Source organism: Lithobates pipiens, unplaced genomic scaffold, assembly GCF_037356315.1.
Source record: "Lithobates pipiens isolate NorthernLeopardFrog02 unplaced genomic scaffold, aLitPip1_a1.2 Scaffold_37, whole genome shotgun sequence".
Taxonomy (NCBI): Eukaryota; Metazoa; Chordata; class Amphibia; order Anura; family Ranidae; genus Lithobates; species Lithobates pipiens.
The window spans coordinates 18408754-18697111 of NW_027507825.1; the positions used below are offsets into that span (position 1 = coordinate 18408754).

At 45.7% G+C, this 288358-nt stretch overlaps 1 protein-coding gene across 5 annotated transcripts; it reads right to left on the reverse strand.

Annotated features, from left to right (window-relative positions):
• Window positions 1–10351: 10351 nt before the first annotated feature.
• Window positions 10352–213292, reverse strand: TRIM9 (tripartite motif containing 9). 5 transcript variants are annotated; one of them, XM_077466788.1, is made up of 12 exons: window positions 212405–213292; window positions 109224–109319; window positions 102730–102852; window positions 93028–93138; window positions 88116–88269; window positions 78141–78298; window positions 75742–75880; window positions 63510–63668; window positions 27792–27878; window positions 24598–24901; window positions 19453–19615; window positions 10352–11298 (listed from the first exon to the last, which is right to left on the reverse strand). In XM_077466788.1, the coding sequence occupies exons 1-12, from the start codon at window positions 213236–213238 to the stop codon at window positions 11233–11235; spliced, it is 2394 nt and encodes a 797-aa protein (XP_077322914.1). In that variant the 5' UTR covers window positions 213239–213292; the 3' UTR covers window positions 10352–11232. The 5 variants fall into 5 exon arrangements, with proteins under 5 accessions (XP_077322914.1, XP_077322915.1, XP_077322916.1 ...); XM_077466789.1 differs by having other exon boundaries at window positions 27792–27815; window positions 212405–213291; XM_077466790.1 differs by lacking the exon at window positions 27792–27878 and having other exon boundaries at window positions 212405–213291.
• Between the last annotated feature and the right edge of the window lie 75066 nt (window positions 213293–288358).

Below are 288358 nucleotides of genomic sequence, written 5' to 3' on the forward strand. Positions count from 1 at the left end.
ACTAGTACCAATGATGGGGCACTATTCATCCCTCTAGTACCAATGATGGGGCACTATTCCTCCCACTGATATCAATGATGAGGCACTATTCCTCCTACTGACACCAATGATGGGGCACTATTCCTCCCATTGATATCAATGATGGGGCACTATTCCTCCCACTGACAACAATGATGGGCCGCTATTCCTCCCTCTAGTACCAATGATGGGGCACTATTCCTCCCACTGACACCAATGATGGGGCATTATTCCTTCCACTGATATCAATGATGGGGCACTATTCCTCCCACTGACAACAATGATGGGGCACAATTCCTCCCACTGACACCAATGATGGGGCACTATTCCTCCCACTGATACCAATGATGTGGTGCTATTTATCTCACTGATATTAATGATGGGGTACTATCCCCCCCCATTGATACCAGTGATGGGACACTATTCCTTCTACTGACACTAATGATGGGACACTATTCGTTCGACTAGTACCAATGATGGGGTGCTATTCCTCCCACTAGAACCAATGATGGGGTGCTACTCCTTCCCCTAGTACCAATGATGGGGCACTATTCCTCCCTTTAGTACCAATGATGGGGCACTATTCCTCCCATTGACACCAATGATGGGGCACTATTCCTCCCTCTGACACCAATGACGGGGCACTATTCCTCCCACTGATACCAATGATGTGGTGCTACTCCTCACACTGATATTAATGATGGGGTACTATTCCCCCCCCCATTGATACCAGTGATGGGACACTATTCCTTTTACTGACACCAATGATGGGACACACTATTCCTCCCACAAGTACCAATGATGGGGCACTATATTCCTTTCCCTAGTACCAATGATGGGGCACTATTCCTTTCCCTAGTACCAATGATGGGGCACTATTCCTCCCCCTAGTACCAATGATGGGGCACTATTTCTCCCCCTAGTACCAATGATGGGGCACTATTCCTCCCCCTAGTACCAATGATGGGGTGCTATTCCTCCCCCTAGTACCAATGATGGGGCACTATATTCCTCCCTCTAGTACCAATGATGGGGCACTATTCCTTTCCCTAGTACTAATGATGGGGTGCTATTCATCCCACTAGTACCAATGATGGGGCACTATATTCCTTTCCCTAGTACCAATGATGGGGCACTATATTCCTTTCCCTAGTACCAATGATGGGGCACTATTCCTTTCCCTAGTACCAATGATGGGGCACTATTCCTCCTATTGACCACTATGTATTTGTTCTTTCTTTCCCTGTGTACCAAGCCCCAGGCATTTTCTACTCCCACTGGCCACAGTCCAGCCCTCCTATAGTCTGAAGGACAATAAACTGACCCTTTGTTTAGAAAGTTTGGAGACCTCCTGATCTAGAGGGATGACTACATACTTTTGGCCATATAATGTATATTATTTGTTTGTTTTGCCATTAAATAAAATCCATCTCCTATTTTTTGGTCTGTTGCTAACTGGAATGATAGTGGAAATGGATTCCCTTTCAACACTGTATGTAAGTAAATCCCACCTCCATATCTTGGCTCTACTTTCATAATGAAAAAATATATATAAAAAAAGGTAAACTTTAGCAGACGGCTTGTAATCAGAATAATTTGGCAAACTGAGACCCCGTTGGCGACTCTTCTAGGCTGCATGCAATCTTTAAAGGGAAACTACCGTGGATTTTTTTTTTTTAAAGCAATTCCATACTTGGAGTCCTTATATGTTTTATCTAACTTTTGATGTTACTTTTTTGCATGCTTATCCCACCATTTTTCCAAGACTGTATTAAATATGCAAACGTGCGCTACGGACTGCGATCTGCATCTAGCTGCAGAGATTAAAAAAATAATTAAAAATAACCAAAAATAAAAGCAGTACAGCAGAATCACTGTGCAGCAATACTATGCTGAAAGCACAGGCTGCACACTGTATGTCATAAGCAAACATGGATATATTTACAGAGAAGCAAAACGTTCATAAAGCAGATCTAACCCACATCTAAAAACTGTGCAATGACTAGAGCCTCCCTTTAACCAGCACACAATTGTATAGAACAATAGACATTTATTTCTGCAGAAAAAAAAATAAAAATGTATTGATAATTATTTCTTTGTCTGGCAATCTTGCAAAAAAATAAAAAAAATAAATAAAAAAAAAATAGTTCATCTTCTAGACGTTCTGGTTTTGAAACTTTCCATATTATAAGCTTCCTGAAAATAGATCCCACATCTATCTAAGGTTCTATGTTTTTTTTTTTTTTTTTTACCAAAGTTCAAAGTAAATGAGCACTTAAAGTGGCTGTAAACCCTCACAAACCACTTTAGGTCCAAGAAATATCTCCCAAACCTATACGGTTTAGGAGATATTTACCTGAAGACAGCCACCGCTGTCTACGGCGCATGCGCCGTAAACAGCGGCACGCAGGCGCACTGGGTAAGCCGCAGATCGCGGCAATATGCCACAAGTGTTGGCTCCTGTGCGCATGCGTTGGAGTGACGTCATCGCTGCTCCGGCAAATCACAGCGCCAGAGCAGAGAGACCCACCGAGAAGATGGACGCTCGGAACTACAGGGGACAGCGGGGACTTCGCTGGCTCCTGTGTCAGGTAAGTGACACATAATGGACTACTATGCGATGCGATGCGATGCGATGCATAGTAGTCCATTATGCTTTACCTTTGCAGGGAATCAAAGAGGAAGTAAACCCATCAGGGTTTACTTCCTCTTTAAGACTTCTATAGATGATACATTTGGCACACTTTGTCCACTGGAAGGTAATATATAGATCAGGGGGTGCCCAACCAGTGGCCCCTGGAGCCCTCTGATGTGGCCCCCCGGAGCCCTCTGATGTGGCCCGCGACCTCCTGTTCTGGGATGGCGGGATGACAAGCCCAGATCGCACCAACCCACCATCCCAGAGCATCAGGGATGTGAATTAAGCCGGGCAGTAGAGGATGCACGGCTGTGGAGAGAGCGGAGTTGCGTTAGCCGATGCTTCCTGTATAGCGCCGGCGCCTGTCACAGGCGAAGTGATACCAAATGCATTCTGCCTGGGACAGCAACAGCCGGCAATACCTAAATTGAAGGTACATTACTAAAATCGCATTATATATATATATATATGTGAATACCTGTTCTGCAATGGTTACTGGGCTGCTTTCAAACTGATCTGCAGGTGCAGCGCAGTGCGACCTGCGGGTTACCAGCACAGTAATAGACTTCTGTTATTACCTGCAAGCTTGGTGCACTTTCAGAAAGTGCACCACACATGCAGGATATAATAGAAGTCTATGGCAAAGTGCAGCTTATCTGCAGGAAAGCCGCAGGTGCACTGCGCTGCACCTGCGGTGTGGGTAAACCTGAGCGCATCAGTGTGAAAGCAGCCTCAGGCCCCTTTCACGCAATCAGTCCGATCCAATCAGACCCTCCATTCACCTCTCTGGAGTGGCAGATGTAAATGGACTTGAGTTTGTTTACACCCACCTACCTCCAATCCAATCCCCTAAAAAATAAAAAATAAATAAAAATAACGTTCTCTTCCATCTGGGCTGATCGGATAAGAGGGCCCATAGAGTAGAGCGGGCTGTGTCCATTTCCGCACTGCATATGCGGAGTGGACACGAACCTGTCATCTGCCCGCTCCACTCATTTTGGCCCGCGACCGATTACGAAGTCGCTTAAGTGGCCCTCACTCTTTAAAAGGTTGGGCACCCCTGATATAAGGATGCTTTGCTTAGTTAATTGATTACTGAAAGGTGACTGTAATATGCTAAACTGCCACTGGAGGGCAGCAGAGTACTGTGTAAATTCCAGGCTTTATTAACGCAATCCATCAGACAGGTGCACTGATCATCCATTTCACTGTCTACATGAACAAAGCCTTAAAATAATGATTGTGATTTCTAGAGACCGAGGTTGTGCTTTGTAAAGATGAGGGATGAGACATCATCCCATACTACATCATTTTTTTAAATTCAAAAATCGACATTAAAAATTGTAAAATTAAAGTGGAACTCCAGATATTTCCCAGAGACGTAGAGCGGGGAAGAATTAGGACCCCTGTCATGTTTTTTTTTTTTGGTGCCTGGGTGTCGTTGATTCACTGTTGCTTTTTGTCCTGGTGACGGTTGTCACTGCCATAATAAGTCAGAGGAAATAAAAAAAAATACAATTGATAGAAGCAGAAGAGGAATCTTTAAACCGGGACACTTATTCATGGGGACAGAAATATGGAAAATATAAGCTGCAGTCTAAAACTCAGATCTTGTGTTTAACCATTTTGAATACCGGGCATTTTCACCCCCCTTCCTGCCCAGGCCAATTTTCAGTTTTCAGCGCTGTCGCATTGTGAATGACAATTGCACGGTCATGTAACAATGTACCCAAATTACATTTATTTCCCCCACACATAGAGCTTTCTTTTGGTGGTATTTGATCACCTCTGCGGTTTTTATTTTTTGCGCTATAAACAAAAGCAGAGTGACAAGTTTGAAAAACAAAAACAAAAAAAAACACAATTTTTTCATTTTTGCTGTAATAAATATCCCAATTTTTTTATAAAAAAAACGTCTTCCTCAGTTTAGGCCTACAGTGTATTCTTCTACATATTTTTGGTAAAATAATTTTAAAAAAAAATCGCAATAAGCGTATTTGGTTTGCGGGTATACATTTATGGCATTTTTATTATTTAAATTTTTTTTTAACTAGTAATGGTGGCGATCTGCGTTTTAAAAAAAAAAAATTATCGTGACTGTGACATTGTGGCGGACACTTTTGACACTATTTTGGGACAATTCACATTTATACAGCGATCAGTGCTATAAAAAATGCACTAATTACTGTATAAATGTCACTGGCAGGGGAGGGGTTAACACTAGGGGGGCGATCAAGGGGTTAATTGTGTTTCCTCACTGTGTTCTAACCAAACTGTCTAGGAGAGATGACAGATCGCTCTTCATGCTTTGTATGAACTCCCCTCAGAGAACTGGAAACTGTGTGGAGGGGAGGGGTTAACACTAGGGGGCGATCAAGGGGTTAAGTGTGTTATCTGGGGGGTGATTCTAACAAGGGGAGGAGACTGATTGGTGTTCCTCTGTACTGGGAACGCACGATCGGTCTCCTCTCACCTGACAGGACGTGGATCTGTGTGTGTAAACACACAGATCCATGTCCCGGCTCTGGTACCGGCAATCGCGGGTGCCCGGGCGGACATCGGCTCCTGTGTGATGTGGCAGGCCCGCGCCCCTTAGATGGTCCGGAAAGCCCAGGCCGTCATAGGGGAGCATGGCGTTGGGTATATTTCATGGACAGGTGTATGAGGCCTCATTCACACAGGTGTATTGATGCATGTGCCCGCATGCAGGGCCTTCTTCTGCTGTCCAATATGCGCAGGCGTTCCATTCAGGCGCATCAAAATCAGTGGCTAGCGGATAGCTGCATGGACCGCTATGTGCATTCTGAAGCACATGTCCATGAGTGTCCAAAGTGCAGATATGTGCCCTACGGAACGCATGTGCAGGTCCATGCAGCGATCCACCGGTCATCGATGTCAGCAGACTGCCTGCGCGCCCCTGAATGGAACAGCTGTGCATCCAAGGCGGCTGAAGACTTTGCACGGCGTGTGGATCGGTATGCAGGTGTGAATGAGGTCCAACTTTGGTGAGATTTTCTCTCACTTTCCAGTGTATCCATTGAACAGAAAGTGAGGGGAAATCTCCCCATTAGGGACATAAACCACAATAAACACCTAAATATGTTACAACATATTAGCTCCAAACCCGAGGAAGAATACAAATGGATCAATAGTTCTTAGGATGAAGTTGCTTAAAGCTGAAATATAATTGAAGTATTATTACATTTTTGCCATGCCTGGTTCCCCTTCCCACCCCAATGCATTCTCTCTCTTCTCCCAGTCACCTGTCCTACCCATCCCAATGCATTCTCTCTCTTCTCCCCCCTGCCTGTCCTACCCACCCCAATACATTCTCTCTCTTCTCCCAATCACCTGTCCTACCCACCCCAATACATTCTCTCTCTTCTCCCAATCACCTGTCCTACCCACCCCAATACATTCTCTCTCTTCTCCCAATCACCTGTCCTACCCACCCCAATACATTCTCTCTCTTCTCCCAATCACCTGTCCTACTCACCCCAATGCATTCTCTCTCTTCTCCCAGTCACCTGTCCTACCCATCCCAATGCATTCTCTCTCTTCTCCCCCCTGCCTGTCCTACCCACCCCAATGCATTCTCTCTCTTCTCCCAGTCACCTGTCCTACCCATCCCAATGCATTCTCTCTCTTCTCCCCCCTGCCTGTCCTACCCACCCCAATGCATTCTCTCTCTTCTCCCAATCACCTGTCCTTCCCACCCCCAATACATTCTCTCTCTTCTCCCAATCACCTGTCCTACCCACCCCAATGCATTCTCTCTCTTCTCCCCCCTGCCTGTACTACCCACCTCCAATGCATTCTCTCTCTTCTCCCAATATCCTGTCCTACCCACCCCAATGCATCCTCTCTCTTCTCCCAATCACCTGTCCTACCCACCCCAATGCATTCTCTCTCTTCTCCCCCTGCCTGCCCTTCCCACACCCAATGCTTTTTCTCTCTTCTCTCAATTACCTGTCCTACCCACCCCAATGCATCCTCTCTCTTCTCCCAATCACCTGTCCTTCCCACCCCCAATGCTTTTTCTCTCATCTCCCAAACACCTGTCCTTCCCACCCCCAATGCTTTTTCTCTCTTCTCCCAAACACCTGTCCTTCCTACCCCCAATGCATTCTCTCTCTTCTCCCAAACACCTGTCCTACCCACCCCAATGCATTCTCTCTCTTCTCCCCCCTGCCTGTCCTACCCACCCCAATGCATTCTCTCTCTTCTCCCCCCTGCCTGTCCTACCCACCCCCAATGCATTCTCTCTCTTCTCCCCCCTGCCTGTCCTACCCACCCCCAATGCATTCTCTCTCTTCTCCCAATCACCTGTCCTACTCACTCTAATGCATTCTCTCTCTTCTCCCCCCTGCCTGTCCTACCCACCCCAATACATTCTCTCTCTTGTCCCCAACATCTGTCCTCCCCACCCCCAATGCATTCTCTCTTCTCCCCACAGCCATCCCTAAACACTTACCTGTCACCACTTCATCGATGTCTCGCTGCAGCACCGCTCCCCTCACTTCTTTCTTTCACAGGAGATACTTAAGGCAGTGGGAGCCATAGGCTCCTGATGTTGTCAAACTCCTGTGAAGAGGGAGTGGGGATATGGCTTCTCAACACTGTGTGTATCTATGGGGAAAGGGGAAGTTCCACTTTAAGGCCTCCTCCCCCGTTCCTCTTTGACATTTGGCAAGTTTTTTGGGGTACTTGGTTTTGACAGATACCCACTCATTATCCGGGCAGAACTTCATTCCCCCCCCCCCTCCCTCCCTCATGTCACATGTCCCAGAAAACTGTGAGACCATTCACAATGCACAGTGCAGCTTGCGCATGCGCAGTGGGCACCTGGCTGTAAAATGGCAAGCTGTCACAGCTGGTTTCCCGCAGTTTAAATGTCGGCACAAAAGACCAAAGAAAGTCCCCGGTGTCCACTCAGGTAAGCACAATGCTGGATCCTGGGACAGGTAAGTGTCTGATTATTAAAAGTCAGCAGCTACAGTTTTGGTAGCTGATGACTTTTCATTTTTAGAAAACCAACTGGAGCTCCTCTCTTAAAGTGGTTGTAAACCCTTACAACACACTTTGACCTACAGCTAAGCCTAGATTAAGGCTTACCTGTAGGTCCAAGAAATGTCTCCTAAACCTACACGGTTTAGGAGATATTTTCCGAAAGACAGGCACCGCTGTCTACGGCGCATGCGCCGTAGACAGAGGCGCGCAGGCGCACTGAGCGCGGCACCGTCAACGGCAAATATGCCGTGCATGGCGGCTCCTGTGCGCATGCGCGGGAGTGACGCCATCGCCGAATGACAGCGACGGAGCGGCGAGACCCACCGAGAAGATGGATGCTCCGGACTACAGGGGACAGCGGTGACTTCGCTGGCTCCTGTGTCAGGTAAGTGACACATAATGGACTACTATGTGATGCGATGCGATGCATAGTAGTCCGTTATGCTTTACCTTTGCAGGGAATCAAAGAGGAAGTAAACTCATCAGGGTTTACTTCCTCTTTAAGAAAGCACCTGGAGCAAGGAGAAGCCGACAGCGTTGGCGGGGACTGCTAGAAGAGAAAGTAAAGGAAATCTCTGTGCAATATAATTGCATAGGGAAGGTAAGTATGTCTTTTTTTTTTTAAACCCCAAAATGTAGCATGTAGTATAACTTATAATGATCAAAACTGCTTTTTAGCACTTTTGCCAATACATTGATCCTGGATATGCCTATTTTTTCCATCCATTAGTAGATTTCTGAATTAACACGAATATCTGTCTGAACAGTCATACAAAAAAATTCTTAGTGTATTTGAGGACTTGATGTTTGTCATTCTAAAATACTTCAAAATTTAGTTTGCCTTCAATTTTTAAGTCAATAGAATTTTCCAAAGTAAAAACACATACACTGTTACAAATGAATTTGAAAATCCATCCCACTCTTTCGAATTTTCTAGTCATTCTGGTCAGTGGACCCCATTTGATTTTTAAATTGAAAGAACCTTCCTAAAATGAAAAAAATTTAGAATTAAATTCTACTAGAGTACGACCAGCTTTTTTACTTAGAATGTCCAAGCCCTGAAGAAGGGAGAGGTCTCTGAGCTCCTAAAACACGTTGGCTGTTCTATATTGTCTTGTTATAAACCAATATCAATGTTACCATTTTTTGACCTCTCAGATCTTTTGTTTAACACTCTCATAAGCCCTTGTACACGCGGCCGGACGGAAAATGACCGATCGGACCGTGTTGTCGGATAATCCGACCGCGTGTGGGCTCCATTGGACTGTTTCCGTCAGAATATCCGACCGACAAAGTTTTAAGCCCCTGTACACACGGTTGGAGATTTCCACAACCAAATCCGTCGGATTTTGCCCATCGGATTTTGTCCATCGGATTTTGTCCATCGGATTTTGTCCATCGGATTTTGTCCGTCGGATCTTGTCCGAAACTGTTGCATACACACGGTCGGACAAAATTTGGCGAAAAATCTGATTTTTCAGAATGTGATGACGTAATTTCGTTACGATGGGACTACATTCAGGCTAGTAGCCAATAGCTTTGATGTAGGAATTTGATCTGAGCATGCGTGGCACTTGGTCCGATCAAAATTCTCTACACATGATCGGAGTATGTCCGACCAGCCCAGTTGGTCGGGAAATATTTCCAACATGTTGGAAAATTGGGTCCGACGGATATTCCGACGGAATCAGTCCGATGCATACCACACACAGTCGGATTATCCGACGACGCGGTACGATAGGACACATTCCGACGGATTCTCCGACCGTGTGTACAAGGGCTTTTCCGACAACATGATCCGATCGGACTTTGTTTCCGATCGTTTGTAGAGAATTCCGATCGGACAAAGATCGGACAAAGTGCCACGCATGCTCAGATCACATTCCTAGACCAAAGCTATTGGCTACTAGCCTGAATCCCGTCGTAACGAAATAACATCATCACGTTCTGAACGATCGGATTTTCCAACAACTTTGTCCGACCGTGTGTATGAAACACCAGTTTCGGACAAAATCCGTCGGATTTGGTTGTCGGAATGTCCGACCATGTGTACAAATCCGTCTGAGTAATTCTGACGGATTAATTCCGGAAGAGGTCCGGAAGTGATGCATACACACGGTCAGACTAAGTTGTCGGAAAATCCGTTTGTACATAACATGATGATGTAATTTCGTTACGACGGGACTACGTTCAGGCTAGTAGCCAATAGCTTTGGTCTAGGAATTTGATCTGAGCATGCGTGGCACTTTGTCCGTCGGAGTAGGCTACACATGATCGGAGTATGTCCGATCGGAGCATTTTGTCGTAAAATTTTACCGGCAATTTGGAAAACTTGGTCCGTCGGATATTCCGACGGAAACAGTCCGATGGAGACCACACACAGTCGGAATATCCGACAAAACGGTCCGACAGGAAACATTCCGTTGGAATCTCCGACCGTGTGTACAAGGGCTTAGACGTTGGAAGAGATAAAAGCTTGGCAGAGGTTCGTACTTTCCCACCTCTATCCAAAACAAAAAACAAATAAAAAAAAGTAAAATACTAGAATTGCCCAAAATTATAATCCTCAGATAAAGATTTTACATAATGTGTCAACTCTTCTGATAAACGCTAAAAAGCAATACTTGTGATTTCTTCATCCATCTACAAAATATAAGAATCATCGAGACTTTTCTAAACCACACCTGACCCCTAATAGTGAAGGATTTTATTTTGAAATCAATGTGCGTTTTAACATTTCAACATCCATTTAAAAGTTTAGGAACTTCAAGCCGCATTTTCCCTAAGCCGGTGTCTAATGACAATTATCTTCGACCCCCCCCCCCACCAAAAAAAAAAAAAAATCACAGAAAAGTTTCCAAAATAGTAATACTTTAAGACCATTCTTATATAATTAGAAAAAAAAAGCCATCTATAGGAATCTGATATACAATGCAACTTTCTAATGTAACAAGCACCATTAAGACAGTCGTAGAGGAACGTCACCATACATTCTTTGTGGGAGCAAAATTAAAAGGATATATATATACAAGAAGTAACCAGTCTTTCTTGCAGGCTCAGACGGATCACCTCGATAGAAGATGATCCCGAATTCCAAGTTCAAGGCATTCGACCAGGCTGGTTTTCCATCATTCTTTGTAGACCAACCTAAAACTTTATGACGGGTTCCCGCTGTCCTTTGTGAAGACATCTGCTTTACTGCGAGGCCTTAAATATAACTGACTTTGTGTTACAGTTTTTTTTTTTTGGGGGTGGGGGGGGGTTCGGGTTCTCGGAGTTGTAGCAGCAGCATATAGGCCAATGGTAACAGCGGCAATGTCTATGTACAGTCAGGAGTCCACAGAAACAAGGAAAAGAATGAAATAAATAAACCCCGACGATAATGACCAAAGCTGCCTGGGAGTCGGCTGGCCTGAGGTTTGAGGCTGATAAGGGAACACGGCACTGATCGAGAGCCAGACCTCATGGGATAACTTATGTTTCTTCCCAGAATCCTTTGATGCATGGAGTCCACGGTGATGATTGATGGGGAAAAAAAAAAAAAAAAAGCCATCTCTGTTACACTTTTAAGACTGTATAGAGGCTCGAGATGTGTAGAATCCAGGAATTGGCAGACCAGTGTGGAGGGTCACCTATAATAGAGAGGACAGGGTAACATTTTATAAATGCACAGTATATTTTGCCACCATAGAGCATACATTCTATCCTGTACAAGGGGTCGGCAACCTTTGAGAGGTGGAGACGTACCTCAACAACATGAAGAAGATCAAAGATCACCCGGGTTCGGCACCCACCCCCCCACCCCCTTTTTTTTATTTAACCCTTTCATGACTAAGCCTTTTTTTGGCATTTGGTGTTTACAAGTTAAAAAAACAATATTTTTTACTAGAAACTGACTTGGAACCCCCAAACATTATATATATATATATATATATATATATATATATATATATATATATATTGTGGCAGCACGCAGGTAAAATCACCTGGTTGTATTCAGGATGGCAAATATGTGTGTCCTAGATTCAGGCTTTATGCAGACTTTTACAATTAGAGGGGAAGAGTTAATGAGCCCAGCTGAAGTAAGTGGGCTCATTAAGACCTCTACAAAAAACCCCAGCATGCATAGGGAGATGCTCCATCCTGGAACCAGTTTTGTGTGTATAGACTGGGGAGTGTGACACCTGTTCTGTGCGGTGAGTTAACGCCTGTGTGGCAAATCTCTACAACAGACAGGGACTGGTGCAGCACAAGGCAGCACTCAGTTGTTAGACAGGGAATCTAAGTGTGTAATTAGAGGTCAAGCTGATCAGGATTTATTTTCATGTTTTATTTTTGTTTGGCTGTTATATGTATCACTGCATGTAGCATAAATAAACCGCATCTTTTGTTTTTTTGCACCTACAACGCTGTCTGCTGTGCCTAATTTTGTGTTGTGAACCCATCCAGGGGGTCACACACACCCGCTGCCAAGCTAACCCCCTCACATATATAATATTTTTTAGCAGAGACTCTAGAGAATAAAATGGCGATTGTTGTAATATTTTATGTCACACGGTATTTGCGCAGCGGTGTTTTAAAAGCAACTTTTTGGGAAAAGGGACCCTTTCATGAATAAAAAAAAAAAAACAGTAAAATTAGCCCAATTTTTTTGCATAATGTGAAAGATGATGTTACGCCGAGTAAATAGATACCAAACATGTCACACTTTATAATTGCACGCACTCGTGGAATGACGACAAAGTACGGTACCTAAAAATCTCAATAGGCGACGCTTTACATTTTTTTACGGTTACCAGGTTAGAGTTGTAGAGGAGGTCTAGTGCTAGAATTATTGCTCTCGCTCTGACGATCGTGGTGATACCTCACATGTGTGATTTGAACACCGTTTACATATGCGGGCGCGACTTCCGTATGCGTTTTCTTTGCTTCGCGAGCTCGGTACCTAAAAATCTCAATCGGCGATGATTACATTTTTTTTTACGATTACCAGGTTAGCGTTGCAGAGGAGGTCTAGTGCTAGAATTATTGCTCTCGCTCTGACGATCGCGGCGATACCTCACATGTGTGATTTGAACACCGTTTACATATGCAGGCGCGACTTCCGTATGCGTTTTCTTTGCTTCGCGAGCTTGCGGGGACAGCTTTAAACATTTTTTTTTTTTTTATTTATTTGAAAATGAATAAATTGTTTAAAAAAATAAAATAAAAATTTGATCACTTTTATTGATGTCACAAGGAATGTAAACATCCCTTGTGACAGTAATAGGTGGTGACAGGTACTCTTTATGGAGGGATCGGGGGTCTAAAAGACCCCCACCCCTCCTTTACACTTCAATGTATTCAGATCGCCGAAAACGGCGATTCTGAATAGTGTATATTTTTTAAAAACTGGCGCCATTGGCAGCCGAGTAAACGGGAAGTGACGTCATGACGTCGCTTCCATGTTTACTATTAAGATACTCAGCCGATTACGGCATCATTCCAGTTCCTCCCCAGCATCCGGAGGCATCGCATCGTGAATCGGTGCTCCCGATTGAGCGGGAGCACCGGTAACAATGGCAGGAGGGGGGGATGTCCCCTTCCGCTCCTTCGGCATAACAGCAGAGTGGCTTTTAACCGCTTCGGTTGTTATGGCTGGAAAGCCAATCGGCCGCTGGAGACATCAGTACTGCAGGTGCGGGCATCATCCCGGTATAACCCCCGGAAGCCGAGTACGCACATCTGCGTACGCTCGGCGGGAAGGGGTTAACTAGCAAGACGGGAAGAAGATGAGGAGAAGTTGGCTTTCAGCTGCTGCAGGGGAGGCGACTATAGGGGATTAGTTCTAGTAAATGTCACCCCTCTTGTCCAGGTTCCTGTTCCTTCTGCTGGCCAGGCCCTCCTCCTTGTGTGATTGACCAGTAGATCACAATTGATGAGTTGCCAACCCCTGTCATCTACTGTATTTTAGCCTAAGTGCCACTCTCACTTATACAGGGGTAAGTCTGCATCCAGTCCATCGAGATCCCACTGTAGAACATCCATTGGTCCTCTTTCTATATCCCACCCCAGCATACACACCTCTTTCCCCATACATGATGTGACGGATCCGATCCCTTTCCCCATACATGATGTGACGGATCCGATCCCTTTCCCCATACATAATGTGACGGATCCGATCCCTTTCCCCATACATGATGTGACGGAACCGATCCCTTTCCCCATACATGATGTGACGGATCCGATCCCTTTCCCCATACATGATGTGACGGATCCGATCCCTTTCCCCATACATGATGTGACGGATCCGATCCCTTTCCCCATACATGATGTGACGGATCCGATCCCTTTCCCCATACATGATGTGACGGATCCGATCCCTTTCCCCATACATGATGTGACGGATCCGATCCCTTTCCCCATACATGATGTGACGGATCCGATCCCTTTCCCCATACATGATGTGACGGATCCGATCCCTTTCCCCATACATGATGTGACGGATCCGATCCCTTTCCCCATACATGATGTGACGGATCCGATCCCTTTCCCCATACATGATGTGACGGATCCGATCCCTTTCCCCATACATGATGTGACGGATCCGATCCCTTTCCCCATACATGATGTGACAGATCCGATCCCTTTCCCCATACATGATGTGATGGATCCGACATCGTGTCTCCAACCATAACCCACCTCATAAACCGATCATTCCACGAAGGGATTGTTCCCAGCATCCTCAAACAAGGCATTGTCAAACCTCTACTCAAGAAACCAAACCTGGACCCTCAGGATCCAAACAACCGTAGGCCGATTACAAGCCTCAACACCATTTCTAAGATCATGGAGAAAGCTGTAGTACATCAGCTACAACTTCACCTGGATACTCACAAACTCCTGGACCCGCTGCAATCAGGCTTCCGCCCGGGTCATGGAACAGAAACAGCTCTCCTCAAGATTTGGGATGACGCCCTCGAAGCAGCAGATGACGGAGAGCCGTGTCTAGTACTGCTAGACCTAAGTGCAGCGTTTGATACAGTAGATCACAATACTCTACTCGTCCGCCTCACAGAAGTAGCCGGAGTCCAAGACATAGATCTCCATTGGTTCGCGTCCTTCCTAGGAAATCGGTCACAGACAGTGAAACTAGGAAAATTCCTCTCCGAAACTCGGGCAGTCACCTGCGGAGTCCCTCAAGGCTCTCCGTTGTCACCCGTTCTCTTCAACATTTACATTCGCCCACTCCTTCAAATCATCAGATGCTCAGATCTCTGCTTCCACTCTTACGCTGACGACACGCAACTTTATTTCCGGATCAATGGAAAAAAAGATCACCAACAACAACTTGAAAACTGCCTCAAATCAATAGAGGACTGGATGACCACTAACTCCCTCCAGCTGAACCAATCAAAGACAGAGCTTCTTATCTTACACCCAAATCATAAGCCCGCAACCAAAACCTCCTGGTCTCCACCAACCGTCTTTGGGCAGACTATCTCCCCAAAGACCAAAGCGAAGAGTCTCGGGGTTATTTTAGACGCACAAATGTCAACGGATGCGCAAATAGGAGCAGTAGTCAGTGGATCTCACCATCTGCTGCGCATGCTTCGCAGACTCATCCCTTTTATCCCAAAGAATGACAAAGCAGTGGTAGTTGGAACAATCATTAATTCACGACTGGACTACGCAAACTCGCTTTACATAGGATTACCACAATATCAACTTGCGCGATTACAACTGATCCAAAACACGGCGGCGAGGCTGATAACAGGAAAAAAACCTGGGAATCCATTTCTCCTTCCCTGAGGAGCTTACATTGGCTAACCGTAAAAAATCGGATCACGTTCAAGACCCTTTGCCTCACCCACAAATGCGTGCATAGAGAAGCTCCGCAATACCTAATGGAGAAAATAAATCATTACACACCAAACCGCAGTCTTCGATCAGCCAACAAAAACCTCCTCCTCGTGCCCAAAGCCCGGTATAAATCCAAGGGGGATCGGAGATTCGCTGTCCAAGGGCCTCGGCTATGGAATGCTCTACCAATCAACATCTGCCAGGAAGAAAATCACCTGGCTTTTAGGAAAAAACTCAAGACCTTCCTCTTTTAGCAGATGATCAAAGCTCGCCCCAGCGCCTAGAGGCGATTGAGTTCGCATTGTGCGCTATACAAGTATTTCATTCATTCATCGGATCCCTTTCCCCATACATGATGTGACGGATCCGATCCCTTTCCCCATACATGATGTGACGGATCCGATCCCTTTCCCCATACATGATGTGACGGATCCGACCCCTTTCCCCATACATGATGTGACGGATCCGACCCCTTTCCCCATACATGATGTGACGGATCCGACCCCTTTCCCCATACATGATGTGACGGATCCGATCCCAAACTCCGATTGAGTGCTTCCGTCTGTATATCCTGATTCTTGCAATCTGGCTATCAGAGAGATATATTCTCATAGCTGCAATGACTACAAGTCTAGCCGAAAAATAGCTTGTAGAATCTTGAATCCTTTATTGGACAGAATACAGCCTTTTATACACATTTTACACAAGGGAGTAGATAACGAGGTAGGGCTGCTCATGGATACTCCCCCCCCCTCCCCTATAGCAACAACTTAAAAGACAATTACACAATTAACATGCTAATTACGCCAGCACTTAAGGCAGCCTAGGTGACCAGATAGTCCGTCTCCGGAGGTCAATGTAATCAGCTCCTTCAAGGATTGTGTATTGTTCAGAATTGACAACCTAAGAATAGTCTTTGCATATATTCTGGGAGATACTCTGGATAAATATTACTTACCGTATTTATCGGCGTATAACACACACTTTTTACCCCTTAAAATCAGGGGAAAATTGCGGGTGCGTGTTATACGCCGATTCGCCGCGATTTTTCTCAGCGGTTTTTGGGCTCTGGGCGGCTTTCAGCCGCCTCCGGGCCCTTCTCGCGGCTTTTGGTTTCGTACTCACCAAAAGCCGCCGAGTACGGCCAAAGGTGGCCGTGAACTACCGGGCGCCGCTGAGATACACAGGACATCTTGGCGGCGCCATTTTTAAAAATAAAAGCTGACGTTATCACTGAGGGGACAACGATGCACAAGGCTGCAATGATGGACAGGCTGCAATGATGGACAGGCTGCAATGATGGACAGGCTGCATGACAAGGCTGCAATGATGGACAGGCTGCATGACAAGGCTGCAATGATGAACAGGCTGCATGACAAGGCTGCAATGATGAACAGGCTGCATGACAAGGCTGCAATGATGGACAGGCTGCAATGATGGACAGGCTGCAATGATGGACAGGCTGCAATGACAAGGCTGCAATGATGGACAGGCTGCAATGATGGACAGGCTGCATGACAAGGCTGCAAATGACACTGACAAGGCTTCAGATAGACACTGATAAGGCTGCATTGATGGGCATTTAAATGTAAGTTTTTTTTTCCTTAAATTTCCCTCCTAAAAGTTTTTTTCCTTAAAATTCCCTCCTAAACTTGGGGTGCGTGTTATACGCCGGCGCGTGTTATACGCCGATAAATACGGTACTTACATTTTAAGTAATCCAAGATATATTTTCTCACTCACCCTGTACCAGGATGGCACAGGCTGACTTAGACATAAGAGTTGTATGGGGAGCTGAAACATGGGTTTCCCAACCTTTCCAAGGGATTCTGGTTTCCATGTGCCCTCCCGTCACACATGACAACAATTAGGTCACCCTTCCCTGAATTCCCCATTCCATGTACTAACAATTCCGATCCTTTTCTGCACTTCCCATTGCATATACTGAATATTCCGATAGAACATTCTTTGCAGTCCCCATTCTATAATATACCAACTCTGATAGATCCTTCTCTGCACTAATTATTCTACAATCACTATTCCAATTGACCCTCCTCCACAGTCTACATTCTATTTATTCTCTATTACAACAGGCCTTTCCCTGTACTGCCGATTCTCCATAAACACTATTCTATAGGCCCTTTTCTGCACCCCCATTACATATAATCCCTACGCCAACAGCTGTTCTCCACACTCCTTATTCCATGTAATCCCTACTCCCATATACAATTGTCTGGACTTCCCATTACGTATAATTACAGCTCCCAACCAGGGCTGGTGCAAGGATTTTTGACACCCTAGGCGAAACCTCCCTTTGCCGTCCCCCCTGGCTCCACCCCCTTTGCCCTGCCCATGTATACCTCACATTTTTTATGCGCCCATCAAATGCAGCCTACCGGTGCCCATCAATGCAGCCTACCAGTGCCCATCAATTAATGTTTGCTTGCTTCCATTCATTCGGGAGTCGGGACACAGACACAGTCCTCCGCCGCTGCTGCATCTCTGACACTATGTGCGAATGGAGCAGCTGCTACCTGCTGATACTGAGACTCAGTTACATGCTGCAGAGAGTAGGCACACCAGTGGTCAGCACCCTAGGCAGCAGTGCGCCCTAGGCGGCTGCCTAGTTTGCCTAGTGGTAGCACCGGCCCTGCTCTCAACTGACCTTCTCTGCACTCCCCATTCCATATAATCCCCACTCCCATCACCCCTTCCCTGCACTCCCCATTCCATATAATTATTACTCCTAGAGGCCTTCCCTGTACTCCTCATTCCTTTAATTCCTACTCCTATCAGCTTTTCTCTGCACTCCCTATTCCATATAATTCCTACTCTCATAGGCCCTAATCTGCAATCCCCATTCCATATAATCACTACTCCTAGCCCTTGTACACACGGTCGGACATTCTGACAACCAAATCCGTTGGATTTTGTCCGACGGATTTTGTCCGAAACTGTTGCATACACACGGACGGACAAAGTTGTCGGAAAATCCGATTATACATAACGTGATGACGTTATTTCATTACTACGGGACTATGTTCAGGCTAGTAGCCAATAGCTTTGGTCTAGGAATTTGATCTGAGCATGCGTGACACTTTGTCCGTCGGAGTAGGCTACACATGATTGGAGTATGTCCGATCGGAGCATGTTGTCGGAAAATTTTGTAGACAAGTTGGAAAACTTGGTCCGTCGGATACTCCGACGGAAACAGTCGGATGGAGACCACACACAGTCAGATTATCCAACAAAATGGTCCGATCGGACACATTCCGTCGGCATCTCCGACCGTGTGTACAAGGGCCTAGAGGCCCTTCTCTGCACTGTCCATTCCATATAATCCCTACTCTCATAGGCCCTTCTCAGCACTCCCTATTCCATATAATCCCCACTCCCATAGCCCATTCGCTTAACTCCCTATTCCATATATTGCCTCCTCTTATAGACCATTCTCTGCACACCCCAGTCCATATAATCCCTACTCCCAAAGACCCTTCTCTGCACTCACCATGCCATATAATCCCTACTCCCAAAGACCCTTCTCTGCACTCACCATGCCATATAATCCCTACTCCCAAAGACCCTTCTCTGCACTCACCATGCCATATAATCACTACTCTCACAGGTCCTTCTTTTCACTACCTATTCCATTGAATCACTACCCTGATATGTCATTCTTTGCACTCCCCATTCCATTATATTCACAAATTCATGGGCGCTTCTTGCTGCCCCTCTTTTTTAATATAACAACTAATCCCATAGGCCCCGTGTATGTTGAAAACTATTAAAAGCAAACCTGCACAAGTGAATTTGTTTCTTTGTTATTCCTGGGCAAAGCACAGGTTCAATTTTAAAATGAAACATATAAAAATATGATGAAAGACTGCATAGATAACTATACCATGGACCCGCTGAATACAGACAGTTCAAAGCATGAATCATACCTGCACATTCCTGTTAAGACTGACAGCAGGAAAGAGCAATCCCTCCATGCTCTCAAATGCCACAGGACCCTGCTGCTCTTCATTGATGGAGAAAGTCAAGGTCCTCCTGGTGAAGTCTAGAAGGACCCCAACCGTGGCGCCTTTTGTGATACCCCCTTCAGTCCTGTATTGAAACACAAAAACAGAGTTGGCTGTCTTGTCAATTTCACCATGAGAGTTTACCTGGCAATAAGTATCAGTATCATTCCAGGAGTGAATAGGCAGATACAAAAAAAAGCAATAGTTACTGTAAAATATAATGTATATTTAAAGAGGAGGGCCGTTTAAAAAACAAAATAAAAATTTAAAGTCAGCAGCTGCAAACACTGCAGCTGCTGACTTAATAAGCCGACTTACCTGTCCAGGGTGCCCGCGATGTCGGCCGCCCGAGGCCGACCCGTCCCTCGGCTCTCGGGTCCCGGCGCCGTCATTCTTTCTAAGGGAAACAGGCAGTGGAGCCTTGCGGCTTCACTGCCCGTTTCCTACTGCGCATGCGCGAGTCGCACAGCGCTTTGTGAATGGGGCGCGCTGTGTTCTGGGACATACAGTTCCCAGAACACAGCACGACCCATTACCCAGAAGACAGCGCGACGAGGAGAGAAGAAAGAAGATCTCCGCTGAGGAGGAAGAGGCAGATTAGGATTATTTGCCTAGCAACAGGCATTTCTGGTAAGTAAAAAAAAAAATTTTTTTCATTTTATTTTTTTAGATTTTTTTCAAATTTTTAATGTATTTTTTTTTTTCAGAGTGGCCCTCCACTTTAAAGTTGATGTTAACCCTAATTGAATAGCATTTAGATTTCTAGAGCACCTTGTGTCATAAACAACTGCCATTTAAAAAAATCAATAAAAAAAATAAAAAACTTTTATTTTTATCTTTTTTCTTTTAAACTTTTTACTACTAGAGCTGTTTTTGCATTTTTTGTTTACATGTTTAAAAAAATTTTTGGCTTAAAAAAGTACATTATACTGTATATTTTCCTAAAAGCAGACACCCTAGAGAATAAAAAAAAAAGTGGTAGCGCAACAGTTTAGGAAATGCACAATCCCATGCAGGTCATGAGGTTAGAACTAGCTGTGAATAATGGCACTGCTTTCATTGGCATGCTTGGCGATATGCAGGGGCAGACTGACAACTCATGGGGCCCCCGGGCAATAGAAGATTATGGGGTCCCCGGGCAATAGGAGATTATGGGGCCCCCGGGCAATAGGAGATTATGGGGCCCCCGGGCAATAGGAGATTATGGGGCCCCCGGGCAATAGGAGATTATTGGGGCCCCGGGCAATAGGATATTATGGGGCCACACAGTATACACACACAGACACAGTATACACACAGAATACACACACTGAAAAGGTACTGGAGAGATGGGGCAGCTATAATCTTGGGATTTAAAAAAAAAACTGATTTTTACATACTGCCCCTGGTTTTATTGAGGCTGGCAACCCTGATGGGGCCCCCTAGTGGCATGGGGCCCTCGGGTAGTGCCCGAGTGCCCCAATGGTCAGTCCGCCCCTGGCTATATGTAACGTGTAGTGCAAGCTATGTTTTCTGCCCCTGATGCATGCATTTACTTTCGTACAGACATGTATGTGGAGGTGGAACAAAAAAATTTGGGGTGGGGGGGGGGGGATTTTACAGTGCCTTGAAAAGGTATTCATACCCCTTGAAATTTTCCACATTTTGTCCTATTACAACCAAAAACGTAATTGTATTTTATTGGGATTTTATGTGATAGACCAACACAAAGGGGCACCTAATTGTGAAGTGGAATGAAAATGATAAATGGTTTTCAATTTTTTTTACAAATAAATATGTGAAAAGTGTGGCGTGTATTTGTATTCAGTCTCCCGGAGTCAATACTTTGTAGAACCCCCTTTTGCTGCAATTACAGCTGCAAGTCCTTTTGCGGATGTCTGTACCAACTTTGCACATCTAGAGAGTGAACCTTTTGCCAATTCTTCTTTGCAAAAGAGCTCAAGCTCTGTCAGATTGGATGTGAGAAGCAATTTTCAAGTCTTGCCACAGATTCTCAATGGGATTTAGGTCTGGACTGTGACTGGGCCATTCTAACACATGAATATGCTTTGATGTAAACCATTCCATTGTAGCTCTGGCTGTATGTTTCGGGTCGTTGTCCTGCTGGAAGGTGAACCTCGGTCTCAAGTCTTTTGCAGACTCAAACAGGTTTTCTTCTAAGATTGCCCTGTATTTGTCTCCATCCATCTTCCCATCAACAGCTTCCCTGTCCCTGCTGAAGAAAAGCATCCCACAACATGATGCTGCCACCACCACCATGTTTCACGGTGGGGATGGTGTGTTCAGGGGGTTGGGCAGTGTTAGTTTCCCTCACACATAGCGTTTTGCTTTCAGGCCAAAAAGTTGAATTTTGGTCTCATCTGACCAGAGACCTTCTTCCACATGTTTGCTGTGTCCCCCACATGGCTTCTCACATACTGTAAAGCAGGGGTCTCAAACTGGCGGCCCTCCAGCTGTTCCAAAACTACAAGTCCCATCATGCCTCTGAGTGTGGGAGTCATGCTTAAAACTGTCAGCCTTACAAAGCCTCATGGGACTTGTAGTTTCACAACAGCTGGAGGGCCACCAGTTTGAGACCCCTGCTGTAAAGGGACTTCTTATGGCTTTCTTTCCCCAATGTCTTTCTTCTTGCCACTCTTCCATAAAGGGCAGAATTGTGGAGAGACGACTAATAGTTGTCCTGTGGACAGATTCTCCCCCCTGAGCTGTGGATCTCTGCAGCTCCTCCAGAGTCACCATGGACCTCTTGGCTCTTCTCTGATTAATGCTCTCCTTGCCCGGCTGGTCAGTTTAGGTGGACGGCCGTGTCTTGGTAGGTCTGCAGTTGTGCCATACTCTTTCCATTATCGGGTGATGGATTGAGCAGAGCTCCACAAGATGTTCAAAGCTTGGGAGATTTTTTTTATAACCTAACCCTGCTTTAAACTTCTCCACAACTTTATCCCTGACCTGCCTGGTGTGTTTCTTGGCCTTTATGATGCTGTTTGCTTGTTCACGAAGGTTCTCTGAGATTGAATTACACACAGGCGGACTCTATTTACTAATTAGGCAATTGGTTTCACTAGATATTAGTTAGGGGTATCAGAGTAAAGGGGGCTGAATAAAAAATGCACCCCACACTTTTGTGTTGGTCTATCACATAAAATCCATTTAAAGCGGGGTTCCACCCTAAAGTGGAACTTCCACTGATCGGAACCCTCCCCCCCTCCGGTGTCACAATTGGCACCTTTCAGGGGGGAGGGGGGTGGAGATACCTGTCAAAGACAGGTATTTACACCCACTTCCGGGCATAGACTCCCGTGGGAGTCTACGCCATTTCCTGTCCTGCCACGCTGTCTGCTGGGACACACACGGGTCTCAGAGACAGTGCGGACAATTCCTATTGCGCTGCGCCACTCGCGCATGCGCAGTAGGGAACCGGGAAGTGAAGCCGATTCGCTTCACTTCCTGATTCCCTCACCTCGAATGGTGGCGGCAGCAGCCGAGAGCCGAGCGATCGATCGGCCTCGGCTGCCGGCATCGCTGGAACCCGGGACAGGTGAGTGTCCATTTATTAAAAGTCAGCAGCTGTAGTATTTATAGCTGCTGGCTTTTAATATTTTTTTTGTAGGTGGAATCCCTCTTTAAGTTTTTGGCTGTAAATGGACAAAATGTGAAAATTTTAAGGGGTATGAATACTTTTTGAAGGCACTGTGTATGGGTGGTGGAAGTTAAATTTTTTTACATAAAAAAATAAAATAAAAAATAGATTTGATAAAACTTTTTTTCTTACCACATAGGAAACAAAAAAGTCCCCTGTATGATCAATTTTTGGGTGGCAGGTTCACGTTAATGAGACATCAGGGGTATAAAAGCCTCACCTGTCCTCCGATGACGCTGATGGGACGCAGATTTTGTTCCATTACCGTCTTTCACATCCAGTATGATACAGGGCTCCGGCAGTGAGATTATTTATGTCTCTTTTGGGTCAGTAACAGGAAGGAGAAGTCAGCAAATGGACAATTGCTGGTCTCCCATCCCTCTACACAGCAGCACCCGCTATGCTGGTCCTGGGTCCGCCGACGAGCACACAAAGCTTGGGAAGCATGGCGGGGTGCACACGGTGCGGGCGCCGGCCATTGTTGGGGTGTTTGGAAACAAGCTCAAGCACCGGTGGAAGACAAGGATAGAGCACTGACACCTTATAACAGGAAGTGCCTAAACAAGGACCTTCATACCAGGACCAACAGCTATTATTTTTGATAAAGCTCCAGACTTTAAAAATATTAAAAAAAGACCTTTGAAATTAGGTTAACATGTTAAGGTTTATATGAAATTTCTGTGATTGGGTTTACTTCTATCCCCCCCTTCAGTCTATTATGAATGCTGCTGCTAGACTAATATACCTCACTAATCGTTCCGTGACTGCTGCCCCTCTCTGCCAATCCCTTCACTGGCTTCCCCTATCCCACCGTGTAAAATAAAAAATGCTAACCATAACATACAAGGCCATCCACGACATCGTCCCCCCATCTACGTCACCAACCTCATCTGCAGATATCGCCCAAGTCCCCCTCCGCTCCTCCCAGGACCTCCTGCTTTCTAGCTCCCTTGTTGCCTCCTCTCATGCTCGCCTTCAAGACTTCTCCAGAGCCTCTGCCATCCTCTGGAACTCCCTGCCCCAGTCTGTCCGCTCAGCCCCTACCCTGTCCACCTTTAAGAGTTCCCTGAAAACTAATTTATTCAGGGAAGCCTATCCCACACCCACCTAACTGTCCCCGAGCCACCCCCCATCAAATCATTCTCTGCAGCTATTACCCTTTGTACCACCACCTCCTCCCTTTAGAATGCAAGCTCTACGAGCCGGGCCCTCCTGTACCTTTTGTATTGTACTGTAATTGTGTTGTCCCCCCCTATACATTGTAAAGCGCTGCCTAAACTGTTGGCGCTATATAAATTATTAATAATAATAATAATAACTTCTACTTTAACTATCCTGTTAGACCAAAGAGGAAATTAGTAGGCAGCCTATAACTCAAGACCAGTGTACAAAAAAAAAATGTCCTATGACAATAGAAATTGGGTTACCTGTTTGTATGGGAGTTGTTGTGCATGAACCAGCTTCGGTTATTATCCACGTACATAGCCCACGCTTTGTCGTCTTTTCCCAGCATAACATCCTTCATCACCTCTATACGAGCCACGCCGAAGGCTGGATCTGGGTGATTGTCGTACCGGTCAATGGTAAGTTCCCAATAGTGAACTCCCTTGGAGAAGCCCGTCTTGCCCAACACCACCCTGTCATCGTAGCTGTTACATGTGACGGTTAGGTTGTCATTAGAGAAGATGATGTCAGAGTGGGCGGAACCAGGGTCAAACGCAAACCAAGCCACTGTCGAGGAAAACAAACAATGAACACTGTTCAGTTGATTGTTAAACTTCTGTATACTACAGTGTAAACTGATTCTACACTCATTTTCATATTTTTATACGTGCAGTCGTGCAAAACAGAGTGCAAATCAATAGCAGAAGTCTTAAAAAATAGGCCGTGATCAATAATAATGCGAAAAAACATTGAGAGGTCTTTTATGCATTCTTTTGAATGTTTGTGACGTTCTACAGCTGGAAGCCCATAGTTGGCAGTGTGTTGGCATCTACTACTCTTATGTCTGAGGACCTTGCACCTTCAACTGGTTAATTCTGCTAGATATCAAGGGTTAGTTTTAGGGATCAGGCTGAGGGGAAACTGAACATATGCTTAGCAAGTACTACTCATTCCTTCATACTTGCACCTCTCTGTTCAGCTGCCGGAAGTGAAGGAAGGAAGGAGCCGAGGAATCTTCCGCACCCATGTGACAAGGCTGTGCCAATCACTAAGTACCAGTGCTGTCATGCGGAATGGGTCTCATGGCCCCCTATATCTGGATGCATTGGCTATTTTATTTACTACCGGTAGCTGAAATGAGCGGTAGTGGAGTGAAGGAAAGGTGGACATGTGCTGCTTGAAAAGGGGGGCAATCAAGCCAATCTGTTGCTTTGATAAGCATAGGCAAAGCTCGTGTTTTCTTTAATTATTAGTAAAAAAAAAGGGTTTTGCTTAGCTTTGAATATGATAAATTAGTTTTTTGGTTTCTGCCCAAAACTACATTCCTAGTTATTGAAACATGTAGACACCGCTGGGGTTTTGTTAACTTCCTAAAGGATTCAATACAACGTGTGAACTGAGACTTCTTGGCACCACTTCATCCCATAGATGTCCAGAAGGTGTAGAAGCCAAGGCTCTGGGGAGGCCAGTTGAATTCTCCACAAAAAAACATGTCTTTAAAGTGGAAGTAAACTCCCCTATCGTTTTCAACCAAGGAAGCTGCCATCTTTGCCTCTGTTTAATCGTCAACTGCTATGGTGCTGCACATGTGATTCCTTACAACACCAGCCATTGGATGGTTTGATAGTTTGGCTGAGAGCACAGCCAATGTGCAGTTAGCATTCCCGGCATGCCCTTTTTTTTTTTTAACTGTTTAAATCGATGGGTTTACTTCCACTTTAAGGAGCTGACTTTGTGCACAGGGGTACATTCCTGCAGGCAAAGAAAAGTACCTTCCCCAAACTGTTGACACAAGATTTGAAGTACCCGTGTCTGGAGACAACTAAACGCAATCATTTTAGCAGTGTAGCTACGTACCATTGGCCAAATAGCACCTGTACTCTGGTTTTTGTCTACATGTTCAGGGTCAGCGATTCAGAAAGCATGGAAGCCATGAGTTCAACATAAGGACCAACATTTTTAGATGGTCTAATGCAGGGTTTATCAACCAGGGTCCCATAGAAGCCTAGGGTTCCTGCAAAGGTTGCTAGGGGTTGATTTAGCAATGAGCAAATTCTGCCTCTCGGAGAAGTTCCCACTACCACCATTGATTTTTTTAGCAATCTGTAAGAGGGTAATCCATCCTACTGACCACAAGTGTTAGCCCTTGTACACACGGTCGGACATTCCGACAACCAAATCCGTTGGATTTTGTCCTACGGATTTTGTCCAAAACTGTTGCATACACACAGTCAGACAAAGCTGTCAGAAAATCTGATCGCACTTAAAGCGGGGTTCCACCCTAAAGTGGAACTTGCGCTGATCGGAAACCCTCCCCCCTCCGGTGTCACAATTGGCACCTTTCAGGGGGGAGGGGGGTGGAGATACCTGTCAAAGACAGGTATTTACACCCACTTCCGGGCATAGACTCCCGTGGGAGTCTATGCCTCTTCCTGTCCTGCCGCGCTGTCTGCTGGGACACACACGGGTCTCAGAGACAGTGTGGACAATTCCTATTGCGCTGCGCGACTCGCGCATGTGCAGTAGGGAACCCGGGAAGTGAAGGTGATTCGCTTCACTTCCTGATTCCCTCACCTAGAATGGTGGCGGCAGCAGCCGAGAGCCGAGCGATCGATCGGCCTCGGCATCGCTGGACCCCGGGACAGGTGAGTGTCCATTTATTAAAAGTCAGCAGCTGTAGTATTTATAGCTGCTGGCTTTTAATATTTTTTTTGTAGGTGGAATCCCTCTTTAACGTGATGACGTTATTTAGTTAGGACGGGACTACGTTCAGGCTAGTAGCCAATAGCTTTGGTCTAGGAATTTGATCTGAGCATGCGTGGCACTTTGTCCGATCGGAAGTCTCTACACATGGTCGGATGAAGTCCGATCGGATCATGTTGTCGGAAAATTTTATAGCCCAGCTGGAAAACTTGGTCCGTCGGATTCTCCGACGGAAACAGTCCGATGGAGCCCACACACAGTCGGATTATCCGACAACACGGTCCTATCGGACATTGTCCATTGGAATGTTCCGACCGTGTGCACAAGGGTATAAGGAGCATCCTTCCCACTGACCATCACACTAAAGTATCATGAGTTGTAGAAATAGTCATTTTTAGTAGGGGTTACCTGAGACTGGAAAGTTATTTCAAGGGTTCCTTTGCGTTGGAAAGATTGAGAAAGGCTGCTCTAACGTCGGGCCTTAATTTCTTCTATGAGTGATTTTAATGCCTACAGAAATTAGTTGGAGCTGTGAACTCTATTCAGGGTTCTCAAACAAAAGATCTGAAATAACATGGGGCAGATTGACTCTTTAAGACTCTGGAAATGTTTAATAAAGATTGAGAATGTAGATAAAACTCGACAGAAGAAAAAAAAAGTTAAATAAAAGATCAGCATGCTAATAGCGCCGTCACTACATGCAACCCAAATGCAGTTCAGCTTTACATGCTTTGCTTTTTAGTTCATACAGTACCTGCCACCAGTTTTTTAATGTCAACTGTTGGGTTTCCATATGAACAGCGTGCAGAGTAGAAGAAAGGTACTCCTGGTTGGTTATCAGCTAAGTAAAAAGGCATGATCGACAACACACAGATTCACTACTTTAATTTTCAAATTCAGATATGTTGATATACAGAAGAACTCTAGGAAAATATATTAAACACCCCTTAGTTCACTTTTATGTTTCTCAAAATGCCAATTTTCAATTCTGCGTGACTTAAGCAAAAGCTGCCATTGTGCTAAGTTGGCACTGCTAGTTATATCTGTTTTGCCGTAAGAGTTTTTATTCTGCAGGCCGATGGGTAGGAGTTGAAGGGCGTGAACCAGCATGTTAATGTTCACTACCTTGTTTCCCCCCGAAAATAAGACCTAGCGTGATTGTCGGTGCTGGCTGCAATATAAGCCCTATCCCCCCAAATAAGCCCTACCTTGTTTCCCCCGGAAAATAAGCCCTACCTTGAAAAGAAGACCTACAAGGACTTATTTGGGGGGTAGGGCTTATATTGCAGCCATCACCGACAATCACGCTAGATCTTATTTTTGGGGAAACAGTAATTCCCGCGTCCACACGATCAGAATTCCGGGTTTCTAGTATAGTCTGTCACTTGTTGGCAGATTCAGTAAAAAGTATATCCTTTTTAAATTTCCTCCCTGAGAATGCCAACTTTTCACAGTGTAGTATGAATGATTTATTATGCCGCGTACACACGATCGGAATTCTGGCCAGAAAAAGACAGATGAGAGCTTTTCATCGGAAAATGCGACCGTGTGTACGCTCCATCGGAATTTAGCTGTCCGAATTTCCGCCAGACAAAAATGGATAGCATGTTCTCAATTTTCCCGATGGAAAAACTTTCTATCGGTAATTCTGATCGTGTGTATGCAATTCCGACACGCCAAAAATCATGCAGTGCTCAGATTCAACTACGAGACAGAAGCTATTGGCTACTGACTATTGAACTTCCTTTTTCTAGTGCCGTCGTACGCGTTGTACGTCACCGCGTTATAAACGATCGGAATTTGATGTGACCGTGTGTAGGCAAGACAGCTTGAGCCAAATTCCATCGGAATTCTGTCGGGAAAACCATCAGAGCTTTTTTCCAATGAGAATTCTGATCGTGTGTACGCGGCATAAGAGTCCAAAATATGTTCACTAGGTAAGTCACATACACAGAACCTACCGAACTTCACAACTGAATATAGATACCCAAAATGTTACACTTCTTTCCTTCCCTACTGATAAATTAACCAATGAATGCACACAACAAATCCCAATACAGTACATAGCTATTATTCCTTTAGCCTCTAAAGTTCCACAACCAACTGAAATACCACACCATCACACAACATTTTTTTCAAAATATTAAAAAGTCCATAAATCTGTCTAGTAAACATGTATGTAGTCCTCCTCTTTGTAGAGGAACTAAACCCTCCTATTGTTTTCAGCCAAGGAAGCTGCCATTTTGGTTTCTTTTCAAACTTCAACTGTCATGGTGCCGCACATGTGATCATTTAAGACACCGGCCATTTGATGGTTTGACAGTTTGGTTAAGAGCACAAGCGAATGTGACAGTTACATTCCCGAAATGTGGTGGAAATGTAACTGTTTTCTGAAACTGTTAAATCTTTGGGATTACTTTCCGCTTTAAAACTGCCTTTTTAACATATAAGTGCTGCCTTCGCCTTCACCCTCATAGAACAAGCATTTGTCAAACATCTGCCGACTGTATACAAATAGGACTCTAATGCCCTTGTACACACGGTCGGACTCTCCGACGGAAAATGTGCGATCGGATCATGTTGGCGGAAAATCCGATCGCGTGTGGGCTCCATCAGACTTTTTCCGACGCACAAAGTTTCAGAACAGGATCTAAAATTTTCCGACAACCAAATCCGATTGCATAAATTCCGATCGTGTGTAGACAATTCTGAGGGACGAAGTGCCACGCATACTCAGAATGAACTAAAGCACCATACACACTATCAGTTTTTCTGCTGAATTTTTCCTTCAGGTTTACCAAAACCATGTAGTAGAAGGGCCTGCCTGATTGTATACAAATTGAAACTCCTAAGGTTTGACCTCATATTATATGGTTTTGGTAAATCTGAAGGAAAAACTCAGCAGAAAAACTGATAGTGTGTATGGGGCTTAAGAGACAAAAGCTATTGGCTACTGGCCCCGTTTATAGTCCCGACGTAGGTGTTTGACGTCACCTCGTTCAGAACGATTGGATTTTCTGACAACTTTGTGCGACCGTGTGTATGCAAGACAAGTTTGGGCCAAAATCCATCAGAAAAAAAATCAGACTGATTTTGTGGTCGGAATGTCCGACCGTGTGAACAGGGCATAAAGTGTCTGGACTCTCTGCAGGTACTTACATCAACTATTCTCAACCAGGGTTTCATGGAACCTTAGGGGTCCTCCAAAGGTTGCTAGGAGTCCTCCAAAGGTTGCTATGGGTCCCCTGAACTGTAACTGGCTCACCTCCCATTTGATAGAATCTGCCTAGCGTCATGCTGAGAATGAACTAAGAGACGAAAAGCTATTGGCTACTGGTCCCCTTTATAGTCCAGACGTACGTGTTTGACGTCACCTCGTTCAGAACGATCAGATTTTCCGACAACTTTGTGCGACCGTGTGTATGCAAGACAAGTTTGGGCCAAAATCCATCCGAAAAAAATCAGACGGATTTTGTGGTCGGAATGTCCGACCGTGTGAACAGGGCATAAAGTGTCTGGACTCTCTGCAGGTACTTACATCAACTATTCTCAACCAGGGTTTCATGGAACCTTAGGGGTCCTCCAAAGGTTGCTAGGAGTCCTCCAAAGGTTGCTATGGGTCCCCTGAACTGTAACTGGCTCACCTCCCATTTGATAGAATCTGCCTAGCGTCATGCTGAGAATGAACTAAGACGAAAAGCTATTGGCTACTGGCCCCCTTTATAGTCCCAACGTATGTGTTTGAAGTCACCTCGTTCAGAACGATCGGATTTTCCGACAACTTTGTGCGACCGTGTGTATGCAAGACAAGTTTGGGCCAAAATCCATCCGAAAAAAATCAGACGGATTTTGTGGTCGGAATGTCCGACCGTGTGAACAGGGCATAAAGTGTCTGGACTCTCTCCAGGTACTTACATCAACTATTCTCAACCAGGGTTTCATGGAACCTTAGGGGTCCTCCAAAGGTTGCTAGGGGGTCCTCCAAAGGTTGCTATGGGTCCCCTGAACTGTGACTGGCTCACCTCCCATTTGATGGAATCTGACTAGCGTCAGGGTCAGCAGCATGACACAAAGTATAAGTAAACCCCCCAATTGTTTTCAGCCGAGGAAGCCGCCATCTTTGCCTCTGTTTAATCTACAAGTGCCATGATGCTGCACATGTGATCAGTTATGACACCAGCCATTGGATGGTTTGACATTTTGGTTGAGAGCACAACCAATGGGAGTGTTACATTTCCGGCACGTGTTTTTTGAAACTGGTAAATGGATGGGTTTGCTTACGCTTTAATAATCTTTTTTAGCTGTCTGTAGGGTTTTATTGCCACCACCATTTACTGACCAGCAAGGTAAGGGGGCATTGGTGTTAGCATTCAGGTGGATCTGGATGTTATGTTTCTAGTATAGTCTGTCACTTGTTGGCAGATTCAGTAAAAAGTATATCCTTTTTAAATTTCCTCCATGAGAATGCCAACTTTTCACAGTGTAGTATGAATGATTTATTATGCCGCGTACACACGATCAGAATTCCGGCCAGAAAAAGACCGATGAGAGCTTTTCATCGGAAAATGCGACCGTGTGTGCGCTCCATCGGAATTTAGCTGTCCGAATTTCCGCCAGCCAAAAATTGATAGCATGTTCTCAATTTTCCAGACGGAAAAACTTTCTATTGGTAATTCCGATCGTGTGTATGCAATTCCGACACGCCAAAAATCACGCATGCTCAGATTCAAACTACGAGACATAAGCTATTGGCTACTGACTACTGAACTTCCTTTTTCTAGTCATGTCGTACGTGTTGTAAGTCACCACGTCATAAACTATTGGAATTTGGTGTGACCGTGTGTAGGCCAGACATTTAGTACAATTCCGTCGGAATTCTGTCGGGAAAACCATCAGAGCTTTTTCCGACGAGAATTCCGATCGTGTGTACGCGGCATAAGAAAGAATAAAAACAATTGAAACGCTCACATGTCCTGCAAAGCACTAATACATTGCATAAAGCAAACAAACATATCTACAAATAGTATATGTGTGGATTTAACCTCATAAACAGCACAATGATTTTTGGGGTTTTGGGGGATAAGGGAATAACAACTCTATACTATATAATGCAAAACACAATTCTAATTGAATAAGGTCATAAAGCATGGGCTGTAACTAAAACATTGCTTGGCTGATATAGCCATTTATTAGGTCAACAGTAGTATACAGTAACCTGTAACAAACATTTTCTGATTGGTTTATATGTGTTACTGTACTTTGCTCGTCGTCATTACTACTCTTTGTGCCGCCTTAAAGCTTATTAGCATACAGTTCCACGCATGGATTATATACATGTATAGGAGATTCACACAGCCCTGCTACACATCTGCCTGGTGGGCTGACTTTTCCTTTTCTGCAAGTAAGTAACATAGTCTGGCGTCTTCCTCACCCCCAAGCCTATGATTGGACAGTGAAAGCAATACACTGATGAGGTCATCATCCTGCTTTTTCCTTCTTTCAGCATGTACCTTGCCAGCATACGAGCGGTACAACTGACTGACCCTCAGTGCTGCCTCTGACTCTTCCGGGCTGAGTTCCTCTATAGAGAAAGCTGATATAAAGACAGATTCAGGTACCCAAATTTGCATGTAAAATGCATTTAATAAATTTTAAATAATACACAACAATCATTATTGGAGTTAGAATTGGTTGAAATCAGTGCATTGCATAGAACCCTGATGCCCAACCTGTGGCCTTGGAGTCACATGTGGCCATTTGACACTTGTGCTTGATCAGGCCAATGGAGGAAATATATTCTTTAGATATCGGGTTCTACTTTTTAAAAGTTTTTCTGAATTCTTTCACACGATCTTACATTTTCTGTGCTGTTCATTACTTTTCTTTTTGTTATGCTTTTGATCTTTTGAAATGGATCTTATGTAATTTTAGGGGGCTATAGAGAGCACCAATAACAAATCATTGATTTGTAGAGGGGCTGTAATAGCAGTGATCTCCAGCAATCTTATTTAATGAGTCTACAGTCTGGAGCATTCCCTTAGCCCTTGTACACACGGTCGGAGATTCAGTCGGAATGATTCCTATCGGACCGTTTTGTCGGATATTCCAACTGTGTGTGGTCTCCATCGGACTGTTTCCATCGGAATATCCGACGGACCAACTTTTCCAACTTGCCGGTAAAATTTTCCAACCAACTGCTCTGATCGGACATACTCCGATCATGTGTAGCCTACTCCGACGGACAAAGTGCCACACATGCTCAGATCAAATTCCTAGACCAAAGCTATTGGCTACTAGCCTGAACGTAGTCCCGTCGTAACGAAATAACGTCATCACGTTATGTACAATCGGATTTTCCGACATTTTAGTCCGACCGTGTGTATGCAACATCACTTCCGGACCTCTTCAAATTCCGACGGATTTGGTTGTCGGAATCTCCGACCGTGTGTACAAGGGCTTAGTCCCAAACCATCTCTTGTGCCCTGTAAGTTGACATTGATAATCTCCTGCAGCATGTCCATTAGACACGTGCATTCGTTTTCGTCCGAATGCATTTTCAGGCAGAATTTCGGGTATTTTTGTTTTAACAAAACGATAACAAACGTGCAGAATCCGAAAACCGAAAGATTCGACATAAACAAATGCTTTATTTTCGTTTTCGTTGTGACAACAGTTCGATATAGATAGGAGATGATCAACATGACGCTGACAGTAGCGATCTGTGCCCATCGAACCTGTGGTCGAATATGCCTAACCTTAGCTCTATTAGTCCAAGATTATTCTACATAGAGAAAAAAGATTCAACATAGAGAGAAAAGATTCGACACAGAGAGAAAAGATTTCACATAGAGAGAAAAGATTCGACACAGAGAGAAAAGATTCGACACAGAGAGAAAAGATTCGACACAGAGAGAAAAGATTCGACACAGAGAGAAAAGATTTCGCATCGAGAGTAAAGATTCGACACAGAGAGAAGAGATTTCACATAGAGAGAAAAGACTCAACATTATAGAAACAATAGCAAAAAAGGTTGAATGTGCCTAATCTAACTATTGTCCAAGATTATTTGACATAGAGAGAAAAGATTCGACATAGAGAGAAAAGATTTGACATTCCACTGACGAAAACTATGCTGAAAATCAGATCCGTTTTCGTTAACGAATGAAAATGGGATGAAAATGTGAGGCGGGGACGGTTTACCCTCGTGGACTGACTTCCGTTTTTTTAACGAAGCCCCGCCTGCTTCCGCAATCCGCTCAAAGCAAGCGAGTGCACCGCGACGAGACGCCTGCCAGAGACCTGAGAGTGAGAGCAGCACTGTGCATTACAGGTCAGCCAGCCTCCCGAGTCCCGACTCCTAACAAGACGACTGCGCCCAGAGCAGAGCAGACTAATGCCGCGTACACACGATCGGATTTTCCGACAACAAATGTTGGATGTGAGCTTGTTGGAGGAAAGTCCTACCGTGTGCATGCTCCATCGAAACATTTGTCGTCTGACTTTCCGCCAACAAATGTTGGCTAGCAGGTTCTAAAATTTTCCGCCCACAAATGTTTGTTGTGGGACTTTCCAAACGCATGTACACAAGTCCGTCGGACAAAAGTCCACGCATGCTCGGAATCAAGTATGAGCCGGAAGCGCTCGGTCTTGTAAAACTAGCGAACGTCTTGTACGTCACTACGTTTGTAATTTTTGGCCAACATTTGACCGTGTGTATGTAAGACAAGTTGGAGCCAACATCCTTTAAACAAAAATCCAAGGTTTTGTTGTTGGAAAGTCCGATCGTGTGTACGGGGCATGAGTGTACAGTAATAACAGTTGTGGTTGGAGGACGTGGCTGTACGGCAACCAATAGCGACATCAGACGCAATACTGGAAGGGGCGTTCTGGTGGTGACGATTCGGTGTGGGTGAGATACTACTACACGCTGAGTTCACTGTGACCTTGTTTTGCCAGTTTCACGCTGCTGCAGTGGATGTATCACATACGTCATTTATTTAATATAACCCCTTACCGACCAGCGCACGCCGATTTACGGCAGAATGGCACTGGTAGGCAAAAGGGCGTACATGTACGTTCCCTTTAAGAAGCGGTGTCGTGAGCATGTGCATGCCGCCGGCCTGTGACCGCGGGTCCCGCTGACTTGATGTCCACCGGGTGCCCGCGATCGCATCACGGAGAGGAAGAAGCTTTTGTAAACAAACAAACGTGCCTAGTGACAGGACAGAGATCGCTGTTTTCTGTCATCGAGAGCAGTGATCACTGTCCTGTGTGTTGAAGCCCACCCCCCCCCCCCCCCCACAGTTAGAATCACTCCCCCAGGACACACTTAAAGTGGTGTTGCCACCAAAAAAAACAAAAAATAGCTGAAAATTCATGAAAAAAATAAAATAAAAAATAAAAATTGGAAATTTATTTATTTTTTACTCACCTCTAAATACCTGTTGCTAGGGGGTCCCTCGTAGTCTGCCTTCTTCCTTGCCTGGGCTGGTGACATCACTTCCCCTCATGCCGCACAGTCATCTGGGACCTGTCACGTGTCCCGGATGACTGTGCGGCGTATCGCGGCGCCCGGCGCAGGTCGCGCATGCGCAGTGGGTGCCTGACTGTGAATCCACAGCCGGGTGCCCACAGTAAGAATGCCGGCACTGTGAGAGGAGCGGGGAACGAGGGGGGGGCTTCGTTCCCTCCACATCGCTGGACCCTGGGACAGGTAAGTGTCCGATTATTAAAAGAAAAAAAAAAAATGTAAAAGTCAGCAGCTACAAATACTGCAGCTGCTGACTTTAACATTTTTTTTTTTTTTAGGGGGCACCCCACTTTAACCCCTTCACCGTCCCCTAGTGGTTAACCCCTTCACTGCCAGTGTCATTTACATAGGAATCAGTGCATTTTAATCGCACTGATCACTGTATAAATGACAATGGTCCCAAAATAGTGTCAAAAATGTCCGATGTGTCCGCCATAATGTAGCAGTCCCGATAAAAAAAAAAAATAAAAAAAAGAGAAAGATTGCCGCCATTACTTATTAAAAAAAAAAAAAAAAATTATAAAAATGCCATAAAACTATCCCCTATTTTGTAGACGCTATAAATTTTACGCAAACCAATCAATATACGCTTATTGCGATTTTTTTTTTTTTAACCGAAAATATGTAGAAGAATACGTATCGGCCTAAAAGCGCAAAATCCAACGACAGACATTTGTCAAAATTTTGACAAATTTTTTAAAAAAAATTTAAATTTTTTTTAAAACCTGCTATCCAGCATTTGTCCACGAAAAATCCAAAAACATTTGTCCGATATGGAGCATACAAACGGACTTGTGTACACATGCGCGGAAAATCCAACAACAGACATTTGTCAAAATTTTGACAAATTTTTTTAAAATTTAAAAAAAACATTTAAAACCTGCTATCCAACATTTGTCCACGAAAAAATCCAACAACATTTGTTCGATATGAAGCGTACAAACGGTTGGATTTTCTGCCAGCGGCCTGTCATCACACAATTCCCGTCGGAAAATCCGATCGTGTGTACGAGGCTTTAGATATCAGGCCCAGAACAGCCTATGGGAACATTTCTGACACCCGGAGTACCAGAGGTATAACTGATTTGACAGACGTATGAAGAGGGTCTTTCAAGGGTCTGGCCAATTGATGGTATGAAGATGTATTTATTTCACCTACTACCTCTCAGTTTCCTCTGCTATAGCAATCTCACACAGCGGCCTGCTCTACGATATCATTCCAGCCTGGTCTGCATAGCATAGCATTACAATTATTTATAATGCCGCGTACACACGATCGGAAATTCTCATCGGAAAAAGCTCTGGTGGTTTTCCCGTTGGAATTCCGCTCAAACTTTCTTGCCTACACTGTCACACCAAATTCCGACCGCCAAGAACGCGGTGACGTGCAACACGTATGACAGGACTAGAAAAAGGAAGTTCAATATCTAGTAGCCAATAGCTTCCATCTCGTAGTTGAATCTGCGCATGCGCAAGTTTTTGCGTGTCGGAATTGCATACGCACGATCGGAATTTCCGATAGAAAGCTTTTCCGTCGGGAAAATTGAGAACATGCTATCAATTTTTTGCTGGCGGGAATTCGGCCAGCTAAATTCCGATGGAGCGTACACACGGTCGCATTTTCCGATGAAAAGCTCTCATCGGTCTTTTGCTGGCCGAAATTCCGAAGGTCTCTTTCTCTGAACGGCTGGAATAGAATTATAATATAATTCAGACCAGCTTTGCACAAGCATTGCAATGAATCAGGACATGATTGATGACAAATGCTCGTCCAATGGCGTTGTAGTCAATATGTGTGTATATATATATATATATATATTCTCTGAGGAGTATTTGCTGTCATAAGACTAATGGCATCCAATTATGAGACGGGGTATCTATAATCAATGGCATTGTAGATAATCAACAGAAGATGTGATGTAGAAGGCAGAGATTCATAGATCATAGTCGGAGGGGGAGCTGATGGGAGGGGGGGGGGGGGGTAATTTGATTTTCTTCATTTTTATTTTTCCTTTTTTACTGGAATTCTGCATTTTAATGTACACTCACTTGCCACTTTATTAGGTATTCTTGTTCAATTGCTTGGTAACACAAATGTCTAATCAGCCAATCACATGGCAGCAAGTCCATGCATTTTAGGCATCTAGATGTGGTGAAGACGACTGAGCATCAGAATGGGGATAAAAAGGACTTTGAAATACAAAGAAAAAATTCAATCCGGATGTCCGCACTCCAACGATAGTATCTTTATTGGTAAAAATCCACGATGAAGTAGATCGCCAACATGTTTCACACCGTAACTACTGGTGCTTACTCGTAGCTAAATCTTTGAACAAATTACATAGTTACATAGTAAGGTTGAGTGTCTACAATTGTCCCTATCCCTGTACATTGCACACTCACAATGATATAAAGGTGTAAAAAAATACTGCGCTGTGAAAAGATGTGCTCTACCCAGCTGCCAACACTACTGAAGACTTCACAGTAACATGCAAAAATTAAAACAAAAAAGTGTGGCGCTTAGGTGGCAACAAACCAGATGAACCAGTAAGGCACTAATTCAAGCAAAGAAAATGACATACACTTCAAAAAAAAAGAGAAAATATGTGTAAATTCCGTTATATATCAAGAGATCTTACTCCCAGGTGGAAGAGTGCATGAACCTCATGCACACAAAAGGTTAAAGTATCGGATTTTTTTAGCGTATAACAAGCACTTTTTTCCCCTTAAAATAGGGGGGAAATCATGGGTGCGTGTTATAAGCCGATCCCCCCGCCGATCTGCGCTCTGTGGAGCGCCGCCGACATTTACCGAGCTGAGCCGAGTGTGCTGTGTACTCGGCTCCGCTCTCAGTCACGCCCAGTCCCGCCTCCTAGCCTTTACGTCCCGCCATTGGCCCGATGTTGTGTCCATCACAGGAGCCAGGACAAGGGGCGGGACGGGGGCGTTACTGCGAGCAGAGCCGAGTAGCCTCGGCTCTGCTTGGTCTATGTCGGCGGCGGGAGGAGCCAAAGATCTCGATGGCGGCGGCGGGAGGAGTCGAAGATCTCGGCGGCGGGGGCGGGAGGAGCCAAAGATCTTGATGGCGGTGGCGGGAGGAGCCGAAGATGGCGGCGGTAAATTTAGAACTAACCATACTGCAATTTTGTGGAAGGCTGCAGGGGGACAGTGTAGGGCTGCAGGGGGACAGTGTAGGGCTGCAGGGAGACAGTGTAGTGCTGCAGAGAGACAGTGTAGGGCTGCAGGGGGACAGTGTAGGGCTGCAGGGGGACAGTGTAGGGCTGCAGGGGGACAGTGTAGGGCTGCAGGGGGACAGTGTAGGGCTGCAGGGGGACAGTGTAGGGCTGCAGGGAGACAGTGTAGGGCTGCAGGGGGACAGTGTAGGGCTGCAGGGGGACAGTGTAGGGCTGCAGGAGGACAGTGTAGGGCTGCAGGGAGACAGTGTAGGGCTGCAGGAAGACAGTGTAGGGCTGCAGGGAGACAGTGTAGGGCTGCAGGGAGACAGTGTAGGGCTGCAGAGAGACAGTGTAGGGCTGCAGGGGGACAGTGTAGGGCTGCAGGGAGACAGTGTAGGGCTGCAGGGAGACAGTGTAGGGCTGCAGGGGGACAGTGTAGGGCTGCAGGGGGACAGTGTAGGGCTGCAGGGAGACAGTGTAGGGCTGCAGGGGGACAGTGTAGGGCTGCAGGGGGACAGTGTAGGGCTGCAGGGGGACAGTGTAGGGCTGCAGGGGGACAGTGTAGGGCTGCAGGCAGACAGTGTAGGGCTGCAGGGGGACAGTGTAGGGCTGCAGGGGGACAGTGTAGGGCTGCAGGGGGACAGTGTAGGGCTGCAGGGAGACAGTGTAGGGCTGCAGGGGGACAGTGTAGGGCTGCAGGAGAACAGTGGAAGGCTACATTGATGGGCATTTAAAATGTAAGGTTTTTTCTTTAAACTTGCCTCCTAAAAGTTTTTTCCTTAAACTTCCCTCCTAAACTTGGGGTGCGTGTTCTACGCCGGCGCGTGTTATACGCCGATAAATACGGTAAATAAAATGTATTTAACATATATAGTCCATCAAGTGAACGTCTAAGGGCCGGTTCACACTGCGACGCGAGGCGAGGCGACACGGCTCGCCTCGCTCCCGCAAGTCGCCCCCATTCAGTGCTATGGAACCGTTCTGAGAGGAGCGACTCGAGTCGCTCCGACTCAGAAAAAAGGTTCCTGTACTACTTCGGGGCGACTTCGGGGGCGACTTGCATTGACTTCTATGCAGAAGTCCTCTGCAAGTCGCCGCTGAGGTCCGTGCAGGTCGCGGCGAGGCAAGTCGGAGACGCCTCGCCGCGCATCGCTGTGTGAACCGGCCCTAACAGTCCTTGAAATGTGTAATATCAATCACAATTCCAAACTTGAGGTGACGTAAAAAAGGTGAAATTCGGCTTCTGATGTGTAGAATAATACCACCACCACCGTGATAAAGAAGGGGAGAGGAGGCTTACCAAATGTGGACTCAGAGGAAGGCTTACGCCTCTCGAGTCATATGGGCCTGTAGGTTGGCAAACCAGATAATCATACATCTAGTATGTAATCTCCCACAAGTCTTCAGGTCATGAAATCATCCGTAGCGATCCTCCTATAGTGCTCATCCCATGAAAATAGGGGGCTCAGGTATCAAAGACCATGGAAGTAGAAAACTAGCATAGCGTGATACCGTTTTAACATCCAATTTATTAAAAAATTATAATAAAATTACACTCACATTTGGTTCAATCGTAATAACATAGTCAGAAAGTAGCGATGTCTGTAAGGGGGTTAGTAGAAGTTTGGTAAGTGTTGATTCGCACTTTTCATTTCACGCTTTTCAGTTTGTTTCTGAACGGCCGTTCATCAACCAGACATGTTGCGGAATCAGAGGAGATGACGTGTTATTTATTATTGGCCTTGGAGTTATTGCTTTGACGTTATTTTTTTGGTTGAGTAATGATTTGCTTTGGTATATTTTCTATATTTTTGGATGCAGAGAATGCACTTTTTGGTTAAGTTCTATTGGCAGAAAGCATGTCTAATTTTATTTGTTTTCTTTTTTGAATGCACAATAAAATAATTGTGTAGAATAATACTTGGCGATGTGTTTTACTTCAAATGACCATTTGGGAGTCGGCGGTTACATAAAAAAAAATACAATGTAAAATTGACAAGGGACACCAACATAGTTGTATCTTTGATCTTAACCACTTCCCGACTGGCGCACGACGATGTACGTCGGCAGAATGGCACGGGCAGGCAAATTGGCGTACAGGTACATCCATTTGAAATTAACGCCGCGCCATCGCGTGCCGGTCGGGACCCCTGTGAGTCCGACTGCGGGTTCCGCTGACTCATCACGGGGAGGCTGAACGGGGAGATGCCCATGTAAACAGCATCTCCCCGTTCTGCCTAGCAACAAGTGACACTGATCTCTGCTCCCTGTGATTGGAGCAGAGACCAGCATTCACTAACACACAGCACAGCCCCCCACAGTTAGTAACACACACCCTAGGACACACTTAACCCCTACACTGCCACCCCCCTGGTTAACCCCTTCACTGCCAGTGTCATTTACACAGGAATCAGTGCATTTGAATAGCACTGATTGGTGTATAAATAACAATGGTTCCAAAAATGTGTCAAAAATGTTCCGACGTGTCCGCCACAATGTCACAGTTACAATAAAAAAAAAAAAAAGATCGCTGATCGCCGCCATTACTAGTAAAAAAAAAAAAAATTATTAATAAAAATGCCATAAACTATCCCCTATTTTGTAAACGCTATAAATTTTGCGCAAACCAATCAATAAACGCTTATTGAGATTTTTTTTTTACCAAAAATAAATATGTAGAAGAATACGTATCGGCCTAAACTGAGGGAAAAAAAGTTTTTTTTAATATATATTTTGGGGGGATATTTATTATAGCAAAAAGTAAAAAAAAAAACCTTTTTTTTTCAATTGTCGCTCTTTTTTTGTTTATAGTGCAAAAAAGAAAAAAACGCAGGGGTGATCAAATACCACCAAAAGAAAGCTCTATTTGTGGGTAAAAAAAAAAAGGACGTCAATTTTGTTTGGGAGCCACGTCGCACGACCGCGCAATTGTCAGTTAAAGCGACGCAGTGCCGGATCGCAAAAAGTACTCTGGTCTTATGAATAAAATAAAGAATCCTGCGCGAATCGTGCCACTGAAAAAATGGATGATAAATATAAATATAAAAAACAAGAGTCAATGAAAAATCATATAAATAGACACACCGATGAGTGTAGGTGTATGTTGAAAAAACTTGAGAAAGAACGGGACCAAATGTTCCAAAATATCAGGCTCTCAGAACTCTCACCTCAAAGATGGAATAATCAGTCAAAATGAAGATAACCCCAATAAACTTCTCCTTTACTTCTCTGTGTACAATGACCAAGGATTTGTAGATAAAGCATGTAGTATACGCTTCTGCCACTAGAGGGCCAATTCAACCTCTTGTATGTAATACTGCAGCTGTAGACTTGTATTTCCGTGGTATAAAACTTAAAGAGAACACAGAGGGGAGGAGGGAAGGGAGAGAGAGAGGGGACTCCAATCGTGTAGTGGTTTCAATAACTAAACAGGTTCATTAAGAGAAAGCAATAGACTCTCACATTTAAAAAGGAAATTCAAACAGATAGAGATCTGGCATGTACCGCCAGTCTTACGCTAGTTCCGGTTTGTCCTACGGCCACTCCCTACGCGTTACGTCACCACGTGACTTAGTCCCCTCTCTCTCTCCTTTCCCTCCTCCCCTCTGTGTTCTCTTTAAGTTTTATACCACAGAAATACAAGTCTACAGCTGCAGTATTACATACAAGAGGTTGAATTGGCCCTCTAGTGGCAGAAGCGTATACTACATGCTTTATCTACAAATCCTTGGTTATTGTACACAGAGAAGTAAAGGAGAAGTTTATTGGGGTTATCTTCATTTTGCCTGATTATTCCATCTTTGAGGTGAGAGTTCTGAGAGCCTGATATTTTGGAACATTTGGTCCCGTTCTTTCTCAAGTTTTTTCACCATACACCTACACTCATCGGTGTGTCTATTTATATGATTTTTCATTGACTCTTGATTTTTATATTTATATTTATCATCCATTTTTTCTGTGGCACGATTTGCGCAGGATTCTTTATTTTATTCATTTATGCGATAGTTTGTGTTTACTATTTTTGTCCCGCCGCATTTTTGTATTATTTAGCAGCATTTGCACTTTCTTCACCCCACTGGTTGTTTTATTACACCTTGAAACATTTTCTATTTTTTATGCACATAGATTTATTTCACGTTTAGCACTTAGTGGCGCGAGGGTCCATTTTTCACACTCTGGTCTTATGCCAGCAAAATGGTCCGGGGCTGAAAGTGGTTAAAAAAAATGACAAGATAATGGTGTTGTGGCTATAAAAATGATATAATAATATTATTCTTGACACCTTATGCGGTGGGACTGCAAAGGGCGACTATTCCAGCGCAGTCCCACTGCATGAAAAGGCAAAATGCCCCCGTCTCCTTGTGCGCCCATTTCCCAGTAGTGTGCGACTGGGGGTGTGCTGAAAAAGTAACATCTTTGTGACATCTCAATAAAGTAAAAAAAAAAAAAGAAAAGGAAACTGTGATTCACCGAGATCAGTGCGTCACCACGGCGCCGAACGCATCGCACAACAGCCGCTAGGTTGCAATGCACTAGCCCTAGGTAAAAATAGGAACATGCATTGTTCCTATGGCTGGCACGGCGTTACGTGTTGTCATGAAAATGAACACATTTTATATATGACACGTACAGAGAAAATCCAAACAAAGGGGCAGTAATTGTCTCGGAACACATATTGCTATGAAATACTTCATGCCGGGGCCTTTGGCAGTGATTTCTGCTTTCATATATTACAATAATAATAATAATAAGAGGAAGAATATAGAATAAAGACATAAACTACGCTCATCGACAGCTTTGCAGCACAGCCTGTTATTTCTTAGCAAGCTATTATTTACTATTACGCGCCGCAGTCCGTCTTCCATCACGGCGGTGGCCAGACCTGGCGGCCTAAGGTATGAGTAATGAAGGGGGTGAGTGTTGCCATGGAAACTGCTCTAGGCCTCTATTCACACGCATTGCTGTTTAATGAATAGGCCTACCAGCCCTCTGCAGGCAAATGAAGATATATATATATATATATATAGATATAGATATATATATATATATATATATATATATATATATGCTGGAGGCTGATTTTCCACACACAAATAGAAGCAAAAAAAAATATGCTGATTTTGTGTCTCACTAAGAAAATCATTTTTCTTACAACTTACACTTCAAAATAAGTACATTTAAAGAAAAAACAAAAAAAAAACAAAAAAAAATCAATGCAATGTGAAATTCAGTACATACAGATGCATTATTCTGATTTTTTTTTTTTTTTTATATATATTGCAAATGCAAAGATCTCACTGACAGTGCCTAATAGATATAAGATGCTGCTTGTGGGGCTTATAATATGGATTATTGCAATATTATAATAAAATAATCTATTGCTTATTGCTATAAATAATAATAATCATCATAATAATAATAATTACCATCACCATCATAATAACATAGACTGTTATGATATAAGATAATATTAATTATTGCAACTGTCACATAAAAATAAATAAAAAAAAAACAGTTTGTGCAATGGTTCCAGCATCCCCAAAATGTTAGGTCTCGTTAAAGTGGTTGAAAACCCTTACAAACTACTTTGACCTACAGGTAAGCCAAGATTAAGGCTTACCTCTAGGTCCAAGAAATATCTCCTAAACCTACACGGTTTAGGAGATATTTACAAAAAGACAGGCACCGCTGTCTACGGCGCAGGCGCACTGGGCAGGCCGCAGATCGCCGCGAGTGTCGGCTCCCGTGCGCAATGCGAATCACAGCGCCGGAGCAGCGAGACCCAGAAGTCGCTCAGGGATACATGGCAGCGGCAGATATGAAGACGGAGGACCGCTTTGGGGGCTTCGTTCTCAGGTAAATTATTCATAATGAGCTAGTATGCTATGCATACTAGCTCATTATGCCTTGCAGGTTCCTTTTTTTTATTTTATTTTTTCAACTGCCTTTACTTCCTCTTTAAGGGCTCGTTCACTTCACACCATACCTGCATGAAAACTGATGGGAAATCACTTGCAGAGACATCAGCTTCACATCAAATTTCATGCACGTTTTGGGCTGGATTCACACCAATGGCATTCTTTGTGCTTTTTGCATTTTGCAGGCCTTACACCTGTAGTGGGGGGGGGGGGGGGGTAAAACCAAGTACATAGCTTCCAACTGTCCCTGATTTGGATGGACTGTCCCTGATTTGGAGAAATGTCCCTCTGTCCCTCCTTATTTGTCCCTCATTTTGGTCTGATCTATATAGATGTATATAAAATGCACTTATGTATCTGCACTTGTCCTATGCCTCCTATGCCTAAATACGTTTGCTAGTAGGTGTACCTGATTTCCATCTCAAAATATTGGTAGGTGTGCAAGTAGTTGAGCTGCGTTTTTACCTATTCAGGCCCTGTTCACACCTGAGCAATTTTCTGCTTGAAGCTTGTAGCTCTAAGGCTGGATTCACACCTATGGCATTTTTACAGCTTTTTGCATTTTGCAGATTTGCACTTCAGTCCATTTATCATGGTTTCACATGGAACACGTTCTGTAGAGCAAATCTGCAAAATGCAAAAAGCACTAAAAATGCCATAGGTGGGAATCCAGCCTAAGGCCTACCTGCATATCTGCTCCACCGCCGTATCCCCATGCTCTTCTGCCTCACTACTGAATCGCCTTCTCATCTGTCCTAACGCTGAGCCCACCTGCACATCTGCAGTACCACTGTAGCCCGCTTTCTCATCTGCTCCACCAATGTACCTCCTGCATACCTGTCTCGCCTCTGTTCTTCTGCCCCACCACTGTTGCCCCTGCTCTCCTGCCCCACCACTGTTGCCCCTGCTCTCCTGCACCATCACTGTAACCCCCTGCTCATCTGCCCCACCAATACACGTTCTTTCAAATTTTCCCCACTGCTGTACACCCCTGCTTTTCTTCCCTAACACTGAACCCCCTGCTCATCTGGCACAACACTGAACCCCCCTGCTCATTTGGCCCCACACTGTGGCCCCCTGCTCTTCTGTTCCACTACTGAACCCCCTTCTCATCTCTTCCAACACTGTACCTCCTGCACATCTGCCCCACCACTGTACCCCTCCTGCTCATTTTCCCCACCATAGTACCCTCCTGCTCATTTTCCCCACCATAGTACCCTCCTGCTCATCTGCTCCACCGCTGTACCCTCTTCTCATCTATGATATGCAGAGTGATGAAAGGAAGCAGAGATGAGTCACATCTACCTGTCCTGGCACACTCATCCTGCTGATCCAACTCTCGCATCCAGCCCACGTGCTTGTATGTGATGTATGTGATGTATTTGACGTATATGATGTATGAGATGTATATGATGTATATGATGCATGGGATGTATATGATGTATGAGATGTATATGATGCATGGGAAGTATATGATGTATGAGATGTATGTGATGTATATGATGCATGAGATGTATATGATGCATGGGATGTATATGATGTATGAGATGTATATGATGTATATGATGCATGGGATGTATGAGATGTATATGATGCATGGGATGTATATGATGCATGGGATGTATGGGATGTCAAATACTAGCATATGGAATGGATGTGCAATGATGAGCTCAGGTCAGGGGTATTTTCCGAAAGCAGTGGGCCAAGTGTGGAGGATCATAAGTTGGGCCCCAGCAGCTGAGAAAAAGTGGTTGGGTGTGATTTTCATTGCGCTGAATACTGGCTGTGGCTTAAAGGGACACACAGTGCAGAGAGGTTCAGTAGTAAGTGACACAAAAGTTTAGGAATAATTTCAACAAAATTCCACAAACTGTCACCTGATTGGGATTTTCTCAATCACAGTGAAATCTCCTCTTCGAGATTGGTGGTGGCAACCAAGCGAGTCACCCTCCTCCAGATGGTGGAAGGGGCTAGCAGGACTGTGATTGGCTTTAGCAGTGGCCAATGACAGTCCTCCTCCTCCTGGAAACAGGGACCGCCCCCCCCCCCCCCCCCTCAGCAGAACTGTACCCGATCTCTTCCTCATCACAAAAGTGGACGATCGCAGCTACAGCAAGAGTTAGAGAACCAACAATGTTTCCCATATTTTACAATGTGTGGGGGGCGCAGTGCCTCCCCCTCAGTGCAGATACGGTGTGGGGAAATATGAAATTGGAATGTATTCGTGTCTCCTGCGCTGCTCTACTGATGGGGAGGGAGTCGAGTGCCAGCAAAAGAGGCTTCGGTGCCAATTGCAGCATCAGTGTCAAGCAGTGCCAACCAATGCACCCAATCAGTGCCAACCAATGCCACCTATCAGTGCAACCTATCAGTGCCAACCAAGGCCATCAATCAGTGCCAACCAATGCCACCTATAAGTGCCACCTGTCAATGCCAACCAATGCCACCTATTAGTACCAACAATTCCACCTATCAGTGCACTTGTCAGTGAAAATGGTGCCAACCAATGCACCCAATCAGTGCCAACCAATGACACCTATCAGGGCCAATCAGTTCCACCTATCAGTGCCACCTGTCAGTGCCAATCAGTGCTGCCAATTAGTGCCAACCAATGTAATCAGTGCTGCCTATTAGTGCCACCTATCAGTGCCAATCAGTGTCCATCAGTGCTCCCTATCAGTTCCCATCAGTGCAGCCAGTGTTGCCTATCACTGCCGCCTATCAGTGCCAACTAATGCCCCCAATCAGTGCCCATCAGTGCTGCCTTGCCTATCAGTGCCCATGACTGTTGCCTATCAGTTCCCATCAGTGCATCGAATGCAGGGATGGGGAGATGAACTCAGCAGCCAGGCACATTGCCAACTGAGAGGACGGGCTACACGGCTTCTGATGTGATGGCACCGACCAATTGCAATGCTCCTAAAAGTACCTCCTGACAGGGTATGTTTAGGAGATTAAGCTCTGGAGATTTCTAAGAGCCGGAGCCACGAGGCGGCTATACCGAGGCTCAGAGCGGGGCGATCGCCCCCATGCAGGTCAGTGGGACTGGGTGTGCGAGGTGGGGGTCCTGTTTAAGTTCACCTCACAGATTTTTCTAGATAGATGGAAAGATGAAAATAATGACCGAAGTTCCACTTTAAGTTTTTCTTTTTTTTTTTACTGCCAATTACTACGTTCTACATTGCAGGAAAATATGAGCATCACATTTATAATGTGGATCGGTTTAATTATTCCATATTTACTTATTGTAACTTTATCCTATTGTATGTTGGAGTTATTACGCCTTTACACGCACATGACCTTCAATGGCATCCCAGTCTTAGTCCGGAGGGTTCAATATTGAGTTGGCTCCGCCCTTTGCAGCTATAACAGCTTCAACCCTTCTGGGAAGGCCGTCCACAAGGTTTAGGAGTGTGTCTATGGGAATGTTTCACCATTCTTCCAGAAGTGCATTTGTGAGGTTATTTAACCACTTGCCGCCCGCCCTATAGGCAATTGACGGTGGCAAAGTGGTTGCATAATCCTGATCAGACGTCATATGACGTGATCAGGATTATGAGCCGCTGCGCGCCCCCGGGAGTGCGCATCGTGGCGATCGTTGTTGCGGGGTGTCAGTCTGACACCCGGCAACTACAATCTTGGTAAAGAGTCTCCGACGGAGACTCTTTACCACGTGATCAGCCGTGTCCAATCACGGCTGATCACAGTGCAAACAGGAAGAGCCGGTGATCGGCTTTTCCTCACTCGCGTCTGTCAGACGCGAGTAGAGGAGAGCCGATCGGCTGCTCCTCTGACAGGGGGGGGGGGTCTGTGCTGATCGATCAGCACAGCCCCCCCAAGGATGCCCACACTGGACCACCAGGGACGCCACCAGACCACCAGGGATGCCCAGAAAAAGGTAATCCTCCCTAGACCACCAGGGATGCCGTTAGTGCCACAATGGATGCCAATCAGTGCCCATAATGGATGCCAATCAGTGCCCACAATGGGCATCACTGATTGGCATCCATTATTGTTTGGCACTGATTGGCATCCATTAGTACAGTATAACAATACAATGCCGCCTATGAGTGCCCACCTGTGCCGCCTATGAGTGCCCACCTGTGCCGCCTATCAGTGCCCACCTGTGCCGCCTATCAGTGCCCATCCATGCCACCTATCAGTGCCCAACCATGCCCATCTGTGCCGCCTATCCATGCCCATCTGTGCCGCCCATCCATGCCCATCTGTGCCGCCCATCCATGCCAATCTGTGCCACCCATCCATGCCAATCCGTGCCAGCTATCAGTGCCAATTTGTGCCACCTATCAATGCTCATCCGTGTCGCCCATCAGTGCCACCCATCAGTGCCGCCTATCAGTGCCCATCAGTGCCACATATCAGTGTCCATCAATGCCACCTCATCAGTGCCACTTCATTGGTGCCACATCATTGGTGCCCATCAGTGCCGCCTTATCAGTGCCCATCAGTGTAGCCCCATCAGTGAAGGAGAAAACGTACTTATTTACCAAGTTTTGAAACTGAAACAAAAAAAAACATATTTTTTTTCAAAATTTTCGGTATTTTTTTATTTGTAGCGCAAAAAATAAAAACCGCAGGGGTGATCAAATACCACCAAAAGAAAGCTCTATTTTTGGGAAAAAAATGATAAAAATGTCATGTGGGTACAGTGTAGCACGACCGCGCAATTGTCATTCAAAGTGCGACAGCGCTGAAAGCTCAAAATTGGTCTGGGCAGGAAGGTGTTTAAGTGCCCGGTATTGAAGTGGTTAATAGAGATCACCCTTTATGTTGGCAGCTTCCCTTGATTATTAGGTATTGAGTAGGGCTATTAGGTGGGTGGAGCGCATTAGTACTTCTTTTTATATTACTTGTATACATCTTGTAATCCATCCCTACACTTAGCAGATCTCCCTCGGTGGTTTCTTGTTCCCCTTCTTGCGTTTTTCTTCTGCTGGTCTGGAGCAATTCTACTGTATATCAGCAATACAATTGTGATTTTCCTTTTTGTCCATAGTGGTCGTTCATTTGGAATTTCCGAGTCCTCACAAAGATCTTATTAAAATCCCAGGAGATGTTTCCCTTTCAGACGCTTTGATTCCTCAGGCCCAATTTCCTCTTATACATGGAAACACACGCTCGACTTTTAATTCAATGTTCAGCCTTAATGCAGAGATTTGTGCTGTTTCTGTACCAGAAAGCAATTCCGATTACCCTGCGGGCTTGGAGTGCGGCTCGCTCGTACTGTCCCCGGATGACATTTATTCAGTCCATCAGTTTGACTTGCTGATTAATTTGTGGCAGAGGAACCGCTAGATGTTTCGGTCTGATCATCTGCCAGAAAATAAAGCATCTGTAGATGAAGCGTCATCCAAAATCCCCCCCCCCTCCAAAGAAAATCCACAGCTGTAGCCGTACAAGGAAGATAATATATTAGCAATCTTAGTCCTTGTACACACGGTCGGAAATTCCGACGGAAACAGTCCGATAGAATTATATGGTCAAAAAATCTGATCGTGTGTGGGCTCTATCGGACTTTTTTCATCGGTAATTCCGACGGAAAAAATATGAGAGCAGGATCTCAAATTTTCAGACAACAAAATCCGATCAGAGTTTTTCCGATCGTTTGTAGAGAATTCCGATCGGACAAAGTGCCACGCATGAGTCCCATCGGAACGAACAAACGTCATCACGTTCAGAGCGATCGGATTTTCCGACAACTTGGTCCGACTGTGCGTATGCAACACCAGTTTCGGACAAAATCCGTCGGAAAAAATCCTACGGATTTTGTGGTCGGGATTTCCGACCGTGTAAACAAGGGCTAAAGCCGCGTACACACGGGCGGACTGTATGGCCTACTTAGTCCGTCGAAACACATTTCAGCGGACAGTCCGCTCGTGTGTGGGCTTCAGCAGACTTTTTCAGCGTGCAGTCTGGCGTACTAAGTATTTCGGAATTTCCGTAATACTGTCCGTCATACTTTGGTTTCAGCGGACAATCCGCTCGTGAGTAGGCTAGTTCGACGGACTAAGAATGGCGCATGCTCAGAAAGGATTTACACGGCGGAAGGTTGCATTGCTGTGTATTCGACGTCCTATTTCTAGTCCCGTCGTACGTGCTGTACACGTCATCGCGCAAGCTTTCGACGGACTGTTTGTGCATCCGTGTGTGGTCAAGTCCGTTCATTCGAAAGTATGACGGACTGTCCGTCGGATTGTATGACGGACTAAGTAGGCCATACAATCTGCCCGTGTGTACGCGGCTTAAGACATGTATGACCTATACAGCACCCTGGGCTCTTACCACCGCAGCCACAGTGCCAACTTTAGAGTCAAATATAGGTTTATTGCGTTTAACAGAGTGAAACAATATAACATACATTACAAGTGGATGTTCAGTACAGGGAGTGATACAATACAAGAATGAAAGAAAAACAAAGAGGGCGCACCATCCACGTGCATTATCCTTAGATGATATTTATTGGAAAGATAAGAAGAAGACTGCTCACAAACAATAATGAAAGTTCTTGCCATATAAATGGTCAACAAGTAGCAGCATCCAGTCACCGCTGTGCTGTGAGGAAGAGGGAGTTGTCCCTCGAAACGCGTCAGTTGGCAGTGACCTTTGTGGGTTTTCTGTGACACTTTTTGAAAGGTCTTCGTTTATCTGTGACTGGATGCTGCTACTTGTTGACCAGTTATATGGCAAGAATTTTCATTATTGTTTGTGAGTAGTTTTCTTCTTATCTTTCCAATAACTAAAAATAATGCACATGGCTGGTGCGCCCTCTGTTTTTCTTTCATTTTTGACTCTTATGTCCTGTACACACGGTCGGAAATTCCGCCGGAAAAGGTCCAATCGGATTATATTGTCGGAAAAAATGTGGGCTCTGACTTTTTCCGTCGGAGATTCCGATGGAAAAATTTGAGAGCAGGATCTCAAATTTTCCGACAAAAAAAAATCAGATCGGACTTTTTCCGAATTGTTTGTAGAGAATTCCATTTGGACAAACTCCCACGCATGCTCGGATCAAATTATGAGACCAAATCTATTGGCTACTAGCCTGAACGTAGTCCCGTCGTAACGAAAGAACGTCATCACATTCCCGAACGATCGGATTTTCCGACAAATTTGTCCGACCGTGTGTATGCAACACCAGTGCCGGACAAAATCGGTCGGAAAAAAAAAAATCAGACGGATTTTGTGGTCGGAATGTCCGGCAGTGTGTACGGGGGCTTTGGGTTCCCCCACTCTTGAGGGCAGCAAGGCCTGTGCTTGTGTACTGATGGTCTTCGGTGGTTCGCTTGTGCGCAGGAGTGTATAGTTTCAGTAATACAATACAGTCTGCATATTTGGTATATTTTTGGTTGTAAACTGATAAAATCCATATTATATATATATATATATATATACAACCGTATACTAGTATGGGTCGGTTTAGCCCGCCGTTTATTGCAGAACATCTGATGGAGAATAAAAATGAGAACCTCCACGTCTAAGTCGTTACAATGCAGAATTGAGGGGAGAAGAAATAAAGAAGATAGGGGGTGGAGGAATCGGTAGGTTGGGGGGGGGGGGAGAGATTGGGAAGTAGTAGGGGAGGGGGGGGGGTGAGCAGGCCTTGGTGCAACATGCCGAAGGGTCAAGGGCACAGGATATATTTAGTTCAGTTGAGTGGGGTCAATAGGGTTTTCAGGGCATCGGAGGTAGAGTATTCGATCCAAATGGGCCAAAGAGTTTTACATTTGTCGAAGGTATCTTTGTCTAAGGCTATCGTCTCTTCCATACGCATTATGTCGTTGACCATTGAAGCCCAGGAGGACAGGGGAGAGGGGTGTGAAGGAGTTGTCTGGCTGCCCATAGGAAATAGTAGAGTACATTTTTGCGAGGGTATGGAGCCCGGAAGCATAGACCTCTGGTGTGGGTGTCAGTCGATCGTAAAGGCTAGTGTAGATGGCGAAAAAAAACCTGGGACCAGAGGGGTTGAATGGCTCTGCACTCCCACCATATGTGGAGATAACTTCCTCCTGTAGCCAACTTTAGATCCTCTACCCAAAACGGTCTTTGCACCGGCCAAGCCTGCATTCTTCATAGACTTCTTTGTGCAGCGCTACCCCCACAAGGGCAGCTAATATATCCCAGGTTCCTCTCTGCCTCTGTAGTGCAGCCAGGCACACAGCAGTATTCACTTCTCTGGCTTAATGGGGTTTCTTTTTTTTGTATTCATTGCTGAGTAACTTGGATAGGATAGGGAGCCGGAGATACTCTAGAATGCTAAACAGCAATAACAGGACACCTTTCTTTCTCTGCAGCTACTTCTTAGAACAATCCCCTCAATTTCTAAGGAAATGGACAGCACTGGAGCACCACAGACAATGCCCCAGGCCTGGCAAGCCTTAGCAATAATGCTCTAAGGGGTTAGCTGTAGCACAGTCACCCAGGCCCTGCTCTCAGGTCAGTACTCACAAGTCCTTAACCACTTGCCGACCAGACTCTGTCTCTATACAGCGGCAGTTCGGTGCGATCCTGTGAACCCTCGTAGCTATACATTGGCTTTTTTAAGCAGGATAGCACTACTACACTACACTACTACTTCTGTTCAGATTGCTATAGTAACCTGAGCAGAAGTTCAACCCCCCCCCCTCCTCCACAGCCTTCTGGGACACCTCACAGGTCCCAGAAGACTGTGGGACCATTTACGGAAGCGCATTGGCTTTGGCTTCACTTCCGATTTCCCTACTTAAGATGCCGACACCAGGACCTGAAGTCGATTGAAGAATCGGATCAGGTGAAGACAACGCTGGATACCTGGACAGGTAAGTGTCCTTATATTAAAAGTAAGCAGCTACAGTATTTGTAGCTGCTGACTTTTAATACTTTTCTGGGGGACACTGGAGCTCCTCTTTAAAAGAGAAGTATGGTCATTTTTTTTATTTTAGAATCACACTTAGGCTGGGTTCACACTGCTGCGGGGGGAGATCCGGATGTGATTCGCACCCGCACTGCAGTGCAAATCACATCCGATCTCCGTAGCGATGCGAGTTCAGCCATACAGATAGTATGGCTGAATTCGCATCGCTCCCGCAGCAAACTCGCACGGGACCCTTTTTTTGGTCCACAGCAGAATCGGATCGCATGGGGGTTCACACCATGCGATCCGATTCCTGTGCGAGTCTGCAGATCGCACTGCGATATGCGGACGGATCTGGGGGTGTCATTAACATATCATTGACACTCCCAGCCGTCCGCATAGGGCAGTGTGAACTGCCGGCGGGAGGTGTGCGATGCGGGAAAACGCTGCGGATTCGCGACGTTCCCGCATCGCTGTGGTGTGAACCCGGCCTTACCTAGGTGGATGCAGCATCGGTCTGATGCTACATCTGTAGCCCCCCCTCCCAAGGCTGACAACCGAGCGATCAAAGACTGTTGATCACTCGGTTCTTAGAGCTCCCTGAACAGACAGCCGGTTACTGTCGGTTACTTTCTCTCTGCTCTGCCCCTCCGTGCTGAATGAAGCGCTGGGCTGTGGGGGGGGGGGGGGGGGGATGGAAGGATCAGCCTCCCCAAGAGAGGCCGAGCCAGGCGCTGGTCCAGGCATGTGGGTGGATCCCGACCATTGGTCACAATCTTTCCCAAGCCTGGACTGGCTCTGTGACATCAGCCGACAGCGGGCTGATCAGCCCAAAGCAATCAGCCACTGCTCTACTGTTTACAGAGGACCACAAAAAGAACTACATTTACCTGACAGTCTAGTACCTAACTAGGAGGTTGCTCTATTTGGGTCCCTCTTCCCATATAGGAGATGCGATGGCTGGGAGACATCCAACAGAAGTGTATAGGGGTTCCAATGAGCAAGTGGACAGAACAAAGCAGACTGGAGATCACTTTGGGCCATGGATGTCTGATTCAGGTAAGTATACAGTATATATGGTGGCAGGGGAGGGGGGTTTCTCTAGCTAAAAGGAGCAAAAGAATAGCTGTACTTCCTAATTATATTTACTTCCATATAGTTGTACATACACTATATTGGGACACCTGCCTTTACACGCACATGAACTTTAATGACATCCCAGTCTTAGTCCGTAGGGTTCAATATTGAGTTGGCCCGCCTTTTTCAGCTATAACAGCTTCAACTCTTCTGGGAAGGCCGTCCACAAGGTTTAGGAGTGTGTCTATGGAAATGTTTGACCATTCTTCTAGAAGCGTATTTGTGAGGTCAGGCACTGATGTGGACGAGAAGGCCTGGCTTGCAGTCTCCGCTCTAATTCATCCTGAACTCGCTCATCCGTGTCTTTATGGACCTTGCTTTGTGCACTGGTCCAAATCATTTGGTGGAGGAGGGTTATGGTGTGGGGTTGATAATTAGGGGTTGGGCTTGGCCCCTTAGTTCCAGTGAAGAAAACTATTAAGGCGCCATTATATATAGACATTTTGGACAATTTCATGCTCCCAACCTTGAGGGAACAGTTTGGGGATGGCCCCCTCCTGTTCCAATATGACTGTGCACCAGTGCACAAAGCAAGGTCCATAAAGACATGGATTTGCAAGTTTGGTGTGGAGGAATTTGACTGGCCTGCCTCAACTCGATATAGAACACTTTTGGGATGAATGCCTCCTCCCGACCCCATTCCAAGCTGAAGCTCTGCTCCAGGTACGCTCTACTCACTGGGCTGGACAGCGCCTGCTACATCGACTCTGGGTTTCCGAACCGGCCGTCAGGGAGCTGCAGTGGGGAAATTGGCTGGCTGGGGGAGGAGAGCCTCCAGTGGGGCATGGAGCTGTCCGCTGCTCAGCCATGGCATAAACCATCCATGCTTGAAGGGCTTCCTGCGCTCTGTCCTCATCGTCCTCACCCAGCACTCGGTAGGACAATGGCGGGGACTTTTTACTCCTCTTCACCAGGAAGCCTTTAGGCAAGTCTGTGGAGGAAGCGGTGCGTCCTTTTTAAGGGGCATCAGAGTGGCATGGGGGGCAATTGCCCCCCGGCCCAGTCCGCCCCTGATCTACACTGTTTAGTTTTGTATATTTTACCTATTTACATAGCGTCTTATGGGCACCGTGGCATTAGTCAGGTTTATATTTTACTGAGGTTTTTCTTAAAGCGGGGTTCCACTGCCTACAACTTTTTTTTTTTTTTTTTTTTGGGACAATGACAAAGATTATATGATTAAAAGTTCTAACTCACTTGTTCCCGTTTTTCAGGCTTTAGTCTGGAAAAATAAACTTTAAAATCTCCAGACTGTTGTCATCTTGCCTGTGGGCATGTGAAGCCCACAGGCATCCTCTTCCGGGATACTGTGCCACTGATCGACCAGCATGCACCGCCCATCGTATCCCCGTTCCCGTGCATGTGCAGTAACTTTAATTAGGAGCGCCGTCAACAGCTCAGGTTGCCATCACAACGGCGGCGGCGGAAGTCCCGCCCCGTTGTGATGGCAACGGAGCGTCGAAATCACGCGATAACTCGCACCAGGTCACCGCACAGACTCCTGGGAACAATCACAAAAGCTCCTAGGAGTCCGTGCGGATTGAGGAAATTATGTCTTAGCCGCACTATCCCCGCCCATATCCGCAGGCCCCACATCCAGGAAGTAGACAGACTGATCAGCATAACAAAAGGTACAGTAAAAAAAAAAAAAAAGGGGGTCCGTTTTTTAAATTAGTATATCTACATAATCATCATGAGCTATTGTGTCAAAATCGGGTGGAGCTCCGCTTTAACTGGAGTGAAGGTCGGGTCACATGAATGGCTTTTCTGTCTGGTGGGGCTTTACGAATCCTAGGACTGGATGGACAGAAATATTTTTTTGCTAGGAAAAACAGCTCCCATATATGTGTATATATATATATATATATATATATATATATATATATATATAATTGTCTAGGCCATTTACCAGGAATTCAGCTTTATCTGATTTTAAAAGATGTCCACTGCTCTCTTGTCTATAACCCCCTAGTACAGCCTATCTCCATTTCCATCGACTAGCCTCATGCATGACAGCTGCTTGAAGAGGTCACATCAGAGGGAAATCAAAGACTTCTTTAAAATTCAGCTGCCCGTCTGTCTCCCAGCACAGCATGCAAACAACCTCCACCTGCGCCCATAAGACCGCCATCCTTCCATCAGCTGACTGTCAAAACGGAGCATTTCTTTTAAAAACTGGACTACAGATTTGTTTTTTCATGAGGACCTACTCTATAGCCTAAGGTTCTCCTAAAGCAACCTTTTCCTTTGCTGATGCTTACAGAAACTGCTGTCAATCATTCACCCTATAAACTGCTAATTGATGCATAATCAGTTCATAATCAAAAATTCTGCTCTGCTTTGTCTCCAGTCATTTAGGCTGGATTCACACCTATGGCATTTTCAGTGCTTTTTGCATTTTGCAGATTTGCACTACAGTCCATTTAGCATGGTTTCCTATGGAACACGTTCTGTAGTGCAAAATGCAAAAAGCACTAAAAATGCATAGGTGTGAATCCAGCCTAAGACCCCTTTCACACTGGGGCGTTTTGCAGGCGCTATAGCTTTAAAAATAGCGCCTGCAAACCGCCCTAAGGCTGCATTCACACCTATGGCATTTTTAGTGCTTTTTGCATTTTGCAGATTTGCACTACAGAACGTGTTCCATAGAAAACCATGATAAATGGACTGTAGTGCAAATCTGCAAAATGCAAAAAGCACTAAAAATGCCATAGGTGTGAATGCAGCCTAAAACAGCTGCTCCATTCATTCCGGTGTCAAAGCCCGAGGGCTTTGACACTGGAGCATTGCGTTGGCAGGGCGTCAGAAAAAGGTTCTGCCAGCAGCTTCTTTGGAGCGGTGAACTCACCGCTACTCAACCGCCCCTTCCCATTGAAATCAATGGAGCAGTGCTGTCATACCACCAGCAAAATGCGGGCAGATTTAACCCCTTTTTGGCGGCTAGCAGGGGTTCAACCCAGGGCTCAAGTCCTGCGGGAACTCACGGGAACGGAGTTCCTGTACTTTTTCCACAACAGGAACTCAGTTCCCGTTAGCAGCCGTGTCCTGCAAGACTTTGAAGTATGTGAGCTGTGTGGGAGGTGCTACACCAGCAGCCGCCAACACAGCTCGCAATAGTAAGTGCCGCACACCTGACCATTCAGGCATTGCCAGTAGGGGGTCCCATGACAGCTTCCGCTTTGATCTACCTGTCAATCACAGCTGGCTGATGGGTAGATCAGGTCCCTGCTGCTAAGAGATTGTATTTAGTCAGACCTCTTGTGATGCGCTCCTCCCCGCCGGCCCCTCCTGATTTTTTGTCTCCTCACCCCCCCCCCCCCCCCCAGTCTCCTGCATACTTGCTCTGTGTGTCCTGCTGAATCCCCCCTTCCTCTATCTTCAGTGCCATATGATGAGAGACCCCAGAGGAGGAGCACAGCTATTCTGCTCACAGGACATGCAGGGAGAGAGGTGAGCTGAGGGAGGAACATCAGTTTGGGGTGGTAAGCTGAGCACAATACCTGGCAAAGTTTAATGCCAGGAGGGAAGTTTATGTGGAAATATGTGAAGGGTTAGAATAGCAGCGAGTGTGTGTTGGAGCCCCTGCAGAGTTTGCAGCCCCCCAAGCTAACATACATCTCCTAAGCAGGAACACATCACTATCTCCCCAAGCATTCTGTACAGATAATGTGCAGTTCATTTATGACCTTTCCCTTTAAGTCTGTGATATCCAAACTCTGTTCAATGAAAAGTGTAAACTCACCACATAAACACTCTATATACAAAATAACATTCCCCAATAAAGATCAGAACATGATGCTCACATTTGCACGGAACCACAATTGAATGAATGCTGATTATTCAGAGAATTACCGTATTTATGTTTATTGAGAATTGTTTTTTTTTTTATGTACGAACAGTTAAGCTTCATACACACAATACGAAAATTGGATGAAAAATACCACTTTTGAAGCGTTTGTGCATATGAGCGCATCATTTTATTTATTTTTGGTGGGGGAGTGGATCTTGGGTGGGAGTTCCCACACTTTTTTCCCCAGGACTTGACCCCTGGTTAAACCTACGAATAGTGCCGCTAAAATGTTAAAACTAAACATAGCTAACTAATAGCTAACTAAAAATAGCGCCGCTTTACCGCTGACGCCGGTGGCGGCACAGTGTGAAAGGGGTCTAAAGAAGGTGAAGTCGGGGTGCCAATCACAGCCCAGCATCAATGACTCTTCTGCCCTTCCTGTGATAGTAGTAGTAGATCCTGGTTGTACATGCAGTCTTGTTTGCTCAGTTTTGGGTCTCATACACATGGGCGTACCTTTCCAATCGTGCGAAAGGGGACTGCCTGCACAGATTGCCTGGGCATCCTGTGTGGGCAGAGACGGCCCTTCACACTGGTGTACAGATAGCTTATGCCTGTGTGAATGAGATCCTTAAGAGCACGAAGATTTTCCAACAAAATAGTATATCTGCATTTGGCTAAAGAACACTTTTAGCTCTTGGAAGTACCGGTACTTCTTATTGCGCTTAAGGCTGGATTCACACCTATGGCATTTTTAGTGCCTTTTGCATTTTGCAGATTTGCACTACAGAACGTGTTCCATAGGAAACCATGGTATATGGACTGTAGTGCAAATCTGCAAAATGCAAAAAGCACTAAAAATGCCATAGGTGTGAATCCAGCCTTAAAGTAAAACTAAACTCTGGTGTAAAAACTCTATTCAAGTATGTATTCCTAACTCAGAATAGTCACTTCTATTGCTCTCAGCCTTCTCCAAAGTCCCTTTTTTCACTGCTGAGATCTGACTTTCATTTGGAGGGTGGCTATGTTGGTTCTCCATGTCCCACTGTATGTAGGAACATTAGTCTCCCTCTCTTTCTTGCTCCCTAGATGGTCTATGGACCATGGGATGTGTAGAGTACATAGAGTAGTGCAGTGATGGCGAACCTCGGCACCCCAGGTGATTTGGAACTACATTTCCCATGATGCTCATGCACTCTGCAGTGTAGTTGAGCATCATGGGAAATGTAGTTCCAAAACATCTGGGGTGCCAAGGTTCGCCAGTACTGGAGTAGTGCATGTGACCGCAACTAACATGCGCTGCTCATTCCAAACACATGGAGGTGAGGGGAGAAAGGAGACGTTCAGAAGCTCATGCAGGGGATGTCATAAGCAAACAGAAAAACACAGTATGTAATCAATTCATGAGATATAGATCGCAGGACCATACAATAGTGAATGTGTATATTTGGTGAACAATTATATAATTTAGTGTCACTTAAAGGAATTGCATAGTGTTTTTCTATACAGTGCCTTGCAAAAGTATCCCCCCCCCCCCTTGGCTTTTTACCTATTTTGTTACACTACAGCCTTTAGTTCAATGTTTTTTTTTTTTTATCTGAATTATATGTGATGGATCAGAACACAATAGTTTAAGTTGGTGAAGTAAAATTAGAAAAATATATACATAAAACCATTTTTCACAAATAAAAAAACTGATAATTGGCATGTGCGTATGTATTCACCCCCTTTGTTATGAAGCCCATAAAAAGCTCTGGTGCCACCAATTACCTTCAGAAGTCACATAATTAGTGAAATGATGTCCACCTGTGTGCAATCTAAGTGTCACATGATCTGTCATTACATAGACACACCTTTTTGAAAGGCCCCAGAGGCTGCAACATCTAAGCAAGAGGCACCACTAACCAGACACTGCCATGAAGACCAAGGAACTCTCCAAACAAGTAAGGGACAATGTTGTTGAGAAATACAAGTCAGGGTTAGGTTATAAAAAAAAAAATCCAAATCTTTGATGATCCCTAGGAGCGCCATCAAATCTATTATAACCAAATGGAAAGAACATGGCACAACAGCAAACCTGCCAAGAGACGGCCACACACCAAAACTCATGGATCGGCCAAGGAGGGCATTAATCAGAGAGGAGCACAGAGATCTAAGGCAACCCTGGAGGAGCTGCAGAGTTCCACAGCAGAGACTGGAGTATCTGTACATAGGACGACAATAAGCCGTACGCTCCATAGAGTTGGGTTTTATGGCCAGAAGAAAGACATTATTTCCAGCAAAAAACAAAATGCCGCATTTTGAGTTTGTGAAAAGGCATGTGGGAGACTCCCAAAATGTATGGAGGAAGGTGATCTGGTCTGATGTACGGAGGAAGGTGCTCTGCTCTGATGTACGGAGGAAGGTGATCTGGTCTGATGTACGGAGGAAGGTGATCTGGTCTGATGTATGGAGGAAGGTGATCTGCTCTGATGTATGGAGGAAGGTGATCTGGTCTGATGTACGGAGGAAGGTGATCTGGTCTGATGTATGGAGGAAGGTGATCTGGTCTGATGTATGGAGGAAGGTGATCTGGTCTGATGTATGGAGGAAGGTGCTCTGGTCTGATGTATGGAGGAAGGTGATCTGGTCTGATGTACGGAGGAAGGTGATCTGGTCTGATGTATGGAGGAAGGTGATCTGGTCTGATGTATGGAGGAAGGTGATCTGGTCTGATGTATGGAGGAAGGTGCTCTGGTCTGATGTATGGAGGAAGGTGCTCTGGTCTGATGTATGGAGGAAGGTGATCTGGTCTGATGTATGGAGGAAGGTGATCTGCTCTGATGTATGGAGGAAGGTGATCTGCTCTGATGTATGGAGGAAGGTGATCTGCTCTGATGTACGGAGGAAGGTGATCTGGTCTGATGTATGGAGGAAGGTGATCTGGTCTGATGTATGGAGGAAGGTGCTCTGCTCTGATGTATGGAGGAAGGTGATCTGGTCTGATGTATGGAGGAAGGTGATCTGGTCTGATGTATGGAGGAAGGTGATCTGGTCTGATGTATGGAGGAAGGTGATCTGGTCTGATGTATGGAGGAAGGTGATCTGGTCTGATGTATGGAGGAAGGTGATCTGGTCTGATGTATGGAGGAAGGTGATCTGGTCTGATGTATGGAGGAAGGTGATCTGGTCTGATGTATGGAGGAAGGTGATCTCCTCTGATGAGACTAAAATTAAACTTTTTGGCCATCAAAGAAAACGCTATGTCTGGCGCAAACCCAACACATCACATCACCCAAAGAACACCATCCCCACCGCGATGCATGGTGGTGGCAGCATCATGCTATGGGGATGTTTTTCAGCAGTCGGGATTGGGAAACTGGTCAGAGTTGAGGGAAAGATGGATAGTGATAAATACAGGGATATTCTTGAGCAAAACTTGTAGCACTCTGTGTGTGATTTGATGATAGGACGGAGGTTCACCTTCCAGCAGGACAATGACCCCAAACACACTGCTAAAGCAACACTTGAGTAGTTTAAGGGGAAACATGCAAATGTTTTGGAATGGCCTAGTCAAAGCCCAGACCTCATCCAATAGAAAATCTGTGGTCAGACTTAAAGATTGCTGTTCACAAGCACAAACCATCCAACTTGAAGGCACTGGAGCAGTTTTGCAAGGAGGAGGAATGGGCAGAAATCCCAGTGGTAAGATGTGGCAAGACTCATAGAGACTTATCCAAATCGACTTGGAGCTGCGATAGCCACAAAAGGCGGCTCTACAAAGTATTGACTTTAGGGGGGGTGAATAGTTATGCACATTGACTTTTTCTGTTATTTTGGTCCTATTTGTTGTTTGTTTCAAAATAAAAATAAAAACATCTTCAAAGTTGTGGGCACGTTCTGTAAATTAACCGACATTGCGGGCGCCCTGGACAGGTAAATGTCCTTATTAAAAGTCAGCAGCTACAGTGTTTGACTTTTACATATTTTTTTTTTAAGGCTGGAACATGCCTTTAATTCCAGGTTGTGAGGCAACAAAACACGGAAAATGCCAAGGCGGTGAATACTTTTGCAAGGCACTGTATTTTATTCCTTTATTATTATGTTAAGGACAAAAACATTTTGTCTGGGTAAATATGAAAAAAAAATGCAACATTACATTTTGTTCTCTTATTATAAGCAACAAGTTGAAGCTCTAGGCTATTTTTCACTTTATGTACTATAAAATGCTTGCTAGTTACAGGCTACAATAGCTCAAGTTTGATCTACACACAGATGAGTGCAGTGACTCCTCCCCCTTACCCCAATCCCTACCTGCCTGTAAAAAGGATCTATACAAAATGTATAAAGTAAACAGCTCCTGCTGGGTTCTCTGTTTAGAAACCTGTCGTGTTCCAGGAAATCACGTGTCATGGGTGTAACATGTGAATTTGTGAAACAGACATTATAAATATTACAAACAGATATATAACACTGGTTCAAAATTACATAAAATAAAATTGACCTAAAACCATTATTATTTCCTACTAAGAAGTAAACCTGCACAGCTCCACAATAATTCAAATGTCACAAGAAATAGTAGTATCGGTGCAAACGTTTGCAACCCCGGAAATTCTAATGCCACGTACACACAACTGGACTTTTTGACAGCAAAGGTCCGACGGAACGAGTCTGTCGGACAATTCGATTTTGTGTGTGCTCCATCTGACCTTTGCTTGCCAAAAATCTGGCGGACTTTAGAAATAGATCATGTTTTACATTTTTCCACCGGAACTCTGCCGGACCCAGTTCCTAACGAGAAACCCGCTCGTGTGTGTGCTAGTCCGACGGACAAAAACCGACGCAAGGGCAGCTATTGGCTACTGGCTATGAACTTCCTTATTCTAGTCCGGTCGTACGTCATCACGTTCAAATCCGTCGGACTTTGGTGTGATTGTGTGTGTCCAAGTCCGTTCATTCGGAAAGTCCGTCAGAACTCCACGGAAAGTCCGTCGGACCTAGTCCCTCGAAAAGTCCGGTCGTGTGCACGTGGCATAATACTTGTCAGTCCTGCCACAATGTCATATAGCGCAGAAGAGAGAAGAGCCATTACCTGGAGACACACAAGCTTCCTGGTCTGAGTGTTGGAGGAAATCGAGAGGAGAGGGCAGGGTGCTGACTTGCAGACGAGCTGCAAGAGTGGCTGACATTTCAGCTGCAAGAGTGGCTGACATTTCAGCTGCAAGATTGGCTGACATTCGGGAAAAAGAACCTAGCAAAGACATGCATGGTACATCAGTATACATAAAGATTATACAAAGAAAACCAGCCTGTCACCTACACACAGTGGGGGATAGCCGTTTGTATGCTGAACCAACATTGATAGAAAACCATACAAGCAACTGATAATAGTCCTGGGTGTATTTTGACTGCTTGTGCCCTGTCTGTCTGCAGCCCGCGCAATGTTTCTGCCTCAATGCTAACTGCCTTGACCATCCCAGATAGCGAGCAATTGTGCTGAAAGTTTGAAAATTACTTGCTGAGCTATTTCTAGGCTTGCCAGGCTTCACGAGTTTGTTGCGCAATTGCAGCAAGTCCGCATTGCATGACTTCAGATCCACTTTCTTTGCAAACATTCTGCAAGTCTGCTGCAAGTTCTGGTTCAGTTATAGTCATCCCACCACAGGGGTCACTGTGACTGAATTTTCATGCTGTAGACTTGCAGAGCTCTTGCTGTAGACTCACCACTGCAACTTTGCTCTTGCTACAGACTAGCCACGCAAATGTGCTACAAATTGGAAAAGTGTTAACTAGAACTGCAAGTGCTCTGCAAGTGTACAACTTGTCAGTGACAATGCGCAGTAAGTTAACAAAATTATAACTGAACACTGCCACAAATGTGTGGCAAGTTATCCTTGCTATCTGGGATTGCTTGATCTTTTTGTAAGAGGGGTTACAAAGTTGGAGTCATGGGCCTTGTCTTGTATCCTACAACCAAAAGTGTGAAGCTTTTGTCCTCACTCCCCCTCCTTTGCTTGTCTTCAGCTCATCCCATCATTTGCCACTAGGATGACTCTGTCTGAATGCTACCTGCCCTGACCAGGGCTTCCTGGGTTACAGAGCTAAATATTTAGGGTCAGGGGTCTTGTCTTGTGGCTTATTCCTTGGCTCTAGTGTTTGGAGTTGTGCCACTGTCTCATTTCTCCTGTCCTGACTGTCTTCAGCCACCCCATCATTTGCCTGTGCAAACACTCTGCCTGAATCCTACCTGCTCCCAATGCTTTCTCTTTATGTTAGAGGCATCACAGTGTTGGGGGTCAGGGGCCTTGTCTTGATCCTGTACCACAACCCTAGAATGTTAAGCAATTTGATTGTCCCACAATCCTCCCTTCCTGGTAGCCTACCCCATTATTTACTGTACCTCTGTGACAACTCTGCCTACACACCTGAATCACTGTTTGTTCTAATTTTTAGAGGGGTTACAGAGTTGGGGTCAGGGGTCTTGTCTTGTGGCTTACTCCTTGGCTATAGTGTTAGAGTTGGGGTCAGGGGCTTTGTCTTGTGGCTTACTCCTTGGCTCTAGTGTTAGAGTTGGGGTCAGGGGCCTTGTCTTGTGGCTTACTCCTTGGCTCTAGTGTTAGAGTTGGGGTCAGGGGTCTTGTCTTGTGGCTTACTCCTTGGCTCTAGTGTTAGAGTTGGGGTCAGGGGCCTTGTCTTGTGGCTTACTCCTTGGCTCTAGTGTTAGAGTTGGGGTCAGGGGTCTTGTCTTGTGGCTTACTCCTTGGCTCTAGTGTTAGAGTTGGGGTCAGGGGTCTTGTCTTGTGTCTTACTCCTTGGCTCTAGTGTTAGAGTTGGGGTCAGGGGCCTTGTCTTGTGGCTTACTCCTTGGCTCTAGTGTTAGAGTTTGGGTCAGGGGTCTTGTCTTGTGGCTTACTCCTTGGCTCTAGTGTTAGAGTTGGGGTCAGGGGTCTTGTCTTGTGGCTTACTCTTTGGCTCTAGTGTTAGAGTTGGGGTCAGGGGTCTTGTCTTGTGGCTTATTCCTTGGCTCTAGTGTTTAGAGTTGTGCCACTGTCTCATTTCTCCTGTCCTGACTGTCTTCAGCCACCCCATCATTTGCCTGAATCCTATCTGCCCTCAATGCTTTCTCTTTATGTTAGAGGCATCACAGTGTTGGGGGTCAGGGGCCTTGTCTTGATCCTGTACCACAACCCTATAATGTTAAGCAATTTGATTGTCCCACCCTCCTCCCTTCCTGGTAGCCTACCCCATTATTTACTGTACCTCTGTGACAACTCTGCCTACACACCTGAATCACTGTTTGTTCTAATTTTTAGAGGGGTTACAGAGTTGGGGTCAGGGGTCTTGTCTTGTGGCTTACTCATTGGCTCTAGTGTTAGAGTTGGGGTCAGGGGCCTTGTCTTGTAGCTTACTCCTTGGCTCTAGTGTTAGAGTTGGGGTCAGGGGTCTTGTCTTGTGGCTTACTCCTTGGCTCTAGTGTTAGAGTTGGGGTCAGGGGTCTTGTCTTGTGTTTTACTCCTTGGCTCTAGTGTTAGAGTTGGGGTCAGGGGTCTTGTCTTGTGGCTTACTCCTTGGCTCTAGTGTTAGAGTTGAGGTCAGGGGTCTTTTCTTGTGGCTTACTCATTGGCTCTAGTGTTAGAGTTGGGGTCAGGGGCCTTGTCTTGTGGCTTACTCCTTGGCTCTAGTGTTAGAGTTTGGGTCAGGGGTCTTGTCTTGTGGCTTACTCCTTGGCTTTAGTGTTAGAGTTGGGCTCAGGTGCCTTGTCTTGTGGCTTACTCCTTGGTTCTAGTGTTAGAGTTGGGGTCAGGGGTCTTGTCTTGTGTCTTACTCCTTGGCTCTAGTGTTAGAGTTGGGGTCAGGGGTCTTGTCTTGTGGCTTACTCCTTGGTTCTAGTGTTAGAGTTGGGGTCAGGGGCCTTGTCTTGTGGCTTACTCCTTGGCTCTAGTGTTAGAGTTGGGGTCAGGGGTCTTGTCTTGTGGCTTACTCCTTGGCTCTAGTGTTAGAGTTGGGGTCAGGGGCCTTGTCTTGTGGCTTACTCCTTGGCTCTAGTGTTAGAGTTGGGGTCAGGGGTCTTGTCTTGTGGCTTACTCCTTGGCTCTAGTGTTAGAGTTGGGGTCAGGGGTCTTGTCTTGTGGCTTACTCCTTGGTTCTAGTGTTTGGAGTTGTGCCACTGTCTCATTTCTCCTGTCCTGACTGTCTTCAGCCACCCCATCTTTTGCTTGTGCAAACACTCTGCCTGAATCCTATCTGCCCCCAATGCTTGCTCTTTATGTTAGAGGCATCACAGTGTTGGGGGTTAGGAGCCTTATCTTGATTCTGTACTGCAGCCCCAGAATGTAAAACAATTTTTTTTATCCCCCCCATCCCAGATTGCCTGTAGCCTACCCCATTATCTACCCAACAAGTCCGCCTAAATGCTACCTGACTACTGCTTCCTTTTTTTCTTAGAGGAGTTAAACTGGCCAAAGACGGATGGAATCTCGGTCAGTTCAGAAGGGACCAGCCAAGATTTGAGCCATGTATGGGCAGGCTGATTTTACATGTGATTATTGCCAGTGCCAGCAATAATCACTGTGTTCTGCTGGCAGGGATGGTGGGATGTTTCCCCGCAACCCTCCATCCCTCCCCCTGCCAGAAAAACACAATAGCTCAGTGGGAGTGATTCTTCCATCAACACTGGCTGTGTTTATGGGAGTATTGAACAATTACAGGAAAGAAAATTGTATCATCTATGGCCTGCCTTAAAGAGTTGGCATGAGGGGCACCATCTAGTATTTTGCTCCATGGCTCTAAACAGCTATGCCATTGTCTCACTTCTAATTTCCTGACTGCAGCCTACCCCATTAAAGGCCTTGTTTTGTACCTGGTAGCACAGCCCTAAAGTAAGAACCTACATCACTGTCTTCGCTCACCCTCCCATGTTTTCTAGACTAGCTTGGAGATTTCTATTAATGTTTGGTGGGCTAATAACTTTTGAAGAGTTAAACAGGCATGGTATAGAGCAGGGGTAGGGAACCTCGGCTCTCCAGCTGTTTTGAAACTACAAATCCCATCATGCCTCTGCCTCTAGGAGTCATGCCTGTGATTGTCAGGGTCTTGCAATGTCTCATGGGACTTGTAGTTTCAAAACAGCTGGAGAGCCGAGGTTCCCTACAACTGGTATAGAGTTATAGTATTTACATGAGCCCAAATGTCTTTTGTATTTTTTCGGCCTACAAAATGGCTGTCTCCACTGTGTCTAGGGAGCAGATACACATTACCTTATGTACAATGGGTGCAAATGATCAAAACACTGTTATCCTAACTTGGTGCAACACATCTCAGTTCCATCAATCCATACCCCACTGGATTTACTCAGTAGAGCGCCACCAAGTGAGCTATAGTGAGTAGAAAAATAAAAGCTTTGCGTGGAATGGAGTTTGACCACCTTAGGCGGCCTGTAACGACTGCCTCGCATCATGTTACTGACTCCCCAAATGGTCTGTATCACCCCAACGTTGAAGGTGACCAACCAACATAAAAAGGACACATGACCATAAATGACCTCTGTCCGCCCAGCCAATACACAACTATAGCCGATGACAACATAGGCACCACAATAAAAAGAAAATGAGAGCCATAGAAATCACACTCCGCCAGGACAAAATGGTTCTATGAAGTTTCCAGCAGACAAACGGAAGACACAGCTAAGCTTTGTAAATAGACCCGTTTATGGATGACCACAAAAACCTCACTGTGCAACACAATCTCCATCACTAAGAATGGTGGAAAACAACTGGCAAAGCAGAGACGATGGCTAAAGCACACAAATACCGCACAGAAAAGTTACAGTATGCACTGGAGCTACACAAGTACAAAAGGCTGAGGGGTAAAATAAAAGGAAGAATCTAATTAGCAAAAAAAGCAAGTCTGAAACTGGCCTGTTCCCCACACATGATGGAGCGCACATTACACAAAGATACAAAAGGAACAAACTTCGGACAACAGAACTGCACTGGACACCCGTATTTTATGTTTACCTGGTAGGAGAAACGCAGTGCCTACCTCGCTCATAAAATGCCTGGATTTTTGTCAGATGTTGGCACAATGGGCCAAACCTCAGAGGAGATGGCAGTTAGACAAATGAGACAAACTGACGGATGTGTGGCATATCGATTTCGAGAGTGTGTAGATGGGCTTTTGTTCATGTCAGCACTGCATCTCTCCCCATACAAGTCAACATGAATGCAAACATAGGTTGATGCAATTTGTAGGAGTTCAACTTGCAGATCAGAAGGAGGTCCGTCCCAAATGCGGGCTGAATGAACCTAAAAGCACATTACATTTGTCCATTGGCACAGCCCAAAGCCCATCGACACAGGCCCTTCATTTGGTTGGATTGCTGCGGCACACAAAAGCAAATGTCACCTCCTGGGATTTGTCATGTACGGCCACTAAAACCTGACAGCAGTGACACCAATCTTTTGGGGTTCTCGGGTTTTCCTCATCGCTTCCCCGCTCTTTCCAATCAGAGGCAACCACTTCACTGCAAAATTACCAAATTCGATGTTGGCAAAATTTCATCCAAGTATACGTTTTTAATTTTTCTCATTAAAAGGGTATTTTTTTTGTTGTTGTATATTTAAGTTTTTTGTTCAATATATTTGATTAGTTGTTTTTTGAATTTGTGTTATTTTACTTGTTAATTTAATGGTTTCTGTACTGCCATCTTACATTTTTGTTTACCCTTTCTTAACTGTTTTTTTTCTTTCTTTCTGTGAAATAAACATAAAAATAATGTGCCCAATGAGGGCCATTCTTTGGTGCAAGAACAGGTAAAAGCAGCTTCTGTAAAAGCAAATTGCACCCTTAGACCCCTTTCACACTGGGGTGTTTTTCAGGCGTTTTTCAGATGCTTTAGCGTTAAAAAAAGCGCCTGAAAGAAGCTACAACTGCAATTCCAATGTGAAAGCCCGACTGTTTTCACACTGAGGCGCTGCGCTGGCAGGGCGTCAAAAAAAGTCCTGCAAGCAGCTTCTTTGCAGCGCTTTTGGAGCAGTGAATACACAGCTCCCAAAACGCCCCTTCCCATCGAAATCAATGGGAAGCGCCTGAAAAACGCTTTTGGCATCAGCGTTTTGTGGGCGCTTTTAACCCTTTATTTGGCCACTAGCGGGGGTTAAAAGCGCCCCAATAGTGCTCAAAAAACACTGGTAAAGGGCTGCTAGTTTAAGCGGCGCTTTGCAAGTGTTTTTCGTTTTTTTTTAAAGCACTCGGGCTTTCACATTGGGATTGCAGAGGAGGCTTCTTTCAAGTGCTTCACAGGCGCTTTTTTTTTAATGCTAAAGCGCCTTAAAAAACACCTGAAAAATGCCCCAGTGTGAAAGGGGTCTTAAAATCCACCAAAATATATACTTTCCAAAATGACACTTTGCCAATATGAATAATTTAGCTGAAATCTCCCCATTTTTGCTAGAATTTCAGAGAAAAGAAATCTCCAAATCTGGCTTATCCCACCTTCCCATATTAACCTCCCTGGCGGTATGATTAGTTCAGATTTTTGATGCTGAAAGCGGTACAATTATTTTGCACGGAAATTTTGCGTTTTATATTGAAGGCCTGTAATTCTTAGGAATAACTCAGTCCAAACCAGAGTCTAGTAGACAAATCCCAGGTATGTTAAAGTTTGAAACACTAAATCATAACTTATAATATAATAAATAACTATAAATATAACAAATAATAGTAAAAATTATTCAATAATGTATCCAAATCAAAACCACAGAAATTTGCTCAGTTGCAGAATTGTCACTGTCATTAGATTTAGTGTTTGATGACGGATCTCCCCACAAATCGCTATCGCTCAATTCTGCGACTGATTCTAATTTATTATCGTTGTTTTCTAGCTGGTCTAAAACCACTGAAAAGGGACGGTTTTGGTTGCTATGGACAATCTCCAGTTTCCAGGCAGAAAGAACAGTATTTACAATATAAAACTGCATGTAGGACACTGGGCAGACCACTAGGGACAAAAGGGATGTGAAATAAATTGATACAGTAATGTAATCTGTTAGATTACAGTGTGCTGTATATGTATTGTTGAATTTGGCGCCGTTCTCCGTCCCTGTGCGTCGCAGCGCTCGCAGTGAACGAAGCTCGGAGCTATGATACATCGAGCGGAGACGCGGCTCGCACACAGAGCGGGGAGGACATCGCAGGATCCTGGGGACAAGGTAAGCTTGCTGTACCTGGATCTTGTGATGCAATCCCGAGTGTGGCTCTGGGGTTACCGCTTTTGGTGCTGAAAATCCACCCCGAGCCACACGGGAATACCGTCAGGGAGGTTAAGGGTGAACCATTGATGTTTGCTGACTGCGGAACACCAACGGATATCTATAGTGTGTACTATGTCACTAAAGCTCACCAATCAAAAACAATGGGGGAGATTTACTAAAACTGAAAACTGGTGCAGCTGTGCATAGTAGCCAATCAGCTACTAACCACAGCTTGTTCAATTAAGCTTTGGCAATAAAACCTGGAAGCTGATTTCTATGAAGAAGTGCACCTGATTTTGCATTCGCCAGCCTTAGTAAATAAACCTCAATGTTCTCTATAAACACATTGAGGTATATTTACTAAAGGCAAATAGACTGTACACTTTGCAAGTGGGGTTGCTTCAGAGCTTAGTAAATGAGGTGAACTTTCACCTTACAACGAATACCCAATTGCATGCAAGGAGATAAAAAAACAAAAACATTTTTGCTTGCACATGATCGGATGATGGAAGTCAGCAGACCTCCCTTTCATTTACTAAGCTCTGGAGAAATTGCACTTGTAATGTACACAGTCTCTTTGCCTTTAGTAAATCAACCCCTATGGCAGTGATGGCGAACCTTGGCACCCCAAATGTTTTGGAACTACATTTCCCATGATGCCCACGCAGTCTGCAGAGTAGCTGAGCATCATGGGAAATGTAGTTCCAAAACATCTGGGGCGCCAAGGTTCGCCATCGCTGCCCTATGGCATGAAGATGGGGGAAAGAGCAGCGAGGAAACTATCTTTTATCTTTTGAAAAGTCAAACTGGCATCATTTGCAGCAGTAGAGGTGTACACCCTGGTAGGTTTTATGGCAAGTCATGACAGATGCCAGAAGCCTGGCAAAAGGTCAGCTGATTCTTTCTGGATTTGCCTAAATCCCACTTGTAGACTGTTGTGAAACATAATAGTTCAAAATAGGGTGCATGAAGGCATACCGCTTTTTAATATATTACATTTGTTTTATATATTTAATTATGCCACAGTGCCAACCCAAAAGTCAGAACTCCGAGATCAGGCTGAAGATAAAAACCACGTCCATTAGAGTGACAAGTCCCCCTGCACAGTCACAACTACTACTCTCCAAAAATCCAGAAGCATTGCCGATAGAACAGCAGTAGTTGTGACTTTGCAGGGGCTTGTCAGACTGATCCGGCAGATAAAAGTCTGTGGGGGGACAGCAGGCCTTGTCTTCACCTTCCTGAAGGGATTCTGCATTTTGGACTGGTGTGGGGGGTGCGTTTTCATCTGTGTGTTGTGCTGCATTATAACACAGATTCATTGAGTTCACATAGACATATGCAATGGGATGACATTCACAATCAATTGCTTGTAGTACAATGCACACACACCCTGCATTACTGTACAATAAAACATGGGTGCTGTGAAACATACAGTAGATATGAAAAAACAGACACCTAAAGGTTCTCGCTGGTAGGTTTACGTACCTTGCAAAGTTCTTCTGAAAGCCCTTGAACCAAGAAACTCTAATATGTGAAAACCACCTTCGCTTTCTGAAAAGTTAGCAGCGCCCGCTCCCTTCCTGTGCCTCACTATTGGCTCACCCCTGTGACGGTCAGCCTCGCTGACCAATAGTGAAGTGCCAGGTCTCCAATTTCAAGAGCTGAAGTCGGTATTTGCCTATAAGAACAGCTTGGGCAAAATATTTGAAGCGGGGGTGTCTGTTTCTATGGGGTTGATTTACTAAAGGCAAATAGACTTTGCACTCTGCAAGAGCAGTTGCTCCGGAGCTTAGTAAATGAGCAGAAGCTCTGATGACTTCCATCATTCAATTATGTGCAAGCAAAAATTTTGTTTTTTTGTTATTTATTTTCCTTGCACGTGATTGGGTATTTTTTGCAAAGTGAAGCTTTACCTCATTTACTAAGCTCAGGAGCAAAGTGCACAGTGGATTTGCCTATAGTAAATAAACCCCTGTATCTGCTGCTGGGTACTAGCCTTAAAGAGGAAGTAAACCCTGATGGGTGTTACTTCCTCTTTGATTCCCTGCAAAGGTAAAGCATAATGGACTACTATACATCGCATCACATCACATCGCATAGTAGTCCATTATGTGTCACTTACCTGACACAGGAGCCAGCGAAGTCACCGCTGTCCCCTGTAGTCCGGAGCATCCATCTTCTTGGTGGGTCTCGCTGCTCCGGCGCTGCCATTCGTCTGACCCGTGATGACATCACTCCCGCGCACGGGAGCCGCCACTCGCGGCATATCGCCGTTAACTGTGGTGCGCTCAGTGATCTAGACTTACCTGTAGGTTAAAGTGGTTTGTAAGGGTTTACAACCACTTTAAAGGTTCACTTTAAGTTTTGATTTCTGTAGAAATGCTACACCACCAACCCAGTTAGAAAACAGAGAGGGTAAGAAGAATATATTCACCCTTAACTCACTTCCATGCCACCCTTTCAACATGCGGGAGAAAAACTTGGTACATGTGTATAGGAGTGAATGTGACACTCTCCCCTGCCACCCCATAATGCAGTGCTTAGTGTATCACCAGTCAGTTAGCAGGTCTAAGGCTGCTTTCACACTGGGACAGGCCGGCGTTGACGGTAAAATGCAGCTAGTTTTAGCTGCGCAGTACAGTCATCTTGGCGGCGCTATTCGGCCGCTAGCGGGGAGCTTTTAACTCCCACTAGCGGCAGAATAAAGGGTTTAAATGCACCCGTGTAACGCCGCTGCCGAAGTCCTTTGAAGGCACTTCAGAAAAAGAAAGACCCCCCTTGAATGGGATTTTAGAAGACCACCGACACCAAAAACAATTAAAACATATATATATATATACTGAAATGCTGGTGGAGAATGCCAATAAGAGTGAAAGTGCTTGTAAGTATAGCCACCATAAATTCAAACCTGTGTGAGGTCCAACCACATACAGCCTTTGTGGGGTGTGGGTTATATAGGAGTGTATTTTAATTGTTCATTGGCTGGCTCATTGTAACAACCCATGTGTTTGTATATTTGTAGATGTGTAATAGAGACATTGGAAGTATATGTGTCTCTTTTGTTTCATTTTCTATTTGTCTAGTAATTATCAATAAAGTATATATATATATATATATATATATATATATATATATATATATATATATATATATATATGTTTTAATTGTTTTTGTTGTCGGTGGTCTTCTAAAATCCCATTCAAGGGGGGTCTTTCTTTTTCTGAAGTTTACCAGGGATGGGACCACCTCACCATTGAATTTTGACTCATTGACAGTCCCTTCAATTGCTTTGCAGGCACTTCGGCAGCAGTGCCCATTTCAATGGGCAGGAGCGGTGGAGGAATGGTGTATACACCACTCCTCCACCGCCCCAAAGATGCGGCTTGCAGGACTTTTTTTAAGCTACTTTCACACTGAGGCACATTACAGGCGCTACAGCAGTAAAAATAGCGTCTGTATAGCGCCTCTCCTGTGCCTTGGCCTTTCACATGGGACGGTACAAAAAGTCCTGTAATCTGCATCTTTGGAGAGCTGTAGGAGTTGTGTATTCCCCGCTCCTAAAGCACCCCTTCTCATTGAAAACAATGGGGCAGCGCCACTAGACCGCTGCTGCAGTGCTGCTATGCAGGTGGATTTAACCCTTTTTCGGGCCGCTAGTGGAGGTTAAAACCGCCCCGCCATCGGCCAAATATCGCTGCTAAAACGGCGGTAAAGTGGCGCTAAATATATCGTCGATTTACCGCCGACGCCCACAATGCCGCAATCTAAAAGTAGCCTTAATGTCCTGCCAGCGCATTGCCCCAGTGGGAAAGCACTCAGGCTTTCACACTGGGACCGCAGGGGAGGCATTTTTCAGGCGCTTTACAGGCGCTATTTTTCTGAAAAATGCCTCAGTGTGAAAGGGGTATAAGTGCTGTCAATGGGGTAGGAAGGTCTTTAGCCATGTATAAGCTGTGGCCAAACATCAGACTGGTACTCACACAGCAATTTGCATGGGGCTCCAGCAGGGGTGGCACATGAAATATCCCTGTTACCCTCTCTGTCCTGAACTAAATCTGTCACTTGACCTAACTGGTCAAAGAACAGGTTTGATTTAATACCATTGACTACAGTTGTGTCATATCTACAGCGCCTTTTCTATGAGCCACACTATATGGCCAAAAGTAGGCGAACACCCTTCCAAATTTTGAGATCAGGCGTTTTCAGTGAAGGGTTCTAGTAATGGATGCTACATCATAAAAAAACTATTTTCACAACTGTGTTTCCAACCTTGTGGAAATAGCTTGGGCAAGGCCCTTTTCTGGTCCATCATGACTGTGCCCCTGTGCACAAAGCCATCTCCGTAAAGGCAAGGTTTGATGAGCTTGGTGTGCGGGAACTTAACTGGTTCGCACAGAGCCCTAAAATTATCCCAACTGAACACCTTTGGGATGAACTGGAACAACGGATGTGAGCCGTCTTCTCATCCAACATCTAAAAGAGTCAGGAACTGATGTTGTATCAGCTTTCATTTGGTGTTTTAAGTCATCCTAAAGAGTTCAGTTGGTTTGAGGACTGGCCTCAACCCTACTGAATACTTTTGGAAGGAACTGGAATGTGAACCAGGTCTTCTCAACCAACATCAGTATCTGACCTCACTCATGTGCTGTTGGCCGATGGACACAAATTCCCACAGACAAGCTTCAAAACCTTCAGCAAAGCCTTTGTAGAACAATATAGGCTGTTATAGCCACATAAGAAGCAAGCAACTCCAGAATTAATGGAGTGTGATGTCCAACAAGCTCATAGAAGTGTGGTGGTTGGGTGTCAGCAAACTTTTTGCCATATAGTGCATATACCTTGAGGAAACAGTGTTGGAATGAACATTCTTGTGCTTGTGTTTTGGGATACCTAGCATTAATATCTAAGGAGGCACGAGGGAAAATTAGGATCTTATCACCTCCTCGGGTGGCCACTTGGGACAAAGTTCTCTCCTGGCTCAGATGCCGTATGATGTACAGGAATTCACACACATATAGATATTTATTCAACATTCTAGTCACTGTCTGGCAACCAACACGAGGGCATTACCTTCAGAGGTCTGCAGCACCAGGGTCTTGCTATACTGGCTGACACCAGCTTTGTTGAAGGCCTTGACTCGGGCATTGTAGGTGCTGTTAAAGTGAAGGCCGTCCACTGTACACATTGTCTCCTTTCCAACAAAGACCTCCTATAAATATAAAGAGATTTACAAGTCTCTGTGGAGCTTCTCGTAGATAGGCACTTCCACAGTTCATGTACAATGTAGATAAACACTGTACCTATGTTTTCTTTGTAGACCATTGCCAGGGCTTTTGAATGCAAACAACATCTTGTAATAGAAGCAAAAAATGTAACAGTGGAATTAATGCCAGACCCTGGAAAATGTCATTGTGTTGTATTGTATAAAGCAGTGCCCTTGTCTCCCATAGGCTATTGAGTTCATGCTGCCTGCAGCCTCCCATCAGTTGTGCCCTAATTGTTGGTGCACATATTTATTGAGACATGACTCCGCTGCTGGGGACAAGGTTTATATACTCCGGTTCAGGGATTTACTGCCCCTGGACACTGCAGGATGGAGAGTGAGCTATAGACATGGGAAATGCTGACTCAATCAGCCACCACTTAACCATTAATGGAATAAATCAATGACAATTCCAGACAATGCACGATGGAAAAATTGGTCTGAGGAATGACCTGACTGCAGCTTTTTAGTCGATGTCTAGTTTCAGACAAAAAAACAAAGAACATAAGTGTCATTGTAAAGTACCTCCACAAGATGTGTTAATATACTGAATATATACAGTATATAGCTATATATATATATATATACACACATATACACACACACACGCTGTATACATGTACACAGTATATAGTATGAATTGGGGTTGATTTACTAAAACTGGAGAGTGCAAATTCTGGTTCAGCTCTGCATAGAAACCAATCGGTTTCCATTTTTTTGTAATCAAAGCTTAAAGCGGGAGTCCACCGGGACTCCGCGTTTTTTTTTTTTTTTTAAAAGCCAGCAGCTACAAATACTGCAGCTGCTGACTTTTAAAATAGTGACACTTACCTGTCCAGCGCGCCCGAGATGTCGGCACCCGAAGCCGATCTCTAGATCGACACTCGAGTGCTGCCGCCGCCATCTTGGGTATGGGAATCAGCAAATGGAGCCTTTCGGCTTCATTTCCCGGTTCCCTACTGCGCATGCGCGAGCCGCGCTGCGCAATGAGGACGGTCCCCGCTGCCTCTGGGATCTGTGTGTTTCCCAGCAGGCAGCGGGGCACTTGCGGGAAGGGGCGGGCACTTGCGGAAAGGGGCGTAAGTTACGCCCCTTTCCGCAGAGAGCTATCCCGGAAGTGGGTGCAGTTACCTGGATTATCCAGGTAACTGCACCCCCCTCCCCCCTGAAAGGTGCCGATTGTGGCACCGGAGGGGGGGAGGGTTCCGATGAGCGGAAGGTCCACTTTAGGGTGGACCTCCGCTTTAAAGAGTAAGTAAACACTGATGAGTTTACTTCCTCTTTCATTCCCTGAAAAGGTAAAGCATAATGGACTACTATGCATCGCATCGCATTGTAGTCCATTATGTGTCAGGAGCCAGCGAAGTCACTGCTGTCCCCTGTAGTCCGGCGCATCCATCTTCTCGGTGGGTCTCGCCGCTCTGTCGCTGTCATTCGGGGAAGCCGCGATGACATCACTCCCGCACATGCGCACGGGAGCCGCCACGAGCGGCATATCGGCGTTGACGGCGGCGCGCCCAGTGCGCCTGCGTGCCGCTGTCTATGGCGCATGCGCCGTAGACAGCGGTGCCTGTCTTTCGGCAAATATCTCCTAAACCGTGTAGGTTTAGGAGATATTTATTGGACCTACAGGTAAGCCTTAATCTAGGCTTACCTGTAGGTCAAAGTGTGTTGTAAGGGTTTACAACCACTTTAAAGTGACACTAAAGCTTTGTTTTTTAAAATAACAAACATCTCATAGTTGTCACTGTGCAGCTCGTTTTGCACAGAGTGGCCCCGAACATCCTCTTCTGAGGTCCCTCGGCGGCTCTCGTGGCTCCTCCCACATTACAAAACCCCCTAGGAAAAGCGCTCTCCCTACAGCAGAGTGGGCTCAGATCATCCGCTGGATCTGCTCAGATCAGCAAGGGGGTCATCAGACAGATCCCCCCGCTGATCTAATTGGAGTCTGCCCCATGTGAAAAGGACTTTATAGTGAAAATGCAAAGTGAAAGAAGCTGCCTCTGCTAGCATGGTGTCTACTTTATGTACAGAATCAATTTAAAGAGAAAGAGGAATGAATGCACATCAAATGAACCTCGGAAAGTCTTGAATCTCTCTGCCCTGCACTTCCCCATATGGACAGAGGTCCGGGAATTTGTTTTGTGAAAGCAGCAAATTTTACAACACATATCGGCCATGACAGAGGAAGATGCATTTGACTTACCCTGAACTGCCCACCATTGCCATCATCCAGTTCCAGTATGTATCCTTCTGCCTGGACCATGGACATGGGTGGCTGCTTCCAGGACAAAGTGGCACTATTATTGTGGGTGCAACATTCTTCCAGCTGGAGCATTGGGGGTGCCGGTACTAAAGAGGGCACTGAAAAACAAGTACAGCACAGTAGGGATTATCGAAAATGAAATACAATTCTTTTCTATCCGATCAATTTGTCTGCTTCTGTCTACAAATAATAGTCCTTTTTAGTTGGGATTCTGGCTTATTATTTTACCATTGTGGTCTCCTCTCCCTCTGTCTCTAGGACAGCTTGTGCTTAAAATGAACATGTGCACATCCGATTACTGAGTTACTAAAGCAAAGCCTTCTGGGATTAAGCACCAGGTTTCAGTATACCTAATGCCGCATACACACGATCGGAATTCCGGCCAGAATAAGACCGGTGAGAGCTTTTCATCGTAGAATGCGACCGTGCGTACGCTCCATCGGAATTTAGCTGTCCGAAATTTCCGCCAGCCAAAAATCGATAGCGTGTTCTCAATTTTCCCGACGGAAAAACTTTCTATGGGAAATTCCGATCGCGTGTACGCAATTCCGACATGCCAAAAAAAAAAATCACGCATGCTCAGATTCAACCACGAGACGGAAGCTATTGGCTATTGAACTTCCTTTTTCTAGTCCCGTCGTACGCGTTGTACGTCACCGCGTTCTAAACGATCGGAATTTGGTGTGACCGTGCGTAGGCAAGACAGCTTGAACCGAATTCCGTTGGGAAAACCATCAAGCCGCGTACACACGAGCGGACTGTCTGGCCAACTTAGTCCGTCGAAACACATTTCAGCGGACAGTCCGCTCGTGTGTGGGCTTCAGCGGACTTTTTCAGCGTGCAGTCTGGCGGGCTAAGTATTTCGGAATTTCCGTAATATTGTCCGTCATACTTTGGTTTCAGCGGACAATCCGCTCGTGAGTAGGCTAGTTCGACGGACTAAGTATGGCGCATGCTCAGAAAGGATTTACACGGCGGAAGGGTGCATTGCTGTGTATTGGACTTCCTATTTCTAGTCCCGTCGTACGTGCTGTACACGTCATCGCGCAAGCTTTCGACGGACTGTTTGTTCATCGTGTGTGGTCAAGTCTGTTCATTCGAAAGTAGGACGGACTGTCCGTCGGATTGTCTGACGGACCAAGTTGGCCATACAGTCCGCCCGTGTGTACGCGGCTTCAGAGCTTTTTCCAGACGAGAATTCCGATCGTGTGTAGGCGGCATAACAAAGCAGAGAGAGCATGGGGATGTGATGCTTGGCATGAAAACAAGGCGGGAGGGGATCTCCACGATTTGATTGTACAATCCACATTCAATTTACTATCTAATTGGATCTTAAAAGATAAGTAAGGCCACGCCTTTTCTTCAGCGGGAACACGGCGGAGGGGGGGGGGTTGCAGTTCGGCACCACCAGCACTGAATGTACAGTATATAATGGCAAGGGGGGCTTTTTTTTTCATTTATGACACCAGCCATTTGATGGTTTGACAGTTTGGCTGAGGACACAATCAGATGTGACTGTTAGCAATCCCGGTATGTGACATTTTTTTTCTAAACCATTTACACCCCTTTCACACCAGGGCGTTTTTCGGGCACTATAGCGTTAGAAATAGCGCCTGCAATCCGCCCTAAAGAAGCTGCACCATTGTGTGTAGTGTGAAAGCCCCGAGGGCTTTCACACTACAGCGGTGCGCTGGCAGGACGTCAGAAAAAAGTCCTGCCAGCAGCTTCTTTGGAGCGGTGAAGGAGCGGTGTGTTTACCGCTCCTCCACCGCTGCTCCCCATTGAAATCAATGGGGCAGCACTGTAATGCCGCCGGCAAAACGCCGCTATTGCGGCGTATTGCCGGCGGTTTTAACCCTTTCGCGGCTGCTAGCGGGGGTAAAAGCGCCCCACTAGCGGCCAAAATGCGCCGCAAATCCGGCGACGCAAAGGGCGGTGTGGTGTGAAAGGGGTCTTAGGGCCAGTTCACACCATATGTGCATGAAAACTGATGAGAAAACTGCACAGAGACATCCGTTTATCTCAGTTTTCATGCACCTGGACATCGGTTTTTATGAATGTCAGTTATGTGCCCTATTCACACCAATGTCATGTCAGTTTTTTTTCCGTTCAGAAAACTGCATACATGTTGCCGATTCCTGAGCAAAAAAAACAGGGCACAAAGAGAACCATTGTTTTTTTTTTTTTTTTTAAGCCCTTGCAGAACGCATGCAGAAAAACTGACGTCTCTGCACCATGGTGTGAACTAGGCCTTAATCGATGAGTTTAGTTCTGCTTTATGATTTACTGCTGCTCGGGGGCTCTAGGCTTCAGCAAAATGGCAGCCTCCAGCAAGAAGAAACAGGAGCAATTTACAGCACACACTAATTTTGGTAGCATAATTATTAATGTGGAATGTATTTTCCTTGCTAAAGAACATTCTTTTGTATCAAGTTGTTACGGGTAAAGTTCTGCTTTAACCGCTTGCCGACCAGCCGCTGCAGTTGCATTGCGGCAGAATGTGCACGGGCTGGCGAATCGCCGTCATGTTATGTCGAGTCGCCTGCTGCTCGCCCCTGAAGCCGTTGCGAGTGCCCGTCGGTCTCACTGACCACCGAGCTCCTGCGATTGCTCGTAACACGGCGAGAATCGGGAGCTGTGTGTGTAAGCACACACCTCCCGGTTCTCTGAGGGGAGAAGTGACAGATCGTCCATTCATACAAAGAATAAACAGCGATCTGTCATCTCCCCTAGTCAGTCCCCTCCCCCCTTCAGTTAGAACACACATTAGGGAATACAGTTAATCCCTTGATCGCCCCCTAGTGTTAACCCCTTCACTGCCAGTGACATTTCTACAGTAATCAATGCATTTTTATAGCACCCAAAAACGTGTCAAAATTGTCCGACGTGTCCGCCATAATGTCACAGTCACGATAAAAATCGCAGATCGCCGCCATTACTAGTAAAAAATAAAAAAAATAATAAAAATGCTATAAATCTATTCCCTATTTTTTAGACGCTATAACTTTTGCGCAAACCAATCAATATACACTTATTGCAATTTTTTTTTTTTACCAAGAATATGTAGAAGAACACATAGCCTAAACTGAGATTTTTTTTTTTTTTTTTTTTAAATGGGGGATATTTATTATAGCAAAATGTACAAAATATTGTGTTTTTTTCAAAATGGTTGCACTTTTTTGTTTATAGCGCAAAAGATAAAAACCACAGAGATGATCAAATACCATCAAAACAAAGTTCTATTTGTGGGGAAAAAAAAGGACATCAATTTTGTTTGGGTACAGCGGACCACGACGGCGCAATTGTCAGTTAAAGCGACGCAGTGCCGAATCGCAAAAAAAAAAATGCTCTGGTCAGGAAGGGGGTAAAATCTTCCGGGGCTGAAGCGGTTAAGCACAGTCAGAATTCTTAAGCCTTAAAGCGGGAGCTGCTGACTTTTAAAATAAGGACACTTACCCGCCCAGCGCACCCGCGATGTCGGCACCCGAAGCCGATCTCTCGATCGTCTCTCGGGTGCTGCCGCCGCCATCTTGGGTATGGGAATCAGGAAGTGGAGCCTTGCGGCTTCACTTCCCGGTTCCCTACCGCGCATGCGCAAGTCGCGCTGCGCAATAAGGAAGGTCCCCGCTGTCTCTGGGATCCGTGTGTTTCCCAGCAGACAGCGGGGGACCAGCAGGAAGTGGCGTAAATATCCGCAGATTCTGCAGATATCTATGCCGGAAGTGGGTGCAAATACCTGTACTATACAGGTATCTGCACCCCCCCTCCCCCCTGAAAGGTGCCAATTGTGGCGCCGGAGGGGGGGGGGGGGAGGGTTCCAATGAGTGGAAGCTCCACTTTAGGGTGGAGCTCCGCTTTAATGAATGTGGCCCCCCAACACGTTATCTCTATTCTGCTATGAATAAATGTTATCATAAAGTTATCATAAAGTGGTTTGTTTGTTTGGCGATCTTAAAGGGGTGTTCCAGTGGGGAAATTTTTTTTTCTTTTAAAGTCAGCAGCTAAAAAAAGAAAAGTAGTTGCTGACTTTTAATAATGACACTTACCTTTCCAGGGCGCCCACGATGTCGGCCGCCCGAGGCCGACCCGTCCCTTGGTTTTCAGGTTCCAGCGCCGCCATCCTCTCTAAGGGAAACAGGCAGTGGAGCCTTGCGGCTTCACTGCCCGTTTCCTACTGCGCATGCGCGAGTCGCGCAGCGCTTTGTAAATGGGACGCGTCGTGTTAGGAAAAACACAGTTCCCAGAACACAGCGTGCCCCATTACCCAGAAGACAACGCGAGGAGGAGAGAAGACCGAAGATCACCGCGCAGTAGGAACAGGGCAGATTAGGAAGACTGCCTAGCAACAGGGATTTCTGGTAAGGTAAAAAAAAATATTTTTTTTTTTAAGAATATTAATGCTCTTTTCTTTTTTAGGGTGGCCCTCCACTTTAATGGACTGAATGTGTGAGGGCTTTGTTTAGGACACTTGAGTTCCCCAACACCAAACTCATCAAGCCATGGCTTAATGGAGTTGTATACAGTTGTAGTCGTGCTGGTACAGAGAAGAGCCTTTCACAAACCACAAGGTTGGAAAAGCACAATTATTTAAAATGTCTTTGTTAGCGTTAACAATGCCCTTCACTGGGAACACATGAACTTAATAATTTGGAGGGGTGTCCACATACGTTTGGCCATATAGTAAATCTCCGGATTTACTGATCATTTCACTATACGGATTTATATTAGACATGTGCAATTCATTTAGTTTCCAATTTTTCAACGAAATTAGACAAATTTGTTTATTCAGAAATATTCAAATTAACGAAAACCTGTTAAAACAAATTTTTCCAAAATTCTAAAATCCGAAAATTCAAAGATTCGGAAATTTGAAAAGTCGGAAAGTTGAAAATATTAAAATAAGAACGAAAATCCAAAAATTCAAAAGAAAAAAAATCAGAAAATTAGAAAACCTGAAAATTCTAAACCCTGAAATAATAACTAACTAATAATAACTATTACTAACTATTAAATTCTAGGTATTGGAATTTCCTTTCAAATTTGGCTGTTAGTGAACGTAACTAATATGAATTTATCCGAAGTTACGAATTATCCGAAATAATGAATGCCGCAACTAAACGAATGGAACGTAACAAATAAATAAAAATAATAAAAACGTTTTATTATTATTAATTATTATTATTTCGTTACATTCCATTCGTTTAGATGCGCCATTTGTTATTTTGGATCATTTGTAATTTCGAATGAATTGGTATTCGTTACCTACACTAATACACACAATCGGACATTCCGACAACAAAGCCGTGGATTTTTTTTTCTGATGGATGTTGGCTCAAACTAGTCTTGCACGGTCACACAAATGTTGTCGGAAATTCCGAACGTCGAGAACGCGGTGATGTACAACGCGTACGATGAGCCGAGGAAAATGAAGTACAATAGTCAGTGCGGCTCTTCTTGATTCCGAGCATGCGTGGACTTTTTGTGCGTCGGAATTGTGTACACACCATCGGAATTTCTGACAACAAGTTCTGTTGTCGGAAAATTTGAGAACATGCTCGCAAACATTTGTTGTCGGAAATTCTGACAGCAAAACGTCCGATGGAGCGTACACGCGGTTGGAACTTCCGACAACAAGCTCACATCCAAAATTTCCCGTCGGAAAATCCGACCGCGTGTATGAGGCATTACAGCCAAATTTGAAAAGAAAATTCCAATACATCATTTATATTAGTTAATTATAATTAATTAGTTATTATTTTTTCGGATTTTCGAATTTTCGTTCCTATTTTTGGATTTCTGAACTTCCAAGTTTTTCGGATTTTTGATTTTTCGAATTTTTTAATTTATTTTAAAATGACGAATTTCCGATCACAATGAATGACCCGAAAAACCTCAAAAAGGAATGAAACAAAAATGAAAACGAATGAATCTTTTGGCAGTGCACACGTCTAATTTATATAATGGTAATCTATATGGATGTATGTATCATTTTTTTCAGTTTCTATTGCGCAAGACAGAGACAAGGTCTCTTTAAGACAAGAACGTAATAATAGCATTTTACACTGCGATAAATAATATTTTTAAACATTTCGTTTTCCTTTAATGCCACAATAAGCCTGTGATCACATATGGCGGATGTAACGGGCTCAGCATAGAGACACCAATTACTGTGATAAGACAGCAGAAAGAGATGAGATGACTTCTGCGTGACTCTGCCGCATCCGGCGCCGGCCTCGTCCCCGCTTGAACTCTCCCAGATGAAATGCTGTATCAGGTTGGTTGGCAGAGTGACAAGAGAAAATATTTGCCAAAGTACCGTTGTCTAAGTCCAAATCTACATCTAAAGCAAACTTGTTTACTCAAGGCTGGCACCTTCTGTGTGCCCGAGTTTTCATCTGGCTATAACTGGCAATGCCCCCCCCCCCGACTTATTGCTTGTTATCCTCCCTGAATATATTGTATACATGCCCAGCAAATACCTATTTAAAGAGAGACTCTCACTTTGCCTATCTAGTGTGATGTAACAAATAAGTTACAGTTAGTCAGGTTGAAAAAAAGACAAAAGTCCATCCAGTTCAACCAAAAAAAAAAAAAAAAAAAAAAAAAAAAAAAAAAAAAATTATATATATATATATATATATATATATATATATATATATATATATATATATATATATATATATATATATATATATATATATATATATATATATATATATATATAAAATAAATATCATACAATCCCATATACCCAATTTTATACCCACAGTTGATCCAGAGGAAGGCAAAAAACCCCAGCAGAGCATGCTCCAATTTGCTACATCAGGGGAAAAAATTCCTTCCTGATCCCCGAGAGGCAATCAAATTTTCCCCGGATCAACTTTACCTATAAATGTCAGTACCCAGTTATATTATGTACATTTAGGAAATAATCCAGGCCAATCTACTGAGCTGCACAGATCCACCTCTGCAGGGAGTCTATTCCACATTTTCACATCTCTTATTGTGAAGAAACCTTTCCGTATTTGGAGATGAAATCTCTTTTCCTCTAGACGTAAAGAGTGCCCCCTTGTCCTCTTTGTTGACTGTAAAGTGAATAACTCAACACCAAGTTCCCTATATGGACCCCTTATATATTTGTACATGTTGATCATATCCCCCCTTAATCTCCTCTTATCAAGAGTGAATAAATTCAGTTCCTCTAATCTTTCCTCATAGCTGAGCTCCTCCATGCCTCTTATCAGTTTGGTTGTCCTTCTCTGCACTTTCTCCAGTTCCCCGATATCCTTTTTGAGAACTGGTGCCCAAAACTGAACTGCATATTCCAGATGAGGTCTTACTAATGATTTGTAAAGGGGGGCAAAATGATATCTCTCTCTCTGGAGTCCATACCTCTCTTATACAGGAAAGGACTTTGCTCGCTTTGGAAATCGCAGCTTGGCATTGCATGTTATTATTGAGCTTATGATCTACCAAAACCCCCAGATGAGTAAGTAAGTAAGTATATTGAAACCATACCACTGCTAAAGGCCCAGGTATGACTTTATACCAATTAGGGTTGCAACGATACAGTTACCGGTATCAGTATCAATACTAAGCATTTGCAGGAGTATGAAAAAATGGCATTGGGGTCCCCCCCAAAATCCATACCAAACCCTTATCCGGGTACGCAGCCCGGCTAGTCAGGAAAGGGGGTGGGGACTAGTGAATGCCCCCACCCCTCCTGAACCATACCAGGCCGCATGCCCTCAACATGGGGGGTGGGTTTTTTGGGAAAGGGGGTGCCCTGCGGCCCCCACACCCCAAAGCACCTTGTCCCCATGTTGATAAGGACATGGGCCCCTTCCCGACAACACTGGCTGTTGATTGTCAGGGTCTGCGGGCGGAGGGCTTATCAGAATATGGGAGTCCCCTTTAATAAGGGGGCCCCCAGATCCCAAATGAATATGGGGTACATTGTATCCTACCCATTCACCTGGGGGGGGAGGCAAAAGTGTCAATAAAAAAGCACACTACACAGGCTTTTAAAGTAATTTATTAGGCAGCTCCGGGGGCTTTCTTCCGACTTCGGGGGTCTCTTCTGACTTCTCTGCTCTCTTCTCCCACTCTCTAGTGCCTTCTGCCAGGCTCCTCCGCTATCTTCTGCTCTTTTGCTAGCGTTGGCCTGGTCTTCTCCGCCGTCTTCCCTCTTCTCTTCTTCCGATGTTGACACGATGCTCTCTCCTGCTGTAATGCTGTGTGCGAGGTGCGCAACGACTTATATAGGCATGGGGCGTGGTCACCAGGTGATGTCATCTGGTGAACCCGCCCCTTATGATGACACAATCCTAGCATGCCCCCGGGACTGTGACGTCATAAGGGGGTGGGGTGACCACGCCCTATGCCTATATAAGTCGGTGCGCACTCGCACACAGCATTACATTGGGAGAGAGCGTCGTGTCAACATCGGGAGAAAAGAAGAGTGAAGAAGACGACGGAAAAGACCAGGCCAGCGCTATCAAAAGAGCGGCAAAAGAGCAGAAGATAGCGGAGGAGCACGACAGAAGACACAGCAGACCGGGAGAAGAACCGGAGACCGGGAGAAAAGGCTGGAGAGAGTCGGAAAAGAGACCCCAGGAGCTGCCTAATAAATTACTTTAAAAACCTGTCTAGCTAGTTAAACTGCATGGATCAGATCTTCTGTATCTTCACCTTGGTCAACTTATCTGGACTCTCTCTCTGCTGTGTTTTCTTGTGAAAGACTTTTCCTTGGCTGACTTCCCTTCTGGTTCCTGATCCTGTTTGCTGCACCCGACTTCGCTGATCTCAGGACTCCTGTTTCTCTGGCTTGTTGTGACTACCAGTCCTGATTACTAAACTCTGGCTGTGTTTTGACTACATTTGTTCTGTTTATACCATTTTACATTTTTTTGAAATAGTGTGATTTTTACTGCACTTCTGTCTTAGTCTGATTCATGGTTGGTTCCTGACAGTGTACTCGTAAAAAAAAAAAAATGCTATTGGTACATCCCTAATTTCAATAAAGGTCAGGGGAACAATTAAAAGAGTAGTCAACACATGTCGGGGCTCCAAACCCCCCCCCCCCCCCTTCATTAGGGTATGACATTGAAACTATATAAAAGGACTAGAAGTGAACTGGACCTTTAATGGTATTTCTTTCAGTGTGATTACAAACATAGGTCTTGTCAGCAGCTGGTTTGGCTACTCACATTCACATGAGTATTTATTCATACAAAGAAAAGCAACCTTTGAATACTTTAAACATATCTGAGCTTTTTAATTATGGCCTGTTGAAGACTTTAACCATCTGTTACCCCACTGCACAAAACAACAGAGCGTGATAGGCCGAGGACTTGCACTCCCACTCTACACCTGATTTTGCCAGAAGTTTTACTATATATATATATAAAAGGATATGGTGTGAACAACGTGTATATTCGTAAAAGGCTGGTATTATTAAACGTCTTAGCCCTTGTACACACGGTTGGAGATTCCGACGGAATGCGTCCGATCGGAGCGTTTTGTCGGATAATCCGACTGTGTGTGGTCTCCATCGGACTGTTTCCGTCGGAATATCCGTCGGACCAAATTTTCCAACTTGCCGGAAATATTTTCCGACAAAATGCTCCGATCGGACATACTCCGATCATGTGTAGAGAATTCCGATCGGACAAAGTGCCACGCATGCTCAGATCAAATTCCTAGACCAAAGCTATTGGCTACTAGCCTGAACGTAGTCCCGTCCTAACGAAATAACATCATCACGTTCTGAACGATCGGATTTTCCGACAACTTTGTCCGACCGTGTGTATGCAACAGTTTCGGACAAAATCCGACGGATTTGGTTGTCGGAATCTCCGACCGTGTGTACAGGGGCTAAGAGTTACACATTATATTTTGTATTTATAGAATTACCTTTCATCTGCACAAAGTCCAGCTGGTGGATGGACTGTAAGAGAGGTCCGTTGTCCAGGTTCAGATCAAAATCAGTGGTCATTCGTGGTGTGAGGGTCCCCTTTCCCCACTGGTCTTCTGTCAGGTGCACTCTCCGAATCAAGGCATCGGATATCTAATGAGACAAAGAAAAGTCCTTCAACTTCCTATATATTCATATTATTTAGGAGGGGGGGGCTGGGGTGATGATGTTGGGTAATAGAATAAAGCCTAGTACACACGGGCAGAATGCTGGGAGACATGGGCCAGTTCAATAAAAAACGGCCGACATTCTGCCAACGTGTTTGGCAGCCGATCCGACATGCTGGGAAAACCAGCAGCCGACCGGCTCCCGATCAGCGATCTCAGCCAATGGCAGAGAGTGCTGACCGGAGTGTTCTGATGGGGTGGGAGGGGCGGTCGTTCTACAAGAACACATTAAAACAGCAGGGGAGATCACTGTACTAAGCGAGAGCAATAATTCTAGCCCTTGACCTCCTCTGTAAGGCAAAAAATGCAACCTGTAGAATTTTTTAAATGTCGCTTATGGAGATTTTTGAGGGTAAAAGTTTGACGACATTCCACGAGCGGGGCGCAATTTTGAAGCGTGACATGTTGGGTATCAATTTACTCGGCGTAACATTATCTTTCACAATATAAAAACAATTGGGCTAATTTTACTGTTGTCTTATTTTTTTATTCAAAAAAGTGATTTTTTTCCAAAAAAAGTGCGCTTGTAAGACCTCTGCGCAAATACGGTGTTAAAAAAAAGTATTGCAATGACCGCCATTTTATTCTCTAGGGTGTTAGAAAAAAAAAAAAACTATATAAAATGTTTGGGGGGTTCTAAGTAATTTTCTAGCAAAAAAAAAAACTGTTTTAAACATGTAAACGCCAAATCTGAAAAAGAGGCCTGGTCCTTAAAGCGGAGGTCCACCCTAAAGTGGACCTTCCGCTCATCGGAACCCTCCCCCCCTCCGGCGCCACAATTGGCACCTTTCAGGGGGGAGGGGGGTGCAGATACCTGTACAGTACAGGTATCTGCACCCACTTCCGGGATAGCTCTCTGCGGAAAGGGGCGTAGATTACACCCCTTTCCGCAAGTGCCCGCCCCTTTCCGCAAGTGCCCCACTGCCTGCTGGGAAACACACAGATCCCAGAGGCAGCGGGGACCGTCCTTATTGCACAGCGCGACTCGCGCATGCGCAGTAAGGAACCGCGAAATGAAGCCGAAAGGCTCCACTTCCTGATTCCCATACCCAAGATGGCGGCGGCAGCACTCGAGAGACGATCTAGAGATCGGCTTCGGGTACCGACATCGCGGGCGCGCTGGACAGGTAAGTGTCACTATTTTAAAAGTCAGCAGCTGCAGTATTTGTAGCTGCTGGCTTTTAAAAATAAAAAAAAACGCGGAGTCCCGGTGGACTCCCGCTTTAAGTGGTTAAAGTGAATAACTCAACACCAAGTTCACTATATAAGATCACTTATTTGCACATCTCCTCTTCTTGGTAAAGACTTTGATCCCTTTGATTAATGTCACAACACGGTCTGTCATCAGTTTTCAGTCTTTGCTGATTACCTTCCCCAAAGGACCACAGACTTCAAATACCTGATCCAATGGGGAAGAGGATCATGAGATGCATTTTGAGTACAGGAATCATTGCTTGCAGGTAGCAAGATACCATGGGATATGTAGTCCTTAGAAATGGAAAGTAAATAGCGGTGGAGAAGCTGCAAAGCATGCAGGGAGTCCAAGACATTGGGAAAAGAGATAGCCAGCAGGCAGGCAGCACTCACAACATGAAAGGAGATGTTCTAAGTAAGCTTATATTGGATTGTCAGATATAACTATAGTTTGTCTTGTCTATATAACGCTGATGTAATACAATGAAGGTGTATGCTTTGACCACAGATCTCCATTAATGTATGGTAGCGTATGGTATAGGCGGTTATTGGGGTAGGGATATTCAATTGCCATTCCACTTTAACCACTTGCTGACCGCTGAATGCCAATATACGTCGGCACAATGGCAGCGGTGGGAAAATGGGCGTACCTGTACGTCCCCCTTAATTGGCAGGGGTTAGTGGGCGCACACGCACAGCGTGACTGTGCACGCAGGACCCGCGGACTCGATGTCCGCTGGTCTCCCGGCGATCGTGTCATGGAGCCGCAGAACGGGGAAGTGCCTATGTAAACAAGGCATTTCCCCGTTCTGCCTTGTGACATGACGGAGATCTGAGGACAGGGAGCCTTGATCGCTGTCATGTGAGGTGTAGCCCACCCCCTCCCCTCAGTTAGAATCACTCCCCAGGACACACTTAACCCTTTGATCGCCCCCCTAGTGTTTAACCCCTTCCCTGCCAGTGTCATTTATATAGTAGTCAATGCATTTTTATAGCACTGATTGCTGTATAAATAACAATGGTCCCAAAATAGTGTCAAAAGTGTCTGATGTGTCCGCCATAATGTCGCAGTCCCAATAAACAAAAATCGCAGATCGCCATTACTAATAATAAAAAAAAAATGTATAATAAAAATGCCATATAAACTAGCCCTGGTTTTGTAGACGCTATAACGTTTGCGTAAACCAATCAATATATGCTTATTATGATTTTTTTTACCAAAAATATGTAGAAGAATACGTATCGGCCTAAACTGAGGAAAAAAAAAAGTTTTTTTATATATTTCAGGGGGGATATGTATTCTAGAAAAAGTAAAAAATATTGTTTTTTTTTCCAAAATGGTCACTCTTTTTTTTGTTTATAGCACAAAAAATAAAAATCGCACGCAGAGGCGATCAAATACCACCAAAAGAAAGCTCTATTTCTGAGAAAAAAAGGACATAAATTTTGTTTGGGTGCAACATTGCACGACCGCGCAATTGTCAGTTAAAGTGACGCAGTGCCGATTCGCAAAAAGTGCTTTGGTCAGGAAGGGGGTAAAATCTTCCGGGGCTGAAGTGGTTAAATATATATATATATAAAAAAAAAAAATTATATATATATATATATATATATATATATACACATACACACACACACACACACACACACACACACACACACACACACACACACACACACAAACACCATGGCAAAATGACTTCTACATATGCTAAAACTGTCTATAATATATGATCAGAACATTATAATTTTCTCATTCTCAGCTTCCTATGGATGTACTACCTGCTAAAATCTATTGGTATGCTTTATTTTGTACATACATGAGTGGAGAACCTGACTATATTCTCAAATTGAACCGCTCCAGGTTATTATTTTTCTGCTTTTTATTTAACACATAGTGCTAGTTCAAAAATTGGAAGAGGAGAGCAGGGGATTATTGCGGTGCCAAGCAATTCACATATAAACCAAAATTGTAAAAAAAAAAAAAAAAAATGTATTACATCACAAAATAATACAAGCATATAAAGTAGCTAAAAACAATACATTGTTTGGGGAGCAATAAACAACCACTAAAGGGCTAAGTATGGAATCCGCTCTTAAACATAATAATTGGCAGGTCAGGTCTTCCCTACATGTTTCGCCAAACCATTGGTTTCCTCAAGGGAATATGCCAGACTGACGATTGAAGAAAGAAAAGAAAAGAAAAAAAAAAAGAAAAGAAAATATCCTGTAGAGCTTTCTTCAATCGTCGGTCTGGCATATTCCCCTGAGGAAGCCAATGGTTTGGCAAAACGTGTAGGGAAGACCTGACCTATCCTGTAGAGCTTTCTTCAATCGTCGGTCTGGCATATTCCCCTGAGGTAGTCAATGGTTTGGCAAAACACGTAGGGAAGACCTGACCTATCCTTTAGAGCTTTCTTCAATCGTTGGTCTGGCATATTCCCCTGAGGAAACCAATGGTTTGGCGAAACATGTAGGGAAGACCTGACCTGCCAATTATTATGTTTAAGGGCGTATACCATACTTAGCCCTTTAGTGGCTGTTTATTGCTCCCCAAGAGGTGTATTGTTTTTAGCTACTTTATAAGTGTCATGGTTATGCAATAGAGTTTGTCTGCTTACCTGTCTCCATGTGTTCATCTCTAGAGACCAGTCGACCCTCACCTGACTGTTTTTGTAATCCATCCTCTGGCATGGCTCCACCCTAGCTCCTATCAGAGAACTCTATATTAACCTGTGCACTGCAGACCAACCCTGCTGATCAACCTTTGTGTGTTAGCTTCCTGTTACCTGCTCTTGTGTGCTCTTCTGTTATTTTCCGTTACCGACTTTGGCGTGCCCTTGACTATCCCTGTTTGCCTGTGATCCTGACCTTTTGGCGTGTCCCTGACTATTCCTGTCTGCTTGTGGCCCGACCTTGGCTTTGTCCCTCACCATCCCTATCCTCCTGTTGCCTACTGTGGGTGTGAGCTGGGGGACCCTGGGGGTCGCGACCTGGAGCCAGTTGCAGCCCAGTCCATCCTCACCACTAGAGGCTCTGGTGAACACCTGCTGGTTCTTAGACTCCGCGCCCCAGGGAATCTTACGCTCTAACCCCGGTGGGATCCATCTTGGTGTTCTGGCGGCCCTGCCTTCCTATCACCTTGGACCCCAGTCCGCAGCAGTCAGCCATAGGGTCCACAACCTTGCGGTGCACTCCTGATCCCTACGGTGTGCATCTGTCACCTGGCCTCAAGGTGACCTGACAATATGCTTGTATTATTTTGTGACGTAATAAAATAATTTTTTATTTTTTTTTACAATTTTGGTTTATATGTGAATTGCTTGGCACCGCAATAATCCCCTGCTCTCCTCTTCCAATTTTTGAATTTATTGTGTTTGGGATGAGGTGCCTCATCTAAAAACGGACCACCGCCACTCTCTCTTTTTTTTTTTTTTACATAGTGCTATTGGTAAAATTCGATAACGTATGATGAAAATGCCAAGCTCACCTGAAGAAAACCGCTGGGGTCGTTCTCTTTAATGACCTCCAGGCAATACTCCATCAGTCCAGTGGTCTGTCGCAGTTTCACTGTACAGTGAGAAATCTGATCCCGAACAACCTAAAATAGACGGAGAAAAATTAGATGAAAGCAAACCGCAAATCGACATCTATAAACCCCTATTTTGCAGTATATCAATGATGGACTTCCTCTTTTTATTAATATTTTCCTAAACCAATAGCAGGTGGCAGAATCAACTAACTGAATGGCCACTGACCCAACCACCAAACCTGTATATAGATATAGATTTACTGAGCCGCCACTTTAAAAGGCATTGCGTACTTTCAAAGGTTTTCGTTGCTGTAACTCGGTATTAAGCGTCCAAATCTACCTCTTCTCTGAAACGCGATCTTCAGTTGCACCATTTTACAGAGACAACTGACAGGTGGTGAGGAGGCGATGTGCTGCTTCCTTGCCGCATGTTTTAACCCCATTTTTGCCAAGAAACGTGCTGCAACCACGTGCACGTGGCACTTCACTGTTCGCCTGAATGTGTCACATTGATTGCTACATTTTGGGTAGCTTTTGCCTTGAAGCATGCCGATGAAAGCATATAAACACCCCATAGATCAGTGATGGCGGACCTTGGCACCCCAGATGTTTTGGAACTACATTTCCCATGATGCTCAACTACACTGCAGAGTGCATGAGCATCATGGGAAATGTAGTTCCAAAACATCTGGGGTGCCAAGGTTCGCCATCACTGCCATAGATGGTTACTAAACCCAGGACCCTGCATTCACAATTTCTGGTCTCCTACAGTACACAGAACATGGAAATGCAATTATTTTAGTAACTATAAACTGCTAAATACCTTTTCTCATCAGCAGTATATAGCAGTCTTGTTACTACTATCAGTGTCTGGTTAAAGCTTGTAGAAGGAGTTTTCATTTCCCCCTGATTGTCCTATCAGGATCCAGGACCCCTGACCCTCTCTCTGGACAGTGCTGATTGGCCCTGTGCTGAATATGAGCTCGGTGTTCGACTCAAACGCATGTTCAAGTCGCACATCGGCCGTCCGTCTGTTCGGCGAATTCAAAACTTTGTGGACCGTTCGCACAATGCACTACGCCATCGCAGTGCATTGCTGGCTCATGATTGACCAAGCATGCACTGTGATCCCAAATGCTTGGCCAATCATAGCGCCAGCAGCGAGGAGAGCCATAATTGGCCACAGGGGGGGGTTTAGTACACGCCCCACACTATATACGGCTGCCAGTGCAGCGGCCTTGTGTAGTGTGTTCCGGAGTGCAGGGAAAGAGCTAGACAGGCAGGGACAGTGTGTTCTTTTCTCAGCCATCTTAAAGTTAAAGTAGGTGTTGTGTGCCTCCAGCACAGTATACACCTGTATCTACCCTTTATTGCTGGTGTTCTCTAATACAGACATCTGCAGGAGTTAGTGGGTGTTGTGTGCCTCCAGCATAGCACAGTATACACCTGTATCTACCCTTTTATGCTGGTGTTCTCTAATACAGCCATCTGCAGGAGTTAGTGGGTGTTGTGTGCCTCCAGCACAGTATACACCTGTATCTACCCCTTATTGCTGGTGTTCTCTTATACAGGCATCTGCAGGAGTTAAAGTGGGTGTTGTGTGCCTCCAGCGCAGTATACACCTGAAGATACCCCTCATTGCTGGTGTTGTCTGTTGCATATCTTGCATATTAGCCTTTAAAATTAGCACTTTTGATTTCGAACGTTCGAGTCCCATAGACTTTAATAGGGTTCTAAAGTTCGTACGAATTTTAGGTCCGTTCGAAGGTTCTGGTGCGAACTGAACCGGGGGGTGTTCGGCTCATCCCTAGTGCTGAACACATGCACTCTTCCAAGAAAAAACAAAACTCTTTAGCAATTCACACCAAATTGAGCATATGCAGAGTGCCTCCAAGGCTCTGTTCTAGCAGGACATGGTTTGGGGACAGTGGAAGATGGGGAGGATCAGAGAAGACAGGATCAAAAAGCCTTTTTACACAATGCAGAGGATTAACCCCTTAGGTTCCACAGTGAGTATAACAAGAATGCTTCAATGCATATATAGACTGATTTTACTGTTGTGGGTTTAGTGACACTTTAAAAAGGTGTGTGTGTGTGGGGGGGGGGGGGGGGGGGGACACAACAGCACATTTCTACCATTCCCCAACTGCATGTCTAAATGAGGCCTAAGTGTAGTTATATTCCCTGAGGTGTTTGCGTTACCTTGTAATAATGGGCTCACATGTTATGGTAGCAGTTTGTGCTGTAGCCTGTCATGTCGTCTGATCGGTTCCCCTATGTCCATGTATTCATTCACCTAGCTTGGCCCTATTCGCTAAAGGCATAGGCAACTTCTTTTTCCGGGTCCCAATCCATGCTTCACCATTTCCTCTGTGCGGCATCACAAATGTGGCAGTGCTAATCATATGAAACTGCATGTTGATCTCTGCCTGCTTGTGGCTATGCCAGCTCAAATTGCTGTTTAGCTCTCCCCTGCAAAGTGCTAGACTGAGAACTGGGGATTGTGGGATATGTAGTTTCTTGGCTGGAAGTGTCATCTCTCACACTACAGACAGACACCATGCATTAGCCTGTGCAGTGTCATTCAGCATGCTTCATGTTCTTTTTTTTTTGTTTTCAATCAAATACTTTATTGCTTCTTTCACTATACAACAAAAACTCCAAAACACATGTAATCATTACCCCCAAATACCCCTATCTGAATACAACTCAAAAAAAAAAACTTCATGTTTAGACACAAACTGAAACTTCTGACAAAGGAATATCAAGATTTACCCTACCAGACTGTGAATACAGGCCAACAGATGACACAATAAAACTACATGATCAGTACACATCTTATGCAGGTCAAAAATACAAGGCGCAGGTAGGAAGGTTTATAATGCCTTTAACATACAGCCTGTAAAAGGTACAGGCCTACACTAGAGCATGCCTATACTATATAAAAGGCACTGCCTCTCCCTTCCAGCTTCTGAGTCAAGTAATGATTGTGCTGTATTATTCTTCACCTGCAAAATATTAACCAGTTGGCCGACCAGACGGTAAGGTGGGACATTCGTCATTCCAGGTGGACTTCATATGACGCCCACCCTGAACGCGCCTCTTGCCCCCCCCCCCCCTTCCATTGGCTACGCCACGGCGCAATCTCTCACTGCCTCTCTGGTGGACACATACCGTATATACTCGAGTATAGGCCGACCCGAATATAAGCCGAGGCCCCCAATTTACCCCCAAAAAAACTGGCAAACTTATTGACTCGTGTATAAGCCGAGGGTGAGACATGCCTGTCCATCCCTGTGTGTGTGTCCGTCCATCCCTGTGTGTCCGTCCATCCCTGTGTGTCCGTCCATCCCTGTGTGTCCGTCCATCCATCCCTGTGTGTGTGTGTGTCCATCCATCCATCCATCCCTGTGTGTGTGTGTCTCCATCCATCCATCCATCCATCCCTGTGTGTGTGTGTCTCCATCCATCCATCCCTGTGTGTGTGTGTCTCCATCCATCCATCCATCCCTGTGTGTGTGTGTCTCCATCTGTGTGTGTGTGTGTGTGTGTGTGTGTGTGTGTGTCCAGCCTACCTGTGTCCCGAGCCTTTGTCCCGAGCCTCCGTCCCGTGCCTTGCCTCCTTGCCTCCGTCCCGTGCCTTGCCTCCTTGCCTCCGTCCCGTGCCGTGCCTTGCCGCCGTGCCTTGCCGCCGTGCCTTGCCTCCGTCCCGTCCCGTGCTGTGCCGTGCCTTGCCTCCGTCCCGTGCCCTCTTCGTCGGCGCCTCGGCGGCCATTGTAAAATTCAAAAGCTGCGCCGCCGCCTTCGCCTGTGATAGGCGGAACACTGAATTTCCCAGCAGCCTGTGTTCCGCCTATCACGGACATCGTATCATCCTCGTCCGTAGTACGAGGATGATACGATGTCCGTGATAGGCGGAACACAGGCTGCTGGGAAATTCAGTGTTCCGCCTATCACAGGCGAAGGCGGAGCCGGAGGCGCGGCTTTTGAATTATAGAATGGCCGCTGTCTGTCTGCTCGACACGCTGATCGAGCGGGCAGACAGCGATGACTCGAGTATAAGCCGAGGGGGGCACTTTCAGCCTCAAAAAAGAGGCTGAAAATCTCGGCTTATACTCGAGTATATACGGTAAGATGACGAATCAATGTACTGGCCGCTGCCAGAACCATGTGGTCACTGTGACCAATCACAGCCGATCACATGACAATTGTACACAATGAATGGTTTTAATTGTATACTATTGTGTTGATCTCTATTGTGAATGATCACAGTGATCACATGGTACAGACAGGGCCAATCACAGCCCATCTGTACCATGGGCCAATCACAGCTAACCACAGTAGTAAACACTGAATGAATCAATTTCATTTAGTAAAAATGTTTTCTTATAAAAGTAAAATTCATTGGTATCAGCAATCATAATGTGTAAAAAAAAAAAAAAAACCCTGATCACTTCCCCATAGTAGTAGTTAGGGCTGAAACAACTAATCGATTATGAGATTAATTGATTACTATTTTCATAATCGATTTAACGGCCAGCAACAAAACGGGGTTAAAGTTAATGAGTCTGATGATATTTACCAGATTGACCATTTAATAGTATATCTCTCCTCTAATAGTATATACACTATATATCCTCTAATAGTATATACACTATATATCCTCTAATAGTATATACACTATATATCCTCTAATAGTATATACACTATATATCCTCTAATAGTATATACACTATATATCCTCTAATAGTATATACACTATATATCCTCTAATAGTATATACACTATATATCCTCTAATAGTATATACACTATATATCCTCTAATAGTATATACACTATATATCCTCTAATAGTATATACACCATATCTCTCCTCTAATGGTATATACAGTATATCTCTCCTCTAATATTATATGCAGGATATCTCTCCTCTAATAGTATATACAGTATATCTCTTCTAATAGTTATACAGTATATCTCATCTAATAGTATATGCAGTATATTTCTCCTCTAATATTATATACAGTATATAGCCTCTACCCTGTTTCCCCTAAAATAAGACCTAGCCTGATTGTCGGTGATGGCTGCAATATAAGCCCTACCCCCCCAAATAAGCCCTAGTTAAAGTCCTTGTACGTCTTATTTTCAGGGTAAGGCTTATTTTTGGGGAAACAGAGTAGGGCTTATTTGGGGGGTAGGACTTATATTGCAGCCAACACCGACAATCACGCTAGGTCTTATTTTAGGGGAAACAGGGTAATAGTATATACAGTATATATCTCCTATAATAGTATATACAGTATATCTCTCCTCTAATAGTATATACAGTATATATCCTCTAATAGTATATACAGTATATATCCTCTAATAGTGTATACAGTATATATCCTCTAATAGTATATACAGTAGAGTATATCTTCAATAGTTTATACAGTATATCTCCTCTAACCGTATATACAGTATATATCTCCTCTAATATACAGTATATCTCTTCTGTCTGTTATTCTCAGAGTGGATTAGATATTTTGCTCCCTAACGATATAGTTGGTTATTTATAGTTACCATTGCATATGGAGATATTTAAGAATAAATTGCCTTTTTTTTTAAACTTTACATATTAACTAAATTATACACCACACTTTTTTCTAAGGTTATTAACCGATGAATTGATTAATCGAAACAATAATCGGCCAACTAATCTATTATGAAAATAATTGTTAGTTGCAGCCCTAGTCGTAGTACAATGTTACTATGGTGTCACTGTATTGCTCTGGTCACAGTGTATTAAAAAAAAAAAAAAGAAATAAAAGTAATAATAAAAAAGAAAAAAAAAAACCCTGAATATTAATGTTACATAGTTAGGTTGAAAAAAAAAGACACAATGTAACATATTGTCAGCCCAGTCCCTGATCATCACCACACCAGTTATATGATGATACTGCACTGGTGACAGTATGTTAAAAAAATAAAAATAATAATAATTGTGCAAAAAAACTTTTTAATTTCTTAATTTTCCAAAAAATTGTGACAAAAAATGACAACTTCAAAAAACTCGCCATGCCTCTTACTAAATACCTTGAACTGTCTACTTTCCTAAAAGGGGTCATTTGGGAAATATCTGTACTGTCCTGGCGTTTTCAGGCCTCAAGTACATCAGGATCGATCGATTTTCAGATATATCCCATAGTTTGTGGACTCTATAACTTTCACACAGACTAAATAATATACACTGATTTGGGTTATTGTTATCATCAGCTCCATCTAATGGCCATAATGTGTAATTTTCCTAATACATCTTGTATAAAGAATAACATTTGGCCTAGACAGAAAACAGCGTAATAACATTACATTTTTTTTTATTTCTTAATCAATAGCAGTGTTTTCCTCGTGTGGGTGAAATGGTACCTCGGTATCGCACAGATTAAGCTGTAACAGAAAAGCTGCTTTTTTTTTTTTTTTTTTCTTGGATTCAATTTACCATTTGATCCCCCGAGCCTCCCGGTTTGCCCACGGCAATTTTCCACCTCCAATGAAATTTTTTCGGATTCAGACTTAAAATCCGATAGAAGGAGATTAATTATATAATATTGCGGGCTGCGAGTTACACGAGGTGAGCGGCGTGATGCTCGCTCTTGCCTGGAATGAAATATGTATCGCTCGCTGGGGAGCGGTAACGCAGAAAAAAAAAAAAAAAAAAAAAAAACATAAAAGATGCAGAAGAAAGGGAAAAGCTGGATGCTGGGAGTCTCAGGAGAGCGGGGAGCCTGGCGAGAGCGGATTCTGCTGCCACACAACAGACGGTGTTTGTTTACTGCAACAGAATCTCTCTGAACAGAGGGATTGCTTTACTAATAATGGCATTCACCTGAATCCACATACGGTACACTATATTACCAAAAGTATTGGGACGCCTGCCTTTACATGCACATGAACTTAACTGGCATCCCAGTCTTAGTCTGTAGGGTTCAATATTGAGTTGGCCCACACTTTGCAGCTATAACAACTTCAACTCCTCTGCCAAGGCTGTCCACAAGGTTTAGGAGTGCATCTATGGAAATGATTGACCATTCTTCCAGAAGCGCATTTGTGAGGTCAGGAACGGATGTTGGATGAGAAGGTCTGGTTCTCAGTCTCTGCTCTAATTCATCCTAAAGGTGTTTTATCGGGTTGAGGTCAGGACTCTGTGCAGCCATTCAAGTTCTTCCTACCCAAACTCACTCTTGGCCTCATCCTTCCTGCTGATCACACCGGCCCAATTACAGCGATCCTTTACCGTATGATTAGCTGTCAGCCAATGACAGCTGATCACAGGATGTAAACACAAGCCAGTTATCGGCTTTTCTTTCCTCGCACTGACGGGTGCGAGGAGAGAAGAAGAAAGGCGATAACCGGCTTGTGTTAAAGGGACATCGGCACTGATAATCTTACTTACTACTGGGTAGCTGCAACTGTAGGCATCATCCTGGTACAGTTTTTTTACAGCTGCCAGTTGGCTGTCTTGTAAAAGCAATTCTAGTGGCTAAGTAGCCACTGAATTGCTTTTACAAGCAGCGGGAGGGGACGCCCTCCCCCTTCCGGGGCTTTAGTGGGATCTCCGTCCCACCACGAGTACTGATCGACCATCTGGCGTTTCTGCCGGATGATCACAGAGCCAAACAAAGACCGGATCGACTTTGTTTGGCTGTATGATATAGTAACCTGGAAGTAATGACCTTACATCACTTCCGGTTTACCGGCGCCATTTAACCACTTCCCGACCAGCGCACGACGATGTACGTCAACAGAATGGCACGGGCAGGCATATTGGCTTACAGGTACGTCCAATTCAATGCCGCCCTGCCATCGGGACCGCGCCGCCAGCGGCGCGCTCCCGCGCTGGTCGGGACCCCCGTGAGTCCGGTCGCGGGACCCACGGACTCGATCGCCGCGGGCATCCCCGCGATCGTCTCACGGAGCGGCCGAATGGAGGAAATGCGGTGTAAACAGCATTTCTCCATTCTGCCTAGCAACTAGTGACGCTGATCTTTGCTCCATGTGATTGGAGCAGAGATCAGTGTTCACTAAATGAAAGCCCAAGCCCCCCACAGTTAGTAACACACCCCTAGGAACACTTAACCCCTACACTGCCACCCCCTGGTTAACCCCTTCACTGCCAGTGTCATTTACACAGGAATCACTGCATTTATATAGCACTGATTGCTGTATAAATGACAATGGTCCCAAAAATGTGTCAAAAATGTCCGATGGGTCCCCCACAATGTCGCAGTCACAATAAAAATCGCTGATCGCCGCCATTACTAGTAAAAAAAATAATAATAAAAAATTATTAATAAAAATGCTATAAAACTATCCCTATTTTGTAAACGCTATAACTTTTGCGCAAACCAATCAATAATCGCTTATTGCGATTTTTTTTACCAAAAATATGTAGAAGAATATGTATCGGCCTAAACTGAGGGAAAAAAATGTTTTTTTATATATTTTTGGGGGATATTTATTATAACAAAAAGTAAAAAATAATGCGTTTTTTTCAAAATTGTCGCTCTATTTTTGTTTATAGCGCAAAAAATAAAAACCGCAGTGGTGATCAAATACCACCAAAAGAAAGCTCTATTTGTGGGGAAAAAAGGACGTCAATTTGGTTTGGGAGCCACGTCGCACGACCGCGCAATTGTCAGTTAAATCGACGCAGTGCTGAATCGCAAAAAGTGGTCTGGTCTTTGACCAGCAAAATGGTCCGGTCTGCAAGTGGTTAAAAAAAAGAAAAACATTTGATCATACCAATCCTACTGTGATCAAATGCTTTGAGGAGCATAGGAGTACTCTCCATAAAGAGGACCTGTCACATGCCTATTGCTGTCACAAGGGATGTTCACATTCCTTGTGACAGCAATAAAAATGCCTGTAAAGTGCCTGTCTCCCCGCACAAAGGCAAAGGCACGTCTCGCTCCCGCACGCACGCAAACAGCGATCGTCCCACGTATGTGAGGTATCAAATGTCAGATCATGGGCAGTAGTAATTACAGCAACAGACCTTCTGTGTAACTTTAAAGTGGTAACCTGTAAAATCTTTTAAAGCATCGCCTATGGATAGTAAAATTTACGCAGTCTGTCACCCAACCCCCCCCCCCCCCTGCATTGGCGTGCGCAATTTCAAAGCATGACATGTTTGGCCTCTGCTGTCAAGTGTTTAAAACGTCTAAAAGTCTTTGGGTTTACATCCACGTTAACCTTTGTGTATAATGCCCCGTACACACGGGTCGGACATTCCGACAACAAAATTCATTGGATTTTTTCAGACGGATTTTGTGCCAAACTTGTCTTGCATACACACGGTCAGACAAAGTTGTCGGAAAATCCGATCGTTCTTAAACGGGGGTGACGTTATACACGTACGTACGTCGGGACTTAAAACCGGGTCAGTAGCCAATAGCTTTCGTCTCTTAATTTATTCTGAGCATGCGCGGCACTTTGTCCAGTCGGAATTGTCTACACACGATCGGAATTTGAAACGATCGGATTCTGTTGTTGGAAAATTTTAGATCCTGCTCTCAAACTTTGTGTGTCGGAAAAAACACGATCCGATCGCACATTTTCCGTCGGAAATTCTGACCGTGTGTGTACAGGGCATTAGACGTAGATTTCCGGTATATCACCCACCTTCAGTTTGTGTTCGTGCTCCTTGTTCACCCGGGCGAGAAGCTGGACCTTTCTCCGGTTTAGGGCATCGATCAGGGCGTCACACTGGGCCACCAGACAGGCCTCGAACTCCACACTGTTCTCCTGCGTCACATGTAAGAAAAAAATATGGAAAATATGGCACCACAAAAAGGCAGGTTCCACCGCAGTACAGGAAAAGGACAAGGTGCCCGGAGGAAAAGAGGGCAATTAATAACTCTGTCCAAACAGTCGTGACATGTCCTTGACAACAACCCCAGTGACCTGACATTTGTCTGCAGCCCTTAAGCAACATAGCTAGATCACTTCCCTACCCTCAGTCTGTGATTGGACAGTGAAGGAGCAACAACAAACTGAGGAAGTCATCCTTCTGCTCTTTCCTCCTGTCATCATATTTCTTGTCAGCACATGTGAAGACAGGGCTCCTGATTGGCCCCAAGTCTGCCTTCAATTTTCCAGCCTTAGTGTAATCCCCAGGATCAGGAGTCTCCTAACTTTTTAGTAGGGGGACCTTGTTATATATTTGATCCCCAGAGTCCTGCTTACATCAAGGTTCCTTTCAGAGTCCTTCTTACATCAGAGTCCCCCTTACATCAAGGCCCCCATCAGAGCCCCCGTTACATCACGGTCCCCATCAGAGTCCCCCCTTACATCACAGTCCCCATCAGAGTCCCCCCTGTACATTAGGGTCCCTCTCTGAGCCACCTTTACATCAAGGTCCTCATCAGAACCCTTTCTACACCAGAGTCTCCATCAAAATGTACCTTACACCGCATCCCAATCAGAGCTTCCCTAACATAAGAGTCCCCGTCAGAGCCTTCCTTATATCAGAGTCCCCATTAGAGTCACCATCAGAACCCCCACTACATCAGGGTCACCATCAGAACCCCCACTACATAAGGGTCACCATCAGAGCCCCTACTACATCAGGGTCACCATCAGAGCCCCCACTACATCAGGGTCACCATCAGAGCCCCCACTATATCAGGGTCACCATCAGGGTCCCCATCAGAGCCACCTTTACATCACAGTCCCCATCAGAGTCCCCCCTTACATCAAGGTCCCCGTCAGAGTCCCCCTTACATCAGAGTCCCCATCAGAGACCCCTCTACATCAAGGTGTCCATCAGAGCCCCCTTTACATCCAGGTGTCCATCAGAGCCCCCTTTACATCCAGGTGTCCATCAGAGCCCCCTTTACATCAAAGTCCCTATCAGCATCCCCCTTATATCAAGGCCCACCTCAGAACCACCTTTACATCAAGGTGTCCATCAGAGCCCTCTCTACATCAAAGTCTCTATCAAAGTCTGCCTTACACCACATCCCAATCAGAGCTTCCCTTACATAGGAGTCCCCATCAGAGTCCTCCTTATATCACAGCCCCCTTTAGATACACCCTTGCATTAGGGTCCCCATCAGATCCCCCTCTACATGAGAGTCTTAATCAGTATCCCCCTTACATCAGTCGGAATTTAGAGCCCCCCTTTACATCAGAGCCCCCCCTTACATTAGAGTCCCTATCAGAGCCCCCCTTACATCAGAGCCCCATGTTACATGGGGGGAGAATTGAAGCGGAGACCATGGGCAGCCTCTGCTGACCTTAATCCTCAATCTGTGCAAGTTAAGGATACAACACTGACCCTAGCCATGGGCCGGATAAAATCTTGTAGTGGGCCGGTTGTGGCCCACAGGCCTTAGTTTGGAGACACCTACTCTGGATTACAAGAGGTAAAAATTAAAGTGATAGTAAAGTGTCATTTTTTTTTCTATAAAAATAACATGCATGTTATACTTACCTCCCATGTGCAGTGGTTTTGAACAGAGCAGCCCAGATCTGCCTCTTCTTGGATGCCTCTTCTGAGCTCCTGGCCCCCCTCCCTCCTGCTGAGTGCTCCTACAGCAAGCAGCTTGCTGTGGGGGCACAAAAGCCGAGCTGCAGCTCCATGTGTCCATTCAGACAGGGGGCTGCGGTTCAGCCCGCCCCATCTCTCCCGATTGGCTAACTGACTTTGATTGACAGCAGCCGGAGCCAATGGCACCGCTGCTGTGTCTCAGCCAATCAGGAGGGAGAGTCCTGGACAGCTGAGACACTCGTGGACATCGCTGGACAGGGATGGTGGTCAGGTAAGAATTAAGGGGGCTGAGGAGGGCTGCTGCACACAGAAAGCTCTTTATCTTAATGCATGGAATGCATTAATATATAAAAAAAAAACCTTCTGCCTTTACAACTCCTTTCAGTCAAAAATATGCATTTATATAAGTTTTTTTTTTAAATACATTTAAATATTTTTTTTTAATAAACACATAACCAGGGTGGATTTGATTTAAATCAAGTCCATTTAAACCACAATTTAAATCATGATTTAAATCACTAGTAAAAAAAGGCTTTATTTAAATGAACTTGATTTAAATCATAATTTTTAAAGAGCAGCTGTCATCTGTCCCGCAGGGGCTTCTCCTCTGACCCGCTGTTGACTTACAGACAGTCCCAGTCACTTTAATGGGACGGCTGGTGATGCGGCAGTGACACAACAAGGTGAGGGACGTGGTGGCAGCAGGAGAGTGGATGCCCGCTAACAGGCGCTGCCATGATGGATCTGAAATGACAGGTGCTCTTTAAATGTAAGGACTTATTCTTACAGGTAGTTAGAATCTATAATATTTGCAAAAAAATGAAGGTTTCCTATTTAGAATAATAAGCTGTCAGGTAGGGGCGGACTGACCAGTCGGGCACTCAGACACCGCCCAAGGGCCCGAAGCCATTAGGGGCCCGGACTAAGCCACGAGAGGCCACTTGAAGCGGCTGTATTACATGCCGGTTTTAATACTGCTAACGGATCGTTGCTCCCCGCCGGCCTCGCCTTCCCTCCCGTGCGTCGGAGGTGCTTGTACCGCATGCGCCGTGACATCTCCCGGGACGGACGAGAAGAGTGGTTAGGCCGGCGGGGAGCAGCGTGCCGTTAGAAGTATTATTATCGGCATCGGTGAGTGAAGCTAAAAGTGAGAAACCAGGGCTGCCACAAGTGATCGGGGGGGGGGGGGGGGCAGTACAGATGTATGGGCCCCGGGCCCCAACATGACCGCAGGAAGGCCCATGATACTCCCCTGGTACTCCCACCCCACAGTGTCCCCCTGTGTGTGTGTTCTTCCTCCAGTGTCCCCCTGTGTGTGTGTTCTCCCCCCTGGTGTCCCCCTGTGTGTGTGTTCTCCCCCCTGGTGTCCCCCTGTGTGTGTGTTCTCCCACCAGTGTCCCCCTGTGTGTGTGTTCTCCCACCAGTGTCCCCCTGTGTGTGTGTTCTCCCACCAGTGTCCCCCTGTGTGTGTGTTCTCCCCCCAGTGTCCCCATGTGTGTGTGTTCTCCCCCCCAGTGTCCCCCTCTGTGTGTGTTCTCCCCCCAGTGTCCCCCTGTGTTTGTGTTCTCCCCCCAGTGTCCCCCTGTGTTTGTGTTCTCCCCCCAGTGTCCCCCTGTGTGTGTGTTCTTCCCCCAGGGTCCCCCTGTGTGTGTTCTCCCCCAGTGTCCCCCTGTGTGTATGCGTTCTCCCTCCAGTGTCCCCCTGTGTGTGTGTGAGTTCTTCCTCCAGTGTCCTCCTGTGTGTGTGTTCTCCCCTCCAGTGTCCCCCTGTGTGTGTGCGTTCTTCCTTCAGTGTCCCCATGTGTGTGCGTTTTCCCTCCAGTGTCCCCCTGTGTGTTTGTTCTCCCTCCAGTGTCCCCCTGTGTGTGTTTGTTCTCCCTCCAGTGTCCCCCTGTGTGTGTGTTCTCCCTCCAGTGTCCCCCTGTGTGTTTGTTCTCCCTCCAGTGTCCCCCTGTGTGTGTGTTCTCCCTCCAGTGTCCCCCTGTGTGTGTGTTCTCCCTCCAGTGTCCCCCTGTGTGTGTTTGTTCTCCCTCCAGTGTCCCCCTGTGTGTATTTGTTCTCCCTCCAGTGTCCCCCTGTGTGTGTGCGTTCTCCCTCCAGTGTCCCCCTGTGTGTGTTTGTTTTCCCTCCAGTGTCCCCCTGTGTGTGTGCGTTCTCCCTCCAGTGTCCCCCTGTGTGTGTTTGTTCTCCCTCCAGTGTCCCCCTGTGTGTGTTTGTTCTCCCTCCAGTGTCCCCCTGTGTGTGTTTGTTCTCCCTCCAGTGTCCCCCTGTGTGTGTGTTCTCCCCCAGGGTCCCCCTGTGTTTGTGTGTGTTCTCCCTTCAGTGTCCCCCTGTGTGTGTGTGCTCTCCCACCAGTGACAAAATCTGCAGGATCTCCCTCCAGTGTTCCCCTGTGTGTGCGCTCTCCCTCCAGCACCCCCCTGTGTGTGTGTGATCTCCCTTCCCTAGTGTCCCTCTGCGTGCTCTCCCTACCCAGTGTCCCCCTGCGTGCTCTCCTTCCCCAGTGTCCCCCTGCGTGCTCTCCCTCCCCAGTGTCCCCCTGCGTGCTCTCCCTCCCCAGTGTCCCCCTGCGTGCTCTCCCTCCCCAGTGTCCCCCTGCGTGCTCTCCCTCCCCAGTGTCCCCCTGCGTGCTCTCCCTCCCCAGTGTCCCTCTGCGTGCTCTCCCTCCCCAGTGTCCCTCTGCGTGCTCTCCTTCCCCAGTGTCCCCCTGCGTGCTCTCCCTCCCCAGTGTCCCCCTGCGTGCTCTCCCTCCCCAGTGTCCCCCTGCGTGCTCTCCCTCCCCAGTGTCCCCCTGCGTGCTCTCCCTCCCCAGTGTCCCCCTGTGTGCTCTCCCCCCATGTCCCCCAGTGTGCTCTCCCCCCCAATGTCCCCCAGTGTGCTCCCCCCTCCTCCAGTGTCCCCCTGTGTGCTATCCCTCCCCCGTGTCTCCCTGTGCAGGTAAGGCTTGAGTGTGGGGACCAGTGACAAAATCTGCAGGATCTCCCTCCAGTGTTCCCCTGTGTGTGCGCTCTCCCTCCAGCACCCCCCTGTGTGTGTGTGATCTCCCTTCCCTAGTGTCCCTCTGCGTGCTCTCCCTCCCCAGTGTCCCCCTGCGTGCTCTCCTTCCCCAGTGTCCCCCTGCGTGCTCTCCCTCCCCAGTGTCCCCCTGCGTGCTCTCCCTCCCCAGTGTCCCCCTGCGTGCTCTCCCTCCCCAGTGTCCCCCTGCGTGCTCTCCCTCCCCAGTGTCCCCCTGCGTGCTCTCCCTCCCCAGTGTCCCCCTGCGTGCTCTCCCTCCCCAGTGTCCCTCTGCGTGCTCTCCCTCCCCAGTGTCCCTCTGCGTGCTCTCCTTCCCCAGTGTCCCCCTGTGTGCTCTCCCCCCATGTCCCCCAGTGTGCTCTCCCCCCCAATGTCCCCCAGTGTGCTCCCCCCTCCTCCAGTGTCCCTCTGCGTGCTCTCCCTCCCCCGTGTCTCCCTGTGCAGGTAAGGCTTGAGTGTGGGGACCAAGGGGGCCCCATGATCTTCTGTTGCCCGGGGGCCCCATGAGTTTTCACTCCACCCCTGCTGTCAGGTTAGTAAAACAGCGATATCAGGACTGATTCAATCATACAGTTTGTAGTGTACATAGATTTGCAAAACAATGGGAAAAATAAATATTCCCAAGCTTTGTTTGATCTCATGGTTACTGTAAAATTGTGTGAATGCATCAATGCAGTGCGTGTTATCTCAGCTGGCAGAGCTTGGATTCATTGAATGAGTTTCAATGAATTCAATGAGTTGAAAATGTAAGTATTGCAGAATATACAGCCTCATGCTACATAACTAATGCTCCATTTCATGCTGAATAAACTACATTTTTAATGTATCTTAAATAGAAAATAATAGAAATAGAAAACTATATCTTTAGATAGATGTGTACTCCAAAAGCATTTTATAAAAAAAAATTTGATAAAAAAAAAAAAAAAAATCTGATTTAAATAAAAAAAAATCAGATTTTTGTTTTTGTTCAAATCATCGCTTTTTATCCACCCTGTACATAACTATTTATTGTTGTTCTAAATGTCGATGAATTTGATTATGTTTGAACCTAGATTAATAATTTATTATGGGGGGTTTAAAAACTGGAGAAATTCAAGCAAAAATCAAAGCAACCAACCGGAATTTATTTTTATTTTTCCATAAAGTGTTAGCAACAACTGTCTTTAAAGCAAAACTAAAAGGGCAAAACTTGTTTTTTCATTTTGGATAGAGTAAGGGAGGTTTATAACCCCTGGCCGTTTCTGTGTCCCATCGCAGAAATTTCCCTTCACTTCCTGTCCCATAGCCAAACAGGAAGTGAGAGAAAACCCCTTCCAAAGTGAGGGAAGTGTCACCAGAACTAGCGTCCCCATTGGAAGCTTCTCCCTATATTCCTGTACTGGTGACCACCCAAAATTTGTGATTTTTCTCTCACTTTACTCTCAGTGATAGCGATAAACAGGACAAATAAAGAAGGTGAATCTCCCTTGTGGGGGCACAGACAGAAATTAAAAAATGGTGTTCTAATCCCTCTCTAGCAAAAAAAATAAAAAATGCCTTTAACTTTAATTTAATATTATTTTCTTTTTTCCAGTTTTCATGATCTCCCCCGTCAGATGAAACATTTGTACCTGGATATGCTGTACCATATTTCTTAGCTGGACCAGGAACTCTTTGGCCTCCTTCGCTCGGTCAGACAGTCCATTCAGGGCCTGGGACAGCTGGCTCTGTAAGGAGAAAGAAGAAGAACAATAAATGGTTAGGTGATCACAACCGCGGGAACTAAACCTTCCTATCTGTCCTTCTACCGCGATTTACATTGACGTCTGTGCAGAAACACGCACAGAAATCGCGGCCGAAATCGGGACCGATTTGCAAAACAAATGGGGAAAAAGGACTCTTTCTGAACTTTGTTTTATTTTTTTATTTCACGGTTACTGTGGAATTGTGTGAATGCATCAATGCAGCGCATGTTATCTCAGCTTGCAGAGCTTGGATTCCTCGAATGAGTTTACCAAAAATTTAAATATTGCAGAATATACAGCCTCGTGCTATATAACTAAGCTCCATTTCATGCTGAATAAACTAAACTAAACTAAACTTCTATTATACATGAAATAAAACAAAAAATACATTAAATAGAAAATACTAGAAATAGAAATAATAACAGAAATAGAAAACGATCTCTTTAGATAAATTGAGAGATAGCGATTTGTGGGGAAATCCGTTATCAAACGCTGAAAGTAATGACAGCGACAAATTCTGCGACTGAGCAAATTTCTGTGTTTTTGATTTGATTCGATTATTGACTAATTTGTATTATTATTAAATTATTATTTGTTTTAATTATTTATAGATATTTATTATTTTATAATTTATGATTTAGGCTGGGTTCACACTGGAGCAATGCGGGAACGCCGCGAATCCGCGGCGGGTTCCCGCATCGCATGCCTCCCGCCGGCAGTTCACACTGCCCTATGCGAACTGCTGGGAGTGTCAGTGAAACCTTAATGACACCCCCAGATCAGTTCGCATATCGCAGTGCGATCTGCAAACTCGGACAGGAATCGGATCGCATGGTGTGAACACCCATGCGATCCGATTCTGCTGCGGACCAAAAAAAGGGTCCTGTGCGAGTTTGCGGCGGGTGCGATGCGAATTCAGCCATACTATCTGTATGGCTGAACTCGCATCGCTCAGAGATCGCATGTGATTTGCACTGCAGTGCGGTGCGAATCACATCCGATCTCGTACACCGCAGCAGTGTGAACCCAGCCTTAATGTTTCAAACTTCATCATACTCGGCATGTCTGCTAGACTCTTGCTTGGACAGATTTAAGTGGGTTATTCCTAAGCCCCTTGTACACACAGTCGGAAATTCCGACGGAAAAAGGTCCAATCGGACCGCGTTGTCGGATAATCCGACCGTGTGTGGGCTCCATCTGACTTTTTCCATCGGAATGTCCGACCAACAAAAGTTTGAGAGCTGGATATAAAATTTTCCAACAACATGATCCGATCGGACTTTGTCCGGTCGTTTGTAGAGAATTCCGATGGACAAAGTGCCACGCATGCGCAGATCAAATTCCTAGACCAAAGCTATTGGCTACTAGACTGAACGTAGTCCCATCGTAGCGTTCCGAACGATCGGATTTTCAGACAACTTTGTCCGACCGTGTGTATGCAACACCAGTTTCGGACAAAATCCGTCTGAAAAAAATCCGACGGATTTTGTTGTCGGCATGTCCGACCCGTGTGTACAAGGGGCTAAGAATTACAGGCCTACAGAGCTTGGATTCCTTGAATGAGTTTACCAAAAATGTAAATATTGCAGAATATACAGCCTCATGCTACATAACTAAGCTCCATTTCATGCTGAATAAACGAAATGATTAATGTATCTTAGATAGAAATAATAGAAATAATAATAGAATAGAAAACTATATTAGGGCTGTAACTAACGATTATTTTCATAATCGATTAGTTGACCAATTATTGTTTTGATTAAGTGTGTTGTATAATTTAGTTAATATGTAAAGTTTAAAAAAAAAGGCAATTTATTCTTAAATATCTCTATGCAGTAGTAAATATAAACAACCAACTATATGGTTAGGGAGCAAAATCTCTAATCCACTCTGAGAATAGCAGACAGAAGAGATATACTGTATATACTATTAGAGGAGAGCTATACTGTCTATACTATTAGAGATACTGTATATACTATTAGAGGAGATATACTGTATATACTATTAGGGGAGATACTGTATATACTATTAGAGGAGATATACTGTAAATATTATTAGGGGAGATACTGTATATATTATAATTAGGAGATATACTGTATATACTATTAGGGAAGATACTGTATATACTATTAGAGGAGATATACTGTATATACTATTAGGGGAGAAATACTGTATATACTATTAGGGGAGATATACTGTATATACTATTAGGGGAGATACTGTATATACTATTAGAGGAGATATACTGTATATACTATTAGGGGAGAAATACTGTATATACTATTAGAGGAGATATACTGTAAATATTATTAGGGGAGATACTGTATATATTATAATTAGGAGATATACTGTATATACTATTAGGGGAGATATACTGTATATACTATTAGGGAAGATACTGTATATACTATTAGAGGAGATATACTATATATACTATTAGGGGAGAAATACTGTATATACTATTAGGGGAGATATACTGTATATACTATTAGGGGAGATACTGTATATACTATTAGAGGAGATATACTGTAAATATTATTAGGGGAGATACTGTATATATTATAATTAGGAGATATACTGTATATACTATTAGGGGAGATATACTGTATATACTATTAGGGAAGATACTGTATATACTATTAGGGGAGAAATACTGTATATATTATAATTAGGAGATATACTGTATATACTATTAGGGGAGATATACTGTATATACTATTAGGGAAGATACTGTATATACTATTAGAGGAGATATACTGTATATACTATTAGGGAAGATACTGTATATATTATAATTAGGAGATATACTGTATATACTATTAGGGGAGATATACTGTATATACTATTAGGGAAGATACTGTATATACTATTAGGGGAGAAATACTGTATATATTATAATTAGGAGATATACTGTATATACTATTAGGGGAGATATACTGTATATACTATTAGGGAAGATACTGTATATACTATTAGAGGAGATATACTGTATATACTATTAGGGGAGATATACTGTATGTACTATTAGGGGAGATACTGTATATACTATTAGAGGAGATATACTGTATATACTATTAGAGGAGATATACTGTATATACTATTAGGGGAGATATACTGTATATACTATTAGGGAAGATACTGTATATACTATTAGAGGAGATATACTGTATATACTATTAGGGGAGAAATACTGTATATACTATTAGGGGAGATATACTGTATGTACTATTAGGGGAGATACTGTATATACTATTAGAGGAGATATACTGTATATACTATTAGAGGAGATATACTGTATATACTATTAGGGGAGATACTGTATATACTATTAGAGGAGATATACTGTATATACCATTACCATTACCTTTATAGTACAAAAAAAGCAGATAATCACTACTGTAAGGGGTTCATTTTTTTTTTACTGTGAAAGTAATATTTACAGTAGCGATTATTTTCTATTTTTGTACTATGAAGGGCTCATTTTATTTATTTTTTAACCCCATTATGTTACTGGCCGATTAATCGATTATGAAAATAGTAATCAATTAATTTCATAATCGATTAGTTGTCGATTAATCGATTAGTTGTTTCAGCCCTAATATGGACATTTACCTGTCCAGGAAGCCCGCGATGTCGGCACCCCAGTCGATTTTCGGATGGGCTGTCAGGGTGCTGCCGCCGCCATTCGTCGTAAGGGAAACCAGCAGTGAAGCTTTTCGGCTTCACAGCCGGTTGCCTACTGTGCATGCGTGAAGCGTGCTGCGCTTTCTTATAGGCCCGGCAGAAGAAGTGCCAAACCTCTGAGTGACAGCGCTGCGGCGCAGTCTTCCGGAAGTGGGGGCGGAGACCTCTCAAAAACAGGTACCCGTTTGCCCCCCACCCCTCCCCTTGAAAGGTGCCAAATGTGGCACCAGAGAGGGGGAGGAAGCAGATCGGGTGGGGGTTCCACTTTAAGACCCCACTTTCTGTAATGGAGGAACAACTGCAGATCCATGTGCTGGGAAGGGGATCCATTGAAGAAACCAGCTCTTCCTTCTTTGAGTCAAACCGAATCGCACACAGGACGCCTGATAAGGATTTGTTTTAAGTGTGTTTTGTCGTCATGTTACTTTAATGAATGTGCTGAATTCCCAGACAGATCTCTGAAGAATTAACCCAGACGCCCCTCATTAATTCACCATTAATTAACATGAACTGAGGTTTTGATGTGCTGCGATTCCATCTCCTGGCTGGGAATAATATTCTAAATTACAGTCATGAGACAGCAACACCAGTCTGGAGGAATCAACATTGTGCCTAAATGAAGCATGGCATCATATCACTACGCAGGGCGGCTATGGGGGCGAATGTCAGGTCCACTGAGGATTTGCCACTCATGATTGAAGAGTCGTTTTCTATTGACCACTTCAGGATGATTGGCTGGAACCCTTTTATGGCGTAGAGAAGATTTTACAATTCAGGGTCTTCAACTTTGTCAATAATTATGATGCAACATTCTTTTTATATATATATAATATTATACAGATATACACACTGAGTGCCCGTTCACACAGGGGCGACACTACTTGCAGCGCAACTCACAGACGCGACCTGCACACGACTTCAGCAGCGACTTGCAAAACGACGACTGTATAGAAGTCAAGGCAAGTCACCTGAAGTCGCCCCAAAAATAGTACAGGAACCTTTTTCTAAGTCGGAGCGACTTGAGTCGCTCCTATTAGAACGGTTCCATTGTACAGAACGGAGCGCGACTTGTCAGGCGACTAAGTCGCCTGACAAGTCGCGGTAGTGTGAACGGGCACTAAAGCTGCACGATTCTGGCTAAAATGAGAATCACGATTTATTTGCTTAGAAGATAGATCACGATTCTCTCGCAATTCTCGCGGCGTAACATCATCTTTCACATTAAAACAAAAAAAAAATTGTGCTAACTTTACTGTTTCGTTTTTTTTTTATTATTATTTATTGAAGTGTATTTTTTCCCAAAAAATTGCATTTGAAAGACTGCTGGGCAAATACAGCGTGACATAAAATATTGCAGCATTTGCCATTTTATTCCCTAGGGTCTCTGATTTTATATATATATATATATATATATATATATATATATATATATATATAATATATAAAATGTTTGGGGGTTCCAAGTAATTTTCTAGCAAAAAATATTGATTTTAACTTAAGAAAGACGTGTCAGAAAAAGATTTAGACTTTAACCGGTTCCCAACCGGCGCACGCCGATGTACGTCGGCAGAATGGCACGGGCAGGCACATTGGCGTACAGGTACGTCCAATCTATAATGCCGCCCTGGCGGCGCGCTCGCGTGCTGGTCGGGACCCCCGTGAGTCCGGTCGCGGGTCCACGCGGACTCGATCGCCGCGGGCATCCCCGCGTTCGTCTCACGGGGCGGCTGAACAAGGAAATGCCGTTGTATTATTGCCCCTGCACCCACCAAAAAGTATTGGGACACCTGCCTTTACACGCACAAAAACTTTAATGATGTCCGTAGGGTTCAGTATTGAGTTGGCTCCGCCCTTTGCAGCTGTAACAGCTTCAACTCTTCTGGGAAGGCCGTCCACAAGGTTTAGGAGTGTGTCTATGGGAATGTTTGACCATTGTTCCAGAAGCGCATTTGTGAGGTCAGGCACTGAGAAGGCCTGGCTCACAGTCTCTGCTTTAATTCATCCCAAAGTTGTTCTATTGGGTTGAGGTCAGGACTCCGTACAGGCCAGTCAAGTTCCTTCACCCCAAACTCACTCATCCATGTCTTTATATCTCTGACCTTGCTTTGTGCACTGGTTTGCAGGCATGCTGTGACAGGAAGGGGCCAATCCCCAAACTGTTCCCACAAAGTTGAGAGCATGAAATTGTCCAAAATGTCTTGGTATTCTGAGGTTTTAAGAGTTCATTCTTATTGCCTATTATTGTTATTACCATTAATCTATATGGACTGTACCTTAATGATCTAATTATTATCCATGTAACTGCTTATTGATACTATGTATGTATAAAAATTCTAACTGAGCTTTCCAATAAAATTCCATATATTCATCCTAGTACCTTTTTGCTGTCCGGTGCTTCATATAAAGTCCCACCTTTCTTGTCTTTTTAGATAAGCCTCCTTTTTCAAATGTACATGGGATAGATATTCATGACTTTACCAAATCATGATATCATTGTAAGTCCCTAGGGATGGAAATACATGACCTTACCCGGCATTGGCTTCCTAAAAGTCCCTAACCCCTTTTATGGAAAAGATTCTTGTTTTTTCCTTTTTTTTTTAAGAGTTCCCGTCAAGCCCAATCCCTGAAAAATAACCCCACACCATCATCCCCCCTCCACCAAATGATTTTGACCAGTGCACAAAGCAAGGTCCATAAAGACATGGATGAGTGAGTTTGGGGTGGGGGAACTTGACTGGCCTGCGCAGAGTCCTGACCTATAGGGAAATTAGTGTTAGACTTACAGGCAGGATTATTGTTGGGGTTACAGGGAGGGTTAGTGTTGGCAGTAAAGGGTGGGTTAGTCTTGGGGGTACTGGGAGGATTAGTGTTGGAGTTAAAGGAAGGGTTAGTGTTGGAGTTATAGGGAGGATTTATGAGTGTTACAGGGAGGACTGTTAGGATTAAAGGGAGGACTGGTATTAAGATTACAGGTAGGGTTGGTGTTAGAATTAAAGGGGCTACTGGTGTTAGGATAACAAGGAGGGTTGGTGTTAGGATTACAGGAAGGACTGGTATTAGGGTTACAGGGAGGGTTGGTGTTAGGATTACAGGGAAGGTTGTTGTTAGGATTACAGGGAAGGTTGGTGTTAGGATTACAGGGAGGGTTGGTGTTAGGATTACAGGGAGGCTTGGTGTTAGGATTACAGGGAGGCTTGGTGTTAGGATTACAGGGAGGACTGGTATTAGGGTTACAGGGAGGGTTGGTGTTAGGATTACAGGGAAGATTGGTGTTAGGATTACAGGGAGGGTTGGTGTTAGGATTACAGGGAGGGTTGGTGTGGATTACAGGGAGGACTGGTATTAGGGTTACAGGGAGGGTTGGTGTTAGGATTACAGGGAAGATTGGTGTTAGGATTACAGGGAGGGTTGGTGTTAGGATTACAGGGAGGGTTGGTGTGGATTACAGGGAGGACTGGTATTAGGGTTACAGGGAGGGTTGGTGTTAGGATTACAGGGAGGGTTGGTGTTAGGATTACAGGGAGGGTTGGTGTGGATTACAGGGAGGACTGGTATTAGGGTTACAGGGAGGGTTGGTGTTAGGATTACAGGGAGGGTTGGTGTTAGGATTACAGGGAGGGTTGGTGTGGATTACAGGGAGGACTGGTATTAGGGTTACAGGGAAGATTGGTGTTAGGATTACAGGGAGGGTTGGTGTTAGGATTACAGGGAGGGTTGGTGTTAGGATTACAGGAAGGACTGGTATTAGGGTTACAGGGAGGGTTGGTGTAACGATTACAGGGAAGGTTGGTGTTAGGATTACAGGGAAGGTTGGTGTTAGGATTACAGGGAGGGTTGGTGTTAGGATTACAGGGAAGGTTGGTGTTAGGATTACAGGGAGGGTTGGTGTTAGGATTACAGGGAGGGTTGGTGTAAGGATTACAGTATTAGTGCTAGAGAGTTAGAGTTCCTTGAAGAGTTGGTTACTGAGTGGGCTATTGTTAGGATTATGGTTACAGGAAGGTTATCGATATGCCCTGTACACCCAGTCGGACATTCCGACTACAAAATCCGTCAGATTTTTTCAGACAGATTTTGGCCCAAACTTGTCTTGCATACACACGGTCGCACAAAGTCTGATCGTTCTGAGCGCGCCAACGTAGAACACGTACGACGGGACTATAAACGGGCCAGTAGCCAATAGCTTTCAACTCGTAATTGATTCTGAGCATGCGTGGCACTTTGTCCGTCGGAATTGTCTACACACCGGATCGGAATTTAAAGCGGAGGTCCACCCTAAAGTGGAGCTTCCGCTCATTGGAACCCTCCCCTCCTCCAGCGCCACAATTGGCACCTTTCAGGGGGGAGGGGGGTGCAGGTGCCTGTACAGTACAGGTATCTGCACCCACTTCCGGCATTAATATATGCAGAAGGTACGCCCCTTTCCGCAGAATCTACGCCCCTTTCCGAAGGTCCCCCGCTGCCTGCTGGGAAACACACAGATCCCAGAGACAGCGGGGACCATCCTTATTGCGCAGCGCGACTCGCGCATGCGCAGTAGGGAACCGGGAAATGAAGCCGAAAGGCTCCACTTCCTGATTCCCATACCCAAGATGGCGGTGGCAGCACCCGAGAGACGATCGAGAGATCGGCTTCGGGTGCCGACATCACGGGCGCGCTGGGCGGGTAAGTGTCATTATTTTAAAAGTCAGCAGCTGCAGTATTTGTAGTTGCTGGCTTTTAAAAAAGAAAAAACGGCGGACTCCCGCTTTAAACGATCGGATTTTGTTGTCGGAAAATTTTAGCTCCATCTCTCAAAACTTTGTGTGTCGGAAATTCCGCTGGAAAAAGTACGATGGAGCCCACGCACGATCGGACTTTCCGACAACACGATCCGATCGCACATTTTCCATCGGAAAGTCTGACCGTGTGTGCGGGGCTTTAGAGTCATAGGGAAGGTTAGGTTAGGCCCATGCAAAAGGATTGGTAGAAAATGCAGGGAGAACACATACAGAACACATTCCTGCTTTTTTTTTTTTATGTGTCGCTCTCTTGCCAGCTGTACTGCCTCGCTCTTCCACGCAAACCAATCAATAATCGCTTAAGTGCATTCTCCATACAGAAAGTCTCTGACCATCTCCTGTACCGTGCCTGCAGTCTCTGACCATCTCCTGTACCATGCCTGCAGTCTCCGACCATCTCCTGCACCATGCCTGCAGTCTCTGACCATCTCCTGCACCATGCCTGCAGTCTCTGACCATCTCCTGTACCATGCCTGCAGTCTCTGACCATCTCCTGCACCATGCCTGCAGTCTCTGACCATCTCCTGTACCATGCCTGCAGTCTCTGACCATCTCCTGCACCATGCCTGCAGTCTCTGACCATCTCCTGTACCATGCCTGCAGTCTCTGACCATCTCCTGTAGCATGTCTGCAGTCTCTGACCATCTCCTGCACCATGCCTGCAGTCTCTGACCATCTCCTGTACCATGCCTGCAGTCTCTGACCATCTCCTGTACCGTGCCTGCAGTCTCTGACCATCTCCTGCACCATGCCTGCAGTCTCTGACCATCTCCTGTACCATGCCTGCAGTCTCTGACCATCTCCTGCACCATGCCTGCAGTCTCTGACCATCTCCTGTACCGTGCCTGCAGTCTCTGACCATCTCCTGCACCATGCCTGCAGTCTCTGACCATCTCCTGTACCATGCCTGCAGTCTCTGACCATCTCCTGTACCATGCCTGCAGTCTCTGACCATCTGCTGTATGAAAATATTTTTTAAAAACAGTCATTTTCGGTATCGGTTTCGGTTTTCGGCCTAGTGTATTTTTCATTTTCGGTATCGGCACCAAAAAACCCATTCGGTGCACCCTATATGTAAGGGTTTACAAACACTTCTATCCAAATAACAATCATGATTAAGATCACTTTAAATAATCCTTTATTAAAATTTTATTTCTCTGCATGCTGTAAAAGAATGAATGGATTTTTTTTTTTTCCCGACACTACATAAGCTACAACCTCATAGAGAAAAAATTTAAATATTCCAACTTGTCCAGCTTCCTCCTTATCTATTCTACCTCATTTAAAAAATTATCATACTAGGATAATTTTTTTTTTTTTTTTTTTATAGAGGAAAATAAAGATGATCGGTCATCAAATAATCAGAAGGAAATGTCTTTGAGCGCCTTGAAATAAGAAGAGGTTCGCCATGCCTGACATCCTCATGGGGACTATACCCGCCGGCTCGGTGACAGCCATCCAGGCAGCAAAAGAGTTAACAAAAAAAAAAAAGACGAGACGCGACGGTTTTCATCAGCGGCAGTAATCCTCCCTACAACGACCTTCAAGACTCAAGCGATTGGAATTAATATTGCATGGCCTCCCCGGTCCCTGCGAAGGTAATTAGTTGTCTCCTTTCTGCGGCAGAATTAGATGCTGAGATTGGAATAGAATTAGTCGAGCCGGGAGGAGAGGCAGCATCGCAGCTGGAGAATAAATCAGAACACTTAAAGTGTAATGAAAAGATGCGCAATAAAGAAGGTGAGAAGGATGCGACGGTCAGTGCAGAAGGACAGGGACATGTCTGACGCTCGGAATTCGTGGGGGGGGGGGGGGGGGTTATACTAAAAAAAACACGATGCATGTAATAAATGTCTGATGGTCCTCATTTGCATATGTGAGGGGATAGGCAATTCAGAATTCAACAGACATTCCAGGAGAATATATTTATAAAAAGGGAAATTTTAATGCCATTTAGCCATTTTTTTTTTTTTTACATTATAAAGGATTCCCAGAGCAGTAAGGGTTATCTTATAAGGAAAGGACAGATGTAGTTGTCTCCTATTACACAATTAGAGAGAGATTTACCAACGCCGGCCATACACCGTTCGAATTTCGAAAAAAAATTCTTTCGAAAATCGTATCTAAGAATTTTCGTAGGAATTTCGCACCATTAGTGGGGGCTGCAGCAACAGCCAATTTTCGTGCGCAAATCAAAATTTGAGGAATCGGACATTTTTTTGAAATAGGAACGATTTTCTAATCAATGATGGGAGAATCGTGGGAGAAATGTAATAAGGAAAGAAAAGAAGATTCCCGGCCAAGAAAATTGAAGGTGAAATTGAAGACTTGGTCGGACGAATTTTCGAAAATCAATGGTGGCGCCATCGGATCACAAAAAAAAAAAAAAAAAAAAGAATTTTCTGATTTTGAAAAGAAAATTTGTTCAAAATTTGACCATGTATGGCCTGCATAAAACTGGTGCACTCAGAATCTGATGCAGCTGTGCATGGCATCAGCTTCAAACTTCAGCTTGTTCAGTTAAGCTTTGATAATAAAACCTGGAAGCTGATTGGTTTCTATGCAGAGCTGCACGCTCGAGTTTTAGTAAAATCTCGAATTAGAGCTGAGCTTCTAGTGTTTGTTAACCCTCACTTTTTTTTTTTATGAAAATAGCAAACATGCCTATACTCTGTGTAATGGTTTTGCATATTGGGTGCACCCACAGAAAGCCACCTTCTGCTCCAAAGCCCCGTTGCTGCCTCCATTGACACAGACAGAGGGACTCAAATCTGTCCATGAGGAGAGGACGCATGCGGCTGGAACTGCTGCACCCATGCACATCACTGGATCGGTCCAGCTGTTGCGGAACTACACGTCCCATGAGGCATTGCTCGCAAACCGGGGGGGGGGGGGGGGGACATCGATGAGGTCACGGGTGATCACAGATGGTACCGCCCCACTTTGCACGGAGCATGGAAGCGATCGCGAGCAGGCTGTGCATGCACATCGGTGACACTGCTCATTACCGATGCTGGTAAACAGCCATTGGCCAACGGCTGTTTACCACGTGATCGGCTGTGATCCTTTCACAGCCGATCACTAAATGTAAGCATAGAGCGGTAATGAGATGTTACCGGGTTCTCCTCCTCACACAACGATCGTGTGTGAGAAGGAGATTGCGGTAACATCTCGTTACCGATTACAGTGTACACCAACACACACTGATTGCCCCCCCAATAAAGAGGACCTGTCACCACCCATCTGAGTACCTGTCACAGTTCATCTGAGTAGCTGTCACACACAGTCCATCTGAGTACCTGTCAAAGTCCATATGAGTACCCGAGTACCTGCCACAATTCATCTGAGTACCTGAATCCCTATCACAGTCCATCTGAGTACCTGAGCACCTGTCACAGTCCATCTGAGTACTGAGTACCTGTCACCACCCTTCAGAGTACCTGAATACCAGTCACCAGCCCATCAGAGTTCCTGAGTACCTATCTGTAGCCCATCAGAATACCTGAGAACATGTCACCAGGCCATCAGAGTACACGAGTACTTGTCACCAGCCCATCAGAGTACCAGAGTACCTATCTGCAGCTCATCAAGTTACCCGAGTACCTATCTGCAGCCCATGCCTCATAGAATATACGTTGGGGTATTTGCTTACCAAAATGGGGTCATTTTGTGGGTAATTCCACTGTCCTGGTGCTCAAGGACCTTTAAAAGTGTGATAGGTAGGAATAAAATGAGGTGTAATTTATGCTCCTGGAACGCCTGAAGGTACTACTTCAATGTTGGGCGTCTGTATATGGCCAGGCTGTGTAAAAGTCTCCCACATGTGGTATTGCCATACTCGGGAAGAGTAGCAGAATGTATTTTGGGGTGCAATATTTGCTATATACATGCTATGTGTTAGAAATATCTTATAAATTGACAACTTTGTGCAAAAAATTTTAATTATTATTATTTATTTTTTTTACGCATTTTTCCAAAAACTTCTGGAAAAAAATGAACTCATTATGCCTCATAGATTATACTTTGGGGTGTTTGCTTTCCAAAATGGTGTAATTTTGTTGGCAATTCCATTGTCCTGGTGCTCCAGGGCCTTCAAAATTGTAATAGGCGTTTGAGACATGAGATGTGTCATTTATGCTCATAGAATGCCCGAAGGTGCTACTTCAATGTTGGGCCTTTGTATGTGGCCAGGCTGTGTAAAAGTCTCACACATGTGGCATCGCCATACTCGGGAAGAGTAGTAGAATGTATTTTGGGGTGTCATTTGTGGTATGCATATGCTGTGTTTGAGAAAGAAACTGATAATATGACAATTTTGTAAAAAAAAAAAAAAAAAATATATATATATATATATATATATATATATATATATATATATATATATATATATATATATATATATCTTCATTTTGCAAAGAATTGTGGGAAAAAATGACAACTTAAAAAAACTCACCATGATACTGAATACCTTAGAAGGTCTACTTTATAAAATGGGGTCATTTGTTTTGTTTTTCTTTGTAATTTCCTGACTTGTTAGCGTCTCAAGAAATGAGATTCACCTGATGTACTGAAGGCCTGATCAGATGTGATACATTTTCAGTGATTGGCACCATAGTTTGTAGCCTCTATAACCCTCCAGCATTCACTGGAGTGGCAGGCTGTGCCGGGGGCGAGATCGGCTGGCTTGGGATCTCAGCGGCACACTATGAGGCTGAGCCAGCTTTTGGTCAGCCATCTGGGCAGATCCCAACATTATTGTCAAGATCCCTGCAAAGCTTGGACTGGCTCTGTGACATCAGTTAACAGAGCACTTTAGCCTGAATCTGGGTCACAGGAGTGCAAAATGAAGTGCAGTCCTGTGACCCACAGGAGAAGTATGGCCAAACGAGCTTTGGCCATACGTCTCCTTTAAAGCGGTTGTAAACCTAGTTACACCACTTTTACCTATAAGGCTTACCCGTAGGTACTGAAAATCCATGCAGGGTTAGGAGATATTTACCATATACCAATTGCACCGACGTCATCCGTGCATGCGCACTGAAGAAAGGGCATGATCGTGCTGTTTCTAAAGAGCCCGTGCAGTAAATGGTGAATCCCACGTGCATGCGCGGGAGTGATGTCACACGACTCCGGACAGTCACAGAGCCGGAGTCCATGGCCTCAGAAGGAAGAGGGGTGAAGATGGGTGCAGCCACCAGCAGGGACAGCGGGGACATCGCGGGTTTCGTTTGCAGGTAAGTGCAACATAATGGTCCAGTATGCGATGCATACTAACCCATTATGCTAGTAATTTTACTTTGCAGGGGAAAAAAAAGAGGAAATAAAACTGGGGGTTTACTTCCTCTTTAACCAGTTCCCGACCAGCGCACGCCAATATACGTCTGCAGAATGGCACGGGCAGGCATATTGGCATACAGGTATGTCCAATCTTTAATGCCGCCCTGCCATCGCGAGCGCGCCGCCGCTGGCACGCTCGCATGCTGGTCGGGATCCCTGTCAGTCCGGTCGCGGGTCCCGCGGACTCAATCGCTGCGGGCATACCCACGATCGTCTCACGGGGTGGCTGAACGGAGAGCTGCCGTTGTAAACAGCATCTCCCCGTTCTGCCTAGCAACAAGTGATGCTGATCTCTGCTCTATGTGATTGGAGCAGAGATCCGTGTTCACTAAATGAAAGCCCAGCCCCCAACAGTTAGTAACACACCCCTAGGAACACTTAACCCCTACACTGCCACCCACTGGTTAACCCCTTCACTGCCAGTGTCATTTACACAGGAATCACTGCATTTATATAGCACTGATTGCTGTATAAATGACAATGGTCCCAAAAATGTGTCAAAAATGTCCGATGTGTCCGCCACAATGTCGCAGTCACAATAAAAATCGCTGATCGCCGACAATTACTAGTAAAAAAAATTATTTATAAAAATGCCATAAAACTATCTCCTATTTTGTAAATGCCATAACTTTCGCGCAAACCAATCAATAAATCGCTTATTGCGATTTTTTTTTTTTACCAAAAATATGTAGAAGAATACGTATCGGCCTAAACTGAGGGGAAAAAATGTTTTTTTTTATATATTTTTGGGGGATATTTATTATAACAAAAAGTACATAATAATGCGTTTTTTTCAAAATTGTCGCTCTATTTTTGTTTATAGCGCAAAAAATAAAAAAACGCAGGGGTGATCAAATACCACCAAAAGAAAGCTCTATTTGTGGGGGGGGAAAAAAACAACATAAATTTTATTTGGGAGCCACGTCGCACGACCGCGCAATTGTCAGTTAAAGCGACGCAGTGCCGAATCGCAAAAAGTGGTCTGGTCTTTGGCCAGCAAAATGGTCCGGGGCTGAAAGTGGTTAAGGCCTGATGTTTCAGCAGCATCATACCCTCTGTATATGTTTTTTTTTATATACAATTGACAGGCCAGGGGCAATAAGAATAAAAATGACCTGATACTAACATTTAATATTCTGGACATGGCTAGTCCCATTATCAGTGCGGGCGGCAAGCAGTCTATTATCAATGTGGAAGCATCATAAATCTTTTCTGCATGCTGTTCCAAGCAATTATACACACTGGATAATTATATACACTTTGGCATTAGAGGACAGCGAGTCTATAATTTCAGTAAAGGGATATCTGATGTGTCGCAGAGCAAGGGTCAAGCAGCGGAGCGACAATCAAATAGAAATCTGAGCACATTGAGCCTCTTTTATCATGGAGTTTCAGGCTGGCTTCACATCTGAGTGTCTCGCGTCGTGCTTGCGGGGGGGGGGGGGGGGGGCATTCATTGTTAATGGTGCCCCAAACGCAGCAAGAAAGTAAAACACGAGACAAAACGCGTCAAAACACGAAGTTATAAGATTTGCGAAGCTCAATGCTAAAATGCTACTTTTGACACGTTCGATGGGCATAGGACAGCCCATTGGATTAAATGTGTACTAAAAATGTGCAAAATCGGGTGTTCACAAAACCCAGCCTTATGCTGGCCATACACTATCCAAAATAATTTTAAAAAAAACGTCCGAAATTCGGTCATTTGGCCAGTTCGTTCGTTTTTCAGCCAGTTAATGAGCACAAAAAAAAAAACGAAGGACAAGTTTGGAAATTTTCTGCCGAACGAACGATAAATTGAAAGGTCAATGTGTTTCCCGTCCAAACTGTCTGCACTAGGTTTATGTAAAAAAAAAAAAAAAACGAACAAAAAATGTATTCATTTATGTCCACTGAACGATTTATCGATCATTACATGATGACGCTATCCCTTGCGCTCACATACTAAATGTTTGTTTTTCGAAAAAGGGTTCGGCCAATTTTTTTTATATTTATAGTGTATGCCCAGCGTTTAGGCAGGCCATACGTGGGTCGAATATCGAAAGATATTTTTTTCCCCGAAAATCTAAGAATTTGCCTTCGTATTTTGCACTATTAATGGGCGGCAGCAACAGTGGATTTTCGTGCGGCAATCAAATTTGAGTAATCGGCCATGTTGGAAATTTTTTGAAAATTAAAGATTTTCTAATCAATGATGGGAGAATCGTGCGAGAAATGTAATAAAAAAAATTAAAAAAAAATAAAAAAAGAAATGCGCATGTGCAAGAAAAGAAAATTACGGGAAAGAAAAGAAGATTCCCGGCCACGAAAATTCTTTTCTGTAGCAACATGAGGTGAAATTGAAGGCTTGGTTGGCCGAATATCTAAATCAATGGTGGCGACATCGGATCACGCACAAATTTTCGGATTTTAAAAAGTAAATGCCCCTTGGGCCCCTTTCACACCGGGGCAGTGCGGGCGTCGGCGGTAAAAATAGCGGCGCTTTACCATAATTTTAGCGGCGGTATGCGGCTGCTAGCGGGGCGGTTTTAACCCCCGCTATCGGCCGAAAAAGGGTTAAAACCGCCCGCAAAGCGCCGCTGCATCAGTGCTTTGCTGGCGGTATTGCCGCACTGCCCCATTTCAATGGGTAGGAGCGGTTTAGGGGTGGTGAATACACCGCTCCTTCCCCGTTACAAAGATGCGGCTAGCAGGACTTTTTCCACTGTCCTGCTAGCGCACCGCTCCAGTGTGAAAGCCGGAGGAAAGGGGGCGTTTTTTTCAGATTTTTAGCGCTGTAGCGCCTGAAAACCGCCTCAGTGTGAAAGGGGCCTTAGAGAAGACGCAGCAAGTGACAACATGGCAGCCAATCAGAGTCTGTACTTCCCAGCGCATTACGGGGTGGAAGGAAATAACAGGGTTCTTAATCCTTCCCCACTCTAAACAAAACGAAATGAAAAATGTTTGATTATGCATACAGAAAAGACTAGGGGTGTCACTCGGGGGTTCCTGTGTGTCCCAGTCTGGTGACTTTCTCTGAGGTTCCTGGCTCAATGCACGCAGAATAAAAAGGAAGGAAACAAGCCCAAGCGCAACATACTATCAGGACCCAACACTCACTATAGTAGAAGCAGCCTCAGCATGGTTCCATTCAGGGCTCGCCACCAACGCATTTCGCCCAGCCCATGGGGCTTAGTCATAGCAGTAACTCTGCCACTAAGCCTCATGGGTGACCCGAAACACGTTGGGGGTGTGGCCTTGACAAAGCTGGGCTGAGCCTGCTTCTATTATAGTAGCTGTTGGGTCCTGATGGTGTGCGGCACTCGGGGGTTGTTTGCTTCCTTTATACTGGCTATTAGAGCTAAATGCTGGATAAAATGAGAATCCCTATTTTTATTTTTTTTGCTTAGAATAAATAAAGACCACGATTCTCTCACTGTTCTGAAGTTTTTATTTTATTTTAAATGTAGCGGCCATAACCCGTTGCAGGGTGGACTTGACTGAATGGGCTTACCGGTTACCTTCTCTTGGCCTGCTCTTCCACTTCTAGGGGTTCCCGGGGTTGATACCCAACCACTTGTACACTGACACAGATGAAGTCCTTTCAAAAAGGTTTTATTCTGCAGTAGAACTTTCAATAACACAGTCTCTTAGGGAACAGAGGGCACGGGTGAAGAACTCGGGCACCTTGAACTGCAGGTCTAGCAAAGTCTCTATTTCCACCCAGAGAGTAGCCACTCACAGCTGGGTACTTCAAGGCTGAAGAGATCTCTAGCCAGAGATCATGGCAGTCAGCACGTTGACTCAAACTTGAACAAACAACTAAGGGCAACCAGGAACCTTTTTCCGCTGTACCTGGAACGTTTCCCATCTCCTTTATGGTACTGGGAAATTGTGAATTCGACAATGTCCTTCCCAATTCAGTAACCAGGGACTTCTCAGGATGCCACTTGCCGGCCCTCCTCCGAAGAGTCCTCCCCCGGTCACTTCCACGAGCTGCGGTGTCCCTCCAAGCCGAGAGCACACCCGGACACTGTAAATCCTCCCTCAGTTACTGTGCCTCGGAACAATCGGCTCCAAGACTCGGGAACAGACGGATCCCTACCCCAGACCAGGCGGGTCTATCAGGGGCCACTGACAGGAACATGTTGCGGGATGTCGAACACCCCCTGACCGGGACCCCTCACAGGGCTACCCCGGACCTGGAACCAGACTAGACCACACGGGTCTCTCGAATAACTCCAGAACCCCGAACATGTGACCCACACCCCTTTAAGTACCCCCTCCCAGACTCCTCAGCAGGCCCCGGAACTCCCGCTGATTGGCTCCGAGAAGGCCGATACCCGGACACCCAACCAGAACTGGTTCTGGCCTGTCATGTGCACCTCACCGCTCACATGACCAGGCAGAACTTCCCAACACAGCCCGGGCCAGACTGGTGTTAAGGCCGACCTACACAATTACCCCTCAGAACCTTTACTGCTCTGAGGCCAAAAACTAAATTTACATGCTTGTGACATTTGGTCCCAAATGGTATCCGCTACATAAAGATTTACAACCCCTGAACATTAGGTTGTCAAACAAGATGGCAATAAAATAAGACATAATACTCTTTGCTTCAATCAAATTAATTATTTTTAATGGAAAATAATGTAATGTGTAAAGAAATAATAAAAAAAAAAGACCATTAAGTGCTCTCAGCCAATGGCAGAGAGCGCTGATCAGAGCAGAACACAACAGCTCAGCTCTCTGCTGACATCACAGAAATCAGTCCAGGCACTGCGTCATTCGCAACAAAAAAGTCTGGATCCGCCAGGTGAGTCAGGTAAGTCTAGTTGGGTGTCCGGGTATCGACCTTCTCGGAGCCAATCAGTGGGAGTGCCGGGGCCCGCTGAGGAGTCTGGGAAGGGGTACTTAAATGGGTGTGGGTCACGTGTTTGGGGTTCCGAAGTTGTTCGAGAGACCCATGTGGTCTAGTCTGGTTCCAGGACCGGGGTAGCCACATCACCAAGCCGCTGAGAACCCGGGACGGCCGCTCCCCACCCCTCCATAGCTCAGCGCTCCAGTGAGCGCGCGTGGGGGGGGAGTGGCAGAGTGGAGAGCTGCTGAGTGATAGCCAGCAGCTCTCTGCTTGGGGTGCTGCGAGAACTGAGCGATCGGGGGTGTTTGATCGCTCGATTCTCAGGGCAGAAGCGGCAGGGGGCAGATGCAGCATCAGACTGTACTGCATCCACCTAGGTAAGTATGGATCTTGAAAAACAAAACAAAACGAAAAAACAAAACAAAAAAAAACATACTTCTTTTTTAAAGCCGAACTCCAGGCACAAAAAACTTTTCCTTTAAATATATTGCTCAAAGGATATAAATCTACAGCAGGTTGCAGACCATCCACACATGCGGTGGGGAGCTGGCTGTGAAGCACAAAGAGTCACAACTCGCTTTGCATACTAAATATGCTGCTACCAGGGACCTGAAGACCAACAAAGGACCGGCCTGGATGGGGATGGTGCTGGTTTATGCCCTTTCTTTAAAAATCAGCAGGTACAGTTTTTGTGGCTGCTGACTTTTAAATTTTATTTAAAGTGAAGAAGCGCTTTAATATGTACGATATACAAGGCCACCCCTCCAAATTATTGAGTTCAGGTGCAAAGCTCCAAAAAAAAGACACAGTTTGATGAGTTTGGAGGAATTTTAGTGACCTGCACAGAGCCCTGACCTCAACCCTACAGAACATCTTTGGGATGATCCGGAATGCCAATCGTGAGCCAGGTCTTCTCATCCAACATCCTAATCTGACCTTACAAGTGTTCTATTGGCTAAATGGACACAGATTCCCCCCGCCCCCAGACACACTCCAAAACCTTGTGGAAAAGCCTCTCTAGTAGAGTCAAGGCTGTTTTAGCTGCAAAAGGGAGGCCAACGTCATAGTAAGGCTGGGTTCACACTGCTGCGGGGGGAAGATCCGGATGTGATTCGCACCGCACTGCAGTGCAAATCACATCCGATCTCCGTAGCGATGCGAGTTCAGCCATACAGATAGTATGGCTGAATTCGCATCGCTCCCGCAGCAAACTCGCACGGGACCCTTTTTTTGGTCCGCAGCAGAATCGGAACGCATGAGTGTTCACACCATGCGATCCGATTCCTGTGCGAGTCTGCAGATCGCACTGCGATATGCGGACGGTCCTGGGGGTGTCATTAACATTTCATTGACACTCCCAGCCGTTCGCATAGGGCAGTGTGAACTGCCGGCGGGAGGCATGCGATGCGGGAAAACGCTGCAGATTCGCGGCGTTCCCGCATCGCTGTGGTGTGAACCCGGCCTAATGCCCAATCGGATCTCCAACAAACTAATAATTCAAAGGTGTTCGGGTTTAAAGAGATGGAGGTGGTAACTCTACATAGAAATCAGCTGCCAGTTCTTTCAAAGCTTCATTGAACAAGCTGAAGCTGATTGGCTCCCATCCACACCTGCACCAGATTTTGCACTACCCAGTTTTATTAAATAAACCCAAATGTATATCTATAAAAAAAAAGTACCGTATTTATCGCCGTATAACACGCACTTTTTCCCCCTTAAAATCAGGGTAAAATTGTGGGTGCGTGTTATACGCCGATCCTCTGCGATTTCTCAGTGATTTTTGGGCTCTGGGCGGCCCTTCTCGGCCCCTCTCGGCGGCCGAAGGTACACAGGACATCTCGCCGGCGCCATTTTTTAAAATAAAAGCTGACGTTATCACTGAGGGGACAACGATGCACAAGGCTGCATGACGGACAGGCTGCATGACAAGTCTACATGACAAGGCTGCAATGACGGACAGGCTGCATGACAAGGCTGCAATGACAAGGCTGCATGACAAGGCTGCATGACAAGGCTGCAATGATGGACAGGCTGCAATGATGGACAGGCTGCAATGATGGACAGGCTGCATGACAAGGCTGCAATGATGGACAGGCTGCATGACAAGGCTAAAATGACGGTCAGGCTGCATAACAAGGCTGCAATGACAAGGCTGCAATGACGGACAGGCTGCATGACAAGGCTGCAATGACAAGGCTGCAATGATGGACAGGCTGCAATGACAAGGCTGCAATGACGGACAAGGCTGCATGACAAGGCTGCAATAACAAGGCTGCAATGATGGACAGGCTGCAATAACAAGGCTGCAATGATGGACAGGCTGCAATGACAAGGCTGCAATGACGGACAGGCTGCATGACAAGGCTGCAATGACGGACAGGCTGCATGACAAGGCTGCAATGACAAGGCTGCAATGACAAGGCTGCAATGACAAGGCTGCAATGACAAGGCTGCAATGACAAGGCTGCAATGACAAGGCTCCAATGATGGACAGGCTGCATGACAAGGCTGCAATGACGGACAGGCTGCATGACAAGGCTGCAATGACGGACAGGCTGCATGACAAGGCTGCAAAGATGGACAGGCTGCATGACAAGGCTGCAATAACAAGGCTGCAATGATGGACAGGCTGCAATGACAAGGCTGCAATGATGGACAGGCTGCATGACAAGGCTGCAATGACAAGGCTGCAATGACGGACAGGCTGCATGACAAGGCTGCAATGACAAGGCTGCAATGACAAGGCTGCAATGATGGACAGGCTGCATGACAAGGCTGCAATGATGGACAGGCTGCATGACAAGGCTGCAATGATGGACAGGCTGCATGACAAGGCTGCAATGATGGACAGGCTGCATGACAAGGCTGCAATGATGGACAGGCTGCATGACAAGGCTGCAATGATGGACAGGCTGCATGACAAGGCTGCAATGATGGACAGGCTGCATGACAAGGCTGCAATGATGGACAGGCTGCATGACAAGGCTGCAATGATGGACAGGCTGCATGACAAGGCTGCAAAGATGGACAGGCTGCATGACAAGGCTGCAATAACAAGGCTGCAATGATGGACAGGCTGCAATGACAAGGCTGCAATGATGGACAGGCTGCAATGACAAGGCTGCAATGATGGACAGGCTGCACGACAAGGCTGCAATGACAAGGCTGCAATGACGGACAGGCTGCATGACAAGGCTGCAATGACAAGGCTGCAATGACAAGGCTGCAATGATGGACAGGCTGCATGACAAGGCTGCAATGATGGACAGGCTGCATGACAAGGCTGCAATGATGGACAGGCTGCACGACAAGGCTGCAATGACAAGGCTGCAATGACGGACAGGCTGCATGACAAGGCTGCAATGACAAGGCTGCAATGACAAGGCTGCAATGATGGACAGGCTGCATGACAAGGCTGCAATGATGGACAGGCTGCATGACAAGGCTGCAATGATGGACAGGCTGCATGACAAGGCTGCAATGACGGACAGGCTTCAATGACAAGGCTTCAAATGACACTGACAAGGCTGCAGATGGACACTGATAAGGCTGCATTGATGGGCATTTAAATGTAAGTTTTTTTTCCTTAAAATTTCCCTCCTAAAAGTTTTTTTCCTTAAAATTCCCACCTAAACTTGGGGTGCGTGTTATACGCCGATAAATACGGTAATTGAACAGGCTATACATTTCTGTTAATTATATCTTATTGGACATAACAAGCACAGCCTCTGCAGTATGGCAAACATAGAAGGAGGGAGACTATTTGCAAAGCTGAGCAAAGAAAGAACGAAGAAGAAATAAAGTAAGAAAATCATGATCTGGTAAACGCAGCCAATCCTCAGGAATCTCTCGCTTTTTGCTTTATAATTGAAGAAAATATAGATTTCTGTTTGTGAAATCAAAACAATGCAGGTATTTAGAGCGATGAGATGACCCCCTCCCCCCCTCTTTAGCCTCCGAGGTGCTTTCTGAAGGGAATGGGGTCCTCAAAATAAAGCGTTGATTATGCGAACGCAGAGATGCAGCGCAGATCGATATCATTCTGGCAGGAGCAAAGACGAGAAAAATCAGGACGTGGCTGCCAGCAAGAAGAAGACCTCATATAAACCACGGAGATGTCAAAACAGCAATTACCGAGCAGAAGGATACGTCGCATCTTCATAAACGCACAAGAAGAAACAATCTGCAGCCAATGTGTCTAAAAACTCGACTGATCTGCAGAACATAAGAAGAGAGTGGGGGAGGAAAAGCCGAGACTGGTCTGTAATAGTGATTTTTATGAGAACAAAAAAGGGGCCTATCTGACTGTTCCTAGAGAAAAGGGGCCCTATCTCACTGTTCCTAGAGAAAGGGGCCCTATCTCCCTGTTCCTAGAGAAAGGGGCCCTAGCTCAGTGTTCCTAGAGAAAGGGGCCCTATCTCCCTGTTCCTAGAGAAAGGGGCCCTATCTCCCTGTTCCTAGATAAAGGGGCTTATCTCCCTGTTCCTAGATAAAGGGGCCCTATCTCCCTGTTCCTAGATAAAGGGGCTTATCTTACTGTTCCTAGAGAAAGGGGCCTATCTCACTATTCCTAGAGAAAGGGGCCTATCTCACTATTCCTAGAGAAAGGAGCCTATCTCACTATTCCTAGAGAAGGAGCCCTATCTGACTGTTCCTAGAGAAAAGGGCCCTATCTCGCTGTTCCTAGAGAAAAGGGCCCTATCTGACTGTTCCTAGAGAAAAGGGCCCTATCGGACTGTTCCTAGAGAAAGGGGCCCTATCTCCCTGTTCCTAGAGAAAGGGGCCCTATCTCCCTGTTCCTAGAGAAAGGGGCCCTATCTCCCTGTTCCTAGAGAAAGGGGCCCTATCTCCCTGTTCCTAAAGAAAGGGGCCCTATTTCACTGTTCCTAGAGAAAGGGGCCTATCTCACTATTCCTAGAGAAAAGGGGCCTATCTGACTGTTCCTAGAGAAAAGGGGCCCTATGTCACTGTTCCTAGAGAAAAGGGGCCTATCTGACTGTTCCTAGAGAAGGAGCCCTATCTGACTGTTCCTAAAGAAAAGGGGCCTATCTGACTGTTCCTAGAGAAGGAGCCCTATCTGACTGTTCCTAAAGAAAAGGGCCCTATCTCGCTGTTCCTAGAGAAGGGGCCTATCTCCCTGTTCCTAGATAAAGGGGCCTATCTCACTGTTCCTAGAGAAAGGGGCCCTATCTCCCTGTTCCTAGAGAAAGGGGCCCTATCTCCCTGTTCCTAGAGAAAGGGGCCCTATCTCCCTGTTCCTAGATAAAGGGGCCTATCTCACTATTCCTAGAGAAAAGGGGCCTATCTGACTGTTCCTAGAGAAAAGGGGCCCTATGTCACTGTTCCTAGAGAAAAGGACCCTATCTGACTGTTCCTAGAGAAAGGGGCCCTATCTGACTGTTCCTAGAGAAAGGGGCCCTATCTGACTGTTCCTAGAGAAAAGGGCCCTATCTGACCGTTCCTAGAGAAAATGGGCCTATCTCACCGTTCCTAGAAAAAGGGGCCTATCTCACTGTTCCTAGAAAAAGGGGCCTATCTCACTGTTCCTAGAAAAAGGGGCCTATCTCACTGTTCCTAGAGAAAAGGGGCCCTATATCACTGTACCTAGAGGAAAAGGGCCCTGCACAGCCTGGAAAGATCCACTCCAGCTCTGCACTCTTACCTATAGGCCAGGAAGTAATACTTACTCCTTTCTTAATTTACAACTTAGTTGGAAGGAACCCCAGAGTCCATGGTTGGCTTGGTCCATCGGAGGTTGTGCTGAACACCCGGCACAAAAGTTGCCAGGGTCGCAGACTTACAAGGTGCATGGCCCAGAAAGGGAAGTCTTTACCACCCCCAGATCAGCCAACCTACCTTCACCAGGTAACCACCCATTTCCTGACCAAGCCGATCTCTGTTTTTGCTACCCAGGTATAGGCTGCCCTCTGATCCGCAGGAATAATGGGACTCAAATCACCTCCATCTTTACTGTTTGAGGGTTATATTAAAACAGTCAATTTTAAGCACCAATCCATTGTTCATGGCTGGCCAAGTCATATTTGCCAACATTGAAAAAATATATTTTTTTTTCTGTGCACCAGTAGGAGCCATGAGTTGGAATATATTAGAATCTGTATTTCCTGATGCATAATACAGCCCTCTGCCCCCTTCCTCATATATAATACAGCCCTCTGCCCCCACCCCTTCCTCATATACTGTATAATACAGCCCTCTGCCCCCTTCTTCATATATAATACAGCCCTATGCCCCCCCTTCCTCATATATAATACAGCCCTCTGCCCCTTCCTCATATATAATACAGCCCTCTGCCCCTTCCTCATATATATTACAGCCCTCTGCCCCCCTTCCTCATATATAATACAGCCGTCTGCCCCCTCCTCCTCATATATAATACAGCCCTCTGCCCCTTCCTCATATATAATACAGCCCTCTGCTCCCCCCCCTTCCTCATATATAATACAGCCCTCTGCCCCCACCCCTTCCCCATATATAATACAGCCCTCTGCCCCCTTCCTCATATATAATACAGCCCTCTGCCCCCCCTTCCTCATATATAATACAGCCCTCTGCCCCCGTTCCTCATATATAATACAGCCCTCTTCCCCCCCCTCCTCATATATAATACAGCCCTCTGCCCCTTCCTCATATATAATACAGCCCTCTGCCCCCTTCCTCATATATAATACAGCCCTCTGCCCCCTTCCTCATATATAATACAGCCCTCTGCCCCTTCCTCATATATAATACAGCCCTCTGCCCCCTTCCTCATATATAATACAGCCCTCTTTCCCCCCTCCCTCATATACTGTATAATACAGCCCTCTGCCCCCTTCCTCATATATAATACAGCCCTCTGCCCCTTCCTCATATATAATACAGCCCTCTGCCCCCGTTCCTCATATATAATACAGCCCTCTTTCCCCCCTCCCTCATATACTGTATAATACAGCCCTCTGCCCCCTTCTTCATATATAATACAGCCCTATGCCCCCCCTTCCTCATATATAATACAGCCCTCTGCCCCTTCCTCATATATAATACAGCCCTCTTTCCCCCCCCCCCCTCATATACTGTATAATACAGCCCTCTGCCCCCTTTCTCATATATAATACAGCCCTCTGCCCCTCCTTCCTCATATATAATACAGCCCTCTGCCCCCCTTCCTCATATATAATACAGCCCTCTGCCCCCCTTCCTCATATATAATACAGCCCTCTGCCCCCTTCCTCATATATAATACAGCCCTCTGCCCCCCCCCTTTCTCATATATACTACAGCCCTCTGCCCCCTTCCTTATATATAATACAGCCCTCTGCCCCCCCTTCCTCATATATAATACAGCCCTCTTTCCCCCCTCCCTCATATACTGTATAATACAGCCCTCTGCCCCCTTCTTCATATATAATACAGCCCTATGCCCCCCCTTCCTCATATATAATACAGCCCTCTGCCCCTTCCTCATATATAATACAGCCCTCTGCCCCTTCCTCATATATATTACAGCCCTCTGCCCCCCTTCCTCATATATAATACAGCCGTCTGCCCCCTCCTCCTCATATATAATACAGCCCTCTGCCCCTTCCTCATATATAATACAGCCCTCTGCTCCCCCCCTTCCTCATATATAATACAGCCCTCTGCCCCCACCCCTTCCCCATATATAATACAGCCCTCTGCCCCCTTCCTCATATATAATACAGCCCTCTGCCCCCCCTTCCTCATATATAATACAGCCCTCTGCCCCCGTTCCTCATATATAATACAGCCCTCTTCCCCCCCCTCCTCATATATAATACAGCCCTCTGCCCCTTCCTCATATATAATACAGCCCTCTGCCCCCTTCCTCATATATAATACAGCCCTCTGCCCCCTTCCTCATATATAATACAGCCCTCTGCCCCTTCCTCATATATAATACAGCCCTCTGCCCCCTTCCTCATATATAATACAGCCCTCTTTCCCCCCTCCCTCATATACTGTATAATACAGCCCTCTGCCCCCTTCCTCATATATAATACAGCCCTCTGCCCCTTCCTCATATATAATACAGCCCTCTGCCCCCGTTCCTCATATATAATACAGCCCTCTTTCCCCCCTCCCTCATATACTGTATAATACAGCCCTCTGCCCCCTTCTTCATATATAATACAGCCCTATGCCCCCCCTTCCTCATATATAATACAGCCCTCTGCCCCTTCCTCATATATAATACAGCCGTCTGCCCCCCTTCCTCATATATAAATACAGCTCTCTGCCCCCTTCCTCATATATAATACAGCCCTCTTTCCCCCCCCCTCCCTCATATACTGTATAATACAGCCCTCTGCCCCCTTTCTCATATATAATACAGCCCTCTGCCCCTCCTTCCTCATATATAATACAGCCCTCTGCCCCCCTTCCTCATATATAATACAGCCCTCTGCCCCCTTCCTCATATATAATACAGCCCTCTGCCCCCTTCCTCATATATAATACAGCCCTCTGCCCCCTTCCTCATATATAATACAGCCCTCTGCCCCCACCCCTTCCTCATATACTGTATAATACAGCCCTCTGCCCCCTTCTTCATATATAATACAGCCCTATGCCCCCCCTTCCTCATATATAATACAGCCCTCTGCCCCTTCCTCATATATAATACAGCCCTCTGCCCCTTCCTCATATATATTACAGCCCTCTGCCCCCCTTCCTCATATATAATACAGCCGTCTGCCCCCTCCTCCTCATATATAATACAGCCCTCTGCCCCTTCCTCATATATAATACAGCCCTCTGCTCCCCCCCCTTCCTCATATATAATACAGCCCTCTGCCCCCACCCCTTCCCCATATATAATACAGCCCTCTGCCCCCTTCCTCATATATAATACAGCCCTCTGCCCCCCCTTCCTCATATATAATACAGCCCTCTGCCCCCGTTCCTCATATATAATACAGCCCTCTTCCCCCCCCTCCTCATATATAATACAGCCCTCTGCCCCTTCCTCATATATAATACAGCCCTCTGCCCCCTTCCTCATATATAATACAGCCCTCTGCCCCCTTCCTCATATATAATACAGCCCTCTGCCCCTTCCTCATATATAATACAGCCCTCTGCCCCCTTCCTCATATATAATACAGCCCTCTTTCCCCCCTCCCTCATATACTGTATAATACAGCCCTCTGCCCCCTTCCTCATATATAATACAGCCCTCTGCCCCTTCCTCATATATAATACAGCCCTCTGCCCCCGTTCCTCATATATAATACAGCCCTCTTTCCCCCCTCCCTCATATACTGTATAATACAGCCCTCTGCCCCCTTCTTCATATATAATACAGCCCTATGCCCCCCCTTCCTCATATATAATACAGCCCTCTGCCCCTTCCTCATATATAATACAGCCCTCTTTCCCCCCCCCCCCTCATATACTGTATAATACAGCCCTCTGCCCCCTTTCTCATATATAATACAGCCCTCTGCCCCTCCTTCCTCATATATAATACAGCCCTCTGCCCCCCTTCCTCATATATAATACAGCCCTCTGCCCCCCTTCCTCATATATAATACAGCCCTCTGCCCCCTTCCTCATATATAATACAGCCCTCTGCCCCCCCCTTTCTCATATATACTACAGCCCTCTGCCCCCTTCCTTATATATAATACAGCCCTCTGCCCCCCCTTCCTCATATATAATACAGCCCTCTTTCCCCCCTCCCTCATATACTGTATAATACAGCCCTCTGCCCCCTTCTTCATATATAATACAGCCCTATGCCCCCCCTTCCTCATATATAATACAGCCCTCTGCCCCTTCCTCATATATAATACAGCCCTCTGCCCCTTCCTCATATATATTACAGCCCTCTGCCCCCCTTCCTCATATATAATACAGCCGTCTGCCCCCTCCTCCTCATATATAATACAGCCCTCTGCCCCTTCCTCATATATAATACAGCCCTCTGCTCCCCCCCTTCCTCATATATAATACAGCCCTCTGCCCCCACCCCTTCCCCATATATAATACAGCCCTCTGCCCCCTTCCTCATATATAATACAGCCCTCTGCCCCCCCTTCCTCATATATAATACAGCCCTCTGCCCCCGTTCCTCATATATAATACAGCCCTCTTCCCCCCCCTCCTCATATATAATACAGCCCTCTGCCCCTTCCTCATATATAATACAGCCCTCTGCCCCCTTCCTCATATATAATACAGCCCTCTGCCCCCTTCCTCATATATAATACAGCCCTCTGCCCCTTCCTCATATATAATACAGCCCTCTGCCCCCTTCCTCATATATAATACAGCCCTCTTTCCCCCCTCCCTCATATACTGTATAATACAGCCCTCTGCCCCCTTCCTCATATATAATACAGCCCTCTGCCCCTTCCTCATATATAATACAGCCCTCTGCCCCCGTTCCTCATATATAATACAGCCCTCTTTCCCCCCTCCCTCATATACTGTATAATACAGCCCTCTGCCCCCTTCTTCATATATAATACAGCCCTATGCCCCCCCTTCCTCATATATAATACAGCCCTCTGCCCCTTCCTCATATATAATACAGCCGTCTGCCCCCCTTCCTCATATATAAATACAGCTCTCTGCCCCCTTCCTCATATATAATACAGCCCTCTTTCCCCCCCCCTCCCTCATATACTGTATAATACAGCCCTCTGCCCCCTTTCTCATATATAATACAGCCCTCTGCCCCTCCTTCCTCATATATAATACAGCCCTCTGCCCCCCTTCCTCATATATAATACAGCCCTCTGCCCCCTTCCTCATATATAATACAGCCCTCTGCCCCCTTCCTCATATATAATACAGCCCTCTGCCCCCTTCCTCATATATAATACAGCCCTCTGCCCCCCCCTTCCTCATATATAATACAGCCCTCTGCCCCCCCTTCCTCATATATAATACAGCCCTCTGCCCCTTCCTCATATATAATACAGCCCTCTTTCCCCCCTCCCTCATATAATGTATAATACAGCCCTCTGCCCCCTTCCTCATATATAATACAGCCCTCTGCCCCCCCTTCCTCATATATAATACAGCCCTCTGCCCCTTCCTCATATATAATACAGCCCTCTGCCCCTTCCTCATATATATTACAGCCCTCTGCCCCCCTTCCTCATATATAATACAGCCGTCTGCCCCCTCCTCCTCATATATAATACAGCCCTCTGCCCCTTCCTCATATATAATACAGCCCTCTGCTCCCCCCCCTTCCTCATATATAATACAGCCCTCTGCCCCCACCCCTTCCCCATATATAATACAGCCCTCTGCCCCCTTCCTCATATATAATACAGCCCTCTGCCCCCCCTTCCTCATATATAATACAGCCCTCTGCCCCCGTTCCTCATATATAATACAGCCCTCTTCCCCCCCTCCTCATATATAATACAGCCCTCTGCCCCTTCCTCATATATAATACAGCCCTCTGCCCCCTTCCTCATATATAATCCAGCCCTCTTCCCCCTTCCTCATATATAATACAGCCCTCTGCCCCTTCCTCATATATAATACAGCCCTCTGCCCCCTTCCTCATATATAATACAGCCCTCTTTCCCCCCTCCCTCATATACTGTATAATACAGCCCTCTGCCCCCTTCCTCATATATAATACAGCCCTCTGCCCCTTCCTCATATATAATACAGCCCTCTGCCCCCGTTCCTCATATATAATACAGCCCTCTTTCCCCCCTCCCTCATATACTGTATAATACAGCCCTCTGCCCCCTTCTTCATATATAATACAGCCCTATGCCCCCCCTTCCTCATATATAATACAGCCCTCTGCCCCTTCCTCATATATAATACAGCCCTCTTTCCCCCCCCCCCTCATATACTGTATAATACAGCCCTCTGCCCCCTTTCTCATATATAATACAGCCCTCTGCCCCTCCTTCCTCATATATAATACAGCCCTCTGCCCCCCTTCCTCATATATAATACAGCCCTCTGCCCCCCTTCCTCATATATAATACAGCCCTCTGCCCCCTTCCTCATATATAATACAGCCCTCTGCCCCCCCCCTTTCTCATATATACTACAGCCCTCTGCCCCCTTCCTCATATATAATACAGCCCTCTGCCCCCCCTTCCTCATATATAATACAGCCCCCTTTCCCCCCTCCCTCATATACTGTATAATACAGCCCTCTGCCCCCTTCTTCATATATAATACAGCCCTATGCCCCCCCTTCCTCATATATAATACAGCCCTCTGCCCCTTCCTCATATATAATACAGCCCTCTGCCCCTTCCTCATATATATTACAGCCCTCTGCCCCCTTCCTCATATATAATACAGCCGTCTGCCCCCTCCTCCTCATATATAATACAGCCCTCTGCCCCTTCCTCATATATAATACAGCCCTCTGCTCCCCCCCTTCCTCATATATAATACAGCCCTCTGCCCCCACCCCTTCCCCATATATAATACAGCCCTCTGCCCCCTTCCTCATATATAATACAGCCCTCTGCCCGCCCTTCCTCATATATAATACAGCCCTCTGCCCCCGTTCCTCATATATAATACAGCCCTCTTCCCCCCCTCCTCATATATAATACAGCCCTCTGCCCCTTCCTCATATATAATACAGCCCTCTGCCCCCTTCCTCATATATAATACAGCCCTCTGCCCCCTTCCTCATATATAATACAGCCCTCTGCCCCTTCCTCATATATAATACAGCCCTCTGCCCCCTTCCTCATATATAATACAGCCCTCTTTCCCCCTCCCTCATATACTGTATAATACAGCCCTCTGCCCCCTTCCTCATATATAATACAGCCCTCTGCCCCTTCCTCATATATAATACAGCCCTCTGCCCCCGTTCCTCATATATAATACAGCCCTCTTTCCCCCCTCCCTCATATACTGTATAATACAGCCCTCTGCCCCCTTCTTCATATATAATACAGCCCTATGCCCCCCCTTCCTCATATATAATACAGCCCTCTGCCCCTTCCTCATATATAATACAGCCGTCTGCCCCCCTTCCTCATATATAATACAGCTCTCTGCCCCCTTCCTCATATATAATACAGCCCTCTTTCCCCCCCCCTCCCTCATATACTGTATAATACAGCCCTCTGCCCCCTTTCTCATATATAATACAGCCCTCTGCCCCTCCTTCCTCATATATAATACAGCCCTCTGCCCCCCTTCCTCATATATAATACAGCCCTCTGCCCCCTTCCTCATATATAATACAGCCCTCTGCCCCCTTCCTCATATATAATACAGCCCTCTGCCCCCTTCCTCATATATAATACAGCCCTCTGCCCCCCCCCCCTTCCTCATATATAATACAGCCCTCTGCCCCCCCTTCCTCATATATAATACAGCCCTCTGCCCCTTCCTCATATATAATACAGCCCTCTTTCCCCCCTCCCTCATATACTGTATAATACAGCCCTCTGCCCCCTTCCTCATATATAATACAGCCCTCTGCCCCCCCTTCCTCATATATAATACAGCCCTCTGCCCCTTCCTCATATATAATACAGCCCTCTTCCCCTTCCTCATATATATTACAGCCCTCTGCCCCCCTTCCTCATATATAATACAGCCGTCTGCCCCCTCCTCCTCATATATAATACAGCCCTCTGCCCCTTCCTCATATATAATACAGCCCTCTGCTCCCCCCCCTTCCTCATATATAATACAGCCCTCTGCCCCCACCCCTTCCCCATATATAATACAGCCCTCTGCCCCCTTCCTCATATATAATACAGCCCTCTGCCCCCCCTTCCTCATATATAATACAGCCCTCTGCCCCCGTTCCTCATATATAATACAGCCCTCTTCCCCCCCCCTCCTCATATATAATACAGCCCTCTGCCCCTTCCTCATATATAATACAGCCCTCTGCCCCCTTCCTCATATATAATACAGCCCTCTGCCCCCTTCCTCATATATAATACAGCCCTCTGCCCCTTCCTCATATATAATACAGCCCTCTGCCCCCTTCCTCATATATAATACAGCCCTCTTTCCCCCCTCCCTCATATACTGTATAATACAGCCCTCTGCCCCCTTCCTCATATATAATACAGCCCTCTGCCCCTTCCTCATATATAATACAGCCCTCTGCCCCCGTTCCTCATATATAATACAGCCCTCTTTCCCCCCTCCCTCATATACTGTATAATACAGCCCTCTGCCCCCTTCTTCATATATAATACAGCCCTATGCCCCCCCTTCCTCATATATAATACAGCCCTCTGCCCCTTCCTCATATATAATACAGCCCTCTTTCCCCCCCCCCCTCATATACTGTATAATACAGCCCTCTGCCCCCTTTCTCATATATAATACAGCCCTCTGCCCCTCCTTCCTCATATATAATACAGCCCTCTGCCCCCCTTCCTCATATATAATACAGCCCTCTGCCCCCCTTCCTCATATATAATACAGCCCTCTGCCCCCTTCCTCATATATAATACAGCCCTCTGCCCCCCCCTTTCTCATATATACTACAGCCCTCTGCCCCCTTCCTCATATATAATACAGCCCTCTGCCCCCCCTTCCTCATATATAATACAGCCCTCTTTCCCCCCTCCCTCATATACTGTATAATACAGCCCTCTGCCCCCTTCTTCATATATAATACAGCCCTATGCCCCCCCTTCCTCATATATAATACAGCCCTCTGCCCCTTCCTCATATATAATACAGCCCTCTGCCCCTTCCTCATATATATTACAGCCCTCTGCCCCCCTTCCTCATATATAATACAGCCGTCTGCCCCCTCCTCCTCATATATAATACAGCCCTCTGCCCCTTCCTCATATATAATACAGCCCTCTGCTCCCCCCCTTCCTCATATATAATACAGCCCTCTGCCCCCACCCCTTCCCCATATATAATACAGCCCTCTGCCCCCTTCCTCATATATAATACAGCCCTCTGCCCCCCCTTCCTCATATATAATACAGCCCTCTGCCCCCGTTCCTCATATATAATACAGCCCTCTTCCCCCCCCTCCTCATATATAATACAGCCCTCTGCCCCTTCCTCATATATAATACAGCCCTCTGCCCCCTTCCTCATATATAATACAGCCCTCTGCCCCCTTCCTCATATATAATACAGCCCTCTGCCCCCTTCCTCATATATAATACAGCCCTCTTTCCCCCCTCCCTCATATACTGTATAATACAGCCCTCTGCCCCCTTCCTCATATATAATACAGCCCTCTGCCCCTTCCTCATATATAATACAGCCCTCTGCCCCCGTTCCTCATATATAATACAGCCCTCTTTCCCCCCTCCCTCATATACTGTATAATACAGCCCTCTGCCCCCTTCTTCATATATAATACAGCCCTATGCCCCCCCTTCCTCATATATAATACAGCCCTCTGCCCCTTCCTCATATATAATACAGCCGTCTGCCCCCTCCTCCTCATATATAATACAGCCGTCTGCCCCCCTTCCTCATATATAATACAGCTCTCTGCCCCCTTCCTCATATATAATACAGCCCTCTTTCCCCCCCCTCCCTCATATACTGTATAATACAGCCCTCTGCCCCCTTTCTCATATATAATACAGCCCTCTGCCCCTCCTTCCTCATATATAATACAGCCCTCTGCCCCCCTTCCTCATATATAATACAGCCCTCTGCCCCCTTCCTCATATATAATACAGCCCTCTGCCCCCTTCCTCATATATAATACAGCCCTCTGCCCCCTTCCTCATATATAATACAGCCCTCTGCCCCCCCCCTTCCTCATATATAATACAGCCCTCTGCCCCCCCTTCCTCATATATAATACAGCCCTCTGCCCCTTCCTCATATATAATACAGCCCTCTTTCCCCCCTCCCTCATATACTGTATAATACAGCCCTCTGCCCCCTTCCTCATATATAATACAGCCCTCTGCCCCCCCTTCCTCATATATAATACAGCCCTCTGCCCCTTCCTCAATATAATACAGCCCTCTGCCCCTTCCTCATATATATTACAGCCCTCTGCCCCCCTTCCTCATATATAATACAGCCGTCTGCCCCCTCCTCCTCATATATAATACAGCCCTCTGCCCCTTCCTCATATATAATACAGCCCTCTGCCCCCCCTTCCTCATATATAATACAGCCCTCTGCCCCTTCCTCATATATAATACAGCCGTCTGCCCCCTCCTCATATATAATACAGCCCTCTGCCCCTTCCTCATATATAATACAGCCCTCTGCCCCCTTTCACACATAATACCGTCCCCTGCCCCTCTTCCTCACACATAATACACCCCCCTGCACCCCCTCCTCGCACATAATAAAGCCCCTCCCTTCCTCACACATAATACTCCCCCCTTCCATACACATAATGCACCTTGCCCCCCCCCCTCTTCGCACATAATACAGCCCCCCCTTCCTCACACATAATACACCCCCCTGCCCCCCTTCCTCACACATAATACAGCCCTCTGCCCCCCCCCCCCCCCCACACACACACACACACCATGTAGGGTAATGAATGTACTTTAGTGGGCTGAACAAATGAAATCCATAGATTGCTCCATCTACCCTAAACAGTGTGAATGGACGGGCCTCCCGCTGCCGGCTGGCGCACTCTGACAGCTGGCACCCCTGGCTGACGGGCAGCAGTCACTGCTCAGCTGACTTTTAATTCCCAGTAAAATGTTGGCCGGGCAGCCCTCCACTCACTTCAGACGATTCACAGGAATCGGCCGACATTTGAGGCATGTAGAGATATAATACAAAGTTTTCCCAGCCTGAGCAGAGTTCTTCCGTGGGAAGCTCCTACGCTTGTTCCCAATATAATCTATAATCTATATTTAGCGGCTCCATGTGACGGGTGTCTTCTGGTTTCCATGGCCGCCTATGCAAATCTATAGAAGAGCTCCATATTCCGCACTTTTATCATTCTTGTGTATATTAAATGTGCACTCCTTATATTCTTGGCATAGATAGAAATATCGGGGTACAGCGAACGGCCATTGTCTCTGGTGATCTGGTACAGGCCGGGGACACCGTCAAGCCCTTGTACACACAGTCGGACATTCTGACAACCAAATCCGTTGGATTTTGTCCGAAACTGTTGCATACACACGGTCGGACAAAGTTGTCGGAAAATCCGATTGTACATAATGTGATGGCGTAATTTCGTTATGATGGGACTACATTCAGGCTAGTAGCCAATAGCTTTGGTCTAGGAATTTGATCTGAGCATGCGTGGCACTTTGTCCGTCGGAGTAGGCTACACATGATCGGAGTATGTCCGATAGGAGCATTTTGTCGGAAAATTTTACCGGCAAGTTGGAAAAGTTGAAAAGTCCGATAGGACACATTCCGTCGGAATCTCCGACCGTGTGTACAAGGGCTAAAGCAAACTGTAGAAACAGATTGTACAGTGTATGGTTACCTGAGGATCTACCAACAAATATGTAGTGCTAGGGGCCTGCCTGACTGCATACAATTCGATTGGAGAATTGAAAGTGTTATTAAACCCAAAGTATTTATATTCCTAGAAATGTTCCACATTGTGTCATGTTACAACCAAAAACGTAAATATATTTCATTGGGATTTTATGTGATAGACCAACACAAAGTGTCACATAATTGTGAAGTGGAAAGACAATGATACATAGTTTTCAAAATGTTTACAAATAAATATGTCATTTGTATTCGGCCACCTTTTCTCGGATACATTTGTATTCGGCCACCTTTTCTCGGATACCCCTAACTAAAATCTAGTGGAACCAATTGCCTTCATAAGTCTCCTAATTAGTAAATAGAGTCCACCCGTGTGTCATTTAATCTCAGTATAAATACAGCTGTTCTCTGAAGCCCTCATAGGTTTGTTAGAGAACCTTAGTGAACAAACAGTATCATGAAGGCCAAGAAAAGCACCAGACAGGTCAGGGATAACGTTGTGGAGAAGTATAAAGCAGGGTTAGGTTATAAAAAAATATCCCAAGCTGAACATCTCACGGAGCTCTGTTCAATCCATCATCCGAAAATGGAAAGAGTATGGCACAACCGCAAACCTACCAAGACATGGCCGTCCAACTAAACTGACCGACCGGGCAAGGAGAGCATTCATCAGAGAAGGGCCAAGAGGCCCATGGTAACTCTGGAGGAGCTGCAGAGATCCACAGCTCAGGGGGGAGAATCTGTCCACAGGACAACTATTAGTCGTCTCTCCACAAATCTGCCCTTTATGGAAGAGTGACAAGAAGAAAGACATTGGTGAAAGAAAGTCATAAGAAGTCACCATTTGCAGTTTTACGAGAAGCCATGTGGGGGACACAGCAAACATGTGGAAGAAGGTGCTCTGGTCAGATGAGACCAAAATTTAACTTTTTGGCCTAAAAGCAAAACGCTATGTGTGGAGGAAAACTAACACTGCACATCCCCCCGAACACACCATCCCCACCGTGAAACATGGTGGTGGCAGCATCATGTGGTGAGGATGCTTTTCCTCAGCAGGGACAGGGAAGCTGGTCAGAGATCATGAGAACAATGGATGGAGTCAAATACAGGACAATCTCAGAAGAAAACCTGTAATGCCGCGTACACACGACCGGACTTTCCAGCAGACTAGGTCCGACGGACGATCGCGTGTGGGCTAATCCGATCGTTTTTCACATAAAAAAAATCTGATGCACCTAGAAATAGAACATGTTTCAAATCTGTCCGACAGACTCAATTTCTAAACAGGAACAGGAAAACTGTTCTTCTGTATGCTGGTCCAACAGACCAAATAAGACACAAGGGCAACTATTGGCTATTGAACTTCCTTTAGTCCCGTCTAACGCCATCACGTTCAAAACTAACGGACTTAGTCCGTTCATGTGTGGGCAAGTCCGTGCGTTCAGAAGGTCCGTCGGAACTCCGCCGAAAGGTCCGTTGGGAAGACCGTCGGACCTAGTTTGCCGGAATGTCCGGTCATGTGTACGCGGCATAAGTCTACAAAAGACTGGTTCACCTTCCAGCAGGACAACGACCCTAAACATACAGCCAGAGCTACAATGGAATGGTTTAGATCAGGGGTCTCCAAACTCCGGCCCTGGGGCCAGATGTGGCCCTTTTTCTTGCCTTTATGCGGCCCTTTTTCTTGCCTTTATCCGGCCCTTTTTCTTGCCTTTATCCGGCCCTTAGAGCGCTATTCCATCCACTGACACCAACAATGGGGGCATGATTCTTGTTGCTGACACCAACAATGGGGTGCTATTCCTCCAACTGACACCATCAAAAGGGCACAATTCTTTCCATTGACACCAATGTTGGGGCAGTAATCCTCCCACTGACACTAAAGATAGGGTATTGTTTGCTCCCGCTGGACACCTGGACATTTTCTATTCCCAATGGCCATGTTCCAGTCCCCCTTAAGTCTGAAGGCCCTTAGAGCACTATTCCATCCACTGACACCAACAATGGGGGCATTATTCTTGTTGCTGATGCCAAGAATGGGGCACTATTCCTACAACTGATACCATCAAAAGGGCACAATTCTTTCCACTGACACCAACGTTGGGGCATTAGTCCTCCCACTGACACCAAAGATAGGGTATTGTTTACTCCCGCTGGACACCTGGACATTTTCTACTCCCAATGGCCATGGTCCTGCCCCCCTTAAGTCTGAAGGACAATAAACTGGCCCCTTGTTTAGAAAGTTTGGAGACCCCTGGTTTAGATCATTATGTTTTAAAATTCAAATTTTATAACAGAAACAAAGAAAAATATATTTTAAAAAAATAAAAAATTTGGTCTTTTTATTTAGCAAAAAAAGTAAAAAACCCAGTGGTGATTAAATACCACCAAAAAAAAAATCTATATGTGTGAAAAAAAATGATAAAAATTTCTTATGAGTACAATGAAAGCTGACAAATGGCCTGAGCAATGAGGTGGTAAAAATACCCGGCACTGAGGTTTCATATTATGTAGTTTTGGCAAATCTAAAGTTGATGGTACAAAGATCGTTCAGTCATATTTCATATTTGAAGGGGTATGATGATCCAGTCCATCTTTTACCCAATTTGTATGTAGCGCCGGTACTCCTGAAGAGTACGCGTAAACGTATTTATGTGTCTGTAAATTTCGTTTTTTTTTTCCCCCAAGACTATAGTTGAGTCTTGGGGTTAATTGCTCTAAATTGTGGTTTTGGCATCAGTTTGGCTGGACTGTACTATGTTCTGCCTGGTCACAGGTGCATGTATCACCTCTGACAGGCATTGGAACGCAGTCTGGTTGGAAGCATCGGGTACCAATCTCTCTCTCTGAGCCAATCAGTGGGTGCGTCGTCTCGCTGTGTATTCCGGGAGAGGGTACTTTAGGTGCTGAAGTCACGTGGTTCTGGGTTGTTCCGGTCCAGAAGTGTATGTTCTGACTCCATGGTCCTGGTCCTCCTGACCAGCCCCCGGAGGCCCTCATGGCCTGGGGTGCGGATCCATCAGTTTCCGAGTCTTGGAACTGGCTAGTCCGAGGCACAGTATCTGGAAGGAGGATTCTAAAGTGGTCCGGTGCCGTCTCGGGTTTTGGAGAGGCCCAGCAACTCTACATGCAACCAGGGGAGGACTCTTCAGAAGAGGGCCACGCACGAGGCTGGTGCTCTGTAAGAGCCTGGATGCTGTGCTGTATGGACACTAATGGAATTCACATTTCTTACGGTATCGCCGGACCGGCTGCAAGATACTGGTACTATAAGGTTCCTATTCCTATCCTTCTGTTACAACTAAGTTCCTGTGAGAGACTTTCTGTGTTCATCTAAAAGTTTTCAACCAAGTCTGTGGTAGAGACTTTGCCAAGTTTGGTTCATGTGTCGGCTGCTAAGTCCCTAGAACCAGGACTTATCCGACGGTGGAAATATCCGGTTCTGAGTGGCTACTCCCTGGATTACCTAGAGAGAGACATTTATTAAGTGTCAGTCGTTTTCAAAGTGCCTGAGCTTCCATACCTATACCCTCTATTCCCAACTGAGAGACTGTGTTTCTGTTCAACATTTTAAGCAAATAAAATTTCCAAAAGGAATCCAAGTGTCGGTCTCTGCAGTTATTGGTCCATCAACCTCGGGAACCCCCTAGACAAGAACGACGAGCTACAAGGCGGAGGAGGTAAAACGGTCAGCCCATGAAAACCAGCCGCTCCTTCGGTGGGGGGGGGGGTCAGTGCTACATGTAGAATTACAGGTAAATAGTTCATCCCTCCATCCCAGGTCCCTGACAATCTGAATTCATTGATGAATTATTAGTCATTTTTGTAATTCTGCCATAGAATTGACCCATACATGGCCGTCTGATAACATTTAGCCTTTTTAATGTCTCTAGATTGCATTTTTTGCTATCTCATTTATTGATTTCATGTACGGATCTTCCCCCCGAGCTGAATATATATGGATAATCAATATGGAAGTCATTTCATAAAGAATATGGCATAGATTTCCACGGTTCCAGGCTCTCGTCATAAGAAAACTCCATCGATTTTCTTCACTTCATAAAAAAAAAAAAAAATCGTCCATTTTTCACACTTATGTTAAAAAAAGGTCCATTCTTTATCAATTACAGAGATATAATGAACGCGCATTGCCAAGGCACTCTCATAGCCCAACGTCTTCCACTATTATCTCTTTATTTTACAGGAGAAGAAAGGTGTGAAGCAACAGAAATGATTGGGTCATGTGCAGAGCTGGATCATCCACAGGACAGCCTAGGCATGAGCTTAGGGCCGATGGAAAGTTCAGGGGCCCCAGCCGGGACCTTCATTCTTCTTGCGCCGCGGGCCAAAACTGTGCACCTTTCTGAAGTGTCCAAAGAGAGGATGGTTCACAAAAAAAAATTCTTTAGATACACAAGCTCATTTTTTTTATTGTACTAGCAATGTATTGAAGGCGGATCCCAGTATGTGGGGCCACAAATATACACTCACTGGCCACTTTATTAGGTATACCTGTTTAATTTCTTGCAACCCAAATTGCTAATCAGCCAATCACACGGCGGCAACTCAATGCATTTAGGCATCTAGATGTGGTGAAGACAACTTGCTGAAGTCCAAACAGAGCATCAGAATGGGGGGGGGGGGGGAAGGGGGATATAAGGGACTATGAACGTGGCATGGTTGTTGATGCCAGATGTGCTGGTCTGAGTATTAAAAAAACTGCTGATCTACTGGGATTTTCACATACAATCATCTCTCTGGGTTTACAGAGAATGGTCCGAAAAGGAGAAAATATCCAGTGAGCGGCAGTTGTGTGGAGGAAAATGCCTTGTTGAGGTCAGAGGAGAATGGGCAGACTGGTTCCGGAAGGCAACAATAACTCAAATAACCCCTTGTTACACCCATGGTATGCAGAATACTATCTCTGAAAGCACAACACATCCAACTTTGAAGCAGATGGGCTACAGCAGCAGAAGACCACACCGGGTGCCACTCTTCTCAGCTAAGAACAGGAAACTGAGGCTACAATTGGCAAAGGCTCACCAAAATTGGACAATAGAAGATTAGAAAAATGTTGCCTGGTCTGATGAGTGGATTTCAGCTGCGACATTCAGATGGTTGGGTCAGAATTTGACATAAAAAACATGAAAGCATGGATCCATCCCGCCTTGTATCAATGGTTCAGGCTGCTGGTGGGGGTGTAATGGTGTTGGGAAATATTTTCTTGCCACACTTTGGACCCCTTAGTACCAATTCAGCATTGTTTAACCTCTTGAGATGCGCGCTATAGCCGAATGACGGCTACAGCGCGAACCTCCTTTGCCGGGGCGCGCACGGCGCGCTCTGTGATCAGCGAGTCAATGAGACTCGCCTGATCACTGATCCGAGCAAGGGGTTGATCCCGACCCCTTACCACGTGATCAGCTGTCAGCCAATGACAGCTGATCATGTGACAAAACCGAGCTGGGAATCGGCTATTTTTCAAAAAAAAAGCCGATCACCAGCGGCCGTGATCGGGACTGACAGTGTATCAGTGCCCACCTGCCCCCTGAAAGTAACCCCCAGAGCATTAATAAAGTGCCACCCAGCAGTGCCACCCATCAGTGCCCATAATGCCACCCAGCAGTGCCACACATCAGTGCCCACAGTGCCATACATCAGTGCCCACAGTGCCATACATCAGTGCCCACAGTGCCACCTATCAGTGCCCACAATCTGCCTCAACAACATTGCTGCACCTCAGTGCCACATATCCGTGCCCATCAGTGTCATCTACCAGTGCCCATCAGTGCCACCTATCAGTGCCACCTATCAGTGCCCATCAGTCCCATCCATCAGTGGTACCTATCAGTGCCCCTTAGTGCCACCCATCCATGCCACCCATCCGTGCCACCTATCAGTGCCCATCAGTACTGCCTTATCTGTGACTATCGGTGCCACCTTATCTGTGCCTATTAGTGTCACCTTAACTGTGCCTATTAGTGCCCACCAGTGCCGCCCATCAGTGCCCACCAGTGCTGCCCATCAGTGCCCACCAGTGCCGCCTCATCAGCGCATTTCAATGAAGGAGAAGAATTACCTGTTTGCAAAATTTTATAACAAACTATTAAACATGATTTTTTTTTTTGCATCTTTTTTTGTTTGTTTAGAAAAAAATAAAACTCCCAGCTGTAATTAAATACCACCAAAAGAAAGCTCTATTTGTGGGAAAAAAATGATAAAAATTTCGTTTGGGTACAGTGTTGTATGCCCGCGCAATTGTCATTCAAAGTGCATCAGTGCTGAAAGCTGAAAATTGGTCTGGGCAGGAGGGGGGTTTAGGTGCCCAGTAAGCAAATGGTTAAACTTCACAGCCTACCTGAGTATTGTTGGTGACCATGTCCATCCCTTTATGACTACAGTGTCCCCCCATCTTCTGATGGCTCCTTCCAGCAGGATAATGCCCCATGTCACAAATCTCCAATCATATCACCACTGGTTTCTTACATACCCGGTTTCCCCCAAAATAAGACCTAGCATGATTGTCGGTGGTGGCTGCAATATAAGCCATACACCCCCCCCTAAGTCCTTGTAGGTCTTATTTTCAGGGTAGGGCTTATTTTTGGGGAAACAGGGTAGTGCTTATTTGGGGGGGTAGGGCTTATATTGCAGCCATCACACTAGGTCTTATTTTTGGGGAAACAGGGTAGTTACATAGTTAGTCAGGTTGAAAAAAGACACAAGTCCATCCAGTTCAACCACAAGAAAAAAAAATAATATCATACAATCCCATATACCCAGTTCTATACCCACAGTTGATCCAGAGGAAGGCAAAAAAAAACAGTTTCTTGAACATGACAATGAGGTCACTGTACTCCAATGGCCTCCACAGTCACCAGATCTCATCCAATAGAGCGCCTTTGGGATGTGGTGGAACTGGAGATTGTGGATGTGCAGCCCACAAATCTGCAGCAACTGTGTGATGTTATCACGTCACTATGGAGCAAAATCTCTAAGGAACGTTTCCAAATCATTGAATCTATGCCATGAAGAATGAAGGCAGTTCTGAAGGCGAAACGGGGTCTAACCCGGTACTAGCAAGGTGTACCTAATAAAGTGGCCGCTGAGTGTATATTTTTTTATAGTGTGCTAGCAATATGCAATTTCATCATGCATTTTTTATGGTATACGGTAAATTATTTAAGTTTTTTTTTCCCCTAGATTAGAATAGACCACGCTCTACAGGAACGTATTTTGCTTCCAATCTCTTTCTAAGCCTTGTATGTGATGGGAGCGTGGGGAGCGTGGGGGGGGGGGGAGTGTGGGGAGTGTGGGGAGTGTGGGGAGCGTGGGGAGCGTGGGGAGCGTGGGGGGAGCTCCTTCTGCTGCTGTTCCTCTTTGTCTCTCTGATTGCAGCAGCTCTTCAACTGCCATTCTTTCCCCCCGACCTGAGCGTCAGCGGTTGCCCAGCAACAGGCCCTGTACTCTCAGTACTGACCTTCGGCTATGTAGAATCCACAAATCCAGACGGATGAACTCCGAATGAAACATCCAACGTCATGGCAGCAATAAAAGTACTTAAAGTGATTGTAAGGGTTTTTTTTTTTTTTAAATAACAAACATATCATACTTACCTCCACTGTGCAGCTCGTTTTGCACAGAGTGGCCCCGAACCTGCTCTTCTAGGGTCCCCCCTCCGGTGGCTCCTCCCCACATTAGATAACCCCCTAGGAGAAGTGCTCACCCAGGGGGTTACCTTGCGGGCGCGCTCCTGAGTCCAGCATTCGGCGTCCGTAGCCACCGAATGTATGACTCGGCCCCGCCCCTGTCATTGAATTTGACTGACAGCAGCGTGAGCCAATGGCTGCGCTGCTATCAATCTATCCAATCAAGAGCCGAAAACCCCCGGGGCAGAGAGACAGCGCGCCCCGCCAGGTCAAGTTCCAGGGTTCAGGAGGGGGCTGGGGGGGGGGGGCAGCCACTGGCAGGTATTTTTTCACCTTAAGGAGAGGGAGCGGCGTCGGCGGTAAAATGGCGCGAATTTTAGTGGCGGAATTGGTCCGCTAGCGGGGTGGTTTTACCCCCTGCTAGCGGCCGAGAAAGCGTTAAAACCACCGCAAATTGCTGCTGCACTGCCCCATTGATTGCAATGGGCAGGAGTGGGGTATACACCGCTCCTTCACCGCTCCAAAGATGCGGCTAGCAGGACTTTTTTTACCGTCCTGCCAGCGCACCGCTCCAATGTGAAAGACGTCGGGGCTTGCACACTGGAGACACAGCAGCAGCTCTTTCAGGGCGCTTTGCAGGCGCTATATTTAGCACTGTAGCGCCTGAAAAGCGCCCAGTGTGAAAGGGATCTAATAGGATGCATTAAGGTGAAAAAACACGAGGGTAAAAACAGCAAAATGACACTGTGAGGGTGGAGAGGAAAGTCAACACATTTCATGTGTTATTCATGAATAAGTGCTGAGAGTGCGAAATGCGTTGACTTTCCTCTTCGCCCTCACAGTGTCATTTTTGCTGTATGAGTACTTTTATTACTGCAATAAAGTTGGATGTTTCTTCAGAGTGTAGCCGTCTGGATTTTACATTTTTATCAGCAGAAATAAAAAGCTGCCAAGCGTTCTACCCTTCCCCTACTCCGCCACCTATTCCTCATTGCCAACCATTTCACTACATCTGAGGAGGATTGTACAATCACACTGTAACATGTAGAGCCAGAGCGCCATACAAACAGATGTGGTTTGTATGATTTATTGGGGGGGGGGGGGGCATTGTAAAGTACAAATTAAAGTGTATATTAGTCACTTGACCTCTGGAAGATTTACCCCCCCCATGACCAGGCCATTTTTTGCGATGCATCGCTACGTTACTTTAGCTGACAATTTGAAAAAAAAAATTATATTTTTTTACTTTCTGCTATAAAACATAGCCAATAAAAATTTTTTTAGGCCAATATGTATTCTGCTACATATTTTTGGTAAAAAAAAAAATCTCAATAAGCGTATATTGATTGGTTTATGCGAACGTTATAGCGGCTACAATCTATGGTATATATTTCTGGATTTTTTTATACTGGTAACGATCAGCGACTTGTAGTAGGACTCTAAGGCCCCTTTCACACAGACGTTTTTCAGGCGCCTGAAAAAAGCACCTCCTTTCACTCCAGTGTGAAAGCCCGAGGGTAGTGTGTTAAACATAGCGGTGTGGAGGCAATACAATGCCATATGCTCTCTGAATAGTGATCCATACACGGTAGGGTTGCACCGATACTAATATCGGTACCGATACCGCATATTTGCACAAGTACTCATTACTCTGGCAAATGCACCGATACCTGAAACCAATACTTTCAGGCTCGGTTCTTTGAGCTGTCAGCGGGTCTCCTCTGTTGACAGCTGAAGTGTTAAAGTTTGGTAATTGGAGCTGGCAAAAAAAAAAAAAGCAGCCGGCAATGTTTATTAAAGCGGAGGTCCACCCAAAGTGGACCTTCCGCTCATCGGAACCCTCCCCCTCTCCGGCGCCACAATTGGCACCTTTCAGGGGGGAGGGGGGGTGCAGGTACCTGTACAGTACAGGTATCTGCACCCACTTCCGGGATAGCTCTCTGCGGAAAGGGGCGTATATTACGCCCCTTTCCGCAAGTGCCCGCCCCTTTCCGCAAGTGCCCCGCTGCCTGCTGGGAAAACACACAGATCCCAGAGGCAGCGGGGACCATCCTTATTGCGCAGCGCGGCTCGCGCATGCCCAGTAGGGAACCGGGAAATGAAGCCGAAAGGCTCCATTTCCTGATTCCCATACCCAAGATGGCGACGGCAGCACCCGAGAAACGATCTACAGATCGGCTTCGGGTGCCGTCATCGCGGGCGCGCTGGACAGGTAAGTGTCACTATTTTAAAAGTCAGCAGCTGCAGTATTTGTAGCTGCTGGCTTTTAAAAAAAAAAAACGCGGAGTCCCGGCGGACTCCCGCTTTAATAACATTGCTCAGCCCCTGAAACACTAAAATAAAAAGAAACATTGTTTCTTTTTGAATCTTTTTGTTTCTTTATCTGCAGATCAAAGGGATGACCAAATGTTCTTCTGTTTAACCCCTAATTTATTCTAATCAGCCTTAATTAACTCCCTATTCTCCTCCACTTAATTATTTCCTTTCTTTTTTTTTTTTTTGTTCACGTCTATTTTATAAACGATAAACAATTGAAACTTTTTTTTTGTTTGCTTTGTTAGTGAATATTTTACACATTTCACATTGAAAAAGTGCAAAATAAAAAATAAAAATCTATTTCATTTGTAAATAACTTTTCAATGCTTTGTACCATTGCTGACAGCAGAAGTGAAAACAAAACAGTTGCGGTCGGTATCGGTAATTGGTATCGGTACTTGTACTCATTGTAAAAAAATAAAAATAAATGGTATCGGTGCATCCCGAATACCCAGATTGCTCTTTGAAGAGCAAATCATGTGTGACGGAGCCCTTAAACAGGTGCCTTTCTCAGGACAGTTGCTAATGCAGATCTGATGTCTACCATAACCATCTCCCATCTTTCCTCCAATCAGCAACCATGGCGCCATTCGCCGTCTGCGGGTATTTCAGAAAAGCGGCAGGCGGTGTGGATGGCTGGCTGCTTGTAGCAGGAAATTCAAGAAGAAAGCCGTGCGGTTCTAATTCCCATACCACCTGCAGGCATGACAAGTCCCATTACAGAGAACACATGTGTATTACAGGGGGACCTGCCTCTCCGCAGTGTCAGCGAGGGGGGGGGGGGGAAGCGTCACACAGGGGACGGAATACATCAAGAATACAGATAAAACACAGCGCAGGCACACAGGTTAACATATTCATACAGAATAAAACATCGGCTGCTGGAAGATCCAATATTTACATATAAGGTGTCACTTGTGGATTTTCCTTTCCTAAAATGTATTCAAAACCACATTCTTTTAAATGGAAATCAAACCCCCTTTTTTTTTTTATGTATGAACACGGATTTGCATATATTATTCTAACATTTTTTTCTGAAATTTATTTTTATTAAGACTTTTTTTTTTTTTTACTTCTTCGCTGTTCCATATTTTGATTACTATATTGTATTGTAACTGTGATTTAACCACTTCAATACCGGGCACTTTCGCACCTTCCTGCCCCCCCAGGCCAATCTTCAGCTTTCAGCGCTGCCACTGTACCCAAACGAAATTTTTAGCATTTTGTTCCCATAAAACAGAGCTTTCTGTTGGTGGTATTCGATCACCTCTGCAGTTTTTATTTTTTGCTAAACGACAAAAAAAATAAAAAATAAAAGACAGAAAATTTAGAAAAAAAAAAAAAGTTTCTTTGTTTTTGTTATAAAATTTTATAAATAAGTACGTTTTCTTCTTCACTGATGAGAACTGAAGAGGTGGCACTGATGAGGCGGCACGGATGGGCACTAATAAGCGGCACTGATAGGCACTCATAGGTGGCACTGGTGCGCACTGATAGGTGACACTGATGGGCACTGAAAAGCTGCACTGATTGGGTACTTATGGGTGGCACTGATAGACAGCACTGAAAGGCGGCATTGATGGGCACTGATAGATTTAACTGATAGGCATCACTGGTGGCACTGGCACTGACAAGCATTTTGATTTGGTACTAATAGGCAACCAACCCATGTGACATATACCATGTGACCCCGCCCCATTGTCACTATATAAGTGACCGCACAGCGCGGCTCTGGCATTCCGGCCGGAGGGAGCGACGTGTCAACATCTCCTGGAGAAGAACAAGAAGAAGAACACGAACGGAAGTCGGCGGCGACAGCGGCGACAGAAGACCGGGCCACCGCCTGTAAAAGAGCTACAAGAAGGCGCGGTGGCCCGGCAGAAGAACCGAAGGCGGCGACAGAAGAACGGAAGGCAGCGGCGACAGAAGACCGGGCCACCGCCTGCAAAAGAGCTACAAGAAGGCGCGGTGGCCCGGCAGAAGAACCGAAGAGGGGGACAAGACCCCCGAAGTCGGGAGAAGAGGCCGGCGGCGGGGAGGAAGAAAGCCGGACTCCTCCGCTAGCAAAAGAGCTACACACAGATAGCGGAGGAGTCCGGCGAGAAGACCCCCGAAGACGGAAGACCCCCGGAGCTGTGCAATAAAATATTTTTTCCCCTGTGTTGTGTTTTTTTTTGTACTTTATTTCACAGGTGAATGGGTAGGGGTACATTGTACCCCATACTCATTCACATAGGGTGGGGGGCCGGTATCCGGGGGCCCCCTTCTTAAAGGGGGCTCCCGGATTCCGATAAGCCTCCCGCCCGCAGACCCCGACAACCAACGGCCAGGGTTGTCGGGAAGAGGCCCTTGTCCTCATCAACATGGGGACAAGGTGCTTTGGGGTGGGGGGGCCGCGCGGCCCCCCCTTCCCCAAGGCACCCCCCCATGTTGAGGGCACGCGGCCTGGTACGGCTCAGGAGGGGGGGCGCGCTCGCTCGCCCCCCTTTCCTGGCCGGCCGGGTAGCGTGCTCGGACAAGGGTCTGGTGTGGACTTTGGGGGAACCCCCACGCCGATTTTTTTCGGCGTTGGGGTTCCCCTTTAAGCCCATTCCAGGCGGCGGAGCCCGCGACGTCTCCTTCGCGGGCCCCGCCTACCTGTACACGCGCTCGAAATGGGCGGATTTGCCTCCTCCTTACGTGGGTGAGTCCGTTCATTTCAAAAGTTGAGCGAACTGTTTGGCAAACAGTTCGCTGAAACAGTCCGCTCGTGTGTGGGCAAGTCCGCTCATGCAAATTTTGAGCGGACTGTTTGCCGAAACTGTTTGCCGAACAAGGTTGGGCGAACAGTCCGCGCGTGTGTACGCGGCCTAAGGCAGGCCATAGAGGATTACATTTACTTTCCTTCCACCAGTCAGCGTTGATAAGGGAATCCTTCCAATGGAGCTATTGTGTTCTGGTGGCGGTGCGCCTTCCCACCTGGCAGAACACATCGATTACTGCTAGTGTCTATAGCTGCCAGCAGTAATCACATGTTGAAAATTTGACTGGCTGGTTGTACCCAAGTAAGTTGATGGATCAACTCGGGTACAACAAGTCTGCCCATAGATAGATGGAATCTCCCTGCTGAACCAGCCAAGATTCGATCCATCTATGGCCAGCTTTAAGATTTTTCTTAGCATATTCATTGTGAACAATCAAAGTTAAAGTAAAATTCCAGGCAAAAAAAATTACAAAATAAAAATAATTAGCCCCATTATGGCTCGGATCACATATATGCAATGTGAGAAGCCATGCAAATCCAGCACAGGTTCCCACATCACACCCGACTCGGAGGCAGTTCCCACTGCCTTATGCGAACCGCTGGGAGTATCAATACAAATTGAATTGCCCCCCACAGATCGGTTTGCATATTGCAGAGCGGACTGACAATTCGGCCATGAATCGGTTCGCATGGGTGTTCATACCGATCAGATTCTGGTGCGGACCATAAAAGGGTCCTCCACGACTTTCCCCTAAAAAAAAAAAAAAAAAAGTTAAAAGTCAGCAGCTACAAATACTGCAGCTGCTGACTTTTAATAATCGGAGACTTACCTGTCCCAGGGTCCAGTGATGCAGGGGAAGGAAGCCCCACTCATCTTCCCCTCCTCTCAGCGGTGCCGGAATCGCAACTGCGCATGCGCGAGCGGCACCGCGTGTCGTGATTGGCTGTGCAGTCATCTGGGACCTGTCACGTGTCCAGGGAGGGGGCGGAGCTGAGCCCTTCCTGCGTCTAGGGGAAGCGACGCCAGGAGCCCAGGCACTGAAGGAGGCAGACTACGAGGGACCCCCTAGCAACAGCCATTTGGAAGGGAGTTAAAAAAAAAAATTCCAAATGTTTTTTTTTTTTTTTAGGAATTTTAAGCATATTTTTTTGTGTGTGTGGAACACCACTTTAATAAAGGAAAGGGATGGTCAGCACTCAGGATGACATCCAAAATAGCATTTATTTATTAAATGCACATACAAAGCTGTAAAACAGCCTACGCATTTCGGACATTAGTTAATGATGGCAGCCCGAATGTGATGCGAATTCAGCCATACAGATTGAATTTGCATGGCACAGACATTGCATGTGATTTTCACAGAGCGCAAATGTGATGCAATGTCCCACAATGCATCAGTATGAACCCAGCCATAGACCACTTTCACACTAAAGGCGCTTTTCAGGCATTTTAGCGCTAAAAATAGCGCCTGTAAAGTGCCTCAAAAGCGCCTCTCAAGCCTCCCCAGTGTGAAAGCCTGAGCGCTTGGGGGAGCGGTGTATACAGCACTCCTAAATCGCCCCTGTCATTGAAGTCAATGGCCAGCGCTGCCGAATCGCCTGCAAAGCGCTCCAGCAGCATCGCTTTTAACCCTTTCCTCGGCCGCTAGAGGTGTATAAAAAGCACTGCTAAAAGGACGGTAAAGCTCCACTAAAACTAGTAGCTGCCCTAGCAGTGTGAAAGGGGTCTAAAAGATGAAAGTAAAAAAAAAAAACTGCTTTTGCTGCAGCTTCAATACAAAGATTTACCTTGCAGTATTTTTTTCTGCCACTAGATGTCCCCGGCATGACTCCCAGCATCATTCCACCCACTTTCACACATTCTAGGCTGTCCTGTTGCTACATTATTCATCTTCAATTAAAGAGATTTTCCTTACAGTCATTTTTTTTTTCTCTGCCGCTAGATGTCCTCAATCTAATGACCAGCATCATTCAACCAACGTCCTTTGAACTCAGGTCATCCCAGAACTGCCCCAGCCTTTGAATGGACATTGAAAGGAGAAGCAGCACAGTGATGAGCTCATCTCTGTCACTCTGCCCTCTCCTCCTATTAGCATACTTCTTCTCAGCACATGTACTCATAGGCTCCTTATCCGGCTTCTTTCTCTCTAAGCTCCGCTGTACAGGGGCTGCCAGAAGCTTATATCAGGTCACCTTCATAGCTTGCATTTACAAAGTACATTTAAAGTGGAGTTCCACCCAAAAAAAAAAAAATTGCATAAAAAGAAAACAAACATTTGAAAGAAAAATTTTTTTTTTTTTTACTTACCTTATTATACCTGTTGCTATGTGGTCCCTCAAAATCTGCCTCCTCCAGCGCCTGGGCTTCTGATGTCACTTCCCTGTGCGCAGGAAGGGAGATCGACTCTCCCCCTCCCTCTAGGCAATCATCTGGGACACATGACAGGTACCAGATGATTGCGCGGCCAGTCACGGCGTGCGGCGTAGCTCGCGCATGCGCAGTGGGTGTCCGGCTGTGAAGCCACAGCCGGGCACCCACAGTTAAAATGCTGGCGCCGAGCGGAGGGGGAGACGAGTGAGGCTTCGATCGCCCCCCATCGCTGGACCCTGGGACAGGTAAGTGTCCTTATTTTAAAAGTCAGCAGCTGCAGTATATGTAGCTGCTGACTTTTAATTTTTTTTTTCCTACGCTTAAAAGTGTTACTAAACCCACAACAATAAAATCAGTCTGTATATGCAGTAAAGCATGCTTGTTATACTCACTGTGGAACCTAAGGGGTTAATCCTGCATATTTTGTAAAAAGACTGTCTTCTCTGTTTCTCCCCTTCTTCCACATTCCCCAATTCCTTTCCTGACAGTACAGAGCCTTGAAGTCCTTCTGCACATGCTCATTTGGTGTGTATTGCTAGACGCAAGGATATGCAATTAGCGGACCTCCAGCTGTTGCAAAACTACAAGTCCCATCATTCCTCTGCCTCTGGGCGTCATGCTTGTGGCTGTCAGAGTCTTGCTATGCCTCATGGGAATTGTAGTTCTGCAACAGCTGGAGGTCCGCTAATTGCATATCCCTGTGCTAGAGTTTCTTAGAAGGGTGCATGTGATCAGCACAAATGCAAAAAAAGTCCTGCAAGCAGCTTCTTTGCAGCGCTTTTGGAGAGGTGAATACACGGCTCCTAAAGAGCCCCTTCACATTGAAATCAATGGGAAGCGCCTGTAAAACGCCTGAAAAACGCTATTGGCAGCAGCGTTTTGTGGGCGCTTTTAACCCTTTATTTGGCCACTAGCAGGGGTTAAAAGTGCCCCAATAATGCTTGAAAAACGCTGGTAAAGCGCTGCTAGTTTAAGCGGCGCTTTACAAGCGTTTTTCAGGCGCTGACATCGTGAAAGGGCTCTTAAAACACTCGGGGCTTTCACATTGGGACTGCAGGTGAGGCTTCTTTCCAGCACTTTACAGGCGCTTTTTTTTAACGCTAAAGCGCCTGAAAAACGCCCCAGTGTGAAAGGGGTCTAAGGATTACGGAGCTGCATTAAATTGTCTTTTATATCCGCCTTGAGTGAAGATTTAAAATCCCCAACGGTGACCCAGCATGAAGACCCTTCAACTGCAAAACCTGAATGATATTCGGATAGGTTGGGTATTCTTTGACGTGTGAAGTGCTTATGCAGCAAACAGCGGCAGACACCCGTATGAACACCGCACAACAAACATATCACCGGGGACATCCAACCCAGAACTGTGAATTCAGGAATCGCAGGCGCTCGCCACCCCGACTAGGATCAAATGCTGCCGATGAAATTCCCAAAGTGAGCAATTAGATGTTACACTTAGATCTGTAAAGATTTTAGCCGTGTCTTAATTATACTTTTATCAAACTTGTTACCAAACGTAAAAGACCCGGGGGGGGGAGAAGCTTTAATTAACAGGTTCTCACCAATAAAATGAATGTAATTGGAGGGTGGAGATAAGGAAGAGCATTGTACTGGGAGGCCGAAACAACGGGGTACTTGTAAATAAAAGGCGGCGCTCTTCATCTAAGGAGGGGGTTGATGAAAATGTCATTTATGGGTGGAGCTAAGGAAGGACTCCGCAAAAATGCAACATTCAAGATTCAACCCATTTTGCCTGTACCTAAAAAGGTTTTCTGATTGGTCATCAGCTTTAATCCACCTCACCTAGAGGCGTAACAGCCCTTTGTCCCCCATGGCGGAGGAATTACCAGGTACTGGACTGCATCTGTACTTATATTGGACGCTTGTATCCAGGGAGAGACTCCTAGGTATCTGCTCTTATCTGCCTGCTTTCATCAGACACAGTGGGGGTTATTTATGAAAAGGAAAATCCACTTTGCACTACAAGTGCAAACTACAAAGTGCACTTGAAATTGCACTTGGAAGTAAAGTCGCTGTAGATCTGAGGGGGACATGCAAGGAAAATAAAAAAAACAGCATTTTATCTTGCACATGGTTGGATGATCAAATCAGCAGAGCTTCCCCTCATTTCAGATCTACCCCTTAGCCCTTGTACACACGGTCGGAGATTCCGACGGAATGTGTCCTATCGGACCGTATTGTCAGATATTCCGACTGTGTGTGGTCTCCATCGGACTGTTTCCGTCGGAATATCCGACGGACCAACTTTTCCAACTTGCCGGTAACATTTTCTGACAAAATGCTCCGAGCGGACATACTCCGATCATGTGTAGCCTACTCCGACGGACAAAGTGCCACGCATGCTCAGATCAAATTCCTAGACCAAAGCTATTGGCTACTAGCCTGAACGTAGTCCCATCCTAACGAAATAACGTCATCACGTTATGTACAATCGGATTTTCCGACAACTGAGTCCGACCGTGTGTATGCAACATCACTTCCGGACCTCTTCCCGGAATTATTCTGACGGATTTGGTTGTCCGAATCTCTGACAGTGTGTACAAGGGCTTAGATTTACAGTGACTGCACTTCCAGTGCACTTTGCACTTGTGTTGCAACGCAGGTTTGCCTTTTGTAAATAACCCCCACTGTCACACCTTTAACATCTAGATCAGTGATTCTCAACCAGGGTTCCTCCAGAGGTTGCTAGGGGTTCCTTCGGCATTGGACAACTCACACCATTGATCTTTTTAGCTATCTGTAAGGTAATTCTTCCCAATGACTATCGCACTAATGTATCATGAGTTGTAGATTTAAAATTTTTAGCAGGGGTTCCCCGAGACCAGAGAACTATTTCAAGGGTTCCTCTGTGTTACATAGTTAGTAAGGTTGAATAAAGACACCAGTCCATCCAGTTCAACCTGAGTGAGTGTCTACAATTGTCCCTATCCCTGTATATTGCACACTCACATTGGTCCCTACCCTCAAGGAGCCCACAATCCAAGGTCCCCATTCATATACCAGGGCCAATTTTGGACATAAGCCAATTAACCTACCAGCATGTCTTTGGAGTGTGGGAGGAAACCGGAGTACCCGGAGGAAACCCACGCAGGCACAGGAAGAACATGCAAACTCCAGGCAGGGAGTGTCGTGGTTGGGATTATGAACCAGCGACCCTTTTTACTGCTAGGTGAGAGTGCTAACCACTACACCACTGTGCTGTCTAAACACTGTGCTGCCGTGTTGAAAAGGTTGAGAAAGGCTGATCTAGACATTGATTGGATACTGGACCAGTGACGTTTGAAGTTTGCCATTAGCAGCCAGTAGAGCTGCACGATTCTGGCTAAAATGAGAATCACTGTTTTTTTTTTTTTTTGCTTAGAAGATAGATCACGATTCTCTCATGATTCTCGCGGCGTATCACCTTTCACATTAAAACAAAAAAAAAATTAGGCTAACTTTACTGTTTTTTTTTTTTTATCATTGAAGTGAATTTTTTTCCAAAAAAATTGAGTTTGAAAGACCACTGGGCAAAAACAGTGCGACATAAAATATTGCAGCAATTGCCATTTTATTCCCTAGGGTCTCTGCTAAAATATATACCGTATATACTCGAGTATAGGCCGACCCGAATATAAGCCGAGGCCCCCAATTTACCCCCAAAAAAACTGGCAAACTTATTGACTCGTGTATAAGCCGAGGGTGAGACATGCCTGTCCATCCCTGTGTGTGTGTCCGTCCATCCCTGTGTGTCCGTCCATCCCTGTGTGTCCGTCCATCCATCCCTGTGTGTGTGTGTCCATCCATCCATCCATCCCTGTGTGTGTGTGTGTCCATCCATCCATCCATCCCTGTGTGTGTGTGTGTCTCCATCCATCCATCCATCCATCCCTGTGTGTGTGTGTCTCCATCCATCCATCCCTGTGTGTGTGTGTGTGTGTGTGTGTGTGTGTGTGTGTGTGTGTGTGTGTGTCCAGCCTACCTGTGTCCCGAGCCTTTGTCCCGAGCCTCCGTCCCGTGCCTTGCCTCCTTGCCTCCGTCCCGTGCCGTGCCTTGCCGCCGTGCCTTGCCTCCGTCCCGTGTCGTGCCTTGCCTTGCCTCCGTCCCGTCCCGTGCCGTGCCTTGCCTTGCCTCCGTCCCGTGCCCTCTTCGTCGGCGCCTCGGCGGCCATTGTAAAATTCAAAAGCCTCCGCCTTCGCCTGTGATAGGCGGAACACTGAATTTCCCAGCAGCCTGTGTTCCGCCTATCACGGACATCGTATCATCCTCGTCCGTAGTACGAGGATGATACGATGTCCGTGATAGGCGGAACACAGGCTGCTGGGAAATTCAGTGTTCCGCCTATCACAGGCGAAGGCGGAGCCGGAGGCGCGGCTTTTGAATGATAGAATGGCCGCTGTCTGTCTGCTCGACACGCTGATCGAGCGGGCAGACAGCGATGACTCGAGTATAAGCCGAGGGGGGCACTTTCAGCCTCAAAAAAGAGGCTGAAAATCTCGGCTTATACTCGAGTATATACGGTATAATGTTTGGGGGTTCCAAGTAATTTTCTAGCAAAAAAAAAATATTGACTTTAACTTAAGAAAGAAGTGTCAGAAAAAGATTTAGAATTTAAGTGGTTAAACTTTCTGCATTTACACATTGTTTAAAAACTTTGCAGACTGCCTGGATTTTTTGTTTCCACGCAGCAGTTGCTCCCTTTGATCTAAGGAGGAAGAGTTAGTTACAACATTTCATGTTGAAAACTTGGCAGACTGCCCAGCTGTTTTCTTTTGACAGCTGAGTGAGCAGATAAGTCTCTCCACTTGTTATATGAAAGAATCGGCAAACTCTGCAATAGAGATCCTGGGGGGTTGAATCGAGATCACGATTTTTTAACGATTAATTGTGCAGCTCTAGTGGCCAGTTATAGCCCCAATTTTGTGCAACTTGTTTGAATTGTGCATTCTACCCCTGGACTCCACCTGAGCACTCAGCCCAGGTTCACGCTGAGCTGCGGGAATGAAGCCGTGCGAGGTCAGATGAACTCGCGCGATTTCACTCCCGCATGTCTGTCCCGATTTCAGCCGAGATTTCAGAGACATCTGTGCAGGTTTGTGCACAGATGTCAATGTAAATTGCAGCCTGAAATCTCCAAAAAGTAGTACAGAAACATCTTTTTAAAATCGGTGTGGTGTCGCAAATGTAGCGTCACACTGATTAGGAAAGTGCCATTGCCGGCAATTGCCGTCGATTTAACATGTCAAATCGTACCGATATGAACCAGGGCGTGATTGGCTGTGTGTATGGGTGTGTGCACAGCTGTGATCCCTAACTTTGGACTATGTTGTCTCTATTTTTAAACAAGTGGTTTGGTGAAGGTCTAAATTTGCTGTGTTTTTTTTCTTTGTATTCTGCTACTTTTCTAATTAAAGTGGTTGTAAACCCAAGAAAAAAAAAAAAAAAACCTGCAAGACAATGAGCTAGTATGCATAGTTTTTCAGGTGGACCTGAACGGATGCTCCATAGAGCTCTATGGAGCGTCGGATGTCAGCGGTGACATGTCCGCTGACATCCGACCCGCTCCGATCCGAAAAAGTGTGACGGAGGAAAAAGCTATTTTTCCATCCGTCATCGGATTGGGTGACGACGGACACTGCGGTCCGTCGTCATCCGATCTCCCATAGGGGAGAGCGGCGCTGTGACAGGTCCGTCTCTGCGCAGTGTGCAGAGGCGGACCTGTCCTCTTCCTTCTCAGCGGAGATCGCTCCGGCGATCCCAACTGAGCAAGCGGATATCCACGGGGCGGATCAGCACTGATCCGCCCCGTGTGAAAAGACCCTTAATCTAGGCTTACCTGTAGGTCAAAGTGGTTTGTAAGGGCCGGTTCACACAGGGGGCGACACGAGGCGACACGACTTGCCGTGCCGCGACCTGACAAGTTGCCCCCGTTCTGTACAATGGAACCGTTCTGAGAGGAGCGACTCGAGTCACTCCGACTCAGAAAAAAGGTTCCTGTACTACTTTTGGGCGACCTCGGGGCGACTTGCATTGACTTCTATACAGAAGTCATTTGCAAGTCGCTGCTGAGGTCGTGGCAGGTCGCGGCGAGGCAAGTCGTGTCGCCTCGCATCGCCCCCTGTGTGAACCGGCCCTAAGGGTTTACAACCACTTTAAACACGGACCTTACACACAGAGTGAAGGAACGGCAGTATACACACCTGAGTTGGGGGATGGTATTCTAGGGAACCTGTCGGCTATTACTGCAAAGGTCAATTTTGGATTGCCATCTTTTGGTCTATGGAAAACCAAACTGGCGGTGGGGTTTCAGCATGTATAGCAAAAAAGTAAAGTGGTCGTAGCTTCTAAGTAGCTATAGTCTAACAGTAATGGTAAAACTAGTGTGGTTTGCTGATAATGAGCACGTCAGAATGAACGAGCACTCGCAGTTAATGCTCGTGGTAAGAGTGGTGTCCCATGTCAAGGGTAGATTTTGGTTAAAATCTGGAGTTGGTCTTTAAAAAAAATTGGAGAGCAGTTCTAACAATCTGGATGGGTGAAAAACTCAAAGAAAGCACAGGAAGACTTTATATTCAGCATCTGGCGCCTCTGTTGGACTGACTTGCTCCTGAATGGCACATGAGTTTATCCAATCCGCCTAGAAGTATTGCAAAGTCAGTGAAGCGCTTGGCAACCACAACTCAATGTTATCTGTTGCCAGAGTTTTTTTGCGATACGGGGCTGACCTGCCGAGATGTGATCTTCACCGTTCCTCCCCATTCTCAGAGGATGACCTCCTGCTATTTACACAGCATCTCCCATAAACCCTTCCCATGGGAAATCTGTGTAGGCTCCAAGATTTGATTTGTGCACACTAATTATATAACCTTTTAAGCACCTCTCATCCCAGAGCAAACAACTGCAAATGTGTCTCCTAGTGAATGACTTGGGTGAAGGACAATGAAATGCCTTCCATCTCCAGGCTTCACTTCTAATGCGCCTTTACTAATCATTTAAATGATTTGTGTCAAAAAAAAAAAAAAAAATCTTTTATTTTGGTGTTATGAAGCTGGAACTAAACCAAAAAAAAAAAAAATGCAAAAAATTGGACATCCCAACCCTGGAAATCCCAGGATGGTGAGGAATGAAAGAGAATAATAGAGAGGAGCAACAATGGGAACTAACTCCAAAGAGGGGGAAAGCATCAACGAAGAAAAAAAAAAAAAAACCATAGGAGAAAGTATAGTGGGAAAAGAAAAGAAGAACTATAACCTGGGGGGGGGGAGGCTGGACTTGTTGGGAGGTATGATAAACTAGGGGCCCTCCAAGAACCGATAACAGAAGAGATTAGTCGAGCCCTAAAAAAGCCACTGCAACAGGGAAAAGTCCAGGTCCAGATGGACTTACGACATACTATTATAAAAAGTTTAAAGAAATCTTAGTGCCTAGACTATGCTCATATATGAATGGGATAGGTACAAATTGGGAAATGAGGAGGGAAGTGTTAGGGGCCGCAAGTACTATTAGCCCAAAGGAAGGAAAAGATGCCACCATATGCTCAAGTTATAGGCCTATTTCATTACTAAATGCCGACACAAAGCTATTTGCTAAAGTGTTGGCAATTAGGATGAAAGCAGTAATGAACAATTTGGTGCACGCCGACCAAGTGGGATTCATCCCAGGGAGGGAGGGGAGAGATAATGGGGTAAGAATGTTACTGCTGCTTCAAATAATGGAAGAAGGAAGATCCGCAAGACTTATCCTCTTAATAGACCCTGAAAAAGCGTTTGATAGGGTAGACTGGGGATTTATAATGGGTACTCTGGAGACAATGGGAATAGGACCAAGGATGACCCATTGGACCCCTCAATAGACCCTGAAAAAGAGTTTGATAGGGTAAACTGGGGATTTATAATGGGTACTCTGGAGACAATGGGAATAGGCCCAAGGATGATCCATTGGACCTCTCAATAGACCCTGAAAAAGCGTCTGATAGCGTAGACTGGGGCTTTATAATGGGTACTCTGGAGGCAATGGGAATAGGCCCAAGGATGGCCAATTGGACCTCTCAATAGACCCTGAAAAAGCGTTTGATAGGGTAGACTGGGGATTTATAATGGGTACTCTGCAGACAATGGGAATAGGCCCAAGGATGACCCATTGGACCTCTCAATAGACCCTGAAAAAGCGTTTGATAGGGTAAACTGGGGATTTATAATGGGTACTCTGGAGACAAGGGGAATAGGCCCAAGGATGACCCATTGGACCTCTCAATAGACCCTGAAAAAGCGTTTGATAGGGTAAACTGGGGATTTATAATGGGTACTCTGGAGGCAAGGGGAATAGGCCCAAGGATGACCCATTAGATTAAGACATTTTACAACCACCCCACAGCCAGGGCAAAGATCAATGGGACATTATCACTACCTTTTGAGATGCATAATGGAACGAGACATGGGTGCCCCCCGTCCCCTCTATTATTTGTTTTGTCATTGGAACCGCTCATAGCAGGAATTAGAAAGAACCCAGATATAAGGTGAATTAAGATAGGAGAGGAAGAACATAAAATAGCTGCGTACGCAGATGACATTTTGTTTTACGTAGATAGGCCTAGGATAACATTACCCAACTTAACAAAGCTTTTAAAGGAAACAGGAAACAGGAAGAGCTGGCCCTGAAAAGAGAGTTCCCATTTACATGGAAGGAAAAGGAGTAAAAATTGCACCGGGTATAGGGACGATGTACCAAGAAAATTTTATACCACTACTGAACAAAATAAACAGAAATAAAAAAATCCGCAACAAGGTATCTCTCCTGGATAGGAAGAATAAATATCGTTAAGTCATTTTGCGAAAGATCCAGTATGAAATGCAAATGTTACCAATCCCGCTCCCACAGACCTATTTTAAATCATTAAAAATCATATCATCAAGATTTATCTGGCAGAGAAAGAAGCCAAGGAAAAATGACTTAGTTTTGAGTAAGAATAAACGATAAGGAGGATTGGGGGTCCCCGATTTCAAAAATTACTATAATGCCGTATAGCTTTCACAGGAGTTAGAATGGGTATAAAATAGCAATGAAAAAAGATGGGTGGAATTGGAAAACACTTAATTAGGCCCCTTTCACACTGGGGCGGTGCGGGCATCGGCGGTAAAGCGCTGCTATTTTTAGCGGCGCTTTACCGTTGTTTTAGCGGCGGTATGTGTCCGCTAGCGGGGCGGTTTTAACTTCCGCTAGCGGACGAAAAAGGCTTAAAAGCGCCCGCAAAGCGCTGCTGCCGTGGCAGTTTGCCGGCGGTATAGCCGCGCTGCCCCATTGATTTCAAAGGGTAGGAGCGGTGAAGACACCGCTCCTTCACCGATCCAAAGATGCAGCTAGCAGGACTTTTTTCACCGTCCTGCCAGCGCACCGCTCCAGTGTGAAAGCCCTCCGGCTTTCGCACTGGAGTGAAAGGGGTCAGATTTTTTTCAGGCGCTATTTTTAGCGCTGTAGCGCCTGAAAACCGCCCCAGTGTGAAAGGTGCCTAAGTAATGAACCCCTGGGGGGGGGATTATATGGATACCATCACAATTTAGAGAATTAAGTGAAAATACACACCAAAAAAGTTTTTGCAATCTGGGATCGCACACCCACACACAGGAAAAATGGGAATTTAACTCACCTTTAATACCACTAATGCCGCGTACACACGACTGGACTTGGTCCGGCGGACAATCCGACGGACTTTGCAGCTGAGGTCCGCCGGACTTTCAAATGAACGGACTTGGTCACACACGATCACTCCAAAAGTCAGACGAATTCGAACGTGATGATGTATAATAATGAAGTTCATAGCCAGTAGCCAATAGCTGCCCTAGCGTCAGTTTTAGTCCGTCGGACCAGCACACAGACGAACAGATTGTCCGCTAAAAGCCGAGTCCAGCGGACAAATTTGAAGCCAGTCTTATTTCTAGGTCCGCCGGACTTTTGGGAAGAAAAAGTCAGCTGGAGCCCACACACGATCGAATTGTCCGACAGACTCTGGTCCGCCGAGAAGTTCGATCGTGTGTACGCGGCATAAGAGAAACTAATTTTTTTTGCACCAGGCAAAAGAGGTTTGGGAAATGGATAAAAAATGAAAATGCACAATTAAAAGATATAATGGAAAATGGGGAAATATATACACTACAGGAACTAAAAACACAAAAAAGAATTAGAATAGGGATAGAGAGAGGGGATTTTGAATGTGCCAAAAAATATAATCCTTACAAAAAAATACATAAAAAAATTATTTTAATTTTATTTTGTATATTAATAAAAACAAATGAGAAAAATGTCATATACATACATAGGTGCGTGGACAAATACAGCGCAAAGGGGTATGCAAATAAACAAGGCAAGATGTTGTGAGGCCAGAAAAGGTTACAGCTAATCAAATCCTACATGTTTCGCCAAACATTTCTAATCGACCCCTCATATTATAATAATAATAAATCACATAATTGTCTCTGTCTGCCCCCTGCAGCCACGTTTAGTAGCGGTGCAAATCCGACGATTTCCTTTGGGGTGGTCTCGGTGCCTTATTGGCTATTGGGGACGGCGGGAATGCACAGGTTTACATTATTTTCCCTGAGGAAGCCAATGCTTTGGCGAAACATGTAGGATTTGATTACATGTAACCTTAAGGCCTTATACACACGGACGTTTTTACAGCGGCTTTTTTGAGCTTTTTTGCTGCTTAACCAGTTGCCGACCGCCGCACGCCGATGTACGTCGGTACAATGGCACGGGCAGGCATAAGGACATACATGTACGTCCCTTGCCTCCCGCGGGTCGGGGGCCCGATCGGGCCCCCGCCCGGTGCCTGCGGCGGTCGGTATTCGTACGGGAGCGATCCCGGACGAGGGGACGGCCATTCATTCATGGCCACCCCCTCGCGATCGCTCCCGACGAATAGAAATCCCCGGTGACATCACTTCCTCTCCTGTAATGTAAACACAGGAGAGGAAGTGATGTATTCTCTCCTCCGTGTCGGTATTTTTCGTTCCGACACGGAGGAGAGCGGATCGGTGAGTTGCACCAACACTCTACACACACAGTAGAACATGCCAGGCACACTCACACCCCCCCGATCACCCCCCCAATTACCCCTGCCCCCCAGTCACAGTGACACCAATGTCATTTTTTTTTTTTTTTTTTTTTGCATTGGTGTCATTTGTGACTGTAATAACTGTTAGGGCAGTTAGAGTTAGCCCCCTTTAGTTCTAATGTACCCCCCTAACCCCCCCAATAAAGGTTTAACCCCGTGATCACCCCCCGTCGCCAGTGTCACTAAGGCTGGGTTCACATTGCAGCGGTTTATGAGAACGAATGTGATTCGCACCGCACTGCAGTGCAAATCACATCCGATCTCTGTGCGATTCGAGTTCAGCCATTCGCCGCACCCGCCGCACCCGCCGCAAATTCGCACGGGACCCTTTTTTTGGCCCGCAGCAGAATCGGATCGCATGGGTGTTCACACCATGCGATCCGAGTTTGCAGATCGCACTGCGATATGCGAACTGATCTGGGGGTGTCAGTAACATTTCACTGACACTCCCAGCAGTTCGCATAGGGCAGTGTGAACTGCCGCCGGGAGGCATGCGATGCGGGAACCCGCCGCGGATTCGCGGCGTTTCCGCATCGCTCCAGTGTGAACCCAGCCTAATAAGCGATCATTTTTCTGATCGCCGTATTAGTGTCACAGGTGACGCTAGTTAGGCAGGTAGGTATTTAGGTTCGCCGCAGCTTTTTATAGCGCCAGGGACCCCCATATACTACCGCATAAAGCCCCCTGATTGCCCCCTAGTTAACCCTTTCACCAGTGATCACCATATAACTGTTACAGGTGACGCTGGTTGGTTAGTTATTTTTTTATAGTTTCAGGGCACCCGCCATTTATTACCTAATAAAGGTTTAACCCCCTGATCACCCGGCGGGTGTCATTTGTGACTAATAACTGTTAGGGCAGTTAGGGTTAGCCCCCTTTAGTTCTAAGGTACCCCCCTAACCCCCCCAATAAAGGTTTAACCCCGTGATCACCCCCCGTCGCCAGTGTCACTAAGGCTGGGTTCACATTGCAGCGGTTTATGAGAACGGATGTGATTCGCACCGCACTGCAGTGCAAATCACATCCGATCTCTGTGCGATTCGAGTTCAGCCATTCGCCGCACCCGCCGCACCCGCCGCACCCGCCGCAAATTCGCACGGGACCCTTTTTTTGGCCCGCAGCAGAATCGGATCGCATGGGTGTTCACACCATGCGATCCGAGTTTGCAGATCGCACTGCGATATGCGAACTGATCTGGGGGTGTCAGTAACATTTCACTGACACTCCCAGCAGTTCGCATAGGGCAGTGTGAACTGCCGCCGGGAGGCATGCGATGCGGGAACCCGCCGCGCATTCGTGGCGTTCCCGCATCGCTCCAGTGTGAACCCAGCCTAATAAGCGATCGTTTTTCTGATCGCTGTATTAGTGTCACAGGTGACGCTAGTTAGGCAGGTAGGTATTTAGGTTCGCTGCAGCTTTTTATAGCGCCAGGGACCCCCATATACTACCGCATAAAGCCCCCTAATTGCCCCCTAGTTAACCCTTTCACCAGTGATCACCATATAACTGTTACAGGTGACGCTGGTTGGTTAGTTATTTTTTTATAGTTTCAGGGCACCCGCCATTTATTACCTAGTCTCACTAGTGTACCCCTAAATTTAGGGGTGTCTACTTTCCAAAATGGGGTCATTTGGGGGGGGTTTGTGCCATCTTGGCATTTTATGGCCTTCAAAACTGTAACGCCCTTAGAAAGCCTGAAGGCGGTGCTTGGTTTTCGGGGCCCCGTACGCGGCTAGGCTCCCAAAAAGTCCCACATATGTGGTATCCCCATACTCAGGAGAAGCAGCAGAATTTATTTTGGGGTGTCATTTCACATATGCCCATGGCATGCGTGAGCAATATATCATTTAGTGACAACTTTGTGGAAAAAAAAAAAAAAAAAAAAAAGTTTGTAATTTTCCCGCAACTTGTGGCAAAATATAAAATATTCCATGGACTCAACATGCCTCTCAGCAAATAGCTTGGGGTGTCTACTTTCTAAAATGGGGTCATTTGTGGGGGTTTTGTGCCATCTTGGCATTTTATGGCCTTCAAAACTGTAATAGGTAGTGAGGAGTGAAATCAAAAAATTACGCCCTTAGAAAGCCTGAAGGCGGTGCTTGGTTTTCGGGGCCCCGTACGCGGCTAGGCTCCCAAAAAGTCCCACATATGTGGTATCCCCGTACTCAGGAGAAGCAGCAGAATTTATTTTGGGGTGTCATTTCACATATGCCCATGGCATGCATGAGCAATATATCATTTAGTGACAACTTTGTTAAAAAAAAAAAAAAAAAAAAAAAGTTTGTAATTTTCCCGCAACTTGTGGCAAAATATAAAATATTCCATGAACTCAACATGCCTCTCAGCAAATAGCTTGGGGTGTCTACTTTCTAAAATGGGGTCATTTGTGGGGGTTTTGTGCCATCTTGGCATTTTATGGCCTTCAAAACTGTAATAGGTAGTGAGAAGTGAACTCAAAAATTTACGCCCTTAGAAAGCCTGAAGGCGGTGCTTGGTTTTCGGGGCCCCGTACGCGGCTAGGCTCCCAAAAAGTCCCACATATGTGGTATCCCCGTACTCAGGAGAAGCAGCAGAATTTATTTTGGGGTGTCATTTCACATACGCCCATAGCATGTGTGAGCAATATATCATTTAGTGACAACTTTGTGTAAAAAAAAAAAAAAATTTTTTTTTTTGTCATTATTCAATCGCTTGAAGGCAAAAAAATAAAATATTCAATGGGCTCAACATGCCTCTTATCAATTTCCTTAGGGGGTCTACTTTCCAAAATGGGGTCATTTGGGGGGGTTTTGTACTGCCCTGCCATTTTAGCACCTCAAGAAATGAGATAGGCAGTCGTAAACTAAAAGCTGCGTAAATTCCAGAAAACGTACCTTAGTTTGTAGATGTGACAACTTTTGCGCAAACCAATAAATATACAATTATTGACTTTTTTTTTACCAAAGACATGTGGCTGAATACATTTTGGCCTAAATGTATGACTAAAATTGAGTTTATTGGATTTTTCTAATAACAAAAAGTAGAAAATATCATTTTTTTTCAAAATTTGCGGTCTTTTTACGTTTATATCGCAAAAAATAAAAATCGCAGAGGCAATCAAATACCATCAAAAGAAAGCTCTATTTGTGGGAAGAAAAGGACGCAAATTTTGTTTGGGTACAACATTGCATGACCGCGCAATTACCAGTTAAAGCAGCGCAGTGCCAAAGTGTAAAAAGACCTCTGGTCATTTACCAGCAAAATGGTCCGGTCTGAAAGTGGTTAAGAAGGCAACCCCATGTTATTCAATGAGCTCAGCAAACTCCAAAAAAAACAAAAACAAGGACCAGCGCCTTCAGAGGCTCCAGCGTTAGAGCAGTTTTGATGCTAACGCGCAAAAACGCGCATTATAGCTATACCAAAGTTTTTTAGCGTCAGCGTTTTGGAGCTGTAAAAATGTTTATAATGTGATGGGATTTAAAAAAAAAAAAAAAAAAAAAAGCTCCTTAGCGTTAACGCTTACAAACGGCGTTAAACGCGAATTGACGTCAGAGCAAAGCGCTAATAAAATCGCGTTTTTAACTCTGATTTTTTCCAGACGTTGTAACTAGCTTAACAGGCCATTTTTTATAACGTTCGTGCCTATGAGGCTTTACTGGCCTCACAACATCTTGGCTTGTTTTTATTTGCATACCCCTTTTGCGCTGTCTTTGTCCACGCACCTATGTATGTATATGAAATTTATGTCATTTGATTTTGTTAATATACGAAATAAAATTTTAAAAAATGTTATGTATTTTTTTGTAAGGATTATATTTTCTGGCACCGTCAACATCCACCCTCTCTATCCCTATTCAAATTTTCTAACAATATTTGGGATGAGGTGCCTTACATATTGAGGATTTTCCGGCCATACCCCTTTTTCTACAAAAAAGAATTCATGGTTATAGATGAATGGCGGTACACACAGCTGAAACATTTTGTATCTACACTGCCGCAACCAATTCGATCCGGAGAGAACCTATTGCCGTTTGAGCTCTTATGTGCAGCGGCAACTACGAGGAATGGGATCTCCCTGATATATAAAACATTAGCTGGGAATTAAGGGGCCAGAGGTACCGCCGTTTATAATGAAATGGGAAAGCGAGAAAAGGTTTACATTTGGAAAAGATATTCAAAATGGTACACAGCACGGCAGGACTGGTGCAAGGATTTTTGACACCCTAGACAAAAACCTAATTTTGCCGCCCCACCTCTGACTTCACCCCCTTCCCATGTATACCCCACCTTTTTAATGAAGCTCCCATCAAATGCAGCCTTACCAGAGCCCATCAATGCAGCCTACCGGTGCGTATCAATGCAGCCTACCAGAGTCCATCAATGCAGCCTACCGGTGCGTATCAATGCAGCCTACCGGTGCGTATCAATGCAGCCTACCGGTGCGTATCAATGCAGCCTACTGGTGCGTATCAATGCAGCCTACCGGTGCGTATCAATGCAGCCTACCGGTGCGTATCAATGCAGCCTACCGGTGCGTATCAATGCAGCCTACCGGTGCGTATCAATGCAGCCTACTGGTGCGTATCAATGCAGCCTACCGGTGCGTATCAATGCAGCCTACCGGTGCGTATCAATGCGGCCTACCGGTGCGTATCAATGCAGCCTACCGGTGCGTATCAATGCGGCCTACTGGTGCGTATCAATGCGGCCTACCGGTGCGTATCAATGCGGCCTACCGGTGCGTATCAATGCAGCCTATCTGTGCGTATCAATGCAGCCTACCGATGCGTATCAATGCGGCCTACCGATGCGTATCAATGCGGCCTACCGGTGCGTATCAATGCGGCCTACCGGTGCGTATCAATGCGGCCTACCGGTGCGTATTAATGCAGCCTACTGATGGCCATCAATGCAGCCTACCGGTGGCCATCAATGCAGCCCACCGGTGCCCATCAATGCAGCCTACCAGTGCCCATCAATGCAGCCTACCAGTGCCCATCAATGCAGCCTACCAGTGCCCATCAATGAAGCCTACCACCCCCCCCCCCCTCAATGCAGCCCACCAGTGCCCATCAATGAATGTTTCCTTGCTTGCATTCATTCGGGAGTCGGTGAACACAGACACAGTTCTCCGCTGCCTGCTGATGCTGAGATTTAGTTGCTTACTGTAGAGAGAAGAGAGTAGTGGCCGGGCGCCCTATGCAGCAGTGCGCCCTAGGCGGCTGCCTAGTTTGCCTAGTGGTAGCACCGGCCCTGCAGCACGGCAATAGACAGCAATACCACTGAAATTAATTATAAATGTATTTCACGCTGGTATATAAGACCAGAGATAGCACACAAATACCAAAGTGAGACATCAACGTTTTGCTGGCGTGGATACAATGCTGTGGGAACCATGGCCCACATATGGTGGACATGTCCTAAAATTAAAAAATTCTGGAGAGAGGTGTTGCAAGGGATAAAAGAGATGACTGACATAGAGGAACCAGAGGAACCGTGGAGGCTTTTGTTTCATGGGGTAGAAATGTCAATAAAGCAATATAATAGGTCATTGGTACCATCTGATGAACGCAGCAAAAAGTTTAATCCCCGACAGTGGCAAGAAGTGGAAAGACCAGAAGCTGGTGTAAAAAAATAAAAATAAAATAAATTGTATTTACAATAAGCAATATCCAAGATATCCTGGGGATGAGGAAATGGAAAGATTTGAGAATAAGTGGAAAACGTGGAAGGAATTTAAGCACACCAGGAGATTTGTAGAGATGATGGGAACGGAAGAAGAGGGTAGACAGGGAGGAGCAGGAGACGAGAGGGAGTAGGGGAGGGGGGAGACGAGAGGGGGTACCCGGGGGATTAAAAAAAAAAAATGTTATAGTATGGAAACATTATATATTTAATATAATGAAAATTAATAAAGTAATTGAAAATTAAGTGTACTGGGTGCACTATGTGAACTTGTTGGGTTCAACTTATGCCACATACACACGACCTGACTTTCCGGCAGAAAAGGTCAGACGGAATCATTGCATCGGATATTCCGGTCGTGTGTGGGCTTCATCTGAATTTTTTCTTCAAAAATTCTGACGGACCTAGAAATAGAACATGTTTTAAATCTTTCCGACGGAATCAATTCCTATTGGGGAAAAACGTTAGTCTGTATGCTAGTCCGATGGACCAAATACGACGCAAGGGCAGCTATTGGCTACTGGCTATTGAACTTCCTTTTCTAGTCCTGTCGTACGTCATCGCGTTCAAAACGAACAGACTTTGATGCGAGCGTGTAGTAGGCAAGTCTGTTCGGTCGGAACTCCGTCGGAAAGACCATCAGAGTTTATTCTGAGGGAAAGTCTGGTCGTGTGTACGCGGCATAACAGTTTCTTACCCACACCACCACAGGTCCCAGATGACTGTGCGGCGCGAGGGGAAGTGATGTCACCAGCCCAGGCACTGAAGAAGGCAGACTACGAGGGACCCCCTAGCAACAGGCATTTAGAGGTGAGTAAAAAAAAAAAAAATAATCCAATTATTTTAATTTTTTTAAGAAATTTTTTTTTTTTTATTATTATTATTATAATTTTTTTTTTTATTGCTTTTTTTTAAGAATTTTAAACTTTTTTTTATTTTTTGGTGGCAACACCACTTTAAGGAATGCCAATATGTAGAGCTGATGCTGAGGCAGCCATAGTGGCAGCGAACTGAAAGCTGTTGTAAGGAAAGTATTGGGAAGCTGATAAACTGCAAAGGGAGAGATTTAGGTCAGCTAGGAAACTGTATTTTAATTTTGATTGTTAGCTCTTTGAGCTATAAACCCCTTCACTGGTTTTTATGATGTTCTTATTATTGGTGGCTGTTTTATCTTTTAATTTTATTTGGTGGTTGATTTCCGTAAAAATTTTATATGCTGTCCTGTCTATAGCAAAGTTTTCTTTCTACGAGATTTGTTTCAGAAAGGTGGTATTTAGTGGGATTTCATTTATTTTGAGGGTATATTATATATTATTTTGTGTTGATAGGGCTATTATTTTAGGTTAAACATCGTTTTTTTTTCCCAGCAAAGCTTCTCTTACAAAGAGGGCTTTTGTTTTATGGGGTATCATCTTTAGGGTTTCTCTTAAGTCTACGTTTCCACTATTGTGACCCCAAAGTTGCATTCATTTAGAGTCCGACTTTGAGTGCAGCTTTGATCCAACTTTACACTCGTTGGATCAAAGTCGCATCAAAAGTCTGCAGGCAGATTGGAACAGGTGCCATTGAAATCCATGGGCTGTGACTTGTCATGCGACTTTATGTGTCCAAAGTCACATGACAAGTCGCACTATTGGAAACGAAGCCTAAAAAAGTTGGACTTTGTCTCATGGGGTATTATTTTAGGTATTTTCATTTATTTGTGGGTATATTGATTCATATTGTATGGTGACAGGGCCCCTTTTAGATTACATATAAATTAGTGCAGCGCTTAAAGGCACCTATCTCAATAGGTGAAAAAATTTTGTGTATATCTGAAAAGCACACAAGTGAATGAATAAGTCCACAAAATATTAAGAGCAGTCCCAAAGTTAAGCGCTGCACTAATTTATATTAATGTGAACTTGGTTTGTTTGTGTTTCACTAATTTTTGTCACTTTTTTTACTTTCGAAATAGCACAGTGTTTTTCCCTTTTTTTGTCCCCTTTTAGATTAAGCAGTTTTTTTTTTTTTTGCCGCAAGATTTCTCTATTAAAACATTAAGCTTTAGAGCTTACTTTTTCACAGAGCAACATTTGAAATAAAAAGAAAACGAAGTGCAAGAACAATTTTCACCCAAAGCACTTCACATTATATCACTTGCATTTGCTCTGCCCCTGATCCTCATTGATAATATAAAAGTTAGGCATTCACCAGTTAGGCCTATTATACTTGATTAAAACTGCCCTGCTGCTGGCCAATTTCCTTCTGCTGTAAATTAATTCTTGCTCTTTCTCTCTATTAAATTTAGGCCTAGCCTTGCTCATTACAATTGTCATGCTGTAGGCCAATTTTGCACTGCTGTATAATCTGTGATCTCTTCATTCTTAGACCCCTTTCCCACCGAGGGCGTTTTGCAGGCGCTATAGCATTAGAAATAGCGCCTGCAATCCGCCCCCAAACTGCTGCTCCTTTGTCTCCAGTGTGAAAGCCGAGGGCTTTCACACCGGTGCGTTGCGCTGGCAGGACGTCAGGAAAAGTCCTGCCAGCAGCTTCTTTGGAGCGGTGTGTTTACCTCTCCTCTACCGCTGCTCCCCATTGAAATCAATGGGGCAGCACTGTATTACCGTCGATAAAACGCCGCTATTGCAGCGTATTGCGGACGGTTTTAACCCTTTCTTGACCGATAGTGGGGGGGTAAAACCGTCCCGCTAGCGGCCGAAATGCACCGCAAATCCGACGGTAAAATGCTGCTAAAAATTGAGGCGTTTTACCACCGACGCTATAGGCTCAGCGGTGTGAAAGGGGTCTTAATGATAATTTATAGAAATTGGCAAGCAGCAGGACAATTTTGCATCCGTGAAAACAAGACAGTGGGTATGTTTTTCTCCAGTACCTACACTGGACCCCCTATCCGTACCTCTCAGCGTGTACAGATAGGAGGCATCACATGGACGGCGCTGACCAATCAGAATCTGCCTAGCCCCTAGACACTGTCAGCGCTGGAGAATAGGAGAGAAAGCCAGAAGGATTGCAAATCCCTGGACCGTTAGATCGATGTCCCAGTGCCTCACAGCAAGGGATTGTGGGACTCTTGTACAGAGGGACCGGGGGGAAGGGGTCCGGTGTATGTTGACCTTACGGATTTTCTTACCATTTAGGGTTTGTTATCACTTTCTGAATCCAACATAAATTAGGTCATTTGTTTCTAAGGCTGCCCAAAGACTATACAGGGTGGTCAGACATGTTGGTACAATCCATCAGCCATCAGAACAGAAAATCTGAGAATGCTGGAGACCAGCGGTGTGGGCAGACTCTGCTGAAGCCGCTCATCTTGGAGAACCAATACAGCATCAACCTGGTCAGGTTTACCATCAGCTGTTGGCTGCTGGGCCGTGTATTGAAAATAGGTGAATCAGATGGTCGTTCTCTTTTATCGCCTTTCGCTGTTGCCACATACAGTATCGATGTTTTATGAAGATCTCAAACACTCAGAATATAAATCTGGTGAGCTCTGTCCACGAGTGCAATAGATGACGATTCTAAACCTTGATCTATGCTCTGCAGCATAGAGAACGCATAAGGGCATCGCTGAGCTGCATTGCAATGCACACAGCGTGAACCCAACATGAATGGCTGCTGATGGGCCACCACAGCTTAGACTGAAGAAGGAGGCAGAGGACAAGGAGATCAGATTATACTCATTAGCCTACGGCTGATGTATGGGAACAATATGATGGGGGAGAAGGAGTGGGAACAATATGACGGGGGAGAAGGAGTGGGAACAATATGACGGGGGGAGAAGAAGTGGGAACAATATGACGGGGGGAGAAGAAGTGGGAACAATATGACGGGGGGAGAAGGAGTGGGAACAATATGACGGGGGGAGAAGGAGTGGGAACAATATGACGGGGGGAGAAGGAGTGGGAACAATATGACGGGGGAGAAGGAGTGGGAACAATATGACGGGGGGGAAAAGGAGTGGGAACAATTCAGTGGGGGATGGAAGAAGGAATGTGGAGGAATAGAAGTATAAGGCTCTTCTCTAAGTATATATCACCAGGGTAGAAGAATGTAAAGGGGGGGGGCACCTTATTGCCCTCTGTTACATCCTTTGGAGTTATAGACTTGAGGAACTACTTCAGACAATAAGGGGCTCTGTAAAGAGACCTTCTGGAGTTCCAGTTCCAGTAAATCGAGCAATAAAATAGGGGCAGCACAGTGGTGTAGTGGTTAGCACTCTCACCTAGCAGTAAGAAGGGTCACTGGTTCAAATCCCAACCACGACACTACCTGCCTGGAGTTTGCATGTTCTCCCTGTGCCTGTGTGGGTTTCCTCCGGGTACTCCGGTTTCCTTCCACAATCCAAAGACATGCAGGTAGGTTAATTGGCTTCTGTCCAAAATTGGCCCTAGTATATGAATGGGGACCTTGGATTGTGGGCTCCTTGAGGGTAGGGACCGATGTGAGTGTGCAATGTACAGGGATAGAGACAATTGTAGACACTCACTCAGGTTGAACTAGATGGACTGGTGTCTTTATTCAACCTTACTAACTATGAAACTATGAAAATAGAGCAAGAAACTGTGAGCTACTGGGAAACACAAAATGGGCACTATTAGTAAGCTCAAGGTATATCTGTAGCAGAACCAAATGTAAAACTTCACTCTGGATAGATACAATTCAAATGAATGCAGCTCCATAATCAGTATTTTTAGTTTAGTATTTTTAAATGCACGCAGTGCAAGTAAAGTAGGGCTGTAGTGTGAGAGGAAGAAGCAGTACAGGGAGCCAATCAACTCATGTGCTGACAAGAAGCATGCTGATAGGAGAGATGAGCTGCTTCTCCTTTCACTGCACAGTCACAGGTTGATGGTGCGTCCAGAATGACCTGGGCTCAGACGAAGTGGGTTAAATGCTGGCCATCAGATAGAGGATATCTAGCAGCAGAAAAAAAAGTACTGCAAGGAAAATCTCTGGATTGAAGGTGAATGTTTTTCGCAACATCTAGTTTTGTTATTTTATCCTTTAATGGGCTATTCCTTTTATCTTGTTATTTTTGGCTGCAACTCTACTTCTAAAAAAAAAAAAAAAAAAAAAAACACAACTTTACATGACAGAAGGGGTAGCAACAGTTTTGAAACCAATTATGCAGAACATTGCTGGAGCTCCATCCATTGGTCGGAGCAAATTTCAGAATAATAGCTGAACCTAGACAAGCAATAATAACTTCACTTGCTGCATTAAAGTAGATGAAAAGTATGGGCAAAGCCAGCCAATGAGCAGATTTCTCTGAACACATTCTGCCACAGTGCAGCAGGTTGCCCCAAAGCACCCTGACCCCATGTTAAGGGCATGTGTAGGAGGGAGCTCGCTCATCTTTCTCCCCTTCCACCTTTCCTAGCCTACGCCATTTCTTTTTAATACATTTTGCATTGCTTACATTGCCTCTGAGCACAAATCGCATGTCATAAGTCGGATCAGTTAAGACTTGGATGCAACTTCCATTCATTCAATTCTATGGGCTGAAATTTCACCCAAGTTGGACCAAAGTGGTGCAGGAACTTTTTCAAAAAGGTGGTTAGCACTCTCACCTAGCAGTAAAAAGGGTCGCTGGTTGGAATCCCAAACACGACACTACCTGCCTGGAGTTTGCATGTTCTCCCTGTGCCTGTGTGGGTTTCCTCCGGGTACTCCGGTTTCCTCCCACAATCCAAAGGCATGCAGGTAGGCTAATTGGCTTCTGTCCAAAATTGGCCCTAGTATATGAATGGGGACCTTGGATTGTGGGCTCCTTGAGGGTAGAGACCGATGTGAGTGTGCAATGTACAGGGATAGGGGCAATTGTAGACACTCACTCAGGTTGAACTGGATGGACTGGTGTCTTTATTCAACCTTACTAACTATGTAAAAGTTGGACCAGTTAAGACAGCTCTCATAGGGAACCACTGATTTTGGTATGTCATGCGACTTGTGGTGTCAGAATCGGACCAGTGTGAAGACAATTTTGCACATCCAACGCCGATACCGAGTACTGATACATTTGCCGTGTGATTTGGGCCCATACAAAACAAATAGGCTCAAATCACACGGCAAAGAATTGAATGCGATTTGAACAAGAATGTGGTCTGAAAAACATGCACTTTCCTCACCCCCTCCTGTCTGAATTCAGGCTTGTCATAGTGATTTTAGCCTAGGTTTACTCTATAATAATGTCCATGGATTTAGAATAGAATGCTCAACAAGCTTATAAAGGTAGTGAGGGCCAACCTTCTAAACAAAGGGCTAGTTTCAGACTTTGAGGGGGTCAGACTTTGGCCAGTGTGAGTAAAAAATGCCCCAGCATTGCCATCAGTGGAAGGAATAGTGCCCCATCATTGTGTTGTGGAAAATTTTAGATGTATTTTTATATGTATTGTCATAAGAGTCCTACTGTGTTCATTCTCCCCCAGCCCACTCTAAAAGAGCTGACTGGGGTAGGCTGACTCTGGTTGAGATCCGTTAGGTAGTGAATAACTTCTTGGGATTGGAAAAAGGTGTTTGCGGAGTGGGGGTATGTCCACCAGCAAAAGGGCCCCTGTACACTGTACAGACGATCGTCTGGGGGCATATGCTTACTCTGCAGGGATTGGTTGTAGGAGTATGTGTGAACATTATCTCCATGTGGTGATCAGACACAGCAGAGACAGGCAGTGCACATCTGTGGATAACCTTCCATCCACAAGCAGGTGTAGAATAATCCAGGTATACATTGTTCTCTGGAACAATGTATATTAAGGATTTCTATCAACGGAATTGTAGTCATCATTCATTGGTTTTGTATGGTTTCCATAATTGAAAGCATTTAGTCAGTTTGTGTCACTGACTATTTGAATGTATACATGTCTGTGGTTGGTACTTTCTTCTGAATTGTATTGCATTGTATTGTCCTTATATGGTCATTCACATCCTGTGTTGCTGCTGTGAGGTCACAACCTTTGTGGGAGGGGTTTAGCTGTTTGGAGGCAAACCCTCCAGGGCGTGGCTTCCTTTGAAATGTAAATAAAAGATTTGGTCGAGGGCAGAGAGCACACACATGCTGACCGTTTGGAGAATGTAAGAATGCTGGTGATGTCTCTTTAATGGGGGAAACCAGAGGGGCCTGGCTGAGGAGCAGCCAGGCTGAAATGAGGATGTAGGAATGTGGGTCATGTCTGTTCATTGGGATGAATGGGTTGGAAGGTAAGCTAAAGTATTATATCGTTAAGACGGAAATGTTATTATTATTGGGAATAGGAATAGTTATTATTGGAAACAGGAGATTTGGCTGTGTGCTATGCGTATGGCCAAAATGTCCAGGACAATTGGTATCAGTGGGAGAAATTGTGGCCCTTCATTGGTATGAGTGGGAGGAAGAGTGCCCCATCATTGATATCAGTGGGAGGAAGAGTGCCCCATCATAGATATCAGTGGGAGGAAGAGTGCCCCATCATTGATAACAGTGGGAGGAAGAGTGCCCCATCATTGATATCAGTGGGAGGAAGAGTGCCCCATCATTGATATCAGTGGGAAGAAGAGTGCCCCATCATTGATATCAGTGGGAGGAAGAGTGCCCCATCATTGATATCAGTGGGAGGAAGAGTGCCCCATCATTGGCGTCAGTGGGAGGAAGAGTGCCTCATCATTGGCGTCAGTGGGAGGAAAAGTGCCCCATCATTGGCGTCAGTGGGAGGAATAGTGGCCCATCATTGGCGTCAGTGGGAGGAATAGTGGCCCATCATTGGCATTAGTAGGAGGAATAGTGGACCATCATTGGCGTCAGTGGGAGGAAGAGTGGCCCATCATTGGCGTCAGTGGGAGGAAGAGTGGCCCATCATTGGCGTCAGTAGGAGGAATAGTGGCCCATAATTGGCGTCAGTGGGAGGAATAGTGTCCCATCATTGGCGTCAGTGGGAGGAATAGTGTCCCATCATTGGCGTCAGTGGGAGGAATAGTGGCCCATCATTGGCATTAGTAGGAGGAATAGTGGACCATCATTGGCGTCAGTGGGAGGAAGAGTGGCCCATCATTGGCGTCAGTGGGAGGAATAGTGGCCCATCATTGGCGTCAGTGGGAGGAAGAGTGGCCCATCATTGGCGTCAGTGGGAGGAATAGTGGCCCATCATTGGCGTCAGTAGGAGGAATAGTGGCCCATCATTGGCGTCAGTGGGAGGAATAGTGTCCCATCATTGGCGTCAGTGGGAGGAATAGTGTCCCATCATTGGCGTCAGTGGGAGGAATAGTGCCCCATCATTGGCGTCAGTGGGAGGAATAGTGCCCCATCATTGGGGTCAGTGAGAGGAATAGTGCCCCATCATTGGGATCAGTGGGAGGAAAAGTCCTCCATCATTGGTATCAATGGGGAGAATAGTGACCCGTCATTGGTATCAGTGGGAAGAATAGTGCCCCATCATTGATGTCAGTGGAAGAAATAGTGGGCCATCATTGGTATCAGTAGAAGAAATAGTGGCCCATCATTGGTATCAGTGGAAGGAATAGTGGCCCATTATTGGTATCAGTGGAAGGAATAGTGGCCCATTATTGCTATCAGTGGAAGGAATAGTGGCCCATTATTGGTATCAGTGGAAGGAATACTGGCCCATCATTGGTATCAGTGTGAGGAATAGTGCCCCATCATTGGTATCAGTGGAAGGAATAGTGGCACATTATTGGTATCAGTGGGAGGAATAATGCCCCATCATTGGTATCAGTGGGATGCATAGTGGCCCATCATTGGTGTCAGTGGGAGGAATAGTCCCCCATCATTGGTATTAGCGGGAAGAATAGTGCCCCATCATTAGTATCAGTGGAAAGAATAGTGCCCCATCATTGGGGTCAGTGGGAGGAATAGTGGTCCATCATTGGGGTCAGTGGGGGGGAATAGTGCCCCATCATTGATGTCAGTGGAAGAAATAGTGGCCCATCACTGGTATCAGTGGAAGGAATAGTGGCCCATCATTGGTGTCAGTGGGAGGAATAGTGCCCCATCATTGGTGTCATTGGGAGGAACAGTGCCCCATCATTGGTATGAGTGGAACGCATAGTGGCCCATCATTGGTGTCAGTGGGAATAATAATTCCCCTTGTTGGTGTCAGTGGAGGGAATAGTGCCTTGTATCAGTAGTAGGAAGGGCTTTGAGGGCTGGATAAAGGCCAGCAAAGGGGACAATTTGGCCCCTGGGCCACAGTTTGGAGACCGCTGGTCTATGGCAAAACCACAGACCAGAGTCTATCATTTCGAAAAAAATACATCAAGAGGGTTTTAAAACCACGAAATGATACTTGTAGATATCCGGCAGGCACCTCTACATTGTTCTGTATTAGAAAGCCGTCTCTTATCAGCGCTGAGTGATGAGCTCATCCATCTGAATTCACACAGCACAATGCACCATTTGCTGACCCCGGAGATTGAAATGGCTTCATTTGTAAACATGATCCGGCATTCAACCGTCTGTCCGCATCTAAATCATTTCTGCCCCGATTACCTCACAAAGCCATCGCCGCTTCTAACAGGGCCTGATGAACCTCAGTGGCCTGGACCCCGGGGTACATTTTGCTGCATTAATAGATAGTCCTTTCCCTTGCAGGCCTCCCTCCTGGCACACTCACCTGACTGACGCTCCTGCAAGGTTATCATAGACAGACGGCTGTATATAAAGGGCTGACCTGTGTATTAGGATCACATGTGAAATAAATCATCTTAAAGAGGAAGTAAAGGCTATTAAAAAAAAAAAAAAGGCAAAGGCGTAATGAGCTAGTATGCATAGCATACTAGCTCATTATGAATAATTTACCTGAGAACGAAGACCCCGAAGCGGTCCTTCGTCTTCATCTTCGCCGCTGCCATGTATCCCGGGTCTCGCAGCTCCGGCGCTGTTATTCGGCGTAGCCGCGATGACGTCACTCCCGCGAACGCGCAGGGAGCCGACACGAGCGGCATATTGCAGTGATCTGCGGCTGGCTCAGTGCGCCTGCACGCCGCTGTCTACGTGTCTTTTTGTAAATATCTCCTAAACTGTGTATGTTTAGGAGATATTGCTAGGACCTACAGGTAAGCCTTAATCTAGGCTTACCTGTAGGTCAAAGTGGTTTGTAAGGGTTTACAACCACTTTAAAGCTGAGCTCCAGGCAGGATATAAAATCCACAAATTATTTCAACTGCGTATTTACTAATAAATCACTTTAACCGCTTCAGCCCCGGAAGGATTTACCCCCCCCCCCCCCCTCCTGAACACTTTTTTTTGCGATTTGGCACTGTGTCGCTTTAACTGACAATTGCGCAGTCGTGCGACATGGCACCCAACCAAAATTGACGTCCTTTTTTTTCCCCACAAATAGAGCTTTCTTTTGGTGGTATTTGATCACCTCTGCGGTTTTAATTTTTTTTGTGCTATAAACAAAAAAAGAGCGACAATTTAAAAAAAAAAGTATTTTTTACTTTTTGCTATAATAAATATCCCGCAAAAATCCCTAAAAAAAATGTTTCCCCCCAGTTTAGGCCAATATCTATTCTTCTAAATATCTTTGGTAAAAAAAAAATTGTCCCGATCGCAATAAGTGTATATTGATTGGTTTGCGCAAAACTTATAGCATCTGCAAAATAGGGGATTGTTTTATGGCCTTTTTTTTACTAGTAATGGCGGCGAATTTTTATCGGGACTGCGACATTATGGTGGACACTTTTGACACTATTTTGGGACCATTGTCATTTATACATCGATCACTGCTATAAAAATGCATTGATTACTGTGCAAATGACACTGGCAGTGAAGGGGTTTACCACTAGGGGGACGATGAAGGGGTTAAGTGTGTCCTAGGGAGTGATTCTAACTGTGGGGGGGGGGGTTCAACAAACATGACAGCGACCACTGCTCTCGGTGACAGAGAGCAGTGATTTCTGTCTTGTCACAAGGCAGAACGGGGAAATGCATTGTTTACAAAAGCATCTCCCCCTTTCTACCTCTCCGTGACACGATCGGTCACGGAAAACGTGGCGCAGCGCCGCTTAAGGGAGACGTGCACGTACGCCCCTTTGCCCACCAGCACCCTTCTGCCAACGTATATCGGTGTGCGCTTAAAGTGGTGTTGCACAAAAAAAAATGATTAAAATTCCTAAAAAAAAAAACAATTGGAATTTTTTTTTTTTTACCTCACCTCTAAATGCCTGTTGCTAGGGGGTCCCTCGTAGTCTGCCTCCTTCAGTGCCCGGGCTGGTGACATCCCTTCCCTTGGCGCAGGAAGGGTTCAGCTCCGCCCCTTCCCTCCTGTTAGTCACCTGGGACACGTGACGGGTCCCAGATGACTGTGCGGCCAATCACGGCGCGCGGCGCTGCTCGCGCATCCACAGTGGGTGCCCGGCTGTGAAGCCACAGCCGGATGCCCACAGTTGCAATGCCGGCGCCACTGAGTGGAGCGGGCAACGAGCGGAGCTTCGACCCCCCCCCCCCCCCCCCCGCATTGCTGGACTCCAGGACAGGTAAGTGTCCGATTATTAAATGTCAGCAGCTGCAGTATTTGTAGCTGCTGACTTTTATTTATTTTTTTCAAATGGAAACTCCTCTTTAATATGTTTCGTTTTTAATGCAACCAGTGCAAGTATCTGAATGCGACTTGGTGTCACCCTTCAGTAATGCCCTGCACAGCAGAACTCAAACTAGCAGAACTGGGATAATATGCTAAAAAGGAACATGCTGAAAAGGGGGGAATGGCAGAGTGACAGAGAGATGAGCTCATCAGTCTGCTGCTGCTCCTATCACTGTCCAGTCATGGGGCTGTGTGGAGATACAAGACCTGTAAGTGGTGGAAATGTGGTGGCTTAGTGGTTACAGCCTATGCCAGTGATGGCGAACCTTGGCAGTGGCACCCCAGATGTTTTGGAACTACATTTCCCATGATGCTCCACTACACTACAGAGTGCCAGAGCATCAAGGGAAATGTAGTTCCAAAACATCTGGGGTGCCAAGGTTCGCCATCACTGGCCTATGTCTTGCAGCACTGGGGTTCTTGGTTCATAATCCAAGCCAGGGTAATATCTACAAGGAGTTTGTATGTTCTACTTGTGCTGGTGTAGGTCTTCCCCTACACAGGGACTGATGTAAGGAGTCGTATCAACCGTTAGTGCTAAAATTACCCATAATAAATAAGTGCAGCAGAGAAAAATCAAGTCTCCTGTCAGACACTGAGCAACATGTTCACAGGATAAGACAGCAGAATGAACAGAAAGCTAACCTCATCAGTCTGCCACTGCTCCTTCACAATCCTATCACCAGGCTGGGGGTGAAGACATGACACCTGTTCTATCATCTATATTTGGAACATGGTGTCACCTGTCTGGCTGGGCTGTGTAAATCTCAGGCTTGGATGGACAGAAATACAAATCTGTTGGTAGGTAAAACATCTCTCATATGTGTATTTAAAGTGGTTGTAAGCCCTTACATATTATCCAGTGATGTGACTGGCGTGTAGGTTTAGGAGATATTTCTTGGACCTACAGGTAAGCCTTAATCTAGGCTTACCTGTAGGTCAAAGTGTGTTGTAAGGGTTTACAACCACTTTAATTGCGCCTCTATAGTTCTTCTTTTATTCAAAAACGAACCTTATATTCTTCCTTGTTGCGCGGTCCCACCATCTTACTTGGGGGCTCAAAGGAAGAAAGTATCCCCCCCCCCCCCAGTACTATGGGACTTTAACCACTTAAGCCCCGGACCAATTTGGAGCCAAAAGGACCAGGTCCCTTTTTGCGATTCAGCACTGCGTCGCTTTAACTGACAATTGCGCGGTCGCGCGACGTGGCTCCCAAAAAAAATCTGCGTCCTTTGTTTCCCCACAATTAGAGCTTTCTTTCGGTGGTATTTGATCACCTCTGCGGTTTTTATTTTTTGCGCTATAAACAAAAATAGAGCGAGAAAAAAAGGGGGATCAGACGGGGAAGGCAAACATAATAGAGCACCTCATCCCGAAATTTATAGGTTAGAAAAATAGTGTAAGGGGAATGGGATTATGGCGGTGCTGATCAATTTGGCAAACTAGGAAAAATTTGAATATATGAAAGATAGCATAACATATACGAAGGTTGTTTACGGAAAACAAACTTAAAAATGTTTTGGTTATTTATTAAGTATCATAAAAACACTGGTCAAGAAATACATAGACCAAAATATAAATATGCGAAGTAAAATACACGTCTATTCAATCTATTTGGTCGAGATCTGTTACTTGAAAAAAAGTGTCCCAACATGTTTCGCCATTACAATGGCTTCTTCAGGGGAACCAGTATTTGACCCAAGAAGAGACGGCAAGGTCGACTAGAAACATATTATTAAGTGCTGCTGGGCCCATTGAGTTGAAGATAAATATCGTCATTAAATTAACCACTTGCTTACTGGGCACTTAAACCCCCCTCAGTCCCAGACCAATTTTCAGCTTTCAGCGCTGATGCACTTTGAATGACAATTACGCGGTCATACAACACTGTACCCAAATGAAATTTTTATCATTTTTTTCCCACAAATAGAGCTTTCTTTTGGTGGTATTTAGTTACAGCTGGGAGTTTTATTTTTTGCTAAACAAACAAAAAAAGATGCAAAAAAAAAAAAAAAAAAAAATCATGTTTTAATAGTTTGTTATAAAATTTTGCAAACGGGTCATTTTTCTCCTTCATTGAAGTGCGCTGATTAGGCGGCACTGATAGGCTGCATTGGTGGGCACTGATGGGCTGCATTGGTGGGCACTGATGGGCTGCATTGGTGGGCACTGATGGGCTGCACTGGTGGGCACTGATAGGCATAGTTAAGGCGGCACTAATAGGCACAGATAAGGCGGCACCGATGGGCACAGATAAGGCGGCACTGATGGGCACAGATAAGATGGCATGGATGGGTGGCACGGATAAGTGGCACGGATGGGTGGCACGGATGGGCACTGATAGGTACCACTGATAGATGGGACTGATGGGCACTGATAGGTGGCACTGATAGGTGGCTCTGATAGGTGGCACTGCTGGGCACTGATGGGCGGCACTGCTGGGCACTGATGGGCGGCACTGCTGGGCACTGATGGGCGGCACTGGGTCGCAGCACCTTTGAGGCAGATTGTGGGCACTGTGGGTGGCACTGTTGGTGGCACTGCTGGATGGCACTGTGGGTGGCATTGTGGGTGGCACTGTAGGTGGCACTGTGGGCACTATGGGCACTGATGGGGGGCACTGATGGGGGGCACTTACTTTTATTCAGGATGGCACGGCGGTGGGCAGGTGGGCACTGGCAGGGGGCAGGTGGTCAGCTGTATTGCTGGCAGTCCCGATCACGGCCGCAGGTGATCGGCTTTTTTTTTCTCTCCTCGCGCTGTCAGCGCGAGGAGGAATAATAGCCGATTACCGGCTCCGTTCTATCACATGATCAGCTGTCATTGGCTGACAGCTGATCACGTGATAAGGGGTCGGGATCGACCCCTTGCACGGATCGGTGATCAGGCGAGTCTCACGGACTCGCCGATCACAGAGCGCGCCGCGCGCGCCCCTCAGGGCCATTCGTATCCGGGACGACGTCAATAGACGTAGTCCCGGAAATGTAGGTCTGCGCTGATGCCGTCATTTGGCAATAGCGCGGATCTGTAGTGGTTAATGAACAGATAAACTCATTTGAATGATATGCCCAAAAGAAATAAATACATAATAATATTAATAGGTAAGTGAATACCTACCCCTGGCTCACACCCTACAGCGCGACAGATGGAGTGATAGAGCGCCAATTTTGAAAAAAATTCAATATTTTTGACTTTTTGCTATAATAAATATCCCCCAAAAAATATATAAAAAAAAACATTTTTTTCCCTCAGCTTAGGCCGATACGTATTCTTCTACATATTTTTGGTAAAAAAAAAAATTCACAATTAGCGATTATTGATTGGTTTGCACAAAAGTTATAGCGTTTACATATAGGGGATGGTTTTATAGCATTTTTCTTAATTTTTTTTTTTACTAATAATGGTGGAGATCAGCGATTTTTATTCTGACTGCGACATTATGGCGGACACATCGCACATTTTTGGGACCATTGTCATTTATACAGCAATCAGTGCTATTTAACCACTTGCTTACTGGGCACTTAAACCCCCCTCAGTCCCAGACCAATTTTCAGCTTTCAGCGCTGATGCACTTTGAATGACAATTGCGCGGGCATACAACACTGTACCCAAATGAAATTTTTATCATTTTTTTCCCACAAATAGAGCTTTCTTTTGGTGGTATTTAATTACAGCTGGGAGTTTTATTTTTTGCTAAACAAACAAAAAAAGATGCAAAAAAAAAAAAAAATCATGTTTTAATAGTTTGTTAAAAAATTTTGCAAACGGGTCATTTTTCTCCTTCATTGAAGTGCGCTGTTTAGGCGGCACTGATAGGCTGCATTGGTGGGCACTGATGGGCTGCATTGGTGGGCACTGATGGGCTGCACTGGTGGGCACTGATAGGCTGCACTGGTGGGCACTGATAGGCTGCACTGGTGGGCACTGATAGGCATAGTCAAGGCGGCACTGATGGGCACAGATAAGGCGGCACTGATGGGCACAGATAAGGCGGCACTGATGGGCAAAGATGGGCACAGATAAGATGGCACGGATGGGCACTGATAGGTACCACTGATAGATGGGACTGATGGGCACTGATAGGTGGCTCTGATAGGTGGCACTGCTGGGCACTGATGGGCGGCACTGCTGGGCACTGATGGGCGGCACTGGGGTGCAGCACCTTTGAGGCAGATTGTGGGCACTGTGGGTGGCACTTCTGGGTGGCACTGTGGGCACTGCTGGGTGGCACTGACGGGGGGCACTAACTTTTTATTAGGGTGGCACTGCAGGGGGCAGGTGGGCACTGGCAGGGGGCAGGTGGGCGCTTGCATTGCTGGCCGTGATCGGGACTGATGTCCCGATCACGGCCGCCGGTGATCGGCTTTTTTTTTCTCCTCGCGCTGTCAGCGCGAGGAGGAATACTAGCCGATTACCGGCTCCGTTATGTCACCTGATCAGCCGTCATTGGCTGACAGCTGATCACGTGATAAGGGGTCGGGATCGACCCCTTGCACGGATCGGTGATCAGGCGAGTCTCATGGACTCGCCGATCACAGAGCGCTCGTACACGGGACGACGTCAATAGACGTAGTCCCGGAAAAGGAGATCCGCGCTGTAGCCGTCAATTGACTATAGCGCGGATCTCAAGTGGTTAAATGCACCGATTCCTGTGTAAATGACACCGGCAGTGAAGGAGTTAACCACTAGGGGGCAGTGTAGGTGTTATGTATGACGTTATGTGTTTTTTTTAATTGGAGGGGGCGTGGCCTGGCATGTGACATCGCTGATCGTCTTTCCCTATAAAAGGGAAGAGACGATCGGTGACAGCGACAGTAGGAAGCACAGGGAGAGGTTTGTTTACACAGACCTCTCCTCGTTCTTCAGCTCTGTGACCTGATCGCGGCGATCGGTTCCACTGGTCCTGCGGCCACGGTCACGGAGCTCAGGACTGGGTCGGGAGCGCGCCGCCGGTGGTGCGCTCCCGACCCCGGCTGGGCACTTAAAGAGCAACGTACAGGTACGTGCTTGTGCCCAGCTGTGCCATTCTGCCGACGTACTGTATATGTGCAGGAGGCCGTCCTTAAGTGGTTAAGGAGACTGTCACTTTGCCCATTCAGAGCGCTGACTACGCTCGCTCAATGTGACAACGCTAGATGTATCAGAGCTATGTCATGACTTACACAAGCCTTTCCTTTGCTTCCAATGGCTGAACGATGCAGGGAAGTGTAGAGAAGCAAATTATATGCATCTCTGGAGGGCTGTGTTAACCAGTTATGGAGGCTAAAAAATGTCATCAAAGTACACAAGGTGTGGGGTGGGTAGTACATCCTGTCCTTCTGCCCTGCTGCCACACCCCCCCAGCTTGCACTTGCTGCCAATTCCCGGCTGTCAAAATGACAGCCGGGAGTTGTTATGTAAATACAGCAGCTGCTGCTCTCAAATTGGACAATCCGACAAAGTGTGTAGAGAAATAGGAAACACTGATAGACACATACAAAATAACATTGTTACTTTTTATATACTCTGTTTCTCATCTGCAGATCAAGGGAAGGAGCTTTCATCGGCACATGTCTGTTAAACAGAAGTTGTACTACCCTGCTTCCCTGAAAATAAGACCTAGCGTGATTGTCGGTGATGACTGCAATATAAGCCCTACCCCCCCAAATAAGACCTAGCTAAAGTCCTTGTAGGTCTTATTTTCGTGGAAACAGGGTAGGGCTTATTTGGGGGGTAGGGCTTATATTGCAGCCATCACCGACAATCACGCTAGGTCTTATTTTCGGGGTATTAGTTCCTGCAATGAAAAGCAGGTGTAGCTGCTCATATTAACCCCCACAGCACTGTAAGGTCACTGTTGTGGGGATATGGAAATGGGGGGCAGACACTGGAAGGTTGTAACTGCTTCCCACCCGTAGGACGTTTTTTTTAACATCCTGGACATCCTGTTAGTGGTTATACCAGGATGCAGTGGCGGCTGGTGGTATTTTTTGGGGGTGGCAGCAAATAATCCACCCATCACAACTTCCTTTTCCCCCAGTTGGTTGGTCGGTCCCAAGTCCCCACACTTACCCCATTTAAACCGTGGGCAGAGCTTCCTCTGAGCGGCGCTTCCTAATCCTGGTGCTTCACTGCGGCTTCCCCTGTATCTCCTCTCTTCTCGGCGACCAATAGGATCACTTCTCCTCTCAGCCAATCGGGTGACGGATCTCAGGACACGCTTCCTAATTGGCCGGCAGGAGAATCAGGAAGACAATAGCGAATTATTATGTCACACAACCGAGCCCACACTTTTTTGAAGCCTATTCGAGCCTCTGGCTTTAATCATGTGCTTCAAACAAAAAACATTGGAATCCATGCGTCTGCCACCCTGTATGCAGATTAGGGGACCGGACACATTGATGGGGAGGGGCGGTGACCGTGCGCTCTGCGTTACGGACCGCCAGTGCTGGAATGATGAGTGCAGCTACATTGTTTTTTTAGGGCTGGTGATATTCTTTGTTGTAAAAGTCATCCTAGCAGCTAATTAGCTGCTGAATTGCCTTTATAGGCTGCTGGAGGGGTCGTCCCCCGTGGCCCCCCCCCCCCCCCAAATACTCCTCTCTGCAAATTCCGATGCCTCTTCAGCCCCACACTGAAGCCGGCAGTTCCACCGGCTTATCATACAGGTCATCCTGAATCATCTCTATGGTATTAGAAACCTGAAGCAACAAATATTTTGTCCATTAAGGCTTCTGTTTACCGGCCATTGCCAGCTAGTACAAGCACCGGATCATACCGATCTTGGTGTGATCTGATTCTGTTATGGGCAGAGGAGACATATGAGGTCTAATAGACCCCCAATGTCTCAGTAAAGAGGACCTGTCACTGTTGAATGTTGTCACAAGGGATGTTGAGATTCCTTATGACAGCAATAAGTGATCAAAAACATTTTTTTTTTATAGAGACAGTGTTTTTTTTTTAAAGTACCCCCGTCCCACTGCACTCATACGCCAAGGTCCTGCAAGCATTCGTAAATGGTGATCGCACCACCACACATGCGAGGTATTGCGGCGAACATGAAAGCGAGAGCAATAATTCTAGCACAGGACCTCTGCTCCTCTGAAAGGCGATCCTCAGTCGCATCACTTTCCAGAGGCATTTTTACGGGTTGTGAGGCGATGATACGATGCCTCCTAACTACTAGTTTAAACCCCATAAATACTGAACCAATGTGCTGAATCTGTGAGCACTGCACATGGTTGCAGCACAGTCCCATTCACTCGAATGGGTCCCGTTTGGCAGTGGTGCTTGTCCATCAAACATGACAAGCGGGATGATGTTGTGATGACTACGAAGCAAAAAAAATGGCAGCCGTGACATGTGAGCACCCCTGTCCGCTGCCTTTCCAGCTTAAGGGGTGGCGGCAAAAACGTGTCTCAACCAACTGCAAGTCTAAATGAGCCCTAAGTATTTAGGTATAGTAATAAGGACAGGAAGTGTTTTACTGGCAGGATCACCAGATGAAAAGAAGCAAAATAAATCTAGAAACGAAAACTAAAAAGCCACTGCATCTATGGTCAGGTAAGTGAAACTTAAAGTGGTTGTAAACCCTTATAAACCACTTTGACCTACATGTAAGCCTAGATTAAGACTTACCTGTAGGTCCAAGAAATATCTCCTAATCCTACACAGTTTAGGAGATATTTGCCAAAACACAGGCACCGCTGTCTACGGTGCATGTGCCGTAGACAGCGGAGCGCAGGCGCACTGAGCGCGCCGCTGTCAGCGGCGATATGCCACGAGTGGCGGCTCCCGTGCGCATGCGCGGGAGTGACGTCATCGCGGCTTTGCCGAATGACAGGGGCGGAGCAGGGAGACCCACCGAGAAGATGGATGCTCCGGACTACAGGGGACAGCGGTGACTTCGCTGGTCAGGTAAGTGACACATAATGGGCTACTATGCGATGCGATGCGATGCATAGTAGTCCATTATGCTTTACCTTTGCAGGGAATCAAAGAGGAAGTAAACTCATCAGGGTTCTTCCCCTTTAAAGTGTTAGGCCGCGTACACACGGGCGGACTGTTCGCCCAACTTTGTCCGTCCAACAGTTTCGGCAAACAGTCCGCTCAAACTTAGCATGGACGGACATGGCCACACACGACGGACGAACAGTTTGCTGAAACCGTGCGCGATGACGTGAACGGCACGTACGACGGGACGAAAAATACGACGTCCTATACACTGCATTATAGCTTTCGGCGTGTAAATCCTTTCTGAGCATGCGCGCAACTTTGTTTGACGAACAAGCCTACACACGAGCGGACTGTTCGCTGAAACAAGGTTTCAGCGGAGTTTTTCGGAAATTCCGAAAAACCTTGTCCGTCCAACTGTCCGCTGAAACTGTCCGCTGAAAGCCCACACACGAGCGGACTGTCCGCCCAAACACTGTTCAGCGGACAAAGTTGGGCGAACAGTCCGCCCGTGTGTACGCGGCCTTACTAAACCCACAACAGTAAAATCATTCTGTATATGCAGTAAAGCAGGGGTAGGGAACCTTGGCTCTACAGCTGTTTTGAAACTACAAATCCCATCATGCCTCTGCCTCTAGCAGTCATGCTAGGGTCTTGCAATGTCTCATGGGAGTTGTAGTTTCAAAACACCTGGAGAGCCAAGGTTCCCTACCCCTGCAGTAAAGCATGCTTGTTATTCTCACTGTGGAACCTAAGGGGTTAATCCTCTGCATTGTGTAAAAAAACAGTTTGATCCGGTCTCCTCTGATCCTCCAATTCTTTTACTGTCCCCAATCTATCTGTTGCTAGGACAGAGCCTTAGGGGCACTCTTCACATGCTCAGTTTGGAGAGCATTGCTAAAGAGTTTTTTTTATTTTTCTTGGGAGGGTGCATGTGATCAGCAAAGGGCCAATCAGCACTGTCCAGATAGGGGGTCAGGGGTCCTGCAGCCTCATAGAACAGTCAGAGGAGAATGAAAACTCCTCATGCAAGCTTTAACCAGACACTGATAGAAGTCACAAGACTGCTATATACTGCTGATGAGAACAGGTATTTAGCAGTTTATATTTACTAAAATAATTGCATTTCCATGTTCTGTGTGATGTGGGAGACCAGATATAGAGAATGAAGGGTGCTGGGTTTATTAACACTTTAATGAAATGTATATCCCGAACAAATGGTCACCATTTGTTTAGACAGTAACAAAGAGCGCGTGGGGGGAGATGTATGGTACCTCCAGGTATAACCGAGCACCTCTACAAATCTTTTTTTTTTCAAGCCCCGAAAATCAGCTCACTACTATAATAAAACCCCAAAAAAACAAAAACTGAAATGTAGTATCATAAAAGGCAAGGAGGAAAGATAATAAAAACATACACTAATATAATAAAGCAAGATAAAATCGTGTGCTTGTAGCAGAACATACAGTCTAGGCATCCTCAGATATAAATATATTTTTCTCTAAACAGAGAAAAATAGATTCATTAGCTGGACTACAAGATCTGATCATTGATCTCGCTGAGAATCCATACTGAACGCAGGGGGGAGGGTAATATTCAATTATCACCTAGGAATGAATTTTCTTGGCGCCCCGGGGGTGGGGGAGGGTAGATGGAACGGTGATTTATTTTTTTATCTTTTATGGAGATCGTCACAGATACACGGCTATTTGGAAAATGAGAGGAAGAGCTTGGGTGTCTGATGCGGAATTACAGAAAGGGAGTGATTGCGGCTTCCTGCGATTTCTGATACGTGAATGTTCCAAAGCACGCTCGGTGGCTGGGTAGCCAGGCTGCCTTTTAATGCGGAGAATCTCAGCGCAGATGATGGAGTGAGAGGGAGAGATGACTGATTATATAACAGCTTTCCCTGGTGTGAGATCTGTCTATCCCCGGGATGATGGCGTGTGGAGGAGGGCCGTGTATGTGTCAGCCTCCGAACCACAGGGACAATGACATTCTGTTGTTGCTGCCAGTAGGACTATGCCAAATCACTTCGCTCACCCATGCAAATCCCATTGCAACAGCAGTATAGAAGCTCTGTGTAAAGGGCAGCTCTAACTTTTGCTTGCTATGGTAAAGCTCCCAACCTGTGTAGCCTGCTAAAAAAAAAAAAAGCCTGTGAACTACAAAAACACTGCATGAACCCCCTCCCCCCCAGACTCTAAAAACCTCTAACATTAACACATACACGGCCCACATCCCCACAGCATGATGCTGCCACCACCATGTTTCACGGTGGGGATGGTGTTCTTTGGGTGATGTGATGTGTTGGGTTTGTGCCAGACATAGCGTTTTTTTTTTTTGATGGCCAAATGTTTAATTTTATTCTCATCAGACCAGAGTACCTTCCTTCATACATTTCGGGAGTCTCCCACATGCCTTTTCACAAACTCAAAACGCGCCATTTTGTTTTTTGCTGAAAGTAATGGCTTTCTTCTGGCCACTCTGCCATAAAGCCCAACTCTATGGAGCGTACGGCTTATTGTGGTCCTATGTACAGATACTCCAGTCTCTGCTGTGGAACTCTGCAGCTCCTCCAGGGTTACCTTAGGTCTCTGTGCTGCCTCTCTGATTAATGCCCTCCTTGCCCAGTCCATGATTTTTGGTGTGCGGCCGTCTCTTGGCAGGTTTGCGGTTGTTCCATGTTCTTTCCATTTGGTTATGATAGATTTGATGGAGCTCCTAGGGCAGTGATGGCAAACCTTGGCACCCCTGATGTTTTGGAACTACATTTCCCATGATGCTCAGAGTGCATGAGCATCATGGGAAATGTAGTTCTAAAACATCTGGAGTGCCAAGGTTTGCCATCACTGTCCTAGGAGATCATCAAAGATTTGGATGTTTTTTTATAACCAAACCCTGACTTGTACTTCTCAACAACATTGCCCCTTCCTTGTTTGGAGAGTTCCTTGGTCTTCATGGCAGTGTTTGATTAGTGGTGCCTCTTGCTTAGGTGTTGCAGCCTCTGGGGCCTTTCAAAAAGGTGTGTCTATGTAATGACAGATCATGTGACACTTAGATTGCACACAGGTGGACATCATTTCACGAATTATGTGACTTCTGGAGGCGATTGTTTGCACCAGAGCTTTCTATGGAGGTGAATACATACGCGCACATGCCAATTATCAGTTTTTTTATTTCTGAAAAAATCAATTTAGGTATATATTGTTCTAAATTTACTTCACCAACTTAGACTATTGTGTTCTGATCCATTACATATGGTAAACATAATGCAACAAAATAGATAAAAAGCCAGGGGGGGGGGGGTGAATACTTTTGCAAGGCACTGTACCTGAGGCGTATCAGGCAAATAAAAAAAAAAACTTAAACTCAGGCCTATGAAACCCGAATAAGTGTCAGGCAAGTGATATGAGTAGTGAGATGTCATGATGTATGAAACGTAACGTAAGCCGTATGAGAACAGATGAGGAGACTTGCCACCACACAAGTCAATTAGAAACGATCATCTCAATCCATTGGTACCCATACATGTAATAGGTAAACCTGCAGTGGAGTGTTGCCGTGTCAGTAAGACCTCATCTGGAATATGCAGTTCAGTTTTGGGCACCAGTTCTCAAAAAGGATATCGGGGAACTGGAGAAAGTGCAGAGAAGGGCAACCAAACTGATAAGAGGCATGGAGGAGCTCAGCTATGAGGAAAGATTAGAGGAACTGAATTTATTCACTCTTGAGAAGAGGAGAATAAGGGGGGATATGATTAACATGTTCAATATATAAGGGGTCCATATAGTGAACTTGGTGTTGAGTTATTCTCTGTACGGTCAACCCAGAGGACACGGGGGCACTCTTTATGTCTAGAGGAAAAGAGATTTCATCTCCAAATACAGAAAGGTTTCTTCACAGTTAGAGCTGTGAAAATGTGGAATAGACTCCCTGCAGAGGTGGTTATGGCCAGCTCAGTAGATTGCTTTAAGAAAGGCCTGGATACTTTCCTGAATGTACATAATATAACTGGGTACTGACATAGGTAAAGTTGATCCGGAGAAAATCAGATTGCCTCTTGGGGGATCAGGAAGGAATTTTTTTCCCCTGCTGTAGCAAATTGGATCATGCTCTGCTGGGGGTTTTTTTTTTCGCCTTCCTCTGGATCAATTGTGGGCATAAAATTGGGTATTTGGATTGTACGGTTATTTTTTATTTTATTTATGTGTTTTTAAGGATGAACTGGATGGACTTGTGTCTTTTTTCAACCTGACTAACTATGTAACTATGTATCTAACTATGTAATATGAACATGAACCGTGTATGCGATGACAATGATATCCCGGTGTTAGGGAAAAATGAAGTATGCGTCATCATCAGACTAAGAAAGTGATCACCATATGAATTACAGAGGCCGAGTAATCTGAGGTGAAGCAGGCTATTTAAAAATGTAAACTCAGGCCTATGGAACCCGAAGACGTGTCAGGTAAAATGTAGTGAGTAGTGCAATGACAACATATGAAAACAGACTAACATCTACTGTATAAGAAACGGGTGAGGAGACTTGTCACTGCAGAAGTCAAATAGAAACGATCACCTCAACTGTTACCTATAAACATGATAGGTAATACTGCAGTGGTGAATGCCATGACCTAAAACATGACGGCAAAACCGGAAAAACCAAAGTACCGATATCTGAGCAAAAATAGTACATCAAGAGCAACCAGATTTCCTCTCATTCTTTAAAAAGGAAGTAAACCCTGAAGGTAAAGCATAATGGACTACTATGCATCGCATCGCATCACATAGTAGCCCATTATGTGTCACTTACCTGACAGGAGTCAGCGAAGTCACCGCTGTCCCCTGTAGTTCCGAGCGTCCATCTTCTTGGTGGGTCTCGCTGCTCCGGCGCTGTGATTCGCCAGAGCAGCGATGACGTCACTTCCGCGCATGCGCACAGGAGCCGACACTCGCGGCATATCACCGCGATCTGCGGCTTACCCAGTGCACCTGCGCGCCGCTGTCTATGGCGCATGCGCCGTAGACAGCGGTGACTGTCTTCAGGTAAATATCTACTAAACCGTATAGGTTTAGGAGATATTTCTTGGACCTACAGGTAAGCCTTAATCTAGGCTTACCTGGAGGTCAAAGTGGTTTGTAAGGGTTTACAACCACTTTAAGGCCTGCCCCTGGTGACCGAGGCCAACCCTGAAATACAGAGTATGAGTAGGACTGAAAACGTGTCAACCCCCTGGAGTACAGAGGTCGGGCACCCGCAAGCATGGCAAATTAAAATGTAGCTCAGGCCTAAGGAAAACCTGAAGACGTGTCAGGCAACTATATGGAGCGGTGAAATGTCATGATGCATCAAAACGTAACATGAACCGTAATGAGAACGGGATGAGGAGACTTGCCACCGCACGGGCCAATTAAAACGAAACATCTCAATCCCTTAGCACCCATAAACGTGATGGGTGACCTCGCAGTGTTAGAACTCCGTAAGGCCTAATACATGAAGAAATAATCACATAATATGCAGGAGCTTAGCAACCGGCATAAGGAGAAACAAACAACCCCTACCTGAGCTGAAAAATCTACCACCCAAACGATGCGTGGATTGCCGAAATCAGGTTTGAACATAAAATCATCAACGTGATGAACCATAGCATGACTAGTGGAGTAGTGGACACAGTGAGCGACCTCTGAGTGGAGGAGGTGCAGATAAGACATGTACTATGAGACCCCTGCCGACCAACCTGCGAGATGCCTAGGTACAACCGGCAGGTGCCCTTACTAGCTACCCTTCAATGACGTGGCAGGATGTGAGCTGTGCTGACAGTAATAACAAGGTGGTAAGCTGTGCTACCCCAAAATCCCATATATGTTAAACTGCGGCTCAAGCAACCGCCCAATAACTGCGGCAACAGGACCTGATAAGTGTGAAATTAATATTCCTGCAATCACCCACCTCATGTGGACATAGCCACTGTGACCCAATGAGGCTCTATCAACGCAACCTCACAACAACCTCTAATGACCCATGCCAAAACCTCGCCCAGTGTCCGCCCCCCCCCCCCCCTCCCCCCTCCCAACATACATGCGACCGTCACGGCGGGGAAGCTTGTGCTCTAACGCAAACACACAAGAAATGTGGATCTGTGAAACCCAAACCATGTATGACTGAATGCACGACACTCACTAAGTGTCAGGGCTGGCTTAGCCCTTCCTTCTCTGGGCTGGCTGCTCAGCTGTCTGCTAATTGCCAGCTCTCTTCTCTCTCCACAGTTACCAGCTGTTCCTGATCTTGCTCGCCTGACCTGCCTACTTAAAGCTGTCCAGCTCACTTCACCTCTGCCTTCGCCTTGGTCACATCACAAGAAACCATCTCCTGCGGTTCTGTTTAAAGACTGTCTTGCTGACATCCCTCCTGGCTCCTTATCCTGCTTGCTGTTGCTCTACTTGGATCCCTGACTTCTGGCTTGGCTGATTACCCGATCTGGTTATTGAACTCTGGCCTGGCTGATTAGCCGATCTAGTTATTGAACTCTGGCCTGGCTGACTACTCGATCCGGTAACTGGACTCTGGCTATGCTTTGACTACGCTTTTTCTATTTACCTTTTTATCTAATAAACAAGTGCGATTTAATTGTACTTCTGTCTCGGTCCGATTCATGGTTTCTGACACTAAGCTCACTAACTGAACACTAATTGGCTGATCACATACACACTCCAACCAGAAAAATAAACAGATATATGTGTGAGATGCAGCCTTGTAAGATGCTTAGATACCACTCAGAGCCATGAACTGAGGTAAGAGTACCAGAGAAGGGAGATATAGACCGTATGAGGCCGATTGGTGATTAGGTGGGGAGTCATGCAAACAAACAACCTACCTACAGTATGAGGATATGATTTTTTTTTTTTTTTACTGAAACCACAGCTAACACAGGAGAAGTGGTGGATGGCGTGCGCTTGGATGGGGATGGTCCCATGTGACCCCCTGAGCCACGCTAGGTGTGTGGGGTGCCTAGGTGCTGAGTAGTGGGAGGTACTCTAACGTAAGCCACCCTCAGGTATCCTGTGGCCAGATGCGGGCTGCTCTTGAGACATGCACTGATGGTAGTGCCCGTCCCGGTACATGTAAAACAAGGTGGTAACACAGAACTGCCCCGAGGATTTGACTAAAGCCTAGAAAAAAACGACGCCCAGCATACACAAAAGCAAGGTGTAAAAATTGGTTACTTCTCACCGCAAAAAAACTGCTGGACTCAACACAACCCTTCTCCCCGAATGGCCACTAACCTCTCCGAGTCCAAAACACTTGCCGAGGAGCCAGCGTCCAGCAGAGACCCCTGCACCAGCAACATGAGGCCATCGTACCAGGGACCAACCCAATGTGCACCTTCCTTTTATGTTTAGATTCGGATGCACTTCTCATGATTCCTAAAAATCCAGGCCCCTTGCAGTGAAAAACTGGTTGACTGTAAAGATGAACTAGAGCAATGTGTGTGAAAGGAATGCTGTGATTTCTAGTTCACCAGCAAAGAACAATGCCTCGTGTCTGCGACTTTAGGCGCTGGCTGCGACACTGCTTGCTGTGTGTCGCAATCTCCGCGTCTCCTGCACTATGTGGCTGACTTCTGTATATAGTTTATCTTCAGTAGCTAGGGTAATCAGCTTGTCAAACAGCTCGGTGCTGATAAACACAACGGTGTTTATAAATGCCGTTTGCTTTGTCCTCGGCTGCAATTGCTGGCAAATAAGAGCAGTTTTCCGGCAAATCGCAAACAAACCCCTCCTCATCCATTGTAACAGCGATTTATATTACTAATAAAACGTGATGGGAGTGATCCCGTAGCCATGTGTGAGACACTTTTGCACCTAACTGATGCAAGTATGCAGCCAGTGTGAATTATAGATGGATGTAATGCTGGACAAAGGTGCTTTGTAACCAAGTATATATATATATTTGACCTTTTTCTGTCATCCCCAGCCCCCCCCCCCCCCAATGGCGCACCAAGATACAGCGGCCCCTCCCCTGACCATAGTCCCCCCCCACCCGATACCTGTAACCCTAAGCGAGAGAGCAGGGAGAAGCGATGCCTACTGCAGCCGCAAGACCTCCATGTTGAGTCGCAACACGGAAATTACGTCAACAAGTCGTCCAGAAATGACGCCTATCGCCCGTACACTAGAGAAACATCGGCCCAGCTTTCAGGTAACAGAACGATGTGATATTGCAACACAGAATAGGTGACACGAGAGAAACGTCGACAGGAAACGGAGGCTAGAGGGTGGTCAGCCTTCCCACTTGTTCTACCAGCTTCTCATGCAACCAAGTTCGGTCATTCTACCAGCCAGTCATGTGGCCCACTCCTATAGCCCCTCTAGTTTGGTCCCTCCATGGTCAACTCCAGCTGTTCTGCCAGACTTGTCCCAAAGGTCAACAATGGCCATTCCGCCAGCCTCTTCCCCGCTAGTCAATTTCAGTCATTATCCCATGCACTGCGATAATGACGACTGGGCACTTAAACCCCCCCTCGTGACCAGACCAGTTTTCAGCTTTCGGTGCTCTCACATTTTGAATGACAATTACTCAGTCATGTAACACTATACCCAAATGAATTTTTTGTGCTTTTCTTCCCACAAATAGAGCTTTCTTTTGGTGGTATTTGATCACCTCTGGGGTTTTTTATTTTTTGCGCTATAAATAAAAAAAGACCGAAAATTTTGAAAAAAAAATAGCATTTTTCTTTGTTTCTGTGATAAAATTTTGCAAATTATTAATTTTTCTTCATAAATTTTGGCCACAATTTATACTGCTACATATCTTTGGCAAAAATAACCCAAATTAGTGGATGTTATTTGGTCTTTGTGAAAGTTAGAGAGTCTACAAGCTGTGGTGCAAATCATACAAAATTGATCACATCTGATGTACTGGTGGCTTATCTCATTTCTTGCAACCCGAACAAGCCAGGAAAGTACAAATACCCCACAAATTACCCCTTTTTTTCAAAGTAGACATTCCAAGGTATCCAGTAAGAGGCATGGGGAGATTTTTGACGTTGTCATTTTTTTCCCACAATTCTTTGCAAAATGAAGATTTTTTTTTTTTCACAAAATTGTCATTGTAATAGGTTATTTCTCTCACATGACATGTGTATACCACAAATGACACCCCAAAATACATTCTGCTACTCCTCCTGAGTATTATGATACCACATATGTGGGACTTTTCCACAGCCTGGCCACATAGAGAGGCCCAACATGCAGGGAGCACCATCAGGTGTTCTAGGAGCATAAATTACACATCTAACTTGTTGACTACCTATTACACTTTTGAAGGCCCTAGAGCACCAGGACAATGACACGTGACACTGACGTGGCACTGATACGTGGCACTGATGACACGTGACACTGATGTGGCACTGATGACAGATGGCACTAATACGTGACATTGATGACAGATGGCACTAATACATGGAACTGATGACAGATGGCACTGATACGTGGCATTAATGACACGTGACACTGATAACAGATGGCTGCCTGGAGTTTGCATGTTCTCCCTGTGCCTGCGTGGGTTTCCTCCGGGTACTCCGGTTTCATCCCAAACTCCAAAGACATGCTGGTAGGTTAATTAGACCCTGTCCAAAAAAATTGGCCATAATATGTGTATGTGTTGTAAGTGTGTCGGGACCCTACAGGTTAAAGGGCCGCGTAAAAAGCTGCAGATGGACACCGGTGGCAAGAAAGCGCCCTGAGGCGATTCAGTTTGCATAGTTAGCGCTATACAAGTCATTCATTCATTCATGGCACGTGACACTGACAGGTGGCACTGATGACAGATGGCACTGATACGTGGCACTAATATGTGGCACTGATATGGCACTGATGACAGATGGCACTAATGACACGTGGCACTGATGACAGATGGCACTTATACGTGGCACCGGGGACAGATGGCACTGACAGGTGGCACTGGAGACAAATGGCACTGACAGGTGGCACTGGGGACAGATGGCACTGACAGGTGGCACTGGGGACAGATGGCACTGACAGGTGGCACTGGAGACAAATGGCACTGACAGGTGGCACTGGAGACAAATGGCACTGACAGGTGGCACTGGGAACAAGTGGCAATGAGGACAATTGGCACTGACAGGTGGCACTGGGGACAGATGGCACTGACAACAGGTGGCACTGACAGGTGGCACTGGGGACAGGTGGAAGTGGGGACAGATGGCACTTACATTTACAGATGGCACTTTATTTTCAGTATTTTTACTTTTTTTTTTTTTTTACTAACGGCCGCTGCAGCCGTTCATCTCTCCCTCCTCACACGCTGTCTCTGTGTGAGGAGGGAGAGCCAGCGATGAGAGATGATCTCATATGGTTACATATGAGATCATCTCTCATTGGACATGCCGATCGCACTGTAAACGGCCGCTGTGATTGGCCATTTACAGCGATCTGTGACTGGCTGTGTCCAAGGGACACGGCCAGCACAGAACTTCCCCGATACGTGCTCGCGGCAGCGCGCATTGCGGAAGTAAACAGGAGGAAGTACAGGGACGGCCTCGCGGCAATTGGCTGTCCACGCTGCAGCCGTCTTTCGGCTATAGCGCAGACACCTAGTGGTTAAAGGTGGATTTGTATTAAAAAGGTCCTACAAAAGCTCCAGAAGAAGCCACGTTTGTGGTGAAACATGTAGAGGCAACCATTCTTTTGTATTGTCACAGGGCTGATTCTGCCCTAATGTTTTAAGTAGTTTTATAGTATCTATGTAATAATAAGAGGTTTCTATTTTTTGGTTAATTTAATGTTTAACAAAATTGACGTCCCTTTTTTCCCACAAATAGAGCTTTCTTTTGGTGGTATTTGATCACCTCTGCGGTTTTTATTTTTTGCGCTATAAACAAAAATAGAGCGACAATTTTGAAAAAAAAAAACGCATAATTTTTTACTTTTTGTTATAATAAATATCCCCCAAAAATATATAAAAAAACATTTTTTTCCCTCAGTTTAGGCCGATACGTATTCTTCTACATATTTTTGGTAAAAAAAAAAAAAATATCACAATAAGCGATTATTGATTGGTTTGCGCGAAAGTTATAGCGTTTACAAAATAGGGGATAGTTTTATGGCATTTTTATTTAAAAAAAATGTTTTACTAGTAATGGCGGCGATCAGTGATTTTTATTGTGACTGCGACATTATGGCGGACACATCGGACATTTTTGACACATTTTTGGGACCATTGTCATTTATACAGCAATCAGTGCTATACAAATGCTTTCCTGGTACGGGTTCCACCTTGACCCGGTGAAGCCAAGAACCAGAATATTCCTGGCTGTAAGCTGGCATTTGACAAACTCCCACGGCAGAGGCAACCCAAACTACCCCACATTATGTAGCTTCCACACTGACCCCAAAGCTAAGAAACCAATCATTTAGAGCACTATCCTTGCCTGGTGTTGAGTGACACCATGCTGGCTCCTGAGACCATCTCACAGCAGCTGCTATCCTGATGGTACCCTCTCGCCCACACTGTGTACCCTGAAGCTAAGAAACCAGTTATTTAGAGTGGTCTTCTTTCTGACCATCGCAGGACATTTGTCTATAAGCTGGCCCCTTGATGGCACCAAAAAAACATCTCACAGCAGCTGCTGCCCTAATTATACCACCTTGCGCATCTCCTAAACTGACCCTGAAACCAAGAAACACATTATTTACAATGGCACCATTCTGCAGTAGGGTGGCACCGCCAATTGACTATAAACTTGGGATAGCAGCTGTAGTCCTAACTATATACCCCTCACCCACCTTCTGTACCTTCCACAGTGACCCTGACACCAAGGAATCCACTACTACTGGGGGTACCCTTTCTAAGGCAAGGTGGCAACTGACTATAAATGGGCACCGGATAACACCTCTCCCTCCATACGCCCTTTCACCATCCTTGTACATCCACACCATGACCCTGAAACCTAGAAACACATTATTCGCAGCGGTACCCTTTCCCGTTATAGGATGGCATTGGCACATCTATAATCTGGCACCAAGCTGGTACCTGATAACATCTCAAAGCAGTTAGAGTTCTAATGGTACCCCATCACCCACCTTCTTCATCTCCCAGTGACCCTGACACCAAGGCACACACGGCTACCCGTGGCACTCTTCCGCAGTGGCTATAAACTGGCACCTGATCACCCCGAAACCAAGAAACACATTACTCACAGCAGTACTCCTTCCTACCATTGAAGGGCATCTGTCTATAAGTTGGCACGACATTGGTACCTGATAACATCTCACACTAGGTGCAGTCCTCTTTTACCCCTCACCCACCTTGTGCATCACCAACAATGACCCTGACACCAAGAAACACATTATTCCCACTGGTACCCTATAGGGTGGCACCTAACAATAAACTGGCACTAGATTACAGCTAACCCCTGTGCACCCCCATGCCCCCCCCCCCCATTCACCTTGTGCATCTCCCACAATGACCATCAAACCAATTAATACAATATTCTCACTGGAATCCATTCTGCAGTAGCTTGGCACCTAACTATACATTGGCATCAGATAACACCCCCCCCCCCCCACCCACCTTCTTTATCCTCCACAATGACCCTCAAACCGATAAAGAGATTACAATAGAACCCTTTCCTGTCATTGAAGGCTACCTTTCTATAAACTGGCACCAGATCAGCCCCCCCCCACACACACCCTGTGCACCCCCCTTCCACTTCCTGCACCCTCCACCCTGTGCAGCTCCTCCCCCCTGCACCCCCCCCAATTTTGTGCATCCCCTCCACCTTCAAGTTGTGCAGCTTCCACATGCCCCCCCCCACAACATACACCCTGTGCACCCCCCCTCCACTTCCTGCACCCTCCACCCTGTGCAGCTCCCCCCCCCCTGCACCCCCCCAATTTTGTGCATCCCCTCCACCTTCAAGTTGTGCAGCTTCCACATGCCCTCCCCCCCACAACATACACCCTGTGCACCCCCCTTCCTTGTACAGCTTTCCCCTCCATATTCCCCTTGTACACCCTCCTTCCTGTGCAGCATCCCCCTGAACCCCCCTCCCATTTTGTGCAACCCCTCCACCTTCAACTTGTGCAGATTCCCCTCCCATCTTGTGAAGCTTCCCCCTGCACCCCCCTCACTTTGTGCACCACCCTCCCCCCCTCACCTTGTGTAGCTTCCCTATTCCCCTCCACCTTGTCCTCTTCTCTCTACCCCCCCCACCTGGTAAATCCCCTTCACCTTGTGCAGATTCCCCCCACCTAGTCCCCCCCCCTCTAATTTGTACACCTCCCTCCACCTCATGCCCCCCTCTTATCTTTTGCAGCCCCCCCCCCACACACACCCCACCCCTGTACAGATTTCCCATCCATATTCACTTTGTGCACCCTCCTTCCTGTGCAGAATACCCCTGACCCCCCCCCCCATTATGTGAAACCCCTTTGCCTTCACCTTGTGCAGCTCTGCCGCCCCATTTGACAAACCTTCCCCCCTCACTTTGTGCACCGCCCTCCCTCCTCACCTTGTGCAGTTTCCCCATGCCCCTCCACCTTGTTCTCTTCTCCTCCAGCCCCCCCCCCCTCCACCTGGTACACCCCCTTCACCTTGTACAGATTCCCCCCACCTACCCCCTCCCCTCTAATTTGTACACCTCCCTCCACCTCATGCCCCCCACCTTGTGTCCCCTTTCCCACCCCCTCTCACCTTGTACATCCTCTCCCCCTGTGCCCCCCCTCCTCAGCTTACCCCCCATCCCTCTCCTTCACTTTGTGCCCTCCTTCTTACCTTTTGCACCCCCCTTTACCTTGTACACCCTCTCCCTGCACCCCCCCCCTGCCTCAGTTTGTGCACCCCCACCCCTTTCCTTGTGCCCCCTCCCGCCCCCTTTTACCTTGTCCACCTACTCCTCCCCTCTCCTCACCTTGTGAAGCTTCCATATGCCCCCCCAGTACCCCCCCAGTTTCCCCTCCCAGCTTATGCAGCTTCCACATGCCCCCCCCCCCCAGTACATTTTCCCCCCTCACCTTGTGCAGCTTGCACATGCCCCCCCCCCCTGTACCCCCCTCTTGTCCCCCTCCAGTACAGTTCCCCCCCTCACCTTGTGCAGCTTCCACATGCCCCCCCAGTACAGTACCCCCCTCTTGCCCCCCTCCAGTACAGTTCCCCCCCTCACCTTGTGCAGCTTCCACATGCCCCCCCAGTACAGTTCCCCCCCTCACCTTGTGCAGCTTCCATATGCCCCCCCCCCCAGTACAGTCCCCCCCTCACCTTGTGCAGGTTCCACATGCCCCCCCAGTACAGTTCCCCCCCTCACCTTGTGCAGCTTACACATCCCCCCGTACCCCCCTACATTTGCCCCCAGTACAGTCCTCTTGCCCCCCTCACATTGTGCAACTTTCATGTGCCACCCCCAGTACCCCCTCCCCTTTAACCTTGTGCAGCTTCCACATGCCCCCCAGTCCCCCCTCTTGTCCCCTTGCCCCCTCACCTTGTGCAGCTTACACATGCCCCCCCAGTCCCCTCTCTTGCCCCCTTACCTTGTGGAGCTTCCACATGCCCCCCCCCCCTTGTGCAGCTTCCACATGCCCCCCCCAGTACATTTTCCCCCCTCACCTTGTGCAGCTTGCACATGCCCCCCCCTGTACCCCCCTCTTGTCCCCCTCCAGTACAGTTCCCCCCCTCACCTTGTGCAGCTTCCACATGCACCCCAGTACAGTACCCCCCTCCAGTACAGTTCCCCCCCTCACCTTGTGCAGCTTCCACATGCCCCCCCAGTACAGTTCCCCCCCCTCACCTTGTGCAGCTTCCATATGCCCCCCCCCAGTACAGTCCCCCCCCTCACCTTGTGCAGCTTCCACATGCCCCCCCAGTACAGTTCCCCCCCTCACCTTGTGCAGCTTACACATCCCCCCGTACCCCCCTCTTGCCCCCCTACATTTGCCCCCAGTACAGTCCTCTTGCCCCCCTCACATTGTGCAACTTTCATGTGCCACCCCCAGTACCCCCTCCCCTTTAACCTTGTGCAGCTTCCACATGCCCCCCAGTCCCCCCCTCTTGTCCCCTTGCCCCCTCACCTTGTGCAGCTTACACATGCCCCCCCAGTCCCCTCTCTTGCCCCCTTACCTTGTGGAGCTTCCACATGCCCCCCCCCCCTTGTGCAGCTTCCACATGCCGCCCCCAGTCCCCCCCCCTCTTGCCCCCCTCACCTTGTGGAGCTTCCCCATGCCCCCCTCCCAGTACCCCCCTTACCTTGTGGAGCTTCCCCATGCCCCCGCTCCCCCAGTACCCCCCTTACCTTGTGGAGCTTCCACATGCCCCCCCCCCCCCCAGTACCCCTCTTGCCCCCCTCACCTTGTGGAGCTTCCCCATACCCCCCAGTACCCCTCTTGCCCCCCTCACCTTGTGGAGCTTCCCCATGCCCCCCCCCTCCTCCAGTACCCCCTCACCTTGTGGAGCTTCCACATGCCCCCCCCCCCCAGTACCCCTCTTGCCCCCCTCACCTTGTGGAGCTTCCCCATACCCCCCAGTACCCCTCTTGCCCCCCTCACCTTGTGGAGCTTCCCCATGCCCCCCCCCCCTCCTCCAGTACCCCCTCACCTTGTGGAGCTTCCACATGCCCCCCCCCCCCCCAGTACCCCTCACCTTGTGGAGCTTCCACATGGCCCCCAGCGCCTTGACCTCGTGGCTGTGGTGGCGGCCCTCCTCCAGGCACTGGTAGCACACGGGGGTCTTGCACTGCACGCAGTACATGGAGTGGTTCTCGAGCTCGTGGTCGGTGCAGGTGGAGATCTTCCTGGGGCTGAGTCTCCGGCTCACCCGGCCCTGGGCGGGGGGTAGGAGGCGGTGTTTGGCGAGCGGTCCCCGGGGCGGGTGGCACCGGAGGCGGCACGGCTCGCAGTAGAAGACGTCGCACTGCTCGCACATGACGGTGGCCTCCTTCGGGCTCTTCTCGCACAGCTGGCACCGGAGGGCGGCCGCCTTGCTCTGCTGGTAGCGCTCGATCACGCCCTCCAGCACCCGGTTCTTGGTGAAGCCGCGGAGCCCCCGCTCGTCCAGCAGGAGGGAGCGGTGACACTGCGGGCAGGTCAGGCACTGGTGGCGGGGAGCGGGCGGGAGGAGGGCCCCGGAGGAGTGGTGGTGGGGCTGGTGCGGGGCCGGCATGGACGGGGGGAACACCCGGACCCCGTTGGGGGATTTCTGGCACGGGGTGGTGGGCGCGCTGGCGAAGCCCCCGTACGAGCCGTAGCCGCTGTCCGCCTCGCTGTACAGGCTCATCTTATCCAGGTCCAGGTAGTCATAGTCCGACGACGACAGACCCGAGGCCCGCCGGCTCTGCGGAGACTCCGAGTCCGGCGTGTGCACCAGGATGTTCCGGGCGCACGACAGGCACAGGCTGTGCGAGCACGGCAGGAGGATGGGCTCCCGGTAGAACGAGCCGCACACCGGGCACTTCAACTCTTCCTCCATCGCTTCCATAGAGACGCACTGAGGAGCGCGGCGCCGCGCTACTCTACACTGCGGCCGCACGGGGCGGGGACTCGCACACACCCAGCGTGTCATTGGCCCCGACGCACGCAGCCCGCGCGCTCATTGGTTAGAGACAGTAAGGGGGCGGGGTGGGATGAAGGATGCTCCCAGCATCAGCACCAGGAGAACCAACGCTGGCTGTAGATCCTCACCGCTACGCTGCATCAGTGGAATCAGACACACCCCCCTCCGCACATCATTGGCCGCTCCGCAGACAGCCTGAGAAATCATTGGTTAGAGACAGTACGGGGCGGGGTGGGAGAAAGGATGCTCCCAGCATCAGCACCAGGAGAAACTCCAACCGGCTTCAGTTCCTCAGCGCTACACTGCAGGCGCGGGGGGCGGGGCATTAAACACGCGCCGCACATCATTGGCCGCCCCGCAGACAGCCTGAGAAATCATTGGTTAGAGACAGTAAGGGGCGGGGTGGGAGGAAGGATGCTCCCAGCATCAGCACCAGGAGAAACTCCAACCGGCTTCAGTTCCTCAGCGCTACACTGCGGGGGGGCGGGGAATTAAACACGCGCCGCACATCATTGGCCGCCCCGCAGGCAGCCTGAGAAATCATTGGTTAGAGACAGTAAGGGGCGGGGTGGGAGGAAGGATGCTCCCAGCATCAGCACCAGGAGAACCTCCACCAGTGTCCTATCATATACTGTCCCCCATCAGATAGTGTCCGCTGTGTACTGCACATGCGCAGTACACAGCAACACAGATTCCGAAAATAGCCCGAGGATGAACGGCGCCTGCGCACTGAGTCCAGGTTCTATCCCCACCATCCAAGTGGACATAGAGTTGGAATATAAAAGAGCCGAGTGCAGCGAGGGCGAGCCCAAAGCGTGACGAGCGAAGCTCGCCCGCGAGGGGCCGTCTAATTTTCACAACCCTATGTCCGCTTGGATGGTGGGGCTACCACCTCCACTCACGGCGCAGGCGCCGTTCAGCTTTGGAGATTTTCCGAAGCTTCGTCTGCCCCGTACTGCACATGCGCAGTATGGGGCGGACACTATATGATGGCAGGACACTATCTGCCAGAACAGGCTTCAGATCCTCAGCGCTACACTGCAGGCGCGGGGGGCGGGGAATTAAAAACGCGCCGCACATCATTGGCCACCCCGCAGGCAGCCTGAGAAATCATTGGTTAGAGAAAGTAAGGGGCGGGGGGAGGAAGGATGCTCCCAGCATCAGCACCAGGAGAACCAACACTTGCTGTAGTTCCTCAGCGCTACTCTGCGGGGGGCGGGGCATTAAACACGCACCGCACATCATTGGCTGCCCCGCAGGCAGCCTGGGAAATAATTGGTTATAGAAAGTAAGGGGCGGGTGGGAGGAAGGATGCTCCCAGCATTAGCACCAGGAGAACCTCCACCGGTGTCCTATCATATATGGTCCCCCATCGGATAGTGACCGCTGTGTACTGCGCATGCGCAGTACACAGCAACACAGCTTCCAAAAATAGCCGAGGATGAATGGCACCTCCACTCACGGCGCAGGCGCCATTCATCTTCGGAGGTATTCCGAATCTCCTTCTGTTCCGTACTGCGCAAGCGCTGCGCCTGCGCAGTATGGGGCGGACAGTGTCCAGTGCCCGGATGCTATATGCCAGAACACCAGCTTTAGTTCCTCACCGCTATACTGCAGGCGTGGGGAGCGGGGCATTAAACACGCGCTGCACATCATTGGCCGCCCCACAGACAGCCTGTGCAATCATTGGTTAGAAAAAGTAGGGGGCGGGGTGATGAAGGATGCTCCCAGCATCAGCACCAGGAGAACCTTCACTGGCTGTAGATCCTCAGCGCTACACTGCACCAGTGGAATCAGACACACCCCCCTCCGCACATCATTGGCTGCGCCACACACAGCCTGGGCAATCATTGGTTAGAGACAGTAAGGGGCGGGAGGATGAAGGATGCTCCCATCATCAGCACCAGGAGAACCTCCACTGGCTGTTGTTCCTCAGCGCTACACTGCAGGCGCAGAGGGGCGGGGCATTGGACACACCAGCAATATTATTGTGGTATTATTGTGGGTGTATCACCAACAAGTGGGACACAATTGTGAAGTGGAACGAAATCTATTGGATTTTTGAAACTTTTTACTAATCAAAAAAATTAAAAGTGGGCCGTGCAAAATTATTCGGCCCCCTTGCGTTAATACTTTGTAGAGCCACCTTTTGCTGCGATTACAGCTGCAAGTCGCTTGGGGGTTGCACATCGAGAGACTGAAATTCTTGCCCATTCTTCCTTGCAAAACAGCTGGAGCTCAGTGAGGTTGGATGGAGAGCGTTTGTGAACAGCAGTTTTCAGCTCTTTCCACAGATTCTCGATTGGATTCAGGTCTGGACTTTGACTTGGCCATTCTAACACCTGGATACGTTTATTTGTGAACCATTCCTTTGTAGATTTTGCTGTATGTTTGGGATCATTGTCTTGTTGGAAGATAAATCTCCGTCCCAGTTTCAGGTCTTTTGCAGACTCCAACAGGTTTTCATCCAGAATGGTCTTGTATTTGGCTGCATCCATCTTGCCCTCAATTTTAACCATCTTCCCTGTCCCTGCTGAAGAAAAGCAGGCCCAAACCATGATGCTGCCACCACCATGTTTGACAGTGGGGATGGTGTGTTGAGGGTGATGAGCTGTGTTGCTTTTACGCCAAACATATCGTTTTGCATTGTGGGCAAAAAGTTGGATTTTGGTTTCATCTGACCAGAGCACCTTCTTCCACATGTTTGGTGTGTCTCCCAGGTGGCTTGTGGCAAACTTTAGACGAGACTTTTTATGGATATCTTTGAGAAATGGCTTTCTTCTTGCCACTCTTCCATAAAGGCCAGATTTGTGCAGTGTACGACTGATTGTTGTCCTATGGACAGACTCTCCCACCTCAGCTGTACTTCTCTGCAGTTCATCCAGAGTGATCATGGGCCTCTTGGCTGCATCTCTGATCAGTCTTCTCCTTGTCTGAGCTGAAAGTTTAGAGGGACGGCCAGGTCTTGGTAGATTTGCAGTGGTCTGATACTCCTTCCATTTCAAAATGATCGCTTGCACAGTGCTCCTTGGGATGTTTAAGGCTTGGGAAATCTTTTTGTATCCAAATCCGGCTTTAAACTTCTCCACAACAGTATTACGGACCTGCCTGGTGTGTTCCTTGGTCTTCATGATGCTCTCTGCGCTTTCAACAGAACCCTGAGACTATCACAGAGCAGGTGCATTTATACAGAGACTTGATTACACACAGGTGGGTTCTATTTATCACCATCAGTCATTTAGGACAACATTGGATCATTCAGAGATCCTCGCTGAACTTCTGGAGTGAGTTTGCTGCACTGAAAGTAAAGGGGCCGAATAATTTTGCACACAGCACTTCAGTTTTTTATTTGCTAAAAAAGTTTAAATTATCCAATAGATTTCGTTCCACTTCACAATTGTGTCCCACTTGTTGGTGATTCTTCACAAAAAATAAAAAAATTATATCTTTATGTTTGAAGCCTGAAATGTGGCAAAAGGTTGAAAAGTTCAAGGGGGCCGAATACTTTCGCAAGGCACTGTATATATATATATATATATATATATATATATATATATATATATATATATATATATATACAAATGTGGATGCGTGTTGGAGCTTTGGGGGGCACACCCTAATGCAATAGGCTACACAAACACCTATGATTGGCCACCCCACAGGCAGCCTGGGTACTTATTGGTTAGAGAGAGTAGGGGGCGGGGGAAGGAAGGATGTTCCCAGCATCAGCACCAGGAGAACCTCCAATGGCTGTAGATCCTCAGCGCTACACTGCATGAGTGAAATCAGACACACCCCCCTCCACACACACACCTTTTTTTTTTTACCTTGATTGTTTTGGTCAAGGTGCAGATGTACAGGTGCCAAACGGGTTGGTTTCCTGCTGCTTTAATTATGTGTATAAGATCGATAATTCGTTTTAATCAGAAAATATTTCTGTTTATTTTCTATCCTTTATATTGTTTTTTATTTTGTCTGTTTCCTTACTTACTGTGCAAATGGAAAAAATTATTCCGCGCTAGGGAAAAAAACAAACTCAAATGTACTAAATGTGAAACAGGCTGCAGCAATAGATGTGATACAACACCAAACAAGTATACAGAAACAAAAAACTGCGCCGACCCTACAATAAAGAATGTCCAAAAGTAACAACAAAATAAATAGGAATTAACCTTAAATAATTATGACAATGGAAAAACAGCTTAAGTGCATAAAGAACACAGCAATGTGTAAAGTAAAAAACATAAATAAAAGTCCATTCAAAAGAAGTTCCTATGTGGATCCAAATAAGCGTTTGTGACACCGCGGTGATTAGAAACGATCCAAAAGCTCAAAAAAGTGCCCGTCACCTTACAATGAATGTGCTTACCAGAGACTAAGCAATTTGGGCATGTGTGTATAATCGATGAGTCCCATCAAAAGATATCCTCCTTTTTGGTGAGTCAAATCTCCATCTCCCAATAATGCCCTCCAGGTATTAATATGCTTCGTGGAGCTCAGTAATTCCCGAAAAAGAAAGGGGCTAACATGGCATGATATCGTTTGAACAATTTATTAAAGAAAAAAGTAGCACACTTACATGTGGATGAGTAAAATACAGCTTTGTATAAACAGTAAAAAAACCGGCCGGTAAAACAAGAGCCCGTCCTCCTCTCGAACAGCGTGGTGGCGTCACTGCGTGCCCTCCCAGACGCGTTTCGTCATACCTGACGTTGTCAATGGGGAACGGGCAGCGCAGTGACGCTCCACCTTATAAAGATACTACAGCGTACCAAGCCTCATTCTGAGATGCAGGGCTGGGTACTGGCACGCCATATTGAATAATGGCAAATAGCCCTAACGATGCGATCTGTCCCCTGCTGGTGATCTAAAAGGACTACGATATACTGTAGATCGCTGACTTGATGAACATCATGCAGATGCAGCAGATATTCAAAAAATATGTAAAATAAAAATCAAGTGAATAAAAAAGACTTGCGCATTTTGAAAATGACATTAAATGCTGGCTCGTGAGTGTTAGTGCGCCGCCGGGTGCAAAGTAAATATTGCGCCGGCACCGCACAACATCCCAATATATAAAAACAGAAGAAATCTTAAAAATAAAGGGGAATTGGCCAAATAGTGGGATAAGTAACATTAAATCATGTAAGGGGATCGGTACAAAAAAAAACCTATTAAACCGCATTCGACATATCTAACATGTCTATCCCCTATACATCAATGGTCACTACATATATATGAATAGCCAAAAAAACACATTGATCAGAGGGTCTGTAGGCTATATAATGACCGACGAGGGTTTTATCAATACGAACGAAAAACCACAAATCCGAAATGAAAGGGATATAATCAAATATGATAAAAAATAAAAAATAAAAAATAAAGAATAAAGATAAAAATCAAAAAATTAAAATATGTAATGCATAAAATCTGTACAAAAACAAATATAATGAAAATATCCCATATCTAGATATCATAGCCCAGTCCAACATCTCAGAACTGGCAAAGCCACAAAAGCTATCATGGTACATATAAAGAATAAATTTGACATACATAATACATAAAAAATATATATGTGTCTTACATAAGGTTCTCAACCATAATATTGGGAATGGAAAAGAAAATGAATCAGGAATTGTCAATGAAGGCATTGACATCGGTGTCAATATTAAGTCCAAAGGGGATATAAGTTTTGAGACGATGGACCCAAGACATCTCGAGTTTTGAAATTTCCCTCACTAAAGAGCTGCCCCGCCAATGAGGCTTATATTTGTCAATCCCTAAAAAAAGGGTCTTGGAAGGGTCTTTGTTGTGAAATCTCAAGTAGTGCTTAGACACAGAATGATTTGGGAAACCAATAATAATGTTAGTTATGTGTTCATTAAGTCTGACCTGTAGGGGGCGTTTTGTGCGTCCCACATATTGCAGCCCACAAGGGCATTGCAACATGTAGACCACTCCCGTGGTGACACATGTAATACATGGTTTGATGATATGATCTAATCCAGTGGCCATACTCCGAAAAGTGGTGGTCCGTCTCTGATTGCAGGAGTTCAGAGAACAGACCCTACACTTTCCGCATTTGTAAAATCCAGTGAGTTGGTCAAAAAAAACCCTACTCCTAACGGGAGGGTCAACAACATTGGGTGCTATACGATTACGTAATGACGGAGCACCTCTAAATACCACTTGAGGTTTCTCACTTATCACATTTTTTAAAGTGGCATCACTCCTAACAATGTGCCAATGTTTATTTATAAGTTTTTTTATACTCTTCTGTTGAAGAGAATAAGTAGTTATAAAAGGGACTTTTCCATGAAAATCATTTATACGTGGACCCCTTTCAACTAACAGGTCATCACGATTAATGTTGGTCACTTCATTAAGGGTTTTAATCAAAAAATCTTGTTGGTATCCCTTTTCCAAAAATCTGGAAGTAAGTATTTCGGCCTGTACATGAAATTCCTCTATTCTGGAGCAATTTCGTCTAAGTCTAATATATTGACTTTTGGGGACTGCTCTAAGCCAGGGGATGTGGTGACAGCTGTCGATAGGAATGAATGAATTCCTATCTGTGTCTTTAAAGAATGTCGAAGTGACAAAACGATCCTCTACCACTGAAATATTCAAGTCCAGAAAATTAATTTTTACCTGACTCAACTCGTAACTGAGACTTATGCCCCTTTCGTTGTTATTCAAGGACTCTAAAAAGTTCCTCAACTCACTCTCCTGGCCATTCCAAAGGAGGAGGATGTCATCTATATACCTAGCCCACAATCCAATCTGAGGTATATTGTGGGCATAGATGACATCCTCCTCCCACTTGGCCATGAAGAGATTGGCCAAGCTAGGGGCATATTTAGCCCCCATAGCTACGCCCATAGTTTGTCTATAGAACTGGCTCCCAAACCAAAAATAGTTATGGGAAGCAGCGAACTCCAGGAGAGACATAAGGAAAGCTACCTGCTGGGTAGAGAGCCTAGGGTCTCTATCTAAATAGGAATGGACTGCAGCAAAGCCTAAGTTATGCGGAATACTCGTATACAGGGAGGCCACATCTGCCGTGACCATCCATGTATCAGGACCAGCAGACAGGTTTTCTAAAAGGTTGATGACATGTCTCGTATCTTTAACATAAGAGGGAGTCATTTGGACCAAAGGCTGCAGATATGAATCGATATATCTGCCCACCCGGGAAGTGATGGAATCAATACCACTAATGATAGGTCTTCCCGGGGGGCAGACAGGATTCTTATGTATTTTAGGTAAGTAGTACAGGATCGGTGTACGTGGAGCTCTAGGGATCAGGAAATGGCTCTCTTTGTTGTTCAAAAAACCAGCTACCTGCCCTACCTTAACCAATTTTTGCAATTCCTTAATGTAGGTAAGTTTTGGATCAGAGGGTAGTTTAATATAAGTATTGGTATCACCCAAAATTCTATCAATTTCTGCCTCATAATCCGCCCGATCCAGCACCACAATAGCACCACCCTTGTCAGCAGGCCTAATGACAAGATCCTTACTCTCACAAAGTGAGTCCAAACCTTCCTGCAATACTTTTTTCATTTTGCATCTCTTCACTTCTAGTGCATCCAGGTCTCTTAAGACAACATCTCTAAAGACACGTAATGCAGCAGGGAGAGTGCCAGGAGGGTTAAAAAGTGAGGCATTAGCCAAGCCTGAATGAACAACCTGTGGAACTACATTATTTGATGTATTAAGATTATGTGTGTTGGATGATCCCATCATATATCTTTTAATATTTATCTTCCTCACAAACTTATGTACATCCATATAAGTTTGGAATTTATTTAGTCTAGCTGGGGGTACAAACTTCAAACCTTTGTCAAGAATTAGTTGTTCAGACTCTGACAAAGTTTTGGAGCTCAAATTAAAGATGCCCTTACCAATTACATTCTTGGCCTTTTTAATTGTTCGGGCTCTCCTCCCCCCTCTGGTTCCTCTCCTCTTTCTCCCAGTCTTTTTATGCCTTGTGTGGGTTTGTGAAAACCCCAACTAGTAGGTGCATTAAGGCCCAAAGAGCCCCCAGCAGGCTGTTCCTTGGTAGGGACCTGATGGAATTTGGTTCTTAAAGGTTCCTGGACTGGGACAAAAGGGGCTTGCGAGTTACCTTCAGTCACAGGGGTGTTAAGATCGCTTAGTGGGAAGAAGGAGTTTCCAGTGGGAATGCCATAATTCCACTCCGAAAATCCTCCCATATCATAATAAGGGGAGGGGTTATGATCCCAATAGTTACCCCCTTGGGAATTCCACCCATCATAATAATTATTGGGGGGACCTCTTCCTCTTGTATTGGAATGTTGTACCCAACCTCTCCCACGGGGTGGGTAGTTCATGTTGTGGGGGAGAGTATATTCTCCATTCACATTCCCATGCCCATTATATGTTCTCGACGTGCCAAAAGGTCTAAATTGGCCCCGAGGGGGAAATGCACCCCTATTGTTACCACGCCCTCTCCGGGGGGAAGGGTGTGCATAGTTAGTGTTGTTGGACTGGACTTTGTTCATGGATTGAGGACGCTTTTGATTAAGCGATTGTGGAGGTGGCCCAGATTGTGAGACTGTCTCTACTACAGGGCCCACTGTTTGTGTGGAACTCACCTCCATACATTCCTGTGTAGGACCCACTTCCAACAGTTTTTTTTGCCACTCAAAGACAATATTGTTATTATAATCAGCTAGATCCCTATTATATTTTTTCTTCTTTTTGGCCCTTTGATCTCTATCCTCTTTTTCAAGGATTTTTAATAGGTTCTGCGATTTTTCTTGATAATCTATACTTCCTTTGACTGGAAATAGCTTAGTTTGAATTTCTTTTATCTCATCATCCAATTTTGATAATTTAGAAGTTTTCCTCCCCACCAAAAATTTTAAAAAAGAGACACCTGCTTCATTAAAATATTTGTACCATTCCTCCAGATGTGTATCACTTTGGTGTATACAACACCAAACAAGTATACAGAAACAAAAAACTGCGCCGACCCTACAATATCTAGCTGATTATAATAACAATATTGTCTTTGAGTGGCAAAAAAAACTGTTGGAAGTGGGTCCTACACAGGAATGTATGGAGGTGAGTTCCACACAAACAGTGGGCCCTGTAGTAGAGACAGTCTCACAATCTGGGCCACCTCCACAATCGCTTAATCAAAAGCGTCCTCAATCCATGAACAAAGTCCAGTCCAACAACACTAACTATGCACACCCTTCCCCCCGGAGAGGGCGTGGTAACAATAGGGGTGCATTTCCCCCTCGGGGCCAATTTAGACCTTTTGGCACGTCGAGAACATATAATGGGCATGGGAATGTGAATGGAGAATATACTCTCCCCCACAACATGAACTACCCACCCCGTGGGAGAGGTTGGGTACAACATTCCAATACAAGAGGAAGAGGTCCCCCCAATAATTATTATGATGGGTGGAATTCCCAAGGGGGTAACTATTGGGATCATAACCCCTCCCCTTATTATGATATGGGAGGATTTTCGGAGTGGAATTATGGCATTCCCACTGGAAACTCCTTCTTCCCACTAAGCGATCTTAACACCCCTGTGACTGAAGGTAACTCGCAAGCCCCTTTTGTCCCAGTCCAGGAACCTTTAAGAACCAAATTCCATCAGGTCCCTACCAAGGAACAGCCTGCTGGGGGCTCTTTGGGCCTTAATGCACCTACTAGTTGGGGTTTTCACAAACCCACACAAGGCATAAAAAGACTGGGAGAAAGAGGAGAGGAACCAGAGGGGGGAGGAGAGCCCGAACAATTAAAAAGGCCAAGAATGTAATTGGTAAGGGCATCTTTAATTTGAGCTCCAAAACTTTGTCAGAGTCTGAACAACTAATTCTTGACAAAGGTTTGAAGTTTGTACCCCCAGCTAGACTAAATAAATTCCAAACTTATATGGATGTACATAAGTTTGTGAGGAAGATAAATATTAAAAGATATATGATGGGATCATCCAACACACATAATCTTAATACATCAAATAATGTAGTTCCACAGGTTGTTCATTCAGGCTTGGCTAATGCCTCACTTTTTAACCCTCCTGGCACTCTCCCTGCTGCATTACGTGTCTTTAGAGATGTTGTCTTAAGAGACCTGGATGCACTAGAAGTGAAGAGATGCAAAATGAAAAAAGTATTGCAGGAAGGTTTGGACTCACTTTGTGAGAGTAAGGATCTTGTCATTAGGCCTGCTGACAAGGGTGGTGCTATTGTGGTGCTGGATCGGGCGGATTATGAGGCAGAAATTGATAGAATTTTGGGTGATACCAATACTTATATTAAACTACCCTCTGATCCAAAACTTACCTACATTAAGGAATTGCAAAAATTGGTTAAGGTAGGGCAGGTAGCTGGTTTTTTGAACAACAAAGAGAGCCATTTCCTGATCCCTAGAGCTCCACGTACACCGATCCTGTACTACTTACCTAAAATACATAAGAATCCTGTCTGCCCCCCGGGAAGACCTATCATTAGTGGTATTGATTCCATCACTTCCCGGGTGGGCAGATATATCGATTCATATCTGCAGCCTTTGGTCCAAATGACTCCCTCTTATGTTAAAGATACGAGACATGTCATCAACCTTTTAGAAAACCTGTCTGCTGGTCCTGATACATGGATGGTCACGGCAGATGTGGCCTCCCTGTATACGAGTATTCCGCATAACTTAGGCTTTGCTGCAGTCCATTCCTATTTAGATAGAGACCCTAGGCTCTCTACCCAGCAGGTAGCTTTCCTTATGTCTCTCCTGGAGTTCGCTGCTTCCCATAACTATTTTTGGTTTGGGAGCCAGTTCTATAGACAAACTATGGGCGTAGCTATGGGGGCTAAATATGCCCCTAGCTTGGCCAATCTCTTCATGGCCAAGTGGGAGGAGGATGTCATCTATGCCCACAATATACCTCAGATTGGATTGTGGGCTAGGTATATAGATGACATCCTCCTCCTTTGGAATGGCCAGGAGAGTGAGTTGAGGAACTTTTTAGAGTCCTTGAATAACAACGAAAGGGGCATAAGTCTCAGTTACGAGTTGAGTCAGGTAAAAATTAATTTTCTGGACTTGAATATTTCAGTGGTAGAGGATCGTTTTGTCACTTCGACATTCTTTAAAGACACAGATAGGAATTCATTCATTCCTATCGACAGCTGTCACCACATCCCCTGGCTTAGAGCAGTCCCCAAAAGTCAATATATTAGACTTAGACGAAATTGCTCCAGAATAGAGGAATTTCATGTACAGGCCGAAATACTTACTTCCAGATTTTTGGAAAAGGGATACCAACAAGATTTTTTGATTAAAACCCTTAATGAAGTGACCAACATTAATCGTGATGACCTGTTAGTTGAAAGGGGTCCACGTATAAATGATTTTCATGGAAAAGTCCCTTTTATAACTACTTATTCTCTTCAACAGAAGAGTATAAAAAAACTTATAAATAAACATTGGCACATTGTTAGGAGTGATGCCACTTTAAAAAATGTGATAAGTGAGAAACCTCAAGTGGTATTTAGAGGTGCTCCGTCATTACGTAATCGTATAGCACCCAATGTTGTTGACCCTCCCGTTAGGAGTAGGGTTTTTTTTGACCAACTCACTGGATTTTACAAATGCGGAAAGTGTAGGGTCTGTTCTCTGAACTCCTGCAATCAGAGACGGACCACCACTTTTCGGAGTATGGCCACTGGATTAGATCATATCATCAAACCATGTATTACATGTGTCACCACGGGAGTGGTCTACATGTTGCAATGCCCTTGTGGGCTGCAATATGTGGGACGCACAAAACGCCCCCTACAGGTCAGACTTAATGAACACATAACTAACATTATTATTGGTTTCCCAAATCATTCTGTGTCTAAGCACTACTTGAGATTTCACAACAAAGACCCTTCCAAGACCCTTTTTTTAGGGATTGACAAATATAAGCCTCATTGGCGGGGCAGCTCTTTAGTGAGGGAAATTTCAAAACTCGAGATGTCTTGGGTCCATCGTCTCAAAACTTATATCCCCTTTGGACTTAATATTGACACCGATGTCAATGCCTTCATTGACAATTCCTGATTCATTTTCTTTTCCATTCCCAATATTATGGTTGAGAACCTTATGTAAGACACATATATATTTTTTATGTATTATGTATGTCAAATTTATTCTTTATATGTACCATGATAGCTTTTGTGGCTTTGCCAGTTCTGAGATGTTGGACTGGGCTATGATATCTAGATATGGGATATTTTCATTATATTTGTTTTTGTACAGATTTTATGCATTACATATTTTAATTTTTTGATTTTTATCTTTATTCTTTATTTTTTATTTTTTATTTTTTATCATATTTGATTATATCCCTTTCATTTCGGATTTGTGGTTTTTCGTTCGTATTGATAAAACCCTCGTCGGTCATTATATAGCCTACAGACCCTCTGATCAATGTGTTTTTTTGGCTATTCATATATATGTAGTGACCATTGATGTATAGGGGATAGACATGTTAGATATGTCGAATGCGGTTTAATAGGTTTTTTTTTGTACCGATCCCCTTACATGATTTAATGTTACTTATCCCACTATTTGGCCAATTCCCCTTTATTTTTAAGATTTCTTCTGTTTTTATATATTGGGATGTTGTGCGGTGCCGGCGCAATATTTACTTTGCACCCGGCGGCGCACTAACACTCACGAGCCAGCATTTAATGTCATTTTCAAAATGCGCAAGTCTTTTTTATTCACTTGATTTTTATTTTACATATTTTTTGAATATCTGCTGCATCTGCATGATGTTCATCAAGTCAGCGATCTACAGTATATCGTAGTCCTTTTAGATCACCAGCAGGGGACAGATCGCATCGTTAGGGCTATTTGCCATTATTCAATATGGCGTGCCAGTACCCAGCCCTGCATCTCAGAATGAGGCTTGGTACGCTGTAGTATCTTTATAAGGTGGAGCGTCACTGCGCTGCCCGTTCCCCATTGACAACGTCAGGTATGACGAAACGCGTCTGGGAGGGCACGCAGTGACGCCACCACGCTGTTCGAGAGGAGGACGGGCTCTTGTTTTACCGGCCGGTTTTTTTACTGTTTATACAAAGCTGTATTTTACTCATCCACATGTAAGTGTGCTACTTTTTTCTTTAATAAATTGTTCAAACGATATCATGCCATGTTAGCCCCTTTCTTTTTCGGGAATTACTGAGCTCCACGAAGCATATTAATACCTGGAGGGCATTATTGGGAGATGGAGATTTGACTCACCAAAAAGGAGGATATCTTTTGATGGGACTCATCGATTATACACACATGCCCAAATTGCTTAGTCTCTGGTAAGCACATTCATTGTAAGGTGACGGGCACTTTTTTGAGCTTTTGGATCGTTTCTAATCACCGCGGTGTCACAAACGCTTATTTGGATCCACATAGGAACTTCTTTTGAATGGACTTTTATTTATGTTTTTTACTTTACACATTGCTGTGTTCTTTATGCACTTAAGCTGTTTTTCCATTGTCATAATTATTTAAGGTTAATTCCTATTTATTTTGTTATTACTTTTGGACATTCTTTATTGTAGGGTCGGCGCAGTTTTTTGTTTCTGTATCCTTACTTACTGTACCTTACTTATACTGCGTTTGTTCACCATTTTTATTTATTTCTGGAACTTCGCGTTAATTTTCTTACATATTTTTACATTTACACATCAGTGGTTCCTCCTGCTTTGATAGTTGGCCACATCTCTTTTTTAATAAATTATGTACATATTAATGTAATTTATGTATTTGTCCATGTAACAAAAACTGGTTTCTTTTATCGTCAGGGAAGTTTATGGGGGGGGGGTACCAATAAAGTTCCTATTTTGTTTACAAATTTTTTTATTGAGTCTTCTTCTGGGATGTGGTACCCCAGTAAATGTTTACATTCTGGCACTAGTCCAATACTTTATTTAGTTCCCATACAGTATAAGCCCTTGTACACACGGTCGGAGATTCAGACGGAATGTGTCCGATCGGAGCGTTTTGTCGGATAATCCGACTGTGTGTGGCCTGCATCGGACTGTTTCCGTCGGAATACCCATCGGACCAAATTTTCCAACTTGCCGGAAATATTTTCCGACAAACTGCTCCTATCGGACATACTCCGATCATTTGTAGAGAATTCCGATCGGACAAAGTGCCACGCATGCTCAGATCAAATTCCTACATCAAAGCTATTGGCTACTAGCCTGAATGTAGTCCCAGCGTAACGAAATTACGTCATCACGTTCTGAATGATCGGATTTTACGACTACTTTGTCGGACTGTGTGTATGCAGCAGTTTCGGACAAGATCCATTGGACAAAATCCGACGCATTTGGTTGTCGGAATCTCCGACCGTGTGTACAAGGGCTTAGAATTATAGTATTTTTCAGGCACTCTTTTTAACCTTTTCACTTGCCAGAGTCATTTTTGCACATATGTTTAAAAAAATCATATTAAACCCTAAGGGTAAGACCCCCCCCCCCCAAACAGTATATAACAGTATATCCTTTCTGAAAGCAAACACCCTAACAGAATAAAATAGGGGTAGTTTCAAATGTTTCTGTTACATAATATTATTTCCCTATGTAATTCATTTTTTGGTGGCATGTTCTCTTTAATGAGACATCAGGTGTCTAAAAGACCCCAGATGTCTCACCTGCCTTCCAATGGAAATAATTGAGTGCCATTCACATAATGGTTTCTTCCTCAGCTATACTGGCTGGAGAAAGTAACACTAAGCCCTTGTACACACGGAAAATGTCCGATCAGACCGTGTTGTCGGATAATCCGACCTTGTGTGGGCTCCATCGGACTGTTTCCGTCGGGAATATCCAACCGACAAAGTTTTAGAGCTGGGCTATAAAATTTTCCGAAAACATGATCCGATCGGACTTTGTCTGATCGTTTGTAGAGAATTCCGATCGGACAAAGTGCCACGCATGCTCAGATCAAATTACGACACCAAAGCTATTGGCTACTAGCCTGAACGTAGTCCCGCCGTAACGTACAGACGTCATGACGTTCCGAACGATCGGATTTTCCGACAACTTTGTCCGACCGCGTGTATGCAACACCAGTTTCGGACAAAATCCATCAGAAAAAAAAATACGACGGATTTTGTTGTCGGAATGTCCGACCGTGTGTACAAGGGGCTAAGACCTGGAAGTGATGTTTTTCACGTTGCTTCTGTGTTATCAGCGAGTTGGGGGAGATCAGCGAGTTGATGCTCGCTAATCTCCCTCCATTCTATCAGAAGGCACTAGCCATACGGTTCAGTGTCTGGCAATGGGATTGCAAAGCCTGGGAAAAAATGGCAGGGGCTCGCGGGGCGGGTGGGGGGTATGGCTGTCAGTTACAGGGGTGTGAGGAAGCAATCTTCAGGAGCACTTTGATCAGACAGTTGGCTTGTCAGATTTAGGTGGTCCAGGTGGCTGAGCCTGTCTTCTCCTCTGATATCCAATTATGCTATAGGAGAGTTTAAAAAAGAAACCAGATTCTTTACATGATTTGATGTTTCTTTTCCTTACTTCACACTTCAGTAAATTGAGCCCTGGATTCACAGCAAAATGGACTGTTACGGGTTTTCTTAAGCTAATCGGAAAAAAAAAAAGACTTGTTTAAAACTGCATTACAGAAATAAAAACGCTCTCTCTTCAACAGATAAATACGTTAAAACCCATATAAGTGCACCTTAGTTTCTATCGAAGTCGGGAGGGATGAGGTTAGAAACCTTTTAGATGCCCTCTGCAAACATTATCAAATTTCTGTTCCTCAAAGCTAAGCTATAATTACGGATTTCCAGACAGCCGAGGCCCATTTTGTAAAGGTCAAGACTTTAAAAGAGCAAAAAGCTGCAAGTGTCAGAGTTAGAAGACGTTTTCTCATCTAAAGGGTACTGGGTTACTTCACATAAATCTGCCCATCAAACAAGATGATGGACTCGCTGACCTCCATGATTAACCTAAAAATGGAAGTGGAAAAAATGTTACATAAGAAGTCCTCAAAATGCCATATGTGTATCAACACTGTGAAGATTGGGCACAGACTGAAATATGGCACCACAAGAATGCAGGGCCGTCTTTAATATTGATTGGACCCTGGGCAAAAATTTTCTTGGGCCCCCCCCCCCCCCCATGCAATTTCACTCTCCACATGCTCTGAGACATACAATAAATAGCAGCTAGACTTAAAATCAGTTTACTGTATCAGATCAGGCAGAAATTGCGATTGGTTTTCAGCAGTTACAGCATATCATTACTGCTTACTGACTGGTTGCTAGAGGTTACAGCACACATTATGGCTCACTGATTAGTTGCTAGAGGTTACAGCACATCATCACCTCACTGCAGGGGACCATGATATACATATGAATGTTGCCTTTATTTACATATCAATGCTGTCAGCCACAGCTATTTGCTTACTAATGCTGCTGCTATTTACATATGAATGCCGGTTATTTACATGTAAACACAGGGTCTGCAGGTGAGTTACTTGTATACAACAATAGGGCAGAACTGGGCAGCATTAGTACCAGAACTTCACACTGAGATATCGGGACACAGCACAGGACTAAAACTTCAAGGGACAAGGGAATTTAAACTGGGATAGTTGGCAAGTATGAGGCAGCTGCTTTGGGCCCCACAACAATGACCCAGGGCAGCTGCCCCTTTTGCCCTGCCTTAAAGACAGCCCTGCAAGAATGAATAATATTAGTAGACCATTGACTGAGGAATAAAGACATGTATACATAAGAAGTCTAACCATGAAGATATGTTCCTTATCCCCCCCCCCCCATTTCTCAACTGCTGTCTGACCACACTGCTCTATAGGAGTGCCAACACACATATAGAAGAGAGGGGTTGTAGGCAGCAGTACAAGAATGGAGGTGAGTTTCACATACCTGGAGGCTGAGTTGGTGACAGGGCTTCCCTTATACCCATGACCCATTACCTCCTAGAGTTGGAGACAGGGTATAGCAGGACAGGGAGTGGCGTGGGTGCTTACAGTGTGTCCAGACAGTCTGAGAGCTGTTGTGATGCCAGGGATACTTGGACCAAGCCTGCACAGGGAGCTGGAATGCAGACTTGCAGGTGTAAGGAGAAGAGTTATAGTTAGGGCAAGCAGGGTCAGCAACAGCAAGGCAGCAGATGTACCAAGAAGCAAAAGCAACATCAAAGTCAAGGCCAAGGTCAATAACAGATGGGCAGCAGAGGTACCATGACAGCAGGCAGAAAGCATAACCAGTATGGGACCCAAGTTCAGAAATGGGAGATCTGTATGCAGCAGATTTAGGAGGTAAGCTGGGTCAAACACGGGATAGCAAAATGCATGTTATGTCACAGCACTAACAACCCCTCTTTCCTTGGTTCTTATGTGTTTCAAATATGGCTCTTGGGACCAAAGCCAGTGACGGACTTGCATGTTCATTCATGCAAACATGTACGCTCATTAGCACGAATCTTAGCACATGCACCAACACATGCAGATATATGCGCAGCCATTACCCTTAGCCATTAGAGAGTAGGGACCTTGGCTACGGCTGTGCACTCAACCTTCCTGACAGTGAGGCTGGCTGTTTCCTGCAAACAATGAGGAGAAGAGGATTATCGGCAGGAGTGGACATCAAAATGGGGGATGTTCCGCCACACAGCACGTGGGATTATATGTACGTATGTGTGAAGATTTAATATTGTAATGTTCTTTTTTTATTGATCCTGTACAGCAGAATGGGGATGATCTGAGTGTGATGGGGATGAGCCAAGGAAAGGGGGCATTGGCTACAGTGCGGGCCGTAACTCATCCATAAGAACATCCGTAAATTGGGCTTCAGATTGGGGTGGAACTGGCAGCTAGCAAAAAGAGAACAAATGTGCTTTTATTGGACAATGTAGCCACATATCAGAATTGGACCAAATGCTAAATGCACTCCATCCCCTGGTAGATTCAAGGATTTTTAAAGTTGTGGTGATACTTTTATCAGCCCTTAAAAATTCCACTCCCCTACTCGCATTTTGCAAGTGGATTTTGAGGGCTGGCCAGCATGGGCTGCCTGGGAGCGGGGAGGGGGGGGGGGGGCGACAAGCGCCACGGACTGGCGGGTTGTATGGGAGTACACAGTAGACAGCACACACAGATTCTGAAAATACCAGAAGATGAACGGCACCTGCGCCGTGAGTCCAGGTTCTATCCCCACCATCCAAGTGGACATAGATTTGGAATATAAAAGAGCCGAGCGCAGCGAGGCCGAGCCCGAAGCGTGGCGAGCGAAACGAGCCCGTGAGGAGCCCTCTAATTTTCCCAACCCTATGTCCACTTGGATGGTGGGGCTACAACCTCCACTCACGGCGCAGGCACCGTTCATCTTTGGAGATTTTCCAAAGCTTCGTCTGCTCCGTACTGTGCATGCGCAGTATGGGGCGGACACTATATGATGGCAGGACACTATCTGCCAGAACACCGGCCAGGGGGCAGGGCTGTATGTGATGCCGAGTGGCGGGAACACACTACTATTGAAAATAAAGCTGTTCCAGTGATGTCCCTCAGCGTCCTGATCATCCGGCCAGCAATCTTCTTCCTCTCCTTTGTTCCCCTGTGTGGTGGGCACAGGGAGGCAGCATGATGGACACATGGAGGCAGCATGGTGGGCACGGGTAGGCAGAATGGTGGGCACATGGAGGCAGCATGGTGGGCACATGCAGGCAGCATGGTGGGCACATGGAGGCGGCATGATGGACACATGGAGGCCGCATGATGGACACATGGAGGCAGCATGGTGGGCATGGGTAGGCAACATGGTGGGCATGGGCAGGCAACATGGTGGGCACATGGAGGCAGCATGATGGGCACATGGAGGCAGCATGATGGGCACATTGAGGCTGCGTTGGTGGACATGGGGAGGCTGCTTTGGTGGACACGGGAAGGCTGCGTTGGTGCACACGGTGAGGCTGCGATGGTGGACACGAGGAGGCTGCGTTGGTGGACACGGGGAGGCTGCGTTGGTGGGCACAGGTGAGGCTGCATTGATGGGCACAGATAAAGTTGTTGTTAATATTTATTTTTAGAACTTAGTTCTGCAAAAAATGTAAGTGTCATTTCATGAGATAATTTATAAATGGCCTGGGGGCAGGGCAAGGTAGGGGTGGGGTGGGGTGGGGAAACTGGTGGCGAGTAACCCCTGAGGCCTGGCTAGTAGCTCAGGACTTGAGATTTTGAGCCCTGCTTCTTTTTTTATTTATTTTTTATGAACTCCAGCCAAACAGCTACATAAATACATACATGGGAGCTGCTTGACCTGACAAATGATTTGTATTTCTGCCCAGCCAGTTCTGACATTTACACAGCTCAGGAAGACAACATATCCAGCTGGTGACCCTACAGCTGGGTCACTCCTACACCCTCAGCCATTGACTAGACAGCGAAAAGCATGTGTAACTTTTCTTTTTTTCTTCTCTTTCTGCTTCTCCAGTCTATTTTACATTTCCTTTTTTCTTCTTCTTATATCTAATTGAAACCTTGTCCGTTAAGTGACACAATACAGAAACATTGTGTTACTCGGTTAACAATATAGGTGGCTTTTAGTAACTTTTTTTTTCTACTTCATAGCAAGCTAGGAATTTTTTTGTTGCTAATGTATTATTTTGTATACTTCTCTTTTCCCCTGTGCGTTACGGAAAACAAGTTAAAGCCCGCTTAAAAACCACACACACACACACACACACACACACACACACACACACACACACACACACACACACACACACACACACACACACACACACACACACACACACACACACACACACACACTACTGTCAAAAGTATTGGGACACACATGAACTTTAATGGCATCCCAGTCTTAGTCTGTAGGGTTCAATATTGAGTTGGCTCCGCCCTTTGCAGCTATAACAACTTCAACTCTTCTGGGAAGGCCGTCCACAAGGTTTAGAAGTGTATCTATGGGAATGTTTGACCATTATTCCAGAAGAGCATTTGTTAGGTCAGGCACCGATGTTGGACGAGAAGGTCTGGCTCGCAGTCTCCGCTCTAATTCATCTCAAAGGTATTCTATTGGGTTGAGGACAGGACTCTGTGCAGGCCACTTAGGTTCCTCCACAACAAACTCGCTCATTCGTGTCGTAATGGACCTTGCTTTTTGCACTGGTCCAAATCATTTAGTGGAGGGGGGATTATGGTGTGGGGGTTGTTTTTCAGGGGTTGGGCTTGGCCCCTTAGCTCCATTGAAGGGAACTCTTAAGGCGTCAGCAGACCAAGACATTTTGAACAATATCATGCTCCCAAATTTATTGAAGATTTTTGAGATTTCCATACATTAGAGGGTTCCACTATTATTGTTAAGTTATTGATTAGTAAGTTAGCACTGTGCTATTTTTTTTGTGATGTGGGAACACATAACATTACCTAGCGGCAAGCCTTTTACTGACACCTTTTTATATCGTTTTGTTTACTATTGTAAATAGTAGTGTGGTGATTAACTATTATACTAAAGATTGGCATGTGGAATTAATAAACATCAACAGATTTCAGTTGTGCCCCACCAGGCCCCCCCCCCCTCCTCCCTCACGAACAATGTACTTGGCTACAAAGTTCATCTCCCTATCCAGTGCACTGATGGGCAGTACTGATTGGCAGCATTGATTGGCACTAATGGGCAAATACTGATTAGCACTGATAGCAGCACTGATAGGCAGCATTGATGGGCACTGATTCGCAGCATTGAATGGCACTAATGAGCAGCACTGGTTGGCACCATTGTGCTTAATGTTTCACAGGCAGCGCAGGCTACACAATGCTTGGATTGTAACATTTCAGAGCAGATCTTGGGCAACAGCTCCGGGTGATTAGAGTGTGCCCAGGCACACCCCGCACACCCCGTGTGCACACCTATGACAAAGACCCCTTTCACACATGAAATCATGGAGCTGGCAAATGTTAGAAACCTTGCGCTCCTCCATCTTCCATTTGAGGATGCCCCACAGATGCTCAATAGGGTTTAGGTCTGGAGACATGCTTGGCCAGTCCATCACCTTTACCCTCAGTTTCTTTAGCAAGACAGTGGTCGTCCTGGAGGTGTGTCACAGTACATGTGATGAACTGTATGCTCCCCAATTTCGGCAGCACTCATGTAGCCCCAGACCATGACACTTCCACCACCATGCTCAACTGTAGACACACTTGTCTTTGTACTCCTGGTTGCCCCCATACACACTTGTCACCATCTGAACCAAATACATTTATCTTGGTCTCATCAGACCACAGGACATGGTTCCAGTAATCCATGTCCTTAGTCTGCTTGTCTTCAGCAAACTGTGGGCTTTCTTGTGCATCACCTTTAGAACAGGCTTCCTTCTGGAATGAAAGACAACATGCAGACCCATTTGTTGCATTGTGAGGCGTATGGTCTGAGCACTGATAGGCTGACCCCCCCACCCCTTCAACCTCTGCAGCAATGCTGGCAGCACTCATACGTCTTATTCCCAAAGTCAACTTCGGGATATGACGCTGAACATGTACACTCAACTTTTTTGGTCAACCATGGTGAGGCCTGTTCTGAGTGGAAACTGTCTTGTTAAACCGCTGTATGGTCTTGGCCACCACGCTATAGCTCAGTTTCAGGGTCTTGGCAATCTTCTTATAGCCTAGGCCATCTTTATGTAGAGCAACAAATCAGAGAGTTCTTTGCCATGAGGTGCCATGTTGAACTTCCAGCGACCAGTATGAAATTTAACACACCTGCTCCACATTCACACCTGAGACCTTGTAACACTAACGAGTCACATGACACTGGAAAGGGAAAATGGCTAATTGGGCCCAATTTGGACATTTTCACTTAGGGGTGTACTCACTTTTGTTGCCAGCGGTTCAGACATGAATGGCTGTGTGTTGAGTTATTTTGAGGGGGACTGAAAATGTACACTGTTATACAAGCTGTACACTCACTACTTTACATTGTAGCCAAGTGTCATTTCTTCAGTGTTGTGACATGAAAAGATAGAATAAAATATTTACAAAAATGTGAGGGGTGTACTCACTTTTGAGAGACACTGTATATGTACAGTATATACAGAATATATCTTATAATGTGCCTTGTTGCACATTGTGGTACAGCACACATGAATTTGCGGTATGGTGTGCTGCCAGAATTGGTGCATGCACCATTTTTGGCACTAAAATGCACATTAGTCTGTCAGCAAGGTGTATGTGTTAGTGCTATACCATAGTGTAAATGGACATTACAGTTTGTTTTCTTTGGAAAGTAGCCACAGCCTTAATAAAAAAGCCTGTCTCCTGCTAGCATGCTCTCTGTGGTCTCCCCGCCGAGGTGCGACAGGCCCCCTACTGATTTAATGCTATAGCTCTCCAATCGGCATGGGCTGATTTAAAGTGAACTTTTAAAAATTTATATAGACAAAAAAAAATTCTTAATCAGCTAAGTTTTTAACAAAATGTTTTCTCAGTTGCTATATTTATAGCAAACAAGGTTTATACAGGAAATTCTACCTCATATCTATCGCTCTAAGCCCTTGTACACACGGTCTTACATTCCGACAGAAAAATGTCCGATCGGACCGCGTTGTCGGATAATCTGACCGTGTGTGTGGGCTCCATCGGACTGTTTCCGTCGGAAGATCCGACCGACAAAGTTTTAGAGCCGGGCTGTAAAATTTTCCGACAACATGATCCGATCGGACAAAGTAGAGAATTCCGATTCGGACAAAGTGCCACGCATGCTCAGATCAAATTCCTAGACCAAAGCTATTGGCTACTAGCGTGAACGTAGTTACGTCGTAAACGAAATAACGTCATCACGCTCCGAACGATCTGATTTTCCGACAACTTTGTCCGACCGTGTGTATGCAACACCAGTTTCGGACAAAATCCGATGGATTTGGTTGTCGGAATGTCCGACCCGTGTGTACAAGGGCTAACAATTACTGGCCTCTATTTCAATAACCATTCATTATTTCAGTATATCAAATTTTGTTGCGTGGTTGTTTAGCAGCATATGCGCTAAATAAATCCAATGAAGTGGATATTTGGGAATGCACCCTCGCCTCTTTTTACTCCTCTCCTTATGCCAGTTGGAATGGACTGGAGCATTGTGGGGGGAATGTAATAGGACATTTTGTATCCAGGATTAAGCGGCGCGGTTGTTTAGAAACAATGCACACGCCGGTAATTATTTTAAAGCATTTTAGTAATGGTGATCTGCTGATAAAATTGGAAAACTTAATGGCCCATGTGAAATCTATCCCTTCCATTAATTCCCCGGCAGTTAATGGTTATTGGCAATTCTGAAATATACTTAATTGCAAAGCAGGAAGGTTCTCGGAGGGACAGTGTCATTGTCCTGTTGTATGCAAAGGATAATATGTTTATCCATAAACATCAATAAAAACCAGAAGCGATTACGACACTGTTTGGCTGTCCAAATGTAATAACGGCTTATGATCTTTTCTGCCTTTTTATAGGAGACAAGGTAAGTGGCGGAATATGAGCGCTTTATATTCGACAAGCTTAATAGTGCTATGCTCATTTAAAGAAAAGTCTAGTCTAATAAAAAAAATAGGACTGTTTTAAAATCTAAAAGCACTAAACTTAAATCTTAACAGTTTTGTCTCCCATTGTTGGAGTAGAAAAAAAGGTCTGCTACATGCTGGGAAAAGGAATGTACAGACCATGTCCATATTAATACCCCTACACTCTTCCAACTAATTGCTGCAACATTTAAAAAAAAAAAAAACGCTTAGGCCCCTTTCACACGGGACGGATCAGTAATGATCCGCCCCGTGATGATCCGCTTGCTCAGCGGGGATCGCTCCGTTGTCCCCGCTGAGCCGGCAGATAACAGGGCTGTGCAGGGACCGCTCTGTCAGCTCTCCGCTCTCCTCTATGGGGGATCGGATGAGCACGGACCGTCTGTCCGTGTTCATCCGATCCGCTCTGCAGACGGATAGAAAAATAGGATTTTCCTCCGTCTGCAGAATCGGACAATAACGGAGGCGGACGATAGCAGGTGTCTTGCGGATGTTCATCCGCAGACACCCGCTATCCCATAGGAATGCATGTATGTCTGTATTTCATCCGCAAACGGGTGGATGAAATATGGACATAATGTCTGCATGTGTGAAAGGGGCCTAAGACCTCTTTCACACTGGGGTGTTTTTCAGGCGCTTTAGCATTAAAAAAAAAGCACCTGTGAAGCACTTGAAAGAAGCCTCATCTGCAATCCCAATGTGAAAGCCCGAGTGCTTTAAGAGCCCTTTCACAATGTCAGCGCCCGAAAAACGCTCGTAAAGCGCCGCTTAAACTAGCAGAGCTTTACCAGCGTTTTCGAGCGCTATTGGGGCGCTTCTAACCCCTGCTAGTGGCCAAATAAAGGGTTAAAAGTGCCCACAAAACACTGCTGCCAAAAGCACTTTTCAGGCGTTTTACAGGCGCTTCCCATTGATTTCAATGGGAAGGGGCACTTTAGGAGCCGTGTATTCACTGCTTCAAAACCGCTGCAAAGAAGCTGCTTGCAGGACTTTTTTTGACGCCCTGCCAGCGCAGCGCCTCAGTGTGAAAGCACTCGGACTTTTAAATTGGGATTGCAGTTGCGGCTTCTTTCAGGTGCTTTACAGGCGCTTTTTTTTAAAGCTAAAGCGCCTGAAAAACGCCCCAGTGTGAAAGGAATCTCAGTGTGAAAGCACTCGAGGCTTTTACACTGGGATTGCAGTTGCGGCTTCTTTCAAGCGCTTTACAGGCGCTTTTTTTAACACTAAATCTCCTGAAAAACGCCCCAGTGTGAAAGGGGTCTTAATGCCTCAAATACTCACCTAAATCCATGGTCATGTGATACTTTGGGTCCTGACTTTTTTCAGTCTGCAGAGTGGTAGGGTCCTTCTTTGTGTGCTCACATCACTGCCTGCTGAAGTGGACACTTCCTATTGGTTGTCGGTGGGATCCTCACAAATTGTGAAGATGTGTGGTAACATTAAGACGAGGGCAAAGGACAAGACCTTTTGTCAGCTGACATAGACTTTAGTTGTGGATCACTGGTCTCCACTTCCAGGAGAGGTACCACATACAGTAGGTAAGAGGGGGTTGTTTCCTCTTTAGGTCCCTGCCCTGTTTCCAACCATTTTGGGCTGGCCTTCCTTTCCCTATATTGACTATATACGCTCACCGGCCACTTTATTTGGTACACCATGCTAGTGCCAGGTTGGACCCCCATTTGCCTTCAGAACTGCCCTAATTCTTTGTGGCATAGATTTAACAAGGGAAACATTCCTCAGAGATTTTGGTCCATATTGACATGATAGCAGATTTGTCAGCTGCACATAAATGATGTTAATTTCCCGGGCAGGATGGATCCATGATTTCATGTTGTTTACGCCAAATTCTGACCCTATCATCTGAATGTTGCAGCTGAAATCAAGATTTATCAGACCAGGCAAAGTTTTTCCAATCTTCTGTTGTCCAATTTTGATGAGCCTGTGCGAATTGTAGCCTCGGGTTTCTTGCTCTTAGCTGACAGAAGTGCCAACCTGTCTGGTCTTCTACTGCTGTAGCCTATTTGCTTCAAGGTTTGATGTGTTGTGCATTTAAAGATGGTGATCTGCATACCTTGGTTGTAACGACTGGTTATTTGAGTTACTCTAACTAGTCTGCCAATTCTCCTCTGACATCAACAAGGCATTTTCGTCCACACAGCTGCCGCTCACTGGATATTTTCTCTTTTTTTGGACCATTCTCTGTAAACTCTAGAGATTGTTGTTCATGAAAAAAGTAGTAGATCAGCAGTTTTCGAAATACTCAGACCAGCCCATCTGGCACCAACAGCCATGCCATATTCAAAGTCACTTAAAACGCCTTTCTTCCCCATTCTGATGCTCTGTTTGAATGTCAGCAAGTCATCTTCACCACATCTAAATGCCTAAATGCATTGAGCTGCTGCCATGTGATTAGCAATTTGTGTTACCAAGCAATTGACCAGATGTACCTAATAGAGTGTATATTTAGGGTGGAACTGCTAGTGGTGGTGTATTGGAACTGTGAGGATCATGGAGTGCTTCCACAGATAGTGGTAAGTAGGACACATGCTTCCGCACTGGGGGCCCCTGCCTTGGGCCTATTTCCTTTTATACCCAAAGGAGACTATTGAGTGTAGCCTATGGCTGCTGGGACAGACTTAGTTCACTGATGGTCAAGTACCTTAGAGCAGGATTATTGGAAATAAGAGAAAAGATGCTCTGTTTCTTGAAATTTGTTCAAGGCTTTACCATCATTTGGGCCCTGTAGTATCATTCAGAAATGAAAAGCAAGTTCCCTAACTGGGCATTCCATTAAGCACACTGGGATGAATATAGCGCAGTATATGGAGTGAAAAGTTTTTATACCCTTGTTGGAATCTTCTCCTGTGGCCTTCAAGGTGTCTGGCAAAGCATTGAGGATTCCACTCCTGTCCTGGAAAATGCCTGGCAGAAACTTAGTGCAAATTAAGTATACCTACAAATACAGGTGAACCGGGTAAACCACCCATGGACTAAGGCTGCTGCTGTTTTGGGTCATGAGGCCATCTACAACCTTGCAGGTCCCAGAGGTAGCAATATGGCACCTAATCCCTCAACTGCAGCGAATAGGTAACCCAGACCCCTAATGCTCATGATCTACAGTAGCTCCCCCCCCCCAGTGTTAGAACTAGGTTATCACCATCACAAGGGGCACTACACATCAGACAAGCAAAAAAAATTGTTGGAGGGCTTAAAAAAAAAGCATTGTGAATGGGTGGAAGGATTGAAGGGGAGAATTAATTTGCCCGGATATGGGCTTTAAACTAAAATTCCATCTGAAACATTTTTTAGCCTTGAAAAGAGTGGACGGGGATCAAAGCCCTTCTCAGATGTTATTGTTTTCTCTGTCTCCATACTATAGAGTGGTTTTCAGTTGCCCAAAACACAGGCGTACTTTATAGTTTCAAATTGGGTGCTGATGTGATCAGATGGATGGAACCATCAATACTCAAACAACATGTGTAATCTTCATCATTCGACCTTTTCTTTAGAGAAATTAAACCTTCATTTAAACATCAAAGATATAGTCATCACAAACAAATGTTTTAGAACCATGCAAATACCTTTGCATGGGGTAAACCCCAAGATGGTCCCAAAGCAGGCACTGTAATGACTATATCCATTACACTTATCTGCTCCATTGCAATGCATCACTGCATGTGCATTATTGTGCACATGGGCATCCACGGGGGGGGGGGGGGGGGCAAATTCCCCTGGCAAGGTGTCCGCGAGTGGTCCTTGCAGGGTCTGCCATGGTCGCCACTGCCATTTTTCTGAGTCTGCTGCTCTCTGACTCACTGAGACCTTTCCTCCCTCACCCACGATGCGATGGCTCGGGCCTCGGCTCCAGTCCCTCCTGTGTACTGTGTAGAGAGAGATGTAAATCCGGCCAGAGCTGCCCACTCAAGTGGAGTGTTGGTGGGGTCTTGCCTTATGGAGTGATCTGTGGGACTGTGTGGGAGAGGGACTGTGCTGTGCAGCGGCCACCCAGCACGGGAGAGAGAACCCGGAGAACAGGCAGTCAGCCTGAGCCGAGGAGGAGGAGAAAGCAAGGAGGACTCGTGGAGTGGAAAATATATATAAAATATTTTTTTTGCTGGGGGAGAGGCCAGAGAGCCTGGAGTGTGGTGCTGTAGGAAAACCTGGGGATTCTATATACAGGTGAAAAAAAAAAGTAAGAGTAAGAAGACTAAGTACAGGAATCTATTCTCTGGGGGGACCTGCCCTGGCCTGGCCTGCTCTAAAGGGGGATCTATATGGTATATGATAATGACTAAGCCCCTCCCCTTCATGACATGTGGCGCATGGGTGACCTTAAAATGATGCCCCTCCCTGAAAAAAGTTCTGCGGACGCCCATGATTGTGCATTGTGTTTGTTTTTTACTGAGCTGCCAACGTGCTGCAACCGATAAGGAATCGTACCTTCAAAATTTTTGTAATGCAGTGCATCCCGATGGAAGCTCCTTCAGCTTCCAGCAAAAGGGAACCTTTAGTGATTGCATGGCCCAATAGTGTGTCTGTCAAGTGTCTGTCACAGAGAGACTTTGTAGATCGCCACCGAGGGGTTCCCCATGGCATGGAATACAAGCCTCAGCCTTCTTTTTCACCAGAGCCCCTGATGGTGGGGATGGACTTGCAGCAAGCTAGAACCAGGTTGTGGCCCCCAGGTACATCGAGCTGGGGATACATAGATCACTTGCACATGCAGAGTACAAACAGCAGGAGACAACAGGCAATACAGGAGTCAAACCAAGATCTGGATGGGCAGCAAACAAGCACAGATGGTGAAGGAAGGGGTTGGTACACGGGTAGTTAGGCACAGGATACACAAGTAGCAAGCAAACGGGAGCTCAGAGAACTGTGAAGTTGCTTAGGCAATGTGGGCTACACTGAGCATGTCTCATATAGGCAAGTATACTAGGAGACAGGCCATGAAGTGATGGAAGGGAAGGTAATATAGGCCCACAGAAAAGCAGGGGACACTCATAGGTGAGCCAAAACACACATGTGAAAGGAATCAGGGGAGAAAAAGCACTGCAGTAAGGAGGTAAGAGTACACCGGCAGTAAACTGCAGGCCAACGTGTGACAGTGTTATTACCTAACAACACAGTTAAGCTTAAAGTGCCCCATTTCTGCTTGACTACAGTGACAAAAGGTGATGGGGTGTGCCCTGAACTCCAGTCAAGGCTATGTAGCGCTAAGGGTCACTGACCTAAGGAGTTTCAGCCCTACAAAGAGCTGAGAATTTTCTAAGGACGGTAATCACAGCTTTAATAATATTAAGACCTTGTCAGCCATTAACATTTCTTCAATGGTCATTGCCCCCATGTGGGTTTCTTAGCTTAATCCAGCACCCGCCCAGTACTCAAGGTGAGAATGGGCTTGGTAGACAGGTCAAGTTTGCTGCTTAGGTTTGCTCACAGTATAATTGGCACTCAATTTTTTTTCATTGATAACTCAATAACGGAAAATTGTATACTCACCTTCCGTAATTTTCCTTTCCTGACGCATCTTCATGGCAGCACACACTGGGTTGTGACTCCGCCCCCCACAACCTGACAGGATTGGATTAGCTATAAATTTGAAGGGGAGACTCCCTGCTGCATTCTCCGTATATATCATCACAAAGAGACAGGGAGGGAATCGTGTGCTGCCATGAAGATGCGTCAGGAAAGGAAAATTACGGAAGGTGAGTATACAATTTTCCGTTTTCCTGACGCCTTCATGGCAGCACACACTGGGAAATAACTCGCCAGTCGGGTGGGTGCAAGTAAAATAAACTTTAATTCCTTATAATGCGGAAGAATTTGCTCTAATGATAGATCTGCCGAAGTCAGTCATGGACAAGTGAGCTGAATCCACTTTGTAATGGGAAATGAAGGTATGCCTGGAGGACCAGGACGCTGCTCTGCATATTGTTTCTGGAGACACTCTGCAATATGCTGCCCAGGAGGTAGCCACTGCCCTTGTAGAATGAGCCCTGATGCCCTCAGGAATTGCTAGTTGCTGGGAGGAATATGCCTTCTTAATGATCCTAACCAGCCAGGAAGCGATGGTACGTGAAGAAGCTGCTTGACCTCGCTTGGATCCATGAGGGATGACTAAGAGAGAATCTGTCCCTCTGAATGAGGCAGTAGTAGATAGGTAATTGATGATGGTTGACCTTACATCCAGAGGGTGTGGATCCCCCTGATCGTTAGAGAAGGAAGGGAGAACGATATCCTGGTTGTAGTGAAAAGGAGTAGCCACTTTGGGTATAAACTGCTCCGAGGGCCTTAGAACCACTCTGTCAGGAAAAAGAACTAAATGTGGTTCCGAGATCATTAAAGCTTGTATTTCTGATACTCTCTTTGCAGATGTGATTGCAATCAGAAAAGTCAGTTTTAGAGTTAAGTCCCATAGAGAGATCTTTTCAGCTGGAATAAACGGAGGTGAAGACAGGGCGTGAAGGACTACTGATAAATCCCATGACGGAAAAATCGGCCTCCTAGGGGGTTTGATTTTCAGATAAGCTCTCAAGAACTGGACAACTAGGGGATGAAAGGCCCATTTCGTATCTGTTTTGGTTGATAGGGCAGACACCTGAACTTTGAGGGTACTTAGACTCAGACCCTTGTTGACCCCTGATTGGAGAAACTCCAGGATGTGAGCAGGCTGCGGAGAGACGCTGTTCCATCCTTTCTGTTGGGCCATGGAGCAGAACCTTTCCCAAATTCTAGAATAAATGGAATTGGTCGTGGTTTTCCTGGCTTGCATCAGAGTTGATATAACCTCTTGAGAGCATCCCTGAGCTCTCAGCCTAGCCCTCTCAATCTCCAGGCCATCAGGTGCAACCTTTCTGGAGCTGGATGCAGGAACTGACCTTGGGATAGAAGGTCCGGAGATACCCGCAGGGGAATAGGAGGTTGAAGGCTGAGTTGCCGAAGAGTTGTGAACCACGGCCTTCGTGGCCATAGTGGGATGATTGCGTTCACCGTCCTTGAGGATCTCCGGAGTCTGGACAGAAATCTTGCGATTAATGGAACTGGAGGAAAAATGTATCCCAGCTTGAAGTTCCATGGGTGAGTCAGGCAATCCACCCCTTCCGCTGATGGGAATGACCCCCTCGATAGAAATCTGAGGCATTTGGTATTTGCTGGGGTAGCCGCTAGATCTATCTCTGGCATTCCCAAAAGATTCGTCAAAAGAGTGAAGGTTTGAGGATTCAGGGACCATTCGTTGTTGGAAAAAACCTCTCGGCTTAGGCAGTCGGCTAGCATGTTTTGTGCTGCTGGAACATATACTGCTTTTAGGCTTGAAAGGTGAATCTGAGCCCACTCTAAAATGGGTCGGACTTCCTCCATTAAAGTGACACTCCGGGTACCCCCTTGCTTCTGAATGTAGGCCACTGCCACCTTGTTGTCCATGCGGATAACTACATTCTTGCCTCTCAGTAGTGGCGCGAAGGCTTTCAAAGCTTGGAAAGCTGCCCTGAGTTCCAGAATATTGGAGACTAGGTCTAAAGCCTGAAAAAGCCACTGCCCCTGGGCTGCCTGATCCTGAAAATGGGCTCCCCAACCCGTCTGGCAAGCGTCCGAAGTTACTACTTCCGGATCCGGAGGGACTATTGGTCTGTATCTCTCGAGATTGCTGCGGTGTGTCCACCACCATATCGACTGTTTTACTGAATTGGAGACAAAAATGGTTTGGCGCATCGATACTCCATCCCACTGCCTGAGAAATGAGTTCTGGAGAGGTCTCATGCCTTATTATTATATATATATATATATATATATATATATATATATACACATATACATACACATATACATATACATACACCTACTGCTCAGAAATGCATAAAACAAAAGAAAAAGGTATCAATGAAATATATATTTTTTTTAAATTATTTAAATAATTTCCAAATAAGATTTAGATTCATTTAACATTATTAAAACAGCAGAGATTTAACACACAGGAACAATATAAGGAATCCCCACAGGGCTTACCTTTAGTAGAGTTTCTATTTCAGAAAAGCAGAGCAGTCCTTCCTTATCTTGGCAGCAGTATGCAATACAGCATCTACTGAACTTACACAGGTGTTTTTAAAAGGTGGCGCCATTCCGCCGCTGAATGACGCTCCGCGCATGCGCGGAGATGACACGAGCACCCCCGCGCCATTTTGGAAAAGGGAAACACGAGAGAAACACAGGTAGAAGAAAAGTGAACAGTGGACATGCGCAGAGCGGCGAAGCAGACGGCGATCCTGAGGGATAACAGGCACCAGCAAGCCCTGTCCCCCTTCCAGGAAAATAATAAGGTACTTGTCTTATTAAAATCGAAGAATTTTAACTCAATGATTGCTAGGTGCATACTAAGCAGTAGCCAGCAACAGGAGAAAGAAATGAAAAAGAAAGGAAGGGAATCCACTGCAGAAAATAAGCTTCTTTAAAGCTTGTAATATGCCAGAAAAATTAGCCCCCTTGAGACCACCAGAGCGGGGGGCTCCCTCCATAGAAGCTCCTTTAGAGACTGTACAGGAGGGACTTCCAAACAGGAGAGGCTTGAACCTGCTGGGGCGAATGCGGTAGAGGCTTTTTTGTTTGTAGCAGGAAACTATGTCCGTCCAACCCGTCAGGTGAGGATAAAAAAGAGAATGCAGCAGGGAGTCTCCCCTTCAAATTTATAGCTAATCCAATCCTGTCAGGTTGTGGGGGGCGGAGTCACAACCCAGTGTGTGCTGCCATGAAGGCGTCAGGAAAAAACTCTTACATTGGAAATACAATAAAGCTGTGGTCTTGCTCCTATTCCAACATAATCTGCCTCCGCGTGGTTTTTGTGCAAGGTTTCATGGCATGTATGGTTATTATGGCTTTGAGCCTATGCTTCTTATAAGTCATGCAAGACATGTGTATCATGATGTGATTCAACACAGTGCCAGGTCACCTAGAGGCCAGGTGACAGATGCACACCATAGGGATCAGGAGTGCACCGCAAGGTTTTGGACCCTACGGCTGACTGCTGCGGATGGGAGTCAAGGTGATAAGGAAGTCAGGGCCACCAGAACACCAAGACGGATTCCACCGGGGTTAGAGAGTAAGAGTCCCTGGGGCGCGGAGTCTAATGCCACGTACACACGACCGGACTTTTTGACTGCAAAGGTCCGATGGAACGAGTCCGTCGGACAATTCGATCATGTGTGGGCTCCATCGGACCTTTGCTTGCCAAAAATCTGGCAGACTTTAGAAATAGAACATGTTTTAAATTTTTCCACCGGAACTCCGCCGGACCCAGTTGCTACCGAGAAATCCGCTCGTGTGTATGCTAGTCTGACGGACAAAAACCGACGCGAGGGCAGCTATTGGCTACTGGCTATGAACTTCCTTATTCTAGTCCGGTTGTTCGTCATCACGTTCGAATCCGTCGGACTTTGGTGCGATTGTGTGTGGCCAAGTCTGTTCATTCGGAAAGTCTGTCAGAACTCCGCCGAAAGTCCGTCGGACCTAGTCCCTCGAAAAGTCTGGTCGTGTGTACGCAGCATAAGAGCCAGCGCCTCTAGTGGTGAAGATGGACTGGGCTGCAACTGGCTCCAGGTCACGACCCCCAGGGTTCCCCAGCTCACACCCACAATAGGCAACAGGAGGATAGGGATAGTGAGGGATAAAGCCAAGGTCGGGGGCCACAAGCAGACAGGGATAGTCAGAGACACGCCAAAAGGTCAGGACCACAGGCCAAAGTCAGTAACAGAACAACAGAAGAGCACACGGCAGGTAACAGGAAGCCAAACACACAAAGGTGATCAGCAGGGTTGGCCTGCAGTGCACAGGTTAATATAGAGATCTCTGATAGGAGCTAGGGTGGAATCATGCCAGAGGATGGATTACAAAAGCAGTCAGGTGAGGGTCGGCTGGTCTCTAGAGATGAACACATGGAGACAGGTAAGCAGACAAACTCTATTGCATAACCATGACACACAGGTGCTTGCCAGCTGAGTTTGTGCATTGATAGGCAGTTCTACATAAACGGCACCACAATGCAACCCACAGCGTGCCTAACATTAGGAAGCAATGTATAGGTGTGAAGCCAACCTGAAGAAAACCTGTTCTGTTGAAGACTACATGCCCCTGCGTATTGTCCTGGCATAACCAACCACCCTCACTTAGTGACACCCTCCTAGCAGAACACATAAGGGTTGTTGTAAATATAAATGGTAAGAGGTCCCAACCCTTCTCAAGGGTAGTGCCAACATCCCTATATTACAGACTAAGGCCGCGTACACACGGGCGGATTGTCTGCCCAACTAAGTTCGTCAGACAATCCGACAGACAGTCCGTTCAAATTTTGAATGAACGGACTTGACCACACACGATGAACAGACAGTCCGCTGAAAGCGTGCGCAATGACGTGTACAGCACATACGACGGGACTAGAAAAACGACGTCCAATACACTGCAATGCAACCTTCGGCCGTGTAAATCCTTTCTGAGCATGCGCCATACTTAGTCCGTCCAACTTGCCTACACACGAGCGGACTGTCCGCTGAATCCAAGTTTGGACGGACAAAACCAAGTTTGGACGGACAAAATTACGGAAATTCCGTAAGACTTTGTTCGTCAGACAGTCCGCTGAAAAAGTCCGCTGAAGCCCACACACGAGCGGATTGTCCGCTGAAACACGTTTCAGCGGACTAAGTTGGACAGACAATCCGCCCGTGTGTACGCGGCCTTAGAACAATTTTCTAACGTATGAGACATTAGGACTAGAACAATATTTGCATACATTTAGGAGGTGGAATGCCCAACAAGGTCCATCAGGACACCGAATATATCTTTAGCCGGATTTTGGTGTGAGTGATGGATCTCTGGCCTGTTTGTAGGGTGTTCCACATTGAAAAAAATGCAGCGTTATCCCTTATGCTTGGTTTAATGGGGTGATCTAGGGGTCCTTGTTGTTGCCATTGGCCCTCTTGGGTTATCGGCTGCTCTCCCGCAGGTTGAAACAATAACTGAACTGTGAATCTATTATTATCTAGCTTCTGAAAAAGGCCTTGAAACGTATTGAGATCAACCCCATATCCACATCAACTATGCCCAATGAATATTAATGTGCTATAATGATATTGTTTATGGTGAATTGGAGGGATTATTTATGTACATGTTCTTGGTAATATATCACAACATGTTATCGGCCTTTCAATGCGTTTTATTATCCAATATAAATTTTTTTGGCCTTATGGAATAAATATGCAATGTTTATTGATATTGGTTTCAAATATTGTTCTGTGCCTAAACTAGGGGTCTCAAACTGGCGGCCCTCCAGCTGTTGAGAAACTACAATTCCCATGAGGCATTGCAAGGCTGACAGTTACAAGCATGACTCCCACAGGCAGAGGCATGATGGGACTTGTAGTTTTGCAACAGCTGGAGGACCACCAGTTTGAGACCCCCTGATCTAAACACTCCCACACTTTAGAATCTTGCTCTTTGTCTGTTGTGAATGCAAATCTGTGAATTGGTGGAAGAAGTGCCGATACATAAACTCAATACGCTGTCACTACTTAAACCAACAATTTTTTTATATGCTATGGGGAAGTCCAGATTGAGATATACAGCAAGATGCCAAACCCTTTTACATAGGCCTTCGAAATTTTGCAAACATACCAATTAATCCCGCTGTAAGTACAATCACAGCTCTAGAAATGCTTTCAGTGGAGAAGGAAAATATAAGGTTATTTTTTCTGAAGGAAGGCTTTTTGCTTTCCAATAAATGACTTATTCCAACGCCAGCTGCCGGCTGTAAAATCCAGGCCCTGTGGGTTTGATGTGGAGATGAATCATGTAATTTGTTTTCATTTGCAAGGTACCTTTCCAATAAGTGCTATTTAAGGCATTCCCTCGGCTTTAATTTTTGCACAAGTGTCAAGCGGAGTAGAGTGATAGCAGCTATTGAAGGATTAACCATCCTTTTCCATACAATTTCCATTCTTACTACAGTCTGGTGTCATATCTTGTTATGATAAACTGCCAGACATTATAAGCCACGATAGTTCCATTCGCTTGGAGCTTTGCTACAGACTGTAAACCTCTACAAAGGATTGAGTTACTCACAAATGCTGTTCATTAGATTTACCCATAGGACAACCAGACAGGAACCTACAGGCTTAGAAACCAATCGAAAAATTTTCTTATAGTGGCAGACATAAGTACCAAAGGACCTCTGGATGGGAACAATTTTTGCACCAACCCCCCTCCCATACTTAGTCCACTACTGGACAAGCACACTTAGCCCTTGTACACACGGTCGAAGAATCCGTCGAAATGTGTCCTATCGGACCGTGTCGTCGGATAATCCGACCCAATTTTCCAACATGTTGGAAATATTTCCCGACCAACTGGTTCGATTGGACATACTCCGATCACGTGTAGAGAATTTTGATCGGACCAAGTGCCACGTATGCTCAGATCAAATTCCTACATCAAAGCTATTGGCTACTAGCCTGAATGTAGTCCCATCATAATGAAATTACATCATCACGTTCTGAAAGATCGGATTTTTCGACAACTTAGTCCGACCGTGTGAATGCAACAGTTTCGGACACAATCCGTCGGACTAAATCCGACAGACAAAATCCAATGGATTTGGTTGGCAGAATCTCCGACCGTGTGTACAGGGGCTTACTCTATGTATAGATAGATGATGGAACAGTATAAATGGACCCTCGTGTCCCATGGTAGATCTTCCCTTGCATCCTTCAGTTGAGCTGACTGCTGTAATGAGAAACCCGACTGGTTGTAATGTTACTGCACTTTACTCTACATCAGCCTTTCTCAACCTTTTTACCCCTAAGTAACCCTTGCAATAATTTTCAGGAATTTGAGTCCTTGGGAAAACTTTACAGCCTAACTCAGAGGCGCCTGCATTTGTTTTTTTCTTGGTATATTTAGCTGTTTGTCTTAAGCTCAGACTCATTCACATGGTGTACTGATCTGCACACCCGTGTGAAGGGCCGTCTTATCCTGTGCGACACTCACAGGTGCTCCTTGCAGTCCTGTGCAGGCAGCTTGTTAAAATCACTGACAGATGACAAAGGGGCTCCCAGATCCCAGTCCCCCCCATGTGAATGAGTATGAGGTATATTGTACCCCTACCCATTCACCACAAAAAAGCAGTGTAGTGTAAATAAAAACAATAGTCAATTTTGACATTTCCTTTCCTAAACATGAAGAATGTCTCCCGTCGTAGCTCCAACCTGTCTTCTTTCTCTGGGTCTGCCATTGATGTGTTCTTCCTCCAGTCTTCTCCCTCCGCTGCCGTCTTTATTCTCCGATGATGTGTTCTTCCTCTCCTATTCTCCCTCTGCTGCTGTCTTTTCCCTACAGTGATGTGTTCTTCCTCCCGTCTTCTCCCTCCTCTGCCATCTTTTTCCTCCGATGACGTGTTCTTCCTCTCGTATTCTCCCTCCGCTGCCATCTTCTTCCTCTGGTGACATGTTATTCCTTTCATATTCTCCCTCTGCTGCTGTCTTTTCCCTATGGTGATGTGTTCTTCCTCCTGTCTTCTCTCTCCTCTGATGTCTTCTTCCTCCGATGATGTGTTCTTCCTCTCCTATTCTCCCTCTGCTGCTGTCTTTTCCCTACAGTGATGTGTTCTTCCTCCCGTCCTCTCCCTCCTCTGCCATCTTCTTCCTCTGGTGACGTGTTCTTTCTCTCGTATTCTCCCTCTGCTGCTGTTTTTTCCCTACAGTGATGTGTTCTTCCTCCCGTCTTCTCCCTCCTCTGCCATCTTCTTCCTCTGGTGACGTGTTCTTCCTCTCCTATTCTCCCTCTGCTGCTGTCTTTTCCCTATGGTGATATGTTCTTCCTCCTGTCTTCTCCCTCCGCTGCCGTCTACTTCCTCCGATGATGTGTTCTTCCTCTCGTATTCTCCCTCTGCTGCTATCTTTTCCCTACAGTGATGTGTTCTTCTTCCCGTCTTCTCCCTCCTCTGCCATCTTCTTCCTCTGGTGACATGTTATTCCTCTCGTATTCTCCCTCTGCTGCTGTTTTTTCCCTACAGTGATGTGTTCTTCCTCCTGTCTTCTCCCTCCTCTGCCATCTTCTTCCTCTGGTGATGTGTTCTTCCTCTCGTATTCTCCCCCTGCTGCTGTTTTTTCCCTACAGTGATGTGTTCTTCCTCCTGTCTTCTCCCTCCTCTGCCGTCTTCTTCCTCCGATGATGTGTTCTTCCTCAGACTTTGTTGTTACCTGTTGTTTAGCCTTCCAAAGCCACTTACTGCGATAGCCAGCTATAGATGAGGGCGGTGGGCAAGTTCTTGATAACACGGTAGTGTTTGCATTGGTCCAGCAGTGCACCAACACCTTTGCTGCCATTGTGCTCTTGCTGGGTGTTTGGTGTGTTCCTGTACCTTTAAGGAGGGGTGGTTCCCCTTCAGTCCACCTGCCCTCATCTAACCATCAGAATGCATGTGCCTCCACTGCGGGGACACTATGTTAGTGTTAGGACCACAGATACCAGGGTGCCTTGACGTGGCTCTGTGGCTCACGCATGCGTTTGCAAATGCGTGCGGACTAAACCCCTGTTTTTAACGCATACTGTTAGACAGGTTAATTTGGTTGTCTGCGAGCTGGTGGTAAGTAGGCTTTGGTTTTTCCCTGGGCATTCCCCAGACTTTGTTGTTACGATGTGTTCTTCCTCTCCTATTCTCCCTCTGCTGCTGTCTTTTCCCTACAGTGATGTGTTCTTCCTCTCGTATTCTCCCTCCGCTGCCATCTTCTTCCTCTGGTGACGTGTTCTTTCTCTCGTATTCTCCCCCTGCTGCTGTTTTTTCCCCTACAGTGATATGTTCTTCCTCCTGTCTTCTCCCTCCTCTGCCGTCTTCTTCCTCTGGTGACGTGTTCTTCCTCTCGTATTCTCCCTCTGCTGCTGTCTTTTCCCTATGGTGACGTGTTCCTCCTCCTGCCTTCTCCCTCTGCTGCTGTCTTCTCTGCCGCCGACACAGTCCTCCTCTGATGCTGGCTTCCGCCGTTGTGTCATCTGAGATGTCTGCCAGTTTGTTGTATAGTGATGGGGCTGGTTGATCTGGTGATGTCACTATGAGACTCCGTCTTTGTGACATCACGCGACAATGAAAAATTGTCAAAAGGCAGAATGCAAAAGGTATTTGAGCTGCTTTGGCATGTTTGTTGCACGTAAGGAAGCCCATTCAAGTGAATAGGTTTTTTTTAGGTATTCAAGTGAATAGGTTTCCCTATGCTGTCGTGAGACAAATGTGCTAAAAAACACAACATGCAGCATCACACGGATGTGAATGGGGCCTAAGGATCAACTTGTATATGTGCTATAAAAAAGGGAAACACTTTTCTGTCCAGAACTCATGGAGTTTCTCCTTTAAGGATTTTACTTTTTTCGATATTGAAAGTATAAGAAAAAACATGTGTGTGGCATTCCTAAAGAAATAAGAAATTACTGTTGGTTACCTTCAAAGTCACTGCATGAAGTATCATTTTTGCTCTTTCACTACAGAATTCTCAGTTAAATGTACCGTTATCACAATGGCTAACCGTGAAAATTCACGTTTCGTCTACATTGTATTCCCCATCTAGCAGATGTCTAAAAGACAGATGTTGACACGTCACTTCATATTTCCTGGAAAATCGTCTATTGCAGAATGGGTTTAATCCAAGCTCAATTAAAACAGTATATGGAGAAATGCTATGGAAATCTAAAGAGCAGAATTTAAAAAAGTCAAGATAAAAGACGAAAATGTTCAAGATGGTTTTAAAAGTGTGCTACGTGTTAATATCCATATTTAATTGCTTATATCTGCTTTGTGCACACCAAATGCCTTTGCAAACTTAGATATTACCTTCTAAAAGCTGCAGTGACATCATCACTGTGGTTTACATGGCATGTGCAGAGAGCAGAGCTGTGGGAGGGGCTTAGAGGGCCCCACCCACTACAGACTGCCTGCAGAAAACTAGAGGAGGGGGGGGCGGAGACAAGACCAGTCACCCCGCACAAGGAGAGAGAGCAGCAGTGAGCGGTCTTTATTACAGGAAGCTCCCGCACAGAGGGAAAGTTCCACACTGGATTACTACATAGATCTGGAAGAAATACACAAAGCGCACCAAAATTGAAGAAATAATACACTGGTTCTTGTATTTACACAATCTTTGTTTATCCCAGAGTTCAGCTTTAAACCCCCGCTCAAGAAAAGAAAAAAAAAGACTTTGCTTACCATCCCCCTCCACACTGCAAAGGTTAAAGCGGGATTCCACCCTAAAGTGGAATCTCCGCTGATCGGATCCCCCCCTCCGGTGTCACAATTGACACCTTTCAGGGGGGAGGGGGGTGGAGATACCTGTCAAAGACAGGTATTTTCACCCACTTCCGGGCATAGACTCCCGTGGGAGTCTACGCCATTTCCTGCCCTGCCGCGCTGTCTGCTGGGACACACACGGGTCCCAGTGACAGCGCGGAGATTTCCTATTGCACGGCGCGGCTCGCGCATGCGCAGTAGGGAACCGGGAAGTGAAGCCGATTCGCTTCACTTCCTGATTCCCTCACCTAGAATGGTGGAGGCAGCAGCCGAGAGCCGAGCGATCAATCGGCCTCGGCTGCCGGCATCGCTGGACCCCGGGACAGGTGAGTGTCCATTTATTAAAAGTCAGCAGCTGTAGTATTTATAGCTGCTGGCTTTTAAAAAAAATGTTTTTGGTGGAATCCCTCTTTAAGTCTAGGAAAATAATCTGTTCTACTTTCCTACTCGCCCTCGCTCTGGAAAGCTTTGTCCATCTCTGCGATTAGTCCCCCAAGCTACTTTTCTATGGTTGCACCTGCCAGCAGTTGCAGCAAGTAGAATGCCGACCAATAATATGCGAGGAAGACGATGGCCCGCCCACAACCCGGAGCACCATAGAGAATAGGGGAGTTTAGACAGCAAGGGGTCTGAAGAGTAAGGTACGTATTACAGGCTTTTCCTCTACCCCTAGGCATAAAGTAGAACTATGGGCATTTAGACTCTTTTAGACCCCTTTCACACCACACCGCCAATAGCGTGGGTGGTAAAACGCTGCTATTTTTAGCGCCATTTTACCGCCGGATTTGCGGCGCATTTTGACTGCTAGCTTTTACCCCCGCTAGCGGCCGAGAAAGGGTTAAAACCGCAGACAATACGCCGCAATAGCGGCGTTTTGCCGACGGTATTACAGCGCTGCCCCATTGATTTCAATGGGGAGCAGCGGTGGAGGAGCGGTAAACACACCGCTCCTTCACCGCTCCAAAGAAGCTGCTAGCAGGACTTTTCCTGACGTCCTGCCAGCGCACCGCTGTAGTGTGAAAGCCCTACAAACAATGGTGCAGCTTTTTTAGGGCGGATTGCAGGCGCTATTTCTAATGCTATAGCGCCTGCAAAAGCCAAAATGTAAACAAAAGAATTTCGGCAATAGAAAAGCCAGAAATTTTTAAAAAAAAAATCCATACCGGACCCTTATTCAGCTTGGGAGGTAAGGAAAGTGGAGGGGATGAGGGAGCGCCCCTCCGCTCCTGAACCATACCAGACCACATGCCCTCAACATGGGGGTTCTGCCCTCCCACCCCAACGCACCTTGTCCCCATGTTGATGGGGACAAGGGCCTCTACCCCACAACCCTGCGTTGTGGTTGTGGGGATCTGCAGGTAGGGGCTTAGCAGAATCTGGAAGCCCCCTTTAAACAAGGAGGCCACCAGATAAAAAAACAATGTCCCCCTATGTAGATCCACCATCAATCACAATACCTGTCGCACCGCCTAACCCAAAAAAAGAAAAAAACAAACAAACCTCTTGGGGCATGCTGGATCGATGACATCACAAAGGGTGGAGTCGCCCACTGACATCATTTGGTGACTTCACCTATTTAAGAAATGTCAGACGGAGGAGCAGGCAGTTGGAGAGGAACCTTCGACGAGGCCGGAGGTTTTTTTTGTTTTTTTTTCGGGTCCGGCGATGTGGCGGACAGCATGATTGACAATGGATCTACATCTGAGGAGAAATTGTTTCTTTTTTTATTTTTTTTTAACAAATGAATTTGTAAGATTCAGCCTGCCCATACATGGTTCGAATCTTGGCCGGTTCCTGCAGATCTGAACCATCTATGGCTGGCTTAACACAGAGAAAACCAATCAAGATTAACACTTGGAGAATATGGAGAAAAGGTGATGATTTAAAAATGTTTACAGGTTACCAGTTTAGAGTTACAGAGGAGGTCTTGTTCTACAATTATTGCTCTCGCTCTAACGAACGCAGCGACACCTCACATGTGTGGTTTGAACACCATTTACATTTGCGGGCGCGACTTACGTATGCGTTCGCTTCTACGCATGAGCACGGAGGGACAGGGCGCTATAATTGAAAAAATAAATAAATAAATAATTTCTTATTTATTTTATTAAATTTTTCTTTTTTTTAACACTGTCTCTTTGAATTTTTTTTTTATAATTTTTTAAACATCCCTTGTGAGAGTAATAGTCAGTGACAGGTACTCTTTATGAAGGGATGTATAAGACCCCAAATCCTCCTTTGCACTTAACCACTTCGCGCCGGTGGGACGTCCAGGGACGGCCTCGGCTTTTGGCGGTTATATCTGAATGATGTCTGAGGCCACAGACCTCATTCAGATATCGGCGTTTTCAGCCCGGCGATTCCCTGCACCATAAGAACGATCATAGCGGCTGTTCCGCCGATTGATCGTTCTTACGGGAGGCGCCCCCCCCCCCCCTCCCGCCACCCTCCGGTGCTTCTACCGACTCACCGCTTTCATCGGTGAGTCGGTCAAAGGATCCGCCGGTCTCTGGATAATACCATGGAGATTTCCGGCGGAACCAGATCGTCCCCGGAGTCTCTATGATCGTTCGGAGGCCGGGCGCGATGTTATGATGTCACGCCCGGCCTCTGCATTCAAAATAACGGCGCCGATTTGGCTAGGAAGCCAGGATCGGATTTTTTATTTTTTTATTTTAGGCTTCTCAGCCTAGAGGTGAGATATGGGGTCTTATTGACCCCCCCCCCCCCCCCATATCTCACTGTAAATAGGTCCGATCGTGCCATATTCCTATTACAAGGGATGTTTACATTCCTTGTAATAGGAATAAAAGTAAATCAATTTATTTATTTATTTTTAAGTGTCCTAAAAAAATAAAAGTAAAATTAACAATAACAAAAAAAATAAAAAATTCAAGCGCCCCTGTCCCCGTGAGCTCATACGCAGAAGCGAACGCATACGCAAGTCCCGCCCACATATGAAAACGGTGTGCAAACAACACATGTGAGGTATCCCCGCGAACGTTAGAGCGAGAGCAATAATTCTAGCACTAGACCGTCTCTGTAACGCAAAACATGTAAACAGTAAAAATTTTTAAAGCGTCGCCTATGGGGATTTTTAAATACTAAATTTTGGCGCCATTCCACGAGCGCGTGCAATTTTGAAGCGTGACATGTTGGGTATCTATTTACTCGGCGTATCTTTATCTATCACATTATGCAAAAAAATTGGGCTAACTTTACTGTTTTTTTTGTTTTTTTTAAGTATGAAACTGTTTTTTTTTCTGAAAAAAACGCGTTCGAAAAATTGCTGCGCAAATACCGTGTGAGATAAAAAGTTGCAACAACCGCCATTGTATTCTCTAGGGTCTTTGGTAAAAAAAAAAACATATATAATGTTTGGGGGCTCTATGTCATTTTCTAGCAAAAAAAATGATGAATTTTACATGTAGGAGAGAAATGTCAGAATTGGCCTGGATGCGAAGTGGTTAAAGGCATTCAAAACGCGGAAATAAGAGTTTTGGAATACTAGGGATTTTTTTCAAATTGGTGCCATTGGCAGCAAAGTAGACCGGATGCGATGTCAAGCTTCCGGGTTACTAGATCAGAGACCCGATCGAAGACGATTCTGGCTTCATTTGGGTCTTCGGCCAGCTGGTGGATGTGTCGGTTGGTCACTTGGGCCTCCCAGTGGGACGGGAGAGCCGCGGAAGGCGGTGGGGGGGTAGGCTTACATCCCCTCCCGCACCTAAGGATAACAGCCAAGCGTTTTTTAGCCGCATCGGTTGTTATCCCAAAAAAGCCAACCGCGGGCTCTTAAAAATTGCAGGCATCACCTCGGTACAACCCCTTCAAACCGAGAACGCATATTTGCGTACGGTTGCCATGAATACAGAGCTGCATTAACATGTCTTTTTTCTATCTTCCAGGAGTTCAGCTTTAATGTTCCCTCCTATTGTGCGCCCTACTAGTTCATTCTAAATTAATTGAGCATTTACATTATAGCGTTTATGATTGGCAGGGTCAATTGGCACTTGAATCCCCGCTTGCAGATAGCGACATCACCGATTTAAAGAAAAAGAGTATTTATTATAAAAGCGGTAATATGCTGTAGACTGTTCACGTAAATGTATTCCCACACAGTTGCGGAGGTGGCGGTGAGCGTACCGCAGTGACACACATAGAATGTCACTCATTGTTATTACTGGTAATTATTACCTTGGTTCCAGCTCTATAAATCAGTCCTTATGAGGGAGGACCGCCAGCACTGTGACACATGAGTGACGTGGAACAAGTGCCAGGAACGCCGAGGTTTAATATATGTGTCAGTGCTCTGGAAAACTTCTCACACACCCGGATCTCCTATATGAAACACTCTGGAAGATGAAAGTGTTGAGACCTTTCACTACCGGAAATATATCTAAATCTGACAAGATTATTGTCAGCTGCAGCCGAGCTACGTCTAGAAATCATGGGGCTCCATACAATCTACCTAACGGGGCACCCCCCCTCCACCAGGGGCGGATCCAGGGGGGCAACAGGGCAATTGCCCCCCTCCGAGAATGCGGGGGGCTCCGCGGGTGATCGAGCGGGGGCGGCTCCATGGGTGACAGCGCGGGCGGCTCCGCGGGTGTCAGCGCGGGCGGGTTGGGGGGGGGCAGCTGGGCGGCTCAGTGTTTGAGCAGGGGAGCAGGGAGATTACATCATCTCTCACTGCCCTGCATCTTTGCAGTTCTGCCCTCACTGTGCGGGAAGCAGTGGGCAGCAGAGAGATTACATTATCTCTCTACTGCCTAATTTCACTCTGGGAACAATCCGCAACGTATGGCAGGCGACATGGCAAGTGACAATCTGCAATGTGTGGCAGGCTACATGGCAAGTGACAGTCCGCAATGTGTGGCAAGTGACAGTCCGCAATGTGTGGCAGGCTACTTGGCAAGTGACAATCCGCAATGTGTGGCCGGCGACGTGGCAAGTGACAATCCGCAATGTGTGGCAGGATATGTGGCAAGTGACAATCCGTAATGTGTGGCAGGTGACGTGGCAAGTGACAATCCGCAATGTGTGGCAGGATATGTGGCAAGTGACAATCCGCAATGTGTGGCCGGCGACGTGGCAAGTGACAATCCGCAATGTGTGGCAGGATATGTGGCAAGTGACAATCCGCAATGTGTGGCAGGTGACCTGGCAAGCGACAATCCGCATTTGGTGACAAGTGACGTGGCAAGTGACAATGCGCAGTGTGTGGCAAGTGACGTGGCAAGTGACAATGCGCAGTGTGTGGCAAGTGACGTGGCAAGTGACAATGCGCAGTGTGTGGCAAGTGACACCCTCAGGGCTCCCACCGATTCTGCATTATGGTGAGTTGAACCATTTATTTTTATATTACAATGTAATAATAGAAATAATGCGCTTCAATCATCGTGACACCATAACAATCATGGCGCCGGGATGATTGAAGAGCCAATATCAGCCATTTCACCGATAAATTGCCCCCAAAAAAACATATTTTCTAGCAGTGCCCCTCCCGAGACTAGGCTCTGGATCCGCCCCTGCCCTCCACGTGTGTGGGTGAGGGTATATGGCCCCGATCACATGCATTGTGTAATTGGGGTTGTCTGTCTACACCTATCAAATAAGGACCTGGGCCTGTGTTCCAATAGCCACTGTTTCCCCATAGATCAATCACCACAGGGCACTTCCAACCCCTTCCTGCTTCAGCTTTCAGCGCTGTGGCACTTTGAATGACAATTGCGCAGTCATGCAATGACCCAAACAAAATTTTTAGAATTATTTTGAGACAGATAGAACTTTCCTATGGTTATATTTAATCACCACAGGGTTTTTATTTATTTTTTTGCCAAACAAATGAAAAAAAGACCAAATATTTTGAAAAAAAAAAGAAAGTTTTTCTTATATATAATTTTCTTATATATAATTTCTGTTATAAAATATTGTAAATAAGTAATTTTTCTCCTTTACGTAAGTGCACTGATGAGGCTGCACTGATGAGGAGGCACTAATATGCAGTACTGAAATGCAGCACTGATGGGCACTGATAGGCGGCACTGATGGGAACTGAAAGACGGCACTGATGAGGATGCACTGACAGGCATCACTGATGGACGCTGAAAGGCAGAACTGAAAGGCATGGATTGGCTTCACTGATGGACACTGATTGACACCACTGGTGGGCAACACTGGTGGGCACAGGTAGGCATCACTGGTGAGCACTGGCAGGCATTGCTGACTGTACTGCACTGATAATCAATGCACTGATTATCACTGCAGACCCCCTCCCCCCGCTCATCGGCCTGTTCCTAATGAATTAGCTATGACTAAGCACTGTTGAGAGTGTGAAACACATCAGCTTTTTTATCCTGTACCCCGCTGAATGAATAGGCTGCATTCTCAGTGATGTCATCAGTCTCCAGTGAATGAATAGACTGCATTCTCAGTGATGTCACCGGTCTCCAGTGAATGCATAGGCTGCATTCTCAGTGATGTCATCGCTCTCTAGTGAATGGATAGGCTGCATTCTAAGTGATGTCACCGCTGTCTAGTGAATGGATAGGCTACATTCTCAGTGATGTCACCGGTCTCTAGTGACTGGATAGGCTGTATTCTCAGTGATGTCACCGCTCTCTAGTGAATGGATAGGTTACATTCCCAGTGATGTCACCGCTCTCTAGTGAATGGATAAGCTGCATTCTAAGTGATGTCACCGTTGTCTAGTGAATGGATAGGCTACATTCTCAGTGATGTCACCGCTGTCTAGTGAATGGATAGGCTACATTCTCAGTGATGTCACCGCTCTCTAGTGAATGGATAGGCTGTATTCTCAGTGATGTCACCGCTCTCTAGTGAATGGATAGGCTGCATTCTCTGTGATGTCACCGGTCTCTAGTGACTGGATAGGCTGTATTCTCAGTGATGTCACCACTCTCTAGTGAATGGATAGGCTACATTCCCAGTGATGTCACCGCTCTCTAGTGCATGGATAGGCTGCATTCTAAGTGATGTCACCGCTGTCTAGTGAATGGATAGGCTACATTCTCAGTGATGTCACCGCTGTCTAGTGAATGGATAGGCTACATTCTCAGTGATGTCACCGCTCTCTAGTGAATGGATAGGCTGTATTCTCAGTGATGTCACCAGTCTCTAGGGAATGGATAGGCTACATTCTCAGTGATGTCACCAGTGTCTAGGGAATGGATAGGCTGTATTCTCAGTGATGTCACCAGTCTCTAGGGAATGGATAGGCTACATTCTCAGTGATGTCACTGCTCTCTAGTGAATGGATAGGCTGTATTCTCAGTGATGTCACCAGTCTCTAGGGAATGGATAGGCTACATTCTCAGTGATGTCACCAGTGTCTAGGGAATGGATAGGCTACATTCTCAGTGATGTCATCAGTCTCCAGTGCATGGATAGGCTGCATTCTCATTGATGTCACCGGTCTCTAGTGAATGGATAGGCTACATTCTCAGTAATGTCACCGGTCTCTAGTGAATGGATAGGCTGTATTCTCAGTGATGTCACCGGTCTCTAGGGAATGGATAGGCTGCATTCTCAGTGATGTCACCAGTCTCTAGGGAATGGATTGACTGCATTCTCAGTGATGTCACCGGTCTCTAGGGAATGGATTGGCTGCATTCTCATTGATGTCACCGGTCTCTAGTGAATGGATTGGCTGCATTCTCATTGATGTCACCGGTCTCTAGTGAATGGATTGGCTGCATTCTCATTGATGTCACCGGTCTCTAGTGAATGGATAGGTTGTATTCTATCTACTTTCACTCATACACGACTGTTTATCTGCCTGTCTCTCCATTAGATAATGATGAAGCATAATTTGTTTCTGATGATACTTTTTGACTATACAGTAAGAATGGAATAATATATGTGAACCTCCATATCACCTTTTAACTGCCTGTGATTGGAATCTCCATTGATTATTGCACCTTGTGTTTTTTACACATTTTCCTCTCTTCTCTATTGTATCTGCCATCTCATCTGTAGGTCTTTCAGAAGTGCCATTGTCTCTTCACACTGAGCTTTCTCTGTTAACATTTTGTCTATCTCAAGTTATTCAACCAGAAGAAGGTCATATGGGAATTCCATTATGCTCTGCAGAGCTCAAATACTGTCCTGTGTTTGTAAGGAATGGTGCCATTGTGTATGCTTGCTGGTGGAGGGGGGACCTCGTAGAGTTATTACAACATGGAAACCTAAAGAAAAGGGCACCGTGTATAATTATCAAGATTTTTTTGGATACATCATCGTGTGAAGTTGAAAATGTACAAGGTACGTGAAAGTAGGAGGGGCTAAAGACTAAACCAAAGACAAATAAGTGACATCAAAACCCAAAAAGGGTCAGTCCTCCCAAAAACAATATTTTATGCAGGCCATACACGGTCAAATTCCGAACAAATTTTCTTTTCAAAATCAGAAAGTTTTTTTTTTTTTTTTGTGATCCGATAGCACCACCATTGATTTTTTAAATTCGGCTGACCAAGCCTTCAATTTCACCTCCATGTTGCTACAGAAAATCATTTTCTTGGCCGGGAATCTTCTTTTATCTCCATAAATTTTCTTTTCTTATTGCATTTCTCGCACGATTCTCCCATCATTGATTAGAAAATCGTTTGTTTTTCAAAAAATTTCCAACATGTCCGATTCCTCAAATTTGATTTCCGCACGAAAATCGGCTGTTGCTGCAGCCCCACTAATGGTGCGAAATTCATATGAAAATTCTTACGAAATTCGAACCGTGTATGGCCGGCATTCGTTTTTTTGAATTTATCCACCTGATCGTTTCTTCTTCTTCCTCTGTTGGGGAGATCCCTGAGTCTGCACAACTGCTGTGTACATTATATGGGGTTTCCACCGTTTAAAAAAAAAAATAATTATTTATATATATGTAATTATATATATATTAAACAAACAAAGTTGCAAAATTCTCAAGTGAAGTCAGAATTTATGGCAGGGAGATCATATAGGCAACAAGAGGCCAACTCAACCCAGAAGGTTCCACTTTAAACGTGTGCCGGCATCCAACACCTTTATTTTTGGGGTTTTGGAATGGTTAGGGAAATGGATAAACTCCCGGCTAAGTTTTTTTATTTGCTTTCTATGTCCTGTTGGGGTGATGATATCCCTTTACTTCCTATCCCAGAAGCACAACAGGAGCTAAGATGAAATCTTGCCAAAATCTGCCCAAAATGTGGGGAAAATCGGTCACCAAAACAGGTGTTCCTATTAGAATTCTTCTCCTCATATCATATTCTGGTGAAAACTCTAACGCTTTGGAATATTGTACTTTGTTGTCCCCCCCCCCCCCCCACCCACTCTTCCCCTTTTTTTCTACTGCAAATAACACTCTTTCTGCCCCTCAAGGACTACAGTCACTCCTCTACTGTTTTTATGGCAGGAGACATGGTTGGCACCCATTACATGGGTATAGCTCCAAACTGCCCCTGATTTCAAGGGACTGTCCCTTCCTCATTTGTCCCTCATTTTGGTGTCTGATCTACACTCTATCACCAAAAGTATTGGGACGCCTACCTTTACACACACATGAACTTTAAAGAGAAAGTAAACCCTGATGGGTTTACTTCCTCTTTGATTCCCTGCAAAGGTAACACATAATGGACTACTATGCATCGCATCGCATCACATAGTAGCCCATTATGTGTCACTTACCTGACACAGGAGCCAGCGAAGTCACCGCTGTCCCCTGTAGTTCTAAGTGTCCATCTTCTTGGTGGGTCTAGCTGCTCCGGCGCTGTGATTTGCCGGAGCAGCGATGACGTCACTCCCGCGCATGCACATGGGTGCCGTCACTTGCGGCATGTCGCCGCAATCTCCGGCTTACCCAGTGCGCCTGCGAGCCGCTGTCTATGGCGCATGAGCCGTAGACAGTGGTGGCTGTCTTCAGGTAAATATCTCCTAAACCGTGTAGGTTTAGGAGATATTTCTTGGATATTTCTTGGACCTACAGGTAAGCCTTAATCTAGGCTTACCTGTAGGTCAAAGTGGTTTGTAAGGGTTTACAGCCACTTTAATGGCGTCCCAGTATAAGCCCTTGTACACACGGTCGGACATTCCGACAACCAAATCCGTCGGATTTTGTCGAAAACTGTTGCATACACACGGTCGGACAAAGTTGTCAGAAAATCCGATCGTACTTAACGTGATGACGTTATTTCGTTACGATGGGACTACGTTCAGGCTAGTAGCCAATAGCTTTGGTCTAGGAATTTGATCTGAGCATGCGTGGCACTTTGTCCGATCGGAATTCTCTACACATGATCGGTCAAAGTCCGATCGGATCATACTGTTGGAAGATTTTATAGCCCAGCTGGAAAACTTGGTCCGTCGGATACTCCGACAGAAACAGTCCGATGGAGCCCACACACTGTCGGATCATCCGACAACACGGTCCGATCGGACATTGTCCATCGGAATGTCCGACCGTGTGTACAAGGGCACTCTTCTGGGAAAGCCGTCCACAAGATTTAGGAGTGTGTCTATGGGAATTGTTTGACGGTTCTTCCAGAAGTGCATTTGTGAGGTCAGGCACTGATGTTGGATGAGAAGGCCTGGCTCGTAGACTCCACTCGAATTCATCCCAAAGGTGTTCTATTGCTCTATCGAGTTGAGATCAGGACTAATACTCATGCTACATATTTTTGGTATAATTTTTTTTTTTAAATTGCAATAAGCGTATATTGATAGTTTGCGCAAAAGTTATAGCGTCTACAAACTATGGGATATATATATATATATATATATATATATATATATATATATTTATTTATTTTTGCTAGTAATGGCGCTGATCAGTGACTTACATTGGGACTTCAATATTGCAACGGACATTCTGACACTAGCTGACACTTTTTGGGGACCATTGACACTATTACAGTGATCCGTGCTAAAACTATGCACTGTCACTGTACTAATGACACTGGCTGGGAAGGGGCTAACATCAGGGGCACTGTCCTTTCTGGCAGGCATGGAACTATGGTCTAGTTGGGTGCTTTAAGATTACTCTCTCTCGGAAGCCCGCCCAGTGGGAGTGGCGTGCACGCTGTGCTTTCTGGGAGAGGGTACTTAAGATGCGGATGTCATGTGGTTTGGAGTTCCGGTCCAGAAGGATGTGCTGACTTCATGGTCTTGGTCCTCCTGACCAGCCCCCAGGAAGGCTATGGCCTGAGGTGCGGATCCATCCGACTTTATAGCTCGAAGCAAGGAAACTAAAGGAGGATTCTGAGGTGTTTGGGTGCCGTCTCTGGTTTGGGAGAGACCCAGTGACTTCATAGCTATCCAGGGGAGGACTCTTCAGAAGAAGACCACGTACGGGTTGCTTTCTTAGCAAGAGCCTGGAGGAGCTGAAGTACCCAAGAGAATCCGGTCTCGTGGATATCGCCAAGCTGCCTGAAAGATCCAGGTATCCCACGAGTGTTCTACAAGTTTAGTTTTCCTACATGTTCTACAACAACGTCTGTGGCAGAGACTTTGTTCCTGAGTAAGCCCCTTGTTGGCTGCTCGGCCTTGTGAGAGATGGACTGTCCAACCTGAGTGATCATCCAGTTGTGAATGGCTATTCTCTGGATGCAATCAAAGTAAGCAAGTTCTTCAATATTGACTTTGATACTAATGCCGCGTACACACGATCGGAAATTCTGGCCAGAAAAAGACCGATGAGAGCTTTTCATCGGAAAATGAGACCGTGTGTACGCTCCATCAGAATTTAGCTGTCCGAATTTCCGCCAGCCAAAAATTGATAGCATGTTCTCAATTTTCCCGACTGAAAAACTTTCTATCAGTAATTCCGATTGTGTGTATGCAATTCCGACACGCCAAAAATCACGCATGCTCAGATTCAACTACGAGACGGAAGCTATTGGCTACTGGCTATTGAACTTCCTTTTTCTAGTCGCGTTGTACATCACCGCGTTATAAACTATCTGAATTTGGTGTGACCATGTGTGGGCAAGACAGCTTGAGCCGAATTCCGTCGGGAAAACCATCAGAGCTTTTTCCGCCGAGAATTCCGATCGTGTGTACGCGGCATAAGAGGACCTGAACTTTCTTCCTAACCCTCTGATCCCAATTTAAGAGACTGTTCGTTGTCTACGTTTTGCAAATAGAAGTCCCTATATGCGGATCTGTCGTTGGTCTCTGTGTTTACTGGGCCATCTACCACGGGAACCCCTAGACACAGATCGAGGAGGGGAAGGTAACGGCAAGCTCAATTAAACCAGCAGCTCCTTCGGGGGTTAGTGCTACACGTTTAATAGTTTGTTATAAAATTTTGCAAACAGGTAATTTTTCTGTTTCATTGATATGCGCTGATGAGGTGGCACTGGTAGACACTGATAGGCTGCACTGGTGGGCACTGATAAGCTGCACTGATGGGCACTGATGGGCACAGTTCAGGTGGCACTGATGGGCACAGTTACGGTGGCACTGATGGGCACAGCTAAGGTGGCACTGATGGCCACTGATAAGATGGCACTGATGGGTGGCACGGATGGGTGGCACTGATAGGTGGAATGGATGGGTGGCACTGATGGGCACTGATAGGTACCACTGATAGTACTGATGGACACTGATAGGTGGCACTTGTGGGCACTGATGGGCACTGATAGGTGGCACTGATACGCATCACTGTTCTTTAGGCACTGATTGTGGGCACTGATAGGTGGCACTGTGGGCACTGACAGGTAACGCTGGTGGGCACTGGTAGGCGGCACTGTTGCCTACTGCTAGGTGGCACTTGTAGGGGGCACAGGTGGGCACTGAGGAGCTGGCAGCAGCTCGCAGTGATCGGGACTAATGTCCCTTTCACTGCCACCGGTGATCGGCTCTCTTTTTTTCTCCTCGCGCTGTCAGTGTGAGCAGAAAAAATAGCCGATTACTGGCTGTGTTGACATCACATGATCAGCTGTCATTGGCTGACAGCTGATCACGTTGAAAGGGGTCAGGATTGACCCCTTACTCCAGTCTGTGATCTAGTGAGTCTCATAGACTCGCTGATAACAGACCGTGCCGCGTGACGCCCTTCAGGGGGCGCGCAGGCCGCTCGTGCACGGGACGACATCAATAGACGTTATCCTGGCAATGCAGGTCCACGCTCTAGCCATCATTCGGCTACAGATCTCTAGTGGTTAATAAGTAAGGTATCGCTTCACTTTCAAAGAGTATCCAATCACATGCAAGAAAAACAAAAAACAAAAAAAAAAAAAACAGCATTTTTTCTTACACATTATTGGAGGATGGAAGTCAGCAGAGCTTCTGCTCATTTACTAAGCTGTGGAGCAACTGCACTCGCGGAGGGCAACTGCATTTTGCAAAGTGCACAGTTCTAGTTGCCTTTAGTAAGTCAACCCCATTGAGCCAATGCATCTCGAGGGAACTGCCTGCCCCTTCTTCAGGTATTGGTATGAATCAGCTGATTTAGGTGGGCTCTGTGAAGAGCCTTGTACTGGCAGGTAACAAAAAAAAAAAAAAAACCTTATGCAACAAACAATTGGAAAAAAAAAAAAAACATAAAAATCCAAGACCTTTAAAAATATAATGAACACATAAATGTATAATAAAAAATTTGTGTAAAAAAAAAAAAAAAAAAAAATGTATAATAATACTATATAATATATAATAGTACTATAACAAAAAATAAAAATGTTCTTCAAAATTCAGCTACTGAAAAACTGATGATACCGTAATACAGTAGGTAATGTAGACTGCAGTCTATGGTTTAAAAAAATAAAAAATAAAAAGGTATACAAATCATCTGTAATCTTATCGGTCATATTTATCCTGGTTGGTATTCTGTCTCTGTACATTTCAAGTCTCTTTAACGTAATGCAGCACTAGAGAGATAAAAGCCGACTTCCAACCTGCACACCTCCCATCAGCAAAGCTCTTAGCAGGAAATGGTCACCATAGGAGGAAATTCAGACTGAGCTCATCATAAAGGTATAAATGTAAAAGTAAAAACTGTATAACAGCAGATCCAGAGATGTAAAAAAAAAAAAATAATAAAAAAAAATCTCTAAAGTTCACAATATTGCAAAGCATACTAGCACATTATGTCATTTCCTTTCAGGGTACAAAAAAAAAGAAAAAGAAAAAAGCACCCAGCGTTTTACTACTGCTTTAAAATCAAAGCAAACATGTATTATATTGCAGCTTACTAATTTTTATATGTGATGGCTGCATTCGTTTTCTTTTTTTTTCTTCTACTTTCACCTTGTGATCTGGCCAGTAAGACTGTTTTCAAAAGCACAAGCTCTCCTGCAGATGTAGAAGGCAAACCGCTTACTACTGGAAAGGGGGTGCTTACAATGTTAAGCTTGTTTTTTTTTTTTTTTTCTGTAAAACCTTTATCCTAAAAGGAAGGGGGAAAAAAAAACTGTTTGCTGTAACTTCTTATAAAATGTGAGCTGGAGTTTCATTTCAATGTGTTAGTGTAATTAAATCTGCTAGTACATAGTACATCTGAAACCCCTCTTCCCTCAAAACTGATAATGCTGCTGCCCAAAGGTGTCCCCCTGTGCTCCTTCATCCAGAGTGGGGGGTATTCTAATTACAGGGGGTGTGTTAGTGACCAAGAGCCTAACAAAAAGCAAGCGCAGCCATCACATCTAATGACTGGTAAGCAGCAATATATTACAGTTTTGGGTATAAGGGCCTGGTTCCCACTGGTGTGATGTCCGGCGTCGAATGTGATTCGCACTGCAGTGCAGATCACATGCGAATTTCTGCGCAATGCGATTTCAGCCATGGTATGGCTGAATTTGCATCGCATTCGGGCCAAACTCTCACAGGACCCTTTTTTTTATTTTTTTGGTCCGCAGCAGAATCGGGTCCGATTCCTGTCCGAATTTGCAGCTCACGCTGCGATATGCGAGCTAATTTGGGGGTGTCGTTAACTTCAAATTGACACTCCCCAGCACTTGGCATAGGGCAGCGCGAACGGCCGCCGGGAGACACGCGATGTGGGAACCCGCAGTGGACTCGCAGGGCTCCAGCATCGCAGCAGTGTGACCCGAGCCTAATGCTGCTGTAAAGTACACAGCTTTTTGCGCACACTGTGCACAAAAAAACAAACATAAATATGTCATCTCAAAGTTTATAACAAAAAAAAAAAAAACACCGCCCAGTTCAATGCATAAACACAAACGCTCACACACTAAAAACCGTGTGTATTTACTGGGGGCTGTGTAATTTCGATACAAGTCTAGCAGCCGCTTTAAATTTATTCGAACCCGAATAAAACACAATTGTCATATAAAAAGATCTATAAATGAACAAACCATGAATCACATATAGATCTAGCAGCGCTTATCCATTAATAAAAACTCTGATGTTCGTTATATATAATAATATTTTCCATCAAGTGTAAATAAATAATGACAAAAAAAAGTCCACATCAAATGTCAATGTTTGTCCATCAATTATATATTGAAATGGCAAGTCCTCTCGTGTTTTGAGATGTGTTGCACCACAGCCCGTCACTCCAAACATGGCCGTCTTTAATATTGATTGGACCCTGGGCAAAACTTTTCTTGTGCCCCCCCCCCCCCATGCAGTTTTCGCTCTCCACCTGCTCTGAGACATACAAAAAATAGCAGCTAGACTCAAAATCTGTTTACTGAATCAGATTAGGTGGCTATTGCAATTGGTTGCCAGAGGTTACAGTGCATCATTACCGCTCACTGACTGGTTGCTCGAGGTTACAACACACATTACGGCTCACTGATTAAGTTGCTAGAGGTTACAGCACATGATTTCTGCTTGTTGATTGGTTGCTAGAGATTACTGTGCATATGACATCAGGGGGGCATTATATACATATCAATGCTGCCAGTTGCCCCTATTTACATATGAATGCAACTGCTATTTACATATGAATGACGGTAATTTACATGTAAGCTCAGGGTCTGCAGGTGAGTCATCTGTACACAACAATAGGGCAGAGCTGGGAAGCATTAGTAGCAGCACTTCACACTGAGATATCGGGACACAGCACAGGACTAAAACCTCAAGGGACGAGGGAATTTAAACCAGGATAGTTGGCAAGTATGAAGCAGCTGCTTTGGGCCCCATAACAATGACAGGGCCCAGGGCAGTTGCCCCTTTTGCCTTGCCTTTAATGATTTTTTCAGACAGATTTTGTCCGAAACTTGTGTTTCGGACAAAGTTGTCGGAAAATCTAATCATTAGGAACGTGATGACGTTCGTTCGTTCTGACGGGACTACGTGGCGGCTAGTAGCCAATAGCTTTGGTCTCGTAATTTGATCTGAGCACGCGTGGCACTTTGTCCGATCGGAATTCTCTACAAACGATAGGGAAAAAGTCAGATCGGATTTTTTTTGTTCGGAAAATTTGAGATCCTGCTCTCAAATTTTTTCTGGCTGAATTTCCGATGGAAAAAGTTCATAGTTCATAGTTAGTTAGGTTGAATAAAGACACCAGTCCATCCAGTTCAACCTGAGGGAGTGTCTACAATTGTCTCTATCCCTGTACATTGCACACCCACATCGGTCCCTACCCTCAAGAAGCCCACAATCCAAGGTCCTCATTCATATACTAGGGCCAATTTTTGGACAGAAGCCAATTAATCAACCTGCATGTCTTTGGATTGTAGTTCGATAGAGCCCACACACGATCGGATATACCGTAATATATACAGAATATAATTCAATCAGACCTTTTCCATCTGAATTTCCGACCGCGTGTACAGGGCATAAGTGAACGTAATGAATACGAATTTATCCGAAGTTACGAATTTTCCAAAATAACGAATCTAAACGAATGGAACATAATGAATAATAATAAATAACAATAATAATAAAAGCTTTTCTTACTTGGATAACTTGTAACTTCTGATACATTTGTAGTCCTTACGTTCACTAACAGCCAAATTTGAAAGGAAATTTCAATACCTATAATTTAATAGTTAGATATTATTAGTTAGTTACTTATTATAATGAATTTCCGAATTTACGAATTTTTGAAATTACCGGATTTTTCCAATTTATGAATTTTGGATTTTCAAATTTACGAATTTTCAAATTTACAGATTTCGATCATAACGAAGACTAAAATACAACTAAAACTATAACACTATTCTAGTCAAAAGACTATGACTAAAACTAAATCGAAATTTGACATAAAAATGAACACAGCTTTGGCCATCTTGATTGGTCAGCATTGGATAACATAGGGGATCAGTCATGCCGGCACAGAATGTACGAACATTCCACATTTGAGGGACTATGAGGAGGCAATTAAAGTGGTTGTAAACCCTTACAAACCACTTTGACCTACAGGTAAGCCTAGATTAAGGCTTACCCGTAGGTCCAAGAAATATCTCCTAAACCTATATGCAGGCGCACTGAGCGCGGCATTCTCAGCGATGGAGCTGCCGCACGTGTCGGCTCCCGTGCGCATGCGCGGGAGTGACGTCATTGCGGCTTCACCGAATGACAGCGGCGGAGCTGCGAGACCCCACCAAGAAGATGGATGCGGCAGACTACAGGGGACAGCGGCGACTTCGCTGGCTCCTGTGTCAGGTAAGTGACACATAATGGGCTACTATGCGATGCGATGCGATGCATAGTAGTCCATTATGCTTTGCCTTTGCAGGGAATGAAAGAGGAAGTAAACTCATCAGGGTTTACTTCCTCTTTAAGTTTATTTTATTGCATGTCTCTTCTACAATAAACTGCATTTTTTACTTCTACTGCTTTCAAGGCAAACTTTTTTGTTTTTGTTTTAGATAGAATGGAGAGGGATTAGAACCCCTGGCAGTTTTTATTTCTGTCTGTGCCCCCTTAAGGAGAGTCGCCCCCTCTATTTGTCCTGTTTACCATTATCATTGAAAGGGAAAGTAAAAAAAAAATGTTTCCAAAATTTTGGGTTGTCCCCAGAAAAGTAATAGAGGAGAAATCTTCCAATGGAGATATTAGTTCTGGTGACCTGGGGGGTCCCCAAAGACTTTCCTTAGTTTGTAGGAAATTCCTCTCACTTCCTGTTTGGCTATGGGACAGGAAGTGAAGGGAAATCTCAGAAGTGAAGAGAAATCTCAACTATCAGACACAGATGGTGGAAAAAAAATCTGACAGGGGTTATAACCCTCTTTTTTTCTATCCAAAATGGGGAAAAAAAAGTTTTGCCCAAAGTTCTACTTTAACCACTTGCTGACTGCGATATAGCAAAATGACGGCTACAGCGCGGTTGGCCAGTTCTGGGAGAGCGGCATATGATGTCCTCCATGAGCACGCACCCTTCGGACACAGCTGGTCACAGTTCGGGGGAAAAGGGCCAATCACAGCAGCTCTTTACCATGTGATCAGCTGTGTCCAATCACAACTGATCTTGATGGAAACACACTTGCCGATTATCAGTGTTCCTGTCCTCACGCTGTCACAGCATGAGGAGAGGAGAGAGCCGTTAACTGACTAGTGTGAAAGGGAACGTCTGCACTGATAATGAGGGCACTGATCATCAGTATCCTATTGATCAGTGCAGCCCCAACAATGCCCATCAGTGCTGCCAGTCAGTGCCCATCAGTGCTGTAAACCGTGTCCATCAGTGCTGCCAATCAGTGCCACCTATCAGTGCCCATCAATGCAACCTATTAGTGCCCATCAGTTCTGCCTATGAGTGCCCATCAGTGCATCCTCATCAGCTAACATCAGTGAAGGAGACAAACAGAAATGATGATCAGTGCAGCCCCAACAGTGCCCATCAGTGCTGCCAGTCAGTGCCCATCAGTCCTGTAAATCTGTGTCCATCAGTGCTACCAATCTTTGCCCATCAGTGCCACCTATCAGTGCCCATCAATGCAACCTATTAGTGCCCATCAGTGCCGCCTATCAGTGCCCTTCAGTTCTGCCTATTAGTGCCCATCAGTGCAGCCTCATCAGCTCACATCAGTGAAGGAGACAAACAGAAACTACGTTTTTTTCACAATTTTTTTTTATTTTATTTGTTTAGCATTAAAAAGAAAAAAAACAAAACAGTAGTGATTAAATACCACCAAAAGAAAGCTCTATTTGTGTGAAAAAAAATATACAAATGTCATGTGGGCACGGTGCTGCATGACCGCACAATTGTCATTCAAAGTGTGACAGCGCTGAAAGCTGAAAATTGGCCTGGGTGGGAAGGGGGTAAAAGTGGCCGGTAGGCAAGTGGTTAAAGTAGTAAAGTTTTTTTTTTTTACCTTCATGCGCTCTATGGATACAGGAAAAAACCTTCTGTGTGCAGCAGTGCCCCTCAATACTTACCCGAGCTCCATCGCGATCCCAATGCGAGCCTTGGCTCTCCGGGGACACTCCCTCCCCATTGGCTGAGACAGCAGCAGGAGCCATTGGCTCCCACTACAGTCAATCGCAGCCAGTGAGCCAACGAGGGGGGGGGGGGGGCGAGCTGAGCTGCGGCTTTGTATCTGAATGGACAGGCAGAGCAATGGCTTTGCTTGGGTGCCCCCATAGTAAGCTGCTTGTTCCAGGCCGGAAGCCCCGGGAATGGGGGGGGGGGAGGGGGAACCCAAGATTAGGAGGATCGGGGCTGCTCTGTGCAAAACCATTACACAGAGCAGGTTAGTATAACATGTTTGTAGAACTTTAAGCAGAGAGAACGCCATTGGGCACTGCGGGCTCCACACCGCAGTCCGCATTTTAACGTGTAGAGTATAAAGAAGGCTGGATATGGATACCCGCTCTCCATTATAAATGAGCCCCTTAGTAAATAGCATTTTTATTTATACATAAGACCTACAAGAGAGACAGATGTGGAGGCCAAGGGGCCGCCTGTACAAAACACGGATATTTTTGGGTGCCATTATTTTTATAACACAGACGCTGCCCCCCCCCCCTCCACTTCCCTTACAGGCTGGGGTCCTCCTCTAAACATCAGAACTGAATTTATTGTATTTTTATCATACATTTTACTATCAGTGCCCCCCCCCCAAACCGACACTGTTACAGAATTTAATGAAAACGCATGACCCGAAGAGAAAGAATAAAACTGAACATCGGAAACCTGTATGCATCAGTAATTAGTCCTATTGTGAATTTGGAGTTACTATAGTAACATAGCCCGGCTTTGTATGAGGTGAGAATGAAAGCTCCTCTCTTTAATGCATTTACAGGTGTCAGTCATGTATTCAATAATTCTCTAATGCCCCGTACACAGGGTCGGAAATTCCGACGGTAAAAGTCCGATCGGATTATATTATCGGAAAATCCGATCGTGTGTGGGCTCTATCGGACTTTTTCCAACGGAGAAAAAATTTGAGAGCAGGATCTAAAATTTTCTGCCAAAAAAAAATCCGATCTGACTTTTTCCGATCGCTTGTAGAGAATTCCCTAACGAACAAAGTGCCACGCATACTCAGACCAAATTTACGAGACCAAAGCTATTGGCTACTAGCCTCTACGTAGTCTCGTTGTACGCAACGAATGTCACCACGTTCCGAACGATCGGATTTGCCGACATCTTTGTGCGCCCGTGTGTATGCAACACCGGTGTCGGACAAAATAAATATTTACCAAGGATAGCATCCTAATGCCCTGTACATACGGTCAGATTTTTCCAACGGAAAATGTGCGATCGGATCATGTTGTTGGAAAATCTGATCTTGTGTGGGCTCCATCTGACTTTTTCCGTCGGATTTTCCGACGCACAAAGTTTGAGGGCAGGAAGCTAAAATTTTCCCGACAGCAAAATTCGATCGCATTAAATTCTGATGGTGTGTAGACAATTCCGACGGACAAAATGCCACGCATGCTCAGACTAAACTAAGAGACAAAAGCTATTGGCTACTGGCCCCGTTTATAGTCCTGATGTACGTGTCTGGCGTCACCTCGTTCGGATTTTCGGACAACTTTGTGCAACTGTGGGGTATGCAACACCAGTTTCGGACAAAATCCGTCGGAAAAAAATCAGACGGATTTTGTGGTCGGAATGTCCGACCGTGTGTACAAGGGCATAAGCCTTGGCTGTATCTAAATGGCATTAGAAAATATTTTTTTTTACAGCCTAATTTTGCTAATTTGCAGTAAGAAGGTGATCTGGTCTGATGTACGGAGGAAGGTGCTCTGGTCTGATGTATGGAGGAAGGTGATCTGGTCTGATGTATGGAGGAAGGTGATCTGGTCTGATGTATGGAGGAAGGTGATCTGCTCTGATGTATGGAGGAAGGTGATCTGGTCTGATGTATGGAGGAAGGTGATCTGGTCTGATGTATGGAGGAAGGTGCTCTGGTCTGATATATGGAGGAAGGTGATCTGGTCTGATGTATGGAGGAAGGTGATCTGGTCTGATGTATGGAGGAAGGTGATCTGGTCTGATGTATGGAGGAAGGTGATCTGGTCTGATGTATGGAGGAAGGTGATCTGGTCTGATGTATGGAGGAAGGTGCTCTGCTCTGATGTATGGAGGAAGGTGATCTGGTCTGATGTATGGAGGAAGGTGATCTGGTCTGATGTATGGAGGAAGGTGATCTGGTCTGATGTATGGAGGAAGGTGATCTGGTCTGATGTATGGAGGAAGGTGATCTGGTCTGATGTATGGAGGAAGGTGCTCTGGTCTGATGTATGGAGTAAGGTGCTCTGGTCTGATGTATGGAGGAAGGTGATCTGGTCTGATGTATGGAGGAAGGTGCTCTGGTCTGATGTATGGAGGAAGGTGATCTGGTCTGATGTATGGAGGAAGGTGATCTGGTCTGATGTATGGAGGAAGGTGATCTGATCTGATGTATGGAGGAAGGTGATCTGGTCTGATGTATGGAGGAAGGTGATCTGGTCTGATGTATGGAGGAAGGTGCTCCGGTCTGATGTATGGAGGAAGGTGATCTGCTCTGATGTACAGAGGAAGGTGATCTGCTCTGATGTATGGAGGAAGGTGATCTGGTCTGATGTATGGAGGAAGGTGATCTGGTCTGATGTATGGAGGAAGGTGATCTGATCTGATGTATGGAGGAAGGTGATCTGGTCTGATGTATGGAGGAAGGTGATCTGATCTGATGTATGGAGGAAGGTGATCTGGTCTGATGTATGGAGGAAGGTGCTCTGGTCTGATGTATGGAGGAAGGTGATCTGGTCTGATGTATGGAGGAAGGTGATCTGATCTGATGTATGGAGGAAGGTGATCTGGTCTGATGTATGGAGGAAGGTGATCTGATCTGATGTATGGAGGAAGGTGATCTGGTCTGATGTATGGAGGAAGGTGATCTGATCTGATGTATGGAGGAAGGTGATCTGGTCTGATGTATGGAGGAAGGTGATCTGGTCTGATGTATGGAGGAAGGTGCTCTGGTCTGATGTATGGAGGAAGGTGATCTGATCTGATGTATGGAGGAAGGTGATCTGGTCTGATGTATGGAGGAAGGTGCTCTGGTCTGATGTATGGAGGAAGGTGATCTGGTCTGATGTATGGAGTAAGGTGCTCTGGTCTGATGTATGGAGGAAGGTGCTCTGGTCTGATGTATGGAGGAAGGTGCTCTGGTCTGATGTATGGAGGAAGGTGCTCTGGTCTGATGTATGGAGGAAGGTGATCTGGTCTGATGTATGGAGGAAGGTGATCTGGTCTGATGTATGGAGGAAGGTGATCTGATCTGATGTATGGAGGAAGGTGATCTGGTCTGATGTATGGAGGAAGGTGCTCCGGTCTGATGTATGGAGGAAGGTGATCTGCTCTGATGTATGGAGGAAGGTGATCTGCTCTGATGTATGGAGGAAGGTGATCTGGTCTGATGTATGGAGGAAGGTGATCTGGTCTGATGTATGGAGGAAGGTGATCTGGTCTGATGTATGGAGGAAGGTGCTCTGCTCTGATGTATGGAGGAAGGTGATCTGGTCTGATGTATGGAGGAAGGTGATCTGGTCTGATGTATGGAGGAAGGTGATCTGATCTGATGTATGGAGGAAGGTGATCTGATCTGATGTATGGAGGAAGGTGATCTGGTCTGATGTATGGAGGAAGGTGATCTGATCTGATGTATGGAGGAAGGTGATCTGATCTGATGTATGGAGGAAGGTGATCTGGTCTGATGAGACTAAAATTTGACTTTTTGGCCATCAAAGAAAACGCTATGTCTGGTGCAAACCAAACACATCACATCACCCAAAGAACACCGTCCCCACCGTGAAACATGGTGGTGGCAGCATCATGCTGTGGGGATGTTTTTCAGCAGTCGGGATTGGGAAACTGGTCAGAGTTGAGGGAAAGACGGATGGTGATAAATACAAGGATATTCTTGAGCAAAACCTGTAGCACTCTGTGTGTGATTTGATGATAGGACGGAGGTTCACCTTCCAGCAGGACAATGACCCCAAACACACTGCTAGAGGAACACTTGAGTGGTTTAAGGGGAAACATGCAAATGTTTTGGAATGGCCTAGTCAAAGCCCAGACCTCAATCCAATAGAAAATCTGTGGTCAGACTTAGGCCGCGTACACACGGGCGGATTGTCTGCCCAACTTAGTCCGCTGAACCGCGTTTCAGCGGACAATCCGCTCGTGTGTGGGCTTCAGCGGACTTTTTCAGCAGACAGTCTGACGGACTTGAGTGGGGTGTAGGTTGCGCTATGGACCCTTAAAATTGAATATACAGTTGGATAAAATTAAATAAAGAAATAAATAGAAATGAAATATAAGGAGTTTAGGTAAGAGCAGCCTCTATTAATTTCCACCCAAATGGGTGGAAAGGTACTAAAAAGAAAAAAGAAATAGATGTGGCGCTATACCGATTATTATTGCGGGCCTCTGGGTGAGGGCTCTGTTGTATATAATTCTCAGTATGCTGGCAATTGAATAGGGATAATTAGGTACAAACATAAATGTGCTATCACACACCCTATGCTATTTGCTAATGAACACCTGTGAGGGGAAGCACTTATTGCATATAATTCTCAGCGTGCTGGTTAATTAAACACAAAAACACAAAAAACACAAAAAAATTGAGACCATGATATGGAATGCTTATCCCTATACCATAAACGACTATGACAATGAATAGTTATTAATAAAGTGCTAGTGCAAATAAATCCACATGTGCCTTAAAAGGTAAGGATATACAATAGGATAAAGTAAACAGAAAAAAGAAAAAAGACTGAATGTGGTATCGGTGAATTAGCCGTGAATGTGATATTAATAATTTGATAAGTATTAGTGCTCTAAAGTTATGTTTAAGGTGAATATCACAATGGTAGCACAATATAATAGCTAGTACAGTGTAATAAATAGTACAATATAAGATGAAAAATTACAATGAAATATAAAAAATGCCATAAAAATTAAATAAAAAATTGATAAAAATAAAGTAAAAAATGTGCAAAGTTGCAAGTGAATTGTGAACGGTTTAACGTGGTGAAACAAGTCTCTAATAAGTGACGGAATCTTCCGTGAGTGAAGGGGGGAGGTGATGGTTTCCAGTTGTGTTCCTCGCGTTCTGTGGCTACGTACATATTATTATGCTCTCACCGGAAAAAAGACCCCGTCCGGGGTGGATCAGCCTATCAGCTATTGTGTCGCTCTCTGGCTTCCTTCAGATGTAATATTGGGGATCCTCGTTTTTCCGTGAGTGCAATGTACCACGTTATATAAGGTAAAGAAGAGGCACATCCATAGTGTGATACCGTTTAAAACATTGTTTTTATTCACAAAATAGATTAAAACTACTTACACGCCCTACGCGTTTCGTCACACGGACGTCATCTGGAGCGGCCATTTTCATACACCTTTCATGCTTTATAGGGTGTATTGTGTCTATCGCGCATGCGCGGTCAATCACCGCCATTTTAAGTGAGGGAATGCCCTGATAATCATGTACTGCGTGACAGACCTTACACAATAAAGGATTGGGACTGCACAGCGAACTAATACCGAAAAAAGAACTTTGTCTAGCATAATTTAATATAAAGAATAATATGCTGATAAAATAAATGTGAAATTACAAACGAATGTGGGGGCGTCTGTACTGAAATACCTAACAGGGGAGTTGGTTGTGTTAAAGTGAATGTGGGTACGGGCTGCTTGTGTGATGCCTATGTGGTCATGACTGAAATGTTTAGTTTGGACATTAACTCTCGGTTATCTTGCAAAGGCACGGAGGACTTATATATATAAGATATATGTTACACTAGTGCATTAATAAGATGGGAACAAGTGGGAATGGGGAATGATAATAATAAAATTGAATGCAGTATTAAACTTGAAATATTAGAAATAAGTAAAGAATATAAATAAAAAATATAGAAGTTAAATATAAAAATAATAAAAATAAAAATAAAATGAAATAAAATAATAATTGAATGAGGCCAAGACAAAAAGGAAGTAATATGGTATTGCTATATGGTGATAGTAATGCACCATCCTATATGGGGGACTTTACCCTATGTGGTTGTGAGAAGTATGAAAAATATAAAAATATAAAAGTGTGGGAGGAAATAGGACACTATCATATTATAGATATATGAAAATATATAAAAATTTCATTTAATATATATATATGTGTATATATGTATATATGGGAATCTTCTTGTAATATGTGTAGACAGAACCTATAGTGAGTAAGTTTCGTTTTCTGTCCTGAAAACTACCCCAAGGGGTTTATTTTTATTTGTGAATGAATAACGTTCGACCCTATTCTTTAAACTTCCAGTTCAGCTATTGGTGAGGGTAGGGTCCACAGTTAATATCATCCTAGCAGTTTTATATAATGTTTTCTTTTATTTGATTCCCGTGGGGGAGAAATCTGAAAAAAAAAATTTTAAATGTATAAAAATTTATAAAAAATGTACAAATATGTAAAAAATGTAGAAAAATATAGAGGTTTGTGCAAGAATATGTAGAGGATCATGTGGTACATGTTTATATATGAGGGTTAACCAAATGACTATCTGTGTAAAAACTAGTATGAAAGATATAAAAATCATTAAAAGTCAAACAGTCAAAATATCAAAAAATCTTATGCCTATGGATATCGGTAAAAGAGCTAGGGATGGGAGGAATGTTTATCCTGTCTATGTTAGATGGCGTAAAGTCCATTGTATAAGTGCGTGATTTTTGATTGGTTGAATGTATTACATTCGACCTGGATATATGCTTAAATCGGAAATCAGTTCAAATATGTTAATAGCAGTTAAAAGTTAGTTAAAAAACAGTTGAGGTCCAGGTCTATATTCATTCCTGCAGGTTGTAACGTTTCAAGGTTAAAAATCCACTTTGTTTCATTCTGTGAGATTTTGATAGTCATGTCTTCTCCTCGCCAGTGTCCTTTAATTTTGTCGATGGCATAAAAGGTCATTTGTTTAGGGTCTTGGTTATGAAAGTCTCTAAAATGCCGCGAGACGCTGTGTTTATCATATCCTTTTTTAATGTTTTTAATGTGTTCCCTAATCCTTTCATGTAGTTCTCGTGTGGTCCTTCCTACATATTGTTTGTGACAGGGGCACTCTATGACATATGTCACATGGGTGCTTTTGCAAGAAATTAGCTCTTTTATCGAGAATTCTCTTCCGTTGGTGGTGGAGGTGAATTTAGTACTTTATTAATAACTATTCATTGTCATAGTCGTTTATGGTATAGGGATAAGCATTCCATATCATGGTCTCAATTTTTTTGTGTTTTTTGTGTTTTTGTGTTTAACCAGCACGCTGAGAATTATATGCAATAAGTGCTTCCCCTCACAGGTGTTCATTAGCAAATAGCACAGTCTGACGGACTTAGTCTTTCGGAATTTCCATAATTTTGTCCGTCCAAACTTGGTTTCAGCGGACAGTCCGCTCGTGTGTAGGCAAGTTGTACGGACTAAGTATGGCGCATGCTCAGAAAGGGTTTACACGGCCGAAGGTTGCATTGCAGTGTATAGGACGTCGTTTTTCTAGTCCCGTCGTACGTGCTGTACACGTCATCACGCACGCTTTCAGCGGACTGTCTGCTCATCGTGTGTGGTCAAGTCCGTTCATGCAAAAGTTGAACGGACTGTCTGTCGGATTGTCTGACGAACTTAGTTGGGCAGACAATCCGCCCGTGTGTACGCGGCCTCAGATTGCTGTTCACAAGAGCAAACCATCCAACTTGAAGGCACTGGAGTAGTTTTGCAAGGAGGAATGGACAGAAATCCCAGTGGTGAGATGTGGCAAGACTCAGAGACTTATCCAAAGCGACATGGAGCTGTGATAGCCTCAAAAGGTGGCTCTACAAAGTATTGACTTTAGGGGGGTGAATAGTTATGCACATTGACTTTTTCTGTTATTTTGTCCTATTTGTTGTTTGTTTCACAATAAAAAAAAGAAAACATCTTCAAAGTTGTGGGCGTGTTCTGTAAATGAAATGATGCAAATCCTCAAACAATCCATGTAAATTCCAGGTTGTTAGGCAACAAAACACGAAAAATGCCAAGGGGGATGAATACTTTTGCAAGGCACTGTAGATCCAGTGTGTCTGGGTGGTATGGTCAACTGCCATCCCCAGCAGGGCTGGACTGGGACAGAAATTCGGCCCTGGACGTCATCCAGACCGGCCCACTTACATTTTGAGTGTCCCATCAGCATCCCCTTTACATCAGATTCTCATCAGCAGCCCCCTTACATCAGAGTCCCACCACCAGTTCCTTACATCAGAGTCCCACCACCAGTTCCTTACATCAGAGTCCCACCACCAGCTCCTTACATCAGAGTCCCACCACCAGTTCCTTACATCAGAGTCCCACCACCAGCTCCTTACATCAGAGTCCCACCACCAGTTCCTTACATCAGAGTCCCACCACCAGTTCCTTACATCAGAGTCCCACCACCAGCTCCTTACATCAGAGTCCCACCACCAGCTCCTTACATCAGAGTCCCACCACCAGCTCCTTACATCAGAGTCCCACCACCAGCTCCTTACATCAGAGTCCCACCACCAGCTCCTTACATCAGAGTCCCACCACCAGCTCCTTACATCAGAGTCCCACCACCAGTTCCTTACATCAGAGTCCCACCACCAGCTCCTTACATCAGAGTCCCACCACCAGCTCCTTACATCAGAGTCCCACCACCAGCTCCTGACATCAGAGTGTCCCCCTCCCACATGTACTCACGGTTCTAAAGGCAGCCTCTCTTCTTCCTCTCTCCAGTCATGTGATAACAAGCGATAGGGGAGAGAGGAAGGAAAGTCTGCTGACCGTGTCTATCTCCCCCTGCAGGCTGGAGGGAGCAGAAAGCCTAATGCTCTCTCCAGCATATCTCGGAGACTGCTCCTCCTGACAGGAGTGAAATCGAAATCACTCACTGTCAGAGAGGAGCGGCTCCAGGACTGCACCAGACCGGCCCACTGAGCCATCGGCCCACCGGGAATCTCCCGGTAGTCCCGATGGCCAGTACATACCTGATCCCCAGGCAGCTCAACTCTTCAGTAAGAAACAGAAGTTGAATTCAATGCAATTTTACAGGTACAGTACAGAGGATATTTTCAGTCTTCTGAAGCGTACGGAGGCAATGGGATTGATTTACAAAAACTAGAGAGTGCAAAATCTGGTGCAGCTGTGCGATGCTGCATCTGTCCCCCAGCGACTCTACACTGAGATCCGGAGTGATCGAATACTGCCGATCACTCTACACTGAGATCCGGAGCGATCGAATACTGCCGATCACTCTACACTGAGATCCGGAGCGATCGAATACTGCCGATCACTCTACACTGAGATCCGGAGCGATCGAATACTGCCGATCACTCTACACTGAGATCCGGAGCGATCGAATACTGCCGATCACTCTACACTGAGATCCGGAGCGATCGAATACTGCCGATCACTTGGTTTTCAGAGATCTGTGAGCAGAGAGCAGAGAAGATTTTGTCAGTCACAGCTCTCTGCTCTCCTCCCTCCTCACTCATTGGAGCGCTGGGCTGTGGAGAAGGCGGGGGCGTCCGGCTCAGGCTCTCATTGGCTCGCTGACCGATATCTGTGATGTCAGCAGAGAGCAGACTTCAGCCCGCTCTCTGCTGAAAAACGGTCACAGGCGCGCAAAACGAACTGCACACTTGAAGTACTTTGGCTGGACTTCTCCTTTAACCACTTGACCACCGGGCACTTAAACCCCCTTCCTAACCAGACCAATTTTCAGCTTTCGGTGCTCTCACACTTTGAATGACAATTACTCAGTCATGCAACACTGTACCCATATACATTTTTTGTCCTTTTTTTTCACACAAATAGAGCTTTCTTTTGGTGGTATTTAATCACCGCAGTTTTTTTTTATTTTTTGCCCTATAAATAAAAAAAGACTGAAAATTCGGTAAACCCCCCCCAAATTCTTTATTTCTGTTAAAATTTATTACAGAGTATTGCACAGTGTTGCAGAGTATTGCACAGTGTTGCAGAGTATTGGCAGAGTATTGCACAGTGTTTCAGAATATTGCACAGTGTTGCAGAGTATTGCACAGTATTGCAGAGTATTGCACAGTGTTGAGGAATATTGCACAGTGTTGCAGAGTATTGGCAGAGTATTTCACAGTGTTGCAGAGTATTGGCAGTGTATTGCACAGTATTGCAGAGTATTGCACAGTGTTGCAGAGTATTGGCAGGGTATTGCACAGTATTGCCAGAGTATTGCACAGTGTTGCAGAATATTGCACAGTGTTGCAGAGTATTGCAGAGTATTGCACAGTGTTGCAGAGTATTGCACAGTGTTGCAGAGTATTGGCAGGGTATTGCACAGCATTGCAGAGTATTGGCAGAGTATTGCACAGTATTGCAGAGTATTGCACAGTATAGCAGAGTATTGCACAGTGTTGCAGAGTATTGCACAGTGTTGCAGAGTATTGGCAAAGTATTGCACAGTATTGCAGAGTATTGCACAGTGTTGCAGAGTATTGCACAGTGTTGCAGAGTATTGGCAGAGTATTGCAGAGTATTGGAAGAGTATTGCACAGTGCTGCAGAGTATTGGTAGAGTATAGCACAGTATTGCAGAGTATTGCACAGTGTTGCAGAGTATTGCACAGTGTTGCAGAGTATTGGCAGAGTATTGCACAGTGTTTCAGAATATTGCACAGTGTTGCAGAGTATTGCACAGTATTGCAGAGTATTGCACAGTGTTGAGGAATATTGCACAGTGTTGCAGAGTATTGGCAGAGTATTGCACAGTGTTGCAGAGTATTGGCAGTGTATTGCACAGTATTGCAGAGTATTGCACAGTGTTGCAGAGTATTGGCAGAGTATTGCACATTATAGGCAGAGTATTGCACAGTGTTACAGAGTATTGGCAGAGTATTGCACATTATAGGCAGAGTATTGCACAGTGTTACAGAGTATTGGCAGAGTATTGCAGAGTATTGCACAGTATTGGCAGAGTATTGCACAGTGTTGCAGAGTATTGGTAGAGTATAGCACAGTATTGCAGAGTATTGCACAGGGTTGCAGAGTATTGGTAAAGTATTGCACAGTGTTGCAGAGTATTGCACAGTGTTGCAGAGTATTGGCAGAGTATTGCACAGTATGGGGAGAGTATTGGCACTGAGCAGCACTGTGGGCACTACACATCCAGCCCACAGCGCTGCTGCCATCTCTCCCCCTCTCCCCTCACACTTTACTGATCGGTACAGAGAGGGGAGGGAGGAACCAGCGTAATGACATGACGCCGGTTTGTTTCCAAGTGATCGCTCCGTCACTTGATGGAGCGATCACGTGGTAAACGGCCACTACCAGCAGCTGTTTACTTGCGATCCGTGATGCGCCGGGTCTTCCCAGAAAAACACGACCGCTCTGTAGCCTTCTTTCGGCTATGGCGCGGCCGGCAGATTGTTAAGCTTTGATCACAAAACCTGGCAGTGGATTGGTTCCTTTGCAGAATTGCAGGAGATTTGTCACTTTCCTGATGACTTTCCTAAGTCCTTTCTCCGTGACATTCTAAAGCTGCGTACACACGATCGGATTTTCCAATGGGAAATGCGTGATGACAGGCTATGGGTGGAAACTCCCACCGTCTGTGCGCTCCATCTGACAATTGTGGTCAGATTTTCTGCGGACAAATGTTGGACGGCGGGTTTTAACATTTTCTGCGGACAAATGTCTGTTGTTGGATTTTCCGAGTGTGTGTACACCAGTCCGTCGGACAAAAGTCCAAAGTACAAACGCGCATGCTTGGCAAAGGCAAATTATGAAATGTTGAAATGCAGCGAACAATTCTCTTCTTCTTTAATGGGATAATAATGAAGCTGCTTTGCTGGTGATACTGATGGAGTTATTGCAAACAAATTTTCAAACGCTTTTTTTTTTTAGTGATATCAAGAATAATATTATTATGTTTTTTTTTTTATTATTTGGGCAAGTTACCACAACACCATTATCCCGTAGTTTATAAGATCAACGATACAACTATGTTTGTGTCCCTTGTCAATGTTACATTGTATTTTTTAAAATGTAACTGCCTACTCCCAAACTGTCATTTGAAGTAAAATACATCGCCAAGTATTATTCTACACAATTTTATTTTATTGTGCATTAAAAAAAGAAAACAAATAAAATTGGATATGCTATCTGCCAATAGAACAGGGGTGTTCCATCGGGGGTTTTTTTTTTTTTTAAAGTCATCAGCTAAAAAAAAAAAAAAAAGTAGCTGCTGGCTTTTAATAAGCACACTTACCTTTGAAGGGTGCCCGTGATGTCGGCTGCCCGAGGCCGGCCCGTCCCTCGACTCTCGTGTCCCGGCTTCACTGCCCGTTTCCTACTGTGCATGCGCGAGTCGCGCGGCTCTTTGTGAATGGGACGCGTCGTGTTAGGAAACACGACGTTCCCAGAACACAGCACGCCCCATTGCCCAGAAGACAACGCGAGGAGGAGAGAAGACCGAAGATCACTGCGGAGTAGGAAGAGGGAGATTAGGAAGACTGCCTAGCAACAGGGGTTTCTGGTAAGGTAAAAAAAAATCTTTTTTTTTAAAAGAATATTAAAGAGGAAGTAAACCCTGATGAGTTTACTTCCTCTTTGATTCCCTGCAAAGGTAAAGCATAATGGACTACTATGCATCGCATCGCATCACATAGTAGTCCATTATGTGTCACTTACCTGACACAGGAGCCAGCGAAGTCGCCGCTGTCCCCTGTAGTTCCGAGCATCCATCTTCTTGGTACATGCGCACGGGAGCTGACACTCGCGGCATATCGCCGCGATCTGCGGCTTAAACAGTGCGTCGTAGACAGCGGTGGCTGTCTTCAGGTAAATATCTCCTAAACCGTGTAGGTTTAGGAGATATTTCTTGGACCTACAGGTAAGCCTTAATCTAGGCTTACCTGTAGGTCAAAGTGGTTTGTAAGGGTTTACAGCCACTTTAATGCTGTTTTTTTTTTTTTTTTTTTCAGGGTGGAACTCCACTTTAACCAAAAAGTCCACTCTGTGCATCCAAATATATAGAAAATATAACAAATCAAATCATTATTCAACAAAAAAAAGAATGTCAAAGCAATAACTCCAAGGACAATAATAAATACCACGTTATCTCCTCCGATTCCTCAACATGTCTGGTTGACGAACGGCCGTTGAGAAACTAAATAAAAAGCGCAAAATGAAAAACGCGAAAAAAGAAAAGCGCGAATCAACACTCACTAAACTTCTACTAACACGAAATTAGCAGAAGGAGCCCAAAGGGTGACGCTAAAGAGCTGAAAAAAAAAACCACGTAGTACGTCAGTACGTTTGTGTTTGTTGGCCAACAATTCCTTGCCATTTTGTATGCAAGACAAGTTTGGGCCAACGCCCTTTGGACAAAAGTCCACGGTTTTGTTGGCCAACAATCCGATCGTTTGCACGAGGCTTTACACATACTGAGGGAACATGGAAGAAGCTGGGGGAGTCTAGCAGGGACTGAACTAACTAGCGCTAAACAGGAGGGAATTATCAAATAGCAGAAGCAAGCAAGTTGTAGTGACCCTAAACCACCACTAGATGTCAGAATATATCAGACCTGGTACAGTTCAATGCAATAACATACAAATACAGGGCACAGCACAAGAATGATATAACAAATGATGGCGTGATTATGTTGTTTGCCTGGTATGCTTAGTATGTGAGCACCAGGAGCACGGGAGTGAATTACTTTAGGGGACTTGCGGGTGTATTTTCTTTTCAGTCATTTTTTGTTTCCAAAAGATGATTGAAAATATCTGATCCTGTCAATCAGATCTCAGGGTCACGCGGGACAGTGCAAAAGTGCAAATGTCGGTATCCGCTCATCACTCATGTCTCATGCACAGTCCCTAATGAGCAGGCGCAGCTTCGTACGCAGACCTTTTAGATGACAAGCGCAGTGAATGCACAGAGATAGGGGGAGCCCTATGGGGGGGGGGGGAGGGGGCGACACTGACATCTAGGAAATGTGCAGAATCCATTAAATGGGTGCTTTTTCATATATACCCAAAGGGGCGGCGGTATCACTGTCAAGTCTGCAAGGGTTTTATGCAGCGCGAGTGCCAAATATAACATTCCCGAAAAAATGTCATTCTGATCCCTGCAAGCCACGCAAGAAAAATATAAAGAAGCGTTCTGTGTATTCTGCATCCCTAGCTGACGCGCGCGCGCGCGCGTGTGTGTGTGTCTTAAAGGGGAAGTACCGCCATGTCCTGTTCGTTTCTAGGTTGCCGTGGCAACCTCTATAGATTCTGGTCACGGCCCAGGGTGTTGTGAATCACCAGGCTGGAGTACGATCATTTATTCTAGAGTCTGGGTTACACACATCTCCTCCGCACGCAGTTCAGTGGATTACAGCAGCACAGGGTGTAATAAATGGCCTTTGTTAGTAAGGCTCATTAACCACTTGCTTACCGGGCCCTTAAATCCCCCCCCCCCTCCCATCCAGACCAATTTTCAGCGCCGATGCACTTTGAATGACAATTGCGCGGTCATACAACACAGTACCCAAATATTTATAATTTTTTCCCCCCCAAATAGAGCTTTCTTTTGGTGGTATTTGATCACCTGTGCGTTTTTTTTATTTTTTGTTACAAAATGTAACCACTTTCAGCCTCGGACCATTTTGCAGACCACTTTTTTGCGATTCGGCACTGCGTCGCTTTAACTGACAATTGCGCGGTCGTGCGACGTGGCTCCCAAACAAAATTGACATCCTTTTTTTTCCCCACAAACAGAGCTTTCTTTTGGTGGTATTTGATCACCTCTGCGGTTTTTATTTTTTGCGCTATAAACAACAAAAAAAGAGTGAAAATTTTGAAAAAAAAAACACATTATTTTTTACTTTTTGTTATAATAAATATCCCCCAAAAATATATATAAAAACAGTTTTTTCCCTCAGTTTAGGCCGATACGTATTCTTCTACATATTTTTGGTTAAAATTTTTTTTAAAAAAAGCGCAATAAGCGATTATTGATTGGTTTGCGCAAAAGTTATAGCGTTTACAAAATAGGGGATAGATTTATGGAATTTTTATTAATTTTTCTTTTCTTTTTTTTTACTAGTAATGGCGGCAATCAGCGATTTTTATTGTGACTGCGACATTATGGCGGACACATCGGACATTTGTGACACATTTTTGGAACCATTGTCATTTATACAGCAATCAGTGCTATACAAATGCAGTGATTCCTGTGTAAATGACACTGACAGTGAAGGGGGTTAACCAGTGGGTGGCAGTGTAGGTGTTAAGTGTGTCCTAGGGGCGTGTTACTAACTGTGGGGGGGTTGGGCTTTCATTTAGTGAACACTGATCTCTGCTCCAATCACATGGAGCAGAGATCAGCGTCACTTGTTGCTAGGCAGAACGGGGAGATGCTGTTTACAACGGCATCTCCCCGTGAGACAATCGCGGGTATCCCCGCGGCCATCAAGTCCGCGGGACCCGCGACCGGACTCACGGGGGTCCCGACCGGCACGCGAGTGCGCCGCCGGCGGCGCGCACGCGATGGCAGGGCGGCTTATAGAAATGGACGTACCTGTATGCCAATATGCCTGCCCGTGCCATTCTGCTGACGTACATTGGCGTGCGCCGGTCAGGAATTGGTTAAAAATACCAAATTAAAAAAAAAAAAAAAAAAAAAAAAAATTTTTATTTTGTTATAAAATTTTAAAATGGGTAATTTTTGTCCATCATTGATGTACGCTGATGAGGCGGCAGTGATGGGCAACGATAGGTGGCAGTGATG

Excerpts from the sequence above, each read along its gene's own strand:
- TRIM9 (XM_077466788.1), bottom strand. The coding sequence starts at position 213,238 with ATGGAAGCGATGGAGGAAGAGTTGAAGTGCCCGGTGTGCGGCTCGTTC. Across the intron at positions 78,299-88,115 it reads GGACTTTGTGCAGATGAAAG|TGCCCTCTTTAGTACCGGCA; the intron begins GTAATTCTATAA and ends CTTGTTTTTCAG. Across the intron at positions 27,879-63,509 it reads GGAAGCTTGTGTGTCTCCAG|CTGATAACCAACCAGGAGTA; the intron begins GTAATGGCTCTT and ends CTTTTTACTTAG.